Source organism: Myodes glareolus, chromosome 2 (assembly GCF_982192425.1).
Source record: "Myodes glareolus chromosome 2, mMyoGla1.1, whole genome shotgun sequence".
NCBI lineage: Eukaryota > Metazoa > Chordata > Mammalia > Rodentia > Cricetidae > Myodes > Myodes glareolus.
Window position 1 is genome coordinate 64,094,922 of NC_142027.1, and position 259,730 is coordinate 64,354,651.

The 259,730-nt window shown below is 39.5% G+C and overlaps 6 protein-coding genes, 1 long non-coding RNA gene and 1 other non-coding gene across 21 annotated transcripts; 2 read left to right on the top strand and 6 right to left on the bottom strand.

The window, feature by feature from the left end:
* Positions 1 to 9,477: 9,477 nt before the first annotated feature.
* LOC146892543 (uncharacterized) lies at positions 9,478 to 13,625 on the bottom strand. Its single transcript, XM_085696272.2, has 3 exons — positions 13,205 to 13,625; positions 11,455 to 11,601; positions 9,478 to 10,640 (listed from the first exon to the last, which is right to left on the bottom strand). The coding sequence occupies exons 1-3, from the start codon at positions 13,623 to 13,625 to the stop codon at positions 10,174 to 10,176; spliced, it is 1,035 nt and encodes a 344-aa protein (XP_085552398.2). The 3' UTR covers positions 9,478 to 10,173.
* Positions 13,626 to 16,466: 2,841 nt separating this feature from the next.
* On the bottom strand, positions 16,467 to 45,688 carry Slc15a2 (solute carrier family 15 member 2). The gene is made up of 22 exons (XM_048454195.3): positions 45,446 to 45,688; positions 43,270 to 43,357; positions 42,534 to 42,675; positions 37,060 to 37,152; positions 35,950 to 36,049; positions 34,258 to 34,348; positions 33,935 to 34,012; positions 30,660 to 30,742; positions 30,171 to 30,257; positions 29,912 to 30,001; positions 29,772 to 29,816; positions 28,416 to 28,448; positions 27,559 to 27,647; positions 26,224 to 26,305; positions 25,552 to 25,686; positions 24,693 to 24,857; positions 24,499 to 24,545; positions 22,817 to 22,927; positions 21,897 to 21,993; positions 19,415 to 19,561; positions 18,557 to 18,661; positions 16,467 to 18,253 (listed from the first exon to the last, which is right to left on the bottom strand). The coding sequence occupies exons 1-22, from the start codon at positions 45,581 to 45,583 to the stop codon at positions 18,077 to 18,079; spliced, it is 2,223 nt and encodes a 740-aa protein (XP_048310152.3). The 5' UTR covers positions 45,584 to 45,688; the 3' UTR covers positions 16,467 to 18,076.
* Positions 45,689 to 54,652: 8,964 nt separating this feature from the next.
* On the bottom strand, positions 54,653 to 89,756 carry Eaf2 (ELL associated factor 2). Of its 2 annotated transcripts, XM_048454190.3 has the most exons (6): positions 89,561 to 89,756; positions 86,292 to 86,386; positions 67,045 to 67,181; positions 64,605 to 64,750; positions 60,131 to 60,388; positions 54,653 to 54,830 (listed from the first exon to the last, which is right to left on the bottom strand). In XM_048454190.3, exons 1-6 carry the CDS (start codon positions 89,664 to 89,666, stop codon positions 54,784 to 54,786), a joined length of 789 nt encoding a protein of 262 aa, XP_048310147.3. In that variant the 5' UTR covers positions 89,667 to 89,756; the 3' UTR covers positions 54,653 to 54,783. The 2 variants fall into 2 exon arrangements, with proteins under 2 accessions (XP_048310147.3, XP_048310150.3); XM_048454193.3 differs by lacking the exons at positions 67,045 to 67,181; positions 86,292 to 86,386; positions 89,561 to 89,756 and adding an exon at positions 65,236 to 65,395.
* Positions 89,757 to 89,878: 122 nt separating this feature from the next.
* Positions 89,879 to 158,186, top strand: Iqcb1 (IQ motif containing B1). Of its 2 annotated transcripts, none has more exons than XM_048454189.3 (15): positions 89,879 to 90,008; positions 90,469 to 90,537; positions 93,269 to 93,385; positions 93,597 to 93,759; positions 96,238 to 96,367; positions 104,967 to 105,060; positions 108,511 to 108,610; positions 111,835 to 112,013; positions 113,986 to 114,095; positions 115,614 to 115,723; positions 123,308 to 123,450; positions 125,808 to 125,956; positions 133,880 to 134,011; positions 156,845 to 157,001; positions 157,619 to 158,186. In XM_048454189.3, the coding sequence occupies exons 3-15, from the start codon at positions 93,286 to 93,288 to the stop codon at positions 157,846 to 157,848; spliced, it is 1,797 nt and encodes a 598-aa protein (XP_048310146.3). In that variant the 5' UTR covers positions 89,879 to 90,008; positions 90,469 to 90,537; positions 93,269 to 93,285; the 3' UTR covers positions 157,849 to 158,186. The 2 variants fall into 2 exon arrangements, with proteins under 2 accessions (XP_048310146.3, XP_085552403.2); XM_085696277.2 differs by having other exon boundaries at positions 89,907 to 90,008; positions 90,444 to 90,537.
* On the bottom strand, positions 142,941 to 143,047 carry LOC125413239 (U6 spliceosomal RNA). The gene has a single exon (XR_007235899.3). It is a non-coding gene; the product is annotated as a U6 spliceosomal RNA (small nuclear RNA).
* Positions 158,187 to 163,332: 5,146 nt separating the features above from the next.
* Positions 163,333 to 223,998, top strand: Golgb1 (golgin B1). Of its 12 annotated transcripts, none has more exons than XM_087901000.1 (22): positions 163,345 to 163,479; positions 170,632 to 170,726; positions 171,984 to 172,136; positions 172,309 to 172,533; positions 174,272 to 174,400; positions 175,924 to 176,049; positions 178,085 to 178,207; positions 179,637 to 179,750; positions 182,840 to 183,242; positions 185,063 to 185,178; positions 189,968 to 190,082; positions 192,631 to 192,704; positions 197,539 to 202,700; positions 203,427 to 205,305; positions 211,092 to 211,270; positions 212,476 to 212,629; positions 212,831 to 212,968; positions 219,357 to 219,500; positions 219,621 to 219,712; positions 220,234 to 220,368; positions 222,939 to 223,044; positions 223,270 to 223,998. In XM_087901000.1, exons 2-22 carry the CDS (start codon positions 170,634 to 170,636, stop codon positions 223,402 to 223,404), a joined length of 9,795 nt encoding a protein of 3,264 aa, XP_087757126.1. In that variant the 5' UTR covers positions 163,345 to 163,479; positions 170,632 to 170,633; the 3' UTR covers positions 223,405 to 223,998. The 12 variants fall into 12 exon arrangements, with proteins under 12 accessions (XP_087757138.1, XP_087757144.1, XP_087757126.1 ...); XM_087901004.1 differs by having other exon boundaries at positions 178,100 to 178,207; XM_087901009.1 differs by having other exon boundaries at positions 178,103 to 178,207.
* A 5,190-nt stretch (positions 223,999 to 229,188) lies between these two features.
* On the bottom strand, positions 229,189 to 230,606 carry LOC148122981 (uncharacterized). Its single transcript, XR_015735184.1, has 2 exons — positions 230,511 to 230,606; positions 229,189 to 229,694 (listed from the first exon to the last, which is right to left on the bottom strand). It is a non-coding gene; the product is annotated as an uncharacterized LOC148122981 (long non-coding RNA).
* A 17,976-nt stretch (positions 230,607 to 248,582) lies between these two features.
* Positions 248,583 to 251,665, bottom strand: LOC148122982 (WD repeat-containing protein 5B-like). The gene is given in 2 exon segments (XM_087901029.1): positions 248,583 to 249,776; positions 249,779 to 251,665. Coding segments are annotated over 2 exon segments (990 nt in total). The 5' UTR covers positions 250,641 to 251,665; the 3' UTR covers positions 248,583 to 249,648.
* Between the last annotated feature and the right edge of the window lie 8,065 nt (positions 251,666 to 259,730).

Consider the following 259,730-nt stretch of genomic DNA (forward strand, 5'->3'; position numbering starts at 1 on the left):
TCTCTTGCCTGGACTGTTTGATGTTATGTTGTATGAACTGAACATGCAGGACCCACAGGGAAATGACTGCTGAACTTGCTTAAAGATGAGATGGTCCTTCAGGGTTCCTGCTTCATGAAAGAGTCTGCTAGACATTCTACAGAACACAGAAGAAAGTGACTGACAAACTGCCAATATAGGTGGAACTCTCTTTGAAATTACCTGCTTCACGACAAAGTCTGCCAGATACTATGGGTCTGTAGGCTGAAGATGGAGGTCCCAATGGTACAAAAGAACTTTGGGTAACTGTCCAGGCAGTGAGATGTCTCTGTCAATTCTAGAGTTTTGGAAGTTGCTTACAATTTACTTCCTGTTTACTTAGGTAATTTTTTATCCTTCTGGAGTCTTTAATGGAGTTGAAGAATAGATAGTTATAATTATAGTTTTCCTTAGTTATGATAAAAGATAAAGTAGATATAAATATTGTAACTGTAATTCTTGCTTGATATCTGTCTTGTTATATGTAATTTTACTATGCTAAAGTTAAAACCTTCCTTTTTATTTAAACAGAAAAGGGGAGGTGATGTGGGATTCCCTTCTGTATGCTGTGATTGCCATTAATGAATAAACTGCTTGGGGCCTATAGCAGGGGCAGGGCAGAACAGAGCTAGGTAAGGAAAACCAAACTGAATGCTGAGAGAAAGAAGGTGTAGTCAGGGAATGCCATGTAGCCACCAGAGGAGAAAGATGTAAGCTACTAGGTGGATCCTTGCCGGTAGGCCATGACTCTCATGGTAAAATATAAAATAAATAGAAATGGGTTAATTTAATATGTAAGAGCTTGCTAGGAATATGTTATAGTGATTGACCAAGCAGTGGTCAATTAATATGGCTAATTAATATTTAATTAATATGATTATTTCAGGACTGAGCAACAGGGAACAAACAAGCGGCCTCCTACAACATGTCTTCCTCCCAATTTCATGTACTGCTTGTTTGTTTATTATTAACCCACTGAGTCCAATTCTGCTGTCTTTATGTACAGGGGTGTGAAGTTTGACTATGTATAGATTTCAGTTTTGAACTCTAGCACATTTAGGGTCAGATAGTTCTTTGCTGTGAGGAAAGGGGCCATCTGTTCCATTCATAATGCTAACAAACAACCCAGATCTTTACTCAGTAGACATCCAAAATACCCCCAGTTGTGATAAACAAAATGTCTCAGGCATTGAAGAATCACCGTGTTAAGACTGGTTGTGGCAGTCAGCATCTGGTGTCCAGCTCCCATCACACACAGCAGTTCTGTCAGCAGGAGCACGAATTTCTTGTGCTTTTCTATTTTAGTCAGCAAATCTTCTGTCTTAGTACCCTAGTGACTACAGATCTGTTCTATGATAGGGGAGTTCAGCCAATCACATTCTGTTTGTGGGGCGTGCCGCCCTTAGGCAAAAGTTTACCTATAAACCTGGTGGGGAAAAGCCCCTGCCCTCTCTCTCTCGCTCTCTCTCCCTCTCAAGCTGGCTTGGATCCAGTGTTCCAGAAGGGTGAGATTCTGTGTAAGTTTTCCCTTCTATTTTTATTAAAGCTGTACCATTTGTAAGATAGTCTGGGGACTTTTCATTACCAATCGCCCTGCATCATCAGTTCTTCATCCTTATAGTTCTGCATTTTCCAACACTCATGGGAATAAACTAAACAGCATGTGACTTTGGGGCATGGCTTCTTTGTCTTAGCAGAATGCAGCTACCATTCGCCTATTTGTCATGAGTACATGTCTCTTTATGGAAACCAGTTCCTTGTTTCTTTTCCTTTGTTCCATTATGGTGCGGGAGAATTGTCTGTATTCTGTCAATCATGTTTTAAATAAATGCAGGCAGGAGGTATAGGCGGGAAAACCAGACAGGAAGTGGAAATGATACAAGGAGAGTAGGAGAATTCTAGGAAGCAGGAAGCTCCCTTGGACACTCCTGCCTAGACTACCGAAGAAGCAACGTGTAAGCTGACAGCTGAAAAAGGTACCAAGCCTTATGGCTAGCATAGATCAGAATAATGGGTTAATATAAACTATAAGAGTTAACAAGAAGCCTGAGCTAATGGGCCAATCAGTTTTATAATCTTATGGAGTCCTCTGTATGATATTCTTTGGGGTATGCCAGCTGTGGGATGCTGGGCAGGACAGATACACCAACAAACAGGCCCCTTCATGTTACACTGTTATATGAGGATGGCACAGTTCATCGTTTCAACTGATGTAGGACAACTTGGTTTCTTACAGCTTGGGGTAAATATAACAGAAATTGCTATAGACATATATGTGCAGGTTGCTCTTTGAACATGAGTTTCCTATCCCTTGAGAAAACAACTAGGCAACTTATTGGCTATATTAATATAGGCACATGAATGTGCTTACCTATAAACTTTAACTTTATAAGAAGATGCCATACGGTTGCTTTTTTAATTGCTACACTGCTCTGTACTTACATGGGAACATTCTTGTTGCTCTTTGTCCTCTCAGCAACTGACACCGAGTTCTTGGTTTTGTCTTTTTAAATGTTTTAATACATGTGTAGGGGTCTCTAACTGTGAGATCAAGTGTCCATTTAGCTAATCTGGCCATTTTCCAGTTGTGTGCACAGTTTATACTGAAGAAGGTAGTAAGCAAGCCTCAAAGAGGTGTATTGAATATTTAAATGTGATCAATTAAAAAATAAAACCAAGCTGGGCAGTGGTGGTGCACACCTTTAATCCCATCACTCAGGAGGCAGAGGCAGGTGGATCTCTGTGAGTTTGAGGTCAACCTGGTCTACATGAGCTAGTTCCAGGATAGTCCCCGAAGCTACAGAGAAACCCTGTCTCAAAAAAAAACAACAAAAACTCCCAAAACCCAAAATAGTATATTGTTTTTTATACAAATACATATTAAATATATACTCAACACAGGTTTATATACTCAACAAGGCCTTTTTTTTTGCTGTTTCTGTTTTCAGCCTTTGAAAATGTTGTATAAATGGCATAATTGTTGAATCCTCTGTGGGTTGGTACCTGCCACGCTGAATAATTCTCTTGACATACATTCAGTTTGTTGTGTGCAATAGTGGCTGACTACTTTTTTTATCACTAGGTGTGGATGTAACATAATTCACTTTACTGTTCATGTCCTGAAGAACATCTGGGTGTTTCTAGAGTTTGGAGATGGTAAACAAAGATGTAAAGCTGCTAGGCAGTGTTTCTGCACATATTTCCCTTGTTCTGTGCTGAATGTTCAAGGAGCGACTGTTAGCTCCTGTGTATTTATGGATCTGTGTGTGTGTGTGGTTTGTGTAATAGGAATCAAACGCAAACCCTGTCTGTGTTCTTGTGCTTGTTACACAAGCATTCTACCACCAAGCCACATCCCCAACCATGTACATTTAGAGTTCAGAAACTGCCAAACTAGTATTACTATAACATTTAGAGTATAATTTTAGCATTTTTACGTTGCCACCTGTAGTTGCAAGAGTGGTAGTTTCTTGGCAGGCAGAGGCAGGCAGATCTCTGTGAGTTCAAGACCAGCCTGGTCTACAGAGCTAGTCCCAGCACAGGCTCCAAAGCTACAGAGAAACCCTGTCTCGAAAAAAAATTAAACAAAAAACAAAACAACAACAACAACAACAAAAACCCAAAGAGTTGTAGCTTCTTTGTATTTTTTACCATAATTTAGAATCTGTGTTGTTGTTGTTTTGCTTATTTACACATCTTATTTATTTGTTTGTTTGTTTTTATGTTTTGGGCAAGGCCGAATATTGAACCCAAGTCGTTTGTGGTGACTATCCTAGATTACCAACCTGAGACACCTGGAAGAGGGTACCTCAGTTGAGAACTGGCCTTCATCAGAGAGGCCTATGGGCGTGTCTGTGGGGCATTGATGGAGGAGGGTCTAGTCTACTTTGGGCAGTGACACCTCTGGACTGTAGAAGGAAGCAAACTGAAGAAAAGTTGAAAGCAAGCCAGGAAGCAGTAGTCCTTGGTGATCTCTGTTTAGTTCCTGCTTCCCCATTCCTGCCCTGCTTCTCCCAATGATGAACTATAACCTGCAAAATGTAACAGACCTTTTCTTCCCCAAGTTGCCTTTGGTCAGCGTTTTGTCAAACCAACCAGAGAAGCAAGGAAGAACAGCCTTGTGCGTGCTGGGCATGCACTGCCCCAGTGAGCGATAATCCTCGGTCCTGCTATTAGCTTTACATTGACTATCCTAGTAAGTATGCAGCTAATATCTTAAAGCCAATTTTAATTTCCACTTTCCTGGTGGCTAATAATATTAAATGTCCTTTTATGTGCTTAATTATTATCTGTATATTGTTTTAGAATTCTTTCTTCATTTTTTCTTTATTTGCTATTTTATTTACTTTATTAATGTCAAGGTTTGGGAGTTCTTGATATAGTATAGACACTAGCCCTTTACTAAAATTGTGGTTTATAAGTTTTTGGTTTGATTTTTATTTTATTTTTGTCTAGTCTGTTATTTATCTTTTAATAAACTTTTTCTCATGAGCTTTCCCAAAGAACTTTTGACAGGGTCTAACTTATCCACTTTCCTTTTATAAGTCATGCATGCCAACTCTAAAAACTCTTGACCTAAGCCTATATCCTGAGGATTTTCCTCTATGAATTTTTCATTAAAATTTTATTGTTTTTATTAATTATATGAAATCTGAGTTAATTTGTGTAGCAAATATAAATTTAAAGAAATTTTTGTCATTAAATTTAATTTTTTTGGTTATAGTTTGAGAGGGTTTTATATTTGTTTGATGTCTCCTGAACTGTTTTTGTCTATCAGACTTCAAGGAGATAACACAAGCCCATGAGAAAACACATGAAGAATCTCTGTGGGTAAAATCTGATGGAGAGTCACTGGCTTTGGCCTGATAGAGATACTTTGAAAGAGGGGCTGGAGAAATGGCTGTGTGGCTAAGAGCACTGGCTGCTATTCTATTATTCCAGGGAACCCAAGTTTGACTCCCACCACCCACATGGTGACTCACAACAGTTTGCAATCCCATTTCCAGGGGATCCTCTGGCTTCCAAGAGTACCTGGAACACCTGTGGAACAGACTTATGTAACATGAAGGGTCTGCTTGTTGGGGTTTCTGTCCTGCCCAGTACCCCACAGCCAGCAAGCCCCAAAGGAAATCACACAGAGGTCTCCATAAGTTATAAAACTGATTGGCCCATTAGCTCAGTCTTCCTATTAGCTCTTGTAGATTATATTAACCCATTGTTCTTATCTATGCTAGCCACATGGCTCAGTACCTTTCACAGCGGGGCAGGTTACATGTTGCTTCTTCGGTGGTCTGGACTGGACAGCAGAGGGGGCTTCCCGCTTCCCAGAATACTCCTGTTCTCATTGCCCCACCTCTACTTCCTGTCTGGTTGACCCACCTATACTTCCTGCTAGCTAATCAGCATTTATTTAAAACATGATTGACAGAATACAGACAATTCTCCCATACCAGACTTATGTACAGGCAAAACACCTATGTGCATGACGTTAAATGTAAATGTCTGAGATTTCAGCAAAGCAGGCATCAATTTTGTATTCTTCTTCTATTAATATCAAACTTTAATTCTTCAAACTAGCATTTCCAATTTCCTACTCCTCTTCTAACTTAGAACTGTTAATAACTAAAATTTGCCCACTTAATGAATGTGTGACAGCTCTGAGGTGGAAAGTTTCCCCAAAGGAAGAGGTGCAGGTCTGAGAGGAAAGGGGTCCTGGCAGTCGGGAGTCAAAGAATACCACAGAGTGTCATACCACACAACAAACCTCAAAAGAGATTTCCTGGGAAAGACATAGGATGACTGCCTCTGCTCAGACAAGAAGCAGAAGGGAAATGAGCAGGAGAAGGCAGGCTTATATAGGGGATTGGTGGGATTTCAAGTCAAGTCCAGGGATTGGTGAGAGTTTGAGATCAGAAATTAGTGGGTTTTGGTAAGTATTCAAACTGGGAAATGGGCTCGAACTTTTTACCCTATACTAAATCCCTGAGAGCTGAGGCCTTATAATATAAAATAAACTTTAGATAAATCACCACAGAAAGTTGATATATAGACTTTTATAGGGGAAGTCACTCAAAAAGCACATGGGACACCCTTGGACATCATGTGAGGTTTTCAAACAAAGAAAATCTATTAGGTTGAAACTATCAATCTCATTTAACCTTATAAACATATTTCACAAATCTCAATTTGAAACTACCAATCTCCTTTGACCTGATAAACATATTTTACGAATCTCAATTGTCTATCTTCTGAACTCAGAAACAAGTTCATAATTTGTTTCAACCATTTACCTGTTTTCTGTTGCTTGTGTTAGTGTTTTATTTTGGGCGTGTATGGTTTTTCTAGACAAGGTCTCTCTAGTATGTAGCTCTGGCTATCCTGGAACTCACTCTATAAACCAGGCTGACTTTGAACTCACAGAAATCCACCTGCCTCTGTCTCACAAGTGCTGGGACCAAATGTGTACATCACCACCACCCAGCCTTCTGTTAGTTTGATTCTGTAGAAGTGTCTCTTAGTATAACCATGTACCAAAAGGTATGTCTAGGGACATACCTTTGAAAGGATGTACTACTCACTTCTGGGATGAGACATATCCTCATTATTATTCTTAGAACTGGCTCAATAAAATAGAAGACAAACTACCAGTGTGGCTGTTAATGTGTGAAACTTTTTACAACTAAACATTTTTAAAAATGGCTGTATCAAACTAGAATTTTCAGTATAAATAATGATTATTTTAGCTAAATGATCTGGGGAAAAAAGCAGATACAAGAAGGAAGGGCTCTCTAGGCTAGCATCGTAGCTCAGTGAGTAAAGGCACATACCAGCAAGCCTGATGGCCTGAGCTGAAGCCCCAGAGCCCACAAGGTTGAAGAGAAGTCTTAATTCATGCTAGCTGTTCTCTGACCTCTATGTGCCATGGCATACTTGCCCCCACCAAAAGAAAACCCAAATAAACAGATGCAGACAAAGTTTTAAGAAAATCTCTCTGGCTTCCCGTGTTTCTTCCAAAGCAGAAAATAATTTACCAAACATCTCCACTAAGAATAACAGAAGGGGATTGCTCGGACCAACTTTAGGCTACCCTTAGCCTGGATATCAGCTCCAGAGGACTGTGTGACAAGCTTTCTCAGCTAGAGTCCATGAATTATGTATTTGCCTCCCCACAGCCTGCTGCTTACAGGGAAGCAAAGTCCCGTTCTTTGGTTACTTCTTCAAAAAATTTCTGCAATTTGCTGATCAAGGAAGAAGCTAGGCAAACATGGATCCAGTCACCTCTGAGATCTACACATTTTTGTAGTCTTTGGTGTCTGCATGCATACCTGAGTTATGCTTGTCTTCCATGTCCATGTTATTGTGTAAAAGCAAACAATTGCTTAAAGAAACCTTGTACACAAGTTGGATTTAATGGAGTTCAACTGAGCAAGGAACAATTCACACACTGGGGCAGCTCTCAGAATGAGAAGTTCAGAGAGGTGTGTTCGGAGCAGGTGGCATAGGAATGGGGAAGTGAGTACAAAGAGTTGGCATTTTCCTCTTTGCACATGGTCTGATCAATTGGCTGGCTGAGATTTGTGAAATTTGGCTGAGAAAGCAATTTGTTACATAGGTATTGTAACTGAAGGTTTCTCTCCTGCCCGCCAGTCTCCAAATATCAACTCTGAGGTCTAATAGTAATTATAAACTGTTTATCCTATTAATTCGGGCTTATTTTTCACTAGCTCTCACAACTTGAATGAATCCATTTCTATTATTCTATATTTTACCACAAGGTTCGTGGCTTGTTATCTCATATCTTGTTTCTCAGGCAGCTGCTGGCATCTCCCCGACTCTGCCTTCCTTTCCCTTTGTCTTTGTTTGGATTTCCTGCCTGGCTATTTGACCAAATTAGTTTCTTTACTAACCAATCGTAATAAGACATATTCACAACATACAGAAAGAAGGGCATCTCATATCAAGGTATATTCCTAAATTAGGGTGAAAGTTAAGTTACATGATAAATTAGGTTATGGTTCCTTAGGGAAGGATTTAAGTACAAAAGAAAAGCATCTTCAGACCAAATTCAGTTTCATAAAAACTTCTTCAAAGGACAGTGTCTAATGAGAAGACAAGCTACAGAATGAAAAAAAAATTGAAAAGAAAATCTATTAAAGGATACATATCCAACTTGTAATAAGAACAGTTTAAACTCAAGAAGGAAACAACAACCCATTTTTAAAATGGATAAAAAAGATATAAGGATATTAAATTTACCAAAGAAGACATCCAGTTGGAAAACAGGATATACATTTCATGCTCAACATCATGTACAATTAAGGAATTAGAAATTTAAAAAATGAGACACCAGTAGGCACCTATTAATCCAAAACACTAAGGACCCCGAATGAAAATGTTTTTCCCTTTCCTGTGGGTTTTATGAACATCTGTTTTAGATTTCCATTTTTATTTTTTTATACTGTTTCAAGTGCATCTCTCTGAATAGATTTTTTAAAAAAGATTTATTGACCTCCATGCTGTATGTGTACCATGTATAAGCCTGGTGCCTAAGGAGTTCAGAGGCGGGCATCAAATCCCCTGAAATTGAAATTCTAAGTGTCTGAGCCACCATGTGAGTACCGGAAACTGAACCCAGATCCTCTGTAAGAGTAGCAAGTGCTCTTACCACTGAGCCATCTCACCAGCCTTTCTGTATAGATTTCTTTGTGGTTGCTGTAGGTATTGAGTTCTACATATCATTGTGATTGGTGTCTTATAGAATGCGGGATGTCATATTATGAAACTATCGCTTACATTCTAAGAGACTGAAACGTTTGCTGACCTCACAGCTGGAGTTAATACACCCTGAAGTTCCTTAAGGCTGCTAGCCTACTGTGTACTCAAACTGTTTATTTGATCTGCCTTAAGGACAGGAATGTAAAAACCAATCTTACTTGCCTTGGTTTTACTTACTTGTCCATGCAGTCAGTCTTTACATCCTAAGCTAACACACAGCTACAATCCTAAAGTGTATACTCCTCCAAGCCCCTCTCACCCATATATGTGTATCATTTGCTGAAAGCAGAGAATACAGAATTTGAAAGTAGCTTCCTAAAATCTACTATAAAGGCTTAAAGTTGGTTGATAAACAATGATGTTTGTTTTCTGGGAGCTGGAGCCCATGACTTAATCCCTTGTAAAAGTTTGTTAAAGATTCTGTCAAGTATCCATTTCTTCCCCCATGTGATGCTCTCTAAACTGTTCTATACATACAGAATTAAATCTTTTGTTAGAGACAGACACCACTCATACACACAGACACATGCAAAGACAGACATCCCTCACACACAGCTCATACAAAAGACGCACCTAGGGACAGACATACACAGACACAGGGACAAACATACCGCACCTGCGCGGGCTGGAACCATGAGTCTCGGCGGAGGGTGTCCAGGTTGAATGAATTCACAGAGCATGAAGTTGAGATGGAACAGCTTCTTTATTGTTCTGCTGGGGCTAGCTTTTATACCATGGCACCAAAAGAGGAGGGGGCTGCGAAGGGACTGTCATCTGACCCCAGAAGGGACTGTCACCTGACCCCAGCAGGGATCAAGGAATGATCACGTGCACTCAAACTTCCTTATCCAACTCCAGGAGCAGAGGGAAGTTATGTTTTCTTTGCAGATAAGCACCTCAAATGGGGGCAGGGAAATGTAACTCGGGGCAGCAATTCCCACAATTCCCCCTACTTTATTTTATAATGAGGGGTCCTGTCTTAGGTCCTGCGAGGGAAGTACCTTCCCTTACCCGTCATAGGGCCCCTGATGCCCTGTCTTGGGGGGGGGTCTCCTCACAGGTTGCCCGTCCTTGGAGATCCTCATTTTTTCAGCATCTGCAGCAATACCTCATGACTTCCGGGAGGGTCGTGGGCCAGACTGAGCAACACCTGACCGTGGACAAGCTCAGTCATGGTGAAGGTGTTAAGGACTCGTTTTAAGAGGGGCAGGCCTACTGCCACCCCTACTAGTCCCAAGATCCCCAAGGACAAGGCACCTCCCCATCGCTGTGCCCAACCCCCAATCTGGGCCATGGTATTCCACCATCCCTCAGCAGATACAGGTTTAACACGAGCTTCATTAATTGCAATAATTTGATGTACTAAAGAGTGGGTAAAGTTTACAAAGGAATCATTCCAAGGCCCCCTAAGGTAAGCATTAAGGATTGCACCTCAAAGGACATATTTTTCATTTTCATAAGGGTCACACAGGCAGAATGATAAAAATGAGAACAAGAGGCTTGTTGCACCATCCACAACACATTAATCTGTTCCTGCAATAAGGATGTTTGCTGATTTAAATTTAACATCCCCAATTGAATATGTGAGTCAATGGTATTTTGAGTCTCTAAGGCCTGGGCAACACGGGCAGCAAGAGTGTTAACAGTCTCTGCAGTAGCTGCATTCTGGGACGTGGTGATTCCTGAAATGGTGGCAGCTGTGGCTGATATGGCGATAGCTGCGATGACTGTGGCAGTGATCCCAAAGTCTCTTCTCTCTCGATACAAGATAAGCTCTCGTCCATCATGTGGATCTTCTACCACCAGGGGAACCAGGGCAGGAATTCTCACCATCAGCACGGACTCATCTGTCAGGGACCAGCAGTTGCTCAAAAAGCAGGAGCTGGAAGAACAATTAAGGACACCATCCTCCCCGACCTACCCATTAAAGGAGACAAACATAAAGGGGGGCAGAATACAAGCTAGGCTGACAATAGAGAAATTCATTCCTGCTTCGTAATTAATCTGGAGGGATGTTTCAAAGATGTCTGATGTGTTCCATCAGGCTGTAGCATTGAAAGCCAAGCCCCTTTGAAGGGATAAAGGCCTAATATCTGTATATGCACGAGGGCCGCAAAGAAACATGCCTGCGAAAGTAGGTGAAACTCCTGCTATATTTGGATTTCTATAGGAATAATCAAAGGCCCCTCTCAAGGAGTTTTTAAAAGTAGGTCGGTGACCAAACCACCATAAATATTTATCTCCCTCCAATTTCCATGGTTCCTTAGGAGCACAATTTCCCCAAGGTAATGGTAAATACAATCTGAAGGATTATGGCGTCTTCCAACATAAGGGAGCTGGTCTCGGAGGGGTTGGGAGTCCAGAAACATTTCTTTTAAAATGTATTGGGTAAAAGATATCTCTCAATCTAAAACAGAGATGCCCAGAAGAATTAGAAGAAAAGTCTCCCAGAGAATAATTACTAAGGACCACACATGGTCCAGAAAGAGAGACACTAGGCATCTCTGAAATATTGCTAATCTTCTGGAAGCAGAGGGCACGGGATATATCAAATGTTAAATTACCCAATGGAGATCTTTCTAATGCTGTATTTGCTGCAGGAACCCCCAATGTATAATTGGTGGAATAAAAGGATGGAAAAACAGAACTTACTTTACTTACTGGCATCAGTATGGGTGGATTCCTCACCAGTGCCCATCTCAGGCCTCCCTCGATGTTCTTCACTTGAATCCATATTATCAGGACCAGTAGGGCCTGGCTCCACTGGCTGAACATTCCACTCCAGCATCCAGATGGGTTTTTTGGTTCCTGGAAGGAAAACGCAAATGGCTCCCCTCACCCTAGCCAACATGGGTGTGGGTGATTGCCATTGTCCCATGATACTATCCTTCCATTTAACCCAACCAAGAGATTGGGAAGGTTTCTGTCAATGTCTTTCCATTGCTGATAGACCTCGTTTATCTACTGTTAAAAAATTTAAAATATATAAAATTGTAGATAACTGGGTATTTGGGGAGGTGATATATTCCCTCTTCTTTATTTTACAAAAAAAAATTCTTTAAGAGTAGCATGAGTGCGCTTCACTATGGCCTGTCCTGTGGGATTATGTGGAATTCCAAAGGTATGTATAATTTGATGTTCTTGGCAAAATTATGCAAACCGTTGGCTTGTATAAGCCGGTCTGTTGTCTGTTTTGAGAAAATCTGGAATGCCCATATAGGCAAAAGCCTGTAGACAATGGGCAATAACATCCTTAATTTTTTCTCCTGAATGTAGGGAGGCATAAATTACCTTGGAATAAGTGTCTACAGAGACATGTAAAAATTTAAGTCTGCCAGCTTGAGACAAATGGGTAGCATCCATCTGCCAAAGGTGGTTAGGATGGAGGCCTCGAGGATTAATACCTTCATTGGGGGCATTATGAAATGGAGCACAAGCTGGACATTGGGACGTGATTTGAGTAGCCGTGGCTAGAGAACAGCCAGAGTGAAACTTTAGAGAAGAGGCAATTAAATGATACTTTTCATGAAGATGATGGGCTTGTTGTTCCTCAGAAAGGAACAATGCCATTGGGCGGGTAAGGGAATCTGCAAGCTTATTTCCCTCTGTCAAAGGCCCTGGCAGATCAGTATGGGCACGAATGTGGCCAACAAAGGCAGGAAATACTCTTTGGCATATAAGACTTTGTAGCTGAATCAAAAGGTGGAAAACCTGAGAGGTAGGTAATATGTATGGTGAGGTTTCCAATGGCCCAACAATACTTGCCACATATATACTATCAGTATACAAATTGAAGGGTTGATCCTTGAAAAGAGAAAAGACCATAAGGCAAGCTGTGAGTTCTGCAGCTTGGGCAGAGATTGGACTTAGGGGCTGCTTTTCTTTAATTGAACCAGAGACCACCACTGCATAGCCCTTAGAAGAACCATCAGTAAACACTGAGCGCACTCCCTTAAGGGGGGAAATTTTAATAATTCTTGGAAAGATAACAGGATGATTCTTAAAAAATGAAATTAAATGGGAATCAGGATAATGGTTATCAAAAATGGCTCCAGTGGTTGCGATGAACAAGGCCCATCCATTTTGAACCCTCTGTAGTCTTGTTATTTCCTCTTTTTGATACGGGATTAGAAATTTATTTGGGATCCTGCCAAAAACTTGTAAACTAAAATCATATGCTTTCCATAGAAGCTGTAGCACCATTTCATAATATGGGGTCACTACCTTCTTAGGGGAAGCAGGTAAATGTAGCCAATAAATGGGTTCCCCTTGCCAAAAAACACCAGTAGGTGAAAATTGTGAGCTTGGGACGAGCCCCTAAGTTCTGAGAGAAAACTCTGTCCCGTGACTCATTTCCCTCCTCCCAGTCTGGAGGTTTTTTTCTTTTTAATTTTCCTCTCTTCTACCTTACCGGGCTTCCCCTTAGCAGGCTGAGGGAGCGGTTCTGCCTCTGTGTCCGAGGCCACATCAGAACAAAGGGAAGCCTTAGTCTCATTATCTTGAATCTCAGATAACACCTCTTTTGTTGCTTCCAAGGCCTGCTTAACCCGGACTTTCTCTATAAGCAAAGCATCCCTGATCAGTCTCCAAAGGGAGAACGTGGCTATTGGCAGGACTTCAGGCCCCTCCTTTCTCAAAATTGTTTGAAGATCCCCACAAACCTGTTCACATTCAGAAATATGGAGAGCTCCACTGGTGATGAACCAGGGACTCCACGTTTCTATAGTTTTAAGAAAATCTTCTAAAGTCTTAGTTTTTACAGCTGTTCCCTGCTCTTTCAACAACCTCTTTAACTGAAACTTTAACTCTGATTTACCCGGGATATTCCCCATTTCTTAATTATCTCTTATCTCTTAATTATCTCTTAATTATCTTAATTACCTCTTATTTCTTAATTATCTCTTAATCACCAATGCATCCTGGCCAGCTACAGGATGACCCGGTCCACAAACCTCTCTTTCCGATCTTGGTGGACCTCCAAATACCACACCTGCGCAGGTTGGAACCATGAGTCTCGGCGGAGGGTGTCCAGGTTGAATGAATTCACAGAACATGAAGTTGAGATGGAACAGCTTCTTTATTGTTCTGCTGGGGCTAGCTTTTATACCATGGCACCAAAAGAGGAGGGGGCTGCGAAGGGACTGTCACCTGACCCCAGTAGGGACTGTCACCTGACCCCAGCAGGGATCAAGGAATGATCACGTGCACTCAAACTTCACCTGACCCCAGTAGGGACTGTCACCTGACCCCAGCAGGGATCAAGGAATGATCACATGCACTCAAACTTCCTTATCCAACTCCAGGAGCAGAGGGAAGTTATGTTTTCTTTGCAGATAAGCACCTCAAATGGGGGCAGGGAAATGTAACTCAGGGCAGCAATTCCCACACAAACATTCCCAAGATGGCTTCAAGCATACACAGACTTGGACTCATGCAACAGACAGTGTTGAGCAAATTACAAAACTGCATGTAACTTAATATTTTTTTTATTGTCTTCAACAAGTGAGAACAGAAATTCACACAACATACAGTTACACACATGACATTTATAAGGCAAAGGAGGTTGGTGCATGCTCCAAAGTGGTAGGAGCGGTGGTTAGCATACTTCAGGAAGAAGATGAAGGAGTCTCATTTGAGGAAGTTCAGGCAAGAGCAGTACAGACAATGGAGGAAAGGAGTTATGAGAACCATGAGATTTGTAGTGAGAAGAATTGCATAGTGTTTGGGAAAATGATGATTAGCTGTTGTAACTGCGTGGGTAAAGCTAGGAGCTGTCGGAGGAAGTTAAAAATAGAAAGTTGAGCACAACCAGCATGGTCCACTTCCCTGCCCTCGATGTGCCCGCTTGGTTTTTTTGTTTTTTTGTTTTTTTGTTTTTTTGTTTTGTTTTGTTTTTTGTTTTTTTGTTTTTTTTTTCCTGCTGAGTTTGTACAAAGCCTCAGAGAGGCTACAACAGAGTTCTCCAGGAAGCCAGTATGAAGTGCTGGGACCAGCACTTGAGATGGAGTAATTTGTCATTCCCTGTCTGGGCTTAAAGTTCTCTGCTTGTGAGCTTTTTGCTGTTGTTGTTCATTTGTGTATAAATACTTTTTAAAGATAGAGTTTTTTAAATCTGTGAACGATCTGCTGTTGATTTTGAATTGCAAATGTCAAGCTTTGGAGGTTTGAATGTCAATTATTACACTTTATTCAAAAGGAAAACTAGGGGCTTCGGAGATGTCTTAGTGGTTAAGCATGTTTGGTGTACAAGCATGAGAATCTGAGTTCAAATCCCTAGAACCCATGTAAAATGCCAGCCATAGTCTTGTGCATGCCTGTAACTCCAGTGCTGTGATGTAAGGACAGAGACAGGAGGATTCCTGGGGGTTTACTGGCCTCCAGCCTAGCACCAGGTTTAGTGAGAGACCCTGACTCAAAGGAATAAACTGTAGAATGATGGAAAAGGACAGTCAGCGTCCTCTTCTGGCTTCTGCACCCCCCCACAATGATAAAACAATAAAGGAATGTGAATACGTGTGTACATGTGGGCTCACACATATAGAAGTGTGTCTTCCTCTATCACTCTTTAATGTTGAGACTGAGTCTCTCACTGAACCTGAAGTTCTCTGCTTTGGCTAGACTGGCTGGCCAGTGAGACCCTGGGATCTATCTCCCCTCTAGCGCTGTGTTGTCATGTCCAGCTTTTATGTGGGTACCGGGGACCCAAAACTCAGGGCTTCATGTTAGCACAACAAATAGGTTACCCTATGAGTTATTTCCCCAAACCCTATGGTCTCAAGGCCCCACGGGATTTGATTCCTAGATTCCTGTAAATGAGTCTTCTGTCTCTTACAGTGCTGTTTATTTCTCTAGCTCACTGTATCATTGCTTGTCTAAGGATCTATTCCCCAAGAGCCTCTCAGTCATCAGGCAACTTTGAGCATCGATAAAGTGGATTGCTAATTTCTTGTTTCTCTCTCAACTAATTCAATGAATGGCACATAGAAGAACTCAAAATACGAATAATAGCATTCTTTTGAAAACTTTGGAGTAATCTCACACTGATATAATTTTAGGAAACATCGAATATTACCTTACCTGGTTTAACAAAAATGCTTTGTTAGTGGATAGTGCTAACCTTGTCTGTCAGATGACTTCTGGAATGCTGTAGTTGGTTGTAGGCATCACATATCTTAATTGCTATATTTTAGATAAAGGGTTATTTTTAGAAGAACGAAGCAGTTGTGCTGAAAAGACAGAGCTGTACTTTGTGAGGAACCTCTCACAAGAACTCTGAGAATATTTAGCTTGATGAAATTAGTGGAATTCATACTGAAGGTATGCTCTCCCTAGCACTCCAAAGACCCCAAGGAGAAAGCTATGTTTAGCCTCATTTGTGGTAAAGGATAGAACCAGTGTAGTAAGACAGTCTTTGGTTTGTCTCTTCAACTGTGGTGTTGGGAATTGGATCTGGGAACCTGCAATACTAGGAAGTTTTCTACCACTGAGCTATGTCCACAGTTCAACAGCAGAAAGCTTTGTTGATGAAGCCATTAGCCAACATAAAGGTTCTTCTGAAGAGACTACCACATGTTAAGATAATTCAGGGACATTATGACTTCACTGAGGATAGCCTAGATCCTTTACCCACAAATATAATATTTAGAGGATAATAATATATCTCATTCCCCAAATTTACTTGTACATAAAAACATTTATTCACAGATCAGTGTTAACATCTCTTAAAACAAAATTCACAAAAACAGTTTGAGTTAAAGCTGCTTAAAAATGATTATCTTTTGAAGAAATATGGACAGGTTTGCAATAGGATATCTGGGGGAAATCAATGGTGTTGCGACCCCTTCTGTGCTTCTAAAACCTTAGCCATTAAAACTGCAGTATTTAAAGCTTAAGGAATTGGAGCAAATTCTCTTAAGAATATATTACATTATCAACAATTTGCAATCCAGCATTGGCTATAGATGGGAACAAGGTAGTTAAAGGAGGGAAATGAGGTCTTTCATACACGGGTTGTGATTTTTTTCCCCTAGTAATGCATAACACAGCCCGATAGTCCCAAACTTGTCCCTTGATCCACACTTGGATGTGAGATACTGTTTGTTTCCCAGCACTTTTTGTTCACACATGCACACAGAGAAAGCCCACATGCTCTGCTCACCCCTGCAATCTTGGCAGGTTCCTCATGCAGGACCTTGACCATTTGTTGAATACTACAATTTAGAGCTTCAAACCTAGAATAGAAGTGTTATCCCTTTTCGATAAACAGAACACTGCTAAGCCTAAAGGGAGAAATGTAAACAAAAAATATGGAAGAACTAAAAATACACCACAAAGAAGCTAAATAGAAAAAAATTAAAGGAAGTTGAACTAGAAAAAAAACATTTTGTTACTGAAGATTTGCTGTAATAAGCAAAATAAGATGAATAGCAAGATAAAGCTGTCCCAGCAATACTGTTGCAATACTGCAACAGGCTGGGTCCAGAGTTAGTTTCTTAGACAGATGTCCTCAGAAGAGCACAGTCCAGGGAAGAAACACTAGAGTTCCTTAGAGGAATGTGCACTAAAGAACAAAGAATAATTTATATGTGTTCCTGTGTCCCCACATCTGTGCTTACTGTTTTTAATTGTGGTTTGTCAGTACTTGAGAAAGGGGTGTTCAGATAAGTAGATGAAACACTGTGGTAATCAGAAAGATGTATCTTTCATGAGCTGATAAAATACCGTTCTGTAGCCTGTCATCTAAAATCATATTAAACTTACTAAAGGCTGACAAGCTAGCCTCTGGATTAGATCATACCATACATACCATTCTTGACACCTTCATGAATAGCACAATTATACTACAGATAAAGAAACTTGAAATACTATTCCTCTATTATTCTGCATTTCCCCCCAAACCAACACATCAACAAGTGAAATTATCAGTTCTAAATACCTGATAAAGGAGTCTCCTAAACTTGGCATACCCGCAGAGACTTATCTGTATTACACATTTGTATTTTCATGACCATTTGGAGGTACTGGGCTAGCTTGAGGCACATTGGCTTATGTTTAGAGAGCTTATTGATAGCCTAGAGGACAGAGAGTCTCTTGAATTCTTGTCTAAAGATATACCTGAAAACCGAGTCCTAGAATTGTCTCTATTATGTAGAAAAGTGGAGAAGAGCCACTCAGATAAAATGCTACGTCCTTGTCCTAACCTGGTGGTGGCAGGGGGAAATATGCTTGAAGATAAGTGATGCTGAAACCAGAGCTAGGAAGCGGTTATGAGTCCAATGAGTCATCAGAGCCTTGTATTCTTAGTTTCGAGGTTGATCATATTCCCCTGGGGATGAGGAAGCTGCTTATCCGTTGGCTCGTGGATCCCCTCTGACATTAAAGGAACATAGTAGTAGCCCATGATGGAGAAGATCAGGCAGACCACCAGCAGGAGGCAGGAGAACAAAACGAATTCGGCCCACTGCAGGAAGAAATAAACGACAGAGAAAATTATGAAGAAACCTTTAAGAAGTGGCAGGTTGGGAAGATGACTAAGGAGTAATCACTTGAGGCACTCTCTTGGCAGAACACTAGGTTAACTGGCCCTGCCGTCAATAGGCTCATGGTGGTCATTGTTGTCACATAAGACATCTATTTGCTGGTCAGGTCTGTTATCTAACCTTCCTGTCCCTTACGGGGTATCTGGAGGTCAGGAAAAAGGGAGACAAGGAAGTTGGAGGGCAAACTGTGTAGGCGTGAGCTCCTGTTTGCCTCAGAGCCTTACCTGTACCAGGCCACTGAACTGTGCCACAACAAGCACGATAATATTCCCAACTGCAACTGTCAGCAACCAGGCTGCCTGGAGCACAGATTTCATGCTAGATGGTGCCTAGAAAGGAGACATTGGTAAGCATTCGACTTCCCTATCCCACCTTCCTGCCACATGAGTCCATCCATGAAACATGTCCCATTAAAAACTTCTATTTCCCATCTTCCTCACTAAGTTCAACTATTACGTTGATTCAGGAGATGGTGATGGCATTTCTTCTTATCATTCAGGAGATGATAAGAAGAAAGTGGATCTATTAATTGGATTTTTAAATTTATTATATCAAATAATTGTTATCTCAACCTTAAGGGGTAATCTGTATCACTATGGTACTCTGAAAATATAAGAAAAGTAAAAGGAACATAAAGATAAGAAAACACAACAGGATTACAGAGATAATTTACTTGTTCCTATTCCCAAACAGGTCTCACAGCTAATATTTGAACATGAGTAGTCTAACCCTACAGCCTTCAGTCTTTATCCTTACTTTTTTCCTCCAGAACCAAAATAACACAGAGCCAAATGCTGCATTATCATGATCCTGGAAATCAAGATGGCTGTTCAGGGTCCTATGTAAGGAGCTCATGAACCAAAGAAATGGAGGATGGCTTGGCCTTTGAGAAGCCTGAACCAAAGAAATGGAGGATGGCGCGCACCTTTGAGAAGCCTGAACCAAAGATATGGAGGATGGCGCGCACCTTTGAGAAGCCTGAACCAAAGATATGGAGGATGGCGCGCACCTTTGAGAAGCATGAGGACTAAAACCCACTGTTTTCTGAGTGCTGTCATCACTTCTACTTGTAAAAATATTACCTGAGAATAAGAAAATTCAAGTCCTGTGATGGAGAACATGACCTCTGCTGCTGTAACCAGGATATATTGTGGTAGCTGCCATGCAATGGATAGTTTATTGGCTGGAATTTCTTCTGTCTTCCAAATCTCAAGACCCTGATTGGTGATCTTAGTGAGAGAAACAGGAATTGAACTTCTCAGTAATCTTAAACAAACATGCCTAACTGTAACATCCTATGATCTATAGCCAGTCCTTCCTTTTATTTTCACTTTCTGTTACCTTCAAGATACTAGACATTTCTATACAATTCCATTCATTTCCCTGACTTCAGCCAGTTACAGTAGAAATCTCTGAGATTAAAAGTCTTTGATGTCCAAATGCTGTAGGCTCTAAGTCAAAGGGAATTAGGTCCAAAATAGTGAAGTAAAGGAATCCTGTTTTATTCCTTAGTTAAGAATGTACATAATATCTAGGAATCTGTGCATATGGGGGAGTATGTGTGTGTTTGGTGTGTGTGTAATTTGTATATGTGTGGTATGCTTTTGTGTGTGTTATGTGTGTTGTGTATGTGTGTGGTGTGTGTGTATGTGGTTTGTGCATACATGTGTATGTACGGTGATATGTAGTGTGTGTGTGTGGTGTTTGTGTTTGTATATGTGGTATGTGTGGTGGTATGTGTTTATGTAGTGTGTGTGGTGTGTTTATGTGGCATGTGTGTGTGTTTGTGTGGTGTGATATGGTGTGTGTATTCAGCATCAGAGCAGACTAAAAGAGCCTCTAAAAGACAGATAATCAAGAGTTCTAAGGCTACATCCCCAGCCTCCAAATTAAGCTTGAGAAAGAGAAAAAGGAGAATATGTGGAAACTGACATTCACTTGATTCAAAATAGATTACAAATTGACATGAAATGAAAATCATGTTAAATTAACACAGGAGGAACACATGGATCAATGGGACAGAGCTGAGAAGCTACAAGTAAGACTTCATTTTATGATCATTTGATTTTTAACAACAGTATCAGGACAATTTAGTGTGCAGTCTTTTTAATAAATGGCACCGAGACGACTGGAGATCATATACATATATATATGAATTATTATATGAACTATATGTTTCTGTGTGTGAAAGAGTAGGATATGAACCTTTAACAAAATATCCTTATGTACAAAAATTAATTGAAATCTTATGCCCTCTTCTGGCCTCCAGACACCAGGCATGCATATGGTGCACATACATAAATGCAAGCAAAATATCTATACATATACACGAAAGAAAAAATTTGAATCAAGATTCAGAAGTTCTCTGTTCTAGTTACTGAGAAAAATTACTATTTGTTTGTTTGAGGTAGCATCTCACTATATAGCCCTGGCTAATCTTGAGCTCCCTACCTAGACCAGCCTGGCTTCAAACTCACTGAGATTTGCCTGCCTCTGCCTTTTGAGTGCTGGGATTAAAGATGTGTATGTGCCACTGTACCCAGTGGCAATTACTTTTGATAGAACAAAGTTAATTATTCCCCAAACTTTGTGTGGATATTGATATTTCAGACTGTTGTATGGTAGCAGATCAAGATTCTAGGGATCCAACAGACCTGTATATCAAGTCAGGGAAAAAAATAAGCAAGCAAACATAAAACAAGTAATTTTTCATGAATAATATTTAGTTTCTTAAGGTCATAATGATACTGACCAGAGCATGAGATTTCATAGTGATAGCTCAGAACATGTCATGTCTCCATTCTCAACACTCTTGGCCTGCTAATGTTCTCTCCTTTGCTATCCCCTGTGGAGATGGTGAGTTTTCTAAAGCCACAGCAGAATCATTGCTATTTCAGTATGAAACGCTCTCCCAATGTTTTAAAGGCTTGACCTCCAGTGTAACTTTCAGAGGTGGTGCTTCAAGGGTACAGTTAGATCATGGGGACACTGACCTAACTAATGAATTAACTGACTGATGGATTAAATCCTGAGTGGACTCTTGGGAAGTCATGGAAACTGTGAGGTGAGGCCCTTCATGGGTGTTGAGGAAGTGAGTCAATGAGGGCATGCCTTGTCCCTGATCCCTTTCCCTACTGTTCTCTCTGCTTCCTGGTCACCATGTCATTTCTGGCACCTTTTCTCCACAATGTCCTTCTACCATGATGTTTTTCTTAGACTTAAAACCAGTTGAGTCATCCAACTCTAGACCAAAATATCTTAAGCCATGAGCCAAGATAAGTGTTTCTGCCTTTTTACCTACTCCTATCGAACATTTGTCACAGTGATGGAAAGTCTGACACTGGACCAGAAAGAAGTATGTGATCCTGTCTTGCTACAAAGTCTTCTCATTTGCACTTTGTCCTCACCAAGAAGATCCTAAGATGTGTGTGTGTGTGTGTGTGTGTGTGTGTGTGTGTGTGTGTGTATGCACGTGCACACATGCATATGTAAAAAGAAAGGAAACCTAGACAGTTAGGTAAACAAGCAGACAGAGGGAAGATTTGGTGACTGTAAGCTGCTTACATTGGTGATAACAAACAGATACGTTGTACCAAAGTCTAGTAGACCTAAATCAAGAAAAAAGTTTGTGTCTTCTGTCTCACAGTGCACTGCAGGGTACCTGAAACAAGATAAGATTTTGTCAGAATAAACAGCATGGCTTAGGGAAACACTCCCATCTCCAGGGCAAAGAGATCTCAACTCCAATGAGGATAATAGTTAAGCCATGCGTCTTTGACGATAGACACTTCTAGGATACTTTGTGTCCATGCCTTGGATCTGCAATCTGTCTTACCTGCCAAGTACGTTTTTAAAATCCTAACCCCGAGGAAAGACTGTACAGATTAAGTTTTATATATTTCAGGCCCATGAAGTTTTTCATATAAATTTTATGACTTAGCAGAATAGTATAAAACAGGGAACATGTGAGGGAACATGTATTTCATAAGTCCTTGGGAGGTTGCATACCAGATATCCTGCATAACAGAGACTTTCATTACGATTTCATAAGAGTAGCAAAATTCAGTTAGTAAGTAGCAACAAAAAGAATTTTATGTTGGGGGGGGGGACCATAACGTGAGGAACTGTATTGAAGGGTCACAGAAGGGTTAGCAACCAGTTGAGAAACAGTGCTGTAAAGGATGAGGTACCGACAACAAGTACTAAGGAGTAGGAGCCAAGATCCACAACAAACTTTGTGGGCTTCACAGAGAAGGGCTGTATTAACTACACAGTATGCTCAGCCCAACTATCACAATCTCAGCAGAGCAATGTAAAAAGAAGGTGAGCCTGGGAGAAGAGGGAGAGGATTAAAAAGAAGCAGAAATCTTCTTTTACTCCAAATTAGCACAGATATGCCTATGTCTATTACCTAAATACAAAAATAGAATTTGAAAAAGATTGTTTCGATTAAAGCAAAATGTCCACAAGGGCAAGGCTCTTACTCTCCTCTCATCATGGTTCTGTATGCGGACACTCCGTAGTCTTTGCCCACACTGAGAGGAACATCTTCATCCAAGGAGATATTGATGTCTTTGTGCAGGGTGTTAATAAACCTGAGGGTAGACAAATTATTTGTACATCAGACAGAAAGATCCAATCAAGGACACCTGGTACTCATAACTGTATTCCAAGTGCATGAAATAGTGGCTGGACCAGGAACAAACAAGCATAGAATTTAAATGTCAGAAGTAATCGCTACCCTTTACTTACTCTAGGAAAACTGATTTTTCTGACTTATGACTAACACTCACCAGACAGCCAGCTAGATGGATGCTCCCACAGTCAGACATGGCCATTTGACTTTCCTTTCTAATCTAGTTTAGAATTACCTAATTTCTTTTTTTATTTTTTTACTGTATGTATGTCTACGTGTGTGTTTGTGTACACGCGCGCAGATACACATGTATGTGCACATGATGAGTAGAGACCTGTTGTTTCTCAGGATGCCATCCTCTTATTGTCTGAGACTGTATCTCTCACCGAGAGCTGGAGCCCACTCATTAGATGAGGCTGCTGGCTAGTCTAGCCTCTCCAGTGCTGGGATTCCAAGTTCACCCCACCACACTCAGTGTTTTACATGGGTTCTGACGCCTGAACTTGGATCATCACGCTAACACAGCAAACACCTTACCAGCCTAGCTACCTCCCAGCCGTTTTTCCTTCCTAATGGTGGGATTTCTCAACTGAGATGTAAGAAAAACAGTAGAAATATATGTATATGTAAAGATATGACATTTTATAGAAATCTTCTTATAAGAGTTCAGTTTGACTCATGCAAAATTTAGGGACCCAGCCCACAGAAGGTATTGTCATTATATGCCAGTCTTCAGGAATCTTGAGCTCTTCCAGAATCTTCTTTCTAGTATTCTGAATGTACGTTCTCCTCAGAATGGGATTTTGGTATATTTTTGTTTTAATAATTTCAATCTTGTTCTTGCTCTAGAGATAAGAAGGGCAGTTCCTTCTAGTATTTTAAGGTCTTCCTTCATGTATGCAAAAAAATCAATCCTTGCTGCCCCTTCTTGTCTAATTTAGTTTACATGGTATGTTTTTTCTGGAGCATTTCAAGAGCAAGTTCTTTGTGTATTTTACTTTTCAGTGAATTTGGATTTTTCTTTAAAGGTTCTTCTCTATTTTTTAACAATAACTACCTAATCTTGGTGCCATAATCTCTCTGTTTCACATCCAGTTCCAGTCACAGATAGCAGGTGAACACTCCCCTATCTGTCCCATGCCATCTGGCAAGACCTTCAGCCTTATCTGGATTAAAAACCAATTTTTTTGATTTCTCTGTCAGTTTATAATAGAAACTGATACTTTACGGGCTAGATACCCAACTACCAAAAATGATGGTAGGAATATTCACTCACTTCTAAATGTTAATCTCTTGAACATATAAATTTACAGAGTTATTTTCCTGAGAGCAAAATAGATGGCTAATAATAGGTAGAAAAACTTTTTATGGTAGAGAACAAAATATATCCACTGATTCAGGGTGATTGGCCAGTCCTATGAGAAGAAGCATGCCCATTGGTCTTTCACTGCCATAGGAAATGCTACAGACACCAGTGCCCCTGAACAAGTAAAATATGAGGCCTTTCATCTTAAGCCCCCAACTCCCAACCTGATGGCTGTCATTCCATTGGCTGGTTTGATTTCCATATCCTTTACCTGAAACAGAGAAAAGAAAAGCTCAGGAGGATCAGACAAAGGGAAACATATAAACAGAACATTCCATTTCCAGGCTGCTCCTTGGTAAGCTTCTGATGAGTCAGCCGTCTTACTTCAAAACAGAACTTGTGCAATTCCCTGACTTACCAGCACACTGGAGACACTTTCCCCATGATCATGAATAACCAAATGGTAGCAGGTCTTCTCTTCTACAGAATGCTTGTTGTAGACAGACAAGTTGTTATACTTCAGATGAAAATGTAAATCTTGGATTTTTGTGTCCAGGTGTAGTTTGGAATAGTGTGTTGTGTTCTGCAGAACGAAGAGCCTATTACAATCACTATCTACCCCAGTGTGGACATCAAATTCCATAGCCTCAGGATGTGTGACCTAGTTACTTCTTTCTCTAAAATCGTTATTTCATTTCTAGGACACTGGCCTGGGACACAGAAACATACACAAGGAAGAGTAGAGTAGTTCATTATAACATTATGCATAAAAACAAAAGCAGGAGTGGGCTCAGTTGTTAAGAGCATTGGCTGCTTTTTCAGAGGACCTGAGTTTGGTTTTTAGTATCCACACTCGCTGCAGTTCCAGTAGAATTGATGTCCTCTTCTGGCCTCTGCAGACACCAGGCACATACACGATACACAAACATATATGCGGGCAAAGTATCCACACATATAAAAATCAATAAATAAATAAATAAATCCTTGTAGGACTGTAACTGTAGCTAAATGGTAGGGTGCAAGCCTGATGCTCTAGGTTCAATTTCCAGTATCATCACAAAAATAAGATCAGCAAAACCCAACTTGAATATATAGAAGAGAAAGCTTAGATGAACTATATGTAATGGATAAAATATTATGCAACCAATAGAATAATGCTACCAGAGATTATTTAAGGACATAAGAAAACAATTATGAGATTATATGATTAATGTCATTACACAACCAAGGCTACTATAGCATATACAGTTTCTAAGTCACTGGGGCCCATGCCTCACCTGAAAAGAGCTGACGGACTCCACCAAGAGGGAATTATTTCTACTTCCTAGAACTGTCACCTTTATTTTACCATTTGCCAGGTTCAAGACTTGTAAGAAAATCTCTTGGGAAGCTGGCTGGGCATGGGTCATTCCCTGAAAGACAGACAATACTTATTTATCACCAATAATTAACCCTTCAGATACAAGTGAACAAATCTTAGTCCTCTCTTTGACAGCTTAGCCCTTCTAGCCAAGATTTACAAATTTATCCCTCTGAAGAACAGTTGGCTTAGAAGTCTGAAACGGCAACTTTTTTTTCTTTAATCAGGGAAGACCCCAGTTCCATGAAGCAGTCACCAATAGAAGGTAACAAACACATTCCTTCAGTTGTGGTTAACTAATGGCGGCTATTTGATGGTCAGAAAGACGATTTGTATAGCTTCGAAGGCATCAGATAAACCTTTGTTCCCTGGGTATTTTGGGTAGTTGTGTTGTGGAATTTCCTGAAAATAAGCCCTGAATTGCTCAGGTGAGAACTGGGTCTCCTTTTGCGTTGTTTCTCTGGTCACTTAAATACTCACCATGGCCGTCCTATGAAATGGATACTGTGCTAAGTCCCAAGGGATCAAGACTGAACATGTAAGAGAAGTGAATGGAGCAGATTGGGAACTTAACATTTACTGGACTCACATTTACTTTTATCTCCACAAGTGCTGCAACTGCAAATGCCAGACTTGCTAGGATCATACCGACAGTCATTTTCCTGAGTGAGCTGTGGGGGAAAGGAGACATCATTATATTGACCCCTTACTCTAAGGTACAAGGCCCAGACTCCTTAGCCTTTCTATAAAGACTTTAATTAATTCAAATCATTTTTAAAGTATTTTCTAGAATTTTTCTTCAAACACTCTTTTTACTCAATAACTAACACCTCTTCTCTATAATATACCACTTTCTCACCATTACTTATGATTATGATGATGTTTAGCCATTATGTCATAATATTAAAGATAACAGCAATATAATCAGATTCTATTATTTAATGCACAGAAACTGCTATAATTCTTCAACTCATCTTCTTCAAAAGTCTTTGTTGACCTCTATGGCATTCCCAATTTCTCTTCCTAGGGTGTTTACCACATTACATATATAACGATCATCTTTGTCTATATTCTAGTTCCCTTACTAGCCAGTGAACACCTTGAAAAAAATGTGTACTTGATTTGTATGGAACTTGGTCCTAGACTCCCTATTAGCTTCTCAATAAGTAATTGACAAGGGCATTTGTATGTGGTACAATGGTCATCACTTTCCTGTCACAGCTAGATTGCTGTCAAATCAGAGCTGAAAGAGGACTTGAACTGTTCCTTGCCAAGCTTTACAAATGATACTTTCTACTTAGCATGGGGCAGGGTGCAGTGCATACTAACTCAAAGTGATGCTGTACCCACTCATACAATGCCCTATCTTAGTTTCATAGGAACAGCAGGACATTTAAAAGAATTTGTTGTCATCAAAACCTCAGGACTTGGTCTAGAAAGATGGCTCAGAGCACAATTCTATGAAGGCTGATGGCTTGAGTTCAATCCCTAGAACTCAAACGCTAGAGGAAAGAACCAATTCCCACAGGATTTCCTCTGATGTCTACACACTTGCTGTGGCACACACATTAATCTTTCCCCACACCACACATGAAATAAGTTAATAAGTGTACTTCTTTGGAGAGGCAACATTCAAGGGCAAAGCAGCATGGTGTTTCAGAAACCTGAAATCACATACATGCCTAGACCGACCCCTTCAACACCATACACTCAAGTCTGTAGCATTGGCATTGACAATCAACAGTTAGGTCCAATTTCCACTTTTCCACATTAATACAATTTTGCCAACATGGAAAAATAGAAACAGATAAATGATAAATCAAAGTAAGTAATCATTAAACATAAACATTCATGCTTTGAATCATCACCAAATTATCAGCCATTGAGTCAATATGCAATAACACTTGGCATGGTGAGCACTTACGAGAAATTAATTCTGCACTTGGAGATCAGCCGATAAATGACAAGGTCAAACAATGGGATGAAGACAAGAACCAGAAAGGGATTTAGTACCTGAAACACCATGGTAACAAGGATTAATATGAGCATCCCTCGGTCGTGAGTGTGAGCTCTTGCTCTCATGCTCTCCTCTGCTTGTGTGCACCCTCTCACGTCTGCTCACTTTCACCTTAGTAGGTAAAAGGGTCCACATTTCTTCACTTCTTTACTCTGCTTCCACCAGAAAGTATCTTAACCTCCCTAGATATCAAGGGACTAGTTTTACTGAGCTTGTTTCTCTGTCAGTCAAATTAGAAACCATCCTCTGCCATTGTCCCTTGTCTTTAGTTTCACAGCCTAAAGGGAAAAATAGGGGGCTAAAAAGTGTCCTGGAAGTCGCTATTGGTAAGCAGAGATTCTGACTTTGTTTCTCACACAGGGGAAATTTGTACTTCCTTTTTGTTTGTTTTGATAGTGCTGGGCATTGAACCTAGGACACCCTGCATGTCAGGCAAGTGCTACACCACTGAGCTACAGCCCTAGCCTCAGGTTTACACTTTCTTTGACAGTATTTTCAGTTATACTGTCTTGGCATAGAAAGAAAATGCAAGGCTCACACTTTACATGGGGCTCATACTTAGTCTCTTTGGAGTTGGGCAGAACTACATTCTTAAAAAAGTTGTGAAAGAGAAGAGTAAGATTCAAAGAAACTTTTCATCTCTAGGTTTGGGCTTTCTCAGCACACAATGAGGAATGTATCAGATGATGGCTATTAACCTGAATAATAGGTAGGTACAAGTAAGAAAAACAATCACATGCCCATGCACAGAAGTCCATGCATACCTGCATCTGGTCCGGCTGAAGCACAAAAAATCCCTGAAATATCATAACAAATTATAGTTAGATGGTAACAGAAGACAACAAAAGCTTAGGTCACCCATCTTGACAGTAGATGAGACTCATATAAAAGGAAATTCATCAGATCTTTGGTTTAAGATATCTGGTTTACTGGCAGAGTATGTGGGGGTAGGGAGAGACTTGAGATGGTTTTTGACTATTTGTTAAGGACAGATGGACCCTAGGAGAACACTTCTTTCTGTGTCTGGGTTAAGTATTCATTCTCCAAAAATGCTTGAGATTTACAATCATTGTGTATGTGCATACAGGAGACTGGGGAAGAGGCAATGAGGCTGAAGTTTAAACATGAAATTAATTTATGTTTCATATATGACTCATACACTAGCCTGAAGATAATTTTCTTAATAATTGCCAACCATTTTGTCCATGAAAATTTTATGGTGTGGGAATTTTCACTTGTGACGTCATGTTAATGCTCGAGAATGGTTTTGTCATTTAGAGCAATTAGGATTCCTGAGTTTTGGATCAAGGACGTTCAACCTCAACCATATTTTGACAGACAGTGACAGTGTTGGTGTGTTAGAGGTAGTAATAACAGGAGGACCGGTGTTCTGGTCAGGGTGAAGTTGTTCCTGATATGCTATGTTCAATTTCCAAAGTTGTTCTCCAGAGAATCAATAAGAGACCTGTCATGTTAACTCCTGAACAACTTGAGGTAAGATTATATTTTGGAGGCTCCTGGTGTCACTCTACCCTGTCTTCTTCAAAACTATCAATATAATAATATAGAGATGAAACAATTAAGAATGGAGAGTGGACCAAAGAATGAACACTGAAGAAAGAGAAAATAATATTTACAACATTTTCACTCTTCCCATGGCCACAAATCAGACATTTTATTAGTTCTCCCTCAGGTCCTATGGGTCCCTTGCTTGATCTTGCCTGACAAATGGGGCAAGCTGTGAAGGAGCACCTCTCAAGCTTTCACTTGGTAAGTCTAAGACAGTCTCAGTGTAAGAAAATCATCAACCAGGCTTGCCTGACGTCATCTGTCATCCTTTCAGCACATCATGGTGGGGGTATCCGGGCATGCCCCACCCTTTCCCTCCTGATTTCCAAAGATAAGACTATAATTTTTATTTCTAGCCTGACTTTGGTTATCTTTACCTACTCAGGGTTTTTTGGGCTTAATATATATCTCTGATGGCCTTGTCAGTTTTTAAGAAAAATCACAAATAAGTTAATTAAATATGTGAAATAAATATATCTTTGTATAAATTAATTACAAATTATGTATGATGATGAACTTAACTGACTTCTTTGTAAGTTCTGTCAACTCACCAAATCACCATCCATTTTGTTAGCTTGCAGTGTCCATCGTGAGCCCTAGAACAGACAGATTTTGTTGTGAGACATCCTTTTCCTGTGATAAAAAAGAGGATGAAAAAAACATATCTTTCAAAAAAAGCACTGTTTATTACCTGTTGGTCCAAAAGAGCCCAGAACATGGGCAGTGGGATATAAAGGAACAGTACCCTGGTGAGTGCCTTCACATCCACAATGAGATGCTTCTACAGGGAGGAAGAAAGAGCAAGCAGAATTGCCAGAGGTTCCAAATGTGCTTTTCTTGCTTAGAGTAGAAATCGTCCAAAACAGTAAAAGAAGAGGTCAAAGGTGCCAGAAGAAAAGAATTTGAAAGATCTCATAGAGTTATGAGGTACGTCTGCAGCTGCCACTTACTGGATATTTTTCTGATGCCCAGTCTAGCCAGTGCTGCCGTTTTGGAATGTCCCCAGAACGGTTCCTGAAGCGATTGCTGATAGCAAACTAGGGTGGAGACCACAATCAGAGACAGACCAAAAAAAAAAAAAAAAAAAGAATCCCTTTATTTCCCCAATTCATTATCCCTTCCCTCCAATAAGTACTTTGAATTTCATCAAACATTGAATCCCAATATCTGAGTTGTAACTTCTATCTTTCCTTATTTCCTAATGGCATCAAATATAACTGTACTCATAAGGTTTTTGGCCTATTAAAAAAGTGACTGCTGCTAAAACCTAGTGATCAAGCAGAGACAAGGAGCATAAATTAAACTCCATTTTTCAAAAAATAGGCACATAGAAGGAAGATGTTTAAGAAAAACATATGCCCATGCGTGGAGAGCCACACGTTCAACATGGCATATTTCCTTTTTATTGAGAAAGGCAGGCAGGCAATTCATGAACTCACCCATATGCATTTGATCACTTGAGCCACTATGTTTCCTTCAGGGGGTGGTTTTCTGTACATCTTGCTTCCCATTGCAAACACAACTACAAGGGATACACAGACAATATTCTTGGTCACTCATTTAGAATACTCAGTCTGTCAGCATCAAATCCCACAGAGACCTGATGTTCACTCCCTAACTTCAAAGTAGGTAAGAGAAGGTAGTGGTCAATTGTTAAGATATTCATTAAGAGACCTTCAAGGAATAGCAGAGACAGAAATCATCTTTGGTTTTCTCTTTTGTCTTTTGTCCATCTCCCCATGTGATTAATATGATATGAATATATGATCCCAATTTTGATTAATTTTTTTCTCGAGTGCATAGCTCAGCTGTGCCCTCTGTTAAGTTACCACTGATTCCTTTATTCTGCCTAGAACCATTTCTACCCATTCTACTCATTCTCCATTCTTTGTCTCCTTCCTTCCATCTTTGAGACAGGGTATTTCTTTATAGCCCACTGTGGCCTGGAACTCACTATGCAGTCCAGGCTGGACTCTAACTCATGATGCTCCTGCCTCTTCCTCCAGAGTGCTAGCGTTACAACTGTGCAACTTTTCCTTGTTGCTTATCCTTTAAATGCTGGTGTGCCTTTAGAATTTGAGCCTAGGTCTTCTTTTTTCCTTACTCTATCTCAGAGTTTTCTATTTTCAAGGCTTAATTGCTGGCTGCACCTGATGAATCCATATCTACATCTAAAACACAACTGCTTTTCTCTGGGCCCTAAGACAGTATTTCCGAATAACCATTTGGTGACGCGTTTAGAAGCTTCAAGAGCACCTCTAATGCAACTTGTCCCTCCCCCCAATCCAGCATCATTGCCCTAACCTGTTCACCCTCCCTCAGTTAATGATCCTATTAGCTAGCCTGTGGTTCAAATCAGAAGCCTTTATTCAATAGTGTCCCAACTTCTCCCTCACTTCACATATCCAATCATACCACGGCTTGATAATTCACCAGGGACCAAGCCTGGGTGAGCTGAGTAAGGTAATCACCTCAAGTACAAAATTTAAAGGAATATAGTAGATGGACCAAACAAGATCAATATTATCTTTACCTCACCCTCAACCCAATTTCTTTTCTGTAATGCAGACTTTTGAAAAATAAGACACTATGAAAAATAAAAAAAATCTAACAATCATTTCTCTGTTCAAACCCCTTTGGATGATTTTCCATTATCTTTACAATGAAGTTGTAATTCTTTCATGGCTTAAATTACCCTTCATTATTTTGTTTCTGGCAATGTTTCTTCTTTCTTTTTCTCTTTTGTGCTCCAGATAACCTGAGTCATCCAAGGTTTTTGAGCAGCCAACCCATCTCTCATCTAAAAGACACCAAGCATCTCGTCTTTCTATAGGGTCCCTTCTTTGATTAACCACTGTTCATCCTTGAGGGCTTATCTTAGAAGTCGTCTCTGTAGGCAAACTATTGAAACCTTTAGTGTCTTCATCATCAAGTTCTTCCATGAGCTCCATAGCTTTCTATATACTTCTCAGTCATGACATTGGCTGCATTATATGATAATTCCCTGTTTATTCATCTGGATTATTTTCCCTGTGTTACATAAAGTCTTTAATAATGAACTTCATAACGGTCTAAAACACCAATGTGGTTCCAATACCTAGTACAAAATCTGATCACATAGTAGATATTGTTGGCACCATAAAATGAAACAGATGACTAGCAATGATAGGTACACATATTTAAGATAAAACATTCTAATTCCAGAATCTTTTTTGAGCTTCATAATTGCTTTACAGTCTAAATATTATCACTGAGCAGTAATATAGGAGAAGCTTCCATGATGCTAATAAATGGAAAAAATAAGAGAGTACTTGGAGAAAATCTTTGACATTGAAGGAAGAAGGAAAGATAGAGTATTTGATCATGGTTCATGGCTGTCTCAAAATGGATTTCTTTGGAATTGGAAACTGTATTACTTTCAGCCTCTCTGGTAGAAAAGAATCAGACCAAACATTGGATCTCTGGGCTCCCTTGCCTCTGTTGAGCTCTTTATGTGTTTGGACTGGATGTGTTCCAGAGGGGTGTCACTCAGAGGTTCCGAGTGAGAACAGGTTTCCAGGTCACTGACTAGGAACAATCACACCCAAGCCTCCCCTGAGGGGACTTGCCTAAGCTAACAGGCCCACACATCCCCCATCTTTTCCAGGACAAAGTTCTCAGTGCGAACAAGAATGCCACTTGATCTAAGTTGCATTACTTCCTAACTACTTAGCCAACTGCTCTTTAATTCTCTTTGTTCAAGGGAAAATTCCTTGGGAGCTTTGCAGAGCAGAGCAAAGATAGCTAAAACTGGAAGCTCCTTTAAAATACCCAGGTAATCAACACTGGCATCCACTTACCAGAAAAATAAGTGTCAGATAACTTAAACTGGTTTGAGATAGATATTTAATTATTTCTTTCCTTCCTTGCGTATTTCAGCAATAATTAATGGGCTTCAATCCTGATTACACTAAAGAATTACCTGAGAACTTGGGGCGGTGGCAGTGTACACTTTTAATCCCAGCATTTGGGAGGCAGAGGCAGGTGGGGAAAAAAGATCACCCAAGATATTTAAAGTCTTTAGGCACTCAAACTCCTTATTGGCAGCTCTTCATGTGCTCCAAAGATTGGGTTTTTAAAAGTTCCTTTGAAATATATCAACTATATGACTGTAGCATTTAAAAAATGGGAACTGGACAGTGGTGGTGCGTACCTTTAATCCCAGCACTCGGGAGGCAGAGGCAGACAAATCTCTGTGAGTTCAAGGCCAGCCTGGTCTACAAGAGCTAGTTCTAGGACAGGTTCCAAAACTACAGAGAAACCATGTCCTGAAAAAGCAAAACAAACAAATGGCAAAAGGTTTGTGGGACTGGAGAGATGGTTCAGGAGTTAAGAGCACTTGTTGCTCTTTCAGAGAACCTGAGTTAGTTTCCTAATACCAAATGGTTCCTTACAATTGTTTATAATGCCAATTACAAAAGATCTGATGCCCTCTCCTGGCCTCCATGAGCACTAAGCCCACATGTAAGACACAGCATACTCAGATAATACAAATAAGGAACATTTTGATTCTATTCATAATTTATCTTCAAAATCAAAGAGAAATCATTACAATAGCACTTGCCTAATAGAGTTAGTGTAAGAGTTCAACGAAATAGCTTGTGTAGAATACCCACACGATGCCTTCCACGTAGCAGGGATCAACAACTCAGTTTCCTTTTCTCACTATACTCACCAAGTGCCACTACCATGAGCAATCCTGGAACTCCAAAAGCAAGTGCATAACAGTCTTCCCCAAAACACTTCACATCTCCTGGAGAAAACAGGAGGGGGAAACGCAATTATGAATTATAAGTCATATTTTACTCTCTTAGGTCAGGTTCTTGGTGCAGACATAGCTCTCCTCTTTTCTTCCCACCATCTAATCCAGAACCCTTATTTTAAGCCAGACAAATTAAAACTAAAATAACCTCTCATATATTTATAAGCCCATGTGAAAGGAGAAGCCGGGCCCCCTGCAGCTGTTTGGTTGGCCAACCCCGTAGAAGGAATCCTAACCTCTCAGCATGGGTGTGATGAACGTAGAAATCAAGCTCCCTGCATTGATGGAGAGGTAGAAGACAGAGAAGTATCTAGTCCGCGCCTCTGCCTGGAATGAGACAGAGCATCAGAGAAATGTGTTTCTTAGTGCCACCCCACTCTATGTTCAAATTCAGATGACATACATACGTACATACAAAACAATGGGTACAAATAGTGTTTCCAGGGTGTGTGACCATCTCATGAGCTCTTTAATACAGTGACTGACTGACCCTGGACACGCTTTTCCTCCCTTTCTAAAGTCCAGTACAAGCCCTTTAAGACCTGGGCAAAAGTGGCCAACCTGTCCTCAATACCATTCTTGTGTCCTATACATGTTTATTATACTATCAATTTGTTTGTATTAAATATATGTTTTATTAAGTATGTTGTGAGTTCCTTCAGTAATATCTAGACCTGGAACAAACACTAACGTATTTTAGACACCCAATAAATGTTTACTGAATGTATTAATAAAACAAAAGACTCCTTGAGTTAATAAATATAATTTGTGGAGGATGTGGTAAGACAGTGTAGCAAGCTGTTGATCTAGGAGTATAGTGCAACTAGTGTCTCAGGGAGATTTCCCAGAGTGTGTGAAAGGGTATCTGCTGACCTAGAAGTGGCTTGAAGAAGCCTGGGGGTGACTCCGCTCTATTAACTTAAATACACCCGTGGGCCAGCAACTAAATACAACTTCCAAGTCATTTTCTAATAGGTGATTTTCTGCCTAAGGTGTATTTCGTTCGGGCATTTTAGCTCATCCTGATTCACCAGAAGAATAATGAGGAGCCCAGAGGTGTTGGTTAGTCCAAGAAGAGATGTTACCGTGGGCTCATTTGCAATTTTGTCACATATCCCCCGACTCCCACCTTTGTCAGTGGAAAGTTTTAGGAAGAGAGGGAATGACCAGCCAGGCGAGTTCATCTATAAACTGGCATTCTGTTTCGTTCTAACTAATAATTCCCCCCGCCCCCACAAAATCATCTACAGCATTCGCCACATCAGTTCTTAGGTTCCTCATGTGAAAGTAAGGTTACTATTTCCAAATCCTATGTGAAGTTTTTCCTTCAATGAAGCAAGCACCTGATTTCCCATTGCTTCTACATATTGGGCTCATATTTAAGCATAATCATCCTCCAGTATTGAAGAACAGCTAGATGTAATTTTCTCCTTGGGTTTTGTTTGTTCATTTGCATTTTGTTTTCAGTCAGGATCATGTGTATCCTGGGCTAGCCTTGAAATAGTTATGTAGCTGAGGATGGCCTTAAACTTCTGATCCATCTGCCTCTATCTGAATGGAATGCTGGGATTACAGGTATATGCCCCATCTCAGTTTATACTTAGCTGGGGACTAAACCTAGGGTTTTGTGGAGGCAACTCAAGGACTCTACCAACTGAGCCACATCCAAGCTCCCTTGTTGCTTATCTTATTCAGTTTCTATGTCCTTATTTTCTTCAGTCTTTCATTATATGACATGTCTACCTCCCACCTGCTTTCAGTTTTCTCTCTTCTGAAGACCAGCATCCAGTGCCCAGTGCAGAACTCAGCTCCCCAGACAGGATTTGATCGGTGGAATTACTTCAGTCTTAGCAGATGAGTACCTAACAGATTCCCCATTTTGATGCTGTCTATACACTCTTGAAATAGAGAAATAACAAGACTCTTACATGTTTTTCTTCAAACTGGTCTCCACCAAAAGCTGCCACACAGGGTTTGATACCTCCTGTCCCCAGAGCTATTAGACTCAGGCCAATCAATGATAAGATTCTGAAATGGAGATGTAAGGATGCTATAACCATGTGGATACCAAACCAACTATAGAGATGTACTATTAAAGATAATATCATCTTTGCATGTCTACATGTGCCTTGTGAGTATTTTCTACTTGCCTTAACTCCAAGTATTGCTCATGAGAATTTATTGTCTTCACATTTAGCCTCTGCTAGAAATTGTATTGTCTGAGAAGATCCTATGCATGATAATTCCATTTATCTTTTGTATGTATGCTTCAAGTGGAAGAAGACACTTGTAGAGACTTAGAAACTAACACACTAGTTTTCAATATTATTTAAGCAATTCAATTGAAAGATCATAAGGACTCTAATCTTGCATACCTTTACTACCTACAAGCAAAACATTAAAACTTATAATAAATAGGAATGGCATCAATAAGTTTTATGGAGCATTAATAAGGTATTTAACACTTGCCACATTTCAAACAAAGTTAAAACTTCAACTCAGAATGGTGTGTGAGCATATTAAGTTGATTATAAACATTAAAATCTTTCAAATATCTCTGCTCTATATACACCAATACCTAAAATGAAGAAGGTCAGTAAAATAGGAATACACAGAACTACACATAAATAGAAAGACTTCAATCTCTGACTACCTTTATAATATATTATAAGTAAATACTTTAAAAATTTGTAATGGTGTCCAGATACACGGTTAGATGAGTAAGTGAAGGGAAAAAGAAGGTCTAAAAGATTTTCTTATTGTCAAACAAATGTAAAGTTCTTATGAGGATACTAATTAGGCATTCTAAGTTTCTTCAAATGCTTACCTAATTAAAAAAAACGAAGCCTGATAATATAGGAAAAGGTACAATTGATCATAAACCTTTGATTTTTAATAAGTTTGGCAATAAAATTATGCACTAGAAAATAAAGAAGAATCTCTGATATGAAATATAAAGCCATCTGTGGTGATTTTCTGAGCTGCACACCTGGCTGATGCAAGAGGAGCAGCTCAGTTGGTCCCATGATTTTACTCACGTATGTAGCGTTTTTCCTCCCAGTATTGGAATGGCCCCCAAAGACTTGAATATATGGCCAAGAACGTACACCAACGAGAGATAGATGATTGTCCTACAAAGAAAGTTAAGCCAGTCAGTGTATGATACAGTCAGGGTTCATGCTGTTCTCAGTAGGTGGAGGAGGGGGAGTGGAGGGGGACAGGATGAACTGGGAGGCATGGGTAGAAGCAATGGTGAACAGAGTAAGCAGACGAGGGGAAAGGAGTGTGATTCTTCATCCCATAGTGTCCACTTGGAGGTGGCAAACATGGCTTTCAAGTTCTCTTCCTGGATCTACACTCTGCTCTGCATTCTCAGAGCAACCCTACTTGTATACAGATGTGACAAGAACTGGGGGGGGGGGGGGGGGGCGGGGCGGGTGTAGCAAGCACAGTGATGTTTCCAATTAGTAATATCTGTAGGACAGGATGCCTCCACCTGTTGTTTCTCTCAAGCCATGTCTATTAGCTCTAGGACGCAAGAGGAATAAAATATGAATGCCAAGTACGTAGGAGCGCTAATACAAAGGACTTTCTCTAAACAAGCACTGAGAAGTACAGAAAGGTGGAAGGATTTTAGGTTCAATGTGGGTAATCTGAACACTTGGTCTAACTGTAAACCCCAGGACAGCTTCCACATTGATAATTTGCCAAAAAGGTGGGGGGAGTACAAAGGACTTAAACTGTTTGGTAATAAAAAAAAAGAACTTGAATAGCAAATAAGTAGCAGATGAAGGAATTCCAATAAGAACATATGTAGAACTCTGTACAGTGGCATGGCACAATATCGCTTATATGCTTGCGTGTATTACCATAAGTGGAATGTGTATTATGTATATTACCATATAGGTAGAATGGTAATGCTGTAATAAACCTGCAGAATTATATAGAATCATTTTAAAAAGTGTTTTACACTGGTGTTGAATATAAACATGGAATGAAAGACCCTGAAATCCTCCAGAAGTACCAGAAATCTCAGCTTGGGAATTCCTCGTTCTAAGTGTCTAATCTTCTTAGATTGTTTTTCTGGGGTGGAATCTTTGCTGAAATAAAATGAACAATAAGAAAGAAAGGGAATAAAAAGAAACTGAAAGAAAACTAGTTATCATGGACCTTAAAGAGAAGATGCTAGATCATCAGAGAGAAACAAACCAAATGGGGCTGGAGAGATGACTCCATGCTTAAGAGCTTTTAGTGCTCCCATAGACTGGATCTCATCATATTTGGTGGTACATAGCTGTCAGTAACTCTAGCTCCAATGGATATGATGCCCCCCTTGCCTCTGCAAACACACACACACACACACACACACACACACACACACACACACACACACGTGCGTGTGCATGGCATTCCTTCACGCAGACACAGAGACACCAACCATAAAAATACTTAAACTAGGGGCTGGAAAGATGGCTCAGAGGCTAAAAGCACTGACTGCTCTTCCAGAGGTCATGAGTTCATTTCCCAGCATCCACATGTTGGCTCACAACCATCTATAACACATTCCAGTGTCTTCCTCTGGCCTGTATTGCAGGCACACATGAAGGCAGAACACTGTGCACATAATAAATATGTAAATCTTTAAAAGAAATACCTGTGCTAAATCTTTAAGATTTCTGTATACAAGAGTTGGGGATTCTGGGTGCCCATTTCCCCTTATAAAGCTCAGATTCTGGGCTAGTAAGCAGGGAAAGGCTTCTGGTAGTTGTTAACTGAATTCGTAAAATCGTTCCTTGACTGTTTAAACTATCTACCTAACATAAGTCTTCTACTTCCAAGATGACATTGGAGAAAAGTATATGAGTGAGAGAGAGAGAGAGAGAGAGAGAGAGAGAGAGAGAGAGAGAGAGAGAGAGAGGGAAGAGAGGTGGAAAGGCAGGAAGAGAAGGAGAAAGAGAGGAAAGCTGGCAGAAACACTGAACAGAGACAGAGATAAGGGGAGAGGGACAGGTTTGAACATGTAATTTGTTTTCTGAGACAAGGCTGCCACTTCAGGTTTTTAAAAGTGAAAGCAGAGGCAATTCCAGTTTGTAAAAATTAGGACTACAGTGTGGTTGAAGGGAATCCCGAGTTCATTCCACCAGATTGTAGCCATCATTCTATCTGTATATAAGGGATCTCACATTTCTGCCTACACACATAAATACATCTACAGGAGGACAGATTATTACAGTTTCAAATCACCCCCTTTCCGAAAGAGATTCAAGGCATCCCCAAGGCACTGAGGCCCATGATAACTAGTTTTCTTTCAATTTTTTTATTCCCTTTCCTTTTAATTGTTCATTTTATTTCATCAAAGATTCCACCCCAGAAAAGCAATCTAAGAAGATTAGACATTTAGAATGAGGAATTCCCAAGCTGAGATTTCTGGTACTTCTGGAGGCTTTCAGGGTCCTTCATTCCGTGTTTATATTCAACACCAGTGTAAAACACTTTTTAAAATTCCCTTGCTAAAAACAAACAAGGCCCAAAGTAAATAAAAATCACCTTCATAACTATTCATACCTACTCTCAGTCTCAATTATGTTTTAGACAATAGTGCATGAACTTAATTATAGAAAAAAGACAGCAATGAGAACATTTTAGGTGCCCTTTGCCATCTTCTAAGTTAGAGACAAAGAAAATAAAAATAAAATGGTGGCAACTGATAGCAGTTGGTGTTAATATTGAAGAGACTGAGGGTAAGTGATACTGTACACTTAGAATTCGTAGAATCATATAGTTGGCTCAGCGTGGGGACAAAAGGAAGCCAGGATAAAGAACAGCCAACTTGAAAAGAAACAAGCAGTTCTAAGTGCATGACGAATTTGAACTCAACGTTCCAACACTTTGAGAAACTGTTTCCAAATAACTAAACTATGCACCCTCAGACCTGCTAAGGGGAAGTCACTCTGGGGAAAGTGAGTAGTGAGGGTTAGCGCCTAGTAGAAATCTAACATTTAGAGAAGAGCTAAGTAAATGAAAACAAAAATGGAGGTGGATCAAAAATAACTGAGAAAGACGAAAGTAAGAGAGGGAGAAAATGCAGTGCTAGAGGAGGTCAGGAAGTTTCAAGAATTTGGACATGAAAAGCAGGCTGAAGTAATGAAAATAGAAGTTCAGAGTGAACAAGAATCTAGAAATGGCCACTGTAATTTGTTAACAAAAGGCATCAATATTCTGAGAAATTTCAGTTGGAAAAATAAGTGATTTATACTATCTCATATTAAAGCCACCACAATTTGCTTTTATTAAAGCTATTTGAACTCAAACAATGTGAAAACATATTATATATAATACACCACTTCAAGTTTATGACTAATTGGAGAAAGAAGAGATGTTCAACAAACATTTAAATTTGGATCAGATTGAGCTAAATTGTGTTCCCTTACATTGAATTGTGTTATTCTGTCCTAAGAAATGATGATGAAAAGAGAAAAGTGGCTAACACAGAGGTGCTCTTTTAAAATTGTGGGAGTGGCTGGAGGAGAAAATATATGGGAAAATAATTCAAAATTTGTGTTAGTTTATTTGGAGATACTAGAGACCTTTATCTGATTTCAGGACAGGAAAAGATTCTAACTCTGAGGGAAAATTTGAAAGCTTAGGAAAGTAGTTAAGACAATGGTGACACCTCTGTAAAAACTCAAGTTGTATACACAAGACTTCTGAGTTTATGTACTTTCTTTAAGTCACACCAGAGAAGGTAAGTTTAAAAAGAAAAAAATAACTCAAGCTAGATTGAATCAAGAGTACAAGTAGAGAGTATTAAATTCCCCCTGAAATGTTCAGGAAGCTATTGTTCACCAAATCTTGAAGTTGTACTTCTTCAATCTCAAGGGAAGTTATTTTAAAAATACAACTGCAGTGTCAGCCTTTATTCTTTAACTGGATGAAAAGGCCATAGTTTGAGTTTTTCGTTCTTCGTGTAATGCCAATCCATAGCTGAATGAATTCAATGACTACTACTACACAAGGGACAAATGTAGCCACTTAGCCAGCATGCCTCTCTGAAGAGACCGCTTGTATTCCCTCACATACACAAATAGATGTGTATGAGTACATAAATATATAAAATTAAGATACAGATCAGTGTTTAGACTTGGAATTCTGTGTGGTCAGTTTTACGTGTGAACCTGACAAAACTAGAATCCCTCAGGGAAGAGAATCTTAGTGAGGAATTAGTCTAGATCCGGTTGGCGGTTAGCCATGTCAATGGGAGGGAGGTTGTCTTGATTGCTCATTGATGGAGAAAGGCACAGTTCGCTGTGGATAAGGCTATTCCTTAGGCGGGGATCCTGAACATATTAGAGAGAAAAGTTAGCTGAGAGAAAACAAGCAAGGTTGAGTCTTCTCTCTCACTGCTCCTGACGGGGGGAGTGGTGTGATTTGTTGCTTGAATTCCTGCCTTGACTTTGCCAAAAGGATGTTAACAACTTGGAATTGTAAGCCAAATAAACTGCTTCTTCCCTATGTTGCTTTTTGTCAGGGTATTTGTCATAGAAACAGAAGTGAAGCAATGACAAGCTATCAAACACTGTGTCTACAAACACAACACTGCATAGCCAAACTACTTCAGGAAACAAAACATACGTAACTTTCACTTGGAGATTTTACAGTACATATTAACTTATTGGGGACTAAAATACAATAAGGAAACCTTTTTCAATGTTTCCAAAACAACATAGGATTTTTCTAAAGTGCCATAGAAGCTTTATTTTCTTATGTAATTCATTTTATCTTACACAATCAAATTTTTTGAAAGAGTATATTTTGAGAAATACTAATTCAGACAAATCCACAGAGGGTAAACCCCAGAATATTGTGAGATAGCGTATACCGAAAGCTTACCTTTATCCTATGCGGATAATGCTATAGAGGACAACTATACCATTAGACCGTGTCTGCTGCTTCTGTTGTTAGTAACAAAAGAGCTGAACTAAATGAACTATTATTTTAACTTGTGGAAATCTTTATTAGAGTCTAAAGAAGGAAGCTACAGAAGGAGGTGATAAAGGTAAACAGAAATGATTTTAAATCCTCTGGAAAGAAAGAAGAAGATGCTGAAGGAGGTGAGGTGACCGAGTCTGGAGAAGACATGGAGCGAATGCTAGGGAGTCACAGTAAGCCTTTACCAATATAAATCTGCCAGGGCATAACAATCTTTACCCTCGCCGAGATAAAATAAGATTTGGTCTTAAGCTACAGAGTAGAATTTAAAATTCGATTTTAAAATTAGATTTTAAGAAGGAACTCTTGAATGTGAAAATATTGGAGGGTGAGTATGAAAAGAATAGATTTTTTTTTGTCGTTGTCAGTCTTGGATAGATATTTGTCATAGCTGTGAGTTTTTTGTTGTTGTTTTGTTTTGTTGTTATTGTTTGCTAGAAGGTAAGAGATTAGGAGTTGTAGGTAACTTTCTGAACAATGAACTTGAGAGGCTCCTGAGGCTGTGACCTGCCATTGTCCTTACTTGAATTTCCCCAGCCACGAATCAGCAATGGCTGCTCCCAAGATGGGGGTGAAATAGCAGAGGCTGCTGAAGGCATGGTATACAGATGTGGAGGTGTCTTCATTCCAGTGCAGGAAATACAGGAAATACAAGGTCAGCACAGCTGATGAAACAGAAGAAAACAAATGAGAGGCAAAATAAGATAGGTGCAATGAAATGATTTCCAGAGAAATAGATTCGATTTCAGGGCTCTGCGGGTGATCCTGGTGTTCAGCACTCCTGCTAGTGAAATAGCCCAGGTGTTCCTAGTAGTGAAATGGCCGAGTGATAACTGCCAGGCAGTAGAAGCAAGGTCCATGGAAACTATGAAGTAAATGAGGCATGCTGGATACACAAATACAATACTTGCTCCTTCAATCTCTGTGTACTCATAGCATCGTTTAGACCATGAGATGTTAACATGGTACTTCCCACACTCCTTCCACCTCTCCTTCCCAGCAGCAACATTGTTCAATGGAACATACACAATGAGAGCTTTTCCACTTGTGTTTTCATTGGCTGTGTATTAAGTTCTACAGGCATTTTTGACCTTAACCTTTAGGAGTTATTAAACAAAACCTTATGAAACATTTACAACCATGGCCAGAGAGAAGGATCAATTTATACCAGGGCAGATGAAGGAAACAAGCACATCACATGTAAGGAGACCAGGTTGCTGTAAGCGTAAGGCAGAGAAGACTCTGGGACACAGAATTACCTTTCATGCCATAATAGGAAAAACGTTCGCAGAATTCATTCACCACAATGAAGGCGATGCTGAGTGGATAGCTGGAGCCAAAGATTTTCTGTTCAACAAAGAGGTAAAGGTTGAGGAATGAGTTGTTTAACCTATTTTAACTTCATGATAACACTACAACTGAAAACATCGCCAAATATATGTATATGAAAAGGTTTTCATCATGCTGTCCAGGCTGATCTCCATATTGTCATATTCCTGTCATAGGTTCCCAGAGCACTCAGGCTGCAGGCAAACCCCACTATGCCTGAATAAACTCATTTTTACATCATCGTTGCAGTTCACATGGGACAATGGTCTCTTCACAAAACATATATTGTCCTATTAGCTGTGCTTATATTGTCAATGTGGGAATAAAAATTCAGAATCATACTTTGCCCGTTATTTAACATGGAACTGGTCAGACATTCCTTGATCAGGACCTACTCATCTCCCCACAGCATCTCAATAAAAGCCTATGGCTCTAGGGAGAGGATGAGCATACTTATTGCTAACAGTAAAATGAAAAGATGACTTTCAGAGCACAGAATATCCATGTAGTCAGAACCAGATCTCATTTTCCCACTTGGCTCCACTATAGGGACTGACTCTTCCCATCTGCGATGTTTACCATCCTGAGAGAAATCTTAACAATATTATTGCTTCCTTTTCATAGACAGCTGGAACCAGACATAGAGCTCAAAATGGAAGCCAGACATTCCTAAAGGTAAGCTGATTGGTCACCTTAACTCTAGGAAGAGAATTCTGAGATCCTGTGCAATTAAGTGTCTACCCTCCCTACTAGTATGCTTTATAATATTTTCCTTTTAATTTTATTTGTATTTATGTTTATATGTGGGAGTGTATGTCATGTGTATGAGGGTACCTGCAGAGTTCAAAAGAAGGTGCTGGATCTCCTGGAGCTGGAGTTAAAGATTGTTATGAGCTGTCTGACACGGGCACTAGAAGTCAAACTTTGAAAGAACAGTACATGCTCTCAACTGCTGAGCCATCTCTCCAGAACTAAGATTTTCATCTGCAGCCTGTACATTAGAGTAATTGTGCTAGTGCATGCAGTATGTAATTCAGACTATAGGAAATATCATGTTTTATTTCAAATCTCTTTCCATTACAGCAGTTCCACTAATATGGAAAAGAGTTAGAGATAATCTGTTTCTTGAGACATTCAAACATTTTCATGAGATTTACATTATCTCTTTTTCATAGATATGTACCTCTTTTTAATCATCCTTAATAGGGCACAAAATGATTAACTATATATGATAAATTATAGTCTGTCTTTTACCCGCGTAGATATGAATATGTCATCTTTCTACATACATGTTACTACATGACAATAACTTGCTTGAAAGATGCAATGAATTGAAATATTATCTTCCCAGGTTCCAGCTTGAGAACTATGCAACAAAGAATTTATTTAACTTTATCTGTGTACTAATTGGATTAACATTCAAACTTTACTTAAACTATACCACTACCCTGTCACTGTGCTTCAATTCTGTTATTCCAAAAGAATTAAGATTCATACTAAGCTTATGATTGATAAGTCAATCAGCAAACATTGTCTGTTATTACAGTAGCCTCTCTGCTGAGAGAATTTGACTAGCATATGAGGATTTACTGAGGTGATGAATTCAGAAGTGCTTTAACAAGCACATAATGCAAGATATTATTCTTTGTTCCTCTTTCCGATCTTCCACTTTAAAGTCGGGACACTTAGTAACAGAGTGCGTCTATTCTAAAAGCTTCTGTTGGTGTCCGAAAAAAAGAAGGCACACAAGGGGAGCTAAAGGCTGCGTTTTCGTATTGGTAAAAGAACAATCACATACAGTTCTCCAGACAGAAATGCTTGCCAAGTTTCCCTGGCCATTCAAAGTGCTTTTTCTCCCCCAGGGAATATACAATGAAATACAGCAAAAACTCTGGGGCCCGATGGAAAAATTCTGGCTAACCTATCCCGTGGCTTCCTTCCAAAAACTGAAAAACTAAAATTAATTTTCAGGTGAACTCTAATTCCACGAGAGAGTAGTTTTTCTACTCTAATACAGCTCAGCACCAAGTTCCAACAACCAAGGAGGAACTTTCAAGAGTATGTTCGCTGTTACTGTCAGGAGACAAACTGACTTGGGGTACTCACCGGAGGCGACTTCTTTGGAGGACTTGGAGGTCTAGGCAGCACCTCTTCGGTAGAGACAGGTGAAAAAAGAGTTTCCTTGGACTCATTTTTCTGGAAGGGATTCATGGCTGGCTCCTTACTCTCTCTCTCCTCAAGCATTTGGCTTCAGTAGGCAGTTAGGACAGCTGCCAGCCTACAGTGAAAAGGGGGACTGGCGGGAGGAGGGATGGTTACAGCAACTAGTTTTAACCCTGTGGGTGTCAGTTTCAGTAGCTGCCTGCCTCCAAGCAGAGCTGGAAGCCAAAAGAAAAGAGAGGGTCGGCACATCACTTTCCAAAGAATGCTTGTGTAAAAGGTGTGGTATGAGGAAGAACAACATGTCACAAAGTCCCAAGATGAAAAGAAATGATACTAGAGAATTTATTGGAGTTATCTGCTTAAGAAAACTATCTGTGAATGAATGCCAGACAGTGCTCAAGAAGGCAACATTTTGGTTAGGGATGTAACACAGTGGTAGAGCACTGAGATATGCCTTACATATATAAGGTTCTGAATCTGATCGCTAGTGATTTGGGAGGAGGGGGGAAGAATATAGCATTTTAAATACAGAAGGCTGATTTCAAGTTAATAATATCTGCTATTATTGGGTACTTAACTTACTATGTGCAATGTCATATATAAGCTATATGTATATTATATGTGTGCGTATATAGCCCATAATTTTGTTTACTATAATTTTTACTAATGTCTTCATTATGCAGAAATTATTGTTCCAAGAGAATGAGAAACTTGTCTAAAAATCGCAGGACCAGGAAAGTGGCAGATCTGGAATTTTCACTATGCAGCAACAGATAGGAAGTGTAGAGATAGGTATCAACACTGACCCTGCAGGCTCTGCAGGTATGAAAGCCATGGACACGGAAATGTAGGACTGTAAGGAAATCAGAATGCTTTAAAAAGAGGAAGACATCTCTAAACTAAATTTGAGAATAAGTATGAAACAGACTTGGTTTTTTAATATTTTAACATTCAGCTAGAAAATCCTGTAAGTAAAAAAGATAGGGCAAAAGAAAATGACATAAGGGTTGGAGAGGAGGCTCTGCCGTTAAAGGCTAGGCTCACAACCAAAAACAAAAGAAAATTACAGAAAAAAATATTAGTGAGGTCCTTTGCTAAAGCCACTCTTGGTATTCTCAACTTCTCACTTCTGGATTAGTCTTTTGATTCTTTAAAAAATAAAATTTAATTTTGTGCAAAAATTATGAGACAGTTACTTTCTATGTATTATTGCAAACATTAAATTTTCTTAACTTTCAGTGGATGGATTTTATTCTGACTCTAGAGTACTATATTTAGTTCTTATGAGAAGAGGGGCAAGAATACACATGATGACAATAGATATGTTTACACTCTATATTGAATTGAATGTATAGAAAATTGAAATTTTATTAGCTTATGTTAATTATGTAAGAGTATTGACTTTCAGGATGCGAAGAAGGAAAACACTCCTCCATCGCTGGTAGAAATGTAAGCTTGTACAACCACTCTGGAAATCAGTATGGAGGTATCTCAGAAAACTGGGACTCAACCTACTACAAGACCCAGCAATACCACTCTTGGGCATATTCTCAAAGAATGCTCAACCATACTCCAAGGACATTTGTTCCGCTATGTTCATAGCAGCACTATTTGTAATAACCAGGACCTGGAAACAACCTAGACGCCCCTCAGCTGAAGAATGGGTAAAGAAAATGTGGTACATTTACACAATGGAGTACTACTCGGTGGTAAAAAAGCAATGACATCTTGAAAATTGCATGCAAATGGATAGAACTAGAAAAAAAAACATCCTGTGTGAGGTAATCCAGACCCAGAAAGATGAGCACGGTATGTACTCACTCATAGGTGAATTCTAGCTGTAAAGGAAAGGATAAGGAGCCGGTAGTCCACGACCCCAGAGAAGCTAAGTAAAAAGGAGAACCCTAAGAGAAACATTCCTGGGAAGGGGAAATAGACAAGATCTCCTGAGAAAATTGGGAGCATGGAGGTGGGAGAAGAAGAGAAGGCAGAAGAGGAGGAGGGAAGAAGGGGAGGGGGAGGAGAACTAGAGGGAACAGGGTGGTTGAGATGGCAGAAGGACAGAGACAGAGAACAAGGAAAGAGATATTTTGATTGAGGGAGCCATTATGGGGTTAGCAAGAAACCTGGCACTAGAGAAATTCCCAGGAATTCACAAGGATGAACCGAGCTAAGACCCTAAGCAATAGTGGAAAGGGTGCCTGAACTGGCCTTTCCCTTTAGTCAGACTGATGAATATCTTAAATATCACCATAGAAACTTCATCCAGCAGCTGAAGGAAACAAAGGCTGAGAACCATAGCAGAGCATTGTGCTGAGCTCCCAAAGTCCAGATGAAGAGTGGGAGGAGTGAAAATATGAGCAAAGAGGTCAAGACCATGACGGGGATACCCACTGAAACTGCTTACCTGAGCTAATGGAAGCCTTCCAACTCTGGCCTGACAATGGGGGGGAACCAACATAGGACCAAACTAGGCTTTCTGAATGTGGCTGAGAGTTGCATAGCTGGGGCAGGCTGTGGAGCCACCGGTAATGAGACCAAGATTTATCCCCACTGTTTGTTCTGGCTTTTTGGAACCCATTCTCCCTGGAGATCTTGCTCAGCCTAGATATAGTGGGGAGGGCCTTGGTCCTGCCTCAGAGCAATGTTCTAGACTTTGTTGACTCCCTCATGGAAAGCCTTACCCTCTCTGAGGAGTGGATGAGAGGTAGGATGGGGGGTGGAAGAAGGGGACGATGGAGGGAGCAGGAGGAGGGGAGGGAGTGGGAAATGGATTTGGCATGTAAAAGGAGAAAAGATAGGTTTTAAAAAATAAATATAAATTTAAAAATGTACTGACTTTTATTAAAACATTTCCACACATGCACAAGATATACTCTCAACATAGTCTCCTCAAATTGCCTCCTCTGACTCCCTTTGTTGCATTATTTTTGTCGATTAAAGAGGTAAGAGAGGCACAAAAGAAGCCCATGCATCTGTAAATCAAAACAATGTAAATCAAATCAAAAAAAGGGAGAAAATATTGCCAAAGGTTATAAAATGTTTTTCTAAACCTTAAGGTTGCATCATGAGGAATAAACCATCAAGTCAGGCGATACCAAAATGAGCAATTTCATTTGAGGCTGTGGGAAATTGTGAGTGGCAGAATAAGAAGAAGGAGGACAATGTAGGGAGGAGAAAATTTGAGCAAAGTAAAATGCACATATAAAATTTTCATAAGGGAATTCATTATCTTCCATGTTCACCAATTTTTTTAAAAAAAGAAGAGTGTATAGCCCTATCTCTTGAAAATTTCTTTATTTTATTTTTTAAAAAACTGTCTTTTCTCCTTTTACATACCAATCTCAATTCCCCCTCCCTCCCCTCTTCCCATACCTTCCACCTTTCCCCCCTACTTTGCATCTACTCCTCAGAGGCTTCCCATGGGGAGTCAACAAAGTCTAGCACATTGCTTTGAAGAAGGACCAAGGCCTTCCCCACTATATCTAGGCTGAACAAGGTATCCCTTCAAAGAGAATGGGTTCCAAAAAGTCAGTGCAAGCAGTAGGGATAAATCGTGGTCTAACTGTCAGTGGCCCCTCAGTCTGCCCCAGCCATACAACTGTCACCCACTTTCAGAGGACCTATTTTGATCCTACGCTGCTTCCTTCCCTGTCAGGCTGGAGTTGGTGGGCTCCTAATCAAAAGGCAGAGAGAGAACAAATTAACAAAATCAGAAATGAAAAGGGGGACATAACAACAGGCACCAAGGAAATTCAGAGAATGAATCATTAGGTCATACTACAAAAACCTATACTCCACAAAATTGAAAAATGTGAAAGAAATGAACAATTTTCTGGCTGGGTACCATATACCAAAATTAAATCAAGACCAGTTGAATAATTTAAATGGACTTATAACTTGCTAAGAAATAGAAGCAGTCATCAAAAACCTCCCAACCAAAAAAAAAGCCCAGGGCTGAGTGGCTTCAGTGCAGAATTCTATGAGAACTTCCAAGAACTAACACCTATACTTCTCAAATTGTTCCACATAATAGAAACGATAGAAATAATAGACAAAACACTGCCAAACTCTTTTTATGAGTACAGTTACCCTGAAAAATTCTTACATTGACTGTTTGAATTATTTTTTTCACAAGTGACACATTTTCCCCCTAAACTTTAACTTGGACTTTGAGCAGGTTTTCTCAGCTTCTCTTCTAGTCTTCATCTGTTCTCTCTCTCACCAACCTTTACCCAAGGAACAGTCCAGCTTTACTTCTGCCTGTAGCATTAATGATTAATCTGTAGTTATTCTTTTAGAAAATATTGCCTTTCCTGACCTACCTTGGTTAAATACTAAATCTAAAATAGGCAGAAGTTTCTGGTCAAGTCAACTAGCAGAGGCACAGGTGCCTTTAGACTGAATTATATCACTGGCTTCTCTTGTACTGGCCTGTACTTTTAGAAGGCATTTAATTTGGAAGCACGGATAAAGCTCCTGTATGCAATGCACCCATGAAGTCTCACTCAGAGATGACTCTCCTGACCACCAAACTCCAGAGTGTGAACTTCAGTTTCCAGACAAATTCCTATGAAATTTGTCTTTATGTGAGACAGGGTCTTATCTGGTCCCCACCTCCCTGTTTAGCCAAGGAATGTCTGATCCTCCTACTTCTAATTCCAGCATGCAGAGTGCTGGGATTCCAGGAATAAGTCACCACTCACTCCTGGTTTATATAGTGCTGAAGATTGACCTCAGGGCTTTCACAATGCTAAGCAAGCGCTCTAACAACTGAGCCATATCCCAAAGCCTGGAATTCGTCTCTTGATTATGCCAATAAAATAACAGTATTCACAGAATTAAACAGTATCAGAGAGGTAAGGAATCTTAAGTTTGAGCCTTTCTTAGGTAAATTCAGCTTCTCTGATGCTAAGAGTCATTTAGAGCAATACCATTTTGAGGTGCTTGCTTTTGTTAGACTCTATTGCTTTTGTTAGGCTGGTCTCAAACAGAAGGATAAAGGTCTAAGATATAACTAAGAGAAAACGTCTTTGACATAATGAATATAAACTCCAGAGACACAAAAGCCAATAGAGATAGAAGAATCCAAATATCGGAATCAAATGTTAGTGACAAAAATTAAAAAACATTAGTGGTCTCTGTGATTTGACAGCAGAAAGTAGTTTTAAGTTACTCCTAGAAATGACCTCTAAAATGAGTAGTCAGAGAAAAGAAGCAAATATGAAATTAAAAGTAAATGTGTATTCAATAATGTCCAAGATATAAAATGAGAGCCCACACAAAACTGTATTTAAATATCAGCAACAAATAAATAGATAAGGGAACTTAAACACCAGTCCTAATAACATAAAAAAATAAATGAAATGAAAGATATTGAAGAGTTCAACCCTGAAGATATCAATCGTTAGGGAAAGAAAAAGGTAATTAAAGACTTGAATAAATGGAGACATGCCATATTCATGACTTGGAAGGTTCATATTATAAAAAGGTCAAAAGTCACTGCAGTACAAAATCCCAGCAGGTTTTATAAATGTAAAAAAAATGACTATTTAATTCTTACAATTCAAACGAAAGTACAATAAGCCAAGAATAGCAAAGTCAATTCTGAAGAATAACCATGGAGGATTTGAACTGCCCAGTCAATACCTATTATGAAGCTATCATAACCAGAACATAACTATGGCAAAGATAGGCAAGGCAATCAATGGAACAGAGCAGAATTCAGAGAAAGATCAAAGAAAGATGATTCAAAAAAAGATGATATACTTAATATTAGAATTAATAAAAAAAATGTTTTCTAAAAATACAATTAAGGATGAAAAAGTACATCACAGTGGGAGAAAATGTTTAGAATGTACATGTCTATCAAAAGTGATATGCCCATACTATGTAAGCAACATCAAAAATCAATTGTAAATAAAAATGTTCAAAAGAGACAAACAGATGTTTCTCACCACCAATAAATCTGCATGCAGATCATCAATTATATGGATGCAAACACAGTTCAACTATGAGCATGTGAGCTACATTTATCTGTAAGCTAATACATAGAAGGAAAAGCTGCTGAGCCAAAAGAAATGATTTTGAATATTTTCACATGATGTATCATTTTCCTTACCCATTTTTTCTATTGAACTGTTAACCTTTGTAAATCTGGAAGGTATATTTGAGTATTGCTGATATGAACACTGCCATCCTTTGTGCTGCATGCCTTTTCTATGTATTGATTTTATGGACTTTTACAATTAAATATTACTTATAACAAAGTGCACAAATTATGAACACAATTCCATTGATATTTACATAGGCAAAGTAAGAACATTCTCTAGTAAAAAAAAATACTCTCTTCATTGCTTGGAAATCCTTCAAAGAATAATACCCATTGCTTCCTAGTCAAATTCTCCTCCACCAGAGTAATCACTATTCTTTAATCATCACGGATTTCATTTGCTTCTACTGAGTTTCATGTAAATAGAGTAACACTGTTTACATTCTCTGTGTCTGACTCCTGTTACTCAAGACTACATCGGTGAGATTCAACTATGTTGTTGCCCAAAGCAAGATATTATTTTCTTCTGTTTGTTCAAATTCACTATATAAATATATCATTATTGATTTAGCCATTCTTAGGTTGATGGACACTTGGGTGGTTCCAGCTTTAATGTTGGCAATTGTCAACTTAGTTTAAACTGGAAACTGCTTCTCAGAATCACCTTCTCTGTTAGGCTCTTGGCATCCACTTGCATGAGATTCGAGAAGTAGAAAAGAAAGCAGGAGGCATTACTGAGCGACAAACTGCAGAGACATTGTGATTAGACATTAATGATCCTCTCCTGACGGCTCTGTAAGTGTAGGGCAATGCATTTGAAGTCCACATGACTTTCAAGTCTTTAGGGTTTTATTTTTCTTAGGGATCTGTGATACTAATATATATATATATATATATATATATATATATATATATATATATATATATATACTTTGATTTTCATCCATGACTCTTGGCTCATTGCTCCTGTAATTCTTATTTTTTAGGAAGCAAACCTCTGAAAACAGTCTCTCTTCCTTTCTCCCTCATTTTCTTAGTTCCTCTTCTCCTCACTTCCTCCTTTGTGCTCTCCTTCTTCTGCCATTTTACCTGCTTGTTTTTGTCCCCAAGGCAGATCAGAGAAACTAGAATTTCAATCTGACAAGGCAGACCACAGAGTCTAAAAATATACCCTAAGCTTATCCTATTGTTTTTACAGCAGATCATAAAGACAGTCTCATCCTCTTTGTGTAACAGTTGGTCATTAGACCCTTTTCATTTCAGAAGAACTTGCCCCAGGCCCATGGGGAAGAAACACTGAAGAATCTGAACAGACAGGCCTAGTTAGTTTTCTTCATCCAGTCTATCTGCAGTTGTGCCTATGTAATGAAGTCTCCATAGATTCCAGAAGGATATGATTTGGAGAACATCCAGATTGCTGAACTTTGTGAGCCCAGAGAGGTATGTAGACTCTCCATACTCCTTCCCCATACCTTAACCTCTTCACGTTACCCTTCATAAAAATATGTTTATGAGTCTTTAAACCATTGAAGCAAGTTAATTGAACAAAAGGAGCGATTATAGTGAGCTCCATTTATGGCCAGTTGGTCTGAAACACAATTAAACAATCTAGTGCTTGTGATTGACATCTAAAGTGAGAGGGAGCAGCCTTGAGGACTGGACACTTACCCTGTGTTTTCTGATGTTATTTCCAGGCAGGGAGTATCATAACTAAAATGAATTAGAAGACACACAACTGGTGTCTGCTCCAAAATGCTTGCTTGCTTGTTGGAGAGAAATCCACCATACATTTTGGGATCACATTTTTTTTTTTGAGTTGATTTTGACAGTGTAAGAATACAGGACAAACCCAAAACCTATTCCTCTCCCCTTGGAGGGTATGCAGGATACAGATGAGTTCATTAAAATGGCATTTAAGCTGAGTGTGGTGATGCATGCCTAATTTCTGAATTTAGGAGGTTGAGGCAGGAGGATTGTGAGTTAGAGGCCAGCCTGGGTGACATACTGAGACTCTGTCTTAGAACATGCTCCCCTCAAAAAGTCTTAAGAATGTTGCATTTACAAGGAAAATAAAAGGAGAAAACAAACTGAGCTGTTTTGATCAGAGGAAATAGAGTCTGGGAGTCAGCCTCACCAGCTTATCCACTGTGTACTCATTTCTCGTAATTAATAGTAATAAAAAGAATTCCAGCATAACTTTGAGTAAAAACTCTATATTCCAAATTACTTCACTAACACAATGGAAGTGTTTTACTAGCTACATTGAATATACACATTTTCTTTCATTAAATAATAAATGACATCGTGGTTGTTTTCAGCTAAGTAAACAGAAAACGAAGATAAATTAATGGAAGAGAGACTAGAGAGAAGAAAAATGAGAGAAAGAGGAGAAAGTAAAGCCAAAACTTAAGATTGTCCATAAATTACAGCTAAATAAAATCAGCGAGAACTGATGATGTTGAATTTTTCTATAATTGTCAAAATTGGAGGCAACCAAGTGTTATTCAATAGGCAAAGGGATAAACTATGGTACATATAGACTTGAAATAATATTCAGCCTTCGAAAGATTCCTGAACCATGAAGGCTAATCTGAAAAGGCATACCCCATATAATTCCAACTACAAGGTACTGGGAAAGGGTAAAAGTGTGAAGACAGTAATGTGTAATATGTTGTCAAGCCAGCTGTAACTAAATACTTATATTTCCTTCAATTCAAATGTATTATAAGTATAGATACCAAATACTTGATCTCTTCTCTTGAAGGCAAAAAGCATAAAAGACAACAAAAAATATTTAAATTTGGCAAGAATTCAAGAATTTTCAGTCAGAATTTAAGGAATACCAGAAAGGAAAGGCACACCATAATGAAAACCATGAACTCTTGCTATAAATTGTTCTAGCATTTCACAATCCGGGACAACAAAGTGGTGAGAGAGAGAGCCCTAGACCTATACTCCAGAATACTTGGTCCACAGCTTGTCATTAACAACAGCTGGGACAAGTTCCCTAACTTCCGAATCGTTTTCTCATCTATCAGATGTGATGACGGTTTTCTTATGAATAAATAAAGATAATGCACGAGAATACCAACAAAACGTTGAGAATTCTGAATCAATTTAATGTTTCAACAAAAGTTACATATTTTCCTTAGTCATAGGAGTATTTAATCTTAATATGAAACAGATTATCCCATGTTTACAAATGTTTTCTTTGTAACGCAATATCGCTTCAGTTATCACTGTCACTTTCCGATTCACTCAGCTGCAAATCACTTCCTAAAACAAAACAAACAAATTGTAGCCATTAAAAATTTGAACTGTTAAAATTTAATATATTCATTTAGCCTTATAAAAAATAAACATGCAAATGTCATGTCAAAAGTGATTCTGTTAATCTAGCATTTTGTAGTTGATAATATGATTGCTTATCATATAATTCAGCCACATATCTGGTAAAGCAAATCAATACTGTCTAGAAAAGAGAAACCACAGCAGCAAACTCCCACATAGTCTCAGTGCCACCTACCACTTATTTTTAGCCTCCTTTTCCCATGCTGATGACATCGTCCCTCGTTACATTATTGGCTTAGCACATCAAGAAATGAGATAAAACTGCTTTTAAAAAACAAACTATTATTTTCAAGAGGAAAAAATTATAATATCTTTAATTTAAAAATGCATTCCAAGCCATTATGGAACAGATGTTAAGGATCACTAGACTAGATGTCATTCAATGTCAGAATGCTTGCCTACTCTGCACAGGGCCTGGGGTTCAACCGCTAGCACCATAAAGAATATCTAATAACTGATTGTGAGCTTAATCACGGAGCTAACATCTCAGTGGAGCAGGAAGATAGGAAACATATCTAGCAGGGACAAAGGCTGTGAGGAACTGTGGAGAGACAGCAGGAGGTGCTATTATAGATACTGTTGCTGGGAGAGCTTTAGGAGAGGCAACATTTGAATAGAAATTTAAGGTAGAAAGTCATAAAAAAAAAAATGGAGGCATAGTGTCTAACCGAAGAGAACAAGTATAAATGCCCAAGGCGAGTGTAGAGTGGTTGTGATTTTTTAATTATACATTTTTTGGTAATTTCACACATACATATAATGCATTTATATCATATCCACCTCAAAGTCACCTCTCCAACTAACTCCTGGACGCATTCCTCCCTCACAACACATCATTCTCCAAACTTCATATCTTATTTTTTCTTTTTAATTCTCTTCTTTTTAAAAAGATAACCCACTGAGTCCAATTAGCTCGGCCTGCATATACAAGGGTGGAGAGTCACCTACTGAAGCTTGGGTCACACCTCTGAAGAAAACTGACTTTCCCTGAGTAGGCTTGCAGTACATGTCAGAATAGGGGTGGGACTTACATGATTTTTTGACTTGCAAAAAGGCTACTGTAGCTAGAGTAGGATAAATGAGAAAGATAGGGAATGGTGTCAGAAAGATCCAGAAAAAGTCACAGCAAGGATTGCTTGAAACATAATAAGAACGTGTGCCACAATTTTAAGTAGGCAACTAAGTTGAAGCTAACTCTACATTGGTGAATACATAGGCAACTGAGTTGAAGCTAACTACATTGGTGAATACATTGTAACAGTATAGAAGAAACATGGAAGCAGGGAGAGAATGGAATCTTTGCAGCTCCTCAGAAGAAAATGCCAGCTTTGACTCCAGCGTGCCAGCAGAACTGTCACTTCGTCCTCCATGTGCGTAGTTTAGGCGTTAAGGTATGCCTTTATTTTCATATATCCAGTTTAGAATCTGGAGTAGATTCATGACTGTCTTCAGTCCTGGAAAATTCTAAAGTTTTCATACTCTCCCTTCTGGACATTCATGGAATTCCTAGTAAACAGTGTTTAATCATTGCCATCTATTTTCCATATCTCTAAACTGTCTCTCTTACTTTTTATTTTATATTGTGTTCTGGAATAGTTCCATAGTATTACCTTCCATCTAACTAATTCACTTTTCACCCATGTCCATCTTGACTATTTTTATTGACCTTTTTCAAGAAATTTCCATGACCTGTTCTTTCAAAAGATTTTTAGACGTTTATTTACTCACATGTGTGTGCACTCATGCATGCCCGTGGGAGTCAGGGGACAGCTTGTGGATGTCAGTTCTCTCCTTCCACCATGTGATTTCTGGAGACTGAACTCAAGTCAGAACACTTGGTGACAAGTGTCTTTACCCACTGAGCCATCCCACTGCAAATTTATTTTTAAAATGATGGAACTCAAACTCTGGGCCTTGTGTATGCTATGCAAACATTCTTCTGTAGAGCTATTTTGTTATTTTCGTAATTTGTTGCATTTTATTTATTTCTGCTTTCCTTTCCTTTATTATCTTTTTAAAGTTATGTTTTGAATTAGGTATGGTTGTTCACACCTTTAATCTCAGCACTCAGAGGTAGAAGATAAATTTTTTTTTTTTTTTGAGTTTGAGGTCAGCCTGGTCTACAAAGTGAGTTTCAGGCCAGTCAGACCTACATAATGAGATCTTGTCTCAAAATAGAAAAAAGAAAAGAAAAGAATTATGTCTTCATAGTATCTTTCTTAGAAACACTTTTTTTTTTGTTTCAGAATTCTGTTTGCCCATTTTGAGGGGAAGTTTGTCTTTTTATTTACCTTTGTAACACTCTTACACGATTTCGAGGTTCTCTAAAGCCCAGCCTACAGCTCCATTTACCAGAAACAGGTTTTGCAATCACATTTAAAGATTGCTATCTTCTGAAGATATGGTAGGTCCCTTCAAGGAGCTGGTGAATAACAAGGCTGTAAAACCAATGGGTTAAAAAACAGCAGCAGCTGTCAGCATGCAAATGGCGTCTTTTCCCAGCTTCCTTTCACTAACAAGATCATCCACATATCAACGAATCTTCCCTATCTCACCCTGCCCCCACCAGACACTGTCTACTTTCAACAGAAATCATAACTTCCCTGCTTCATATCAAGCAATTTTGTGTGTGTTCATGTGCATGCAGAAGACAGAGGCATTGTTCCTCAAGGCCATCTACCTTTTTCTTTGTTTTTTCTCTCTTTGCCCCCCCTCACTGCCCCCCCCCCCGTCTGTCTTTCTTTTTCTTTTCTTTGTAGACAGGATCTCTCACTAGCCTGGAACTCAGTAAGTGTGTTTATCTAGCTCCAGGGATCTGCTTGCCTCTGCACCATCACACTCAGGTTTTGGTTTTGGTTTTTAACATTGATTCTAGGGACTCAACTAATGTCTGCCAAGCACCTTATTAACTGGGCTATCTCTCTAGCTACATAGCAAGCACTTTGTATGTGTATTTATGTCTGTACATGCAAGGGCAATCAGAATACAGCCTTGGACATTGTTCTTCAGGCACTGGGATCTGCCAGCTAAGCTAGACTGGCTGACTGCAGTAGTAGGATGGCAGTAGGATGGCAGGCAGGCAGTGCCCCTGTGGCCACATACAGTTTTTAACATGGGTTCTGGGAACTCAATTCAGGTCTTTATACTTGCATAGCAAGTGCTTTACTGACAGAGCTGTCTCCCAACCACCATTCCAAGCACTTCCTTTTTTTTTTTATTTAGCATTATGTAGTATCATTTATTTTTTCTCTGATAATTTTTTATTACTTTATAAATAATAGGAATCAAAATTTCTACTTCCTCCCCTCCTCCCACTTCCCTCCCACTCCCCCCCCCCGCTCATCCTTCCCCCTCCCCTCTCCCCCTCAAGTCCTAAGAGAAGGCAGGGTACCCTGCCCTGTGGGAAGTCCAAGGCCCTCCCACCCCTCCATCCAGGCTGAGGAAGGTATGCATCCAAATAGACTAGGATACCAAAAAGCCAGTGCATGCAGTAGAGACAAATCCTGGTGCCATTATCATTGGCTTCTCAGTATGCCCCAATTGTCAGCCACATTCAGAAGGTCCAGTTTGATCCCATGTTCATGCAGTCCCAGTCCAGCTGGCTTTGGCGAGCTCCCATTAGTTCAGGCACACTATCTCAGTGGGTGGATCAATCCCTCATGGTCCTGACTTCCTTGGTCATATTCTCCCTCCTTCTGCTCTTCAACTGGACCTTGGGAGCTCAGTCCAAGCACTTCTAAGCTAACCTTTCTTGAAAGTTATCCAAGCTGCTTCCTACTACTTCCCTTTAAACTCAAAACCAATACCACTAACAAATCCATTTTTATGTTTGTACTTCAATTCTTTTCTTTAAAAAAGTTTTATTCTGCTTTTTAAAATCATTTAATTTTATTTTATGCACATGTGATATCTGTCTACATGCACACTTGTACACCACATTTGTGTAAGCCCTGGGAGACCTGAAGAAGAGAGCATATCCCCTGGACATGTCTGTAATCTGTTACCCCAATGCTGGATCCCTAGAGCTCACTGGCCAGCTAATCTAGACTAATCAGTGACTTAGAGGCAAAGTGACAGAACCTGACTAAAAATATAGTGGAAAGTAATAGAGGGAGACAACTAAGGTTGACCTACAGCCTACAAATGCATGGGTACACAAATGCATGCATACCTGTACACACATATACATACATGCACACTGTATATAAACAAATACATAAAAATAAATAAATAAAGCAGTATAATTATGTTAAGGTCTAGTCTCTATTGTAAAAGAAATTGCAAACTTCGAAAAGTTTAAAGCAGGAGAGGTAATAAATTATATTTGAATCATTTAAAGGTTGATATGGCTAATAATATACATAGTGGATCAAAATGGCCTTGACTGTATACACAAGACTTGCATAAGATCAAGCTAGTCAAGTATGAATATAGAAAGGCCTTACAAAATTCCACCCTGAAATGAGCAGTTATTGGTAGTTGATGGTTGCTGGAAGGAAAACTCTGAAGTTATCTTCAGAGATGCATCCCTTGGAAGGTTGCTCTTGTTTCAGCTAATGAACCTATAGCCATGTACACAAATATACTGGCAATACACAGTGGACACTGCAGTTAAGACAAGAGAGAACATGAAGTTAGGAGGAAGACCTGGAAGCGGTAGCAGGAATCAAGGAAATGAGCCGAACTACAGTGGTAGTAGTAGAGACAAAATGAAGTAGATGGATTTGAAAAATATTTAGGAGGTAAAAGTCAACAGGACTTGGTGAAGTATTAACTACACAAAAAGAAAAGAGAGAAACTCACCCCAGAACACAATGGACTTCTGGTTTGTATAACAAAACAGAATGCTACCGTTCACTAGGCAAAATTCAACGAGCCAAAGAATATCAGGTTGATTTTTGGACAAAGCATATTTCAGGTACCTTTTACTAGGAGATGAAGCCAGACCTATCTGCCCGGGATTCAGAGGTCTGCATGGAGATATGTACTGGACAGTTACCTACATATAAGAATTGGCTGAAATAGAAGCATGAGGTGGCTATCTAAATAAGAAAGCAGAGGAACCCCAACTCTAATGATAGAGTAGATTTTAAACAGAAGAAAGTAGATTTTAAACATGGCTAATATTTATAAAATGAGACTCTTCTTTGACTAAATTTTAGTTCCCAACAAACACGGCTACACTGCAAATCCTGTTTTAGTTACTTGTGGTTACGTATACTTACGTAAAGTATTCATCAGTAGGGCACTGCTGTCATGAAATCTACTGCGGCTAGCATCAGTATCTGGAGTCCTGTACTGTGGCCTGGCAGACATGCTAGAATGTCCTGGGCTATATGTCCCTGGACCCGAAGGAGAGGATCGGTCATCATCTTCTGAATCGCTAGAACTATCCTCACTGCTTGAAGATGAGGTACTTTTGGAATCTGATGAACTGTCGCAACTACTCATCTGGTCCATTAGACTAGCTTCTGCCTTCAGTTCTGAAAGTAGAAATACAGGTAAAATAACACGAAGAAACACAGTAACATATAAATGCATTAGCTTTTAAGAAGACTTTGATAAAAAAAAAGTAACTAAAATGTATATTACAGCATCTAGAGCATTTACTTTAAAACTTCCTGTAGCATTGCTAGCCAAGAGACTCCAAACACAGTCTGTTGCTTTGCCCTTGGTTACCCCGGGGGTGGAAGATAGGTCTCTGTTGTTGAAGATACCATGCACTTCAGAAACAGAACTCAGAGACTCCTGAGCCAGAACCAACCTGAATGCCCTCTCTCTGAAGACTAACTTTCATGGTAGCAGAAGGTGCCATGCAAGCTTCCAATGGAGAGAGGCAGCCAACAGTCCCACCCAGCTACCATGCCTCTGAACTACATCAAAGACTAGCTTGACACGATAACCCTGAGATAGCAGTGATTGAACACACACCTTGGTAATACCAGATGCTCTCTAATTGTACGTAAGACCCATTCAACCAGAGACAGGCCATACCTGGTACTGGAAACCTACTTAACTACTCGGTGCTAGTGAAATCATGATTATTGGAAGAGAATCTACAACTACCAATTGACTAAAACGCAGCATAATTCTATACAACAATCTATAAACATTTGTCCTTGCACCCACAGATAAGTGTAGTCTTCACCCCTCATTGAAGAAACTTCTCCTTACAACAGGCAGAGATCATAACAGAAAACCACAATCAAAATGGAGAGTTGTGGAGCCCAGTCCTAAAAGAAACAGCTAAAAGACACTCCTGAACCTCAAGGAACACTGGGGGAAAGGGAACAGAAAGATTGTAAGGCTCAGAGGGTCAGGGAGTTTGCTGTGAGATTGTGTCTCCTAGTAATCTCAGAAGTTATACTCACAGAGTTTACTGCCGAAATGTTAGCTAAACAACAATGACACAAATAAGTATGGCAAACTGGACAAAGGAAAGTCCTTGAGGCCTCAATTCTACATGAAGAATATAGGCAACTAAGGAAATCTTGGAGTGAGAGAAATAGCCTTCACACACACACACACACAAACACACACACACACACACACAAAATCATTGAGCATTCTTTGTTGTATTAGGCCACAGACTTCCTTTCCCTAGGAACTGTACTTCAATGCTAGTAAAGCCCCTTTGTCAAGTTCACCAGTGGGAACTCTAGCTGCTGGAGATCTACCAAGAAAACCAAAACAGACCTACAAAAGGTCTGGAATTGGAATGTCATTTGAAACATAGCCCACAAAAGCAGGCAAATATCTGTATGCTAAACCCGAACCATGACTCCCTGCTAAGCAAAAGATTTAAATATTGTCCCTAGAACACAATCGAAAATGAAGATGTACTAGGAAGTTACCTATTATGCTGTAAATCAAGAAAATCATAACTTGAATGAGGAAAGCCCACACCAATTCTCAGAGAAATTAGATGTAAGACATGTCTGAGAGGATCTTAAAATAACTTTCACAGAATGATTCAATCATAATTTCTCTTGAAGCAAGTGAAAAAATTTTAAAAACTAGAAATTTTAAACACAGATCAAACGGAAACTGTAAAAATGACGGCACAACCTGCTGGGTAGAGAGCCCACTTACTAGAGAATGAATAAACCACTGGAACTCACTTGATCTAAAGCAGAAAATATACTGAAACAAAGTAAACAGGTTCCCAGAGATCTGTTGCAGAGCGACAGAAGTGCCAACATTTGTAGCAACTGAACTCTTAGAGGACAGAGAAAAGGGGATTGAAAATGATTGGGAGAAATAATGCCTGAAAACATCCCAAGGTTGGTTAAAGACATCAGCCATAGAGTCAAGAAATCGAGCAAATCCCAAAGAGAATAAACCCAAAGAAATGCATGCCAAAGTACATAAAAATTAAACATCTGAAAACTAAAGGCAAAGATAAAAGTTCTGAAGGCAAGAGAGACATGACCTATCACTGCAGAAGAATACCGTGTCTTCTCAGTGTCTCTCAGTGGAAACTCAGAGGTGGCACAATGCTTTTAAGTGCTGAAAGAAATGTCAGTGATGAACTCTGCATTTACCAAAATTAGTGTCCAATAATGAAAGAGTAATAGATTTCCCTAGGAAGGAGACTAAGAGTACGTGTATTAAGAGAAGGAAAGGGAAACATGCCCCTCACTGAGCTGTTTGTTATGGTAGGTGCCCCTTACCAGTGTCGCCCAGTCTCAAGGTGCCTTTCAAGTGGGGGAGAGAGAGATCTGAAGGCAGGAAAGGTCTCTGTGTGATGGAGGGGAATGAGCATGTGACACAGTGTGGTTCCACATGCACATGCCTTCACCCCATGCAGGTGCTGATAGGGAAGGGCAACCTCAACCCAAGCACAGCGGAGCACTTTGAGACTGCAAGTACTCATGTGGCATTATTCCCTTTACTGGTATACTCAGCTTCCTGGTATCTCTGAGTGGAAGGGGGGAATCTTAGCGCCTATCTAATTTCTTAAACTGAAATTACAGATAACTCAAAGATGTAGATGCAAAAACTGATATACAAAATTTCTAGTGTAAGTTCTGAATATGAATTGGAAAAAAAAGACTCAACCATCAGAGCATGGTCAGTAATGGGGCTGGAAAGATGGCCCACCAATTAGGGGCATGCTCTTTCTGAGGACCCAAGTTTGGTTCCCAGCACCTTTGTCAGGTGACTCACAACTACTTGTAACTCCAGGTCCAAGGAATCTGATGCCTTCTTCAGGCATCTGCAAGTGTGGACCTGCACACATGTGAACATACCTACCTCCCACACACATACTTTTACATACATACATGTGAACATACCTACCTCCCACACACATACTTTTACATACATACATGTGAACATACATACCTCCCACACACATACTTTTACATACATACATGTGAACATACATACCTCCCACACACATACTTTTAAATTAATCTTAAAAAAAGAAGTTAGTAGTACTGCAGGGTCAATAAGTATTTGACAGAATAATCTGATAGGATATAGTCTAGGGAACACGCTATACAAGCATCTTCAGATAGAGAATTTTCCTTTGTCATATAAATTTAGAACACTAAGAAAACTGTTCTTAGTTCATGTTAACTGATTCTCTCCAACCCTTTTCTGAGTTATGACTTCCAAGCAATGCTTTAGTTGAGGTCAACACAAAACGCCACATGTAGGACCTTTTACTTACACCAATGAATCACTCTTGAGGATACAATACAGTTTATTGCTTTCTAGAACTTATTTCATACAATTAATTGCTTTTAGGATTTAGAAGCAGGGACTAGAAAGGTTCTTTGAAATCTATGTTAATATATTATATATTAAGATAACATAGAAAACACAAATTACATCTTTATTTTTGTTTTGCTAGCCAGTAAGCACAGAACTAAATTCCATTTTAACTTTAATAGCTAGAAAGTTTACTTAATATTTGCCTTTAATCCCTTAATTTTTAACTACATATATCTCTATATATATGTATATATGTATAAAGATAGATTTATAATATAACATATAACATGATTCAGATCTATTTTGGAAGTAGTAATAATATAAGATAAAATAAAATTCAAAATCTCTTGTAATAAGAACTTGGAGTTGACAGTTTCCTTACTGCTTGTAGAGACAAGACTAACCTGCTAGGGATTACGTACTTTACTGGGCCTAAAAGGGAAGGGGGAGTTATTGAGATCCATGCAAATAAGATTGGCAGAATATAGAAGCAATTAATTTACTTTGATGACTGGAGTCTTGCTGCGGTTACAATACTGTACCATCAATGTCCTAACTGTAGCGGGGGGTAGAGGGGAAGAAGATTTAAGTTTCTTCCCTTTAAATGTTCTATTCCTCCCCAGAAATGCCTTCCTGCTAAGAGGGACATGGCAGCTGAAACAACTCTCCTACTGCTTCTGTTTGTTTGGTACCTTAGACATCTATAACTAACCATAACAATACATTTCATAGGAAGAGGCTACAAAGAACTGAATATGAAACACTTTTTTGCCCCAAATGGTAATAAAAAAATGATCTGACATGGATATAATATGCTAATTTATATTTTACATCATTACTCCAGAAAAGGACACAATCATAAAATACAATGTTCTCTCACTAAGACCTATAGTTAGTTCCATTGTTAATGGAAATTCAAACTTTTACTCAATATTACTTACCTTTTATAAATTGACATTATATATACTTAGATTTTACCTCTTTCGATATCATCCATTAAAGATTCTGGAGACATCTTGTCTTCTGATGGAGAATGGTGTTCATGATTGGAAGTCCTAGGTGGATTCCACATTTGTTGCTGCTGTTGTTCTAGTCTATACTGAATTTTACTACTTCCTTCAACTCTGCAATTAAAAGTATCAAATACTAAAATAGGCAAGATAGCAATGTAACAGATTCAACTTACTAACTTACTAATTTTTTTCACTTGTTTTTTTAGAAATCTCTCAAATGGAATTTAAGAATCAAAATGTCAATTTATTTAACAAATATTTATTGAGCTCCTTCTATATGTTTGGAATACACACCAGTCCAATGAGGGATCAATATGGAACAATTTGAAAACAAAACAAAGCAAGAACAATCCTACTGCTCAAACTTTATATAGTTTGAGCATTTATATAGTTATAAATGACTAAGATAAAGAGAAAATATGTGTAATTTATCATTTCTATTAAAACTGAATCACTTCCACATTTTCCATTTGTAATTTTTAAACAGGCATGTCAACAATGGAGATATAAATACTTTTTTCAACATTTTAATGAAGAGTGTACTTTAAGGTTTTGTTTGAGGCTTGCCTTTCCCATTCCCTGTGATCAAATCTTACCAGTTCTTCCTTCCCAAAGTGTTTAGCCTCTCATTTTCTCTCACTCACTCACAGGCTCCAAATCTTGGTTTACACATTTTCCAGTTTTCTACATTGTTTCTTTTCGTTCAGTTTCCTTGCTGGACTAATGTTTCAGACCATAGCTGTAAACATGCCAGCCCCTAGTTTGAAATATCTTAATGTGTAACCACTACCAGCAAGGAAACATTCTAATTTCTTAGTTAATATTCGAGGCATTAAGCTCAACCTTCTTTTACAACCTAAACTCTAATCCCCTGCCAATACCATTCCCCACTTTGCAATTTTTACACAAGTGCAGAGACAGATATATGCTCTGTTTAAACAAATCTTATTTTCTAGTCCCCCCCGCAAAATCAGCTATATTCCTTCTTCCCACCTGCTTTATATATTCTTGTATCCTTTTGGATCGGTTTAAGGGAGCTAGGGCAGCAGGGACATTAACAGAGGTTCTCGGGTTTCTTCTCTCAGTTGAGGTTGACTTTGGGAATGACTAGTTTTTAAAAGACATTTTCGTAAGTGTAAATTAGTTGTACAAAATAATGAGCTTCATTATGACATTTTCATACATATATAATGTGCTTTGATAATATTTATTCTTCAATCCCTCTCCCTTGCTTTCCCCCATTTATAGGAGTTTCTGTTTTAAACACACATTTAAGGCAATTCTTAGGATGTTAACTTCCTTTGAAGCAACATTTTTTTCTTTCCTTTTTAAGCATTTATATTTATATTTATTTATTTTACATTATGTGTGTTTTCTCTGTGTTTATGTATGTGTCCCCATGAGTACTTGGTATTTGTGAAGGTCAGAAGAGGGCACTGGATCCCCTGCTATTGGAGTTACAGATGGTTGTGAACTACCATGTGGGTGTTGGGAATTGAACCTGGGTCTGCTGCAAGAGGAACAGTGTTTTTAACCACTGAGCCATCTCTCCAGCTCCAGAGGTGATGTTTTCCACAAGGCTTTCCTAAAGGTTCTTAGCAACCACGGTCTCTCCTTTTGAATCTCACAGTCATTTTGTCTATACTGTTTGTTTAACTTTTAGAGCAAATGCTTTTTTATATTATCTAGTTTAAAATGTGCCAAGTATATCTAAAAAGGACTTAAGGTGGCTATATTTTCCATTGAATTTTTAAATTAACTTATCTATTAGAATAATGAAAACGTATAAAATTAGAAATCTTAAGGTTAGTTTTTATATAACAAACTTTCCCTTTCCCAAATGCTCAATACATTTTTACTAATAAGGATGAAGTTATTCTGGACAGTGGAGAATGGCTCTGTTGAGTCTATGAAAGTACTACAAAGGTATACTTGCACACATAGACATCATTTTATACATCACAATGTATTGTGATATTTTCGCTAAGGATCATCACTAAATTTAAACTTAGAAAAATATTTAAAGTAAATTTTGAAATTTTACCTTTTTGTGTAAATGTTTATGCATGTGAATATGTCTGTGAGTGTGGTGTGTGTAGACATAACATGGCATTGGTGGGCACTGAGCATGCTGCGTTATCACTCTCCACCTACTCGTGTTTCCAACTGCTGCAGTGCTAAGCTCACTGGCGTGTTAGTGCGCATGCCTGGCCACAGGTACTGGTATGTGAACTCTGGTCCTCACACTTGCACAGCAAGCACTCATTACAGATGAGCCATCTTTGCAGTCCCCATTCAACGCTTTTTTAAAACAGCTTCTACTATAATTTGACCTAATCCATTAATTCTTTTTTCCTTAGATATGTCTATGTTGATAGAGTAATATATTTTAATATGCCTCCTACCTTGTTTTTTTCACAGTGATGTTGCTGCTGAGTTTTTCCAGGCGGCACTCCCCAGTATCATGGTTAATAATCAAAATGCATTCTTTTAAGTAAGGTCTCTTAGAACCTTTGAAAACCGTGACTGGTGGAGTTGAACCCTGTTAAAAAAAAGTTAATCATCATTACTTGAAATTTATCATGACAATTCTATTGAACTGGGTGTTGAGTTTTTCTGGTACTATTTCTCAATCCATGTTATGTATCAAGTCACTTAAAAACTTTTGAAGCTTACTACCCTTAAACCAACGAGTGTGGCTTTAAACAGAAATACAAAGACACAAGTGGTTTTAAAAGAGATCAAGGCAGACCTAGTAGTGTAGGGCTCTATTTCCAGCTACTCAGGAGGGTCCCAAGTTCAAAGCCTGTCTAGATTACAGACTGAGATCAAAGCCAGGTTAGGTAACTTAGAGGGATCCTACAGCAAGATAAAATCTGAAGAAGAGGACTGGGATGCAGTTCAGTGGTATGGCACTTGCCTAGCATGTATGAGCCTTTAGGTTCAAACACACATGGATATATGTACACACACACACACACACACACACACAAGCTGAGATCTCAAGCATGCTATAACTGAAGAAAGAAAAAAGAAGAGGCACTTACCCCAAAACAGTAAGATTTGTTTTATTTGCATTAGGCAACTGGGATTCAATCTGATCTAACCTAAAAATATATGTACAGGAAAGGGAACAGAAATCTTGAATTGTATTCCTATTTTGAGATGATCAAGAAAGCATAAATAAAGAACAAATCTTATTATTAATTTTCTTAAGTGTGATAACAACATATGGTTAACTAAAAATTGAAAAGTCCTTTCTTAACAATGCAGAAACAATGATCAAGAAATGAGTTAAACTTTAGGATTTTTTTTAAATACACCAGAAGGGAGTGGTAAGTGAATAACTGCTCAGTAACAGTTAATTTTTCTAGTATGTTATTTTTACAAGTTAAAGGGAGAATGGGGAGATAGCTCACTTGGTAAATGCTTGCCACACAAGCTAAGGACCTGAGTTCTATCCCTAGCACCCAGAGTAAAAGGTGGGTATGGTGGTGTGTATTCATGATCTTAGCACTGGAGAAGAGACAGGCAGGTCTCTGAGTTTTTCTGGTCAGGTAGCCTAGCCTACTCTGTGAGCCTCAAAAGGTAAGGATATTGGCTCCTAAGAAATAACATGTAGAGTTGATCTCTGGCCTCAATTCATGTGTGAATGCATGTACAAACACACATACACACACACACACACACACACACACACGAAACTCAGCCCATTACTATCATTCTGTAAATCCCCCTATTTTTGTCATTGCTACCTCCAAACACAAAAAAATTATATGTTATCATTATCTTAGTCTCACATATATAATTCCTAAACATAGTTCACCTATTTTTAAATTTTATAAAAGTGTATTCACATTTCAAAACACTTTTAAACTAATTCTTATTAAGTACAATAGAGCAATTGGGCTAGAAAAGGGTGACTGAAAGTAAAGCTAAAGGCCCAACATATTAAATATGCCAATAATTTAGAGAGCCACTGAAAGAAATATGAGATAAATTTGGTGATTGAGAATTTCACAAACAGGAAGTAGGCTAGGGACTTGTGATAGGTGTGAACTGGAAATGATGAGAGAGAGAGAAAGGAAGGGACAACTTTATTAGCTTTTCCTTAAGACGAACGTGATCTACAGAAATCAAGAACACATAGTGCATAAATGAAAACTGAGCTGGACTGGATCCCGAAGGGAGATGTGTGGAACACTTATCCAGGGGCAGCTGAGCTGAAGAGCCAGGTGAGTGGTTATAACAGCAGCAGCAGCAACAACAGTAACAACAACAACAACAAACCCAAAACAAAAATCAAAGACAAACAAAATTAGGCCTATTCAGTCAGGGTGTTGATTTTCAGACTTGGCTAAAAACAAGTGAGTAAACTATACTAAAATAGAAACCTATGAATGCCAAGCTATAGTTAACAACAGATTTGAACATCTATTTTTCTTAGAGATGTTTATAATTCCCTAGAGTACAGTCTAAAGTTATACTGTCTTATTGTGCTCTGAGCTCTTAAAGAATAAGAACTGAATCATTAATTCATAAATTGTTCCCGGTGCCAAGACCTTACAAACACACACTGGATGCTGAATAAGAACAAGAACAACTTCTGATCACAGCTCACATGTTCTCCCAGTCTCTGTAATTTAAAGAAGTTTATAAACTTTCTTCCTCATCAAGTTGAATACCTTTACTAGTCTTTAAAAATCATCCTTAAACTTTATTTTATGTGTATTGGTATTTTGCCTCCATGTGTGTTTGAGCTCTATATGTGTGCCCAGTACCCACAGAGGTCAGAAGAGGGCATCAGATCCCCAGGAGATGGAGTTATAGACAGTGAGTTGCCATGTGGGTGCTGGGATTCTAATGCTCTCGATTGCTGAGTCATCGCCCCAGCTCTACTATTCCTAAACTTTAGACTTTAATTTCTGGCCATTTCCTTAAAGTACCAAGTGTCTTGCAAGTATATGAATTATCCCTGTCTGAAGATGACTCTTGAATATTTCCTACATCTCCATCTCCACATTCACTATTATCCACCTTGAGGTCTTAATTAACTTTTCTTTCCAATTTTATTATGCTGACAGGCAAAGCAAATCATATTGTTCCTATGATTTAAAATCTCTATGTACTTAAAATTTTTATGTAATCAGGATAAGATTTATATTCTGTAAATCTATATGTGGGGTCATTTATTATACTTTCATTTCTTCTCCAACACTGCCAAACTACACACTATTCACAAACTATGTAGAATAATACATAGCTGGCTTGTATGTGTGATAGTTTAGATTTTGAATATTTGCCAAAGCCCTATGAATTGAAGTCCCATCATCCACTAGAGTGGTACTATCAGGAAATGGTGGAAACAAAATGGTGGGGTCTAGATGCAGGCCTCTGGTTATTGGGGCTATGCCCTTTGGGTTTGTATTGCGACTCTAATTCCCTCTCTTACTCTCTTATTTATGTACTTATATATTTATTGCACCTGAGATGTGAAGTAACTTTTATTTTCTGCCATGCACTCCCACTATGATGTGCTATTCTCAGATAAGAGGAATAAAAACAATAGATCAACATGATCATGAACTGAAACCTCTAAAACCATGGCCCCAAATTACTATTTTCTCTTTATAAGCTGATTATGTAGAGGGTTCTTAATGGAAATTAATGGAAAGCTGACTAAACTAAAAAAAAAAAAAAAAAAAAAAAAAAAAAAAAAAAAACAGGTTCCAAGAAGTGGGGTCATTGCTATGACTACAGTAGGCACAGAAGAAATAGGGGCCAGTAAAGATGATGTTGATGAGGTCTGAGATAGAAATGGATTCTGTTGAATTTGGACTACAAGTCACCCTTGTTATAATACAACATGATAAATATAGTCTACATTTTTGTCTATTCCCTGAGAATTTGCAGAAGGATGAACTTAAAGGTGAATTTGTTAGTGGAGAAAATTACAAGGCAGTGAAGTGCCTAGACGACAGCACAGGTATTACTGGATGCATTTACCAGATTCAGAGTGAGGAGTGAGGACAAAAAAAGAATGGAATAGAAAGATTTGGGAAACTTGCAGTTTAGCCAGAAAAGGTGCACAAGAAAGGGCAGTTGCTAAAGAAATCAATAAAAAAGAAAAAGAAAAAAAAAGACACCTTGAGGGCTTTACTGAAATTCATGAGGTCACAGCCATCAAGGACTCAGGGTAAAGAATGCAAATTTGTTCCAAAGACTTTCAAGAGCAGAGTCTTTGAGAAGAGATTTCCCAGGGCACCCTGCTCACTTAGGTCTGCTTAAATTGGTAAGGAGTTCAGGCCACAGGCACCTCAGTGACCTCATCTGTAGGATCTAGACTTTGTTCTCATGCAGACTATAAAAGTTATGGGATCATGTAGAGTTCCAGGGAGGTTTCAAAGGAGATTCTGGGGAAACAGGTAGAGTCCTGGCAGAGTCTGAGTTCCTGCAAGCGGTCCCTGACAATATGTAACACAGAGCTGGGAGAGCAAGGCAGAAGGTACACCAGAGACCCAGGAAGGACAGAAGGCCTCCTAAGAGAAACTGCAGTCAATGAGAAAGCCCCCTAAGTGAAACTGCAGTCAATGAGAAAGCCCAGAAATGTGGTCACATGAGCTGCAGTCATCAAGGCTGTAGGAGATGAAGTTGCCCAAGCCCTTGGGAGCAACATCCTACCATGATGTGCCTTGGATGCTAAGCATGAATATGTAGGATTTAACGTGTAGCTACTGTGTTTAGATCTCATTCCTTCTTGATGTTTCCTTTTCTTCACTTTTGGAAGGGGAATATTCCTTTACTTTGTTTGAACAGAAGCATGTAACTTTATTTTTTATTTTTGCAAGACCTCACAGCTGAATTTGTTTGGCGTCTCAGAGGAGACTATGGACCTAGACTTTTGAACTTTTAACATTCTGGTGACTTTGAAGTTCATTAAAGGTATTTAGCATTAAGTGATAGATTTGAGCCTTGGGGATCAGGGTAGAATGCTACAGTTGGGTCTGAAATGTTCCTGAGAGGACCATGTATCAAAGGTTTGGTCCCTAGCTTGGTACTACTCGGAGGAAAGGAACTTTGAGAAGGTGGAACCTTGTTGGAGGTTTTCAGTCACTGAAGGGTAGTCTAGAAGATTTGAGGATTCTGTTCTCTTCTCTAGTTATGAGATACTTTTTTTTTTGTTCTGACTAGACATTGTAAAATGAAACCATAAATTGGAAGAAACCTTTTCTCTTCACAGACTGATTATCACAGGCTTTGAGACACAGTATAGATACTTGACTTAAAGTGGTCAGTCAAAAGACATACTGCAAGAAAACTATGAAATAAGTGGGAGCATAACTTATCTGAGACAGAAAAGGCCAAGCAAAGACTCTTAAGCATGGACAAATGAATTAGAACAAAACCTCGGTATAAGGGAATGAAGCCATAGCAGTCTTCAGCAAAGGAATTTGGTCATTTATATATAATTAACTTTAAATAGATAGTAATAGGCTATATAAATGTATGCCATAAAAGTTGAAAATTCTTTTTTGAAAATATTTTGGAATGAAATGTTACATTAAAAAACTTGGGTGTTTGGCCAAGGTGGAAGGGAAGGAAAGGGAATGGGAAGAAAGAGGGAAGGATCTTATTAAGGACAATAATGAGTCCCCAACATCCTGTTGTGATTTCATAAGAGCTGAAGCAGTGCAGTTTTCATAAATGACAGAGAATTACAGGTTTGATTATTACTAACAGGAAAGGGAAATAAACACAAAATAACGATAAATTAAAAAAATGGATGCTTAGTGACACTGATAAAGAATATAAAAGGATAAGTAAGGTGGGCTGGGTTTATAGCCCATTGATACAATGCATATGCTACCATTTGCAAGGTCCTGGGTTTAACTAAAGAACAAACAATAAAAGTTTAGGAGCAAGATGATGCCTAATAAGACCCTCTGGTGATCTCGCCCTGTAGTCACACTAAGTTGAACAGCTACTCATATACCAAACTATCTTCCAAAGAACTAAGGAAATAAGGTGAGAGAACAGCCTACCTGTTTTTATGTAACAAAACAAAAGGACATATTGAAGCAAGCAGGAAAGAATTGTCAGAATCACCCCCAGCAACCTAATTGTAAGCAGCCCTGCACGGAGAAACACACCTTCAGCTTTGGATAAGGAGAAAGAATTCAGCCCAATCCTCAGACTTAAAAACCAGTATCAGGCCCATCCTAGTGAGTTACACTGTTGAGCAAAGCCCCATGATCCCTCCCACATGGCTTATACCTGGGATTGAACCAGTGGAACTCTGTGAGGTCAGGTAGCTGATTGCTTCACCCACATCTCTTGCATTGCAATTGACAGAAAGCAGCGCTCTACCCACTGGGGAGCAGAAACAAAGGTAGACAAAGGCTTTGATCTTAGAGCACAGTGCCAGATCCACCACACTAAGACCCAGAAAAACTAAAGGCCTTGAGCTCACTGAAACTCTAGATTGGCCCTAGCATCAGGTACATATGTTGAAGGGATTGGAGAGTTCCGAATGCATCAGTTCTAGCCATGGTGTGAACTTGTGGTATAATAATCTCCTCCTAAGGCACAGGATCCTATAGCTGCAACCCACTGAACAACAGCCTTCATAGCTGAGAGACTATTTCTACTACCTATCTCCATCCTCAGGTAGCAGAGCTATTATTGAAATCACAAGGCCAGAGCTTATAGACAAGGCTGTAGAATCTCATATGTGGTTGAGATTTGTGCTGTAGTGGGACAGACTTATGTGATCTACATAATAATCAGCTCCACTGTGAACACCAACACACCTGAAGGCTGCACAGGTCCTTGTAGTTGTGCGACTCATGTGATCTAGCTTAGTAACATCAACCTTGTGGCCCATGGGCTGCCTTCCCCAACACTACCCCAATCTCAAGCTATAAAGCACGTTGCAAGACTTTGCTCAGTGGGAGCAGGACATAAGATTTTATGCTGGACCTCAGTGCTAGTAACATCTGACACTGGACAAATACTAATGGTCCCATCCCAGGCCTGTCTGTGAACAGCTACAGTTCCAAGGGGAAACATTGCAGTCCCATTCTATTGGACATCACTTTCAGCTAAACAGCAGTTGTGACTGATTATAGTAGTTCTGAATCCACTTTATAACAAGTAACCCATAGCAGCGTGGGTCTTGGTCCTAATCAAGTATTATGCTTGTGAAGCATGGGCTCAGGGGTGAAATGGTGGTACTGGAATTCACAGGTATCACATAGAAACCTAGGTCCAATCTATCCACAGTGATTATCTAGAGCCAAGCAGAAATCCTCCTGTCTGACCACTGTCTAGTTGCGGGAGTCATCAGGCCTACCCTGGACCCAGGAATACATGTGTAGGAACAGATAAGCCTTTCCCGACACTCTCCTAGTTCTTTCTGAACAGAACACCAACAGTGTATTTAGTATAAATCTGGGCTTAGGTTGCCCTCTAGTACTGAACTAGGACAGCGCAGGAACAGCCAACTTCTGGGAAAACCTGGACTTGGGCACCATCTAGTGTTGACATGTCAGGAATAAACACAGGCTCAGAGGAAATGGGAACTCTGTTTAGGATTTCTCTGGAGGTAGATGAGGGATGACAAATTAGGAAGTGAAATAGATAACTGATTCTTTAATGTCACACACCAACAAGTATTACCAACTCTCAGGAGACCATATCTACTTACAACTCAAAATAAAATGCCAGAAACTGACTAGGAAGTGATCAGTACAGGGGATTCTCAGGGAGAATTTCAAACTACGGTTTTAAAGAAACTACCAACTTCGCAATCTCAATGGAAACACAAATTGCTTAACAATCTAATAAAAAATTTTAAAGATATGATAACTATTTTTGTAAATAAAAATCCTTGAGGTGAAAACTCACTCAGGAAAATTAAAAATGTGATACAAGAGGTAAGAATAACAGAATATATCACACAGAAGAAAGAATTAGTATGTTTGAAAACATTTACTTGAAAATATATAGTTAACTGGCTAATAATAAAGTGTGAAACATTAACAAAAGATATTGAAGAGGACGTAGAAAGCAGAGATACCATGTACCCAGAGATTACAAAAAAAAAAAAATATTGTTAAAATGCCCACACTACCCTAAGTTTTTGAATAAAAAAATCAGCACCATGTTAATCAGTGATTGAGAGTGCTTGTGGTTTTTCGTCAGTTCCCAGAACCCATATGGTGGCTCACAACCACCTGTATCTCCAGTTCCAGGGACTCTAACACCTCCCCCTGACTGTAGTGATGTTTTGTTTGTGTTTAGCAAATGAAGCTTACCTGAAGACCAGAGTGCAGAGCTAAGCCACTAGAGGCCAGGGAGTGGGGACATACACCTTTAATCTAGGACCCCAGAGATTGAGGCAGAGGAATCTCTGTTAGTTTAAGACCATTCTGGGCTACACGAGATTGAATCTGTCTAAAAAAGAAACAGAGCTTACACAAAGGTGCTCCCAGCACTTGGGATCACATACCTTTAATCCCAGCACTAGGGAGGTGGAGACAGGAGTAATATGACTGGCAGAGAGAGGAATATAAGGCAGGAGAAGATAAGAATTCAGCACAGTCTGAGGATGGCCCCTGCAGTCTGAGGTGCAGTCTGAAGCAATCTGAGGACAGAGTGGCTACTTTGGTCTGAGCGTTGGTACAGGTAAGAGGTCTCTCCTGTGGCTGGCTACACTGCTTATCCGTCACACCCTAAAATCTGACTCTGGGTTTTATTTATTAAGATCAATTAGAATTCTACCTACACCAGACCTCCATGGTACCAGTCACACATGTAGTGTATGTACATACATGCAGGCAAAACATTCGTACACATAAAATAAAATAAATAAATCTTTAAAGATTGAGGAAATTAGATAGCAGCAAACATTTGGGTTATTACAGTCTAAGAAGGAACTGAGAATGCAAAGAAGTCCTATTCAAATTAATAACAGAAAGCTTAACAAACCTGGCAAGAAATTCAAAAGTCCAGGTATAGGAAGGTGAACAGTCACCAGTCAAATCTAACTCAATCAAGTCTACCATGAGATATCTCACTGCCAAGGTAAAAGGCAATCAAATTATCACAGGAAAGAGGTAGAGATTATTCTGAAGGTTGAAAGAGAAAAGAAACCACTAACACATAAAGATGCCCACTTAGTCTGAAGCAAGTTTCTCAATAATCTTTCCAGTACTGAAAGTGCTCAGTCTCTTGACAGCATATACTGGACAAATCAAAGTTATCCTTGTAGACATGCAGAACAGATATATCCCCCAAAGCTGAGAAAGTAGAGAGACCTAAAATAAACAATCTACCACTGCATTTTGATAAACCAGGAAAACAACAACAAAGTCAACTCCAAATTAGCAAAGCAAATAAACTAGTAAACATCAAAGAAAAAAATCAATGTATACTAAAAACGATAATCCAAAAGATCAATGAAGCTATGAGCTGTCTCATTGAAAAGTCAGACAATAGGGATGAACTCTAAGGTAGCCTAAGAAAAGGAGATAAGACTCAAGTAGATTCAGAGATTTAAAACAAAAAAAAGAAGCCATTACAATGGAGACAACTGAAATATAAAAGATAGAGATGATTATAAACTACATGCTAACAACTTTGATAATCTAGAATAAATAGATAAATTCCTCAATATACACATCTTATCAAATTGGAATAGAAACCCTGGATCAATAAAATCCAAATAATGGGATTGAATTAGTAATAACAAGCTTCCCGCTAAAAAAAAAAAATAGAAAAAAAAAACAGGACAAGGATTCACTGCAGAATTCTGCCAGTTAAAGAACAATTAAAATTCTCCAAAAAGTAGAACAGGAAAAAGTTTTCACAAATATATTCTACAAAGTCAGAACTACCCAGATACCTAAACTGGAAAAAACAAAATAAAAAGAGAATTACAGACCAATAAGATCAAAAACAGACATAGTTTCCTCAACAAAATATTAGCAAAATAAATCCAATAATGCATTAACAAATTATTCACCTTGATCAGGTGTGATTCATTCTAGAGATGTCAGTACATGTAAATCAATAAATCTGATATCAACATGATAAAGGACAAAATCATGTTAACATCTCAGCTGATTCAGGAAAAGGCGTTCAATAAAATTCAACATTGCTTCATGATAGAAATGTTGAACAAATTTAATATACAAGAAATGCAGCATTATAAAGGACATTTATAATAAACCAATAGCTAACACCACACAGAACAGAGAAAAGTTGGAGCTTACTCTATAAAATCAGGAAAGGATGTCCACTTTCACCATGTTTATTCAGCACATGCTGGAAGAACTTACCAGAGTCATAAGGCAAGAAAGGGGAATAAATGAAACTGACACACACACACACACACACACACACACACACACACACACAAAGAAAAGAAAACCTCAAAGAGCAATGAAACTATGAGTTGACTCTTTGAAAAAAAAATCAAGTAACTATTGAAGGTGACATGATCTTCTTTCCATACTAAGAGAGCCAAAAATATTACCAAGGCTATTAGAACTAATAAATAAATCCAGAAAAATTTCAGCATGTAAAATCAACATACAAAAATTATTAGTGCCAATAGTGAACTATTTGAAATAGAAATCAAGAAATCAATTCTATTTACAATAACCATAAAATATATCTAATAATTAATTAAATGAAATATCTGTAAAAAGAACAGTGTTAAAATTCGATAAAAGATATTAAAGAGAAAACAAAAAACAGAAAGCTATCCTATACCCATAGGTTAATTGTTAAAGTGCCTATGCTACCCAAAGTGATTTATAGATTCAGTGCAATTCTTCCCAAAACACCAACAGTATTCATCAAACAACCAAAATTTTTAGAGAACCAAAAATATCCCTGAATAGTCAGTTATTTTGAGCAAAACTTAATAGTTAAAAACGCCAATAAACCAATTAAAATGAGCAATAGATTCAAATAAGCATTTATCAAAAAAATACAAATAGCCAAGAAACTCATGAAAACATGTTCAAGATTACCAACACTCTAAAATATTTGTAAAATGTGATTATTGTAGCTATATGGAAAACAGTTTGGGGATTCCACAAAAAATAAAATTCACAGATTTACCTTATGATCTAACAGTTCCCGTTCTGGATGATAAACCAAAATAAACACATTCTCTTCATCACTTATCTATACTATGATAATGCACTATTAGCAACAGAAAAGAGACTCAAGAGACTCAATACAGGAACCTTCCAAAGCCACGTGTTACCATGGAAAGAGCACCAATCTCAGACAGAGGCTAATTTTAGGCAAGAACTAAAGCCTCCACTTTCTATTACAGCTAAAATACAGGGCTTTCACTGACAATGGAGAAGATGTTGTGCTTCAGAAGGTACAACATGAGGCTTTAAAAACCACAGGGATGGACATAAATAATACAGAAAAGACAGGAACAAGAAGGAAGGAGTGAGGAGTATACTGGTACAAGTTTTATAGTCAGTGGTGGTGTTACCTTACCATGCTGCCTAGGAAGAATCCTTCCTCTGATAATCTCCCCAAGTGTGTGTGTGTGTGTATGTGTGTGTGTGAGAGAGAGACAGAGACAGAGACAGAGACAGAGACAGAGGAGAGAGAGACAGAGACAGAGACAGAGAGATGCATGCCATGGCACATCTATGGTCAGAGGACAACTTTACTGTGCCGGCTTTCTCCTTCCACCTTATGTGGGCTCGAAAAATTGAATCAGTGTAAAAGGAGCAGTGGGCTGCATTCCTACCTGGCTCCCGACCGCCCTGCTAGCTTTACCTGAAATAATTACACAGAAACTATTCGTTTAAACACTTCCTGGCCCATTAACGCTAGCCTCTTATTGGCTAACTCACATCTTGGTTAACCCATTTCTAATAATCTGTGTAGCACCACAAGGCGGTGACTTACTGGGAAAGATCCTAACCTACATCCACTTGGGGTCGGAGAATCATGGAGTCTGCCTGACTCTGCTTCTTTCACCCAGCATTCTGTTCTGTCTACTCCGCCTATCTATGTTCTGACCTATCAGGCCAGGTAGTTTCTTTACTAATTAACCAATGAAAACAACACATAGAAAGAAGACCTTCCTACATCAAATCAGGTTGCCAGGCTTGCACAGTGAACACCTTTTACTATACAACCATGTCTCCCAGCAGTGTCTTCTAACTCACCCTAAGTCAATTTGGAAACAACAACAAAAATAGTTTTTAAAAATGACAGTAGTATCAATTCCTATGTAGCTGTGGACTACATTCTGTTCTAAGCACTTTGCTCATAATAACTCATTTAATCTTTATAATAGCCTTATGAGACAATTGTTATCTTCATATGAGAAAAAATGAGGCACAAAAGGCTTCACAATTTGCCCAAGTTCCCACAGTTGGTAAGTGGCAGAGGGAGATTTCAACATAGAAAGTCCTGTTCCAGATCTATGACTTTTAACTTCTTTGACTTGGAGATCTGACTTGTTACGTATAAGGATCAAATCATAATGTGTTTGGGCACTGCAATTCAGCCTAACTGCCTCCATGGATCTACCACCTCTGGGGCATCTGTAGCTGCTTGTCAACAACTTCCTTGTTGCTCGACTTCTAGAAACTAATGGATGGTGAACAGTGGGAAGGAGACTAATGTACTAGACATGAGGTAAATTCAGATGGGAAAGGAAACGTTGGGTGAAGCCAAGAAAACAATGTCAAGTCCATTTCTACACAAACTACTGTGATGGAAACTATGACCTGAGTGTCCAGTTCCATTATCTGAGTCCATTCCCACAAAGGTTTTTCGTTGTTTGGTCACATGCTTCACCATAGCCCCTTGAGACACGTTTCTCAGTTTATTGGGAAAGAGACTGCACTGTGAGGGAAGACATCTTTGCCTAGAGTCACACAGAGTGGAGCAAGAATTTTATTGCTGGTGTCTAGATTCTAACTCCCATGTCTCATTCCATCAGTATGTGTCACAGCTGTGAGTGGTGATTTGGAATGATGATAGCAAGACCCATTTTTAAAACGCTCAAATTATTTGAGGCAACATTGAATTTCTTTTCCTAGAGCACAAGTGGCACATGCGTATTGTGAACTTAATAATATTGAAATATGTTGTACAATGATTACTTACTACTTACAACTGAACAATCTGTATTTATATGAAGCATATACCCATGACTACTTATGATAAAGCAAGAGTAGGTAGAATTACCTGCTATATTGGATCCAGAGTACTCTTTCCTTTTTGATCAAATTGGAGTCTTAATACAGGACAATGGTGGCACACACCTTTAATCCCAGTAGTCAGTAGGCAGAGTTGGGTGGATCTCTGAGTTAGAGGTTAGCCTGGTCTACAAAGGTAGTTTCAGGACAGGTAGGATTACATAGAGAAACCCTGTCTCAGAAAACAAAAGGGGGGAAATAAAAGAAGAATTAAGAACAAACTTTGTAACTTGGTATCTCTTATTTGAGGGGGTGTTTCTTAGAACAAGAGGGAATCCAGATTAGAAGAAATAAAATCTTACTTATACTCTTCCCTATATGCTCCTTCACCTACTTGGTTAAGTGAGCAGCTCTGCTTTATGTATCTTTGGTCATCATCTTTATCCTGTCTGATGTCTGGTCCCTCAGCTACCCTGCCACATCAGACACAAAGCCATTACCCCGAAGTCTCACATGTTTTGTTATCTGTCCAGCAGTTTCCCAAAGGTTGAGTCACGTCTCATGATTAAGTCATTCCTATCTGAGAAATGGCTCACCCACACCTGCTTGTCACAGTACAGAAGGTAGTAGGGCTCCTTAAAGAGTTTCTTCTTGCCCTTCAAGAAAAAGAAAAATTCAGACCTTCCCTTTCATGGCAAAGCTAGAGAGAAGAACTGGTGTTCCCATTTTTCTTTGTTCTCACATATTACAAAATCTTTTGTGCTGTCTTCTAAACAAGATCTAAATTATGCCTTCAAAATTGTCTACTTATGGGATAGAAAAGATGCCTCTATATTTAAGACCATATACTGCTCTCACAGAAGACCTGAAGCTTCTAGCTCCCTTGTTGGGTGGCTCACAGTTGCCTATAATTCCAGCCCCAGGTGTTCCAATGCCCTCTTTTGGTCTCCACTAACATCTACATTTTACCACACACATACACACAAACATACACACCAGCTACACACACACACACACACACACACACACACACAATTTTTAATTAAATCTTTTTAAAAAATGTTTATTTGGATTTATTTTCATTCTTGTACAAGTTGACATCCAGTTAGCCATCAGGGAAATGCAAATCAAAACAACTCTGAGATACCATCTTACACCAGTCAGAATGGCTAAAATAAAAAAAAACAATGATAGCTTATGCTGGAGAGGATGTGGAGTAAGGGGAACACTCCTCCATTTCTGGTGGGAAAACAAACTTGTACAACCACTTTGGGAATCAGTATGGTGGTTTCTCAGAAAATTGGGAATCAACCTACATCAGGACCCATCCATACCACTCTTGGGCAAATACCCAAAAGATGTTCAATCATACTACAAGGACATTTGCTCAACTATGTTCATAGCAGCATTATTCATAATAGTCAGAACCTGGAAACAACCTAGATGACCCTCAACTGAAAAATGGAAAAAGAAAATGTGCACATTTACACATTAGAGTACTACTCAGCAGTAAAAAACAAAGACATTTTGAATTTTGCATACAAATGGATGGAACTAGAAAAAACAATCCTAAGTGAGGAAACCCAGACCCAGAAAGATGAACATGGTATGTACTCACTTATAAGTGGAAACCAGCTGTAAAGCAAATGATAATGAGTCTATAGTTCATGATTTTAGAGACGTTAAGTAACAAGGTAAACCTTAAGAAAAACATACATTGATCCACCTGGAAAAGGGAAATAGACAGGATTGCCTGACAAAATTGGGAGCATGAGGGGAGAATGGAGAAGGGGAAGACGAGGGGAGAAGGGGAGGGGGGAGAAAAACTTGAGGGAATGTAATAGTCGAGAAGAAGACAGGACAGAGATGGAAGAAGGACAGAGATGAGACCAAGGAAAGAGATATTTTGATTGAGGGAGCCATTATGGGGCTAGTAAGAAACCTGACTCTAGAGACATTCCCAGGAATCCACAAGGACGACTCACCAGTTAAGACCCTAAGCAATAGAAGAGGGGGTACCCAAACTGTAGTTACCCTGTAGTCAAACTGATGAATATCTTAAATATCACCATAGAACCTCCATTCAGCAACTGATGGGAACAGAGGCAGAGACCTGCATTGGAGCACTAAACTGAGCTCCAAAGTCCAGGAGAAGAGTGGGAGGAGTGAGAATACGAGCAAAGATGTCAAGACCATGATGGGAACACCAACTGAAATAGTTTACTTGAGCTAATGGGAGCTCATCAACTCTAGCTAGACAGGGAAGGAAACAGCATAGGTCCAAACTAGTCCCTGTGAATGTGGGTGACAGTTGTATGGCTAGGGCAGACTGCGGGGCTACTGGCAGTGGCACCAAGATGTATCTCTACTGCTTGTACTGCTTTTTTTTTTTTTTTTTTTGGAACCTATTCTCTTTCGATGGGTACCTTACTCAGCCTAGATAAAGGAGGGAGAACCTTGGACCTTCCCCAAAGCACTGTGCCTTACCCTCTCTGAGGAGTGGATGGAGGTGAGGGGATAGGTAGAGGGAACGGGAGGAGCGGAGAGCGTGGGAACTGGGAATGGTATGTAAAATGAAAAAGATAGTTTGTTTTCTTTAAAAAAATAATAAAATGTTTATTTGAGTTTAACTTCATTTCCTACTCCATATTAGAAGTCCCAGAAGGAACATTTCGTCTGTTAGTCCATGTTTGACATTAGCAGTATCTATATTAGTCTGTTTAAGTGTGCAGGTACAATGTGCACTGTCCTTAAACAGAACTGTCCCGGAACAGACTGGACAGGAAAGAGCTCAGAGAACCTGTTAGAATTCCAGAATCCTCCATGTCCCCTAGCCCCTCCCTTTCCACCTGGAAAGAGAAACACTGAGAACAGAAATTGCAGATATTCAGATAGAAGCACATTCCACAGGAGAAGAACAGGCCCCAGCAAGCCAAAGGCTCCCCACCTGCCTAGGAAAAAGAAAATGAGGAGAGCTACCTAAGCAAGGCTAGTTATAGGCAGTTTCAGGAAGTTTATAGAAAAGCAAGGCCCACCACGCCTGCTTGTGATAAGTGCTACAAATGTGAGTGGGCAGATCTGAGCCTGGAAATGGAATAAAGTGAGGACAATGGGACATGAGAACTTAGGGGAGCTGCTCTGCCAGGTACTAATAGGAGAGATGAGGCCCCTCTCTGGCCCTGTCCTCCAACTGAAAACTGGAATGGTAATACCTCCTATTCCAGACTATGAAAATTAAAGCCCGTGAGACAGTGGCTGGCATGGAGTGAGCAATATGGAAGTGTATGCTGTCAGAAAATATGGTGAACCACACACCCCACGGGAGTAGAGTCCTGACTGTCACCTCGTAGCTTTATACTTCAGTGCAAATTATTTACTCTCTTCAAGCCTTGGTTTCATTCTCTATAAAATAGGGGTAAACTCCTAGTACTTGTTGAAGAGATTAAATAAAATGAAGTGGGTAATATATGAAAATCACTAATCAGTATATGGGACCATCCATGCCACATCCCAACAAATGTTTGTTATCATTATTATCTTTTATTTTTAAAATGCTTATAAAACTTATAAGTGTACAGTATTTTACTGGTCTATGATCTTCATTTTTATTTGTTTATCAATATGATAATACAAAAAAGAATGGGATTTAAAAATCTACCTTACCAAAAGAACTATCAGAACCTGAAATCATTCTTGTTTTATGAAATTAATTTTGTTTTTAAATTGTGTGTGTGTGTGCTCACGCACACGTTTGCGTAGGTATGTGTATGAGTACACGTGTGTGTGTGTGCCCACACACACATTTGCGTAGGTATGTGCACGAGTACATGTGTGTGTGCTCATTTGTGTGTTTGCGTAAGTATGTACACGAGTACATGTGTGTGTGTATGTGTGTGTGTGTTCACGCACGTGTTTGCATAGGTATGTGCATATTAGTACAGACGTGTGTGAAGACTAGAAGATGATGAGTGATTCCCACCATCGTTTTTCACATTTCAGAAATCTATAAGCCATAGACCTGAAAATATAGGCCTAGTCCAATAGTTATCATTTTAAGAGGATTTATACTGATACCATAATCAAACACGGTAGATCAGAACTTTTCACTAAACAGGATAATTAACAAAATGATATTTATCAATACATAGAATAGACACAGAAGATCAATATAAGAGATGAAATAGGCTGGAGCTTCCCACAGGGCAGGAAACCCTGACTGCCCTGGGGGACGGAGGGGAAGGAGGGGGGGAGTGGGGGGAGTGGGAGGGTGTTGGGAGGGGGGGCGGAAATGGAAACTTTTATAATTTAATAAAATTTACTAAAAAAAAAAAGAGATGAAATAGGAAGGTTGTAACTTGAAAAACAGATATTCTATATGCCTAAGATAAGCCCAACAAGAGTTCTAGTCCAAACAAATCGCCACTGATTAATACCACCACAGGCTGGAACAACAGGACTGCAGCTCCCACTGTAAACGTAAAGCTTTTCCGTCACTTTTAAAATGAAGTGGCTGTTTTTCTTTGAGTGGCTGGGAGATAGGGAGGACAGGAGAGAGGTTAGAAGGAAGGTAGCTGGGAGGGGCTGGGGGAAGAAAGGGGGTTAGAAAGTGTAATTATTTCTATTAAAAGCATATTCTCAAAAAGTTTAAAAACTGAAAATAAAATTGAATGACTCATTCAGGTTGTTCCTTATAAACACCATAAAGCAAACAAGGCTTGGTACTGCTGAATAAATTTCCAAACGATATAGAAACCCAAGAATCTGAAAATTTTTCATAATAGAGGATTTCAGGGCATCTTATAGTGAATTGACCTTTTATTATTCTTCAGCTCCTAAGGAAACAAATGAGAAATATTCAATAAAAACTCACACACACATACAGAGCTCTACCTTAAGAAACCTTCAGAAGCAGCAACTGATTCCATCTGACATAGTAGTAGGGTCTCAGTAAATGGTATTGAGTCATAAAAATAAGAAAAAGACAGCAGAATAGAAGATAAAGCTTTCTGTACCTCTAACCATGACACGCCAGCTCAATAATCCATGTAATACAATGTGCATTGAGCAACCCCAAACTATTCCCACCATAAAATTAAAGGCAAAATGTCTGAAAAAGTCCAGTATTTTTGTATGATATTTTGTTTGTGTTCTCACAAATAAAGCTTGCCTGGAGATCAGAGGGCCAACCTACCTACTAGTTAACCATAGAGGTCTGGCAATGGCAGCACAAACCTTTAATCCCAGCATTTGGAAGGAAGAAACAGGAAGATCAGCAGTTCAAGGACACCCTGGACTATGTGAGATTGAACCAGTCTAAAAGAGCAACAGAGTCTTTGACCCTAGCACGTGGGAGGCTCAAGCCTTTGACCCCAGCACTTGGGAGGATCATGCCTTTGATTCCAGGACTAGGGAGGTGGAGACAGGATCTCCCCCATTTGGTCTGAGGATTCATAGAGACAGAAACAACCCCCATTTGGTCTGCAATTTTATAGAGGTCAGAACTCTCTAGTGGCCAACTTCTCTGCTTCTCTGATCTTTCAGTTTTCACCCTAATATCTGACTTTGGGTTTTTATTGATAAGACTAATTAGAATCATGCTTCAGGTTTTCTTTATAGATAACACAAAATTATGGAGTTGGTTTTGTCTATAACTTTCTCTATAACAGATGAAGGTAGTATTAAAGGAAAAAACCCAAGTAATAAGAAATTTCTAACTCAAAGGACTGAACTGAGAAAACTTGTATTTTATGCAGATAACATTAGTTATGTTACTTGAATGTATTTGGAAAAATTTAAAAACAGAGAAAATGTTTGGCTAAAAGATCCAGAACCCACAATCTTCAGTTTAGTCCCTAGACTACAGATTTGAATTTCCCTAATTCAAAATTCCAATATCTGAAATGCTCCAAAATGCTAATCTTTTTAGCTCAAATATGACACCACAAGTGGAAAATTCTACATCATGGACTATTTTATATACAAAATTATTATAAATATTTATACAATTGTTTTTAGGATACATGTATAAGGTCTATACAAAAATTTTAAAAAATTGGTATTTTAGATGTATGTCCCATCCCAAATGTATCTCATAATATATTTGCAAATATTCTAAAATTAAAAAACAACTATAACATGCAAAAAATTTGTCCCAAGTTTTTTGAAAACTCGATGTGCATACTTCCTGAATCTTTCCCCCACCATACTATGTTTAATCATATTCTCAGCTTAGATAAATTTTCTACTGCTTCTCTAATGTCAACATGATGAAGCACAAATTCTAAATTTCAACATAAAATATACTTCACAATTTGATCCCAGTCTACATTTCAGTTTCCTTTTAATCTCTTTTCATTATATTTTAATCTACTACACATGTCATTTACTCCATAGACTTGTTCTTTTTGATTGAGAGCCTGTAATACAGATCTCTTTCATATTAGTATAGGAGAACTACTTACTTCTATGTTCGGAAGAGTTATTGTCACCTGTTCACCTTTGCCAACCTCGAGATTTCCTTCACAAGAAGTATCAATAGAAGCAGGTTTGAAGTCATCTAAAAAATAGATACAAGTATCAATTTTTATGAGATGGAACAATGTATTACTGTGTCAGACACTGACAGAAGCAACTAAGGGCGGACGATTTGGTTCACTGGTGTTTTAATTCTTTTATTTTTGTGTATGAATGTTTTGCTTGCACCTATGTGCACTCTCTTGTGCAGGAGCCTGAGGAGGCTATAGGCTTCCTTGGAACTTGAGTTACAGGCAATTGTGGATTGCCAGGTGGGTGCTGGGAGCCAGACCTAGGTCCTCCGGAAGAGCAGCCAGTGCTCTTAACTGCTGAGCCCCTTTGGTCACTGTTGCAGAAAGTACAGTCCATCGTGGCAGGGAAAGAATGTCAGAGTCTGTGCTGATCAAAGAACCTTAACTAGAAACATGATTAAATCCTATTTTAAATTCTGATATTTACTTACACTAAAGTCTTACTACTTTTGGTGGGTGGACCCACTCGAATAGAGAATAACCAATCTGTAGTTACAGCTTATCAGCCTGTTTTGTGACAATAATAAATGGTGTCACTGAAAACAGGACATTTGCTGATCATTAACCCTGAAATAGATATAAATTATAAAACCAGTGCTAGCCCAAATCCAAAATTAATCTTAATGCATTATTCAAACTCTTCTATGTAGTGACTCTTTGTTGCTAAGTGTTATTGTCATTACACTTAAGCAAATTACATGCATTAGTACTCCATATGCACTTATAAATATAGCTCATTAAAAACTCACGGTGACTATGATTTATTCTTTACCATATTCTAAATACTGTGCTAGCTTTTTAAATGCTAACACAACCCCTCTAGAAAAAGTCTAAATGTAGCTATTACCATTTTTACATATGAACAATGTGGCTGAAAACTTAGGGAATGTCCTCAAAGTCACATTATATATGCATTTAGTGAAGGTAACGTTCACAGCCAGGCTTTTCTGAAGCCTTAATATAAAAGACAAGCAAAACTTAAGCTGTAGATACCAAAATAATACTTTCTTTCAAATAACTCTGGCTTGAGTGTCTGTTATAAATTAGGTCCATTCACCCTGCAATAAATGCAAGATTCTCTATTTATAGTCTCCTTTTCTCACTGAATTATTAAGATTGGAAGCTGCTGGGAAAGAACCTCTTCTTAAGGACAATAGCATGTTTTATTTAAGAAAAACTAAACAAATTCTGTGTGATTCTATAATTACTATTAATTCAGTAAGAAGAGAGAGAAAAACAAAGACTGAAAACCTTTTTAATGACTTCTGCAAGACTAAGTGTGGAATCTAAGTTTGTTTACTCTGTGGTTATTATTATTACATTTTGTATATTCTTGTTTATTGTCATTCTTGTGGCTGGATTATCTGATTCTGGAAAATATGATTTCAACATTTTCAGAACTTGTGTAAAGGTAGGGATGTAGCTCAGTGGCGGAGCACTTTCTGAGTATGTGCAAGGCCCTGAGTTTGATTTCTAACACTGCAATTAATCAATCAATTAATCAAAGAAGCTATAAATACAAGTCTTTCAGAACCTGAAAGGCACTTTTCAGAAGCCATATTTCATTCATTTTGCTAAGTTATAAAAATATATACACTGAGAGACTGGAGAGGTGGCTCGGCAGTCAAGGGCACTTGTTGCTCTTGCAGAAACCTTGGATCATTGAGCACCAACATAAGGTGACTGACAGGCACTGGTAACTCCAGCTACATGGGATTTGAGATTCTCTTGTAGCCTCTGAGGGCACCTGCATACATATGATGCACATACATACACTCAGTCCCACACATGTACATGTAACATTAAAAAAATCTATCTCGATATAAGTTCTTTTTTGTAATCTGAAACCATGTACTTGGAAAAATATTACTGCATACCTGAGAAGGAAGAGGAAAGGACATGCATTGAGAGAGCAGATAAGAATAGTATCTTACTTTTAGAAAACGAAACTGAAGAGAGAGAGAGAGAGAGAGAGAGAGAGAGAGAGAGAGAGAGAGAGAGAGAGAGACTACAGGACCTGCACAGCACTGGCTGTTGTTTCATGTGGGGAGTTCTAAATTGTCACCCACGGCAAAATAAACAAAGGACACCCAGGGAGTTCTGCTGGTAAGTTTCTCCAGTTTATCCCACCAAAACATGTTATATTTGCATAATAAAACCTTTTTTTATAAAATGAACATATATCATTTGAAGGTTAAAACCATTGATTCTTCCTACATTTACTCAGTTATTACAGCTACATTGCTTATAACTTAAACTTTGATGACTGAGTTTTTAGTTGGGTATTTTCAGATTATCAACTTTATAAGAAAAAGGACAGAATGATTGAGGAAGGTAAAACAATGAGACAGTAAGAACAGCTTGGCTGGAGAAAAGATGTGAAAAAAATCTACTTTACAATTCGTCATACACACACCCACATAGACACACACACATACACAAAAGAGGTCACGATTCAGTGATATTTCCTTTTGGCGCTAGAATTCTGAGGCCTAGTATGCAAAAATGAAGTTTTACATACAAAATTAGGCTACATTTTTGACACTGGCATCTCTATCATTTAATTACTAAGACAAAAAGGCTCATTATAGCCAATTTTCCAATAATATTAAAGATAACTTATTAAGACCTCACCTTTCAATTTTTGATAATCAGTTAATCAGTAATTATTAGCTGACCATGAAATCCGATATCCAAAAGAGACCGAAACTATGGAGATAGCTGACAGTCTCTCCCCACAAACTAAATGTGACCGCTCATCAGCCAGAGGACAAGTGAAAACGGCGGCGAAAGCGAAAGAGTGTCCCTGCAGCGTCCACACATCGTTTTTGCCCTGCATTTGGTCCTTTGTTCCATCTGTCACCTTTCCACCCCGCATCATTCACTTGTCACGCTAGTCTCCACAGGCACGCCTCCAGATCTCCACAAAACTTCCTCTCTCCTACCTGTCAATCTCTCGTCAATCCTTCCAGGGATCTCCTACACCTGCAGGACTCCAGGCGCCCGTGCCGCTGAGCCTGGGAACCGGGTAGTGTGGATCACGCTGCCATCGGGGCTCCCGGGGAGCCAAGGGCCGCGGGGACAGAATTACAGAATTCCGAGGCATCTGTCTCCATGTCACCACATCCCCCCCCCCAATCCCAGGAGATTCATCCCGGGTACACCCCCGTGCAGCCCGCACTCACAGCGCACGGTATGGAAGGCACAGCGCGGCTGCTTCTCGAAACTTTCGCCCAATTTGAGAACCCGCTCACGACGGTCCAGGTACGCGAGCCCCGCCGGCCCATTCATTCTCGTCCTCTGCCTCGCGCTCGGCCCCGGCCACCGGCTGTCACAACCTTCCCAAGCAGCTGCACCGGCCGCGGCTGCCGGCCGGAGCTCCGGCCCCTGCGGGCTCGGCTCTCCAGGAGCGTGCGCCCGCCCCCTGGAGCGCCCCGAGTCCCGATTGGCTGTCTGGAGACAGCCGCCCCGCCCCTAGCCTGCGGTCCCGCCCCGCCCCTCGCCCCCTCGCCCGCGCTCAGGCCCCTTTCCCGCGTCGCGACGCACGCAGCTCGGCGAACGGGGCCTCGGTGAGGTGCGCGGTGCGCGGTACTGGTCGGGCCCTGAGGTGGACGGAGGCGTAGCCAAGATGAGGTAACAGACATGAGATGGCGGCTGGGATGGCTGAGGGCTTCGGGGGGCGGGGAAGCTAGGACGCCAGGCCCTCGGACCTAGAGAAGGGGCCGGCGGGGCCTGGGGGCGGGAGCGTGGGCCTCCTCGGCGTCCGCCCCGCAGGGTTGGAAACGGACGCCTGAGGAGGGGCGGCGGCTGGGCCCGGGCCTGTGGCTTCCTGAGGCCTAGTAGCTCTGGGGCGCGTTATGGAACCCCAGCCGCGCCCCCTCGGTGCTGTGACAGACTGGAAACCACTTGAAGTGATGGATTTCCCTTGGCGGCTGTTTATTTTTTTGTTGTTTGCTTTTTAACCTTTAAATACCACAGGCCTTTCCCCGCCAGCGTTAGGGTCTGAGGAGGGGGCGTTTCCGGTGGGGACCCTGAAGCTTAGGGTTAGGGGGTAACTGACTGCATTAGGTTTTGGCGTTTGTTTTCGTCCTAGTGATTCCTGGAGGCAGTGAAGGGCACGGCCTGGCACTCTTGGTTCCTCAAGGATCGGCCTAGCAGCGGGGTAAGAGTATGAATTGATCACAAATTGCCCCCCCCCCCGCTTGACACTTCGCAACAGCATTGTAAAGCGGGAGAAAGCTTGCATTGTGTTCGAGGAGAATTCAGAAAAGGGATCTAATGAGTTGCACCAGCAGACGATTTTTTTCCAGGCTAATTGGGTTAGATTATCCTTCCATTTCTACCTCAAGCTGATTTGTCAAGTCCCCCTCCCCCCCGTGGGTGATTGTGTTTGCCTTCTACCCTTTAAAGGTGCATGGAGACTGTTTTATATGCTAACTGGACACCAAGATCTCTAGATTTGTACTCCAGCATCATCCTAACAGTATGACTTTGTGCAAGCAAATCAGACATATGTGTTTATCATGAGGATTGGGGAAGTAGTGATAATAGCTATGTAAAAAAAATCCTTGACAATTGTTGAGATGGTTAAATGGGTTTAATGTGTGCAAGCAAGTAGACCAATTCATAGTAACATACCTCTCTGGATTATTTAGGGTTCAGTTATACTTTTTAAATATAAGCCTTATATTTTAAGGCTTATCATTGGTAGCTACCTTCTAGATTTTGAATTGTAAGGACTAGGAATGGCAACTTTGTTCACAGATGAAAATATTTGTTTAAGAGAAGCCCAGGTCATTGACTTTGTGGCCATCGAATATCAAAGGGGATTTGTTCTATAGACCAAATGAGTGCATACGTACTTATTTTCACATGGATTTTTATTACAGGATTGTGTATAATAATTTGCAACCTAAATGGCATCCAGTGAAGGGGATGTATAAATCTATTTTGATGCACTCTCACAAGGAACAGTTAGAATAATGTTAACACTGGAAAGAATAATATAGTTCACATGCATTCTATAGGAAAGTTTTGTATCTTCTGTCTGCTAGGAGTATTATTGGACTTTCTTTAAAAATAGCTTCAGTGAACTTGACTTGCCTATTAATGGTTTATATTTTACCCAAGAAGAGAGATGATTTTTGAATGACTTAAATACAACTCATTCAAGCCTTAAATACAAAAATGCGACCATAGTAGCAGTCATAGTAGAATAATAGCTAAGAAATGAATTAGAAGATTATTTGAAAATATGTTTTATGTTTATAGTTTTGCCTGGGAGAAAAAAATAATGAACATTGTAATTAAAATCACTGGTTTTGTAGCTTATCAACTTTTTTTGATAAGATCAAGTGTAATATCGCAAGATTTGTAGTTAGACTGATATCTGACTGATGCTACAATATATTGGTGGAGCTTTGACAAATTTTTCAAGTTTTCTTTCTGTTTTTATGGTTTTTCTTTCAAGATGGCTCTCACTATGAAGCTGTAGTTGCCCTGGAACTCATTACTAGACTAGGTTGGCCTTGAACTCACAGAGATCCCCCAGCCTCTGCCTCCCAAGTACTGGAATTAAAGGCATGTGCTACTGTGTCTAGCTAAGTTTTATTTTTTAACTGCACATTGGAGATGATTATAGGCACTACTTCATAGTCCTGTTGTGAGGATAAAATGATGCATTAAAACCCACTCAGCACAGTTCTTAGCTCATAATAAGTACTATATGTTATCCTTTATTAATTAAAATATGTTTTATATTAATACTTTTGAACTTCAAATACTTTAGGACTTAGAAAAGCTATGATAAGAAAACTGAGGTGTGGACTTTTTGCATTTTAGAGTTAATTCACTATAAATAATTTTTAATTTTCTTATAATTATGTAACATTTCTGAGATCTAGTATTTTAGTACTTCACAGATCATCTTCAGATTTAGTGATTAGGTAGAAGGGCACACAGGACTCAACTCATATACTGTCTTATTTATTAGCTCTAATTTATAGTGAAGATATATAAAGCAAAGTCATCGAAGTGAAAGACCCATAAAAGGTACATCCAGAGGAAACCAAGCCTAGTCTTACAAAATCCTCTCCCAGTAAAATTACATAGAATTACACACAGTTTCTTGAGCAAAGCAGTTGTGACAACACCTGTGAAGTGTTTTCCACTAGGGAAGCTTATTAGACACTCAGTGACCAGAATTGTTGCTGTTTTGTGTGTTGAAATAGTCCTTAATGTCAATGATAAGAGGTGGTGGAACCTTCAAGAGATGAGGCCTAGTGGGAAATAATTATATCATTGGATTCACCACCACCCTCAAAAGAATTGAAATAGTTTTTAAGACTATAAATTGAATTGAATAGTTCTTAAGACTAAAAGGTGAGCCTGGCCTCTTCTCAGTCTCTCATGGGTATCCTGTGCCATATGATATCTCCACTCGTGCTATGATGTCATCTGTCATATGGTAAAGTCAAGATAGCAGAATTGTGAGCTAAATAAACTTCTTTATAAAACACTCCATTTCAGGTATTGAAAATCAGATAAAGCATTTATCAGAATTCTTTGGTTCTAAAAGAAAAGCAGATGATTACCATAAACCATCATTTTTATAACAGTTTAGACACAGTGTTCTAGGCTTATAAGAGAACAATAAAAATCCTGAAATCCACATTCTAGATAGTAGCCAAGGACCAGCCTTGTAAACTGACCTTTAAAGAAATAGCCATGTGAAGCCTGATGTATCAATTTTTTTCTACAATCTGTTTCTCCTGTATTAATTCTATCCCACAATTGTGTAGAGAGAATGAATGCAAAGCTAGTACAATTCTTATTCTTAGTACTCATGATCTTTGGTTTCTTTATTTACTTTTTTTTATTATGTTAAAACACAGGTAGTAGGAAAAAAAAAATGAAGCCAACAGGCACAGACCCAAGGATCTTGTCTTTAGCTGCTGAAGTAGCGAAAAGTCCTGAACAAAATGTTCCTGTTATATTGTTGAAGTTAAAAGGTAAGAAAATATTTTTATGGTTAGGAAAGACATTAAGTAAATACTGGTTCTATTATGATACAATGCTAGTGTTCTAATTTGTTTAGAGAAATCTTGACACTGAGGAATACCATTTTCCTTTTTGACATATTTTTAATGATTACAACATAAAAATGCAAGTATCTCTTAGATGTGTTGAGCAAAAATAGATATATCTTTTCTTTTTCCTTAGAAATAATAAACAACACCCCTTTGGGAAGCTCAGAGTTGAAGAAAGTGAAACAAGATATATATTGTTATGACCTCATTCAGTATTGTCTATTGGTCCTCAGTCAAGATTGTTCTCGAATCCAGGGTGGTTGGACTACAATTTCCCAGCTTACACAGATACTAAGGTAAAATGAGGCTAGAAGGTCAATTTGTTCTCATTTTAAATATTGCTTTTTATTTGTCATTCTAATAAAATTTAGAATCTCCTATGATATGTTTTGGTTGTACTTTTTTTCCACACTGTATGGTATTGTTTATAACTCTATTGCAATTGATTGTCTTTAGATTTCTTTCCAAAGTGATCATTTCTTTTGTTTACCACTTGAGTCCCAGCTAGCTAATATATTCCTGTTGACTCAGAAATATTTTTAAGAAATGAGTAAATTAAAGCTCTGTACTTAAAAAACTAACAGTGGAGATTATGCAGCAGTGATACTTGAATTAGGTGTCAAAATGAAAGTATATAGCAAAGAATTATAGAAAAACAAATACAGAAAACTTCCATTTCACTTTTTAGTGATTTAGCTATCTAAATTGTATATGCATTAGGTAGCCCAAATATTGTCCATGAAATTTAGAAGCAGCATTTACTTTTCTTCTGCCGTGCTAAAAATGAAAGATCATAATGCTTTTTGAAAAAGTTGATAAAGAATAAAGTATTCTCCGTGTTAGTTAGTCTTTCTTTCATTCTCATTTGATTTTAAGAAATTTATTATTTATTTATTTATTATGTGTATATGTTGATGTCTATGTATGGGTATGTGCACATGAGTGTAGGTGCCCAAAGAGGCCAGAACACATTGGATACCCTAGAGCTGAAGTTACAGATGGTTATAATATGTCAGATGTGGGTACTAGGATTTAAACTCTGGTACTTGTAAGAGCTAGAGAGATGGCTCAGCAGGTAAGAGCACTGCTTGCTCTTCTTGCTCTTCCCAAGGTCCTGAGTTCCTGAATTCAATTCCCAGCAACCACATGGTGGCTAACAACCATCTGTAATGAGGTCTGGTGCCCTCCTGAAGAAGACACCTGATGAATCTCATCAACTCAGACCATGAAACCCAATATGGACAAGATCAACAGAACTGCCATATAAGGGCTGCCCATGCATGTTTCAGCATTGCCGGGGCACAAATTTCATTCGAATTTCACTTGTAAGAGCAGCAAGGTCTCTGAACTACTGAGCCATCTCTTTTGTCCCATTCCATTTGATTTTAAATAAACTGTCCCTACAAGAGAAATTTTTTTTCATATTTATACTATCCAATTTGAGATCCTAATTTTCTAAACTGTTCTTCTACTTTGATATTACATAAAGGCCCAATTCAAAGTACACAGTCACAAAAATTTGATAAATCTATGTAAAACTCTTTTATACTTTAATTTTCAAGATTAATTATTTCAGTATTGGTTGAATATAAGTAAATAAGTGCCTCTATATTTTTTGATTGGATATACTAGGTAACGACAACATTGGTTGAATATTATTTTCTTTTGTTAATGCCATCTATCTTGCAGCTGTCCTGAGTAGTTAAGTTTAATAACTGAATAGAAAGTAAAAACTTGATAGCAAGCATTAGCCAGTTAGGTTTTTAGCACGCTGGACTTGTAATTGCCATTGTTATCAGTGTGTGCACATTTTGTTGAAAAGACTTAGACAACAGTACTTATCATACTACTAGCTACCTTTGGGTTGAAGGCTCTTTTTGGTATGAGACTAGAAGTACTTTTAATATTGATATTTTTTAATATATTCAGCTCATATCCAAGGAGTAGCTGTAATGTGTAATTTCATGAAGATATAGCTCTCTGAAAGGATTATTCTTCTTTCTGTGTATCATAAAATGTTCCTGTTACAGTTAGGGTATACTTTCACTGTTTTCCCTTTTGATATAAGGAATATATATACAAGCAGATAATCTGGGGATCTTAAGAAAGCAATCTGTTGGGAAGAAGAATTGGGTATGAAACTAGAGTATTTTGTTTTTTTATCTTTGTTCCTTAAAGTTAATCTCACGATAAATTTTTGCTATTAGATTTCTAAAATATATCAATTAACAGAAATTAATATAAATTAAACAGTCAAGGTATTCGTTGCCTTTTAGGCTGATTGTAGCCAACTCACTGAAAACTAATCTCATTTCTCCTTATTGTAAACATGTATTTTTCATGTGCTTTCTTCCTTTCTCTCTGTTTTTTTTTTTGTTTGTTTGTTGATTTTATTTCAGAGACAGGATATCTGTAAACTTGACTGACCTGGAATTGACTATGTAAGTCAGGTTGGCCTTGAACTCATATATGAGATCTGCCTATATCTGCTTCCCAAGGTGCCTGGATTAAAGGAATTAACCCTCACCCAGACGTGGCTTTCATTTCTTAAAGGGCCAGTATATTTGGTTTTAGGATATGTGAGCCCTGGAACTGAATGCAAGCAAGGTCTATAGCACAGTTTAGTTCTCTTAAAAAATTAAAAATTTCCAGCAAATTTTTAATTGTCTTGTCAATAGAATAAAGATACTTAAGATTTTCATTAAAGCACAATGCCTGTGGAAGTTTGAACATTAAACTGATATTATTTATGCAAACTTGTGCTCTCATTTCAGCCATTGCTGTGTGGGCTTAGAACCAGGAGAAGATGGAGAAGAATTTTACAAGGAATTACTTCCATCAGCTGTCGAAAATTTTCTTGTCTTGGGGAGACGATTACAAACATGTTTCATCAATGCAGCTAAGGCATGCGTTTATTTGATGTTTTATTCCCCAATAATTTTATTCTTTTTTTTCCTGAAACAAGGTTTCACTGTATAACCCAGGATAACTTCATACTCAGTGTGTAGCCTTGCAGGTTTCAGGGTGTCAGTCCTTCCGCCTAAGTCTCCTGAGTGCGAAGATTACAAGGATGTACACCATATCTAGTCTTTTCTGAGTTTTCCCATGCTATTTATCAAATTATGCTATATTTGGCCAAATATACAAGTAGTGAATTTAAACATCTTTAACCCCCCAAAGAAATTACAATAGAGAACTTAATTTCTACATTAGAAAATTGGTAAATACTAACTAAAGAATGCTGTATGATTTTTGAATAGTCTGTCTTACCACTCATTTTTGAGCAATACCCATATATGCTTATATTCATGGCATCTTACTGGAACATATTTTCTCCTTAAATTTTCTAATTGTTATTCCCTTCTTTAATTTGAGTAACGTTTGTTCTCTAAGCCCAGAACTTTTCTGAATATCGCTAGTGGTGACAAAGAAGATATGTAGACTTTATGTTTCATATTTCAAACCTCTTCTTTATGAAAATATTTCAACTCAGACATGGTGATCTTTAAATTCAAATATTTCTTGGATGTATTATACTTTTGTGAAAAGTATATTGCATAATTTTCAAATATTTGAAGATTTTATTTGTACTTTATTGTTACTGATTTCTAATTTAATTTTATTGTGACCAAATAACATTCATTAGTGCTATGTATGGCTGAACATACAAGTAGAGTAGTGAATTTAAACATCTTTAGCCAAAGAATTACAACCAAGAATTTAAACCTATATTAGAAAATGTATAAGTGCTAGCTAAAGAATACCGTGTGATTTATTCATTTAGTCATTCTCCTCTAACTCTGTGTATTTCTGTCTCTGTACCTGTCTTTTTCTGGTTTTGGTTTTATTTTGTTTCTGTATTTTTGAGCTAGGTTTCATGTGAATTGGGCTTTATTTGCTACAAGGCTGATCTTGAACTCCTTATCCTCCTGCCTCAGCCTTCATTCTTACTGGCATTCCCCTCTATTGATCTTGCTGTGTTGTTTATGTTAGTTTGGTTACTTTCTATTAGTGTATCTTAACATTTTGACTATTTCTTCAATCTAATTTACTAGTAATCCAATGATTATAATTATTACTAATGATTACTAATAATCTAAGGAATTTGTTTTCCTGTATTGCATTTCTTAATTATGATTTCTTTCTCTCCCTTTAGTTTTCATAATCTTTTCTTTCATATCATAATCTTTCTATCCATTTCTTATAGATTCTTTACTATATTTATTATAATTACTTAGCCCTTATTTACAGACTCCAAGCATGAATCACTTGAGAGTTTGCTTCTATTACCTTTATATTTCCCCCCTTTTTCCAAGGTCAAAATTTTTTTCTTCACATGTCTAATGTTTTGGTTTATTATGGACTCTAAATGATACATTGTAGGAACACTTACCTTCTTTTAATGACTGTTAAGAAGCACTTACATTCTGGCAGATCAGGTGATACAAAGGATTGCTTTTAACCTTTCTCAGGATAGATTTATTCCAGTTTTATGTATAGAGAATTATCCTTATATGTAGTGCTTTGATTTAAATGAAAGAGGAAAGTGTTAACCCAGATCATCTAATATGTAACTTGAATTCTAAACTCTGTTTAGAATTAATTAATGAGACTGCTATTAATTCCTTCAATCCCCAGTTATAGTTTTCCCAGGCTTCTCAGAGCTTGTTTTTAAAAGTGCATAGTTAAGTCAAAAATTGAGTGGACATTTGCATATAGACTTTTGAGCATCCAGCTTTATAGACTGCTGTAGCTGTTTCAAACTTAATTTCTTATACTTTGGGCTAGTAAGACTCTAGATTTTGTTTTTTAATCAACACATAATAAAGTTGTACATACTTTAAGGAAATGATGTAATATTTTTGATACTTTTATACTATATACAATATTCATATCTGTAACATGAAGGGTCCTGTTTTTTGGGGGGTTTCTGTCCTGCCCGGCCCCCCAGCTGTTTAGTCCCAGAGAAAATCACACAAAGATCTCTATAGGTTATAAAGCTGATTGGCCCATTAGGTCAGGCTACTTATTAGTTCTTATGACTTATCTTAACCTATTATTCTGATCTGTTTTAGCCATGTGGCTCAGTACCTTTCTCAGTGGGGCAGATCACATCCTGCTTTGGTGGTCTGGGCAGGAGTGGGAGGAATCAACTTCCTCCTCCCCAGAATTCTCCTGCTCTCCTTGCATAATTTCCTGTCTGGTTTTCCCACCTACACCTCCTGCCTGGCCAATCAGCGTTTATTTAAAACATGATTGACAGAATACAGACAACTCTCCTGCACTACATATCAGGATAAACAAATCTATCTCCTCAGATATTTGTCATTTCTTTACGGTTATAAAAAAGCACATAGTTTCCCTTTGAGTGCCCTGTTGCTGTTGCATTGCTGCTATCTGCTGTTCCTAGACCCCCACAATAGAAAAGACAATAGATGACCCCTTTATTCCATAACAGCTATCTTCCTAGAGCATTGTAATTTCTCTTGGACATCTTTAATAGTGTGGCAATTTTCTATGTTCTTGGAGAGGATGCACATACTATTACACCTTCATCTAGCATTTCATTCCCACTTACAAGGATTGCATCAACATCTTTAGAGTGAAGTGCAAGACTGCCCAGGAGTATTATACATTCACTTGAGTTGCTTTGCCCAGTGGCTTAAACACAATATAAGTAGAAAGTCCAATTTAGAACTTACTACCTGTCCAGATGTGATAAATATTGCCAGTTCTGCTGTGTGGATCAAGATGATGTGGTCTGGGGAGCAAATATTCCTTTCCAATTTCATTTATAAAGTGAAAAGAACATCATGTTGTTATAGCTAAGAGAATAGAGGAAGAGATCAAGCTCTACAACTGAATGCATTTAGAAGCTGAACTCAGACTTGCAGGCTGAGCTCTGAAGGAAAAAATAGAAGTTAGGTACTACAGAGCATCTATTAGAAGTTAGAATGAAAGTGGAAGAACTGAAGACCTGTTGGGAGGTTGAACTTTATTAGCTGAAAGAACACAACCTGAAGATGACCCCAGAAAGTCAGAAGATGGAGATCAGAGTAGATGAGCTTCAGATGCTGCTGTTAACTCTAAAGGAATAGAAAAACCTGTTCTAGATTAGTCAAGAAAACTAAGTGACAGCAGGATTATATATGATGTTCTGAGAAGCGGGGAGCAGGGGGCAAAATGGGAGGGAAAGAGAAAATGAATGAAGAAAATGATCTGAAGGAGAACAAGAGATGTTGAGTTATAGACTACAGAATTGATCCTTTGTCTTATCAAGTACCTACTTCAGATCTTTAGATTGAGGAGCTGTCAGGCAAAATCCGGTTCTTGTCTATGGAAACTAGTATTCTAGTATCCAAGAATGCCCTGTTTGTAGTAGTCCACTTTCTGTAAAGTGCCACATCAGCACATCAGAATTTGAAGATGGAGTCTGTGATTACACCTTGGAACAGCAGCAAATGCCTGGTTTTTTAAATTTGTGATAAGACCTTTTCATCACAGAGAAGCAAAGTTTTGAAGACCATGTGCTCTGCCACTCTTAAGTGTCCAATCCTATTAGATCTGAAAGGGTTTTCTGGTGCAGGGGTATCTTGACAATCGGGAGCCAAGGAATACCAGAGTCACACCACCTGACTTACGGGGAGAAACAGAATAGTGGCTGCCTCTGAGTAGAATCAGAAACAGCAACAGACCTGGTTTTTATAGGATCTTTGGAGTTTGCACAGTGAACAAGTGGAAAAATACAGCACAGAGTATTGCTTGCCCATTGACCCTGAGTCATGGGGTTAGGGATTTCTAAGTCCTGGGTTCAGGACAGGGTGATTTTACAATAGTCTGTTACCCTACAAGATCTATGCTGTATACATATTTCATAGTATAGAACATATGTGTTGTATACTATAGAAGCAGAGAAGCCTGCCTAACAAGAAATCATTAGGAGTTTACTTATCAATGCTGTGCCTATAAAGGTGGAGTCATATATATGTTAAATTTCATTGGCAACTTATGTTTCCATCTTTGTAAATGACTAAATCCATCATAAAACTAACTTTCTAGCCTCTTATCTATGGTTCCCCTTCTTCCTCAGGACTCCAGTACAAGGGCCTCAGGATGCTCTTCTGCTGATTCATAACAGCTTGACTTGACCCTAAGTGATTATCTTCCAAATTGTCCACTGTGCTCACAATCAGGCCTTAATTGTTGTGCTCAATTCTAACCCTGAGGGTAGGAGTAAGAGCAGAAGTTGAGAATGTCTTCATCTTCTTCAATCCTCTTTCAACCAGTTGTACTAAACTAACCCAAAATGGCACAACAGAGAATTGGAATTAAAATCCAATTTTAATACTATCTTCTCATCTTCAGTTTTCATTTTTGCTTTTTTGTTTGTTTGTTTTGAAATATTAAGGCAGGGTTTCATTCTGTAATCCTGGCTGGCCTGGATGGAATTCTGTGTGTTTTGTTTTTTGAGGTTGGCCTCAAACTCACAGAAATTTACCTACCTCTGCATCCTGAGTGCTAGGATCAGAGGCATGTGTTATGCCCAACAAGAAGCATTTTATTCCTGACTCATGGTCAGGAAATACTTCACTCACAAAACGCCTCCTTTTTAGCAAGGTGTAGTGATGGACATCTATATTCCAACAGTTAGGAGATTGAGGCAGCTTCGTGGACTGCATAGTGAGACTCTCTCCCAGGGGAAAAACAGGAGTGGTAGGGAAACAAATGGGAAAAAAAAGCCATCTTTCTCTCTAGATATCTCGCATGGGCTTGTTCCATTAATCCTATGCACATAACATTCACGATTATGTCATATATGCAAATATATGTCTTGCTCTGGTTGCCACAGAATTCACTGAGTATCTCAGACTGGCATGGAATGCAGCAATCCTGCTGAATCAAGTACTCTAAGACCATGGGCCTGAGCCACTTCGAGTCTATAATTCTCTTAATGGCTAATTAGGAGTTGGAAACTGTATGAGCTTGCAACTTTGTTAACAGTATTAAGATTGTATTACTGTCAGAATAATGGAACTATTTGTTAATATTCAAAATAAAATTACTCCTTTTTAAAATAAAGCAAAAGCTTATGATTGCATTTAATCATTCCATGTGCCATAAAATACCTTAAATTATTTCTAAATATTAGATAATACCCATTGTTAAACTAGCCCCTATCATCATCTATTATCCCTAGCCTCTGGTAACCAGTATTCTAGTATCAACTTCTATGAGATTAACTTGTTTTAGATTCTGTATGTATGAATTCATATAGTATGTAATTTTCTAGCCTGGTCTACTTCTCTTACCAACCTTCAGTTCCATCCATGGTGTTGCTAATGATAGAAATTCATCCTTTTTATGCCTGAAAAGTATTCCATTATATTTGTGCATTCATTGGTTTGATAGATACCTTAGGTTATTTCCATTTTTTACTCTTATGAATCATGTTACATTAAAGTAGTACAAACAATAGGATAACATGTGTATTGATATTAATTTCTTTTAAATAAAAATATAGTAATGTAATTACTACATATAAATCTTGTTGAACTTTCACACAATGTTCTGTAATTGTTGTAACAAAAATATTTTCTTTTTTAAAAAACATTCTCATTAGCACTTGTTATTTTTGACTTTTTGTTAATAGCCATTTTGCCAACTAGGATTTTGATTGCCCTTTTCCTGATGATTATTAATACTGAGCATTTTCTAATAAACCTGTTGGCCATTTGTATGTGTTCTTTTGAGTAATGTCCTTTTAGATTTAAAATAGAATTCTTTTTTCTTTCTTGCTTTCAGTTATTTGACTTCCTTATACATTATTCTATTATTCTATTCATCAAACCTTTGTCAGATACATTGTATGCAAATATTTAATAGGTTTCCTCTTACTCTTGAATTTCTTTGGAGTTTTGTTTGAGTTTCTTTTCCTCTGTTTTACAGATACACACACACACACTTGAATGTTATGGGTACAGCCACATGTGTTAGTGTCCTAGCAAATACAGAACTCTAGCAAAAACAAAACCAGTAGTAGTTTGTGCTCCCCATTTTGTGTATGAATTAATTTAAAGAAGTTAGCAATTATAGAAGCTGATAGATGAAAGTATTATTTTATATTCAAAAGAACTAGTGTGGTTGTTGGAATAGCACCAGTCTAAAGGTTGGCAGGATCAAGTTTTAAACAGTTCTCTAAGTTTTCTCATTGTAAGTCCCTTATGAAAGTTGCTGGTTAACTTCCACCCTCAATCTATTAGTATAAAACACATTTTCCTTGGAAGAGTTCTTGGCAGAATATACCTTTGGACCTACTTACTGCTGTATTAGACTTGAATACATTCACAATTTTTGTAAACTATGGAGAGAACTCATCAGTGTCATAGTCAGTTTAGGCTATTATAACAGGGTAGACTGTTTAGTTTAAGAAAAATGGACTTTTTTTGTTTGGCAATTTTGGATGCTGGAAAGTACAGAAATAAGACAGATTTAGTTACTGGTGGGACCTAATTTGTGACTGGCAGATAGAAGTGGCTATCTGGCTGTGTGTTCACGTGGTCTTTGTCATGGGGCGGGGTAATCTTACAAGGGCACTAAATTCATCAAGAAGGCACTATCCTCATGATTTCATGCTCCTACAAATATCACACCGGGGTTAAGACATCAGCGTATGAAATTTGGAAGACGTGGTTCATAATGCCTACTGTTACATGAAGTTCCATTTTAGAGCACTGATTTCATGAAAAGTAGATACTGCCTTGAACCTAAATAATTGTTAGGCTTATAAGATCTTAGCTATTTCTTATGGAATATTGAAGACTAATGTATTTTTATTTCAAAATATTAGATAAAAAAAAATCCCAAGAGTGGAATCAAGGAGCTGGAGTGTTGGCTTCATGGTTAACAGCATTGACTGCTTTTCCAGAGGACCTGGGTTCAATTCCCAGCACCCACATAATAACTCAACCATCTATAACTTCAGATCCAGGAAATCTGATTACCTCTTCTGGCCTCCTGAGGCATTGATTGGATGCATACATGCAGACAAAAATATATATATTAAATACATCTTATAAACAAAAAGAGTGGAATTAAATGAGAAATGCAACAATATGGACAATATGCTAGCCCAAATATTAAAAAAATATTATTGGTAGAGGACTTAACTCAATGGTCACAGAATCTTGAGTAAATATTAGTCTATTTTTGAGTTCCCAAGCAAATTTTTAAGAATTTGATAGTAAGTGGGTAGCATATAACATAGTAGGATGTATCTTAGATGTTCTGGCCCAAGCTACACACTAGTTTTAAATATCTGTATCAGAAAACAAAAATACCTATTTTAAAGTTCTTAACTTTGAAGTGATTTAAGAGCAAGTTTTGTTAACCTGTATCAGTAACTGTAAATTAATGGTTGACATTATCTAACAGGCTTTAAAGTAAACTTTGGACATCTTGAAATACATGTCCCTTTGAGATTGACAACAAGAACTTTGATGCCCTTTCTCATTGTATCTTTGGATGAAATTGGAAAAGGATGTTTACAAGACTAAGATGTGTCCGTCTAATGTGACATTTTTTATGTTTGGTAGTTTTATAGGAAAGACAGTCATTATAATTAAATTAACAGGTGGTTTGTTAACTTGTTATTAGTTTGATGCTGCAGTTTAAATGTTCATGACCTGGATGGGTTTAGAGACACTTATACAACTTTACATTAAAATTATATGGAGTTGATGATAGACATTGTCAATGGAATATGTTTTATCTCCTGATGTGGCACTCTTACTACCTTTTCAAAAGAATAGATTCAGCAAAAAAAGCATTGTTTATTTGCTTAGTATATATTAATGGAACATTTCCTGTCCATCAAAATTTTAGACAGTGAGTTATAATGGGGACTATTGGTATACTCTCTGTTCTCATAAAGTCTTAGGATAGAAACTGGAACTGAAAAGTTCTATTAATGCCTTACATGGTTACATTTTCATATTGCCATGGTTTTTAACCCTGCCTGTATAATGAAGTCACTCATCTAACTTGTGAAAATACAGATGTCTAGACTTTAGTTTTGGAGGTTGAGATTATATATATTTGGACTTTTGCATAGGGTTATTTTAGAAGTTCCACAAGTCATTCTGAAGCATATCAAACGTTAAGGAGGTCTAGTGTATCAATATGTGATTCTATTACTTTGAGTAAATATTAGTCTATATTTGAGCTCATTACTTTGGAGCTACTTACAAAGTAAAGGCTACTTATTTTGTTTAGTTTTACTTGGGTAATTTTGTTTCATCTGTGAGTGGTAGAGCATTCAAATACTGCAACGATTGCCTTTACAAATGAAGAAACAAAGCACTACAAGTTTGGGTACTTTGTCAGTAGCTATTAAATCTGGAAATAAAGTCTTCTGACTACTCTGAAAGATGTCTTTTCTTCTTCCTTCTGTTTACAATATAAGGTAGATTTTAGAAAACTGAATTGCTTTTACTTTTGTATTAAGGGTGAAGAAAAAGATAAATTACTACATTTTTTCCAAATTGTGACTGATTCTCTCTTCTGGCTATTGGGAGGCCATACTCAACTCATCCAGAATGGTAAGAGAGAAAAACAATAACTTTAATATAAATAATAGTCTTACAACATTGCCTTTTTAAATGCCAAGTTAAAGCTAAAGTATAACTTTGACCTTAACTTTTCTGTTTAGTAAATCTGATATATTAATAATTTGACAATTTAGGAAAGTAATTTTTTAAAATTACAGTAGTATTATAAATTTGACTTTAGATTTAGCTTTCTAAAGAAATATACGTGTACAGAGTAAATCATTTTCACTAATAATCTGGCTATTCAGGTAAGAATAGGCTTATATCCTAATTTACTAAATTTTATTAAACTTCAAAGTTATTTTATTGGATATTTTGTTTTCATTGAAAAGTATAAATATGTATTAATTTTATGTTTTCTTAAGACTAAAAAAGTAATCCCAATAATCATGGTACAATTCTTAGTCTTTGAAAAATTTCACATTATATAAGTGCAGAACCTTGGAATATTTTTCCAGGTAGTAATTCTTGAATCTTTAATTCTACTTTCACAATTAATCATACATGTAAAGAGCCACATAGTTCTTTAAGTGTTAAAAAAAAAACATTCCTTGGATGTATAATCCATACCATTTTCAGTTTTCTAAAGGAAACTACTTTCAATTGTTTTAACAGATACTTTTGGTAGCCATATAGCTAGTTAGAGCCTTATAGCTAAGTGAACGTCTAAATACTCTGTATTTAAAATATTATCTCTTTCCTCTTATATGTCTACCTACTATTGTTAAAAATCTTCAGTTTAAAGACTGTTTAACTAAAAATAGAAAGTATTTAGGACTAGATATAAAGGAGAAAGAAAATTACCTAAATAATTTTTTAAATGCCATATTCAATTTTGAAAATAACTATGATAAAAATGATAGTGTGTCTAGGGTTAATATGAATGTTACCATAATGTAGGTATCAAAACTTGTTAAATGTTTATAAAAGTATTGTGCAAAAATATATACATTGAAATGTAGTTTTTAATAATTTTTTCCCTATAAAAATTTTCACACCTTTGGAGAAATTACTACCCTCCAGACCTGGGATAGAAATAAAGAAGTGAATTTGAAGTGTCTTGAATATGAGATGTAAAGGAAACATTTAAAATTCATCAGGATTAAAAGGACTGAAAAGCCAACGTAAAGAGGCCTCTACTAGGAATGGTGAAATGGCTCAGCAGATAAAGAGAAATTTTTATTTTAGTTTAAGAGGCTTCTACTAGCTGAATAAAGAAAAGTTGAGCTATAATAAGAATAATAACTGCAGTGAACTTAAACACCAAATGTTACCATTAAAGTCAACCAGAGGACTAATGTATTGTTTTAAAACTGTAAAATGAAGATTCTAACTTTTATTCTGTCAATAAACATCAATGTAAATTTTCTCTTTATGAAAGTATTTCAGCTAATAAATGAAGGCATGAAAGAGTATCACCTATTTTGCAATCTCTCATGAATGAACAGATTTAGTAATTGCCTACCTATGCCTATCAACACCTTAAAAAGAGAGACAGCTAGATTATCATAACATCACAGATAAAATATATGTGCCAGAAATTCAAGCCTGCATCATTTCCGTCCTCTAATGCCATCTACCAATTGAGAAAAAAATTATACTCCAGGAATGCAATAGAGAATCAAACCTGTCAGAGGACAATTTACATGATTTTATTTTTTGAATAAACCACAAAGAAAATAAAAATGGAAGAATAATTGGTCATTTTAAATTTGAAACATGATCATGTTCTATGGATCTTATTTGAATCTTGACTGAAAGAAATTTAAAAATTCACAAAACACTTAGAGGTTGTAACACTTGTCTGGCTTGATAAAAATAAGAGATTTTTTTTATTTTCTCTTGATGTTTAATTGATATTTAAAATTAATTGACTGGCTCATGAGGATTTATTACATTATTCTGTCTGCTTTTAGGTGTATTTGAAACTTTTGTTACAAAAATTAAATAAATAGGCCCTTTTGTGAATGTGGTAATGGAGTAGGAGTTACTCAACCACATACTCATCTACTTTGAAGCTAAGGAATTACAAGACAAACAGTATAAAGACAAAATTCAGTAATTCCGTAGTATTTTACTTCATCACAACATTTTTCAACAGAGAAAAAGAAAAGTTTATGAACTTGATGTCATATGATTTTAATAAATCCTGGATACTTTTAGAGTTATTACTAAAATATGACAAATAGAAAATACACCTATTGTAGTTACAGATTTTTTTTACTACTAAGGTAACAATTTGTAAAACAGAAGTATGTTTTTTAAGTCGTTAAAAATGATATGTAATTATATAATTAATAATTTGGCTTTAAATATATATGAAGAACAGGAGTTGGTGTTGGAAAAAGCAAATCTGATATTTCAGGAAATAGAAAAGGAAAGAAAAAAGTTATTTTTTGTAAGCTAAGTTGGTGTTAACAGGGCAAGCTTGCAGCATCTGATCTCACTCTTAATTATCCTTGTGCTCAACTGATGTAGGAAACAGAGACTGATGTTTATTGGGAACAGTCTCTTCTAACATATTTTGCCTTAGCCTGTTATGAGAATTATTTATATTTAGTTTCACAGGTGATGGAATGGAGATTATGGGAGATTGTCTTAGTTAGGGTTACTGTTGCTGTGCTGAAATACCACTAGCAGTAGCAACTTGGGAAGGAAAGGTTTTGTTTGCATTGCACTTCACATCATTGTTCATCACTGAAGGAATCAGGACAGTAACTCAAACAGGACAGGAATCTGGAGGCAGAGACCAATGCAGAGGTCATGGAGAAGAGCCGCTTACTGGTTTGCTCTTCATGGCATGCTCAACCTGCTTTCTAATAGAAGGCAGAACCACCAGCCCAGAGGTAGCTCTACTCACAATGGACTAAGCCTTCCCATATCTATCACTAATTTAAAAAAAAAAATGCCCTACAGGCTTGCTAACAGCCTGATCTTACTGAAGCATTTTCTCAATTGTGGCTCTCTCTCTTTGATGACTTGTGTCTCTAGCTTGTGTCATCAGCTTTCTAGACAGAGGTTAAAGTTAAGCAACTTGCATATGCACTGAGCACCAAATTTTCCTAACTGGCTAATCAGAGCCTTAAACTTTTAAACCTAGAAAAAAATTATTCAGTGTTTTATTATTTAATAAAACTCATTGCTAGGAAAAAAGACTCAGATTTAGGAGATACTATTTTTAGCTTAAAAGAAGTAATATTAAATTTTTAGCTTGGTATTTATAGATGCCCCCCTGACTATAATTAACTTCTTTAAAATGGAATGACTCTTAACTTTATGACCATTTAAAACTGCCTGCATCTATAAAAATATTTATTATAGGGCTTTCAGTGCCAAAATTTTACAGAAATGATTATGAGTTGATTTGATTTTAAAAAGACAAAATCTTCCTTAGGTTATTATTAGAATCTTTAACATTTCTTTTTCTCCCTGTTCTTTTAGTACTGCAGAGTGATCATTTCTTACACTTACTGCAAACTGACAATGTTCAAATAGGAGCTACAGTCATGATTCTGCTACAGAATATACTACAGATCAACAGGTGACTTAATTTACACAATTTTAAATCGTAAACATTACGAATTTTATTAAAGTTGGTCAATCTTTCACATATGACTTGTACATGAAATTTAAGGTCCTTTATGGTTGACTTTTTAGAAAAAGTTAGTATAAGATACTGCAAAATATTAGAAATTTGTTATTAAATTGTTTTCTCAGAGCTCTAGAAAATCTTAGGCTTAGAAAAGAGAATTGATGTGATACCTTAAGAAAAATATTAGGATCATAGTAAAAATATACATAGTGAAATTATTCATTATTTCATTCATGTGTGGGTTTAATTGGCTACTATGTGTCACAATTATTCTGTTTCTCCTTATATTTACAATACTTATTCAAATATGAATCTTGTTTTCAATGAGTGAGTATTGAGACAAACAAAGTTTTGTGTATTAGTTTGCAATGTTAAAGTTTATCCAAAAGCATTGAGTTGCTTCTAAGCCAGACTGAGTGAAGATGCATCCTGGAGAAGTTTAAACCTGAGATGAAACTTTATGCATCCTGGAGAAGTTTAAACCTGAGATGAAACTTTAAAGATAAGTTTTAAAAGGAGGATGAGGAGAAGGAACAAGATGGCAACATAAACAAAAGTCAGAGATAAGTAAGAAACATTATGCTGAGGGTAAAAAGTTGAAAAGATTCATCTTGCTGGGATTTTAAGTTCAGTATCAGATGTGTCCAGAAAATTTTGAAGAGACTTACATTATGAAAAATTGATATGCAATGTTAAGAAAGCAGTCATATCCTGTGGACAATGGGGACATTGAAGATTTTATTTAAGTAGATGAATAAGGTCTGATTGCATTTCAGTTTTATTACTCTGGTTACTAATGGAGAGAAGAAAAGAACAAAACTCTAGACCAGTAGTTCTCAACCTTCCTAATGCTACAACACTTTAATACAATTCCTCATGTTGTGGTGACCCCAACCATAAAATTATTTTATTGCTTCTTCAGAACTGTAATTTTGCTACTGTTATGAATCATAATTATCTGATATGCAGGATAGCAGATATTCGACACCTAAAGTTTGTCGCAACCCTTGTGTTGAGAACCACTGCTCTAGACAAAGAAGAAAACTGGAAGACTAGGGAGGTATCCTTGTGTTGGGGCACTTGCCTTGGCTGTTAAATATCCTAAATTTGTTACCCCAAAATGCAAATAATAAACAAACAAACAAACAACCATAGCAATTCAAGTAAAATGATAAAATCTTAGTACCGGTAATAGGAAATACATTTTTTTAATTAATTAAAATCACCCAGACCTTTATTTCCACTTTGGATTGAAATAGAATTATAGAGATGAATTTACTTGATTAATGGGGGAAAAGAAAAAGATAACTCATGAAGGATAAGTTCTTAATAAACTGAACATGGCTCAGTATATGAATGAGAGCTCAGAAGAGGGAAAAAAGAATAAGGTTGGAGTTTTCTGTCATTGTAAGAAAACCCGAGATAACAGATTTATAAAAGAAAAGGTTTACTTTGGCTCATGGTTTTGGAGGTTCCACTACATGATTTTTTTGCCCAATGGTTTTGAGTCTGTAAGTGAAACATTATACACAGTGAGAACAGCTGGCAGGGCAAAGTGCTCACCTTATTACCAGGAAGATGAAGAGAGAGAAAAGAACATGCAATATGTCCTACTCTTTAAACATTCCAGCAGTTCCAAATAGCTCCTTCCTTGAGACTAAGTTTTTCACATAGGAGCCTTTGGAGTACTTTCAAGATCCCAACTATACTAAAACTTAGTACAAGTTTTTAGAATGTGGTTTAACTGGAAAACTTGATTTAAAGAAATGAAGTGGGAAATCTAGAGGAAAGCAAGATGACTAAAATTGACAAGACAGAACACTAGAAAAAAGCTTTATGAGAGATCAGCAGAGGGTTCTCTTCAAAAATTCAGTGGAGTGCCAATCAGCTCATGTATGTAAAAATCTACGCATTTGTTTCAAAGTCAAGGGGAACATTTTTAAACAGTCATACCCAGTGCCTATAAACACCTCTCGGTAAACTTAAAAGGATTTAAATAACAAAATGTTGTTGAAAAGTTGGAATCCGGTAGAAATGAGTGAGACGTAGATCTCTGAAAAGTCCACAAATAATGAAAGAAATGGTATATACCTAAATAACCTACAGAACAAAAGAAATCAAAAGTGAAATTAGAAATTATTTCTAAATGAATGGACATAAAAAGAACAGATGAAAAGAATTTCTGAGGTACATCTTAAACAATACTTAGAAATTTTATATGTAATATCTATGTTGGGAAAGAAAAATCTCAAATCATTATATTAATTCTGCTTTAAGTAAACTAGGAAAATATGGGAATAGTAAGCTCTAAGCCAAAGAAGGGAAAACAATAAACGTGAAAGCAATAATCAACATCAATAAAGTCAACGAAAACAACAGAGAAAGTAAGCGAAACCTTAAGTTGAATCTGAGATGAATGAAATGAGCCTACAAGAGTGATCAGGAAAGAAATAGAAGAACTGCCAACAATTAATGTAAAAATTGAGGATAACATCTTTTAATATCATTAAAAAAAATCACTAAGGAGACTTGGCCCTGGTGCCACACACCTTTAATCCCAGCACTTGGGAGACAGGCAGTCGCATCTCTGAGTTCGAGGTCAGCCTGGTCTACAAGAACTACACCACAGCTACACAGAGAAACCCTGTCTCAAAACACAAACAAGCAAAAACAAAAAACACAAAGGAATAATATGAACAACTTTATGCTCATAAAGTTGGTTGAAGTTCACCACAGTATTGTAAAATGATAATAAAGAAATGCCAATGGAAGTAAAATGCTCTTTATAAATTAAGCACATAATTTTGTGTTTCATTAAATTGTTGAATCTTAACAGCAGTATTGTGATTTGTCACCTTGAAGCTTTTGAAGCAATTAATCTTACAGGTTTTTTATATTCAACTTGATAAGTTTCTCTGAGAGGAAAGAGGATAACTTCATCTACTTTGGATTCTTTGTTGTACCTAATATGGTCCCCTGCCCACAGTAGGAAATCAGAAATGTTAATTGACTTAATATGCTATAGTCTAAATTCTTAGAACCAATTTAAAAAGTGGCTATCTTCATGGGTCAGGCCACACACAGTCATCGAGTTACTAAATGCTTTATTTTAAATTTGTTGTGATAACCATGTATTAATTAGTAATTGTACTTTTTTTGTTTTGTCCCATTAGTGGTGATTTACTGAAAATCGAAGGAAAAATCCTGCATTCTATTTTAGATGAAATTCTTTTCAAGCTTTTATCAACTCCTAGTCCAGTCTTAAGAAGTATTACTACAAAGCTCCTCCTAGTGTTAGCTGAATCTCATCAGGAAATTTTGATTTTACTGAGACTAAGTGCTTGCTACAAAGGTAGGTCATATGTATTTTCATCTCTTGGTAGTATCAAGGACAAAAATGTATTGGCAGTTTATAAATGGCAAAATTTTTATATTTTGAAAAGTTAGTAACTCAACTGTGCAGACAAACATTAAAATAGATGTCACTATATTATCAACAGATAGTATGCATATTTTGTTGATGGCTTATAATAAATGTTTACTCTCTCTCTGACAAAGTTGTTTATATTGGGTATACCAAGTAGTGTAGTAGAATAATAACCAAAGATGTCTGTGACCTTATCAGAACTTAACTAGAGAAGAAAGTAGAAGTGTGCATTATTATCAGTTAATAATACCTTTGGAGAAGAAAATAGAACTGCATTATTGTCAATTAATAATTAATATCTTACTATTTCACTGACTTTACTAAAAAACACTACCAACAACAAAATATACCTTATATTTCATACTCAAACACATATGATTAAAAAGTCATAAATCTTGAGAGTAAATGAATTCATTGTTAACTACCATTCTTGTGTGAGAGTATTCATTTTATTGAACACTGATTGCAAAATACTATTCTACATTCTTTAATTTTTTTATAATACCCCTTTGGTATATTGGTTATTCCTATCCTTGCATATAGATATGAAATAAGAGGCTTGGAAAAATTAGGTAATTTACTCAAGATTACTTAGATTGTAGTTTTCCAACTCCCTGCCAAAATTATGTTAGCTTTATGTTATTTCTTTGTTAACCAATATATTTATATTCAGTATAGTAAAATATTGGTTTTTATTTCATTAAATATGTTTAATATAGGATGCCACATGGGACTTTTAAAATTTTTAGAATCTATTTAATTACTAATCAATTAAAATAGACCTTAATTATTCTTGATGATTCAAAAGGAACATTAGTAATTTTCCTTATATCTGTCATTACTATTGCCATTTTAATTATTTTATATATTATAAGAAAAAAGGTAGAATAAGCACCATTAGTAGACCTCTAGTTATTATTATGCCAGGCATACATTTTCAGATTTGCAGTTCGAGTTCTCCAATAATGTGAGTGTTCATGCCAGGCCTAGGGGTGCATGCCTTTAATTCCAGCCTTTGAGCCTAAGGCCAGCCTGGTAAACAGTGAATACCAGAACAGCCAGAGGTACATTGTGAGACCCTGTCTCAACACTCTTCCCCTGCACCCCCCAAAAAGAACAAAAGCAAGAAAATATGAATTTTACCTTCATTCCTCTTCATTTCTTTTTTTTCTCTTCATTTCTTTGAATGATAAAATTGCAACAGTAGAATTTACTCAAGTTTACCAGGGTATTTTGCAATTGTAAGTGCTTCTGAGAACTTGGATCTTAAAGAATACAGGCAAAGATCCATATGATGGCAGCCCCAAATGTATACGGCAAGGCAATTTTATTTGCCTATTTATGTTTATTGTATCACACATAATTCCAACATGCTTTGATTTCAAAAGTTACTTTATCCCTTTTATGATTACTTATTATTTTGAAATTAAAATGCAGTGGCCCATGTTATAGCATTTCTGTATTGTTCAGAAACTTCTTGGCTTACGTCCAGCTTATAAATGTTAGTGTAATAAATTTTTCTTTAATTAATAGTGACTAATAATAACCTGCTGAAGTGCTTCCACAAGGTAGGCATATACAGAGTATGTGCTTGCAATACCTTCTTAAGAATGTTTCAGTTTAAGGTTTTTGTGTTGAAAGGAAAACAAATTCTCTCTACTCTGACTTACTTCAGTGAACCTACTGCCTTTTTTAATAAAGAAATTATTTAGACATATTTTTACATTCCGATTCACAAGTCAGGGAAATAAAACAGAGGAAGATTGTAAAGACCTCAACATAGAAATGTTTGAAAAAAGAAAATCATATATGTAATTATCTTGTTATATTTATTCATTTTCTACTTAGATAAGAAAATCTTTATTGATAATTGTTTTGTCTTGTTATTATATTTTAGGACTCACAAGTCTACTAAATAAACAGGAAAATATGACAGAATTTAGTCGAGAACTTAGACAGCTGGTTGGTCTATTAACCCCTAAAGTCCATCAGGAAGTAGAAGAACAGGTATTATAAAAAATAATTTGTGTGATATTTGATAACTGTATTGAACCTCAGTTTTCCTTAAATATGCCTCAATTTCCTTCTATTAACACTTTAAACAAAATGTTATCCCTAGATGATAGAAATCTTCTAATATTTTCATTGTATTGTTTCATTCTGTCTATCCATAAACACAATTTCAGTCTCCCTTTTATATCTTTTTATAGATTTGAGCAGGTTAATTTTTTTCAAAATATCTCATGAAATCCCATGTTTATTTACTCATTTATCTTTAAGCTATTTAAATTTCATTTTCATTAAAAATATCTCTCATTATAGCAAACTGTATATATCTGCCTACGGTAAGCCGCCTTATTCATTGATACAAAATAATATATTTCTTCTCTTTTCATAAAATTATATTAATAAAAGTTCTGTTTGAGGTATGACAGGTTTTATTTTATCATACTTCCTTAACATATACTCAAAATGGAGGCTTTAGGTGACTTACTTCTATACAAAGAGGCACACACTTTTAGTATTTTCAGGTAAGGCCTTAATATATATATGGAAAATGGAGTCTAAAATAATAAAAGATATTTTTATAGTAAAAGGAAATGAGATTATTATTTACCTAAAATCCAAAACCAAAAGGTAATTGGAAGGAAGTCCAGTTTAGGCAGGAGGATGAAGGGAAACATTTATATGGAAGAAAATAAAGGAAAAGAATTCTTTACTTCCCTAGACTACTCTCAAAACATACATGTGGTGGGCAGCCTCAAAACAGCATCCTAAAAGCTTAGAATTAACACATATTTGCATAACTAACCACAAATAGTCAAGGGAGCTTATACAGCCTGAGCCTAATAAAGTTGGTTAATACTGAATGAACTGGAGTGATGGCTCAACAGTTTAGAGTGTGTACTGCTCCTGCAAAGGACGAGTTCTGTTGCCAGCACCCATGTTAGATGGCTCACAAATGCCTGCACCTCCAATTTCTGGGGAATCTGAAGCCTCCAGCCTCAGCAGGTGTGCACATAGCTACAAACACACACACACATAATTAAAAATAATAAAAACAAATCTTTTAAAAATACTAAATATAAACATTAATAAGTTAGCTCCCTGGGCATGGAGACACACAGCTTTAATCCCAGTACTCAAGAGGCTAGAACAGAAGGGTCATAATTTTAGTTCTCATGGGCTGCTTAACAAGATTTAGTTTCAAAAAACCACAAGCAACCAACCAGAAGACATTAGGTCCAAAGATTAGGCAGGACTTTAAGTCCTTGAAAAGGAAGTGATATCAGAGAGAGAATTTGGAGCTAACTAGACTATTTTGAATATGTTCTAGATATTACCCTAGTTGAACAGGTGTGATATACTTGGGCATTCTGGGCCTCATGAGCTTAATGTTTCCTGCTACCCATCTGTTTAGAGGTGAAGATTAAACATTACCCTGGCCTTGTATTTTAAGGGATATATTTCTCTAAAAGGCTTTTCTAGAGACATATCAAAATTATTTCTGGTATATAATTTCAGAAACTACATAAAGCAGCTTGCTTGATTCAAGCCTATTGGAAAGGTTTCCAGACCAGAAAGAGATTAAAGAAGCTTCCGTCTGCTGTGATTGCTTTGCAGAGGAGTTTCAGGTAGAAAAAACAAACAAAACAATTTTGATTAAAATGATGGTCTGGGTTTGCATGTAAATCTGTAATTATCCACCCCCCCTCAAAAAAGAAAAAAATGATATGAGAGTGTTACCAGACCACAGGTGTATGCAAATGTGTGTGTGGGGTATTGCTTTGGTTTTTATTTTCCTTCGTTTTCTTCCTTTCCTAATGTTTTTGTTTTATTCTTGTCTTTATTCTGTTCCATAGTGTTACTGAGTATCAATGCTCCTGTAACCAGGTATCCTTTCAAAACAAAGGGCATAATATGACAAATCTGATGGAATCCAATGCTCAGTCCTATCCATTTTCTGTCCAGATTTGTGGGCCAACCTTTAAGAGGGAGCCAGTGATATTTATATTATTAAATTCTCAAAACCAACAGTTCTCATAATTGCTCATATATAATTATGATAATATATGTGACTATATAAATATTAAAGAGGTTAACTATTCCTGAGTAAATGTGGCATGAGTAGATGTGATCCTTTAGATATGACAAAACTACTGATCCCACTTCAGTTGTACTCTGAAAAGTGAAATACTGAAGATATGGGTCACATTCTGATTCAACTAGCCTAGCTACATTCTTAAAGGTTACAGAAAGAACTACAGAAAAAAATAAATGAAAAAAAATTAACATTGATTATAAAGTAGAACCATCTCAGAGGTGATTTTGTTTTCATCTGTCATTACTTAAAGCCAAATTTAACTCACTAAAATGAAACTGACATATTACAGAAGTAAACTTTAAAAACTGAAACCCATTTTTAATAACTGCAGCTGCATTTCTGTTACAAATACATTTAAAAATAGTTCTATACTCAAAACACTACATTGTCCCACAGTCAATCTAGAAGTGTTACGTAGTGAGTAATAGCCTTTGAAATTTTTCTTCCAAAGAAATTTAAAGACAAGCTGTAAATACCATTGAGAATGAGTACTTTTAGCAAAGTATTTTGGCATCAAGTGTGTGTGTGTGTGTGTGTGTGTGTGTGTGTATGCTTGATATATCCAAAATATACATATAAAGCATACCTACAAAATTATATGTAAACAGTATAAAATGCATATGTAAAACAATATGCAGATACATAACACACATACATATATGTGTGAACATATTCCAGAATTTTACTTACATGAAAATATTCCAGAATTTTGTGTGTGTGTGTGTGTACATGTACATGTGTGTGTGTGTGTGTGTGTGTGTGTGTGTGTATGGAGAGAGAGAGAGAGAGTAACAGGCTTGAGTTTGTAGTTGGCTTCAGTAACTTATTAGCTAAATAACCTAGGACAAGTTATTGAAACTCTTAGACCCAAATTTTCAAATCTAGAGACTAGAAATAATAGCTGTGGCTTGTGGCACAGCCCAGTTATCTTAGCTACTCAGTAAACTTAGACAGGAAGAATGTAAGTTTAAATCTAGCCTGGGCTACAGAGTGAGTTCAAAACTACTACTACTGGACAATTTAGCAGAGACCCTGCCTCAAAGTAAAGAGTAAAAAGATAACTGGGTAGAGTTCAGTGATAGAGCATTTGCCAAGTATCAAAAGACCTTTAGGTTCACTCCCTCCCCAGCACTGCAATAAATAAATGAATGTATGACTAAAGGTTTATATACAGCAGAAGGTTGAAACAATACACTGAGATAATATAAAGGTTTTAGTATATGACACTTAAAAAGATAGGATAAAACTATATTTTTGTCCCCTTAAAATTTATAATTCTAGACAGATAGGTACATAATAGCACTCATAAGAAGCAATGCTATCATAATTTTTCTCCTACAAGCTGTTTCTTAAGAATTAAATAAAAATAAAACCACATAACTTAAAAGATTATTTCTGTAGCCAGAATAATATGAGAAATGCTGAATACTTTGAGAATGACCGTATCTATTTTTATCAGGTGTTTGAATGTTCTTGATAATGCCTTCTGTAAGTGAACTCAGAGTAGTTACTGCTTAGAGATCCTATCTTCCACATCCTCAGCCATCCGTCCCTTTACATTTGAAAATACCCCTAAGACAGTGGATTCAGATTTTTAAGGTTTGGCTCCACAATATTTGCCAGAGTTACCTTTTAACTTTTTCTTTCAAAATTAAAATATTTATTTAAAAATATCTCTGAGGACTAGGGTTTAGCTCAATGCTAGAATGCATAGTTAGTATACAGTCTATATCACTGCTTGAAAAAACCAAGTACCACAGGATTATGAGTTTGCCTATATAGAAGTATATGTGTGGGATCTAATTAATATTATGTCATTTTAAAATCCTTAAGTTAGCATAAAAGTAAAGAGTTTCTTCATAGCATCTTCACAATATGTGCTGTTACACTTTGTTTTTTTTCATTGATTTTTATTGAGATTTACATTTTTCTCTCCCATCCCTCCTTCAACCCTCCCCCAAGATCCCCATGTTCCCAATTTACTCAGGAGATCTTGTCCTTTTCTACTTCCCACGTAGATTAGATCTATGTAAGTCTCTCTTAGTGTCCTCATTGTCTAAGTTCTCTGGGAATGTGGTTTGTTGGTTGGCTTTCTTTGCTTTATGTTTAAAAACTACCTGAGTGAGTACATGTGATAATTGTCTTTCTGTGTTTTCTTGCTCCATCCATTTACCTGCAAAATTCAAGATGTCATTATTTTTTCTGCTGTGTATGTAGTACTCCATTGTATAAATGTGCCACATTTTCCTTATCCATTTTTTGGTCGAGGGACATTTAGGTTGTTTCCAGGTTCTGGCTATGCCAAACAATGCTGCTATGAACATAGTTGAGCACATTGAGCATCCTTTGGATATATACCCAAAAGTGGTATTACTGGGTCTTGAGGATGGTTGTTTCCTAATTTTATGAGAAATCGCCACACTGACATCCAAAGGGGCTGTACCAGCTTGCATTCTTACCAGCAATGCAGGAGTGTCCCCTTTCCCCACAACCTCTCCAGCATAAGTTGTCATCAGCGTTTTTGATGCTGGCCATTCTTACAGGTGTATGATGGAATCTCAGAGTTGTTTTGATTTGCATTTCTCTGATGACTAAGGATGTTGAACATTTCCTTAAGTGTCTTTCAGCCATTTTAGATTCCTCTGTTGAGAGTTCTCTGTTTAGGTCTGTACTCCATTTTTTTTATTAGACTATGTGTTCTTTTGATGACTAATTTATTGAGTTCTTTGTATATTTTGAAGATCAGATCTCTGTCTGATGTGGGATTAGTGAAGATTTTTTTCCCATTCTTTAGGCTGTCGTTTTGTCTTGTTGACTGTGTCATTTGCTTTACAGAAGCTTTTCAGTTTCAGGAGAAACATTTATTAATTGTTTCTCTCAGTGTCTGTGTTCCTGGGGTTATATTTAGGAAGTGGTCTGTGCCAATGTGTTCAAGTGTACTTCCCACTTTCTCTTCTATAAGGTTCAGTGTGGCTGACTTTATGTTGAGGTCTTTAATTCATTTGGACTTGAGTTTTGTGCATGGTGATAGATATTGGTATATTTTCATTCTTCTACATGTTGCTATCCAGTTGTGCCAGCACCACTTGTTAAATATTTTCCATTTGATATTTTTTGCTTCTTTGTCAAAAATCAGATGTTTGAAGGATTGTGTATTAATTGTCTGGGTCTTCTATTCAGTTCCGTTGGTCCTGCTTGTTGCAGAAGGAGTGGAGGGCCACTTCCCGCCGCCCGCCTGGCTAGCTTTACCCGAAATAATTAAATGGAAACTGTATTCTTTTAAACACTGCCTGGCCCATTATCTCCAGCCTCTTATTGACTAACTCACATCTTAATTAACCCATTTCTAATAATCTGTGTAGCACCACGAGGTTGTGGCTTACTGCGAAAGATTCACCATGTCTGACCTTGCAGCTTCATGGCAAGCGGCTCTCTGCCTCACTTCCCTTCTTCCCAGCATTCTCTTCTGTCTACTCCACCCATCTATGTTCTGACCTATCAGGCCAAGCAGTTTCTTTATTAATTAACCAATGAAAGCAACACATAGAAAGAAAACCCACCTACATCACATTGGTTCTCCTGTCTGTTCTTAGGCCAATACCAGGCTGTTTCCAGTACTGTAGCTCTGTAGTAGAGTTTGAAGTCAGGGATTGTGATGACTCCACAAGTTCTTTTATTGTACAGGATTATTTTGGCTATCCTGGGTTTTTGCTTTTCCAAATGAAGTTGAGTACTGTTCTTTCAAGGTCTTGGAAGAATTTTGCTGGGATTTTGATGGGCATTTCATTGAATTTGTAGATTGCTTTTGGTAAGATTGCTATTTTTACTATGTTAATTCTGCCTACCCAAGACCTTGGGAGATCTTTCCACTTTCTGGTGTCTTCTTCAGTTTCTTTCTTCAAAGATTTTAAGTTCTTGTCACACAAGTCTTCCACTTGCTTGGTTAGAGTACTCCGAGATATTTTATGCTATTTGTGGCTATTGTGCAGGGTGTTGTTTCTCTGATTTCTTTCCCAGCCCTTTTATCATCTGTGTACAGGAGGGCTACTGATTTTTTTTTTTTAGTTAATCTTGTATCCTGCTACATTACTGAAAGTGTTTATGAGTTCCTTCATAGAATTTTGAGGATCGCTTATGTAAACTATCATATCATCAGCAAGCAGTGAGAGAATGAATTCTTCTATTTCAATTTGTATCCAGCTTGATCTCCTTTTGGTGTCTTACTGCTCTAGCTAGGACCTTCAGAATTATATTGGATATGGAGACATTGGACAACCTTGTCTTGTTCCTGATTTCAGTGGAATCGCTGGGAGTTTCTCTCCATTTAGTTTGATGTTGGTTGTTGACTTGCTGTATATTGCCTTTATTATGTTTAGGTATGTTCCTTGTATCCCTGCTTTCTCTGAGACCTTTATCATGAAGGGATGTTGTATTTTGTCAAAAAGCTTTTTTTGCATCTAATGAGATGATCATATGGTTTTTATTTTTCAGTTTGTTTATATGGTGGATTACATTGACAGATTTTCATATGTTGAACATCCCTGCATCTGTGGGATGAAGCCGACTTGATCATGGTGGATGATGGGTCTGATGTGTTATACTTTGTTTTAATTCATCCTCTCCTTAATTGTACTTGCCTCCACCTCTGGCTGGTTCTCTCTCTTAGCCTGAGTACACATTTTCTTCATCGCTCCCTTCTCATGAGCCTCTTTCCAGTTTCATTAAACATATACAATAGTCATAAAATTTATTACAGGTTCTGCATATTTGTCAATCTGGCTTACTTAGTGATTTCCAATTCCCTTCGTTTTATGCAAATATCATGGATTCATTTTTCATTATGGCTGAATAAAACGATTGTATATGTGTACCACCTTTTCTTTATCCTTCCATTTATTGATAAACATTTAGACTAATACCATCTTTGCCATTGTAAATGGTTTCAACCGTTAACATGTATATGTAAGCATCTCTATGGTATGTTAACTTGCTTTTTAACTTTTTTGAGGCTGTTTTACTTGAGGGTAGTGTTGTTTTATTGAGACAGGGTCTCACTATGTAAACCCCACTGGGTTCAAGCTCCTTTTTTGTTTTTTGAAGTATTTATCTTGTTTTTGCTGCTGGGAGAGAATTCATACTCTGGAAGGAGACTGGCAAATTAATTTAAGCAAAGTAAATACTATTTCTTCTTCTCTTTTTGTATCTTCCTGATTTTCCTCTATAGGTATCTAAAAGTATTTTAAATATATATACTGTATACTATTATTTGTGATGCTTTACATAGTGACATATAGTAAATATCAAAGACTGGGTTGCAATGGTCAAGAAGCAATTTGATAAGTATCAGCAGAAAATGTAGACATTGTAATTAACTAAAGCATCTTGAACACAAAACTTTACAGCCAGTCATAAAATAGTATATATTTAGTTAACAGTTGAAAAATACCTAATCCTGGGAGTAGACTAGGTGGTCAGCAGTGTTAGGATATCTTTTCTCCAGCCTCATGACTTTTGGATTCCAGGATCAGCATAGTGGAAGAAGAAAACTGACTCCTTCAGATGGTCCTCTGATCACATATGCTCCGTGACTGACATATGCCCACAAATACAATGCATACATGCATATACAGGCAATAAATAAATATAATAAAAAATTAAATTTAACAAAAGGAAAAAATAAGGTCTGGTTCAATGAGTGGTTAAGAGCTGTAAAAGGAGCAGTGAGCTGTGTCCCACCACCCAGCTAGCTTTACCCAAAATAATTACATGGAAACTGTATTCATTTAAACACTGCCTGGCCCATTATATCTAGCCTCTTCTTGGCTAACTCTCACCTCTTAATTAACCCATTTCTAATAATCTGTATATCACCACGTGACTGTGACTTACCAGGATGGGTCTAACCTATGTTCGTCTTGGAGAGGAGAACCATGGCGGCTGCCTGACTCTGCTTTTTTCTCCCAGCATTCTGTTCAGTCTACTCCGCCTATCTAAGCTGTTTTCCTATCAAAAGGCCAAGGCAGTTTCTTTATTTGATCAATGAAAGTAACACATAGACAGAAGATCCTCCTACTCCAAAGAGCATTTGCTACTCTTACAGAAGACCTAATTTCCATTCTCAGTACCCATATGTTGGCTCATAACTATCCCTATCTCCAGTTGCAGGGGATCATATACCATCATCTTACCTCCAAAGATACCAGGCATGCATGTGTTGCATATACAAGCACGTAGGCAGAATCATGTAAAAAATAAATATTTTTAACTTTTTATATGTGCGTTTTACCTGCATGTATGTCTGTGTACCATATGCATTCCTAGTGTCTGCAGGAGCCAGAAGAGGACGTTGGATCTCCTAGACCTGGGGTTGCAACTTATGAGACACAGCACGGGTGCTAGAAATCTAACTTGGGACTTCTGGAAGAACAGCTAGTGCTTTTAACTGTGGAGCCTTCTCTCCATCCCCCATAAACCTTAAACAAAACAAAACAAAGAAAAGAAAGAAAAATAAACTTTAAAAGTTAGACATAAGTATATCATGCAGTAAAATCAGTATTGAAAATTTAACATTTTTAAATAAATTATATTTCTATGTAAATAAACACAATTTTAGCACAATTGTATTCTTGATTTTATTTTCACCTGACAGCATATGTCACTAAATAATTTCTGCAAGTTTTCTATTTTCAATATTAGTAGAATACTGTCAGTTAAAAGACTAAGTATTTATTTATTTATTCAGTTCACTATTGTGAGATACCTTTCAACTTGTTGCCACTGTAATATTATATTACAACATCCTTGAACATAAGTCTACATATTTGATTATTCAGTAAGAAAATAATTAGAAGTGGAATTGGTTTATCTACATTTTTGAGCCTTCTTAAATGTATTTAAATATTTCTCTGGACTTTTGATGACATAGAGATATTTACTTAAATATCTCTAGAGAAATTTATACATGAGAACAATGTTCTTCACCTACCCCACCAACAAATTTCCTTCCAAAACATTTTTTCCCTATTTAGTTACTCATGAAGTCAGGAATTTCATGCATTTGCTGAACATGGTTTATAAAATTGTGTATAAGGAACTTACCTTTTTTCTTTCACAGATCTAAACGAACAAAGGCATTGTTAGAGCTAAATAGGCAAAAGGAAGAAAAAGACCTCAGATTAAGATTGCAGCTTCAAAGACAGAGAGCCATGAGGCTTTCCCGAGAGTCACGCTTGAGTATGCTTGAAATCGTTCATCCAGGTGAGTACTAGTATCACTTTATTAGTGTAAGAATGTTAAATCTTAAACCAAGTTTCTGGCAACCTGATAATTTCTTTTCTTTTTGTATTTGGAATTTTTGCCCCCCCCCCATCCCATATAGAGACATCATATTAAATCTCTGGATTTTAAAAATTACATTTTTTAAAATGTAATAAATTTAATATGTAAAAAATTAATAGGTATGAATTTTCTGATTCATACCTATTAATTTTAAGTATTTTCCAGATACATGTGTTCAACATGAAAGTTTATAATTAAAGATAGTTACCAATGACATTAAAAAATTCTTAAAAGAACTTTAAATATTTATGCAGTCTGAACTTTAGTCATTTCCTAGAATAAAATTTGTGACATTTTCTCACCACTTATGACAGACTAAGCTGGATTAATTTAATAAGAGCATGCTGGGGTGTGTGTGTGGTGTATTTGTGTGTATATGTTCATGTGTGTGTGCATGTATAGTGGGTACAAATGTTTACATGTGGCCAGAAGTCAACATCAGGCATCTTTCTCTATCCCTGTCCACCTTAATTTTTGAAACAGGATCTTTCCCTGGTCCTTGTAAGAGTTCACTAGCTGGCTAGCAAACTGCCAGTGTCTGCTTATCTCTGCCCTGTCTTCCCCCAGTACGGGGGTTACAGCCAGGTGCCATTATGCCCAGATTTTACATAGGTACTAGGAATACAAACTTTGTTTCTCATGATTGCATAGTAAACATTTTATGGTTTTTCATGCTTGCATAGTAAGCATTTTGTCAACTGAGCCATCTCCCTAGGATTTTTTATTTGTTTGTTTTGTTTTGTTGACAATATCTCATATAGCCTGGGCTGGCTTCAGTATGTAGCTAAAGATCTTCTTGAATTTGTTATCCTCTTGCTTCTACTTCCCAATTTCTTCGATTATTAAGAGTGGAGCAGCACACCTGGTTTTATGCCATGCTGAGAATTAAACCCAGAACCTCATCCATGCTAGGGAAGTACTATCAACTCAGCTACATGCGTATCCTCTCACAGTATTTCCGTCATCCATTTACTTCCTTTTTGTTTTTATTATTCATTCCCAAGAACCTTCACTAGCCCCCTCTCTTTTACATTAAATATATTTTCCAGAATTTGTCCTTTTCCAGTTATTCTCATATTACTCTTCCTGATATATCCTATCCATAGCTACAATGTCAGCTATCAGCAAAATGCTTAGCACTCTTATCCTTGGCTTTCTCTCCACCCTACATTCTCTCTTTAAGTTTCTAAGTAGCACTGCCCAGTAAAACATTTTATGTTACCAGTGAAAAGTTCTGTCTACACCAGTCAGTACAGTAGCAATAGCTACAAGTAGCTATTGAATAATCAAAATATGGTACTGCACTTGAGAACTTGAATGTTTCATTTTATTTTATTTAAATCTACACAGTAGCCACATATATCTATTGGCTGTGTTTGTGACCAACTGCCTGTTGAGTAGTGTTCTTTACTATCCACAAATATTCCCAAAATTAAAGTCAGATCTTATTCCCAGATTTCCTCTCTATTGATTCCCCATTTCAGGTAATGCACCCAAAGTCTATTCAGTTTCCCATTCAGCATTCTGACTTTTCTCTTTGTCATCCCTCTACAAGAGGTCAGCCATTAAATTCTATCAGTTTTTTTTAAATACTTTCTTTCTACAATAACTGCTTTGTATTAACCACTTGTACTTTGTTTACAGCTTTTTTCCTATCATTTAACTTCTGTGAACCTTGAGCTGTATGCTGCTGACCAATTCCAAAAGTCAAAGGAAAGACAAACCAGAGAGAAGTTTGGAAATACACAGAGTAGATTAAAGAGTACATAAACATACTTTTACTTCTCCCCTGCTCCCATGAAATTCTTTACTACATGAACTTAATTCTTTTGTCAGACTGTTTATAATATGGCCTTTCATCTTTTTCTTATTACTCTGAGGCAAAACTATTATGAGTCCTTTTGGAAATAAACTGCATATTCTAATAAAGCTTTAGTTTCTACAATCATAGAACTATTATAAAATAGAAGAGTTTGGCAAATTAGTGAATAGTGTTGAAAAAAATTAAAAACTATAAAATTGTTGCGTGGTGGTGGCACACATCTTTAATTCCAGCACTCGGGAGGCAGAGGCAGGTGGATCTCTGTGAGCTTAAGACCAGCTTGGTCTACAAGAGTGAGTTCCAGAACATCTAGAGCTGTTAACACAGAGAAACCCTGTCTTGAAAACAAACAAACAAAAAACCTTGTAAATTTGTTATTACTACTGTTGTCCTAATTTCAGAACTTGAGAAAACATAGTCGAATATGTTATAATAATGTCTATCATCTCTTTAGGTCAACTGGAGAAGTACAATAGGGAAATGGAAGAGAAGTCAGCATTGACTATCCAGAAACATTGGCGAGGATACAGGGAAAGGAAGAACTTCCGCCAACAGAGGCCAGCTCTCACAGAGTATAAAGCAGCTGTTACACTTCAAAGAGCAGTGAGTCTGCTGTAGTATACACAGTTCTACATAAAGAAACAAACAAGTGTCCAAAATTGACTTTGCTGTTTACCAAATATAAATCCATGATCAACCACTTAACTTTTGGGAGCTTAGTTTCTTTATAAGAACCTAGGGTTAGAAGTATAACTCAGTGGTTGAGTACTTATTTTCTTAGCATGTGTAAGACTGTAGGCTTAATCTTTAGCAACATAAATTAAAAAATATATAGTAATAATAACAACCTACTTACTTCTTCTCAAGCTGATTTAGACTTTAAGTTCTTAGCACTGTCTGCCATTTGCTAGATTGAAACCTTGTTATTTCTCTCTCTTATTTGGACTACAGGTTTCTCAATAGGGAACTAATAAGCCTTCTGTATTGGTGTCAGCTCTCAATGAGCTTGAGTTAAATGGATAGTTATTCTTTTTTATTTTGTTATATTCATCAGATGACATACATGAGGATTCTGAAGTCTGTAAATTATAAAAATCCTATGCAAATGTATCATATTTTATTAAAATAATCGTTACATGGAAAGTATTGGTTATATTTAGAACATTATAACTCTTGAATTGTAGAATGATATCCTCAAATGGTAATTTTCCTGGGGATTATGTGTAGTAAGTAATATCTGGAGAAAGCATGCACAAGGCTTTTTCATTTAGTAACCTTTTCCCTCTTGATACTTCTCTTAAACATCATTAGGCTTCTAGTAAGATTTCAAGTCTATTTTATTTTATTTTATTTTTGGTTTTTCAAGACAGGGTTTACTCTGTAGCTTTGAAGCCTATCCTGGAACTAGCTCTTGTAGACCAGGCTGGCCTCAAACTCACAGAGATATACCAAGTACTGGGATTAAAGGCATGCACCACCACCACCTGGCAAGATTTCAAGTCTTAAAAGCATATTGCCTAATCATCTTTTTTGTAGATTTTGCCTTTAATTCTGATTTCTTACCATGATAAATTTTGAACACTCAATGTGGATTAATATTTATAGAGATGTTTTAACTTATTTTTTTAATTATATGTGAGCATGTGTGTGTAGGTGTGTGGATTTGAGTTGCCAATACCCACTGAAGTCAGAAGCATCCCAGTGCCTGGAGCCAGAATTATAGGTAGTTGTGAGCCAACAGACATGGATGTTGAGAGCTAAACCTAGGTTTTTTACAAGAGCAGTTTGTGCTCATAACTGCTGAGCTGTCTCTCCTATGCAGGTATTTCTGAACCAGTAGAATAAATACTAGGGAAATGTGCAGAGTGATCTCTCTCTTCCTCCTCCCTGTGTAATATATGTAACAAACAGTTCTTTACCATCCTGAATTATATACATACTTCTGATATTTACCCTGAGCTAAGGGTAGTTCATTTATGTCCTTTTGAAATGCTTCTTCTGAAAGAAATTTGTAACATGAGGGCTGGCTTGTTGGGGTTTCTGTTCCCGCCCGGTACCCCACAGCCGGCAAGTCCCAGAGAAAATCAACCACACAGAGATCTCTATAAGTTATAAAGCTGATTGGCCCATTAGGTCAGGCTTCTTGTTAACTCTTATAACTTATGTTACCCCATTATCCTTATCTACATTAGCCACATGGCTCCATACCTTTCTCAGCTGGGCAAGTTACATGCTGCCTCTTCAGTGGTCTGCGCAGGAGTGGCAGAGGAAGCTTTCTCCTCCCTAGCCTTTTCCTATTCTCATTGCCCCGCCTCTACTTCCTGTCTGGTTGATCTGCCTATACTTCCTGCCTGGCCAATCAGCGTTTTATTAAAATACATGATTGACAGAATACAGACAATTCTCCCGCACCAAAAATTTGCCTTCTTTGTGATGCTTCTACTTCATAGCTGCCCCTTCTTTTCAAACTCCTCCTAGCCATACAACTAGGTGGACCCTGATAGAGTTAATGTACTAATTTGCTTGATTTAAATGAGTCTAGTATTTTGTAAAAGACTCTCTGATATAATCTAACTCATGTGCATTCCCTAGAGAAGTAGTGATCCTTATGACAAAATTGTTTGGGGCTTTCACACTTTCCACTAATAACCAAGGAAAAAGACTAATTACATTTTCCTCATGCCTGCTCAATCTTAAAAAAAAAAGAATAAAAATTGTTAAAATCAGAATGAAAAGAAAAAGAATGGACTGAAGTTAGCCAAATGGAAACAGAAATAAGAGGATTATCATTATTATTATTATTACTATTAGTTTTGGCTTTTCAAGAGAGGGTTTCTCCATGTAGCCTTGGCTGTCCTAGAACCCACACTGTAGACTAGGATGGCCTCGAACTCAAGAGAGATCTGCCTGCCTTTGCATTGTGAGCACTGAAATTAAAGACTTGTGGCACCAACCCCCTCACCCCTCCACCCCCAGCGGGGATTACTTTCAAAGAAGGAAAAAAAAGAAAAAGAGGAAAGAAAAGGAAAAGTACTAGAGGTAGTTTGAACAGGACAGTGGCCATTAAAGGGCACATTGTGCCTTGTTTTTAAATAATCATTTTTTAAGATACACTATAGGGAGGTCTTGGTTGTACAGTACACCAGCTAAGAAAACACATGTGGCTGTAGAACATTTGCCACATGCCTAGTCCAAATGAAATGCACTTAAGTATATATAACCACCAGGATTTGGTCACTTAATATTATAATTAACATGTTCATAGTGCCTACATTTTGGAATACTAATGTTTTACATATAGTGTCTTAGTGTTTCTACTGCTATGATAAAACACCATGACCAAAACAACTTAGGAAAAAGGTGATTTATTTCATCTTACACTATCAGGTTATATCACTGAGGGAGGGAAGTCATAGCAGGAACTCAGAGACAGGAACTAGAGCAGTGGTTGTAGAAGAATGCTGCTTACTGGCTTACTGGTTTGTTCAGCCTCTTTTCTTTTAGCACCCACTAGCCCAGGAGTTGCACCACTCATATTGAGTTGGTCCCTTTCACATCAGTCATCAATCAAGAAAATGTGCCACAGGCTTTCCCATAGTCTAACCTGGTAGAAACATTTTCTCAACAGGTTCCTTCTTCCAAAATAACTCTAACTTGTGCCAAGTTGACATAAAAACCTGGCCCACGCTTATAGTTATGTTTTATATAACTCAATAGATATGTTATGTCATGTTTTACTATTTGCAGTATTGCTACATGAAATTTAAAATAACTGAGATTTGTGATTTGTTATTAGTATTGTGATCTGTTAAAAAGATCTGAAAAAGCTTACACGGTAGTATGACCTCTAAAAGCTTCAGCCAGAGAATCCATAATCCTTAAGCTTAAAACCATCCTGAATAACACAGCAAGTCTTTATTTCAAAGAAAGAGAGGGAAATCCATCAGTTTCATTGAATTGAAAATATTACAAAGTAGTAATGTTATCATTTAAATTTTCTTGGCAAAATATAAAAAGTTAAAATTGTTACCTATCTTCTGTTCCTCTCTTGCTTTATATAAAACCTTTTAAGAGAGGGTCTCACTATGTACCCCAGGCTAACCTTGAACTTAAAATCTCCTTTCTCAGCCCTGACTGCTAATATTATAGTGTACCATTGTTTTTTTTTAATTGCTAAAAGTAGAAGGAAAAAAATCTAAAATGAAATGTAGTAGCTCACATATATAATTCAGGCACATAAGAGATTGAATCAGGATCTCATATTCAAGGTCAACCTAGACTATGTAGCAAGTACCAAGCATTCCTGGGCTGTATGTAGACTTACCCACAAAATAAAGGAACACTGAAAACCCTTCAATAATTAGACATCTTTAGTCTCATAGACAAATTAAGAGTTCTTGGTAGCATTACAATGTTAGAATTAAATTTAAAATTAGCTGCTTTTTCCTTTTGAATGTTTTTAGATGTCTCCTTGTTTTTTCACCTCTTTACTAAGAAGCAACAGCAACCCAGAAAGAAATAATTGTTCTCTAAAACCAGAATGGTGACTTGATTATTACAATACTAATATATAGCATTATACACCTGTTCTTCACTAACAAGCCATAAAAAGAGTTAGCTAAACAATACATTGACATTTTAAAAAGTCAAAAACAGTCTCTGAGAAAACTAAAATGAGAAATCAGAGAGAAAATCATCAAGGGAGTTTTTCTTATAAAGGAGTAGAAGTAAGTTCTCACTGGAACGTCTTAAGCCCAGGGTGGTACTAAAGAAGGGTGAACGAGAGATAGAAGAATAAGTGAAAAAGAATCTCCAAACAGAAAGCTGCTTTGTAGGATTAAGCACCATACTAAAACTGGTTGTTAAGGAACATTGTAACATTTGAGACATTCACTCAACCACTTGCTTCTCAGCTTTCAGGATTATAACTACAGAGTAGTAGAGTGGAAGCACTTTTTTTTCTTTCTTTCTTTCTTTTTTTTAAAGAAAATGAACCAAGACACTATTTATTAAGTACTGTTCTTGTTGATCAGACTCCATCATCCTTAAATTAAAAACATTAATATATTAAGTTGATTTTGAATTAAAGTATTTTCTTTTATACTTAATTTCTTTTATTTAGACAGTATCAATTAATGTATTAGAGTTCTCTATAGGAACAGAACTGATAGAATAAATATATATAATATATTAATGAATATATGAATATATAGATATTCATCCTGTCAATCATATAGGATTTTATTAGGTTGACTTGCAGGCTGTGGTCCAGGTAGTCCAGCAATTACTGTATCTACCAATGGAAGCATTTTCTTTGATAAATTTGAATAGTCTATGAGAACAGTCAAAGTTTACTAATACTGAGGTATCTGAACAAAACAACATAGTTCGTTAGCCCTATGTTGAAATACACCGTAGTCCTATAGAATAGCTCAGAACTTCTAAATAAGCTTTTTAGTGCTAAATAAGCTTTTTAGTGCTTAACCTTATCAGCCAGAGGCAAGTATCATTGAACATGAGGACAATTACTTGATAGAACTAGAGAAATTAATGCTCAGGGGTGTACCTTAGAGAGGTAGAGCCCTTGACCAGTATATTTGAGGACATATTCAGTCTCTGGTGTGGGCTGCGGGAGGGGCAACTAAAATATATAGAGACATGTTGCAGGAATTAGAAAACAGAATTTATTTTGATCTATAATTTCCTCAGATAAGAGAGTACATAAAACAAAATCAACATTATTTTTAAAGAGAATAACAGAAGAAGGGAAAGGCCTGGGTGGAAAGGTTAAGAAAATCTATTAGAAAACAGTACAAAAAGAAAATATTATCAGTCTGAAAAATCAAATGCATGAACATTTGAAGTCAAGAACAGAAAAACAGAGAATATAGGAAATCAAATTAAGAATTTTCTAAAACTGAATGTTACAAATATTAGATTTAAATCATAGATGAATGTCCAAATATTAAAACACATTCATTTCTCATTTCTGTGAAATGCATTGCAAACAAAGAACTCAGCGGCATTGGAATTAAGAAATCTTGAAGTAAAACTATGACATGTCTGAAAGAAATCATTTCCAATCAAAATTATGTGCTCACCAAAAATGGAATTAAAAGTAAAGAAAGATGAAAGATACTTTTACATATCAAAGACACAGTTCAGCCAGTGGGGAGAAAAAAAGAAGGTAGTCAAAATCAAAAAAGTACAAAGGAAAGACGAAAATGAGAAACTAAGTTAATTGTGACAAAGACCACAGGACAAACTTTGTGCCAAGTAGAGAGAACAGGCAGGTCAGAAAGCCCCAGAAAATCTTTTTGATAGAATATCTGATCTATTTTAATGTCTTGACTATTAGAGTGAACTTATAGAATGTAATCAGAAATAAATATGTAGAAAAATCAAGCACATAGAAAAAGTATTAATTTTAGAGAAAATATGCAAGAAAGGAAAAGTAACTATCATATGTGCTTCAGAATGAATAATTACTTTACATGCCATTATTGTTATCTCTAATAGCAGCACTCAGGAGGATAACAGGTTCAATACTAGCATAGGCCTGCCCCCCCGCCAAAAAGTAGCTCACCTTTATTTAGTAATCATTATGTGAATATTGTTTTAACTGAAATTATGAAATAATTAGATATATAGGGTAGAATGTACATATAATAAAAGGATTTAAATTCTTATTTCTGTTCAAGAACATCAATAGATACTGTGTTTAATCTGGGGGAAAAATCATAGAAAAGTAGATGGTGCTCACGTGAAGTAAAAAAGGCCTTTGCTTTTGGAATTTGTAAAACTGACACTTTAAACAATAGAATTATACCAGCAAACAATTTTTGGAGATGATCAGATAAGAAAATATTTTATATTATTTGTAAGCTATACAGTCTATAATAGCTACTTAACAGTTGAAGTGCAAAGGCAACTACAGATAACAGACTGACAATAGTTAAACAAGTATAATTATATACCAATAAATATTTGCAGACATTCAGTTTATATATCACAAAATAAAGTTTTCCCTTTTTAATTTTTAGCCAAGTGTAATAAAAAATGGCCTTATACTATACAAAAAACAATTGCATACTATATTTGGCCTGTGGCATGACTTGCTTTTAAAACAGTATACAATTTTAATGAAAATAAAATCATGGAAAAAATGAAGAATCATAAAGAATAATTTCATATATATGCCAAATTGTATGTCTATTACGAAAGACTTAAGAGAGAACATTCAGAAAATTTTCTTATAGCTTAAAGTTTTCTTTAATATTTTATCATTACCAACCTTTTTTTGTATACTATCTCTTATATTTGTAATACTGCAAGACATGTAAAATTAGGGTTCTTGATTGTTATTGACATTGAGCATCTCCTATAGAAACCAGTGGCTTGCCCATAATCATAGTTTTATAAGGAATTAGAATTGAGACTAGAAGTCAATGCTTATTTCCTTTTATATATTCACTTCTTACTACAGAAATAATGTGAGTGCTTCATATGAATACACAGAGACTACGGCAGTACTCATAGGACCTGTACAGGTTCAAGTCAGATGAGGTCCCAGCACTGACTGAGAATGGAAAATGAACATGGGGCCCCACCCTTAACCAAGGAACTAGTTGGAATTGGTTCCTGCTGGCAAAGGGAAAATCAGTTTCCTCCAAATGAGTGTCACTGGGTATATCAGCCATTCTCCAGGGCAGATCCCATGTCCAGAAGTAGCTGGGCAACACGAAACTCCATGATTTTGTGGGGTTTTTTTTGACTCTTTGTTTCATTTTGTTTTGTTTGGGCATTTTTTTTGTCTTACTGGTTTTTTGTTTGATCTTCATGTTTGTTTGTTTCTTTGTTTAAGGGGGAAAGAATGAGAACATGAAGTTGGGTAGAGAGGTGGAGAGAATCTGGGAACAGTTGGGGGAGGGTAAAACAATTAAAATATATAAAACAATTTTAATAAAATAATATGATTGCTTATCTAGAGTGGGTAAAGCCCTAGGTTTGATGCCTGGCACCACATAATCTAGGAGTGATGGTACATGGCCAGCACTCAGCAGGTCTGGAGACAGGAGGATCAAAAACGGTCATCTTTGACTACATTGTTTGTTCAAGGGTTGCCTTAAGGTATTTGAGGGCTAGCTAATCAAAAACAACAAATAGTAATATTTTGGAATATCCTTGAAAAAATTAAAGTGGAAAAATATACAGATAGCCCTGCCCTACTGGGGAAATTGATGCACACTTAGTAGAAACCAGGCTATGATGGTAGAAGTATTAAGTGTATTTGATCAGTATTTCCAACTTATAATGGATTTATTGGGCATAGCACTATGAGAAGTAGGATGGGTCAGTGTAGTTAAAAGGTCACTATATTTCTTAACTTTGCCACAGCCTCATCCCTTTCCTCATACATACGAAATTAACTGTTGCAATAGTGATGTCACTGACTTAGATTGTAAGGAAAAGATAGCTATTAAGGGACCAGAATCTCAAGCTCTTTTTCTCTCTACCTCACTCTAGGTTCTTAAATTCCTAGCAAAGTGCCGTAAGAAAAATAAACTATTTGCCCCTTGGCATGGACTCCAAGAACTCACTGATGATCGCAGAGCTGAACTGAAGCAACAAGTAGATGACTATGTCAGAAGACATCCGGTATGTATGTTTCTATGCTGAGGAACATGTTTCATTAATCCATTGCATGTTATTCACCACCAAAGCAGTGTTCCATATATGTGTGTGCACACTGACTGTTGGATGCAAGGTAGTTCCATAGAGCTAGTGAAATTGAACTCTTCTTACAGTTACAAGACCAAAAAGTATAATTGATAGTAAATGGAAACTGAACTTAAAAATTGGTTACTTCTTGTACTTTGTCAATGAAACTTGTATGTTGCTTCTTTTATAAGAGCATAGTAAAATTTTGTCTGCTTTGAATCTTTTAATACGAATCTGTATTGTCAATCAATGAATATTCATCCTTACCTCCATATGCTCAAACACATGTGTAAGAACTTATATTTCCTAGTCTGTTAATAAGCTTCCAACACCTAGTAAGATGTAAACTTTGATGACCTGCCTTTTTGATTTTATTATTGTAATGCTACTGACACCTTTTCCCCAACAGAAACACCAATATCTCTGACTTTGTGTGAGCACAGTGTAACAAAGCAGGTGCTACCTGCTTCTTCGCTATCAGTTCCTGATCTTACAAACCTCCACATCTTTGAAGGTCATTTTCTTCTTTGTTTAGAATGACTCAGCATTCCTGTCATTCTTAATTGCCTGTATGTTCACAGATCATCTCTACTTTTTTGTCTTCTATGTTTCCAAACTTGTCAAATTTTATGGAGAAAGTGATAATTTATAGTTATTTGAATGAACCATTCTTAGTATATCAAAGTACTGCTTTTGTTTTGTTAGGATTGTGCTATAATGCTGCTTGCATCTGAATGCATGTTTTTTCTTTTTTCTTCTCTTTCTCCTTTTCTCTCCCCTCCTTATACAAACACAAATTTCTACAATCTAAAGACTTTAGATGACTAATGTTAGAGGTTTGATATAATACTTTTAGGTAATCCTACCATTTATCATTTCATTCTTCCAGAGCCTGACCTCCACAAAATGAAAATCAGAATACATTTGAATCTGTGACCATATGTGAACCTAATAACCACTAAAGCAGAGCAATGATAAAAAAGTAAATTGGACAGCAAGATTTAGTCTTACCTATATAAGAGACTTTCCTCATTGTTTAAATTTTTATAAAATATCACTGACTCTTGTCATATGCACTACATAGTTAATAGCCTAAGTGTTATGGGATATTTAACCTTTATGCCAGCTATTCATTTCTATTATTGTAAGACTAAAATAGATATAGGTTATGGCTAAATGGATAGGCATGTTAGTGTTTCAACTAAATTATTTTTTTATTTGTTTGTTTGTTTATTGTCTGGGGTCATAAGCCAATTTGTAGTCAGTTCGCGCTCTTTCCACCATGTAGGTTATTAACATCAAACTCAGATCATCAGGCTTGGCAATAGATAGGAGCCTTTACTCATTAAGCCATCTCACACTGAAAACTTTTCATTTTCTAAAATAAGCTTTTGGTTTTAGTTTTGAACAATGTAATAATTTATAATATAGTCTTTGTAGCGTACTAAAAAGTAAAATACATGGCAACAATAACATAAAAGAATAACAGAACTTAGAAAAAGTTCTTATCTGTCTGAGGGTCTTTAGGAAAGAACTGAACTTTTTCTATCTGAGGGGAATAAAGAATCACATGCTTTCTGATTGTAACCTCTTTTTCTACCTCTTGAAAAATCTCTCTCTGGAAAAAAATCTCTTGAAAAATCTCTCTCCTATACACATTTCTTCTCTCTACTCTGCTACATTTCTTCACATAGAGCTACATCTCTTCTACATCGTTTTCACATTTACACATGTGTGTGTGCGCGCACATACACACACACACACACATACACATTCTTCGCTCATTCATTCGCTCACCTACTCACTTTCTTCAACTGTCCAAACTCTGGACAATTACGAGTTGCATATACACGGTTCAGCCCATTCTAATAACACGTAGTAAGTCATACAGTTTCTCTGAGGCTAGGGAGGTCACATTTACTATAACCGTGGCATTGCTTGGCCATACAGGTGGGAGGCACAGCATATCTACACATAGCCTAAGGGACATGATGGAGAGTGACACTGAAGTTTAGAACCTTAGCAATAAACAGTGACTGAACCTTGAGCCTTGCATCATAAACCGAGGCCAGGAGTACATGCGGAAAATCAATTGCTGCAGGGTGTTATGTCTTAATGTTATCAACCTGACTTTGGTTCAATAGACAGACACCTGGGAACTTGCCCTTGTGCATATTTTGCAGGGGCATCTAGTCTATTTTGAAACTGCTCTGGAGTCTAAAATTAGCTAAATATGTAAAAATATGTCCTTATAATTGAGAACATTGTAATTTTTATATGTCTGAGTATGAAAAATATCTTAGTGTTATTTTTATTCATCAAAACTGTACAGTTTAAGTAGAAATCATCTTCCTGACCATCCACAACTATATGTATGCCCAGGAGATGGAATATATATATATATATATTAAACAACACAGACAGTGAGGAAGGAAAATACCCATAACTGTTTTTAGGGAAGAAATATAGTAGCACATGAGAAAAATTACAGACAGAAGTAGCCAGTTTTCAGAGTCTGTGGCCCTGCAAGCCTAGCTTGAATGGGGTTCCTCCATCTGAGGATTACTCATCTGGTGGATCAACTATAAATTGCTATCTGCTATATATTCTTGTGGCCTCTGGCGAAGCCATTGCTACCTGCAGCTCTCAGTAGTCTTCTTTGATCAAATTTGATTTTCTTTAACTCACAATGAGTCTACAGAATCTCACTTCATGGGGAAATAAAAGCATAATCTCTCTCCTAGAGTAACATATCTTTTGATGTAAATTGTGAAGTAAAGGTATTTTCAAAATATATAGGTTGGTTGAATCTAGCAGTTTTCATAATCGTTGTCTTGTAGCAGCCAAAAAATTTAAAGACAACGTAATAACATACAGGATCCAAACTCTCTGTGTATTTTCTATCTTTACGGGGCTTATTATATTTTTTATCACTCTATTTCTTTTTAAAGGAATTGTTCTACCCTTTTTCCTTTCTCTCCCAAGCTTTTGTAACCTGTTTAGAGGTTTTTTGTATTTTTTTTAAGTAATTTTATTAAATTATAAAAGTTTCCATTTCCACCCCTCCTCCCACCACCCTCCCACTCCCCCCACTCCCTCTCCTCCTCCCTCTCCATCCCTAAGAGCAGTCAGGGTTTCCTGCCCAGTGGGAAGTTCAAGTTCCTCCCCGCTCCCTCCAGGTCCAGGAAGGTCAGTGTCCAGACGGACTGGATCCGCAAAATCCAGTATATGCAGAGGAAACAAGTCCCAGTGCCATTGTCAATGGCTTTTCAGAAAGACTCCGGGCCAGCCACATTCAGAGAATCCGGCCACATTCAGAGAATCTGGTTGGATTGCGTCCTCGTTCAGTCCCAGTCCAACTGGCCTTGGTAAACTCTCATTAGATCCGTCCCCTTGTATCAGTGGGTGATCGCATCCCTCGCAGTCCTTATTTCCTTTTTCATTTTCTTCCTCCTTCTGCTCCTCATTTGGACCTTGGGGGGCTCAGTCCGGTGCTCCAATGTGGGTCTCCGTCTCTATCGCCATCCATCCTCGGATGAAGGTTCTCTCTGATCTTGCCTTCTTTGCTCACGTTCTCTTTCTTTATGCTTCTCGTTTGGACCTAGGGAGTTAAGTCCAGTGTTCCGATGTGGGTCTCTGTCTCTATCTCCATCCATCACCAGATGAAGGTTCTATGGTGATAAGCAAAATATTCATCAGTATGGTTATGGGCCTAGGCCATTTCAGGCACCCTCTCTTCTGTCCAGAGAACAACCTGGGGATCTCTCCTTGGACCTGGGATCCCATTTATAATCAAGTCTCCTGTAAACCCTAAAATGACTCCCTTAGTTGAAATATATTCTTCCCTGATCCCATATCCATCCTTCCTCCCTCCCCCCCATCCCAGTCCACCTAGCTTTCCCCATTCCTCCCCTACTCCCTTCTCTCTAACCCTCTCCTCTTCCAAGAACCCTCCCACCCCCCCATGCACCCGAAGTTACCTGGGACTCTTGTCTATTTCCAATCTCCAGGCAGATAGCTACATGATTTTCATCAGGTTCACCTTCTTATTTAGCTTCTCTAGGATCACGAAGGCTCATAGACCTTTAATTATGGTTAGAATCCACATATGAGTGAATACATACCATAGTCCTCTTTTTGGGTCTGGCTTACCTCACTCAGTAAAGCGTTTTCTATTTCCATCCATTTGCATGCAAAATTCAAGATGTCATTGTTTTTTACCGCTGAGTAGAACTCTAATGTATATATGTTCCACACCTTTATTAACCATTCTTCTATTGATGGGCACCTAGGTTGTTTCCAGGTTCTAGCTATTACAAATAGTGCTGCTATGAACATAGTTGAACAAATGCTTTTGTAGTATGATAGGGCATCTCTTGGGTATATTCCTAAGAGTGGAATTGCTGGGTCCTGAGGGAGGTTGACTCCCAGTTTCCTGAGAAACTGCCACACTGATTTCCACAGTGGCTGCACAAGTTTGCAATCCCACCAACAATGGATGAGTGTTCCCCTCATTCCACATCCTCTCCAGCATAGGCTATCATTGGTGTTTTTGAGTTTGGCTATTCTGACAGGTGTAAGATGATATCTCAAAGTTGTTTTGATTTGCATTTCCCTGATGGCTAAGGAGGTTGAGCATGACCTTAAGTGCCTTTTGGCCATTCAGAGTTCATCTGTTGTGAATTCTCTGTTCAGTTCAGTACCCCATTTTTTAATTGGGTTAATTAGAGTTTTAGTGTCTAGTTTCTTGAGTTCTTTGTATATTTTGGAGATCAGACCTTTGTCTGATGGCGGGGTTTGTGAAGATCTTCTCCCAGTCGGAAGGTAGCCTTTTGGTCTTACTGACAGTGTCCTTTGCTTTACAGAAGCTTCTCAGTTTCAGGAGGTCCCATTTATTCATTGCTTCTCTTATTGTCTGCGCTCCTGGAGTTCTGCTTAGGAGGTGGTCTCCTGTGCCTATATCTTGTAGACTACTTCCCACTTTCTCTTCTATCAGGTTCAAAGTGGTCGGATTAATGTTGATGTCTTTAATCCATTTGGACCTGAGTTTTGTGCATGGTGATAGATATGGATCTATTTTCATTCTTCCACAGGTTGACATCCAGTTATGCCAGCACCATTTGTTAAAGATGCTTTCCTTCTTCCATTGTATACCTTTAGCTCCCTTGTCAAATATCAGGTGTTCATACGTTTGTGGGTTAATACCCGGGTCTTCTATTCGATTCCATAGGTCGACTTCTCTGTTGTTATGCCAATACCAAGCTGTTTTCAATACTGTAGCTCTGTAATAGAGTTTGAAGTCAGGGATGGTAATGCCTCCAGAAGTTCCTTTATTGTATAAGATTGTTTTGGCTATCCTGGGTTTTTTGTTTTTCCATATAAACTTGATTATTGTTCTCTCAAGGTCTGTGAAGAAGTTTGATGGAATTTTGATGGGAATTGCGTTGAATCTATAGATTGCTTTTGGTAGAATTACCATTTTTACTATGTTGATTTTCCCAATCCAAGAGCAGGGGAGGTCTTTCCATTTTCTGGTATCCTCCTCAATTTCTTTCTTCAAAGACTTAAAGTTCTTGTCAAATAGGTCTTTCACTTCCTTGGTTAGAGTTACCGCAAGATATTTTATGCTATTTGTGGCTATCATGAAAGGTCATATTTCTCTGATTTCCCTCTCTGCTTCTTTATCCTTTGTGTATAGAAGGGCAACCGATTTTTTGGAGTTGATCTTGTATCCTGCCACATTACTAAAGGTGTTTATCAATTGTAAAAGTTCTTTGGTAGAGTTTTTGGGGTCGCTTATGTACACTATCATATCGTCTGCAAATAACGAAAGTTTAACTTCATCCTTTCCAATTCGAATCCCCTTGATCCCCTTATGTTGTCTTATTGCTATTGCTTGAACTTCAAGCACTATATTGAAGAGGTATGGAGAGAGTGGACAGCCTTGTCGTGTTCCTGATTTTAGTGGAATGGCTTTGAGTTTCTCTCCATTCAATTTGATGTTAGCTGTCGGCTTACTATATATTGCTTTTATTATATTTAGGTATGATCCTCGTATACCCAATCTCTCCAACACCTTTATCATAAAGGGGTTTTGAATTTTGTCAAATGCTTTTTCAGCATCCAATGAAATGATCATATGGTTTTTTTCTTTCAGTTTATTTATATGATGGATTACATTGATAGATTTGCATATGTTGAACCAGCCCTGCATCTCTGGGATGAAGCCCACTTGATTATAATGGATAATTTTTCTAATGTATTCTTGGATTCGGTTTGCCAGTATTTTATTGAGTATTTTAGCGTCAATGTTCATGAGTGAGATTGGTCTGTAATTCTCTTTCTTGTTTGTGTCTTTGTGTGGTTTTGGTATCAGGGTAACTGTAGCTTCATAAAAAAAGTTTGGCAATGATTCTTCTGTTTCTATATTGTGAAATACATTAAGGAGTATAGGTATTAGCTCTTCCTGGAAGTTCTGGTAGAATTCTGCATTGAAACCATCTGGTCCTGGGCTTTTTTTGGTTGGGAGGTTTTTGATAACAGCTTCTAATTCTTCACGACTGACAGGTCTATTTAGATTGTTCACCTTGATTTAACTTTGGTAAATGGTATTTATCTAAAGACCAATCCATTTCTTGTACATTTTCCAACTTTGTGGCATATAAACTCTCGCAGTAAGATCTAATGATTCTCTGAATTTCCACTGTGTCTGTTGTTATGTCCCCCTTTTCATTTCTGATCTTATTAATTTGAGTGTTGTCTCTCTGCCGTTTGATTAGTTTGGCTAGGGGTTTGTCAATCTTGTCGATTTTCTCCAAGAACCAACTTTTTGTTTCGTTGATTTTTTGGATTGTTTTCTGTGTTTCTATTTTGTTGATTTCAGCCCTCAGTTTGATTATTTCCAATCTTCTACTCCTCCTGGGAGAGTCTGCTTCTTTTTTTTCCAGAGCTTTTAGGTGTGCTGTTAAATCTCCAATATATGCTTTCTCCGATTTCTTTAATTGGGCACTTAGTGTTATGAACTTTCCTCTTAGCACTGCTTTCATTGTGTCCCATAGGTTTGAGTATGTTGTGTCTTTATTTTCATTAAATTCAAGGAAGACTTTAATTTCTTTCTTTATTTCTTCCTTGACCCAGGGATGAATCAGTAGTTGACTGTTCAACTTCCACACGTTTGTAGGCTTTCTGGTATTCGAATTGTTATTGAATTCTAACTTTATTCCGTGGTGATCCGACAAGACACAGGTGATTACTAATATTTTTTTGTATCTGTGTAACTTTGCTTTGTTACCAAGTATGTTGTCAATTTTCGAGAAGGTTCCATGAGCTGCAGAGAAGAAGGTATATTCTTTCCTTTTTCGGTAGAATGTTCTATAGATATTCGTTAAGTCCATTTGATTCATTACCTCTAGCAATTCTCATATTTCTCTGTTGAGTTTCTGTTTGATTGACCTGTCCATTGGTGAGAGAGGTGTGTTGAAGTCTCCTACTGTTAGTGTGTGTGGTTTGATGACTGCCTTGAGTTCTAAAAGTTTTTCTTTTACATAAGTGGGTGCTTTTATATTAGGGGCGTAGATATTCAGGATTGAGACTTCCTCCTGATTAATTGTTCCTGTTATGAATATGAAATGTCCGTCTCCATCTCTTCTGATTGATTTTAGTTTGAAGTCAATTTTGTTAGATATTAGAATGGCCACACCAGCTTGTTTCTTAGGTCCATTTGCTTGGAAAACCTTTTCCCAACCCTTTCCTCTGAGTAGATGTCTATCTTTGTGGTTGAGGTGTGTTTCTTGTAAACAGTAGAATGACAGTAGAATGTTGGATCCTGTTTTCTTATCCAGTCTCTAAGTCTGTGCCTTTTTATAGGTGAGTTGAGTCCATTAATATTAAGTGATATTAGTGACCAGTGGTTGTTGATTCCGGTTTTTATTTTTTTGGTGTGTGTGTGTAGTAGAGTTTGTGTGTTTCTCTTCTTTGAGTTGTAGTTGTGAAGGGTTGCTAGATGTCTGGGTTATTGTAGGCAGTGATGGCAATATTGGATTCCTTGGGTTGCGATTTTCCTTCTATTACTTTCTGTAAGGCTGGGTTTGTGGCTACGAATTGTTTAAATTTACTTTTATCCTGGAATATTTTGTTTTCTCCGTTGATAGTGAACGATAGCTTGGCTGGGTATAGTAGTCTGGGTTTGCATCCATGGTTTCTTAGTTTCTGCAGTACCTCTATCCAGGATCTTCTGGCTTTCATGGTTTTCATTGGGAAGTCTGGTGTAAGCCTGATAGGTTTACCTTTATAAGTCACTTGACCTTTTTCTTTTGCAGCTCTTAATATTCTTTCTTTAATCTGAATGTTTTGTGTTTTGATTATTATATGGCGAGGGGACTCTTTTTTTGATCCAGTCTATTCGGCGTTCTGTATGCTTCTTGAACCTTCATAGGAATATCGTTCTTTAGATTGGGCAAGTTTTCTTCTATAATTTTGTTAAATATATTTACTGGGCCTTTGATCTGCGGTTCTTCTCCTTCTTCAATCCCTATTATTCTTAGATTTGGTTTTTTTATTGTGTCCCAGATTTCCTGAATGTTTTGTGAAGAGAATTTGTTGGACTTGGACTTGTCGTTTTCTTTGATCAGAGCATTTATTGTCTCTATGGTATCTTCAGAATCTGAGATTCATTCTTCTATCTCTTGTATTCTATTGGTTATGCTTGATTCTGTAGTCTCTGTTCGTTTACCTAGGTTTTCTATATCCAGCCGGTTCTCATTTTGTGTTTTCTTCATTGCCTCCATTTCAATTTTCAATTCTTGGACTGTTTTCTTTACTTGTTTGATTGTTTTTTCTTGGTTTCTCAGGGTATCATTTACGGATTAAAAATATGGAACGCTTCACGAATTTGCGTGTCATCCTTGTGCAGGGGCCATGCTAATCTTCTCTGTATCGTTCCAGTTTTAGTATATGTGCTGCCAAAGCGAGCACCTGTTTAGAGGTTTTATTCCATCTGAATCTGTCTTTACTGTGTGTCTGTAATATTTTCTGTCTGCATGAGCAAAAACCTTAACCCACCATGAAGCGTGCTGGCAGAGCTCTCAAGCCCACAGGCAGCAACTTGGAAAAGTCTCTCTGTACTGTGGCCCATGTGTGAGCCTGCAAAACCCACCAGGCCACTTAAATCATCACAGTTGGTGGCCATTTCCATCTTGCAGGTAGCATCTCTTGCTTGCTGCTGGTGTGAGACAAGGAAGCTGCAACTGGCTCTATTTTTGTGTATTTAGATCCTTTTGTAAAGCATTTTTAGACCTTTGGATCCATGCTGGACTGTGGGCACCATTTGTAGGTAGGAGTTTTCCTGGCTGACTTCTTTTCTGATGCCACACTTCTTCCTATCATTTTCCTAGTTTGGTTGTACCACCTATAATTCCTGCCTGGTTACTGACCAACCAGCTTTTTATTAACTCAATCTTAGTAGCAAATCTTTACAATGTTCAAAATTATTATCCCACAGCACAGTTGCAAATATTTATATAGAAAAGTGAACTTCAATCCAAATTCCATACCATGTACAAAGTTTAACCCAAGATGTTTCCTAAATATAATTAAATACATGACCTAAAACTATAAAACTTCTAGAAGAAAATATGGTAAAAATTGTGAAATTGAATTAGTCAGTGATTTTTCAAATACTCCAGAAGTCAAAAGAAGAAAATTAATGAATTGACTTCATCAAAATTTAAAACATGTGCTCTATAGATCTGTTAAGATAATGAAAGAAAAACAGAGATTGGGGAAATGCCTTTGCTGTTCATTTATCTGTATACTAATCCATAGAAAAAGATTTTAAAACTCAATAAGAAAACATGTAATCTATTTTTTAAGTGGCCTGAAGACTTGAAAAGACAAATCTTCCAAAGAAAATATCCAGATAACGAACACAGAAGAAAGTGCATCAACACTCATTTGAGGGAATACAAATTAAAACCAGTGAGGAAATCCACACTGAATGTCTAGAATGGCTAAAATCTAAAAGATCAAATCACTAAGTTTGGGAAGTTAATAGAAGAAATGTGATTGCTCAGATTCTCTTAAGAATGTAAAAATAATTTGATAGCTTCTTAAACGTATGTATCAGACTGGAGAGAGTTCAGAGGTTAAAAGTGTTTACTGCTCCTTCAATGGACCTGAGTTAGGGTCCTCACACCTACATTGAGCAGCTCTCAACCACCAGGAACTCCAGCTCCAGTGAAACTGACATCCTTGTCTGATCACAATGAACACCCACATACTTGTGTGTACATACACACATATACAAACAAACAGAAAGAAATCTTTAAAAACATATAAAATACTATCTTGTGCAAACTACCACTGCACAACTATCCAGCACTGCAAAAATAAAGCCACAAAACCTAAGAATAACCATCTTAGCAATAGTTACATATCCAGTGACATGAAGTGTAAGAGTCTGCACTTTCCAGTGGATACCCACACCCGATTCAGACTGCGCACTTTCCCGAACTCGGGCCCACGAGAATGGACGATTGTCCTGAGGGTTAAAAAAGAGACACACACAAAAGAGACCTTTGCTCATTTACCAGAGTAAATGGCAACTTTATTAAACTCAAGTCGAGTATTTATACCAGTGGGCAACCAGGATCAAAAAGGGCAAGGCCTCCTCCCAACAAAAGCAGGAAGGAGAATAAAGGCCCCTGTAAAGGAAAACTCCTCCCACCCAGAGGGGGCTGGGAAAACTGGCCTCTGTGGGAGTTTTTCCCCAGGCAGGTGGTCGAGGGTACAAGGCAATGTCAGACAGGTTAGATAGGCCTTGGTGCCTGAGCTTCTTTGAGGCAGGTTGAGAAATTACCATTTTAAAGTAAAATAGATCCCTCAGGCTAATGTACCAGGCTGTAGCAGAACCAAGGACAGAACTAGCAGGAAGCTTAGCTGGTTAGCGTAAACATTATTTGCATCCAGTATTTTGGTCTCAAGGATCAGGGAGGACAGGGTCCCACAATGAAGTACATTTACTTTGTTGTGTCACCTTTAGCACCATTCATCATTAGACTTTTTTCTTCTTTTAATTATATTTTACAATTTTTATTAAATAGTATACTTATTTCCTCCTTAAATCCCCAAAACTATCCATGTGTGTGTGAATTTGATTAAGTACTAAATATGAAGTCATACAGTATCCTTTGTGTACAATTTATTTCATTTAGTATAGTGTTTTTAAATCTTATTCAGGGTGTAGCTTGTGTCTGAATTTTTTTCTTAAAATTTGAATAAAATTCCACTGGGCATATTCTGGAGGCAGAGACAGGTAGATAGATATCTGGGAGTTTGAGGCCTGACTGAGCTATATAATAAAACTGTCTCAAAAAATATTTTTGATAGCATTCCATTGTAGGTGTGCTGTATATTGAACTTAAACACTAGTATAGTATTCAAGTGTTTTTATAGTGTGTGTGTGTGTGTGTGTGTGTGTGTGTGTGTGTGTGTGTATTTTGTTTTAGTTTTGGAGGGGGATGCATTTCTTGGTTTGCCTTTTTGACATGACACAGGGTCTCATGAAGACCTAACTGCTGTAAAGCTCATTGTATAACTTTGAGGATGACCTTGAACTTTTGGTCCTCTTGCCTTTTCCTCCCAAGTGCTGGGATTACAGGTATTCACTGCTATACTGTACAGTTTTATGTGATGTTCGAGATTAAACCCAGGAACTCGGCATGTGAGGCACGCACTGACTGAGTTCTGTCCCAGTCCATGGTTTTTGTTGTTTTAAATATAGCTAATAAATGTGACTTTTTATTTTATTATATTTTAGATTTGCATTTCTATTATGATTAGTGATTTTCAGTACATTGCCATGTATTTATTTACCATTTACATAATCATATTCAAGACTTTTGCCCATGTCAAATCAGTTTGCTTTTTTGTTGATAAACTGTTTGAGTTCTCTGTATACTGATCCTTTTCTGATAAATGATTTGGAAATGTTTTTTCAATTTGGTAGAATAATGTCCTTTGATACACCAAAAATCTTCATTTTTATGAATTTCACTTTGTCTTCTGTTATATAGCTCTTATTTTTAGGTTTTTGACCTCTTAAAAAAATCAGACTTGTGAGCAGTTAGTTGTAGCCTGAATATTAAAACCCAGAGACAGATATTGGGGTTCAAACTGAAGATCAGAAAAGGAAAGCAGCCAACCACTGGCTCTTAGAACAAAAATGGGCAATCCTGCCTCCGTGAATCCTCAAATTGAGACTGTGTATGAGGTTGTCTCCTCCCATCTTATATTCCTCTCTACTGCTGGGATTAAAGGCATGTACCACCACTGCCCAACCTTTACGATTAACTGGTATGGCTGCTAGGATTAAAGGTGTGTGCTACCACTATCTGACCTGTATGGCTGGCTAGTGTGGGTGCTTTGCACTGATCTTCAGGCAAGCTTTGTTTATTAAAATAATATACCACTATATTTCCTTTTTTATCTGAAATAATATTAAATGATATAACTAATAAAAGAAAAACTATATACAGTAAGTACAATAACTATACAATATATACAGACAATAAATACATCAACAATATCTAGTCCATTTGCATTTGACAAATTTAGAGAAAATATTCCATATCTATCCTGTCTTGGTGAGTTCAAAGTCTTGTACCTAATTTACTTTCTATCATAACTTGCTTTCTGTGTCTGGCAAATGAGGAAAATTATAGCTATCTTGTCTTCAACTCCCTCAGAGACCCAACAAGGAAATAATATTAACTGAGTAAGCAGAACGTATGAGCAGGCAGCTTCCAAAAAAATGTAGGAAGTGACAGAAACAGCTGGCTGCCTGGACAGTCACTCCAAGTTCCTCTGCAACATTGGGGCATCTATCTTTATCCTCCAGGCCGCAGAATATCCAACAGATTTTTCTGTAAAGCAGAATATTCTGATGGACTGTCCTTCCTTGTCTTGACAATGTTTGTCAGTTACTTTCTTTTGTAGTCTGCTTGTCTAATTAGGACAGCATACTGTTAGCAGTTGAGGCAGGGGCATTTCCTTGCCCAGTGGTTTACTGATACCACAAAGAAAGTAAAGTCCATGTGGAGTTTCTTCAGTGCCCATTATCTTCTCTGAAATAGATTAGTGCTACCAGAAACAGACATAACTTATTGTCATTAAAAAAAAGAATCAATGTTATTAAAACATCTTAAATGCCATATTCCATAGACCTCTGAGTTATTTGAAGATGACCTGTCTATCTAAAATATATTTTTGTTTAACCTTGAAAACATATCTAATGAGACTACAAGTTCTATTATAATAGGTGATTAACTATTAACCTGCATTTCTTTGTTGCGCTAAACAGTTGGCAATATCAATTTTCAAGGGCTAGAAATTGGCATTATATTGTTAAATGAGTTGTATAGGTACAATATCTTGAACTGTACATAGAAATGTATGTACAATATATCCTAACAAAATTAATCTCAAATTTGTTTCAATATATAAACTTTATATACAATGTACAAAAATTTAATCTAATATAAAACATTTCAAACTAATAGTTGCTTTTTAAAAAGTATATTCAGTAATATACCTTTTAATATTACATTTGTTTCCTCCTTTTTTCCAAATAGATATATACCTTTTTATATTATATTTGTATCCTCCCCTTTTTTCCAAATAGATTAAGTTTATCTACCCTTTTTATCATGTCGTATCTATATCCTCCTTTTTTCTTTTCAAAACAAGAACCTTGAATCTAATTTTCTTTATTTAGCTTTTTTCCTGTCTATTACTAACATCAGTGTATAACCAATCCCCGTAAACAATGACAGATACCCATAGCCCAAAGAAAGACCAAAACCACCCACCCTACCTCTTGGAAATTAAGTTAGCCTTGTGTTCTTAAGTTTACTTCCTTAGGGGTAATGACATCTTTAGGGGGATCCTAAAAAGAAAAATTTAGGTCATTTTTTAAGTCCTGGGAGAGATAACTGTATCATTTATTGTCCAGTCTCTGTGTAATGGGAAAGGGCAGAGCTGTCTCAAGTCGTCACTAGAGTGGTCTGTAAGACTGGGATCATTTCAGCTAGCCACCTCAAAATTGTTCTGAGAAGTTTGCCGTCCAAAGCCTATCTTTAGGTGGTATTTTTCAAATTAGTGATGATATCATAGTCCTGGAGGAATCATTGTGGGGCTGCATCCTCCTTTTGGAGACATCAAAGGTTGCTGTTAGGCATGCTCATGATTCACTACAGAAAACTGCAGTGAACTCAAACCCAAAATCATGTACAGGAAGGTAGATGAAACCTTTTTAAAAAAAATTAATTAGTACTCTATATGACCATTAATGTCATGATAAATATTTAGAATATATATGTGTGTATGTATTATAAAATTTATATCTTAAGAAAAACTGTTAGAGTCTATATAAAATCAAAGGATTATGAAATTAGTGTCAATAAAATAGCCCTTAAATATTTGTATTTTTATGTCCTATAACAGGTGGCTCTTCTAACAAGAGACAGATTTTGGATTTTACTTTAATAAGCATGCTTGGGTTTAGAGAAGGAGAGAGCCACATTCCAACTCCAAAGCCAGCTTTTATTTTTAATTATACTGGAACTACAAAAAGACTATTTAGATTATATGTCTGTAGAGAACAGCAGAATAATTGGGAAGATATATGAAATTTTCTCCTATTGGAAATGTGATATACCAGTAGGCCAATTTGCTCTTTTTCTCAAGATATTTTTTCTGGATGATTTGTCCTTTTTTTCCCAGATGTCTCTTTTGTACAGTGGTCTTCAGTTTCCTTAGCTGGATACCTTTATTCTCCTGTAAAGGCAGAAACAAAACCCTTCCACTGCCCTAATTTTGGAGAAATTCTCTTTTGGCAAGTTATATCTGATCAAATGAAAAGCATTTGTTAGTTTTATAGATTAGTTTAGATTAAACAGACATATTGCTTAATGAATTATCATCTCTTCTAATTAAGAAGTGTCTCTTGTTCAAATTGAATCTTTATCAATTTTGATGGTATCCATAGCATTTCTTTTGTGGAAACAAAAGCAAAACCCCTTCTCCAACATAACACATGTCCTGTTTTCCATTCTGAGGTCAGTAGATCTTTAAAGTATAGCAGCTAATTTAATTCTGTAGTTATTTTCTACTATCCAATATAGTATCTCTCCACAGCTGTTGTTTCTTTCTCATTAGCATTTAGAAAATTCAAAATTAATAAAATATTATACAATCTGTTTCTGGGAGTATTTATCATTTCTTTCTGTTTATTTAACATATCCTTTAGTTTGATGTGATCTTTCTATAACTGCCTGCCCTATAGGATTGTGTGATGTACCTATAATATTATTTATATTATAATAAGCAAAAAACCCATTTCATTCTCTTAGAGACATAGGTTGGAGCATTATCTGTCTTTATTTGTATAGGTATACCCATGATGGCCATAACTTCTAGCAAGTATGTGATTACTTAATCAGTCTTTTCCAAATTCAAAGCAGTTGCCCATTAAAAACCTGAATAGGTATCAATGGTGTGGTGTACATATTTTAGTTTTCCAAATTCTATAAAATGGAACACATCCATCTGCCACATTTCATTCCTTTGAGTACCCTTTGAGTTACTTCCTGCCAGTAGTGACATTTGATTGTAGAAGGAACAAGTAGGACATTTCCTTGTATTTTCCTTGGCTTGTTGTCATGTGATAGAAGTCTTCTTTTACACCATTGATATTGACATGATGTTTTTTAATGAAATTCTGAGGCCCTCAGCACATTTCTGATTAATAATTGATTACTGCATTATCTTGTGCTAGAGGACCTGGCAGACCCAGATGGGATCTCATATGTGTTATGTATATGGGATGATTCCTATTCCTGATCTTATCTTCTAACTGAATAAATAATAAAGTCAATTCTGTATCATCTGGTATAAATTCAATAGTTTCAATATGTAAAACTGCTCTTTCTGCAAATCACAAATCAGTAACTATATTGATAGGTTTTTTTTAAATCCCTTAGGACCATGAGAATATATAAAATTCTGACTTTTGGATAGAATTATAAGGCCTTTGTTCCTCTTAACTTAAATTTTCTAATTTGTAACTTGCCTTTATTGATTTATTTGCATTAGTATAGAATGTAGAGGCTCCCGTTATTGGTGTCCCATGAAATGCAAGGAAGTATCCAGTTAGTTCTCTTTATAAGTTTATAATTCTCTTGCTTTTGAAATAGCTGTTAGTCTCTCCCAAAAATTTACTACAAGTTCTTTGCCAGGGATCACTTTCTTCCCATGATTTGTCAATTTCATCATTAAAAGGTACTATAAATTCTGCTGAATCTTTTCCTGCTAATTGATGAAGTCTCAATTCTCTGAGAATTAACTGAGACCTTTTCCACATAAATTTTTAATTTTATACTCAGTTTATGTGTATGTGAAGTAAAAGCTTCATTCTAAGATAATATCGTCTCTCTACATTAAAATTCTTGTTGGGGAAGTTAGGAGGGAAATATGACAAAAATGCAGTTAAGACTCAGATCTACATGATCCACATATGCCTTCTATAATTTCTCTTCGATCAAAGCCAGTTCTCTGTTTCATCTGATAATTCCATGGATCTGTTTAAGTCCTTGTCACCAGCTAAGGTTTTGTTTAAATTAATCAGGTTATCAGATTTTATCCCAATATTGTGCCATAGAAGGGAAATGTCTCCTAGCAATCTTTGGAAGTCATTAAGAGTCTGCCATCAGTCTCTCCTAATTTGCACCTTTGGGAATCTAATTTTTTGTAAACCTATTTTATAATCTAAATGATTAATATAATCTTCTCTTTGTATTTTTTCAGGAGCAATTTGTAATCCCCAACAAGGCAAAATTTTCTTTACTTCTTCAAAAATTCTTTCTAAAGTATATACATTTGAATCAGATAATAAATATTATCCATGTAATGGTAAACTATATTCAGAGAAATTACTTACATATCATTTTCAATGACTGACTTACAGAATATTGGGAAAGGGTAGGGCTACTTAATATTCCCTGTGGGTGAATCTTCTATGGATAATTCTTAGCAGGCTGAGAATTATAAGTAGGCATTGTAAATGCAAATCTTTTCTGTTTTTTTCTTGTAAATGTGTAGTGAGGAAACAATCTTTTAAATCAGTAACTATAAGAGGCCATCCTTTAGGTAATAGAGAGCGCAAAGGAATGCAAGACTGCAGAAAGCCTATTGGCTGAATCACCTTATTAACAGATCTTAGATCGGTTTCCATTCTCCATTTTCCAGATTTTTTTTTAAAATAACAAATTCAGGAGAATTCCAAAGGCTGGTTGATTCTTCAATATCCTGAGAATGTAGTTGCTCCTGTACCAGCTGTTCTAAAGCTTGCAGTTTCTCTGTTGTTAAAGGCCCTTGTACAAACCATATAGGTTTGTCTGTCAACCATTTTAAAGGTAAGGCTGTTGGTGCCTTTGGAAAACAAGCAACTATTGTGCCCTGTTCTTGTACAATCTGAACTGTCAGTTGCTATTCCCTTTAATACCTTCTAATGTTTTCCCCAGAAGCATACATTAATTTTTGATTTTTTTCTAAGATTGGGGAATGTTAATCTGAGAATGCCATTGCTGTAACAAATCATGTCCCCACAGATTTATTAGCCACACGTGGTTTTAATATTCCTCTCTGTCCTTCTTTTCCCATACAACCCATCTCGTGCTCTACTTTACTTGAGATAAAGTTCTGACCCCTAAGCTGAACATTTACGTCCTGAAGAGGCCAATTGGAATGTCAAGATTCTGATGATATTATTGTTGCATTCACACCTGTGTCTACCAGATCTTCAATAACAATGTCATTTATTTGTATTTTTAATTTTATTCTTTGTTCATTTATAGAAGTTTGCCAAAATACCTGCTTTATGGTTTCTCCTAAATTTTTTTGCTCTTTCTTTTAAAACTGTTCTATTATCCAGAGCAGTATAGTTTCTCACAATAGGCATTAATTTCTTTAATTGCTCTGTGAAGGAGTTTCCTCTATAATGGCAGGAAATGACTGAATTGGCATAGTAGCCTGCAAGAGGCCCCTCACAGAGTTTCCCCCAACAGCAAAGGATTACCTTGAATATCCCTTATTGATCTATGTTCATTCGTCCAATGCCTGCTTTTACCACACGTTCTGCATAATCTAGAATGTACAGACATTCTGAATAGATTAGGCTTAGAAAGAACATTGTTTCTAGGAATGCCCTGTTTACAATCCCTCTTAAGGCGACTTTTCTTGCCATAATTATTTTTTCCTCAAACCTCTGGAAATCACCTCTCCTACTCAAGTATCATCATGGTCATGAGATTCAATATTAATTTTATCTCGGATTCATTCCTTCAAAGGTGCTGACTGTGCCTTTAACAGGCTAATTATGCTCTTGCATTGCGAATTAGCATTTTCAAAAGCCAGAGATTCATTGTTGCTTGTCTAGCTTCTGAATTTGGTATTATTCTATTTACTACTGATGGCAATCTTTGTAAGACATCTGTGAAGGTTTCTTTGGGGTCCTGTATGACTTTGGATTCAGTCTTCTTTCCTGCTCCTCCAATTCTGTCCCAAGCATTCAAAACTGCTGCACAGCTTAAAGCCAGGATGTGACCACAATATAGAGATTGCCTTTCTACAGAAGCATAATTTTCTTCTCTAAGAATTTGATCTTGGGAGAGTTCCATATCTATTGCTTTACTCCGTTTTCAATAGTCTTAGCTTATTCTCTGAACCAGCTACTCATTGTAATCATGGACCAGGCTCTAAAACAGCTTTAGCCAACTCTGTCCAGTCATTAGGGATAATTCTATTATAAACTGACCACAAGTTTAACATTTGCTTCATAAAATGTGAATACATACCATATGAGATTATTGCTTTTGAATCTCCTTAAATCTAACATGCAGCTCTTACTCTATCATTTGGCAATTCCTGTATGGTGGATATATTAAGGTTGGTTGTTTAAAAACCTTACTCTGTTCTTTATTCTTGTAAAGCAACACTGAAATTGGTTCTTCATAAAATTCCTCTGTCTGTGATGTGTTTAAGTTTTTCTAAGACCTGTATCTTAGCACTCAGATTAATCAACTTTTTTAGTGATAGAACAAAAATGGTAAAGCTGATAATGTTTACAGTTACATAAATCCCATCTAAACCCGATAGCATCTCATGTAATCATTCCATTTTCATACTGTGCAGTGTATTATACAGGGAAACAAATCCCTCCAATATAATGATGTTTCCCATTTTTTAATGTGAGAAAAATGCTTAACTAATTTCTCTCTTTAAGAATTCTCAGTTAGCCGGGCAGTGGTATCGCACGCCTTTAATCCCAGCACTAGGGAGGCAGAGGCAGGCAGATCTCTGTGAGTTTGAGGCCAGATTGGTCTACAAGAGCTCCAGGACATACGCCAAAGCTACAGAGAAACCCTGCCTCGAAAAACTAAAATAATAATAATAATAAAATTCCCAGTTGTCTTACTAAATCCTCCCATTATATTGATGAAGATGTGGGGCTTATTGCTACTGCATAGAACAGTAAAAACCTGACTGGATTTTAAGGAAGCTACCTAGTTTGGCAGCAGCTCAAGAAGTGGGTTCAGGGAGAACCTGCCAGGAGAGAAAAAAGAAATCCTAGCTGGTAGGGCAGTGACACCAACTGCGTGTTGCTCTGGCCTTTGCCAGTGACTGAGAAGCCACAGGCAAATGACTTTTTCATGAATTTGTACTCCAAACATTGGGTGACAAATGGAGCACAAATAATAAAAACCAAAGACAGATATTGGGGTTCAACCTGAAGATCAGAAAAGCAAAGTACCCAGCCACTGACTCTTACCTCTGCCACAGACTTAAAATAGGTGATCTTGCCTCCAGGAACCCTCAGATTGAAACTGAGACTGAGTCCTGTCTCCTCCCATCTTACATTCCTCTCTAGTGCTAGGATAAAGGCATGCACCACCACTGCCTGGCCCCTATTGCTATCTAATGTGGCTACTGGGATTAAAGGTGTGTGCTACCACTGCCTGGCCTGTATGACTGACTAGAGTGGATGCTTTGCACTGATCTTTAGGCAAGTTTTATTTGATGTGGGATTCCCCTCTCACTGTATGCTGTGAATGTTTTATTACCATTTGTTAATAAAGAAGCTGATTTGGCCTATTGCAGGGCAGAATATAGCCAGCCTGGAAGAAATATAGAGCAATAGTAGGCAGAGTCCTTGAGATGCCATGTAGCTGCTGATGTACACAAATGCCGGACCCTTACCAGTATGGATCTACATAAGACTAAAAAAAAACTTTTAAAAGGGGGAGGGCTTCTAGACCCACAAAGTGGGAGTCAATTGGATCTTCTTGGTAGCCTGTCAATTCTAGAGTTTTGGAAGTTGCTTCCTGTTTACTTAGGTAGTACTATATCCTTCTGGGGTCTTTGATAGAATTAAAGGCTAAATAGTTATAGTTTTCCTTAGTTATGATAAAAGATAAATTATGTGAAACTTTAGACTCACAAAATATATTGTAACTGTAATTCTTGCTTGATACCTGTTTTGTTATGTGTAATTTTACTCTGTTAAAGATAAAACCTTCCTTTTTATTTAGACAGAAAAGGGGAGGTGATGTGGGATTCCCCTCTGTATGTTGTGAATATGTTTTATTAATATTGATTAATAAGGAAGCTACTTTGGCCTATATCAAGGCAAAATATAGAAGAGCTATAGAAAGATAGTAGGTGGAGTCAAGGAGATGCCATGTAGCTACCAAAGGAGACAGATTTTGGGCTTTACCAGTAAGCTGCAGCCTCGTGGTGATACACAGATTAATAGAAATGGATTAAGATAAGATGTAAGAGTTAGGTAATAAGAAGCTTGAGCTAACAGACCAAGCAGTGCTGTAATTAATATAGTTTCTATGTGATTATTTGGGCCTGGGTGGCTGGGAATGAAAGAACAGTCTCCATTTACATTTATTTATTAAAACACAAATGCCACTATAGTTAGTAGTTCTACAGTATCCTCTTAGGAACTATTGTTAAACCTCCTTTTATCAAATGGTTAATTCTTCCATATAATCTCTGTATATCCTTGTCCATACACTGAACCACCTCTAGTTATTTATACTCTCTAATACAATGTAAAGACTGTGTAAATTGTTCTTTGACTATACTTTTTAGGAAATAATGACAAGAAAATTTTGTATATATTTAAATTCAGCATAGATGCAATATTTCTAATACTTTTATTCAGGTGAATATGAGTGTAGATCTCACAGATCTGGAAAGATGAGTGTAATTCTGATGAATACACCAGTTTTTTTTAAAGATATATAATGTATACAGTGTTCTGCCTGCATGCCAGAAGAGGGCACCAGATCTCGTTATACATGGTTGTGAACCACCATGTGGTTGCTGGGAATTGAAGTCAGGACCTCTGGTAGCGCAGCAAGTACTCTTAACCCCTGAGCCATCTCTCCAGATCCCTGTTTGTTATATTTTAAATGTTTCTTTGGACAGATTCTAGTGCACTTTGATAAGATTTGTAACTGAAAGGTAAGTTTCCAACTGGAACAGGATTACATAAATATTTGAGAAAGTTGTGGTATCATAAATTTTATCAGCTATAAGACTAGGATTGTTTCATTCTTATCCAAATTGTCACTAACTTCTCCTTAAATTATCTGAATAGTCTAAAGGATAGGTTCTTTTAGTAGATTTCTGTTCTTCATTCTGTGAAATCAGGACCAGTTATAACATTGTGGTATAGATGCATTGAGAGTAGGGATGAATAAGAAGTAAAATAGTATTTCAAATGGGATTCAAAACAAAAGGAATTGGCTTTGTTCCTCTTCTGTATAATATACTGTAGTAAGGTGGAACGTGGGCTGCGTCCTGCCACCCGGCTAGCTTAAACCCCAAAATAACCACATGGAAATTGCATTAATTAAAACACTGCCTAGCCCATTAGTTTTAGCCTCTTATTGGCTAACTCTCACATCTTGACTGAGGCCAAGGCAGTCTCTATTTAACCAATGAAAGCAACAGAAATACAGAAGGACCTCCTACACCAATATACTTTTCATTATTGTCTCCCAACCTCAATGTCTTTGAAGAAATGATGCTTGGAAACATACCAAAGAGAAACTTGGGGCCTAGAGAGATAGCCCAGTGGTTTAGAACCCTTGTTTCTCTTACAGAGACTCCAGGTTCAATTCCTAGCACTAACTTGGAGACCCACAACCTTCTATAACTTCAGTTTCAGGGTGATCTTAACACCTTCTTCTAACCTCTGAGGGAACAGCATATACATGTGGTACACATGCTTAAGTACAGACTCAACACTCATACATATAACTCCAAGAGAACTTGCCCACCTACATTGTTATATAAAGTCAGGGTTTGGGAAGTTGTTATTTAAATTCTGACTGGTTGGTTTGGTAGCTACATTTTTTTATGTTATGGGTTGGTTTGTCTGCTTATTTAATTATCTTTTAGGTTTTTTGAGACAAGGTATCACCATGGCCCTGAACTCATGATTGACATGCCTCTGCTTCTACATGGAGATTACAGGCATGATTATACCCAACTAAATTTATAGACAGTTTAATACTTGCAGTAGATTCTATAGATAAAACAAGAGACTGCTATGAATTCTAGAAGCTCTGCTCTGTGGTTAGGTAAAGCATATTTTGATCTATCTGTCCTCATGACGAGTTTTCTGCCATATGTTTTCAGGGCTCTCAGATGTCAGATGTCGCCAGCAGAGAGCTCCATACACAAGCACAAGAACGACTTCAGCACTATTTTATGGGAAGGGCCATAGAAGAAAGAGCCCAGCAGCACAGAGAAGCTCTGATGGCTCAGATCAACACCAATATTGAACAGTTGATGAGTATGCTCTGCTTTCTTCTGTTTTATAAAAGGAATAACCCATGCGAGAGATGTGACATCCAAAATCTGTATAAGGACAATGCCACACACAAAAAGTCTTTTTCCCAGCCCTCAGAAAATCTTACATCATCCCAGTTTTCAATGATATGGACTTTGTAGTTTCTGTTTGTGCTTGTTTATCAACTCGGATATTTCAGCTCCAGCAAAATTACTAATCTCAAAGATGTTGTGTCCTACTAGCTACATTCTGTGCTATAGTCTCCAAAGCCTTTTAATTTTTTAGAAGTAGACGATGAGAATAGTTATGGTGCAGGACACTTACAGAACATTTATAACTTTTAATAGCATGTCTTTACCAAAGTTTCCATCTTTAGTTAACAGAATTTATTATTTTATTCTTTTGTTTTAAGCCTGGAAGTTGCCAAAGGTTTGGGGTTGTTGCTGCCACTCACAACTGCAACTTTTGACTAGACACCGACCACCATAGTTAGCAATGACAACACATTCAGAGCTGAAACCCTGTCCTATTCCTGACTGTAGATGGGCCCAGCTCTGCTGTTTCTAGGTTGTGCTTGCCTGGCACACTTCTACTAACCATTTACTTTCTGTTTGCTGTAGAGGCACCAAGTCTGAAGGAGGCAGAGGGAAAAGAACCTGAGCACTTCCTAAGTAGATCGAGGCCTGTGGCAGCCAAGGCCAAACAGGCCCATCTCACTACCCTGAAGCACATACAAGCACCTTGGTGGAAGAAGCTTGGAGAAGAACCAGGCGATGAGATTGATGTTCCAAAGGATGATCTTAATATAGAATTAGGAACTTTATTTATTGGTGGAACAAAACCCCCCTAGAAGAGGGTAACTGTGAAAGCCAGCAATCTTACATTTTAGGAGATTGCTAGTTTTGCCTCTGGCATGCTGGAAGACTAGGGCTACCAGTGGCTTTCCAGAGGATATTCTTCATGTAACACTTGGAAGCAACAAACAGAGCATTGGCTACCTCGGTCCAAGTTCTTTCCCCTTTCTGTATACCCTGTCTCCTCTATTCACAAACAGCTTTGTGGACTTTATTGTGGAACAGAACTCAGTGTGAAATTCTATTGTTGACATGAAATATGAAATTTCTTTCATTTCTGTTTTCTAACTAAAGGTTGTTTTTTTTTTTAAATAAATATTGTGTTTCTGAAAAACTTGTCAGGATTATTTCAATTTTTCACATTTGTTATTCAGAATTTCCATTACTATTATTACTACCATTGTATTTTGTACCTTGACAAAGTTTAGAAAAAAGCAGTCAATTAAAGGACATTTCATTATCTGAAAAAACAGAAGCAGCAGAGGGAAACAGTAGGTTATAGTTTATATATTATAGTAAAAATAATGTGTTTTTAAATTATTTTTATGTGCATCAGTGTTTTGTCAGCATGTGTGTCTGTTGAGAATGCTGGATTCCTTGGAACTAGAGTTAGAAAAAGTTGTGAGCTGCCATGTGGATGCTGTGAACTGAACCTGGGTCCTTTGGAAGAGCAGCCAGTCTTAATCACTGAGTGTCTATCTAGACCCCCCCCTCAATAATGCATTTTTTAAAGCTGGGTCTCACTATGTAGCTCTAGCTAGCCTTTAATTCACAAGACCAGGCTGGCCTAAACTCACAGAGTTCTACCTGCGTCTGCCTCACAATACTGGGACTAGAGACATGCCACCATGCTTAGGTATATTTCCTTCTGAAAGTGATAATAGAAAATAAGTTCAATTACTGGGTTTTGTTTGGTTTGGTTTCCTTTTTCTTTCTTTTTTTTTCTTTTTTTCTTTATTAAGTATGAGAGTGCATCTATATGACCATGTGGGGGGCTGTGTGTAAAACATCCAGAAAAGGGTGTCAGATTCCACCAGAGTTCAAGTTACAGGGGCTGTGAGACACCAGACAGTGATACTCAGAATCCGACTTGGGTCCTCTGCAAGAGCAAGTGCTCTTAACGACTCAGCTGTCTCCAACCTCTTACACTGTTTTTCAATAAAATAGCCTTTAGTTGGCCACTTCTTTTTCTAATCTATAAGATCATATGACTCATTGGTATAGATTATACTTGTGGTATAAATGGCATACATATATATGTGATATGCTTATATATTTGACAAATATTTGAATAAGTTTTAAGTTGAAGATACATCTGGATGACAAACAAGGCCATAGGAAAGTTTTGGGATGTCTGTATTTGGCGTAAAAGAAGATGAAGGGGGCTTTGAGAAAATAACTGTCAAGGGGAAATGGAATAGTAAATCAGAAGAGACTGTCTTTTAAAAACTGTTTATTCTTTCATTCCTACATTATGCAATGCATTTTGATCAGAAACATCCTCACCTTTTTATCTCCCTCCCAGACCCTCTAAAAACTACCCCCTGCTGTCTTTAAAAAACAACGGAACCACTGAGTTTAATTAGGGTTGCCTGTATGTACATGGGTGAGAGACTGTTTACTGAATCATGTAATACTTACTAATGGTGACATCCCTGAAAAATACTGACTCTCTTCTGCAACAGGCATTAACTGCAAGCAGCTATTTAGCTAGGAGTGTGCTTCTCCATCCATCCTGGAATATTGACAAGCTTGGGTGATGTTACGCAAGCTGCCATAGCTGCCGGTTAATTCATGTATGCAGCAGCCATGTCATGTCCAGAAAGCAGCTTTTTAAGGCACTTCTTCACATCCAATTTATAAATTCTTCCTGCCTCCTCTTCTGTGATGTTCTCTAAACCATGGTTGTTGGGAGTGAGACTGATGTCCTTTTCAAGGCTCAGCACTTGAAGGTTCGTTATTCTCAGTCCTTTGACTAGTTACGAATTTCTGCATTCACCTTTGCTCATGGCAAAAAGAAACATCACTAATCAGTGGATAGACACATATTTACAAGTCAATGTGGAAACATGTCCATTCAGCAAAACAATAGACGTTCCTTCCTAGGGTCTATACCTTCCCAGCTAAGGACTTTTGGACAAGACTTAAAATACCAGACATGAATTCCCTTTTGTAGAGCCTGCCTGATATCCAACCAGATAAGGTTCTCCCTCATTGTTGCACCACTGAGCACCTTATGTGGCAGGCCAGTATTGTTGCATGCAACGTCCACTGTAGGCTAAGACCAATGATAACTTTTCTCCCCCAGTAGCTTTTTGGCATACTTTAGCCACTTTCCAGGTCAGTCCCAGATTGATTTATCTGTTCTGTGATGAAAGTGTGTATGTTCTACAATACAGTTTCACCATCCAGTTTTGGTGGACAACCAAGCACAATACAGTAGCTTGGATTTTCTGGGTTTCTGAGCCCTCCTTGGCGAATAACTCACAGGGAGCTATCTCATACCTAGCACTGGGATTTGCTGAATAACCCATGAGTATATGAACAGCATAGTCCACCCAAACAAAGCATCTCTGTTCAAACTCCATTAGAAAACTAATATATTTAAAAATTAGCTTACAAAGTAGTAGTTTCTATTAGGCTTTCCATCCATCTTAGTTTTGGTTAGCTGTCTCCTGACCCCTTCCTAACATCTCCATTACCATACCCCTTTCCACATAGTTTTTCTGCCTTTATTATTTCTCCTCCACACACATCTCCACCCCTGCACTTTAATCCCCTCCCTCCTCAGCCTTCCTTCTCCAATTGTGTGCTGCAGGATAGGACATTTTTTTTTTTTGCCCTCAACTCTTTCTCATTATACAATGAATTAGGGGAAATAGTCATTCTTTTTAAAAAATAATGATTATCATTGTGCATGATGTGTGTATATGACTTCCACAGCACATGTGGAGGTCAGAGGACAACTTTTGTTTCTTTCCTTTTGCCTTCATATAGATTCCAGGGATCAACCTGGGATCACCACATTTGTATGACAAGAGCTTTTCCTATGAAACCATCTCATGGACCCAAAATGATTACTCTCCAAGAGACACCTGAGTGATAAAAACTTCTTCAGTTTCAGAATAATATTCAAATGTCTTTGCATAAAACGGCACACCATATTATATAGGCAACATTTCCTTGCTTATCGGTTCATATCACCTTTGTCAAATATCTCAGTCAATCCACACATGGTGCTGAAACCTACTGAAAGACCTGGATAAATCCAGATCCCCCTAGCAGGAAAACAGAGCCAAAAATCTAGCAGGAAGAGAAGAATCAGAAATCTAGGATTAGCCAATTTCAGGGTTTCAGGAACTAGCTGAAGATAAAGGTAGATTGTAATCTTGAGAGTAATCTTGAGAAACAGGGAGATTCCCCCTAGTAATTATCACCCCCTAGTAATTATCATTGGTATAGGAACTAGCTGATTACGACCTTGAGAATGATCTTGAGAGTCAGGGAGTTGCCCCCTTGTAATCATCACTGGAATTTTCAGAATTTTCCGTGACACTCTCTCTGCCCCCCTTTCGGATTACTGGGTTGTGTGGTTTCTTCCTATAAAAACTACTTCTCCCGGTCACTCAGGGTCGAACTCTTCCCCTGCGTGGGTTATGAGTCTCGGCCCCAGTGCACTGGTTCCCGTCTTGTCGTCTTGTCATTAAACCTCGTGTGATAGCAGCAAGGATGGTCTCTCATGAGTTACTGAGGGGGTCGCGTTATCCCTAGGCTTGAGTAAGAGTCTCCCCGATATTGGGGGTCTTTCACTACCGCCACTGGTCTTCACTCTCATTTGGTGCCAATTCCTAATTATTTGCATTTTGGAGAGACAATGGAGACACAGACTGACTAACTACAGACTGGCCTGGAATTCCATTTGTAAATCAAACTGGTTTCAAAGTCAGAGATCTGCCTGCCTGTCTCCCAAGTGTTGGGATTAAAGGCTTGTTGGGATTAAAGTCAAGAGTCACACACCTCAATAATTCCTAAATTACCATTTGCCATCCCAGTCAGTCTCTCAGAGTCAGTGTGCTGCAATTGGGTTGCGTTTTAAACCATTTCAATCCTTCAGTGATGTTTGAAGGAGCTTTTAAGGAGCTCAGTTCAGCTCCAACCTCTCCGCATTTCCTCATTACATTCCCTTTGTATTCACTGCAGTTCTCTGGGAATGACCAGTCTGGACCCACCCAACAGAAGGTGGGGCCATGCCTGCTAGATAACTTTATAACTTCTGCAAGGAAAGATCTTAAAGCTGAAAGCTCTAAGGCAAAATGTAGGTATGTGTACAGATAAAATTCACCTCTTATCCTGGTTCTGTCCCTCCCCCAAACACCTTGTACAAACGAGTGTTTTGAAGTTTATTATATTGCACTTAAAGATAGTCACACATAGTATTGCTTCAAGGGACATTTAGTACCCCCTGTATACTATTCTGAGACCTGGAGATACAACTGAAATAAAAGAGACAAAAACTTCAGGATTTCTTATAATAAACTGTGATAAGGCAATAAGATAGTTATGTTAGGTGGCAAATATATATAGTAAATAGACAACTTTAAATAAGCAGCGAAAAGATGCCTTACCGAGCTACTATTCGATTCTCGAGATTGTGTGATCATTAGGATGAGATTGCAAATACAGTGGGCTAGCTGAGTGCTTGGTGTATAATGAGAGTCCATAAATTCATAGTAACATTCTTACAAAGAATGTCTGAAATCATTAGGAGTTGGCTAGGTTTCTGCATCCTCCGCCGCCGGCCGGCCTTTTAGGATGAAGGAGCACTATCTGTTTCTTGTTGGAGCTCCTCATTGACTCTTCCCAGAGCCCTTAAATCTCTGTCTGCTTATCCCAGCTGAAGCACCACCTTCCAACTCTTCACTGTCTCTTACACTCACATCCTGAACGATACCAGCAAAGGATACCTTGTGACGTCAGGTTGTAGTCCGACTGTTGCTAAATTGCTGTTGTCTTTGACTAGCCCTATCTCTGGTTCTAATTTTTTCATCACAAAGTTAAAAAGCCATACTAAACCAAGTTTCAGGCTCTACTCCAGGTTGGTTCTCACACAAATCCCAATACTAGCAGCTGGTGCCCCTAGTCCAAACTCTCCTCAAAAGCATGGGCCATAGTCTCTAGCAGGAACAGTAGTAGGTAAGAAATTAGCGTAAACCGGAACTCCCAAACTACACAGCAAACACCTGATCTTTGCAGAATACCCACCCTCTCGGCATTGCCCGGCCTTCTTGGATCTTCTTCCGGGTCACACCCCGACACATACTCATCCGTCAGGCCTCTCCTACTGAATATCCGTTGGTTCCCTCTTTGAGGAAGTGGAAGGTTTTAGGGCATTGATTGGTGTCTGTCGTTGTGACGCGATAGGTTACAAACAAGGCGTGCCTGGTCGCCATGGTAACGGTCCGTGCGCAGTTCCGATAGGCCAACGTCTCAGTCCCGTCTTCCGTCCCACGGAGAGTGGTTGTGTCTCAGGGGCGCGGCGGCGGAGGCGCTGAGTTTGGGATTCCCGAGCTGACGTGGCTTAGGTCGAGCGGGGGGCGGCCGGCGTTGCCGGTGGCGCCCACCTGCAGGTGAGTGTGGTCGGCAGGCTTCACGGGGAACTCGGCGTCGGCCCCGCCGCGGACCGTTGGCCAGGGGACACCGGGCAGCGGCGCTCAGCCGGCCGCCCCGCCCCTCGGGGCTCCGCCGTGGTCACCTGCCTGGCCTAGGTGGCCGCCCGGTGCCCTCCGCCGCCATACGCGGCCCGGGAGCACAGACACCCGGCCGTCCGGCAGAGTCATTACTACCCCGGGGAGCCCCGGAGGCGGGCGAGCCGGCCAGTCCTGCGAGCACGGCCCTGTGTCCGTCCGAGCGGCCGGTGGCAGCCAGCCTGGGCACGCAGCCGAGGACGGGGAGGGAGCCTGCCCCAGCCCTGAGCTCGGGCCCTGAACAAACTTTGTGCCCCGCGGAGGCGGCGGGACTCAGACTAGGCAAAGGGCAAAGCTGTTGCCGCAGTCGGAGGCCCATGCGTGATCCTGGTCCTAATGGGCTGGGAAGATGAGGAGGGAGAGTTGATCCAGGAGTCAGAGGTGTTCGCAGGAAAGGAACCTGGAAGGGAGTTCTGGAGGAAAAACCTGGGGTTGGCTGTGTGGGGGTGTGCTTGTCACTGCGCCTCAGGAATGCGAACCGAAGGGTGAGCCCTAGGCGACTGGAGAAAGTATTTGCGTGGTTTATTTAAAGCGCTGCAGTTGGTCTGTGGAGAGAGGAGCGTTTTGAGGGTGGGACAGATATTTAAAATCACGGATAATAAACACGTTCCCTTTGGGAGATAGCTGGAAGTTCTCCAAGTACACAAGGACGACTTTCCAGATTTGAGCACGGTGACAGCGGAAGAGTTTCTAACAGTGTAGAGTCCTTTTCAGAACTCTAGGTTCTGTAGGTTCCAGAAATGTTCTGTTAGAAAAAGTGAGACGGTTTGGAATAGGTCGCGGGAGAAAATGGAAAATAACTGAAAAGTTTCAGGGGCTGAAAGTATGTATACCCAAATGGTAGAACTCTTGCCTCCGGGAGGCCCGGCCTTGAAGCGATGTGTATTCATAACACTGCTTTTACTTCCTTGATCCTGGAAGGACCGTTTGATGCTTCCTTCTGAGCTCCAGTTACATTTGACTGCACTGTTCCTGAACAATTTTAATTGCACATGCTATAGGTAAAACACTTTGAGCCTATTTCTCCAAAGTATATTTATTTTATACTTATTGAGTATATCTTGTTTATTTTAGATAGTGTGAATACCTCTGTAAGTATGCCACATGTTTATAAAAATTAAGAGAATTAAAAAATAAAAAATATGGCCCAACTCAACAGACTTTGAAGATCACATAGAAGATTCTTCCTTGGTTTCTCAAGACGACTGTCGGCATTTCTGAGGATTCCCATGCTTTTGGGGTGTGGACTTTTCATTCTACTGTAATATAGCCAGCCCTTCCTAAAAATAATGATCTTTAGAAGGTTTCCTTTTTAACTTTCTCACTGACTTTTAAAATTTACCTCTCCTTCCCTGCTGCCCCCACCCATTTTGATTAAAGATACTACCCTCATTTATAAAATATCATTAACTTTTCTTGGTTACCTATTAAGAATAAGTTATTTGTAGGACTTCTGATTATTACATACCATCTGTTATTAACAACCCTGTGGAAGGCAGACTGAACTGCCTAAGACCCCTTTAAGGCCTGGGAATCAAACCCAGAGTCTAATGCTTGCTAGGCAACCAGTCTGTTGCTAAGGTACATCTCCCTCTCCCCCATAGTAGTTCTTCTCAGTTTAGTTACTTTTGGATCAGCTATATGTGCTTTTGATCAAAGAAATTTCAAAATCAAAGGGTATAATAATGTAAAGCCCAGTTCTACCTTCTTACCTCTGTCACCTTTCCCCACTCCAGAAATAAGCAAGGCAAATAATTTGCTCCTAAGAGACGTTCTGACTGCTAAAGCACATGTGTAATACATACTTCCCTCAAGTGAGTCATAATACATCTTTTTGCCACTTAATATTATACAGAGTCTCTGATCTTAATGTCTGAAACATGAAGGGCTAAAAAGTAAAGCTTGCTGAGTATTTCTATGCTAACAGTAGGAAATTCATCGCGGTGAAACTTCACCTCATGCACAAATGATTAAAAATACTGTATAAAATTGCCTTCAGTCTCTGTGTGTTAAATATATATGGACTATAAATGATTTTGTGTTTAAACATAGGTAGGTCCTGCTCCCAAGATGGCTCTTCATATGTGTACAAATATCCCAGAGTCCAAAATATTTCAAAATCTGAACAAAGAATTTTGATACAGCAATTCAATCTATATAAAAAACCATTTTCAGTAAACACGAGCTTTGAACACACCACCCTACTCTTTCAGGCAACTATAAAGCATTCCCTTGAAGAAATACAAAAAGTACAGTTAGCAGTTCTCCCTGGAGGGCACATAGATTGTTCCCAGCCATGAACAGTCAAACACTCTTTGTGTCTGTGTTCTCATGTCTATATGAGCCTATATGTGGAAAAATAATAAACTATTTAAGGGCTTATGCCTATGAGTTGTCAGTTTGGCTTATGGACTTACTACTCACTGAAATAAGGCCACTACATCGCTATTAACATGGTGCTTTCACCTGCATCCCTGTTTTCATCCAGGATAAAGAATGTAAGGTGAGAAAGTTACTCAGAAAACGGGATGCTTTTGGGTGTCCCCACCAACCAAGAAGCTTGGAGAGTTGTATTACCAGACAAGTTACTCAGGTTCCCTGTGTCTTGGTTTACTCATCTTAAAATTAGGGTTGTTGGTAGTACATCTTTTTAGCTTAAAAGTTTAAACTTTTTTTGGATAAAATCAGTTAAATAATGAGAATAAATGAGTCTATGTAAAGACAGGAACGTTGCTTGATTGGCAGTGCTTGTGTCTGTATGCTGTAGTTACCATTTATTTCTAAGTCAATAGAAACCAGTTTTTGTACTATGGAATGTTATCTTTCTAATAACATTTTCTAATTGTAAAGGAATCACCTAATATCGGATATAATTTAGCTATAGTAGTAACACAGTCCTATTAACTCTAACCCAGTTGTGGGTCACTTTGAAAATTAAGAAATAAAAACCACTGGGATGCAATCAAATATGCATGATATAAACTTGAGGAGTGACCCAGTGATGTTCTGTGGGCATGTGATTCAAATTCCAAAGCAAGTGTTACAGGAGTGTGTGCACACAGGATACGCTTCTGCTGTATGGTTATTAGTGATGCAGGAGTGTGTACACAGGATAACTTCTGCTGTATGATTATTAGTGATGCAGGAGTGTGTACACAGGATAACTTCTGCTGTATGATTATTAGTGATGCAGGAGTGTGCACACACAGGATACGCTTCTGCTGTATGATTATTAGTGATGCAGGAGTGTGTACACAGGATACACTTCTGTTGTATGGTTATTAGTGATGCAAGAGTGTGTACACAGGACACACTTCTGTTGTATGGTTATTAGTGATGCAGGAGTGTGTACACAGGATACACTTCTGCTGTATGATTATTTGGCTTATATTCTTGTGCATGTTGTACTATGTTCTCTGTGGTTAGGAACATGCCATCTATTTCCTTATTTTTATTTTTCCTAGTGAAGCACTACGTACCAAATATTTTGTGGGTTTTTTTTTTGTCTGTTTGTTTGTTTTTGATTTTTCAAGACAGGGTTTTCTGTGTAACCCTAGCTGTCCTGGAACTAGCTCTTGTAGACCTGGCTGGCCTTGAGCTCATAGAGATCTGCTTGTCTCTGACTTCCAAGTGGTGCGATTAAAGGCACGTGCCACCACTGCCTGGCTCATATTTTTAAAATTTTAATTGTCAACAGACAATGAAGGCTTTGAGAAAATAAGTTATTTTTATTTTTGTTTCTACTTTAAGTTTTATTTGTACAACTTTTGCCCACATGTGTATCTTTGCCCTTTGTGTGTGCCTGGTGTCCCTAGGGTCTAAAAGAGAGCACCAGGTTCCCTAGAACTGGAGTTACAGATGGTCGTGGGTGCCAGGAATCGAACCCAGGTCCTCCGGAAGAGCAGCCAGTGATCTTAACCACTGAGCCATTTCTCCAGCCCCAGGCTTTTATTTGAATTCATAGTGCTGCTTCCTGTATGTGTCAGGTCTTGTGACCAGGAGTATATGGTGAGCTTGGCCAGCTTGTTTTATTTGCCGGCTTTTATAGAAGCTTGGCCTTCACATGGAGCTCTGTTTTAGTTTTCTGTTTGTGATTCTGGTGCTTTATAAAATGATAGCACTCCCACTTTCCTTGTGTGAATTTTTTACCACAATGTTTTCCATTTGCTGATCCTTACGTGTGTATTTGCCATTTGTATTTTGCGACGAGCCTCATAGAGAGGGACCATCTTGCTCCATTTAGCTTCCATGCCCTTGGATTCCTAGCCTTTGACCTGCAGCTCTCGGCTGTGTGAAAGACGCCCTCCCAGAGGCTTGCAGTTACAGAACCCGCTCCAGAGCCAGGGACCTGCATCTGCTGTCTTAAACTGGCCCTTCTTAGTCTTCATCTTAAAGCGGAGGAACTGACGCTGACCAGGTAAAGCGACCTCGGAGCACAATGTGATGCTGCTGCATGCTGAGCCAGAAAGCTGTTACTTGCTCCAGATCATCATCCCCTTCCCATCAGCCTCTGGGATTTCTTTTTCAATCAGTCCATCTTATCTTTTAATGATAATGTGCAAACTATTTAAGGTCTGGTGCTCCGGATGGGCATGGGCACACGTGCTGTGCCCTAATGTGCTGTATTTTTACATTTCTCTAAAGAAATTCTGGCTTAAAAACAGTTGAGGAATTCTATGCCTGAGGTCCCAGTACTTTTCTCATTAATCCAAAAACTAGGACCACCACAGTCCAAGCTGCTTAGAGAAAGAAGCAAGTGTGGGTGGAGCCAGCAGGTTGGGATTGATTGGGGAATCGGAACTGAAAGTGATGGAGAGCATCCAACTAGGTAAGCATTTCTAGGTCGGGGAGTGTGACAAAGCCTGGCTTTAAGTCTAGAAACTCCTTTATGAATATGCTAATCACCCCGAGTTGATCACCACCCACTGCATGTCTGAATCTCACCATCAAATACCTTATGGACTGTACAGATATGTGTCAATAAAAATAAGAAATAACGTTTCCTTATGGGTGTCTCTAAACATAATTATTTAACAGTTTCTGTTAATTTTTCTTTAAAAAAACACTTCTCCTTGATAAAACACAGATAAAACCACACTATAAAATACATAGTTACATAAGTTACTGTAACAAATATAACTTGGTTGACCATTCTAGAAGCCCTTCTTTGTGCTCTCCTTTTAGTTTTATTATCCACTTAGGAATCTTGCCCTTTTCACTTGCTATGTCTTCCATCTTTTCCGTACAACCGTCTATTGAGAAACGTGGGTCCTGCGGCTGTGGAGTTGGACACTCCGCAGGAACGCACATGGGTTATGTAGTTCAGTGTGTTCCTCTGTCCCTGCGTTTTCTGCAGATGGTAGCAGATGGTGGCCTGAGTTTCCATCCTTTGACAAGACTCTAGAAGGTGGTTATCGTCTTTCATCAGGAAGTTCATAAAGTCTGGACTTTGCTTTATTATCAGCTGTTGACTGATGAGTGTCTAGATACCTTGATCAGGGCCTGAAAATGTTAGTTGTTTTTTTCTGAGTAATTTTGTGGGAAGGTGGTGCACACTTGTGCCTGTGTGTGTGTGTGTGTGTGTGTGTGTGTGTGTGTGCGTGCTTGCTTGTGTGTGTGTTTAGGCCAGAGGTCAACCCTGGGTGCCCTTAGGAGTCTTCCACCCTTGTTCTTTTGAGACAGGGTCTCCCTGGGACCTGTGCTGGTCAGATAAGTGAGGTTGGCTGTCCAGGGAGTCTCGGGATCTCACCTCCACATTTTCAGTGCTAGGATTACAAGTGTGCTGCCAGACCTGGCAGTCCGTGAGCCATTCCCTCATCTACTGTGCTCGACACACTGATTAGTCAACAAACGCCAATTGGCGCTGCAATTTGCTTGGTTTGTTGCACACCTGTGGCCACCATCTGTTTCCTCTTGAATGGACACTGCTGAAGCCACATTTGATGGTGGTCATTGATTTTGACTGTTGCTACGTTAACTTAGGGGTTGATAGGAAACTTGATTATACAGGGACTTTTTTATTGTTGGGGGCAGTGTTCTGTTCAGGTTTGACGCAGGTTTTTGCTGTTCCTCTACTTGCTTTGCTCTTGTCTGGGGATCTAAGAAGCACACAAATATTCATGCTTCCCTGCCTATTGCCATCTTCTGAGTCCACCAGTCAGTTGTTTGCTTATTCCCAAGAGTGGCGTGCAAAATTTAAAGATAGAATGATAAGTTATATTCTGATAAGTTATAGTCTAGTATGAATTTCTTTAGGAGATTTATACAGATCTTTATGAAAGATTTATTTCTGATGGTGTTTATTCCTTTATTAAAATTAATCGTAGATGCCTGGGAGTGTGGATTAGGGGCAGAGTGTCTACATAGCATGCACAGGCCCCGAATCCTCAGCATAGGGGCTTTGGGAGGAGCTTTTCTGAGCACAGCCTTTGTCTTATGAGTTTAATTTTCTGTTCACTGATTTCTGCTCTGGGCTTTATCTCCTTTTCTCTGCTTATGTTGCGTAGGATACTGATTTCAGTCATTTACTGCTATAAATTTTTATATGCCACATTGAATAGTGACTCTCCACTGACACATGGTTTGTCAGGAAAACTACATGAACGAATGGGGTTCGGGGAACACATGAAAAGGGAAATTTTGTTGAATCTTGGGGTTTCATTGAAAATCAGAGAAGGATCAATCTAAGAGAAGGAAAACTTAAGATTTTTGTTTATCAATGAAAAAATAGGGCATTAAAGACAGTCCTTAAGACATACTTAACAATGACGTACTTGCATTTAAAGATTGTATTCTTGCATTTTGTTATTCAAACTGACCCTAGTGATGGTACTTACAATATGGCATCCGAGCAGAACAGGGTGTGGCTACACCATGCACACAACTGGCTGCACACTGAGTCCAGTGACAGTCCCTTCTCTCACATAGATGATGTGGGTACTAATGTCTAGCTGCACCTGTCTGCTTTACTTACTCTCCAGCAGCCTGCATCTGTTTTTACTGATTGTTGCATTTTCTTTTCTATTTCACTCGCAGAGATGCTGAACCGATTATCAGGATTAGCAAATGTTGTTTTACATGAATTATCAGGATATAATGCTGACCAGAACATGACAGCTCCTTTAGAAGCTGTGAGTAACTTTGTCCAGATCGAGTAACAAGACCTCTGTTGTGTGTTCTGAGGAGAATACCTTAGGCTAGAGGGATGTGAGCAGCCTCCCTCATGCAAAGTAGAAGTGATGTTTAAGGAAACCCCTGCCACTCTGTAAATGACCCTCTGCTAAGAACTGTTAGTCCGAGAGCTGTGGGGACAGAAACCAAGTGTAAGATGAGCCGGGAAAGATGGGTCCCGGTTGTCTGCTTAGCCAGTTTAGTACCAAACTGTCTTAAGATAGTGTTAACATACTCTTCCTCCTCCCCTTCCTCCTCCCTCTCCTCCCCTTCCTCCTCCTTAGGGACATAGCTCCTGTTCTATGGGAAAAGTGTAAAGAGTAATGGGACTGGAGCACCGTTTTTGTTTGAAAACCTGTTTATTTCTATAAATTTGTCTACCTTTCTTGTAGTTTGCATTGTATTTTCCAACCCTTAAGGATTTAAAAGAAGTCTATTAACTTTTTCAAAGACAAGCGGCAAGCTAAATAGTTAAGGGCTTTTGTTTTGTTTTAATTTTCAAATAGCTTAATTTAATTTATTTTGTTTGAGACAGGGTCTCATGTATCCCAGACTGGTCTCCAACTTGCTCTGTAGCTAGCCAAAGATGACCTTGGACTCCCGATCTCTCAGCCTCTGCCTTCTGAGTGTTGGATCCTAGGTGTGCGCTGCCATCCATGCCAGTTGATGCAGGACTGGGAACTGAAGCCAGGCCTTGTGCAAGCGCGGCCTTCGGTCTACCAGCTAAGCCATATCTCTAGCCCTCGTCTCAGCTCTAATTTTAAATTTGGGGTTTCTCCACTTAATACTATGTAATCCTTGCCTCCCTTTATTTTCCTCTTGGATAAAATTAGGATAATAAAAGTTCTGGGGCTGGAGAGATGGCTCAGCACTTAAGAGCACTCGCTGCTCTTGCAAAGGCCCTGAGATTTCAGTTTTCAGCAACAAGGTCGCTCACAATTGTCTGTAATAGGATCTGGTGCCCTCTTCTGGCCTGCAGGTATACATACACAGTACTCCTATATAAGCTAGAAATAAATCAAGTTTTAAAACAAATACTCTAAGTTAGACAAAATACTATGTTGTAATGGCAAGGATAACTGCTGTGGGATTAGTTAGGGCTCAGTTTCAAAAGAGAGGAGTTGGCCAGTGATTGAGGTGAGGACGTAGCAGTCCCTGCGGGGAGTTATTGCCTTTCCCCTGTGCATTATTTTTATTGCTTTCTGTCTAAATCCCAGGAATTACACCAGGAATCTAGCATGGAGTTGAATAATAGCATGCAAGATGATGTTCTGGAACGCCTGGCTGATGCAGAGAAGTTAGTGGTGGAGCTGAAAGACATCATTAGACAGAAGGATGTTCAGCTCCAGCAGAAGGATGAAGCTCTGCAGGTATTGTCATTCGCTTTTCTCTGAGCATTTGATAAAGACAGGTCGGTCATCCGCTTAGAGCGTCAGACCTGCTTCTTTTTCCTAAGTGCTGTAATGCGCTGCCTGCTGCGAGTAAATTGTGTGCTGGGTAAACAGTGAGCACAAGTTTATTGTCTTCATTGCTCTACGGCAGGAGGAGCGTAAAGCTGCTGATAACAAAATTAAAAAAATAAAACTTCATGCAAAAGCGAAACTGACTTCTTTGAACAAACACCTCGAAGAAATGAAGGCACAAGGAGGGGCTGCTTCGCCTACATCTACGGAACCTCAGTCAGCAGAACCGCTCCCCAAGGTACGGGAACTGAATAGAGACTTGGTGTCCTCAGAGCCAGGAGCCCTACCACAGCACATCTTCAGGGTGAGATGATGCAGCAGAAGTGTTGCCCTTCCCTCCGAGCCTGTGGTTTGCTTGGACCGAAGGCCACACTGGGAGAGCAAAGGCATACGGAAATGTGGACCCGAGTTGGCAGTTGTTACTCAGACTCCCAGTGAGACTCTCAAAGGCTGACAGGAAGAAGTGAGCCCTGGAGTGAGACAGAGAAGAGAACATATCCTTTGTGGATGAGTTTGATTATTGGCTAGAACATTAAAAACTGTGGTCTCTAAGGTTTTTCCCCCGCTCTGAAATCCTTTTATTGCTTAACTAATAAAGAGTATTCTCTGTTTCTGTAAGTGAATAATGGTTCATTAATGTTTAATGAGCTATGAGCTGAGTTGCCTGGCTCACCCTGGTATCCTGTAAGGAGGTCGGCAAGGTTTATGGTTGCTGCCACAGAGCAGCGTCTAGTCCAGATGCAGAGGGACTAAAGCAAGCTGTCTTTAGAGGGGTGTAGCATTGTTCCAGGTGTCCTCTTGGCCTTTCTGTTCGGAGCCACACTCGGGTATCTATTAGAGAACAGGGACCGTCAGGTTTTGGGGATGTGTGTGCAGATTACACTGGTGCTGTTGTGCCACCGTGGCTCACAGCAGTTGTAAGTCAGCCTTAACTTCCCCCTGCTCCCTGTATTACGTTATCAGAAATGTTTGTTCTGAGGGGAGTTTTTCAAGTTCTGAGCCACAAGCCCTTGAGGGCACTTGTTACCTCCCAGTGCCCTGCTTAGCCTTGCCTTTCAGGGACATTGCTGTTCCTTGTCTGCCCTGGGGATGTGGCTCAGGAGAAGAGCACCTATGCAGTGTGTCTGAGGCCCTAGGTTTAGTCCCTTGTACTGCAGGGGCACGAGAAGGAGGGGACTAGAATAGGGTTGTTTAACATCTCAAAGTTTGTTTTAAAAGCAAGAAATTTCTTTGTTTGAATTATTTTCCTCCTCTATGGTTCCTATGGCAACTCTCTTCCCCTGGCTGTGGTGGCAGGCACTAACCTTTGTCTTTTCATGTTGATTCTTTCAGACTTCCCTTGAGTTGTGTTGTTAGATTTTTTTATTTATCCATTTTATACTCTGCATTTCACTCTAGCTTACTACTTAGCTCTCAGGCTTTAAATGTGCCAGCGTCTTATACATCATTTCCTTTCCGTGTTCAATAAATGATGTCCAGCAGTCCCCGTCCACTCCAGCTGTCAGTCACAGCAGCCCTGTAACCATGGTGTGCTTAGCGCAGCGTGCATGTGTGCATGTGTGTGGCAGGGGGCATGGACGGACAGTGACAGACAGAGAAGGGTATCAGAGACAAGAAGAGGGTGTGTCAGATCCCTTGAAGCTGGAGTAACAGGTGTTGTGGGTTCTGAGATCCAAACCCTAGTCGCCGTGGTTATAGAACAAGCTTTCTTAAATTCAGCTATCTTCCCAACCCAAAATTCATCCATTTTTGTTAGTTTTTTTCTTGCTTCTGTTGTTGTTTGATTTTGTTGTGCTTGGTTGGTTGATTGGTTTTATTGTTTATTTGCTTGCTACAAGGTCTTTCTATGTAGTTCTGACTGTTCTGGGACTCTAAACCAGGATGGCTTCTAACTAAGGAAGATCCTCCTGCTTCTGGCTCCTGGGTGCTTCTGTCACTTCAGTGAAGCTGTAATTAAATGTCTCTAAAAGGCAAATAGTGTAAAAGATAAAATATGTATTAATTATAACTCTTAAATGACTTCAATCTATTGCAATTTTCAGCATGATAAGAATTCTACAGAAGAAGAGACGAAAGTAGAAGAGATAAAATGTGAACTCCAGGAGAAGGAGAAATTAATTAGCAATTTGCAAGCCCAGCTTCACCAGGCACAGTCAGAACAAGCCTTGAAGGTAGGAGTGAGTCACCTCGCTATTATTAGCTTAACAAATCACAACCAGCAAACGGATATCCATGGCACATGCCTCTTTCTAGACAGTCAGTAACTATCTCCTGTCAGTCGGCCCCTCCCTGTGTGCCCCTCCCTCTCTCCCTTACTTCCATGTCTATTCATTTATTAGAGTTTGTGTGTGTGTGTGGTGTGTGTGTGTGTGTGTGACGTTTTTGGTTGGTATTTGCACATACTCAGTGTATTCTTGCATATATGGATCACGTGTTTTCAGAAACTCTTGAATTCCATGATTCGCAGCATTTGGTCAGCTCCGGTGCTTCCATTTTCTTCCTAGCAGGTTTCTGTTAACCTTTATTTTTGGTTGTGTATATTTTTAACCAAATTAATATTTTTTAGATTTATACTTTTATTTAACTCAAGGCATTCTATTTTGTGTTTGACTTTCTCTTCTGAAATGAGTTCTTTTATATCAACTTCATGAATTTTATTACTTTTTAAAACTTTTCTAATTCTAATTTTCCTTTCATGTCTTGTACATTTTTCTTAAAGATGTTTAACTCTGAAATAAGTTATAATGAGTTATAATGTCTTTCAGCATATTGTTCTGCTTCTTATTCTTCATGATTTTTGTTGTTGTTTTTGAGGAAAGGCTTCACATTATAGCCCAGTTTTACCTTGAACTTGTGACAGTCTTCTATCTCAGCCTCTTGAGTGCTGGAATTCTAGGCATGAGCCACCATGCCTGACTTTTGAATGATATTATGTAATTGTTCATTCATTTTCTGTGTGAATGTTTTTGCTTGCATGTATGTATATGCACTGTATACCCCCAGAGGTCAGACGAGGACACCAGATCCCCTGGAACTGGAGTTACAGAGAGCTGTGGGTGCTGGGACCGAACCTGGATCCTTTCACAAGAGCAACAAGTGCTAGTCGCCACCGGACCTTTGCTAAGCCTCTGTCTATACAGATCGCATATGGGAATCTTTCCTGTGGATGGCCTGCATTTACCCATGATCAAAGAATGGGAAGTGTTGCTTCTCTTCCAATGCTGGCTGCCATCTATTCCTACAAATATTTCTTGGTTACCTTGGATTTATTTTTCCTATTCCACAGGACCATCAGATGTAGCTCTATTGCTGTCTCCTTTTTATTTTACAGTCTCTAATGCCAAGAAAATCCTGCTTTTCATGGTTTGCCCTTAAGTTGTTTAGTCCAAGGTTTGCAGGATGGCTTCCTACATATTGTTAATATTGTCCATGTTTTTCTGTACACTGTCTAATTGATCTGTCTCTTTGCTATGCTAGCTTTCAAAGAAATTGAAAAACATATTGCTATTGTTTCTGTCTCCCTCTGAAAAATTTTGGCAATTTAATGATACTTTAAAAATTAGCAAATAAAATTCTTTTTTTGTGTTAAAGTGGAAAATAGAAGGAAATATGGTAGGTATTCAAGGCAAATGAGAAAGTCAAAAGAACTCAGAATGCCAACCTCATTGCTTAAGTAAATATTCTCCCCCTTCAGTTGGATAAGAGTTCGGCAGAGATGGAGGAGTTTGTCCTGATGAAGCAGCAACTTCAAGAAAAGGAAGACCTCATTAGCACTTTGCGAACTCAGCTCAGCCAGACACAGGCAGAGCAAGCTGCACAGGTAGGATGATGACCCCTCCATTAGGACAAAATCCATGGGGTCCAGAATGGTGCAGGTGGCAAGTCAATCCCAGCAGTCACTTGAAAAGCTTAGTGGATGAAAGTATGGTAGCTAGGATGTTAAAGCCAAGCCTAGGAAGGTGTGGTAGAAGAAGTTAGAAATATGGTAAGCAGTTCATATCTTAGTAGGGAACACCGGAACCCCTCAAAAAATACCATTTCTGTTGGTGAACTTGCCATAGCTTTATGATGGCTGTTTTTATTCCTTAGGTCCAGATACTCCATTTTAATAGCGCACAGAGATTCTCTATCTTAGGAATGGGCTCATGGCTGAACTCAAAGGAAACAGATAGATAAAACAAAAGAAATAAAATTATTAGCTCCATTCTTTTCTGATTTAAATCTTGTTAGGAAGATACATCTTAACCTTCAAGTTACTTAATGAACATAGACTAAAGAAGCAGAGAGGGGGGCTGGAGAGATGGCTCAGAGGTCTAAAGGTCCTGAGTTCAATTCCCAGCAACCACATGGTGGCTCACAACCATCTGTAATGGGCTCTGGTGCCCTCTTCTGACCTGCAGGCATACATAGGGACAGAATATTGTATACATAATAAATAAATAAATAAACAAACAAACAAATAAATAAATAAATGTCACCCAGTTAAAAAAGTAGAAGAGCTTAAAAAAAAAGTGGAGACGGTATGAAGCTCCTTGCTAATGACTCTAGTGCGCAGCATTCTTCTTCATGGTCATTCTGAAGCCAGAGCCAGCCTATTTGCGCCAGCTCCCTCAACTCTGTTTTTCTCAGTTTCCTGTAGTTCTCCTTTGAGGATACTTTTGTACCATGCCACATTTTCATCCCTGAAGGTCTTTGCACACAACACACAACTGATTTTAGCCATCAGACATGTTGATAACAGAGGTGTCTTCCATGTAGGAATGACCAACGGTTGGGCCCACAGAATTATCAACCCAGAAATTGATAATCTTATCCTATTAGCTTCTATTAGAGCTTTCATGCTTCATATATAGTGTAGGATAGGAAAACGTTACACATTTTTTTTTTGTTTTTTTAAGTTACTTAAAACAAAGGCAACCAAGGTATATGAATATGTTAACAGATTCATTGTGGAGTAAGCCACTCCAAACAAAATACCAAAGGCCAAATGTGGTAACACAAGCCACTGCCCTAGCATTCAGAAGACTGAGGTGTACAGATCATGGGTTTGGCACCAGTTTTGGCTACATGGTAAGTTCCAGGCTAGCCAAGGCTACACAGTGAGACCTATCTCAAAAAAAATAATTGAGAAAAATAGCATCAGCTTTAAAGTATTTTGTGAACATGATAGTTATAGAAACTTATACAGAAAAAAAAAGATGGGATTTAAACAGAACCCTGAAAGCTAGGTAATACTCTAGACAAGCTGTGTTCTTGTGGGGAAGACAGAGAAGAAGAATCCATTAAAGGGAACGGCCTGCAGGAATGACAGCTGGATGTGGCATTCTGCAGAGGTGGTGTGCCCTTGAAAACACAAACAGTTCTTTAGTCAAAGCAAGTTTGAAAACCATACAAGAAAGAATAGACTTGTATTTCCATTTGTAGAGCACTTTGAATAATGTTCATGGCTTGAATTGCTAATTTACAGGAGTGAGGTTCCAGGACCATTTTTGAGCATGAGTCTGATACTGAAGGAGTTAACAGAAATTTAACTTCACTTGTATGTTTTATTTTCTCATCTTTTCAGAATTAAAAAAATATTCTCACATATTTACAACATTTTTAGTATCTGTGATGATTTTTTAAAGTGACGTATGAGTTGATTCTGAGTTTGATAGTAGGCTTTCTCTCTTGTCTGGAAGTTACTGCTTGGCCTCTTGCTCTTCTGACAGTCTCACTCTTGCCCTTCAGAGCTGAGGTTTAGAGAGGCGCTGTCCATCAGTGCTGTGTGCCCATCTCAGAGGTTAGGCAGAAAGAACTGTCTGTGAACTACTCTGGAGTGTAACTTGTCTAGTTTCTCTGGTGTGTATCTTCAGTTGAGTTCCATGCAGCAGGTGGTCCGAGAGAAAGACGCCCGCTTTGAAACCCAGGTCCGTCTCCATGAAGATGAGCTGCTTCAGTTAGTAACCCAGTCAGATGTGGAGACAGAGATGCAGCAGGTGTGTTGCTCACACTCCGTAGAATGACTCTCATTTTGGTTCACGTTTAATCCAGAGCTCACAGCCACTTCCCAAGCACTGCCCTTCCCCGCTGCGCTCCACATGTCTTCCATGCATTCCTTAGCTTCTTCGTGGTGTTCTGTCTTTCCTTGCATATCATCTCCTGTCTTGTCCATACTGTTCCTTTTTCGTATCTCACCAGGTTGGAACTTGGACCTTTAAAGCTGAATTTACTTGGGGACTTATGCGGGAGTCAGCAATGGGCTGGTTTCTTTTTCATTTGCGGATTTACTGCTACCATTCATGCTCTAACCCTGATCCAAAACTTCGAATAGGTGAAGTCAGTTTTGTATGTTTTTAAAAAAAGATTAAAAAGTTATTTTGAAGGCACAGACTTTTATTAAATCAGTATTTTTAAAAGTACATTGAAAATTGACTTCATTGTATTTGAGTTTACCATGTACTAACTCACATTGTGTGTACTTAGAATGTAGAACCCTGTAAGGAAAGGCATTTTAGTGATACTTTGTTTGATCTATGTTTGTATATGTGTGTTCATGTATGTGCAAGTGCATGTTTATGCACACAGGTATGCATGCACACATGCACATGTGTGTGGTGGCCAGAGGACAACTTTGGATGTCATTCCCTCCTCTAGAGCCATTTGCCTTGCTACTTTCCCCATCCAAGGCGGGGCCTCTCATTGGCCTAGATCACCATTTAGGCTAGGCTAGCTGGCTGGCCAAGAAGCCTCTGGAATCCTGTTTCTACCACCCCAGTCTGGGATTCACCTGGCCTGGCTTTTTTTTAAAAAAAAAAAAAAAAAAAAAAAAAAGAGTACTCCTCACGAGTACTTTGCCCATTGTGCCATCCTTTCCAGCCGCTCATCTCTTTGTTCTGGAGTGCCAACCTGTTCCAGGCTCTCAGCAGTCTTTCAGAATGTACTACTGAGTGGAATTTCAGAGTGTACTACTTTGAAAACTAGACTATGAATTGTGTATATTGATTGATTGATTGATTCAATGGGTATTTTTCAAGTGCCTGTCCTGAGATTGAAAACAGAAGAGAAATGGTTTTGCCTGTAAAGATTGCTCTCTTTTGTAGGTAAGATATGCATGTTACCTGTGCTACTTAGGGACAGGACAGGAACTGTGTAATTTTGAACGTGAGCGTGTGTCATTTTATCTTAAGTATATTAGGCTCCCTGACTCAAGGCCTTGCTTGCATTTGGGTTTGGTTGTTGCCATGCTCTTGAGAAGCCTTTTTGGATATTCTCTTGCTGCTGGATGGGTCGTGGCATGTGGTGTCCTACTTAGCCCTTTCCTTCCACACTCTAGAGCGTAGCCTTACAGGTGCACATGGCATTTTGGAAGGTTGGCAAATAATTGTGCTTATTTATCTGTAATTATGTCTAAACGCTTCTTTCCAGAAATTGAGGGTGATGCAAAGGAAACTTGAGGAACATGAAGAAGCCTTGTTGGGCCGTGCTCAGGTTGTAGACTTGCTGCAGCAAGAGCTGACTTTGGCCGAACAGAGAAATCAGGTACTGTCTGCGGTCCCACTCCCTGCCGGAAAGGGCTGGGTTCTACTTTAGGTTGTTGGGCAGCAGGCAAAATAAAAACCTTTAAGGGGCCAGAGGCTTGGTGCCATCTGTTAATTCTTTTCCACAAATGCCCAGTGATTACCTGTGATGACACAGCAGTAAAGCAGGCGCGGTCCTCCTGGGGCTTTCATTGTCTGTCTTTATCGCACTTTTTCATCATTGCTGTAGGCTAGAGTCTTCCTGCAGTTTCCTGATTTCCTCTGGTGAGTTTCTTTCTCATCACTTTCCCACCTTGTCTGTCTTGAGTGGTTCTTATGCCTCATGCAAGGTCTCTACTTTCCCCCTTTTCATTGGTCAACTTTCTTCTGGGTTGAAGTAATCCAATAAGGCAATAATTCTTCCTTTGTGTAGCTGGACTGTCTGGACCCACACTTCCGATCTTGACTACTCTTATCTGCCTTTGCCCTCCCTGTGCCCTTGTCCTCTGGTCATATCCATGCAGCCAAATTTTAATACAGAATTAATTCTATAGTTAATTAATTCATCACACTCTGTGCCTGTTCACCTGGATGCTGTCTGCTGCCAGAAAACATCAGCCACATTCTCCCTCCTTAAAGTTCAGCCTGCCTTCTTGAGGCGACTTTCTCTGTAGTGTAGATGTGTGTTCCCTCCCCTTCATCCTCATAAAACCCGTCCTCTGCCTCTAGGTGTCCTCTTTGGGTGTCCTGGGATAGTGGGGGTCTAGTCTCCATTGTGGCACTTCCTAGGCCTTTGCTGCACAGATGGCTGTCTCTGTGTGACCTCTGTCAGATGGTATATTGGTCAATGCACTGTGGATCTTCATAGCTCGCTTATGCAGCAGACATCATCGTTCCCTCCTCACAGTAGAGAAAGGCGTGCATAGAGAATTCCTGCACACCCTGGTTGATTTGTAGACTTCAGATTCTTGCATCAATAAACTAATGGCAGTAGCATTTATATGAAGGACCTATTGCAGAGTCACATGAGAGAGCGCATAAAAGTGCTTAGGGTCCAGCACACGCAGAGCGTGATTTCAGCTGAAATCACTGCCACACTCCCGAAGCTCTTCTAGAGAATCACGACGCACCTGTAATTCTCAAATCTAATGGCTGTCTTTTCAGCATTCTTTTACTAGACCTTTCTGCAATATTTGTTTCTTATTTGTTGGTGGGTTTTATTCATTTTTTTAAAATAGGCTTTTTCAACTAACCTGGGCTCATAGTTGCTGACAGACTCTGGACTGACAGCCAGGGATCCTGCCTGGGACCAACCTAGGCCTTCTACATATGTGTGACCATTGTCCAGCTTGATCTATTTGTGGGACTCCTAGTAGTGGGATTAGGGCCTGTTCCTAACTCTTGAGCTGACTTTTGGGGACCTCCCTCCCCCTCCCGACCTCCCCTCCCGCAGAGATTTCTCGTCCAACCTTAATTCAAAGGGAGGAGCTTAGTCCTTCAACTTGATGTGCCTTGCTTGGTTGACATCCATGGGAGGTCTGCCCCCTTCTGAATGGAAACAGAGGAGGAGTGGGTGGAGAGGGGGAGTAGAGGGGAGGTAGGGGGAGGATATCAGGAGAGGAGTGAGAGGAAACCATGGTCAGGATGTAAAATAAATGATTATACAGTTCTGTGTTTCTGCCGCAATGGGGAACGAAGCCAGGATGCTATTCTAGGTGAAAAAGTCAAGCATAGGTAGACAAATGCCACGTGCTCTCACTTCCATAGGGAAGCCAAAAAGGTAATGTTACAGAAGTAGAAAAGAGAATAGTGGCTTCCGGAGCTTGGGAAGGATGTCAGGGAGGGAGGGTGGAGAGGAGGATATGGGAGCACAGGGAAACCTCATCAGCACAGAGGGACAGCTGCTTTGACGGCAACTGTTTCAAGTCCTAGTGGAGAGGATTGTGACTGTTCCCAGCACCAAGAAAAGACACATGCCTGACATGACATCTGCCTGGGACCTGGATCTGACGGTTACACATTGCGTGCCCATATAGAAATGTCACATTTGCCCCACGAATAGATGTCATTGTCATGTATCCAATGCAAAAACACACTTTCAACCATATTTTATGTCTTAATGGTATTCACTCAACTTTCAACCATATTTTATCTCTTAATGGTATTCACTCAAAAGATTAAAACTCAAACTTTCTTGTTTCGTTTGTATTCTTTAACCCCTACAATTAATTATCAGTCCTACTGATTTTATCTATTAATTCTAGCCTCTGCCCTCCTCATCAGTAACACCAGGACCAGCTCTGACTTGGCAACATCTTCACATAAAGAGCAGGGTTCTGCCTCTGTTCTTCCATTCATACTCCATGCATCCTCTTTGACATTGAGAGGGTTGTCTCTTTAGAAACTTGTGTGATCAGACATGTTAGTGTGTCAAGAACAGTTCTCAGTTTCTTAATGCTAAGGCATCCTCAGAGCTTCACGCAGTTTCTCCAGCCTTCCTTCCTTCCTTTCGTCACTGGAGTTTTTCTCACTGCTAACTCCCAGCTGCCGTGGTAGCCATGTTTTTTTTCTTAGCTCTCTGCCTGTTGTACCATTCTTACTACTTCCTTTGCCTAGCTGGTGGCTCACTTTTAGATTTCAGATTATTTGGCTTTCTTTTAAAGGAAGGCTGGCCTAATGTCCCGCTCTCTCTTCCCATGAGCACTTTGCAGATATCCCTCTCGTGCCTTCTGTGTTTCTCCATGATGCTCAACCTGTCTCTGGGCTTGGAACCCTGAGGTCCTCCAGGACGTAGAGTAGATTGCTTTATTCATTGTGTATTGAGTCCACTTTGCCATAGACTATGCTGGAGCTGGAGACTAGTAAGGATGAAATAAAGTGTCTCCTTCCCTCACAGAACATGCTTTCTAATGGGAGAGGCAAAAATGAATAAATGCTGACTCATGGTAAATATGAGTGCAAATGGTCCAAAAGGTCTGGAAACCAACATGAGGGTGTTATTCCATGTTATTCCATAGTGCTGCCTGCTTGGCTCCTAGGAGTCCCTCCGCGTGCTCCCTGCATGAAAGGATGTGGCTGTGGGTCATGGTGGCCTGTGTTTGTGTTTTCTAGACGCTTTCACAACAGTTACGGCAGTTGGAAGCTGAAAATGGTACTTTAAGGAGCACCATGGAAACAGAGAGACAGGAGTCCAAGATTCTGATGGAGAAGGTAGAATTTGAAGTGGCAGAAAGAAAATTATCCTTTCATAACCTGCAGGAAGAGATGCATCAGCTTCAGGGACAGCTGGAGCGATCTGGCCGAGCCCAGGCTGAGCTGGAGACTCAGTACAGTGCTCTCGAGCAAAAATATAGAGCAGACTTGGAGGAGAAGACTGCTCGCATTTTGAGTCTTCAGAAGACCCAGCAAGAGCTGCGGTCTGCCTGCGATGCCCTGAAGGAGGAAAACTCGGAGCTGCTCCGAGAGAAGAGTGAACAGGCTGTCGGGTCAGCCCGGGCCATTCAGCAGCTGGAAGGTCAGTGTTTGGTGGCTTTGGAAGTCACACCGCTAGCCCCTGAGTGGATTGTACGCCCTACTACAGGGCTCTGTTAGCGACAAGATCTGTAGCATAAGAAAGGCACCTCTTCTGGCCAGGTCTGTTCTTGCCTCTCAAGTCATAGTCCTCCTGACATCGTTGTCACAGCACTAAGAACAGGAGCACTCTGTCCAGCTGCTGAGTGGTCATGTGAGCGATCACGTGACTGGCGGGGAGAGTGCAGTGACTGACAGGAGTGGGAGTGGGAGCCGTTTCTGGAAAGGTCCAGCCAGAAGTAGGTGCGCAGATCAGACTGCAAAGAGTCATCCCTAAGTCTAAAGGTGGATCTTCTGGCTCTTATTATAGGTGAAAAGTCCCTTTTGAAGAAAATTTTTGTCCTCTAAGCAGGTTTTAAGAAACATTTTTAAATATTTTATTAAAATTGAAAGTTACTCTAGAAGTTTGACATCTTCGAAGTTTATTTTTTAAAAAGAGCACCTCCTTGAGCACCAATCCTCCATGTCACTAGTCTGTGTGTCGCTAGTCTCCTTCAGAGTGCTGACAGATGGCAGTATGCACCCCAATCCTCCGTGTCGCTAGTCTCCTTCAGAGCGCTGACAGATGGCAGTGTGCACCCCAATCCTCCGTGTCGCTAGTCTCCTTCAGAGCGCTGACAGATGGCAGTGTGCACCCCAATCCTCTGTGTCACTAGTGTCCTTCACAGCGCTGACAGATGGCAGTGTGCACACCAATCCTCTGTGTCACTAGTCTCCTTCAGAGTGCTGACAGATGGCAGTGTGCACCCCAATCCTCTGTGTCACTAGTGTCCTTCAGAGTGCTGACAGATGGCAGTGTGCACCCCAATCCTCCGTGTCACTAGTGTCCTTCAGAGCACTGACAGATGGCAGTGTGCATGGCCCCAGAAGACTTTAGAAAGAAATAACTTGCAAACAAGTTCCAAAAATTTGGTTGCCCACCAGAAAGTTAGAGGGCATCGTGAGGGAAAAGGGAAGAACCCGAGTACATTGTCTCTCCCCAAACCGTGCACATATTTCAGACCTCGCTTGCTGGGGTTCTTGCTGACTCCCAGTACTTGAGTGGTATGTGGAGAACGTAAACATGTACCACCAAGGCCATTTTACTTTCTTTGGTGTTTCAAGACAGGGTTTCTCTCTGTAGTCCTGACTGTCTTGGAACTTGCTCTGTAGACCAGAGAAGCTTTGAACCCATAGAGACTGGCTTGTCTTTGCCTTCTGAGTGCTGGGATTAAAGGAACGAACCACCACTGCCAGGCTCCACTAAAGCCATTTTTAAGGGAGAAAGGAAAAATGAATATTTTAAATGTCTAGGCCTTTCTTTATTAGCATGTATCAAGTATGGGAGAATTCATACATGCAAAAGTGTGTGTTCTCAAACTTCCTCTCATACCCCTTTTCTTCCCAAATCCTTAGGAATCCCTGTCTTTCCTGAGGCTTTTTCACTTCAGTTCCTGTAGAGAAGAGAAAATGTGTGCCTGTCTGGCTTCCTACACGTAACATGATGTTCCCCGTTTCATCCATTTTGATGCCGATAGCAGGGTTTCTCTGTGACTCTGTAACATGCCGTGTGCTCATTTTTCCTTTGGAGGGTGTAGTTTACTGAGATCCTTTTCAGTCCAAACAGCTAAAAATGTAATCGGCATCACAGTGTTAATTACGATAACTGACCAGTGATGTGCTGGGTCCTTAGAGGGCAGTAGCCAGGGCTCAGCTAGACTCAGAGCTCTCTCCTGTGTGTGTGTTTCCCTCAGATATCGCATCTGTTTGTTTTCTTTTCCTTAGATCAACTCCAGCAAAAATCTAAAGAAATTAGCCAATTTATAAATAAACAGAACTTGCAAAAACATGAAACAGCATCTCAGACTTCTTTACCAGATGTCTGTAATGAGGGCATACAGGTAATGACATGTAAATTTCTGTATGATATATTTATATTTGCTGTATTGAGGGGCTCTAATGAGTACGACAGGGAGGGTAAATGTGCATTTTCTTCCTGATGAAGTGCTTTTAGGGGAGGCATCTACCTGACTGGAATTCTGAAAGGCATGAAAGAATCTTCCCCACAGGAGCAGTGAGGGAGTGAAGCTAACACACACATCTGAGGAGTGGTCCGACTCCCGTGCCTTGGATCTGTATCGTGGGTGGACCACGGCTCCTGTTTCACTGTTGTTTTCCCGGTGTGGGGTCAGCTTTGTTTTTAACTAAGATTTGTTCAGGTTTAGGGTACACAATTCAGTCTAAACAAACTTACAAGTCTATTAGAGAAATCATAATACTTCCAGTAAATATATCAACAGTAAACAAGTTTGTTTGCCAAATGGCTGGCTAGCCGGTATATTCCTTTTCCTTCTCCAGCTGTCTCTGTGGAAAACTAGATTATAATCGCCCCAAGGCTCTTAGTGAGCATAAGTGTCAGAACAAAGGGAGACTGGATCTTAGTGGACCAGGCTGGCCCACAACTGCAGTGAGTGTGTTCACCCACCACTATGAGGTGATGCCCTCCCACACAGACAGAGCTGTTAAGACAAAGCCCCTGGACAGTGTTGTGAGCCATAAGAAAGTGTTTACTGAGACCCTTTCCAGCTGTTCACATAAGTAGGAACTGTTTTATACTCTAGATTGTATTGTAATACTGTATTGTATGTATTTGCTTTAGTAAGTACCCTTTTGTCTGTCTCTGTCCACCAGTTCATCTTAATGTTTTATGTATTTCCCAGTGGGTTATTGATATCAGGACCCCCAAATGTTTCAGAATGTGTGTAATTGACTAGATTTGTTAGTAGTTGTTAGTAGTTGAGGTACACTAGTTGAGCAATTCTTTTTCTCTTGAGGTAAAATTTATAAAGCATTAAATGTATAAATCGTAAGTATATCGTGAGGACGTTTTGTCAGATGCATTCAGCTATGGTACCCAAACTCTTCAGGTATACCATATTGTCCTCACCCTACTCAGTACCTTCTCTAGCGTGAACTACGACTCCATTGTCCACCATAATCTTGCATGGTTAACTTTATGGACTCTTTTCTTGCTTGTTTTGTGATTCATAGCTATTGTTGCAGTTATTCTTTTAATCGCCATTGTAGAGAAACACAGAGATAAAATTAAAAATAAGCATGATAGCAGTCATGGTCTAGTGAAATTTTATTAATAAAAGCAAGTGGAAGCCCCCACAATCTTCTAACCCTGAGTTACATATTTCTATTCGATGTCATTCTGTGTAAAGGACTGCTTTTAACTACTCTGTGGGTGTGGATGGGATTGTGTCTGTGTGTATGTTCACAGATGGGTTCCTACCTCTGTGTAGCTAATTCTACTGTTATCTCAGCTTTGTACTTTTTGCTCACTGTCGAACTCTACATTGACAGGCTTGGTTTTTTGTTTTTGTTTTTTGTTTTCAACACTTTCAGTACTTCTCAGCTATCTTGTCTGCTGTTTTTTTTAATAGAAAAAATCTCTTATTTAAATTTCTTTTATTTTTAAGATTTCATCATTGACTTTGAACACTGGGGTATTAATAGGCCTTGACCTCAGTTTCACCATATTTTCTGTGCTTATTCATCTACTCTATTGGATATCTGGGTGTCAATTCTTCAATCCTTTGGAAGCTGTTTTGCCATTAGATTATTTCTCTGACTCGTGTCCCCTTTCTTCCGTGTGTGTTAGTGTAGATGCAGCTGTTCCAGCACTCGGTGATGCTGTTTTAATTTGTGACTTTTGAAGATATAAGAATGTGATTTTAATAGCTACCTTGATGTACTTATTTTAATTCTAGCATCCATATCAGTACTGGATCTATTTATCCTCTGGCTTCCTATGTGCCAGATAATCTTTGGTTGTCAGATATTAGTTATGAGTACTAGCTATATATTCACACAAACATTGTGAAAATTTTTTACTGGGATTCAGTTGTTACTTCAAGAAAAACTTGATCTTTTCAGGGCTCACTTGTTGGAAGAGTTTGAATCAGTGCTTTTACACTACTGAAGCAAGACACTTCACTGAGCATTCCACTGATGCTCTAGGTGGACACTTCTCTGGGCATTCCACCACCGAAGCCCTAGGCAGAGTCAGCATCTGCACATTTGCTTGATTGGAGTGGCCATACAGCACAACATGATATTCTTGTTGAGTAGATGATACAAGAGATACGTCTTGTAGAGTAGATGGTTTGGGTATCTGAGCTCCCCTGAGACAGCTGTGTCACATTCATGTCCTGGTCTGCAGTCTGCTGAGATCTAGTGGTATGTGCTCTGTCATTTTTCTGCTTTGATTCTTAACTGTCTCCCCTTAACCCAAGGGCCAGCCAGGCTCAGCCTGTGTTAACCACTTTGGGGCAGATGGTCTGAAAACTCATTTAGGGCATTAAGTTTATAGAGCAGAGAAAGAGAGGGGCGGGGAGAGAGAGATTCTTAACATTGCAGTCTTTTTAGGGCTAAAACTGTCACTTAAGATATAGAAACCTTGTATGACGTACTCTCACTCTGCTCTCTGTGCTGGATTTGCTGTCTGTGTTAAAGTTTTAAATCTTAGCATACATTGTTACCATGTATGCAATGAACAGTTAGTTGCAAGTATTTAAACCACACTAAGGAGAAAATGTTGACTTAATATTCATGCACATACTTCCCTCTGAGGCTCTGTTTCCCATCTTCACCAGGTTCTCTAGAGCAGCCACTGTATTCTTATTGTGGTCACGGCTAGAGAAAATTCTCTTAGTGTTGTCTGATATTTGCATTTTGTTTTATTCTTGGATTTATAATTCTGTATTGACACTTTTTCATTCAGGACATTTAAAAATATATGCTATTGCCTTCTGTCTTCCATCCCCCCTAGCAGTTCTTTAGTAATTATCAACTGATTGCTCCTGTAGATAGAGGTATCATTTCTCCACTGAGCTTTAAGAAGACCATTTTCATTTTGTGATGAAAAAGTTTCTTAATTTTATTGAGATTCCCCCCTTTTTTATATACATATAAACTTGCGCATGAGAAAAGCTTGGCCATTTCTTAAAATAATTTTCTGATGCTCTAGCTAAAGTATATTTTAATGTTCTCCTACATGTCCTTGAGGCTGTGGTCATTTTCTTCAATAATTAGACTACTTAGCTTCTGTTGCTCTGTCTTCGAGTTCGCTGTGCGTTTCTTCTTTTACCTCTATTCTTCTATGAAGACTGCCCATTAGATTTTCCATTTCATGATTATCATTTTCTTTTCTATATTTTCTAATTTTTGTTTTATAGAGTTGCTTGTCTACACCCGATGTTCCTGTCTTTTTCCTTCATTTTGATGTATTATGTCTTATCATAGTTGTAATATCTTCTTTAAAATCCTAGCTTGCAGCCAGACCTGGTAGTTTATCCTTATAAGACCAGGACTCAGGAGGTAGAAACAGAACATCTCAAGTCCAGGGCCATCTTGCTGAGCTATTTTGAGGCTCTGACTCAAAAAGAAAAACCAAGAGATAGGAATGTCGCTCAGTGGTAGAACACCAGACGAGCCTGCGCAAAGGCCCTGTGTTCAACCGTTATCACCACAATAACTAAATTCTTGCTTGTTAATCCAACCTCTTTATCATTTTGTGATTAGTCTCTGTTGGTTATCTTTTCTCTTAAGAATGAATCACAGTTTCCTCTTTTATCTTAGATGCTATAAATGCTTTGTCTGGGAGGTTCCGTTTTGTTGTTTCTAAGATTCTGAAGCATTCTGATTACTTTGTATCAGCCAATAGCATGTACCCATGCTTTACCTCTGGTCTGTGGTAGAGAGCCCCAAAAACTCAGCTGGTTATTTTTGTCTTAGGTAAGTGGTTGGCCTGATAGTCGTATCATTTGGGCTGATTTCATACAGAGGATTAATGCCTCTTGACTGGTGTTCTTCCTGTTTGATTATTCACAGCACAGCGTTGTTTCTCTTCAAGTCTTTATTTCTCCAGATAGAATACCTATGGCGATTTTATTGGAGTTTTATTTGCTTTATATATTACAAAGTAGAGACTTTTCTCTAGATGAAAATCCCAAACCCTAAATTTATCCCCTGTGGTTTCTTTAATCAGTAGTGAAAGTTTGTGACCGAGCGTGCTGTGCAAATGCTATAGCTGACATGGACATCTCCGTAGGGTTACGTGGAGAATAGTATAAGGTGAGCCCCTTGAAGTTTTAAAAATGTGTAAAAGGAAAAAACCCTGAAGATTTAGTAACATAGATACTTGCCTGTCACTAAGAGAGCCCAACATTCAGGATGCATAAGTTAAACAGAAGAACATTTTTAGTGTAAATGGAAAGAACCCAATGGTACAGCACTCATGGGTCTTCCTCCTCTTGAGAAGCCTTGTTTGTGTTCATTTTCCTCCAGGCCTTGCTGCTTGCTGGGCTCACTCTACTCTAAGGTGTTGCTCGTGAACTTTAAATCACACTTTCACACACAGTTGACCTGGGATTTCTATCTTTATAATCCAGGCTTCAAAGTTGGATTCAAAACCCACTGAGCTGGAAGCTTATGAGATATATTTTATTTCTTTTTCTATCTGCAGAATTTAAAAAGTCTCCAAAGATTCCAAGGGATAGATGCTGTTTCTAAAGCATCCCCATGGCTGGAGAACTTTGAGGTGATACAAATGCTAAGGCCCTCTGGGCATCAGTGCGGGCTTTCGCTGGGTAATCACTAATTCTCTGTCTCTCTATAATTTAGGCAGCCGCAGAGGAGAATATAGCCTCTTTGCAGAAGAGAGTGATGGAGCTGGAGAGTGAAAGGGGAGCCTTGCTCCTTAGTTCCGCAGAGCTGGAGGACCTGAAAGCTGAGAATGGTATGTATAGATACAAACCGAGATCTGTCTTCTTACCCCAGAGGTGCTGCTGCCCTTATCACTCTCTACACACAACTATTCTGAGTCTGTGCTCTCAGGGTCTCGGGGAGCGGAGCTGGTCGTTATCAAGATAAACAGCAGTGTCCAAATAACTGAGCATAGTGTGGCTGCTTCTCAGTGCTACATTTTATGGTAGACACTTTAAACGCCACAGGAGTCTAGATAGTTTGTATTCATTTGGGAATGGCAACAATATCTTCTAGGAAGCATGGTCCCTACTGGACTGTACTAAGATGTTGGATTTTCTAATATGCAAAAATGAGGAAAGGAATGAGGTGAGAGACAGCAGTAAGTTAAAGGTGGACTCCCTGTCGGCTTTTGTTCATGTTCGCATTCTGCTGGAACTCCTGCTCCTTCTACTCAGGCTGTTCAGCCCTCAGCCATCAGCCAGGCACCATCTCCATCTGGAATTCAGTCTTCATCCTGGGTTAGGTGCTTAGTGTTCCCATAACATCCTTTACACTGTTAATAACATATTAGGATGGTCTGTGTATATGTTTATCTTTCTTATTATAAGCCGTCTGAAGATGGGTATGAGCTCTTTAAGGGCAGGACTTTTTTTTTTTAGTTTGCTTTACCTAAGCTTAGTAACACCTGCAGATTAACAGCTGCTGAATAAAATTTTGTTGGATTAAGCTGAGTGTATTAGCTTTTCATTCTGTTGCCCAGTGCAAACAGTCAGCGAGAATGAAGACCTATCTTCTGTGTATCGTGTGCTCCGTGAGAGCCTTCTTTGTCCCCAGCATTAGCATGTGGTGATAATGTTGCTGCTCTCATTCACCTGGAGCAGAGCTTCTCAGCCTTCCTAATGTCGTGACCGCTAGTACAGTGCCTCATGGTGTGGTGACCCTCAGCCATACAATTATTTTTGTTGCAACTTCATAACTGTAAATTTGCTACTGTTATGAATCAGAATATAAATATCTGTGTTTTCCAGTGGTCTTAGGTAGCCCTTGTAAGGGATCATTCACCCCCTCCCAAAAAAAGGGTCGTGATCCACAGATTGAGAACCTTTGACTACTGTGCTATATCCTCTGGGAGTGAGATGTTTTATAAAGTAACCCTTATAAAACTATATCCAGTATCTCCATGTAACCCTTTATAGTTTTCCACTTAGCTCCTACCTGGAAATTATGTATAATGCATCATCATTATAAATATTCCCCCCATTGCCAGTAAAGCCACAATTCAACTCATTGTCTCACCTAAGACAGTACTGTTTTGGAACTTTATCCTGGATTCTTATTTTACCACTTCAAAAACAGACCCTATCTTGGTCACATGGTTTTCACGTGCTTTGCAGGTCTGCGAGGTACAGTTTCTGTCCCTCGGGAACAGAGTTCTGCCTTCTGGGGGACACTGGCCATAGGGTTTTCTGTACTGGCTTTTGTGCCTGCTGTCCTAAATCACCTTTGCATTGCTGTCATGTTCTTTTCATCTCACTTTTTGCATGGCCATTTCTAAGTTCTCCCCCTTCTCAGGGATTTGAAATGTCTGAGCATATTCTATGGACTGTCATTTCATGAATATTCTCCCTTTCTTAGGAGCCAGGCACTATTCTAACTTGCTGGAGATACAGCTATGAACATGTTAGGATATAGGACAGGTCATAAACATGTATAAGAAAGAACATTTTAGAGTAATAGACATTAGGGTAAAAATGAAATCGGCTACTGCAAGTATATCTCAGGGAAGAGAAGGACGGTGTTAGAGAGGTCAGGATAGGTCTCTCTGGAAAGTGGACATCTGAATGGCTAAGGCAGGGCAGTCATGCAAAGAACATTTTAATCAGTGAAAAGAGCAGAACCAATGTGACGTGTGAATGAGTTTGACGTGTTTGCAGAGCAGAAAGAAGCTCTGAGTTTTTATAGTAGAGTTTTTAGAAAGGGACAATACAAGAGGATGGAGGATAATCAAGTCAGAACATGAGCGTCCCAGTAGGTCATGTTAAGGCAGTGAGATGTAGAATAGAAATTACACTCTCTTTCTTTAGTGAATTTTGTTATCAGAAAGATTGTCAGCTTATGGGAGGTACTAGCGTCAGTGTACCCTATGCTAGAGGTAAGACCTGGATTCTGATCCCAGCCATCCATCCAGCCGTGTACCCCCATCATGTCATTTTCCTCATTTGGTTGTTGAGCTTGCACAGCTCCTTTTCATTGCTCAGCTTTATGTCTGAACATCTGCTAGAGAACATCGGGAGCATTGTCACAGCTCACATAGTAGGGTTGTGGATAAACTAAGGTAGTAGAATTCCAAATTATACCGTAGAAGTAACTGTTCCACTTCACATGTCTTTGCATTGATGACCTTTCAAACCTTTCAAACTCCTTTGCGTATTTCTTTCCTCTTCATTATGCTGTGCATCTCAAGTAGCCTTGGTACAATGCAACTACATCTCAAGTAGCCTTGGTACAATACACCTACAATGCTGTTTTTTCAAATACCCCACATGTATTATCTAAAGAAACTACTTTTTGACTTTCAGAAAAGCTGTCCTCTCGAATTACTCTTCTGGAGGCTCAGAATAGAGCAGGGGAGACCTATGGCGCAGTTGGCGAGGTGAGTGATGACTGGTAGAGTCACAATGGGACCTTGATTAGGAGGTGGCAACTCCAACAGTTACTCATGCTGACAGAAAACTGTGTCACCAATAGAGAGAAATAACATCTAAGAGATTCGTGAAGATTAGACTTCTTCATTTATTCATGTCCTAATGTTAGGAATTCTTTGTCCTAAACCAACACAAGTTTAGGAGTGCTTGTGTATTAGTGACTTTCCTGTTGCTGTAACAACACACCTGACAAGACAGCTTAAAGAAGAAAGAGTTTATTTGGGCTTACAGTCTCAGACGGTAAGAGTTCATCACGGGACATGGCAAGAAGGCAGCAGGCAGGACAGCAGGTGCAGGAAGGAGCACAATCACATCCTTCATCATGAGCTTGAAGCAGTGAGTGAACTAGAAATGGCTCCCGTCTGTCTTCAGACTCTCAAAGCCCGCCTCTGTGGGAACCCGGTTCTGCACCACCCTCCCGGTACGGTTTGCACACTTTGCGCACCTTCCATACCGGGCCACGAGCTTGGGGCAAAGGCCTGGGGATTAAACAAAAGACACACATACACAAAGACACCTGGGTCATTCGTCAGGAGCCAAATGCCACTTTATTTAGCTTTCTGCAAGGTTAATATACCTTTGCCCCAGAAGAGAAAATCCCCTCCCAGCCAGACTGGAAAGCACAGTGTGAAAAGCCTGGCACTGTGTGAGAATTCCTACCTAGGCAGGGGGTCGGGGGCAGGGAGAGAGCGACAGACAGTAGAGAGGAAACTAGGCGCCCTGTTCTCCCGGGCAGGTGGGAAAATTACCAAACCAAAAGTAATACAAAGCCCTGCAGCTAGATCCCCAGGCTGGAGCACAGCGAGCACAGGAGTTAGCAGGAAGCTTATTTGGCTAGCCAAAACAGTCCTTACAATATGCACCTCAAAGAGCAGGGGGAAACTCGGTTCCTACACGCCTCCAGCAAGGCCACACCTCCTAAACCTCTCCAAATAGCGTCACCAGCTGGAGACCTAGTGTTGGAATACATGAGCCTGTGGAGGACAGTCTCACTCAAACCCCCACAGCCTGTTTCTAGGTAGAGATTAAACAAAATCTCCTAAATTTAGCAATATTTACTCAGGATTATATTTGAAAGGAGCCTTTACAAAATTGTGGTTTTTGTAACCTGAAAATTATTTATTCAACTTTTTTTGGGGGGGGTGTGATGAGACAGGTTTTCCCTGTGTAATGTTTATTCAACTTTTTAATTCTAATTCTTCTTTATCTGTGAATTCATACATGTATATACATGTATGAAGTATGATCATACTTCATACCCCAGTTTTCCTCCTCTAGCTCTTTCCATATCTCCCATCCATATCTAATCCTCCCATATTCATAGACAATTATGTCTTTTTCTTTTTGTGATAACCCCCTAAGTCAATTAGTGTTACCGATATGTGCATGGGTGTGGGGCCACCCATTGTAGCACAAGAAACCTACCAGTGGGAAACACACTCAAAAAAGAATGATTCTCTCTCCCCACGCAGCCATCAAGTGCCAACAGCTCTTTATTAAGGGGTGGGGCCTGGAGAGCTCCTGTCCATTGATGCTGGAATTCTCCCAGGCTTGCTCCTGTGCAGGGTGGGAACCACAGCTGCACTGAGTGGCAGTCTCATCACATCCAGAGCCAGCACTTCACAGCACTCCTGCATCCTTTGGCTCTTACACTCTTCCCGCCTCTCCTGTGACAGCCCCTGAGCCTCGGCAGGGATGGAGGGTGGTATGGTGAAGATGTTCTGATTAGTTGGTACCATTCTATTGATTGAGTGCCATTGTTAGGTGTGGTATATACAGTTAGCCTTGCTCTCAACTGGTAATCCTAAATGGTCTTTGTGAGCAGTGTAGCTTCTTAACAGAAGTGTTGTTATTATATGTTCATCTGTGTCTCCAGGCTCAGGGAATAGATGCCATGTGTAGACCCAAAGAGGTATAGTTTTAGAAATGGGAAAATACAGAATCTTCTAGTTGAACCAGAGGCCGTCTGATAGAGAAACATTAAAATTTAAGTCCAGAGAGCTTCTGGGTGTTGCAAGGATGAGGGCCACTTGTTCGCTCCTGCTAGCTTACACCCGAAATAACCACACAGAAACTGTATTAATTAAAACACTGCTTGGCCCATTAGCTCTAACTTCTTATTGGCTAAATCTTACATCTCAGTTTAACCCGTTTCTATTAATCTGTGTATCACCATGTGGCAGTGGCTTACTGGGAAAGATTCAGCACATCTGCCTCTGGTGGCTCCATGGTGTCTCTCCCCTACTCCGCCTTTCTTCCTCCCAGCATTCAGTTCTGTCTTCCCCACATACCTAAGATCTGCTCTAATAACTAGGCCAACACAGTTTCTTTATTCATTAACCAATGAAAGAAACACACAAACAGAAGGACCTCCTACACCAGTATGGGGATAGGACAGATTTTTTTTTCCTGCCAAGGCCTCAAGTGATGGAAAAGGATTAGGAAGGATAGTCTGCCTTATTCAGAGTCTCCTGATGGCTGGGGTTGGCTCAGTTGGTAAAGAGCTTGCTGTACCATGCCAGACCCAGAATTTGAGCCCCACAGCTCTAGAAGCCTGGACATGTTGACTCAGGCTTGTAATCTCAGCCATGGAGAGACAGAGATAGGTCCCTGAGGCTTGATGGCCAGCCAGCTAGCCTACCTGGGGAGCTCCAAGCCTTCCTCAGAAAATGAGGTAGGTAACTTTTTTGGAACAACACTTAACATTGACCTCTGGCTTCTATATGCAGGTGCACATATGTGGATCCATCATGTGCACACATGCCTACATATATATACATACACAAGTCTCCTGCTTTAAATGTTAATGTCAATTAAAATACTTTCATAGGAACTCCTAGAATAACATTTGGTCAAAGATCCGGGGAACATGATCCAGCCAAGTTATTACACAAAATTAATCATCAAACTTACATTCAATACCTTTTCATGGAGTCATTGAGGCCTTGTTCACAAAGTTGTCAAAGGAGACTTAATTCAGAAAATTGCAATATTATTTAGTTAAAAATGATAAGACTTGTACTAAAAATGGATTTTATTTGTTCAAGAGAATACTTAAAAGTATTCCCTTAAAGACCTGCCAATGATTTCTACTGAAAACAAGATAACATAGCTTAAAAAAAAATCAACACAGATAAGAAAGATGGGTGACTAGTAAGAAAATGAAAAACAACTGGGCTGTTTTTAATCCCAGCAGTTGGGAGGCAGAGGTAAGTGGATCTCTGTGAGTTTGAGGCCAGCCTGGTCTACAAGAGGTAGGTCCAGGACAGCTAAGGCTGCTACACAGAGAAACCCTGCCTCAAAAAAACAAAAAGAAAGAAAAACCAAAGAATCAGAAAATAAGTAACAAACAGTAGTGAGAAAAAGGAATTTTAAAACATAGAAATTGCATAGAGGAACCAACTGGTAATGTCCCTTGAAATCACTGAAATGAACTAGGAAAGAATCAGAGAGGAAGGAAGTCAGTGAAGAGGGAGAAAGAGGAGTGGGAGTGGCCAGAGAGGGCAAAGCTCCTGTCCTCTGTCCCCTTGGTGAGGGTGGCTTAATTCTTTAGTCAGAAAGTGGACTGAACTCCAGCTATTGTAGGGCTTGAGGAAAGGGAATGGAAGAATGATATGAAAGGAAGTTACGAAAGAGGAAATAAAAGCCCTTAGGTGATCGAACAAATAGCAGTTGGTTACCCTAAACCCTGCCAGGGATGATTTTACTGTAGACCCTCCTATCTGTAGTGATGGAACATGGGAATGTAACATGAAGAAGTTATAGAGTGGGTTCCCCTGTGTCCAGTACTGAGGTAGTTTCGAGGTTTGTGAATTATCTCAATCATGCAGAGAGCAAAAAATTATAAATTTTCAAGAGAGTACTTGAGAAGAATGATGCAATTATAGATAGGTACCGCCATGCCTAGCATCTACATAGGTGCTGGGGATCTAAACTCAGGTCCTCATGCTTCCTCAGCAAGAACTGCTTCCAGTGAGCCACCTCCACATCCCCCATACCCCCGTGTTTGTGCGCATCTGTATATGTTGTGTGTGCGTGTGTGCATGCCTATGTGTGAAGAGAAATCACTGTCAGGTTTTTTCCTTGGTTTCTCGCCATTGTATTTTTTTAAAGCAGGGTTTCTTACTGAACCTAAACTAATTAACTACTTCATGAGACTCACGAGTTTTCTTCTCCAAGCAAACATCCATAGAGATGGCATGGACTGAGTAGCCTAGCCTAGTATCTGTAATGACTGGTCTCATTGCCACACCAGCCCATCAAGCCATGCCCAGGCACCAGCAGAACTCCTTTTGGGCTTTTTGATCCTGGCAACTCATCTGCATCTGCTCCTTTGGTAGTCTACTTGTCAGTGTTAGTGCTTGTTCTGTTTACTTGTACAACTTTCTTGTTTCAGTAAATTGATTAGGAAGAGAAATCTCATAAGTTACTCCTTGGTATGGTGTGGAGTGTTTAATTCATTGCCTGCTGTTTTAAAAGCAGTTTTTAGGAGAAATAACTAGGTGTTTTAACCTAGAAGAAGAATGTTTTTTTTTGTATGGGAAATATCTAGAAAATTGATTCGAAGCTGCCTTGGACCTTTTGACTAGAAAGAGACCTCAGAGTGTGGAAGATACAGAGTTTTACAAATTTTAGTAGTTTTGTTATAGAAAAAAAGTTTGAACCAGAAGGTTGAAACTTTTAGAAAATTCATGAAGTGCAAGTTTGTAGTGGCTATTTTTAATGCTTTCTGAAATTTGGTTAAGGTCTTCCTTGGTGTTTCTTTCGTTTCTGTTTTCATAGATCAGCACAGCCGACGTTACTCAGTTCAGCAAGAACAATTATGCCGAAGAAAGTGCACAAGATGCTCCAGAGGATATATTTTCTCAGAAACATAAAGAGCTATCAGTTTTATTAGTGGAAATGAAAGAAGCTCAGGAGGAAATTGCATTTCTTAAGTCACAGCTTCAGGGCAAAGGACCTGACGGGGTCTCTGAGGTCCTGGACCAGAGAGAAGTGAAGCTGACGGAGAGTGAAGGAGCCCTTTCGGTGACAGCGGGGGATGACCCCTTGGTGCTCAGTGAGGAGAGCAGCATCCCAGGGCCTGAGATAGAGGAGCAGGCATGCACTGAAGAGCAGCCTCCAACATCTGAGGCAGGATCTCCACATGATGGTGCAGTAGAATTGAGTTCCGCAAAGCTGGACGATGTGGACATGCCCCCCTCCATACCAGGTCTTTGCCAGTGTCACCAGGATGAATTGGAAAGTCTGAAAACTCAAATTTTGGAGCTTGAGACAAGCCTTCATAAAACAAAAGAGATTTATGAAAAAAATTTAGATGAGAAAGCTAAGGAAATTAGCAGCCTAACCCAGCTAACTGAAGAATTTAAGAAGGATGCAGAGGATGCCCACAGCTTGCTCACTACTTTGTCTGCAGAAAAAGACCAGCTTCTTTCTCGAGTGGCAGAGCTTGATGTCTTACCTGAACTGAGGGCTCGGGTCCGAGAACTGGAAAGCAGCCTTGCAGAAACAGAAAAGCAAAGAGGCCTGGACTACGAAAACCAGAAGACTCAGCACAACCTGCTCACAGAACAGATCCACAGCCTCAGCATAGAAGGCAAGTCTAAGGATGTGAAAATTGAAGCTTTACAGAAAGAACTGGATAACATACAACTACAGTCTTCTCAACAGGGCACACAGATAAAAACCCTGCAAAGCCAGCTGCAGAGGAAGGAGAGTGAGGTGTTAGAGGGGGCAGAACACGTGAAGGATATCGCAGATAAGATGGAAGGCCTTTCACAGGCTCTTTCACAGAAGGAACTGGAAATAGCCAAAATGGACCAACTTTTACAAGAGAAAAAGAAAGATGTGGAGACACTCCAGCAAACCATCCAGGAGAAGGAGCAGCAAGTGACGGAACTCAGCTTCAGTATGACAGAGAAAATGGTTCAGCTTAATGAAGAGAAGTTTTCTCTTGGGGTTGAAATTAAAACTCTGAAGGAGCAGCTTAATTTATTGTCCAGAGCTGAAGAAGCAAAAAGGGAGCAGGCAGGAGAAACTCACAGAGCCGTTTCTAATCACAGTCAGGATGAGGCGAGCCCAGCGGGGCTGGTGAGTAAAGAGGACCTTCAGCAGGAACTGGAGCTTCTGAAGAAAGAGAGCGAGCAGAGGAAGAGGAAGCTCCAGGCGGCACTTGTCCACCGGAAGGAGCTCCTACAAAAAGTCAGTACCCTGGAGGAGGAGTTAGCCAACATGAGAGAGGAGTATAGGAAAGAGATGACACTCAGAGAGAGCGAGAGGAGAGAGCTGGAGGAAAAGAGAGAGAACAAGGATGACCCAGAAAAATGTGGAACTTCTAAGTGTCGAGAACTAGAAGTTTCTTTGAAACAGGCACTATCCGCAAAAGAAGTGGAACTAGAGCGTGTAAAGAAAGACTTGAAGGAAAAGATGGCAGCAGAAGAAGAACTACAGGCTGTGATCCAACGAATGAATCAGAACTTGCAAGATAAGGCAAAGCAAATAGATTTGCTTCAAACAGAGATCACTGAATACCAAGCAACTATTCAGAAATTAGCCGTAGGCTCCAAAGATGTTGGGGATGGAGACTCGGCAGCACCTGTAAAAGAAGCGGCGGTGAGCAGCCCACCCAGTGCAGGTGGAGGAGAGCACAGGGAGCCAGAACCGGAGGGCAAGATAGCAGCCCTTGAAAAGGAAAAGGAACAACTTCAAAAGAAGCTTCAGGAAGCCTTAACTTCCCGGAAGGTGATTCTAAAAAAGGCACAGGAGAGAGAGAGACTTTTAAAGGAGGAGCTCAGGAAACAGAAGGACGCTTATAGTCTCCTTCAGGAGCAATTTGATGAGCAGATTAAGGAAAATGAGACCATTGGGGACCAGCTAAGGCAACTCCAGATTGAAACAAGGGAGTCTGTGGACAGAAAGTTCCCAGGCACTGGCCAGCGAGAACTTGATCTTCCCACTGAAGGCTTAGAAGAGGTTTCACTTGAAGACGCAGACCAGCAGCCCATCCAGGCTGCTGCAGAGTCTGACCTACACACAGCTCAGCCTTCTCACCCTGGAGATGCAGGAGCTCTCCAGGCTACTGCTTCTGTTGCCGAGATTAAGGCCCAGCTGAAAGAAATGGAGGGTGAGAAAGAAGAGCTGGAATTGAAAATTAGTTCTATAACAAGTGAGCTGACCAAAAAATCAGAAGAAGTATTTCTGTTACGAGAGCAGATAAGTAAACAGGGTTTAGAAATCCAGAATTTGAAGGCAGCCTCCCATGAAGCCAAGGCCCATGCGGAAAGCCTGCAGCAGGAATTGGAAAGCAGCCAACTCAAACTTGCTGGCCTGGAACATCTGAAAACCTTACAGCCTGAACTAGATGAACTGCAAAGGCACATGCAGCAGAAGGAAGAAGAGGTCAGCTACCTGTCTGAACAGCTTAGTGAGAAAGAACAGGCCCTCACCAAAGTCCAGGCAGAGATGGTGGAGCAGGAGCATTTGATCAGGGCCCTGCACACACAGCTGGAAATGCAGGCTAAGGAGCATGAGGAGAGGCTAAAGCAGTTCCAGGTGGAACTTTGTGAGCTGAAGCAGAAGTCAGAAGAGGGTGAAGAAGAAACTAAAGCAAAGCAGCAGATACAGAGGAAACTGCAGGCTGCTCTCATCTCCCGAAAGGAGGCGCTGAAAGAAAACAAGAATCTGCAAGAGGAATTGTCTTCAGCTAGAGATGCTGTGGCACACCTGACCAAGTCTCTCACAGATGTGGAAAGCCAGGTTTCTGTTCAAAATAAAGAGAAAGATGCATTCCTAGAAAAGTTAGCCCTTCTTCAGGAAGAAAGAGACAAACTCATTGTAGAAATGGACAAGTCTTTACTCGAAAACCAGAGCCTCGGTGGCTCTTGTGAAAGCCTGAAACTAGCTCTGGAGGGACTTACTGAAGAAAAGGAAAATCTGATGAAGGAACTTGAATCTCTGAGATGCTCTAAGGTTGCAGAGAGCACCGAGTGGCAAGAGAAGCACAGGGAGCTGCAGAAGGAGCATGAAGTTCTTCTGCAGTCCTATGAGAATGCAAGCAACGAAGTAGAAAGGATCCAGCATGTGGTGGAAAGTGTGAGGCAAGAGAAGCAAGAATTATATGGGAAGTTACGAAGCACAGAGGCAGACAAAAAGGAGGTGGAAAAGCAGCTGCAGGATGCAGAACAGGAAATGGAAGAGATGAAAGAAAAGATGAGAAAGTTTGCTAAATCTAAACAACAGAAGATCCTCGAGCTGGAGGAAGAAAACGACCGGCTTAGAGCAGAGGCTCAGCCTCTAGGAGGAGCCAAGGAAAGCATGGATGCTCTTATTTCTTCAAATTCCAGCCTGAAGGAGGAACTAGAAAGGGTAAAATTGGAGTATAAAACCCTTTCTAAAGAGTTTGATGCTTTAATGGCAGAGAAAAACATTCTGAGTGAAGAGATTCAAGATCTGAAGCATCAAGGAGAAGTGAGTGTACTGAAACAAGCTAGCCTAGAGGCCACTGAGAAATTCGATGAACAAAAGGATGTCATCACTGAAGAAGAAACACAAGCTATGGTGGGCAAATTGCAAGAGCAAGCTACTCAGAGTGTGAGTGTTAAACTTGAAGATTCAGAAGGTCTTCTTTCCGCAAACAGCGCCAAGCCTGGCACTAGTGAGCCTTTTGGCTCCCACGATGACATCAATAACCACCTCCAGCAGCTTTACCAACTCAAGGGAAGAATCGCTGAGTTAGAGATGGAGAAACAGAGTGACAGGGAGCTTAGCCAGACACTAGAAAATGAGAAAAATGCCCTCCTGAGTCAAATATCGGCAAAGGACGGCGAACTAAAGCTACTTGAGGAAGAAGTCACCAAGATAAACACGTTAAACCAGCAGATTCAGGAAGAACTTTCCCGAGTTACCAAGCTGAAAGAGATGGCAGAAGAAGAAAAGGATGATTTAGAAGAAAGGTTAATGAATCAACTGGCAGAACTTAATGGAAGTATTGGGAATTATTACCAGGATGTTACAGATGCCCAAATAAAAAATGAGAAACTGGAGTCTGAGATGCAGAACCTTAAAAAGTGCATGAGTGACTTAGAAGAGGAAAAGCAGCAGTTGGTTAAGGAGAAAACCAAGGTGGAGTCAGAAATACGGAAGGAGTATTTAGAGAAGATACAAGGTGCCCAGAAAGGACCTGGCAATAAAAGCCATGCAAAGGAGCTCCAGGAGCTGTTGAAAGAAAAACAGCTCGAGGTCAAGCAGCTGCAGAAGGACTGCATTAGGTACCAGGAGAGGATCAGCACTCTGGAGAAGACGGTTAAGGCCTTAGAGTTTGTTCAGACTGAATCTCAAAAGGATCTGGATGTGACCAAAGGAAATCTGGTACAAGCAGTTGAACATCGCAAAAAGGCACAAGAGGAACTATCTAGATTCAAGGTGCTGCTAGATGACACGCAAAGCGAAGCCGCGAGAGTGCTAGCCGACAACCTCCGACTGAAAAAGGAACTTCAGTCAAATAAAGAAGCCATCAGAAGCCAGATGAAACAGAAAGATGAAGATCTGGTGCGAAGACTGGAGCAAGCGGAAGAAAAACACCTGAACGAGAAGAAGAACATGCAAGAGAAACTGGATGCTTTGCATGGAGAAAAGGTCCGCATGGAAGACACGCTTGCAGAGATCCACGTCACCCTGTCCCAGAAAGACAGAGCAATGAAACAGCTGCAGGAGAGCCTGGACAGCACTGTGGCTCAGCTCGCAGCCTTTACTAAGAGCATGTCATCCCTCCAGGATGACCGTGACAGGGTAATCGATGAAGCCAAGAAATGGGAGCGGAAGTTTGGTGATGCCATTCAAACAAAAGAAGAAGAGATCAGACTAAAAGAGGAGAATTGCATGGTTCTAAAGGATCAGCTGCGACAAATGACCACCCATGCAGAAGAATTGAAGATTAATATCTCCAGGTAAGATAATTGTGAAGGCAAAACCTTTAAGCTGTATTTATTTAATTAGAATTACACAAGTAATTTTTGTTTTAAATTCCCTTAGAATGTATATCCTCTTTCCCTTCTGACATTTTTAGACATTTTTGTGACTCGTTATAATTTGTATTAGCATAAAATCATTAATAAAAAACCACTAATATGTTTTTCCCCCATATCTCTGTTGAAATGACCTAAGTTTCTCTTCATTTTTATATCTGGATTCTTGACAACCTGCCTACTGTCGAGATTTCCACCAGCTTACTCCCAAAGGATTGCTTTGCTGTCCTAAATGGTCTTGTCCTCTCCACCACAGTTGGCATCAGCTCTGCTCTGTATGTCAGTTAGAAATACCATCCTCACACTCTCGAAGATCACCTTTCGAGTTCAGGAACTGACAGTGCCCTGCTCTCAGGACTCCTCCCCTTTTGTTTCCTCACTGCTGCTTTTGTAAGGCTTGCAGCTGTACAGAAGCCCACCATTGACTTGTCTGGAGCAAGACAGAGCGAAACAGTGGGGCTGGGGCTGAGTTCCTTCTCAGCATCTCAAACTGATCACTAAAAATGGGAACACAAGTTTCCTGATTCAAATCTCGGTCATGTTATTTTCCTGTGTGGTGGATCGTGTTAGTATATATGTTAGTATGTCATAAAGTTAGCTCTCTCCTTCTCTTTCTCCCTCCTTTTCTCCTCCAACCCCTTCTCATAGACTTGAACATGACAAGGAAATCTGGGAGTCCAAGGCCCAGACAGAGCTCCGACATCAACAGAAAGTTTGTGATACCCTGCAGGGAGAAAACAAAGAGCTTACTTCCCAATTAGAAGAGACTCGGCAACTGTATCACAATTCTATGAATGAATTAGCTAAATTGGAGTCAGAACTTAAAAGTCTTAAAGACCAGTCAACTGACTTAAATGACTCTTTAGAAAAATGTAAAGAAGATAAGAAAAATTTGGAAGGAATTATAAAACAGCAAGAAGCTGATATCCAGAATTGTAAATTCAACTATGAACAACTTGAGACTGATCTAAAGGCCTCCAGAGAGCTGACCGGTCGGTTGCAGGATGAAATCAGTGTGAATGAGCAGAAGGTTATAAGCCTGCTTTCTGGCAAGGAGGAGGCGATCCAGGCAGCTGTTGCTGAACTGCAGCAGCAACACAATAAAGAAATCAAAAAGCTAGAAAATCTGTTGTCCCAGGAGGAAGAGGAGAATGTCGTCTTAGAAGAGGAAAACAAGAAGGCTGTTGAGAAAACCAATCAGCTCATGGAAACACTGGAAAACATCAAGAAAGAGAACCTTGAGCAGAAGGCTCAGCTGGATTCCTTTGTGAAGTCCATGTCCTCACTCCAGGATGACCGAGACCGCATCATGAGTGACTACCAGCAGCTGGAAGATCGACATCTCTCTCTAATCTTAGAAAAAGACCAACTCATCCAAGAAGCTGCTGCTGAGAATAACAAGCTGAAGGAAGAAATTCGAGGGCTGAGAAATCATATGGATGACCTCAATTCTGAGAATGCCAAACTGGATGCCGAACTGATCCAGTACAGGCAAGACCTGAACGAAGTGATATCCATAAAGGACTGTCAGCAAAAGCAACTCCTTGAGGCTCAGCTACAGCAAAATAAGGAGCTGGAAAATGAATGTGCAAAACTAGAAGCGAAGCTGAAGGAGTCGGAAGAAGCTAGGCAAAGCCTACAACGGTTCTCAGATGCCCTCCAAGGGGAAAAACGAGGCTTGTCTACAGAGATTGAGAGCTTGAAGAGACAAGTGGCAGCCTTGCAGGAAGAAGGTACCCTAGGCGCCCAACTGAAAGCCAAAGAAGAAGAGGTTCAAAGGTTAAATGTGGCACTCTCCTCTTCCCAGAAGAGAACTGCAGACCTGGAAGAGGAGTTAGTTAGTGTTCAGAAGGAAGCTACCAGGAAGGTCAATGAAATCGAGGACGAACTGAAGAAGGAGCTGAAGCATCTCCATCATGATGCAGGGATAATGCGAAATGAAACAGAAACAGCGGAAGAAAGGGTGGCAGAGCTGGCTAGAGACCTGGTCGAGATGGAACAGAAGCTACTCCTGGTAACCAAAGAGAATAAAGATCTTACCGCGCAGATCCAGTCTTTCGGAAGGTCAATGAGCTCCTTGCAGGACAGCAGAGATCATGCCACTGAGGAGCTTGGTAACCTGAAGAAGAAGTATGAGGCCAGTCTGAAGGAGCTGGCCCAGCTGAAAGAGCACAAGGATGTAAGCAGAGAGAGTGACCTTCTTTCCCAAGCTGCCTTTCCCCTGACCACCACTGAGGACAGCTTGTCCCGCCTTGAGAAACTTAACCAGCAACTCATATCCAAAGACAAACAGTTGCTTCACTTGTCTTCTCAACTAGAAGATTCTCACAACAAAATGCAGTCTTTTTCCAAGGCCATGGCCAGTCTCCAGAGTGAGAGAGATCACCTGTGGAGTGAGCTGCAGACACTCCGGAAGTCGGAGGAAGGAAAGCAGAGGGCTGCGACTCCCTCGCCTGCCTCTAGCCCTGCTGAAGTGCAGAGCTTGAAAAAAGCCATGTCTTCGCTGCAGAATGACAGAGATCGATTAGTAAGTGTGTACTTCAGATCTGTGTTTGAGAAGTTTTGATCCACTCTTAAAATTGATTTTTATTCCCATAGAAAAGGATGGCTGTTCCTATTTGTAGCATCTGTGTGTAAAGTTCATCATCACTGCTGCACATTCCCCTGATGGTTCGGGTTTTAGGAGAAACAGACACTCTGTCGCTGTTTTCAAACTTGGCTTTTCTTTGCACAGACTCTGCATTGGTTGTATATGTGCTAGCTGCTTTGCACAGCCTGTACATGGTTCCAGAACTGCAGGCAGGTTCCTTGAAAGGAAGCACCGGGCCACTCGATATCTTTTCCCAATGGTGACTGAGCCCTTGGCCATCTGCTAGGTCAGAGGAGTAAGAACCTAGCTTGTCTTAGAAGTGTTTCTCAAAGCTAAGGGTTTTCTTAAGTAAGTGTTGCCAGGCACGCCAGCAACATGCCTGTAACTGCAGCACTCAGGAGGCTGGTGTGAGTTCAAGACAAGCCAGGCTGTGTAGTGAGACTTTCAAAACCATTTTTTTAAAATCACTATTCAATTAATGATTGTTTGCAAATGAACTATTGTCCCTTCTTTCCTTCTTTCCTTCCTTATCTTTTCTTTCTACTACTGGAATTAACCCCAAGGCTCATACATGCTAGGCAAATCCTTTACCACTGAGCTGCATCCCTAATTTGGGTTTACTGTTACCTTTTTGTTATTTTCATTTATTATGCTAAACTACCCATGTTGATGTTAAAACTTAGGGTCCCCCTTCCTCAGCTGCCTAAGTAGATTTGATTGCAGATACACAACACCATGCCTGTTTCTGCCATTTTTTAATTAATTTTTTCCAGAAGTGGAGAAAGGAAGTTGGAGAGATAGCTTGTCTTGTACCTGAGTTTGATTCCCTTATTAAAAGGCTATACATGGTGGTCTTTGAGGCTTCCTGGCCAGCCAGCCTGACCTGTGCAGACAAGCACCCAGGCCAGTGAGGGACTGTCGCGTCCGTTTTGTCAGCAATGAAGACGCAACACCGGACTCTTCTTAACTGCGGTTTTATTCAGAATCTTTTCATCCTCTCACTATCTCTCGTTACCTCTTGCTCCTTCTCAACCTCTCGCCCCGGGGAAAAGCCAGTCTACAGCTTAAATAACCTCTGGGTAGCCAACCCCAGCAAGCCACTTGGGACACGCAGATAGGTCCAGAAATGCGGAAGCAAGCCAGATCTTTAGCGTTAGCCATATATGGAGTTTAAGCACCTGAGAGCACTCACTGTTGGAAAGGTGAAAGGCGGGAATCAGCACCATCTGTAAGGCGTGGCATCACACAGCTCTCTACAAGGGACTTTCGTAAAAACAGACAAACAAATGAGCAAACAAGGAAGTGCTCCAAACAAGCATAGTTTGGATGCTCAGCTCACCATAAAAAAGCCAAGTGTAGTCGCACCTATCTGGGATCCCAGTACTGCACAGAGAGAGGCAGGTCCCTGAAGCCCACTGGCCAGCTAGCCAAGCCACACTGGAGACCTCCAGGTTCAGTGAAGAAATAACAGACCCTGCCTCAAAATATAAAGTGAAGAGAAACAGAGGAAAGCACCTGATGCCAATCTTTGGCCTGCATATGCCTGAGCCTCCTGCACCAGTGGTCTCCAGCCTTCCTAATGCTGCATCCCTTTAATACAGCTCCTCATGTTGTGTTGACCCCCAACCATAAAATTATTTCATCGCTATTTCATAACTGTAGTTTGCTACTGTTTTGAATCATAATGTAAATATCTGATATGCAGGATATTCAACATGTGACCCCAGTTGAAAAGTGATGTCCTACAACTTGTATACACACTCACTTGAACATACACACAATTGGGGAGAAAGCTGTATGGCACCAGAGGAATATGCCCAAAGTTGTCCCCTGGCCCCCAGGCAGACACAGACACTTATACACACATGCCTGCACCCACATGAACATGCATATGCTCATACATGTTTATGCCTGAAAGCAGTAGTTCATGCCATGCTGGGATCCACTCTGTTCTAAGTCAGAATCCTTGTCCTGGCTTGTTCCAGCTGATTCGGAGTCAGCTGTGCTTCATCCGGGGACCGTGCACTCTGAGTTTATGCATTGGAAACCCTGGGCACTGTTTTGTTCTCTCGGCCCTACTTGCACATTTTGTCTGCTGAATATTGAGGAGACAAGTCTCGTAAGAAGCCATTCTCCTGTTTCTTAAAGCTGCCACTCTGGCTTTTTATCACCTAAGCAGCAAGGTATTTTATTCTGTTCTGAATGTGCCTCAAATGTCCACCCTTTCACCTTCTCACACCCATGAGAAGCTTCTTTCCCTTGAGCAGTTCTGACAACAGTGCCCCCATTGCATAACCTCTCCAGTAGATGATAAATATGCTTCTGTACAAGTCATTCTCAAACTCTCCCATTCGTATAACTGCCTGCCCAGGAACCTTTCAAAGGTACATGATTGTCTGGAAGAAGCTTAGGATCCCTGCCTTGATCTGTCACTCAAGACCTGATGATTTGTCCTCATCTTTTCAGCCCTTTACTTGGTCTTTAGCCTGCAGATCATCAGACCTAGCTCTTCAGCACACAGTGGTCGCCCCGAGGACCTTCTACCACATCTTGTTGGTGGGAATGTCTTCCTCATTGTTTCCTTTTTGGGAACCACTCCAGATCTCAGATTTTCCTGCCACACTTCCCAGTTTCTTGCTTCTGTTTTGCCTTCCTACTTCCAAAGTGCTTGTCATCCCATTTGTCTCTCGTTGCCTGCACACAAGTGTCTATGCCACTGAGGCCTCTCACCAGCTCTTGGCTTTATCTTTTGACCCCATTTGATAATTTTGTTTTTGTCACCTTGTTGTTGGTGTTCTTTGTTGTTGTTGTTAGTTATGTGTAGTTAGCTATTTTGTCTGCATGTGTGTCTGTGTACCACATGCATACCTGGTGTTCTTGGATGTCCTCAGACTGTGGTAACTGTTGTTACCATCATGTGGGTGCTAGGGTTGAACCCAGGTTCCTCTGGAAGAGCAGGCAATACTGTTAACCACTGAGCCATCTCTCCAGCCCTGCTTCTTAATTTGAAAGTTTTTTTCTTGTTTTTTTTTTTAATGTAATTTTTTTTCTTGTTTTATGGGTGAATTTTCTAAATTACCTTTCCAAGGATAGTGGTGTTTTGCTTTGTTGTTGTTTAATTCATCTGTGAGTGTATGACATGTGCAGGTGCCTGTGGAGGCAAGGAGAGGGCGTTGGAATTGCAGGCAATTTTGAATTGCCCAACATGGTAATTGAACTGGGGTCCTCTGGTGTAAACACCTGGTTCTGCATCACCCTCTCCCGGTATGGTTCGCGCACCTTCCGTACTGATCAGGAGCTTGGGGCAAAGGCCTTGGGATTGAAATAAAGACACACATACAAAGAAACCTGGGTCATTCGCCAAGAGATAGCCGAATACCACTTTATTTAGCTTTCTGCAAGGTTAATATACCTTTGCCCCAGTAGAGGAATCCCCTCCCAGCCAGAAGGGAAAGCACAGCAAGAGGAGCCTGGCGCTGTGTGGGAATTCCTACCCAGGCAGGGGGTGGAGAGCAGCGACAGACAGTGGGTCAAGCGGAGAGAGAAACTGGGGCCTGTAGGAACTCTCCCAGGCAGGTGGGAAATTGCCATGCCAAAGATAAAACAAAGCCCTAGGCTAAATCGCCAGGTTAAAGCAGACCTAGGACATAAGTTAGCAGGAAGCTTATTTGGCTAGCCAAAACAGTCTTGCGATTTGCACCTCAAGGAGCAGGGGGAAAACCCCCGGATCCTACACTCTGGAAGAGCAGTGAGGGCTCTTAACTGCTGAACTAGCTAGCTCTCCACTCCCTGTTTTGCTATTGAGACGAGGTCTTATTATATAGCTGAAGCTTGCCTAGAGGGTTCGTGTAGTCCAGGCTACCTCCAAACTTATATCTTCCTGCACCAGTCTCACAAAGGCCGGGGTTACAGGTGTGTGCCTCCACACCTAACTGGCTGCTTCTTTTGGTGAGTTTCTCTTGGTAATTCTTTATTGCTGCTATAATGTTCTGGTTGCCAGCATTCTCACCTGTCTCTCAGCGCCTGTGGTTTCCCCTGCTAATGTGTCTAATTCCCCTCTTTCAGCAGTTGCTTTTCACCCTGATGTTAGCATTTCTTTAGACAGGAACAATCCTTGTTTCATATTCACATAGGAGTAGACTCTACGAAGCTCATAGGGAGGACTTGGTGCGCGTTCACTGCTGCGTGATCTTATTGAGCTTTTTGATAATGGTCCCCAATGTTGTCTTCGGTTCCTCAAGGTCTGGTCAGATTTTTGAGAGCTCTTTCATCTCCTGTTCAGAAGGAAACCAGCATCTCCCATCCTTGCTGTTTAGAGCCATGCTCTAACTGACTGGGAGCACTCACAGTGTGCATTGCCCATCCCTGCTGTTTAGAGCTGGGCTCTAACTGACTGGGAGCACTCAAAGCAAGCATTATCAATCTCTGCTGTTTAGAGCAGTGCTCTAACTGGTGGGGAGCACTCGTAGTGTGCATCACCCCTCACTGATGTTTGGAACAGTGCTATACCTTGGACTGGTGTTTTCTTGCTCCAGGGACATGTCCTTTACCTTTTCCAGAGAGTAAAGCTAGTTTTTCAGTGCGGGTACCAAAGCGTGAGGGGCTGAGAATGTGGATGCAGTTGCTTCTCTAGTCCTCCTTTCCTCAGCTCCTGCCTCCCTCCAACCCATCACCGTTTTTTCCAGAGGTACCTGGTGCTGTTAATCCCTGAGCCCTTTGAAGATTCTGCAGAGTAAGTTCTGTTGGTCCTTGGCTTCTCTACCACCAGTTGAAGATCCAGCCATCTCAGATGTGTTAAGTCAGTTACCATTACTCATCTGCTTCTCGGCCTCAAGTGTGTGCTGCTGCTGACCCTTGTGGTCTTCCCGCTCTTGTGTTTGGTGCCTTTTAAAAAGCTGCTGGTACGATAGCATTAACGTTTGTGAGTGGTGAAAGGTGTGTGTTGAAGGCTGTTGTCTTCCCCAGGTATCCTGACATTACTTCTGGATTGAGCTCTTAGTGGGTATTGGGAAAGAGTTTTAAAATAGAATGCAGTTTTGCTAAAGGTGAGTCCATCAAAATATGCATTAACCCTGTGTGTGAGACACATTGTTTTCTTATTTAATTCTCATGTTTGTATGAGGAAAAGTGCTGAATTATCTTCTTTAATAGGTGAGGGAAATGAAGACTTAGACCAACTCTCATCCAAGAAACAGGACATCTAATTCTAGAGCCAAAGTGTCCTTAACCATAGGGTGTGCACCTTCTTTATAATAGTGGACATCAGCTCAGCTTGAGTTAAGGCCGGAGTCCAGCTGGGATGTGGCTTAGTGGTAGAGCACTTGCCTGTGTGCCTGAGTTCTGCCCGAGAAGTGAGAAACAAAGACAAGATAAACAAGTAAACCACAACAACAGCAGCAATAAAGAAAATGGCTGGTGTTCATGTATGAATACAGGAGCTCATGGCGGGCACATGTGTAAGCGGGAAGCCACTCTTTTCATTCCCCAGTCACAATAACCTGTAGGTCCTTTAAGTCTGTCCCAGGTCAAAGTCGGAGCTTCCAACCTTAGAGGTAGGGCTATGGGGTGGAAGTGGAAGGGATGGTTAGGCCCTGTAGCCTTGACAGCTGCTCCTTGGCTGTCTGTGGACTGTGGGAAGGTGCTCACGGTCTGTGGTGCCTGTGTGGTAAGAGCAACTGGTCAGTAAGGAATGGGAAGTCACCCTGTGCTCCCTCTGGTTAAAGCTGAATGAACTGAAGACCCTGCAGCAGCAGTACTTACTGAGGAATCAGGAGGTCACTGAGCTACGGCCACTGAAGGCTCAGCTCCAGGAGTATCAAGAGCAGACAAGATCCATGCAGATGATGGAGGAGGAACTTAGGCGGGAAAGCCTGGCCTGGCAGCATGAGCTACATCAGCTCAGGTAGGACTATTCCTGCATCTGCATTTTGACCCTTTACTATTATTGTCTTTCAACATTTTATTTTGTAATAGTTGCTGCTTTATAGAATTCTGTGGAAACAGTGAGAAAGCATGTATGTACACTTCACTTAGTTTCCTCCAGAGAAAGTATCCTATGTGACATGTTACGTGTCATACCTAGCATCCTATGTGACATGTTACATGTCACACCCAGCTGCTTTTATGCATAACAAAGAAATAGCTGGTGTTCATTAGAAGCTCTACTCTCTACCAAATTCAGGAAAATAAGTAAATAAAATAACAACTAATGCCTATTATTTGATATTTAACCTGTGCCAGGCTTTGTGTTTAATGAGTGATGTGTGGTGTCTCATTTAATCTTAGAATAATCCTAAGGAATAACTAGTTTGTTCCTACTTTATTGAAGGAACTTGGCAAGACTGGCATTTGCTGAGGTCTTGTACCTAGTATATACAAGAACCAGAGTTCTAAGTCCTTCAGAATCGACCCTGGTGTTGATTCTGCATTGGGGGCATGACTCTGCTGAAGGACTGTGGTGGTTTCCAGTGCCCTACCTGGTCTCACCATCCACATTCTGTATGTGTTGTTGTACACACTGACTACATGGCCTCGCCATCCACATTCCGTACATACTGTTGTACACACCAACTCCTGCAGTTCTGGACATCACTCTGCATTCATTTTGCTGAGTTTTCCTGCCAATTTTGAATTGTGTTTCCCATTTGGAAACCTAGCTCTTTGCTCAGGATCCAAATCCAATGGCAGCTTTTCTGTGAAGTCCTCCAGTCCTGCCAATAGGAGCTCCTCTGCCAGTCCTGTCACAGCCTGCTCTCACCATCTTACTGGGTGCTTCCACTGGTAGAATAATTTTTACTCTGATATGTATTAGTTTTGCTACATTGCTAACATTGCATAAGAATGGTTTTTTTTTATATTTATTTATTTATTATGTATACAATATTCTGTCTGTGTGTATGCCTGCAGGCCAGAAGAGGGCACCAGACCCCATTACAGATAGTTGTGAGCCACCATGTGGTTGCTGGGAATTGAACTCAGGACGTTTGGAAGAGCAGGCAATGCTCTTAATCTCTGAGCCATCTCTCCAGCCCCATAAGAATGTTTTGAATGTGGAATTTTTCTTCCTTGCACCATGAGTATATTTGAGCCATTTTTTTTTCATGGTAGAATGGAAAAGAACGCCTGGGAACTTGATGAGAGGCGGATGAAGGAGCAGTACATTATGGCCATCGCAGACAAAGATGAGCAGCTCCGTCATCTGCAGAGTCTCCTGAGGTCTTCCTCCCAAACCCAGAGTCTCTCCGCACAGTACCAGAGACAGGTGAGGAGATCCATAGAGTTTGCTACTCAGGGTGCCACAATCCGAAAAAACATTGTCCTCCTGTAACTAACTGCCCATCTGCAATTATAAGGCAAGCCTCCTCCTGACTTCTTCTGGGGTGGACATGTTTTCTTCTAGCAGGAAGAGTTAAGTATAAGCCGTCTTAGGAGACAATGTCAGGGATGTTTGTTTCCTTGGCAGGCATCCCCAGAAACATCAGTCTCCATCGATGGCTCACAAGACCTAGTTTATGAGACAGAACTTCTCAGGGCCCAGCTCAATGACAGCTTAAAGGAAATTCACCAGAAGGAATTAAGAATTCAGCAGCTGAACAGCAAGGTACGTGTTTTGTGCTAGACTGAAGTTGAGTTTCTTTTTTTTCTCCTCCTGGAGGTAAGATTCAGCACAGGCAACAGCTTCAGCAGAACTTAGGAACAGAAGTTATAAGAGCGAGTGTTTATTCCAGAGAAGAGGACACGGGCCACATTCCCCTCGCCATTGGCTCGTCTTTGAGAATGACTTGGGGAAACCCATGCAGAAACTTCACCCCATCTTATCACGTGTTAGTAATGTGTCAGCATCTCCTCATGCATCTCCACGAGTCACTGTCTTCCTGCCGCTCTCTGACTGGTCCAAGTGTTCTCAATGGCTGCTCCCAGTCCTGCTCTCTTCAGAGAAACCTAGATAGGTAATGTCTGCCAAAATTAGACATTATTCATGAGGTTAGTGGTTAGTGGGTTCAGGGGTCAATGAGAAGAGTTGTGAATGCCCGCAAATGTCTGCACAGTGTGGGGTGGGTGCGTGCATCTTATCACAGGAAGTCACGGAACACGGGCATTGAGGCCACTCAGTGGGTGAAAGTACTTGCCTCGCAATCCTGATTGTAACATGAGGGGGCCGGCTTGTTGGGGTTTCCATCCCTCCAAGTACCCCAACAGCTGGCAAGTCCCAAGGAAAATCACGCACAAGACTCCATAAGGTTATAAACTGATTGGCTCATTAGGTCAGGCTACTTATTAGCTCTTATAACTTATGTTACCCCATTATCCTTATCTATGTCAGCCACACGGTTCCTTTCTCAGCTGGGCAGCTTACATCTTGCCTCTTCGGTGGTCTGCGCAGGAATGGCCGAGGGAGTTTCTTCCTCCCTAGCCTTATCCTATTCTCATTGCCCCGCCTTTACTTCCTGTCTGGTTGACCCACCTATACTTCCTGCCTGGCCAATCAGCGTTTTATTAAAATACATGATTGACAGAATACAGACAATTCTCCCACACCATTTCCCTCTTTTTTTTTTTAACAAAGGAAAATACCCATAGTCCATTTGTTGGGAATGTGGGCGTAGTATTTCAGGCTACTTCCTGCTGGTTGGGGGCGCTGATAATCTTATGGGGACCTAAAGAAAATTTAGGGTTATAATCAAGTCCTGTCTGGAGCATCCTGTGAGTCTCGATCATCTCAGGTGACAGTCTTGAATCTGTTATCGATGTAGAACTCAGACATCTGGGCCATTTATTCCTGTCGGAGATTTTTCAGGTGGCCTCCCTTGTTCAAACTGGATTTTTCTTAACTCTGAATAAATCCAGAGCCTCTCATTTTCTGTGGAAACAAAAGCAGAATCTCTTCTCCAAAGTAGCATACCTTTTGACTTCAATTTTGAAGCCAAGGTATTTTCAAAATACCTATCTTGGGTTAGTTCAGCAGCATTTATAAACAAAAGTCTTTTAGCAGCTGTTGCTCCTTCCTCGGCATTCAAACAATTCAAAGAGAGCATAACAGCATACAGTATCAAGATTCTCTGTTTATTTTCCATCTTTATTTTAACCTCTATTTCTTTTATTTTTACTTTTACTTTTTGAGACAGGTTCTCTGTATATCTTTGTCCTGGAATAACTCTGTAGACCAGGCTGTTCTTGAACTCACAGAGATCTGCCTGTCTCTACCTCCCCAGTGCTGGGATTAAAGGTGTTTGCTACCACACCTTGAACTCACAGAGATCTGTCTGTCTCTGCCTCCCAGGTATTGGGATTAAAGGCGTGTGCTACCACATCTTGAAGTCACAGAGGTCAATCTCTACCTCTGTCCCTTGAAGTCACAGAGGTCAATATGCCTCTGCCTCCCAGGCATTGGGATTAAAGGTGTGTACCACCACACCCAACTACTCTCTTTCTTTCCTTTTAACTTTAAGAACTTTAACATTTAGCCTGCATATACACACTGTAAACCATTTAGAGGTTTTCTTCCTCTTTGAATCTCTCTTTACTGTATATTTTTCTTTTTCTGACCATATGAGTCTTTAATTTACTAAGCAATATGGAGAGCTGTGGCTTTGACGGCTAGATCCAGCTCATTCCTTAGCTTTTCAGCCTCAAGGCTGAGGTACCAGCCAAAGCTGTGTTCACTGCCACAACTCTATGGCGTTTCAAGGTCCTTGCCAGCAAGCAAGCTGCAGCATTCTGCTCACAGACCACACTCAGTCGGACTGCCTGCCTGAAAGAGTCAGAGATTGCCCTGGCAGGACAGCCCAGAAAGCCGGCATTTTAAAACAGCACAGTTTTTTTCCTGCTACAGCTGAACACTGAAAAGCATGCATTTAGCTTTTCATCAACACCGTTTAAGTGTTTTGTGGCAGGACCTCTTAATGAGCTGCAGGGTTTTGCAGCTAAAGCGGAGTCAGGAAGCCTCTCTTAGATGAGAGCCTTGCTTGCCTCTAGCAAGCAAAGTAGACCCGAGAAATTGCTGCTACCAACAAAACATGCTTTACTCTATTCTTTCCCAAGCTTTCTCAAGCTTTCTGTGGATTCAGTTATCCACGTCTGGGCGCCATATGTAACATGAGGGGGCCGGCTTGTTGGGGTTTCCATCCCTCCAAGTACCCCAACAGCTGGCAAGTCCCAAGGAAAATCACGCACAAGACTCCATAAGGTTATAAACTGATTGGCTCATTAGGTCAGGCTACTTATTAGCTCTTATAACTTATGTTACCCCATTATCCTTATCTATGTCAGCCACACGGTTCCTTTCTCAGCTGGGCAGCTTACATCTTGCCTCTTCGGTGGTCTGCGCAGGAATGGCCGAGGGAGTTTCTTCCTCCCTAGCCTTATCCTATTCTCATTGCCCCGCCTTTACTTCTTGTCTGGTTGACCCACCTATACTTCCTGCCTGGCCAATCAGCGTTTTATTAAAATACATGATTGACAGAATACAGACAATTCTCCCACACCACCTGATGACTTCAGTTTCATCTCTGGATCCCACAGAGGAAAGATGGAATCAGCTCCTGAGCATTCTTCTCTACTTTCTACATGTGTGCTGTAGAATGAGCATGCCTATACTCATGCATGTGTATTACACACACACACACACACACACACACACACACACACACAAATACTAATAGCATTGTGATTCAAAATCATAAAAATCGGGAGACGGTTTTCCCAGATGAGGAGAAAAGCCCACTTGCTCAAGGCTGCAGTCATTCTGAAGTCAGTGGTCATGTGTGTGACTAGTGTGTTTCCCACACATAGAAGGTACTCATTAGATGATAAATTCAACCATCACTAGAATGTGAGAGGCTCCATTGGCTTTGGATCCAAATGAATTGATGAACTAAATGGCTTAGTTTTGTTTGGTAGGAAGGGGTCTCCTCTCACCTACCTATTACAGAAGTTCTGACCTTTGTAGCTCTGTGGCTGTGAAGACCCAGTGACTCCTCCCGGTCACACCTCAGCTTTTGTTCCTCTCTAAATGCTGGTCCGTGGCTCTGCCGAGGCTTCTCCTCCTATGACAGCATTTTAAACTGAAACAGATGTTTATAGATGATGAAATAAATTATTTTGGTAGATGATAACAGCTGAAATTTTAAATGTTTTATTGAAATAAGATGTACGCTTAGCTCTTTGGGGGGGCCACCACCCAGCTCCCAAATAAATATACACACAGAGGCTTATTATTACTTATAAAATCCCAACCTTATCTTGACTTGTTTCTATCCAGCTTCTCTTTAACTAAAATTATTCTGACTACCTTTGCCTCTGGGCTTCTTCCTTGTCTTACTTCTGTCTGCCTTACTTTCACTCTTACTCCGTGTCTTGCTGTGTAGCTGGGGGGCTGGCCTCTGCCATCCTCCTCTCCTTATTCTCTCTTGCTCCTCCCTCCAGATTTCTCCTTCTATGTATTCTCTCTGCCTGCCAGCCCTGCCTGTCCTTTCTTCTGCCTTGCTATTGGCCATTCAGCTCTTTATTAGACCATCAGGTATTTTAGACAGGCCAAGAGTCACGGCTTCACAGAGTTAAACAAATGCAACATAAACAAAAGTAAGACACCTTTAAGTAATATTCTACAACAGTTAAACACATAAAGGTAACAGATCATTGGCATAGCAGGCTACATGTTCACAAAAAGATGTGAAACACCAGTCAAGATAGAGAATCAGAATGTCCCACACTCCCACAAGTCCACCACCTACCTGAGAGCTAAGTGGAGCCCTTTGCAGTATGAACATACTGCTATAGGCCATTGTCACTTGGGATAATAAATAGTTCTCTTTAGAATCTGGCTGTGAGGAAGGCACCTCCCTAGCCTTGCCCATCCGCTAGTTAACAAGTAGCTGTCATTTCCTGCTGAGAGTCTGGCTGTAACTGAGGACACACCTAAAACCTTAAGTCCCGTGAGCTTAGTCTCATTCCCCGTAGGTCCCAGCTTCTCACTTGAGTGAGATGAAGTTGAGGGGCCGTCACACGTGTTTCTCTCTAACCCTGTCTGCCCTCGCTCCTTTGCTGAATGCTAAGGTGTTCTACACAGTTCTGCTGGCTTAGCTAAATGTCTCTGTGCAGTGTAGGTGTGTTAGAAACCTTAAACGTGACTAATGGTAGAGTGTTAGTCTAGCCTTAGTGGACTGAGTTCAGTTAGCCTGTGAGTAGAGGGAGAACCTGAGGAGTCTAAGTAGTCTGTGCGCTGCACCCTCTGTAGTGGCAGCTCCACAGCAGCGGTTCCTATGAGCAGTGGTGTGATCCAGTGAGACTCCATGTACACTGAGAGGGCCGTGCCCCTGGGTCCTATGCCTGCTCCTAAACCCCAGAAACCTAGACAGAATGCAGACACCCAAGACAGGTTACGAGTGGCTGACTAGTGATCGACTATTTGTCTTTGTAGTTCATAAGCCTTCGCTTCCAGCAAGTTTATGGGTCTGCCCTCTGTTTCTAGATTTGCTAGAGACAAAATGAAAAGACAATTTTAAACACTGGGGAGATTGTTTTGTTTGTGTTTACTTGTGTTTGGTGTGCCCTGGGCTGCTCATCCCAGCTAGGAACGCTTTTCCTATGGTGGAGAGCGTGGTGTTAGTCCTCACCCTGGAGTTCCGATTGTACTCGGCCCGCCACCCTCAAATAAGCTTAGCTTCCCCAAAATTCACAACGCTTTTCTTCAGTAACACCTTTCACCCCACACCCATGCCCTCCCAGTGGCCCTTACTGTAGTTTCGATTGGGCTGCATCATAAAGCAGGTGGCACTCAAGACTGGAGGCCCACAGCTGTGAGCCTTGCTCTGGGGGCTGCTGGTGCCACGGCCTTGAGCGCTGTAAGCTTGTTTCTCTTTTCCATCTGTAAAGAGGAGGGAGGTCCTTTCGCTGCTTCTATCAATGAAGATGGTGTTTGTCCAAATGTTTTGTAAACTGAAACTTGATCTTCAGAGTGACAACCACACAGAGAGTCATCTGGAGCCATGTTCAGTTACAGAGCACGTTGTGATCCTGTGTGCCATCTGTGTGCATCCAATGCGGCTTCCCAGATGTCTCTAGAAAACTGTTTTCTCTGCAGCATTGTTGAACTTTCTTACACAAACACTTAGAAAAGAATCCTCAAGAGAACACAAGACTCCCAGCCAAATCCAGCCATTCTCTGTGGTGGGCACTCAGGAGGACATCTCCATGACCAATGTATCTGGGTGTTAATCATGACTAAAGTTTAAAATGATGGTCCACAAGTGAGGAATCCCAATTCTGGTTCCAGAGGAGTCCAGTCCCAGTCACCTGTTAGAAGCCACAGCAGCTAAATGTTTTCACTCATTGTAAGAAGATTTTCTGGTTTAGAAACCAGAGGCTTAGATTGCTTTGCCAAGTGGTGGGCACCTGATACTGAACTTGTGCAGGGACAGCCCCCACCATGGCCTGTCCCTTGGGACCTAGAGGAAAGGTTGGCGCTGGGACTGTACTGTTTCCACTTGGTGAACATCAGGGCTTCCACTTCCACTTCTCAAGTACACATAGACACGTATGACTTCTGTCTGCTCTCTTGGGAGCATGTTCATCCAGTAATACTATTACACACATTTTTAGGTGTGAGCTCGCTCTTTGTCTATACTAAGTTCTAGGGCTTGTTATTTACTAGTAATTTAAGCATGGACCCAACCTTCTGCCCTCTGCTTACATTCCTGGAATAGCCTGTTCTATTGGAATTTTTGTTAGGGGGTTCTGTTTAATCGTCGTTCAGTTGATAGATCTTGGAACCATTAAAAATAAACCAGTTTCCTGCTATTCTTCCAGAATTAGTTTCCTTTCATGGCTAAAACATTTAGGTATTTTTCCCTTTGAAGAAGCATACTGCTGTAGGATTCTAAGATAGGTTCTGCATTGCAAATCAGGTTCTGCAAGTTCAGGCCAGTTTCTTAAGCACTGCTTCTAATGATGTGGTCCTGGGGTGGTACTTATCCTCTCCCCTGCTACAGTTCTCTCAGCTGCTGGAGGAGAAGAGTACCCTCTCCATTCAGCTCAGCAATGCCAGCCAGAGTCTCCGCGAGAGCCAGCACCACGCCAGTGACCTCTCCAAGCACTGTGCTGTCCTGGAGAAGCAGGTGCAGGAGCTGCAGGCGGTAAGGCAGCGGCGGGAGGTGCTCAGTGTGATAGCTCAGGACTGTGGAAGGCTCTCCGTTTGCACACACATGGTGTCTGAAGAGCTTCCATCACAACTGCTCTGCTGTTGTTTTTTCTAGGGACCACCAAATGTAGATGTTTCTGGAGCACCCCAGGAAATGAATGGAAAGAGAAGGAGCGATCTGGAGGCCACAAGGGACCTACAGCCAAGGTAGAGGAGCAGGATTCTCTTCCATCGTACACTGTGTGCAAAGAAATTGGGTGGTAGACAAGAGAGGGCGATAGGTGAATATGATAAAAAGATATTATCTACATGTATGGAAAGATCATAATGAAACCTATTATGTATGGCCAATGTATGCTATTTTAATGAAATTGGGTTGTAATCTTGGTGGAGTAGAGTTTGCCATATGCTCCTCGTGAGTCCTAGTATCTGACTAGCGTCACAGATGATGTAAAGATTGAATGCAACCGTACCTAACAGATGTTGTATAAGAAGTGCACAGCGCTTGTCACACAAGTGCACACATGCAGCACCACAAACGCTAGAATTACAGCTGTCCGACGGGCTCGCGTCTCCCCATAGGGATTTTCCGCCTTAATTGTTCTGTAGCTGTACTTCTATGTTCGTTTAGTTTTCCCGTTTGGGGAAATGCTTCCAGCCCTGTGACGATGTATTCGAGATTGTGTCCAACACCCAGTGATGCCCTTTGCCTGCCTTTTTCCCTTCAGTTTGTCTGAAGTCCAGCAGCAGCTCTGCAGCACTAAACAAGAAGTGAGTGAGTTAAAGAAGCTGCTAGAAGAAGAGCGAGACCAAAGATTGGCCATTGAGAACGCACTCTCCTTGGCCGAGGAGCAGATCAGACGGTAAGGTGTTGGGGGCGCCTTCTGCTCACTTCCCACCCTCCCTGACCTCGCTCCTGCACATTTCTGTGGCCAGGCTCAGGGTGAGTTAAGATCTTAATCTCCCCTTGACATGGTCCTAGAGCAGCTTGAGAGTCATCACCAAGAAGCAGGGTACCTGTGGAGTTTTGGAGGCCTCTGCTTTCCAGGGCAGGAGCTCGTAGGGGTTAGAAATATATTTCCCATCCATATTACACAAGAAAGCTTATAAATGGTGTCTTACTTCATCCCAGCAGTAACTATGTGAGGTACATGTTGGGTTCTTGTGTGTGTGCATGTTGGAGGCAGGGGGGCAAGATCAGAGGACAATGTTAGGTGTCTTGGTGTAACCCTTTCTAACACTGTCCCAAGACAGAGTCTCTCATTGAACCTAACACTTGCCATTTTTCAGTGACCAGTGGGTCGTTAGCCATTCTCCTGCCTCTGTCTTCTCCCTAGCCCTGGGGATTGCAGGTGCACACAATCAGGCCAGCTCTCACATGGCTGCCGGGGATGGGACTGCAGATCCTCCTGCTTGCAAAGCAAGCGCTCTTCCCCACTGAGCCATCTCCACGACCCCAGTGTCAGAGTCTTTAGAGGGCCAGATAAACGCATTCTCACCACCTGTCTGATTCCCAGACCTTTGTTTGCTTGTTTTTGAGACAAGGTCTTTCTATGTAGCTCTGGCTGGCCTGAAACTTGATTTGTAGATGAGGCTGGCCTTGAAGTCACAGAAATCTACCTGCCTCTGCCTCCCAAGTGCTGTGACTAAAAGTGTATGCCACCGCACCTAGCTAGCCAATTCAAATTTTAAAGATTGTAACATAAGAGGAAATAGAAGACCACTTAAGAAAGAGTGTAGCTTGATTTATTGCCAATTCACTACCTAACCCTAAACTTCCCTTTGCCAGTCACCGGCTTTTGCCCAGCTAGCAGGGCATGGATATGTGTGATATTGTGGGCACTCTACCCCGAGTGTGGTTGGAAGGACACAGGTGTGTACTATCATTACTTATTCCACATCAAGGAAACTGGAAATCACTGTGTGTGGGAAGGTAGTGTGGCTACAAGTGTTCTGTTGCTGGGATCCCCTTTACATGGAAAGAAACACAGCAGGAACCTCCATTATGTGTGTAAGGGCAAGTCACTATGTCTGCCGTCTCTTCCCTCAGAATAAATGGCACTGAGGGTGGTTCTGTCTTCTTGCAATGCCTTCCCCAAGGAGCAGGTCTTAGGTGAGATTTCCTTCTTTTCCATCCAGCATATATACAGCCTTTTGTTTTCCACACCGTCTAGGTAGCCTTAAAGGTAGGCTCTATGGGAACACAGTGCAGCATATGTAGTGGCCTTACAGAGATTTTCAGACCTATTTGTTCATGGCCATTTCTCTGCCGCTTATGAGAAACCTGGTCCATGGAGGCTCGGGATCACTTGAGACAGCTTAGTCAGGATGACTCTGGAGCTTGTGTCTGGACCACAGTAACCTAAGGTTAGCCCCTCCCCACTTTCCTTCTGACTGAGAGCAGAATGGAGGCCAGGGGTTGGTGATGCACACCTTTAATCCCAGCATTTGGGAAGCAGAGGCAGGTGGATCTCCGTGAGTTTGAGGCCAGCCTGGTCTACAGAGCAGGTTCCAAGACAGACTCCCTAGCTACAGAGAGAAACCCTGTCTCAAAAAACAAAACAAAACAACAACAAACCCAGAATGGAAAGCAGGGAGACTAAGTACGGCCCACCTGGACCAGGTCCAGATTAAGGCATTTCCTCTCTGCTGAAGAAGAGAGCGGCCCACAGAGAAGAGTTCAGTTAATGGAGATTCCCTGTGTGGGATAGAAACATGAAGAGGAAAGGGGCTTTGCATGCCCCCCACTCCAGTTAAAACGTCTGCCCTGTAGGCAAATAAGTGACAAGACATGCCTTACCCTGTTGTTCGCAGAGGCTACTGAGTAATGGCAGCTTCTCCTTAGATGTAGAATTTCCAGAATGAAGTAATAAGTGCATCAGCAGAAATCAGAGCAGAAGCTGCAGTGGCTGCAGCTCAGCCCATGCTAAGAGTCCGACAGAATTTCTTGAGTTCTTTTGCCTCTTATAAATTGAAAAAAAAAAAAAGTCGAGTGTGATGGTGCATGCCTGTAATCCCAGCCCTGGACAGTAGAGCCAGGAGAGTCGTAAGTTCAAAGCCACTCTGGGCTACATAGTAAGCCACTTTCTCAAAAACAAATGAAAAAGCAGGGTGGGGTGGAGAAGGAAGGGGAGAGAGAAATGAGTTTCTGAATGAAATGTGGTATGGAGAGAGGGGAGAACGTGAGGCATAAAGACACGGGTACTGGGTTCTAGTTCCGTTCATTGTTAGTCGTGCTTCCATGGGTCAGACACTAACCAGCTTTCCAGCCGGAAGCCCCCAAGCCAGCATCCTAAATAGGCTGTTCCTTTACTACTGTGTGGCCTGGCCTATGGGAGAAATCTTTGCTGCCAGTCCCCTAGGCCACCTTCCTAGGCTGACTGGGAAGATTCTCGTACATCAGACATTGTGTTATATCTTTGTCTCAACACAGGCTGGAGCAGAATGAATGGGATTCGGCCCGGACTCCTATCATTGGTGCCTGTGGCTCTCAGGAGACGTCAGTGTTGATAGACATCCCGGGCAGCAGCTGCCGAAGGGTAAGAGGGAAGGACACAGGAGAGCTCTGTGGTGGGAATGGGCTGAGGTACGGAGATGGGCAGTGTTATGGTGTTCAGCCACTGAGGAAACTTTCTCCCTGGATGCCCCTCCGCTGTGAGGATGGGATCAGTTGGTTGAGATGCAGAATTACTGGTGAAGAGAAAGAGCCTTCAGGTGGAGCCGACTTCCTCATCTTGTTGTTGATGTTGTTTTGTTTGTTTCAGACCCGAAGTGGCGCTGGATGGAAGCGGGTTCTGCGTTCACTCTGCCATTCCCGGACCCGAGTGCCACTTCTTGCAACCATCTACTTCCTGATGGTTCACGTCCTCCTCATCCTGTGTTTCACAGGTCATCTATAAACCCATCACTCGGCCGCAGCTCTCAGAACTTGTAATTCCTTCTTCTCTAATGCCAGAATTGTAGTTTTTAGAACAGCCTTCCCACTTCCAAACCATCTGCATCTCCTTGGCAAGTTCCCATAACAACAGAGGTGGCTGTGAGGACAGGTTAGAACCAAGGCCTGGTGCATCCTGTTTTCTGGATGTTTCTCCATAGGGGTCATGAAGCCACTCGGGAGCTGGAGCATCACAACTTCTAGCCTCAAGAACCCCTGAGCTATGGCATGCGAGTGTGAGTTATTCTGTCTTCAACGTCATTGTCACCCGCCTCTGAGAACAGGGCTCAGGGAATGGGAAGGGAAGATGAAACACCTGATCCAGACCTGAGAGCAGTGGTCCCGAGTGACCCCACTGTGCCTGCCCTCCCCTTGCTAACCGTCGGCTTTCTCATTGCCGACATCACGTCTTCCCTTCTGTGCTCATCACCTGAAGAAGGGAGAGGACTGGTGGCTCACTGATCAGCTCTATGTTCTGTGATGATTCCATTTTAGTCACAACATCCCAAGGACTTTCCTGAACTATTGTAAAATAATAAAGCGTTATTTTCGGAATGAAGATTTGTGTGAGGCTGTCTGTCGGCAGAGTTGTTCCATACCTGTGTTTGCACTCTGGAGAGTGGAAGGTGGAGGGATGGTTCCCGGAGTACTAAGGTCCTGAAAATCCTCCCTTCTCACTTTCCAGCCTCAGAGGGCTGTGAGCATCCTTTTAGCCTCAGCTGCTGAAGCCACAGGAGACGAGGTAGGGAAGAAATCCATCCCGAGATTGAGTAAAAGGAGCAGAGTTGCTGGGGTGAAGTAATGAAGCCTTGTGTATAGTTCTGAGAGAAGATTGGAAAAGGTTAGGCACTTGCCTGTAACTCTAGCACTCAGAAGACTGAGACAGGAGATGATAAGTTCGGGGTCAGTCTTGTCTGTATAGTAAGTTCAAGACAGCCTGTGCTACATAGCAAGACTCTGTCTCAGGAGAAAACAGCACAACAGCAAAGTCTGTCTCCTAGCCCAAAACAAGTCACCTGAGCATGTCTGACTTGAAGATAGAAGGGAAGGGCCATAGATCTTAACAGCATGGAGTGTGTCAGAGTTCACAACTCCTGCTTCTTGGAGGAATTCATCTGGAGTCAGACTTCTGTCAGTGAGCTCAGGCTCCACACAGTTTCCCAACAAGCTAGGACTTTCTCCCTCCTTTCCCATGAGTTATCCTTTGACATCAGTTCTGTGTGAGCCTCATTGTAAGTGCTACAGGTAATGAAGAGGTGTTTTTAAGCCTTGCCCTTCAAGATTCACATACAGACCAATCTCCCAGGAAGCCTCTCTTGATTGCTCCACCCCACATCAAATATTGTTTTTGTTTTCCTCCCTCAGACCAGACTTTTACAACAGCATTGTAGCCCAGGCTACACCTGAGTGCTAGGATCACAGATGTTTGCTACCACAACCCCCTGGCTTGTTCTGAATTCTCTTACTATCTTAGATTCAACTCTCCTACGTAGGACACAGTGGTCCTATAGCATTCTTGAACATGTCTTAACTGCTAGGGATGTGACTTAGGTGTGGTCATTTTTATAACTATCCCATGATTTGAAAAAAAACTTTTCAAAATACTGGACAGAAACACCTAACCCTTTTAAGTACCCAAAGCTTAAGGAACAGCAGGAAGTAGCTGTGGGGACCATGTGGCAGGAAATGACAGGAAACCTGAGAACAACTGAAGCCGCTGCTCAGTTTCTTGCCCTGAAGTGCCAGCAGCTGGTGGGGGTGCCAGGTGTGGACTTGAAGAACCGGGGCTGGGAGCTCGAACAAACAGTAGTGAAGGTGGGTACTCAGAGCTCTGGGAGACTTGGGGAGCAGGGAAGTGTATAAGAGAAATCTACATAAACTTAGTTTGCTATTTGGTGCTGAACTTGTGATGTCCATCAGGTCTGCGTGCAGTGGTTGACAATGAGCATCTGAAGACAGGAACAAGGAAATGGCCTGCACTCAGGGACGTGATTGACCAGCCGTCTAGGACCGCAGGCCCAGCCAAGTATGCCCTGGCTTCTATTGATGATCTACACATCCCACTCTAAGGGCTGGCTGGCCCTGGGCACTAAACTAAAGGAGTCCCACAGAAGATGAAGGCTGTTGTATCAGGGACACAAAATGCACATGGGAAATGTAAGGAAACAGGAATTAACCCAAGTAAACACTGGTGCTGAGCCAAGTGTTTTAGGGGCCAAATGTAGGCATAATTATTCAGCTGGGGTAACTCTCTGTATTTGTGGGAATCCCAGAGTGTTGGAGATAGGCAGCTATGCTAAGCCCTTCATTATTTAACACTGGGGAACAAAATCACAGGAATCAGGGAGTTGTCAAAGCATTTAAGTTAATATTTGTGAGGTGCTTGGTTTAGTATCTGGCTAAGAGGTACATACTCTGTGTAGCATGACTGGCTATGGTCACACAGGGGCTGTCATATGACTGTCTATGGACTATTGTCATAAGTTAACCCTGTCATCAGGCACTGAATGTGCCGGCATTTACTGTCCTTCACCGGGTTATTCTCCAGCTTCAAATTAGCAACCTTATTGATTAGTCATCAACAGTACAAGGATATTAAGTTATTATGATCTTAAGAAGTGTGTGAGATTGATGGGAGAGATGGCAGAGGCCTGGGGGCGGGGGATAGGACAGAAGATGAGACCATCGGACCTCACTGCTTCCTTATTGCCCATGAACACAGTTAGCTTCTCCTTTCCAGGTTTACTCTGTTGCAGAACAGCACCAGGTCATGTCAAAGAGAGGCCATAAGCATGTGGTTCACAGGTCATCCTTACCTGTGCTAACCCCTATCAGTAGCTATTGCCAAGTAAGGAGGGATTGTTCTCAGCAGCTCACCATGACTCTAGGCCCGGTTAGCTCACCACTTCCCTAGCTGCATCTTAGCAGATCTTTGATTCCCCTCCTCAGATTTCCCCAGGAATGATCTTCTGGGGGTTGTTAGGAAAGAGAGGCAAGGGTGGAGGTTTCCAGGTGCCTCTCGGTGGAGACTTGGGTCCTAAATGGACGGAGTCCTGCGGATAGGTATTGAAGAGTGTCTCCCCTGGGAAAAAGTGATGCACACCAGAACGGCCTCCTGGCGGTGGAGGTCCCTGAGAAAGAAGGATGAGCAGGGACTTGCCAGTGGGTAGGTAAGAACAGTGCCAGGAAATCCCAAAGGCTACCAGAGCAGATGGGCACTGCCCCTTGTTACCTTGCCACACCACTGTTCAGGCCACCGTGTGACTGGGCAGGTCCTCCTCACACTCGAGGCTCAGTAAAACACGGGTGTCCAGTGGAGGAATGATTGGTCCCTGCCAAACTAGTTTTCTCCAAAGACCTCTGCAACGTTTGGTAAATCCCACATGTGTTCCAAAAAGGGGATCTGTTGCATGCTGTGTTTGAATATGTGTATTTTTAAATACAGTTGAACAGTGTTTTTAATTGAGTGATAAAACGTAAAGCCTCGGTGTTTTCTCCCTTAGGAAATTGAGATTCCTGTCAATGTTTCCCCACGCATCAACTAGTGTGGGTCTTTGAACCAACTGTCCCTACAGCTCTTCCGTGAGTGTCTTAGAGTGAATGTAGGGCAGTATCCCATGGACAGGTGAAAACAATTTCAATGTAGCTAAGCAGATTATAGACAGGCGGGATCCTGGACTCATTTATGTCCTGACAACAAGAAAGCAAGCCATGGGTAAATCTGAGGGAAATGCCACCCCAATCCTGCAGAAGGTGTTGTCAAATACTACAAGCTGTAGACGCAGTGAGCGGTCTCAACACGTTGACAGAGGTTGCTCAGTGTTGCCTACATCTGCACTGCCTTCCCTCCAGATGTGGGTGGACTCAAACCACTCTGGTTTATCTTAAATAACTTCCACTCCTTTCTCTTCTAAATGAGAAGTCTCCCTAGAACTTCTATCTGCTTTGTTTCAGCTCTTGTTTCCTTCTAAGAACGGCGAGAAATATTTGATTGCTTGTGTAGTTGGCTTCAGCATTCTGATCGTCCTTCCTCTCGGTTCCTCTCTCTGTCCTAATTATTCCCATTGTCTGCCACCCTCAGATGTGGAAGTCTGTAGTGGGGCATGACACTCAACCACAACAGTACCAGGCGAACACTTATCCTCCACAAAAGTATACTACCCAAACATCTCAACCTGCTAAGTACTGTGCCTCCTGGAATGGCTCCGAGCCAACCTGGTGCTTACCCACCCAAACCAGGTTTTATGCCATCTCCTGCAGGTACCAGGACCCCTCTTTCCAGTGGGCCTAACACTTATGCATGTAGCTGTCCTCCATTTGGTCAGGGCTATACCCAACCTGGACCTGGTTATCGATAAGGAGGTTCACCTACACTATTGATGGCTAATTGCCCCCCAAAAGACTATAATACTATTTTTTTTAATTTATACTGTATTGAAGTTCAAAAATTTAAAAAGAAGATCAATTTTTATGATATCATTGTTGCTGTTAATTAAAAATATAATTTGTTGAAATATAAATACAAAAAGACCAAAATGAACAGGTTTCCTCCCCTGCTTAAAATTGTAGCAGCTTCCTAGTTATTTTGGAACACTATTGTGTGTAAAATGATTGGTTTTCTAGTTCCCAGAGGATATTAAAAAAAACTAGGCTAAGATTTAGCCATCACACTTGGCTATTTACTATTAACATGATGTACTAAAATTAGAGCCTTTGAGAAGATGACTAGACATTATATATAAATGTAACATTGATAGGCTAATAAAGGTAACTGAATCCAATAATGGTCTTGTAATTATTTCAGATATAAGGAAACTAGTTATCTTATTGGTACATGGTAAAATTTATGAAACTGATTTCCATTCAGGGAAAAATATATAAAACATATTTGATTGACTTAGAATGTAAACACAATAGGTGTTTGGTAGCTCTTAATTTTCTGGTTTTCCTTATGGAGATAAAGGTGTATTTACATATTGGCGAACTATTCAGAATATTTTAAAAAAATCACTTTTTAAAAACCTACATCTTTTATTGAAGAGTTTATATTTGCTTGGAAAGTACAAAATGTAGCATTGATATAACTGAAGTGTATTGAAAGATATACATAGAGAAAAGTCTTTTCAGGGCAGGCAATAATATTCTTGCTCCCTCCCAAAAATATGTACCCCCCTTTTCATAAAAATGAGTCAGTTTCGTTACAGCTTGCGTAAACAGTGTCCACAAAACAACCTCTGATACATTCATTCATGGCCTTAAGTATAAATATATAATATATCCTCTAAAACAATAGCATCTCACATGCATTGTCTTTCCATGATGACTTTACACTCAGTCTCTACATACAGCTTGCATAGGACCACAGAGCCGCTCAAAAGAATGTTGAAAGGAAAAGTTTGAGAAAGTATTTTAAGATGTAATATTATGGGTACAGAATAAAAAAATCATCAAAATTTATCATTTGACATGTCAGGTTATCAGCTGTTTAGTTGAGATGAAATTATACAGATTTTGCTTTTCAGTAAGATTTTCAGATTTTTCTTTTTAGTAGGTTATGGAGAAGTTAGTATGAATACATAACTATTTAAATTCAAAAACTGTTCATCTGATGCTAAAAATTGAAGTTTACATAATTTTAAATATTAGAACCACTTTCTCTCACATGTATATGCTGAAGACTATTTGATCCAATAAGTTAAACCAAATAGAGATTTATGGGATTAACGCACTAACAACACGTACACATTAATAAAGTAAATACTTTTTATATAGCATATTAAAGATTTTTGACATTCATTTTGTTATAAAAGTATCTGAAAACATTACAACGGTGTGAAAAATAATATACAAATGTTCTCTTAAAATATCATGAATAGGGAGCCCGCTTCCCTAAAAATGTTATTCTATTAATGTTAATATCTTGCTTTCTTAAAATGACTTTGTAAACCCGATAAATAGTCTCAGAAATCTTTTCTAACAATGAACATCTAGTGCTGCCCTCAGTTAGACTGCAGACTTTCATACACAGTAAACAAACAGCTTGGAGTGAGAGTGGCAAACACCATAGGATTTCCAACGGGTTCTTTGTTTCCTTTTGTGATAATGAACCAGAAGCACTTTGGAAACAATTGTGCTGCAGCTACCATTTCCCAGGAATTGTGGTCCCACATTCATACCACTGGACATAATTGATTTAGGTATGACCGCCTATCTCTCCAAACTGGACAGGTTCCTGACGAACAGCTCTGAAGTAGCCTAAGGGGAAAAAGAGTTTATTTAGTGTACTAGATCTTCCATGTCTTTGCCCACACTATTCACATATAGAAGGCTGTTCAGTGTAAAGATGACTCTGAGTGAAGCAAAGCAATTGAGAAAACTAGTAATTATAGAGGATCTGATACTGACTCAGAAACACAATGACCCTAGGACTTAAAATCTTGGCATTTGTCTTAGCAAGTCAGTACTATAAGAGTAGTTTCAACAGCCTCTTAATGTCCAAGTGTCTTGTACAGGCATCTTTTAAAAGGCTGGATATTTTTGTGCTCATGGACAAAATTTGTTACTAAAAACCTCAAATAATTATGTGTTTCCTGAGTGATCTGGACAATGCACACCATTCTGCTCTGCTGAGGCAAGAATTAAATTTTCAGTTCTCCCTACACAGCAGCCAGCTGATAGTATGTATTTAGCAAATTGCTGAGTATATTCACTTCTCAGACTTATTATAATTGTTTTTATATAGATCATTTTAAGATCATTTTAATTACTATGTTTTTCTTGTATGGCAGAAACAATTGTTAAGGGGGCAAAGAAGATGTCCAGGCATGTTCCATATGACTGGAGCTGTGAGGGACACTGACTGGGATAACAGGAGGGCTGGAAACTTGGGAAAGATTGTAGTTTTCTCAGAATACATTTATATATCTAATTTCTCTAGAGCTGAGCTTGAATTGAGAGCTAAGTTTCTTCTTCCCCTAGTGACAGAGTAGCAGTTCTGTAGCCTTTTCTGTCACCTGATTGCTTTCTGTGCTAATCTGCACAGCTCCCTACTTGGGGTGTCAGAAAGCATACCTTCTTTGGTGGGTAACTGGTCAGAGGCGAGCTGCTGTCCTGTGCGGCCATCTAGAAATGAATCCATAAACTGGCAGTGATCTTTCTCATGGCCCCTCTGATCTCCTATGTTGTAAAACTTTCCTGAAGGACCAGAAATATAACAATGTCCTTTACTTTAGTGAATGCAATTCCATAATTAATTATTTCAAAGAATAGTTTTGCTTTTCTTTTCCCTTACTTCCCAGAGGAAATGCCACGGACATCTCTTGCACTAGGAAAGGTTTCCTAGCTGTTGTCCTTACTTAACTCTTATCTCCTAATGTTCTCCTTTCCCCTTCAGAGCACAGTGACTTTTAAAATGCAAGTTATTACTCCCTCCATATTTCTCCCCAGCAATCTCCCATTACACTCAGAATACAGCTTCTCCTTTGCTAAATCTCAGCCAACACTACAGTAAGTCTTGCCTTGGACCTTCACACCTTTTTTTCCTCTGCCCCTCCAGAGACCCTTTGTTCTAGACGCTTCTATTGGTTTCTTCTCAAAATTCAACCTAAGCAGACATGATACCTTTGCACAGAGACCTTCCCTAAAAATGTTCAACTAAAGGAGCCTCCGTTTCTTTTTTTTATTGATTTTTATTGAGATTTACATTTTTCTCTGCTTCCCTCCCTGCCTCTCCCTTCCCCGCTTCAACCAAGGTCCCCATGCTCCCAATTTACTCAGGAGATCTTGTCTTTTTATACTTTCTACTTCCCATGTAGATTAGATCTATGTAAGTCTCTCTTAGTGTCCTCATTGGTAGGCTGGCTTTCTTTGCTTTATGTTTAAAAACCACCTATGAATGAGTACATGTGATAACTGTCTTTCTGTGTCTGGATTACCTCACTCAAAATAATGTGTTCTAGCTCCATCCATTTGCCTGCTTTTCTGCTGTGTAGAACACCACTGTGTAAATGTACCACATTTTCCTTATCCATTCTTTGGTAGAGGGGCATTTAGGTTGTTTCCAGGATCTGGCTATGACAAACAATGCTGCTGTGAACATAGTTGAGCACATGTCCTTGTGGCATGATTGAGCATCCTTTGGATATATATACCCAAAAGTGGCATTACTGGGTCCTGAGGAAGGTTGTTTACTAATTTTCTGAGAAATCGCCACACTGACATCTAAAAGGGTTGTTCCAGCTTGCATTCCCACCAGCAATGCAGGAGTGTTCCCTTTTCCCCACAACCTCTCCAGCATAAGTTGTCATCAGTGTTTTTGATCTTGGCCATTCTTACAGGTGTTTTGATTTTCATTTCTCTGATAACTAAGGATGTTAAACATTTCCTTAAGTGTCTTTCAGCCATTTTAGATTCCTCTGTTGAGAGTTCTCTGTTTATGTCTGTACTCCATTTTTTTATTGGATTATGTGATCTTTTGGTGTCCAATTTCTTAAGTTCTTTGTATATTTTGGAGATCAGACTACTGTCTGATGTGGGGTTAATGAAGATCTTTTCCCATTCTGTAAGCTGCCGTTTTGTCTTATTGACCTTGTCCTTTGCTTTACAGAAACTTTTCAGTTTCAGGAGGTCCCATTTATTAATTGTTTCTCTCAGTATCTGTGCTCCTGGGGTTATATTTAGCAAGTGGTCTCCAGGGCCAATGTGTTCAAATGTACTTCCCACTTTTTCTTCTATAAGGTTCAGTGTGGCTGGCTTTATGTTGAGGTGTTTGATCCATTTGGACTTGAGTTTTTTGCATGGTGATAGATATGGGTCTATTTTCATTCTTCTACATGTTGCTATCCAGTTATGCCAGCACCACTTGTTAAATATGCTTTCTTTTTTTCCATTTGATGTTTTTTTGCTTCTTTATCAAAGATCAGGTGTTTGAAGATGTGTGGATTGATATCTGCGTCTTCTATTCAGTTCCATTGGTCCACCTGTCTGTTCTTATGCCAGTACCTGGCTGTTTTCAGTACTGTAGCTCTGTAGTAGAGTTTGAAGTGAGGGATTGTGATGCCTCCAGAAGTTCTTTTATTGCACAGGATTATTTTGACTATCCTGGGTTTTTTTGCTTTTCCAAATGAAGTTGAGTACCGCTCTTTTGAGATCTTTGAAGAATTTTGCTGAGATTTTGATGGGCATTGCGTTGAATCTGTAGATTGCTTTTGGTTAGATTGCCATTTTTATTATGTTAATTCTGCCTACCCAAGAGCATGGGAGGTCTTTCCACTTTCTAGTGTCTTCTTCAATTTCTTTCTTCAAAGATTTAAAGATCTTGTCATACAAGTCTTCCACTTGCTTGGTTAGAGTACTCTGAGATATTTTATGCTATTTATGGCTATTGTGAAGGGTGTTGTTTCTCTGATTTCTTTCCCAGCCCTTTTATCATTTGTGTACAGGAGAGCTACTGATTTTTTTTTTAGTTAATCTTGTATCCTGCTACATTACTGAAAGTGTTTATGAGTTCCTTCATAGAATTTTGGGGATCGCTTATGTAAAATATCATATCATCAGTAAGCAATGAGAGTTTGACTTCTTCTTTTCCAAGTTTTTCTTCTTCTTCTTTTTCGACTTTCTTCTTTTTGTATCTCCTTGATATTCTTTTGGTGTGTCTTATTGCTCTGTCTAGGACCTCCAGAACTATATTGAATATATATGGACAGAACCTTGTCTTGTTCCTGATTTCAATGGGATTGCCAGGAGTTTCTCTCCATTTAGTTTGGTGTTGACTGTTGGCTTGCTGTATACTGCCTTTATTATGTTTAGGTATATTCCTTGTATCCCTGCTCTCTCCAAAACCTATATCATGAAAGGATGTTATATTTTGTCAAAAGCTTTTTCTGCATCTAATGAGATGATCATGTGATTTTTATTTTTTCAGCTTGTTTATATGGTGGGTTACGTTGACAGATTTTTGTATGTTGAACCATCCCTGCATCTGTGGAATGAAGCTGACTTGATCATGGTGGATGATGGGTCTGATGTGTTCTTGGATTCGATTTGTCAGTATTTTACTTAGTATATTTGCATCAATGTTCATGAGTGAGATTGGTCTGTAATTCTCTTTCTTAGTAATGTCTTTCTGTGGTTTGGGTATCAGGGTAATTGTAGCTTCATTAAAAGAGTTTGGCAATGTTTCTTCATTTCTATTGTGTGAAATAATTTGAGGAATATTGGTATTAGTTCTTCTTTGAAAGTCTTGTAGGATTCTGAGCTGAAAGCATCTGGTCCTTGACTTTTTTTGGTTGGGAGACTTTGGATGACTAGGAGCCTCTGTTTCTGATTCTGTCTAACTCTTTGTGACATTCTTGGGTAATTTCCATATTTATGTAATGTGTCTCTCCTATATGAAATCAGGAATATGGCATTTGGTACTTTGTCACCCACCAAACCCTGAATACAACCTCATGAATGAATGAGGGATCACAAGGATTTTACTATATGAATAATCTAGAAAAGACATAAACAAACATAGTGCAGGTGGTTTCAGTCCTTCTAGCATTTTAAGGGTGTCACGTTCCTTTCATGATTAGTAGTAGGATTTTAATTCTTGGGTGATTGTGACAGTACTGAGCTTTGCTGTGCAAATACCTGCCTGTGCATTCAAGTCGATCACGGTGTCACTATTTTATAATGTATTTTCATTATCTGCCTTCAAATCACAGATCTAAGTCCTTGTTTCTAAGATTAATTCTTTTACCAGGTGATGTGTGCCTTGTTCAGATCTGACCATGTCATCATCTTCTTTCCGTGTCGTTTTATTTCAGCTCCTTCCATTTGATTTCTACTTCTAGCATGGACACAGTTTTCATAACTGACTTTTTCTGAAGATTTTTCTCAATATTTTATGATACAAATTTGGAAGAAATAATTTTAAACTGTTTAACAACATAAGGGCATGTTTTGGCTAGTTAAGCCCTATGTAAATTAAAAAAAATACTTATAGTGGCAAAATCTTTCCCAGAAAGCACATTTTGTCACCTGACTGACACTATATGCCTCTAAGAGTCAAGTCTCAGAGAATGATGATTGTACATAAATATAGGGTGCCACCTCAAAATTTTAGCAAAGTTAGTTGAATGAACATAGAAACCAAAAAAAAGGCATTTAGGAGATAAAGTTGACAATCTACAGATAACTAGTCATAAAAGTCATTTAAAAATAGAAAATTGGATTATTGAACACCCAACTGGCAGAAATTATAAAATGGGGACTTCAATCCTAGAGATTGTGTGAGAAATTTTCCTGAACTTAAAGATGTTTTCAAGATTAAAAAGACCTACTCTGTGCCCAAGAAGATGTAAAAAGAATTTTAAAAAAATACAAATTTTCAGAGTACCGAGGTATAGTGGCAAAAAGCCCAAAGCTGAGAGTAAAATAATGGGCTCTATTTGAGGGACCAGAATCATAATGGTCATTTAGCTGCACAGCAGGGCTAGAAATTATGGAAAAATCAAAAACTTTTAGAAGGTCTTCATTTTATCATAATTTATCTTAAAATCCACATTCAGCTGAACAAAAAGCCCAAAAGAAACATAAAGATATGTAAAGACTTATAATACTGTTTTTCATGTTTTTCCAATATTTGATTCTTAGGAAGCAGTGGCAAGACATTAAATGACTTTTTAAAAAAAATCTAGGAATTCTAATGGGAAAGGATAATGAAGGGTAAAATTAAAAAAAAAAAAATCAGTTACTGGAATAAAGTGAAAAAATGGTCCCAGAAAGGATGGTTTGCAGTTCCTGAGCTAATCTGTCAGAAGCAGAATGTCTGCCTCTAGGAGCTACCCTGCAGAAGGGGTGTGGAGTAAGGCAGGACCACCTTACTCCACCACCCCCTCACCCCTTCTCTCTTGACTTCAGTCTTGGTGTAAACTTAGAGTCAAGTTCCAGCTTTCACTGTTTAATGAACTTTTAGTTACATAACTCCCTAGTGGTTGGAAAAGTTAGGTTAACAAAATTCTCAAACCTCAGTTAAGCTGTTTCTTATACAACTTATTCTTATGCAAAAACACTCAGTGGCTGTCTGTCGGTTCTGACTGTGTGATGGCTAGCTCATTTTACCCCTGCTGAGATCTTGAAGTGCTGGAGACCCATTTAGGTGAGGTCTTCTGTCAGAGGAAGAGAATCAGAATAAGTGGAATAAGAAAGAATAAGAAGCAATAAGAAGACAGTTTTTGTGACCTCATCTCAAGGACATTGGAGGGCTACAGCAATGCCTGATGCTTTGGCACCTTCTTTTACTTTATACCAAATCCATAGATGGTGTTGAAAAGTAAATAAAGAATTTGCAGAGAGCTGAATTCCGCATGAACGCTGTGATGGAGGCCTAATGGCTATTCCATGCATCTGCTTTTGAGCCAGACTCACAGTTTATAAGAAGTCGCTGTTTGTGTTGCAGCTTCCCATCAGTGCCAAGGTTTTATCAACTCTGTAAACAGGAGTCCCAAACTCTGGCAGGTTTTGGTCTTAGAGGAAGGATTGTTTCCAAGAACCCCACTGAGTCCAGAGATGTCAAATGAAGTGAGTTTGATTTATTTTATTACCAGGCTCTATTTTCCATAGGAAATTGTTGAACCACATGCAATTCTGGCATACGCAGCAGATTCTTCAGTTTTTCAGTAGAGTAAGGAGAGAAGTAGGCTGTCTGGAACAAACCTGAGCTTTTCAGCCCAGGCGATCATGTGTGTGTCCATCTGCGTTGCCAACTAGTTCATCAGGAAGAGCCCATAACATCAATGTTACCAAACAAAGCACTTACCAGTTCATCTCAAGGCAGACTCAAAGACAAGCGGCTGACTGAGACCAGTCTCTATGGGCTGATCTGGGTCTTGGTTGACTCTCCCTGACTCTGCCTGGCTTTGCCTATCCCAGGACTATGTGCCAGAAGACCCCAAAGATTAACTAAGCCACACTGCCTGTCCCAATCAGCACTGGTGCCAGATTGATGGTTTGAGGTACTGTGTATCAGCTCCCCTATTGTAGAATTAAAATTAGTTGGTGGCCTTAGAGACACAGAGGCCACACCTTCTGTTGGAAGTGTGTCACTGGGGCTGGCTTTGAGATCTTTTTCTCAAGCTTCGCTCAGTGTGATGGTCAGTAGACGTCCTGCTGCCTGCAAGATGTAGGACACTAAACTGTTTCTCCAGCACCGTGCCTGCCTGCATGCCACCATGCTCTCTGCCACGAAGGACCAAACCTCTGAACTGTAAGCAAGCCATCACAATGAAATGATTCCTTTATAAGAGTTGCCATGGTTGAACTTCCCACAGGGCTGGAAACCCTGACTGCCCTTAGGGACAAAGAGGGAGGAGGAGAGGGGGGAGGGAGTGGGAGGGTGTTGGGAAGAGGGGCGTAAATGGAAACTTTTATAATTTAATAAAATTACTTTCCAAAAAAAAAAAGAGTTGCCATGGTCAAGGTGTCTCTTCACAGCAATAGTAAACCCTAAGATAAATTCTCTGTCCTTAGTTGATGGAACTTTTTTGGGAAGGATTAAGGAGGGTGGTCTTGTTGGAGGAGGTGTGTCACTGGCATTGGGTTTTGAGATTTCAAAAGACTCCTGGTATTCCCATTTACCTCCTACTTCTGAAGAAAGATGCCAGCTCTTCGCTACTGCTCCAGCACCATGCCTGCTTGCCCTCTACCATGCCCTTTTCCATGATGGTCATGGACTCTAGCCCTCTGAAACTGTAAGTGAGCCCCCAATAAAGTTGTTCTTCTGCAAGTTGCCATGGTCTTCATTTCTCTACACAGCAATAGAAAATTAACTATGACACTGATTAAATTGAAATCAACATTCCCAGAATTCTTTTTGTTTTTGAGGTAGTAACTAGGATAGGTCCGCTTCAAAAGAAGAGGTAGCATTTGTCTTCAATCTCTAGATTTCTTTTGCCCCCTTACTTCAAGTGATGGCTCCCTATCCCTGTGCACATTTGAGATCACAGTCCCTTGCTACAGCAGGCTGTGGCCATGAGGCACCAGCCCAGAGACAGGAACATTTGACACCAGGTATGGAGTTAAGCCCTCTCATCAGCAAACTGTTGCTGGGTGGCCCCTTAGAGAAAGTAAAGAATTGAGCTCCTGCATGGTAGATTGACACATGATGAAGTAATTTAGAACCAACGGGGGGACAGCTGGCTGTGAAAGGAGTGTGTGGTCCAATGTACTCAGCTTTTAGAATAGAATTTCTAGCACAAGCCAGTCTGTAAATCTTTAATCTCTGCTTCTCTACTTCTTTCTCTCTGGTTCACTGATCAACACTAACCTTTACGCCACCCATGGGGTATGCACAGATTGGGTGCTAGATACTTTTCAGGTTTCAGATTTTAAGTCAAATAATAGAAAGCCTACTAAATACAGTGTTTACACATTTCCTTGTAGTATAACACAGCTATAGTAAAATATGGTATTTACACATGTCCTTGTAGTATAACACAGCTACAGTAAAACACAGTACTCTAAATTGTAATCCCGTTTGCTTCTCTGCACTGTCACGTGCTGTGCTATATTCTCTGCTACGCTCTCTTTCCCACCAGCATCACCATGTAGTGCTTTTCTGTGCATCCTTCCAGGCCCAGTCCAACGCTCACCTTTTCCCTTTCCCAGGCTTTAATGAGTGTTCTTCCCCCAGCCTCCACCTGCACTCCCACAGGCCACTTCCAGAACTCTCCCCATGCTTTGTAGAATGCTTACAAATGAACCTTCCTGCTAGACTTGAGCTCAAAGGCAGACACCACATTGTTTGCCATTTATAGCCCCTGCAGCACTCACTACACATTAGTTAAATGGAAATGAGAAACTTCATCAAACAAATTTGGCTTCAAATGTGCCTGAAAAACCTGTTCTACATTTAGATAGCGAACTAATAGGTGCACTGTAAGAAGCTGTGGGGACAACTTGATTGAGAAAAGGAATACAGTGTACACATACAAAGCAGATGCCTTTCCATGAATATAGTGTACAGCACTGCTCCCACTATTAAATGGGATAAAAAGCAGGCAGCTCAAGAGAGAAACTTAAGTTTTGGACGCATAACATATTAAAAAGGTCCAATGAAATGATGTTTTTTTTAAACGATTGCCTTAAAATTTATTATGGTTAAAAAAAAAGGTGTTTTTTGTTTCTTTCTTTCAATCTTGCTAAATAAACAAAATCAAGATCCATTGGGCTTTAACTGACAAATAGGCTTATTGTGACTAACTTAAACCTTTTGTTGTGCTCAGATTATAACCCCCAGAGAGAGACCACCAGAGAGACCAAGACTGTAATAAGCAAGGATTATTTAGTATAATATGAACTAGTTTGGAACCCCTGTCTCCAACACCCCATTACAGAGAGGTGGTGAGAGGAATTGTAGCTCCTCTATGGGGGTAAACTTTTAAAGGTGTAATCACAAAGAGGCTTTTTGAGGCTGCTTTGTCATGGGTGCAAGGTCTTCTGCTCTGTCTCATCCTGCTGTGTCAGTTAATTCTTTGTACTTAGAGCAAGGCCACCCATCTTTATCAGCCTGTACCAGGTGTCCAGGCATAATTTCTTGGGTGGGAGGGGGGAGGCCACTATCTTCCTGGGAAAACATTCTGCTAGGAAATTTCTTTTGCCCCTTTGAAAATAAGGAGTGAGGGTCTTACCCTTTCATGAAAATTAAAAGTTGAAACATTTTCCATTTTACAACTCAAAACAGGCACACAAAAAAATCACATTTGTGCAAGAAATGCATTTTTTTCAGTGATGGACAGAAGTTTATACATAGTTGACCTCAATTAATTAGTTGTTTATTTTTCTCTAAAACGATGAGAAGAATGTCCCTCCTACCAGAGTTAAAAGAGCTTTGTTCTCTTGTCACTATCAATGCCCTGCTCAGCGTAGTCAGAAGAGGATGGAGAGGGCACAGCAAAGGAAACCTAGAGAAAGGAAACCTCTTCCGGGAACTTCTCTACAGTTAATCAGAAATGTCCCAGGGCCTTATTTTTCTTTCAGTAATAAAATGATTTGGACTAAAAAGAGATCATAAAACTATTCTGAAATATGAATGATCTCATGTATTAACAGTATAAGATATGCAACTGATCACCAGGATCTATTGATCAAAGGATCTATTCTCTTTTCAGTGTAAGAAGTCCCCAAAGCAAAGGGCTGCTGCTTCTGTGTGGTGGTTTGAATGAGAACGGCCCCCATATTCTCATGTATTTGAATGTTTGGATTCTAGTTAGTGACCAACTTGGAAAGGATTAGGAGGTGTGGCCTTGTCGGAGAGGTGTGGCCATGTGAGAGAGGTGTGGCCTCGTGAGAAGAGGTGTGTCACTGGGGTGGACTTTGAGGTTTCAAAAGCTCACTCCAGAGGCCAGACTCGCCTTTTGCCCTTTCTGTCTCCATCCTGCTAAGCTGTACGCTCCCAGCTACTGCTCCAGTGCCATGCCTGCCCGTTGTCATGGTTCCCACATGATGATCATGGACTTAGCCTCTGAAACTGTAAGCAAGGCTTCAATTAAATGCTTTCCTTTTATAAGTTGTCTTGGCCATGGTATTTCATCACTGTAAAAGAGCAGCAACAAATACAACATTGGGCCAATAGGGAGCTATTTTAAATTTGCATTTTGTCAAATATTTTGCTTCCCTTCTTCTCCCCATTCCAGCATCAGAGTCAGCTCCTCAAGTCTAGTTTATGCCATGCATAATCCCTTTATCTCTAGTCAACAGACTGTTCTAAATTTTAATATTTAAAAGTCAGTGTTTGCATAGCCAGGCAGTGGTAGTACACACCTTTAATCCCAGTACTTGGGAGTCAGAGGCAGGTGGATTTCTGTGAGTTTGAGGCCAGCCTGGTCTACAAAGAGAGTTCCAGGACAGTCAGGACTGTTACATGGAGAATCACTGTCTCCAAAAACAAAAACAAACAAACAAAAAGAATCAATATTTGCTAATGACCTATTTTTTAGCTTGTCATTTATACTGTTAATCTATAAGGGCATCCTATTAACTCCTTTATTCCTAACAACAAGAATATTTTGAAAATATAACACAGTGTATTCAAAATCTCATTAAAGGAACCCAGAATTAAAGCAAGATCCTCCTTTAAGGAAGAGAAGGTATTGTTTTGTTCTTTGTTGTGACTGAAGTTCATGCCACTCCCAGAATTCACCTGGAATAGCACTGGGCCTTACCTTGTATCTGGTTTCAAGTTTTCTACTGTAGAAAAGGTTTGATTGGTAATTTGAATGGATTTGTTATTCCCACTGAATGACCCATTTTCTCTGAATATAACTTCATATTCTGAAAATGGAAGAAAACATTAGACACTTGTGTTACATCTTGGTTGACCTAATTGAATGCAGTTCGAGAAACATGATCTTAAAAAGTAGATTTATATATTTGGGGGTGGTGGTATGTACATGTGCTTGAAGGTTCCTGGGAAGTCCAGGAGAGGGTGTTGGATATCTAGAGCTAAAGTTACAGGTGACTGTGAGCTGTCCAACACGGGTGCTGGAAATCTAAGTTATGTGCACATAAAGAACAGGAAGTGCTCTTAATAGCTGAGCCATTCTCTAGCCCCAAGACTATGATCTCATCTTCCAGGGAGTTTCAGTCACCAGATGGCAGAAGTTCTCAAAGCATTTGAGATTGAAATACTAACTAATCTTGCTTTATCATAGTGGAAGAAGCTATAATAACTGGTGAAGACTGCTGGCCATGGCTTTGGATGCATAGCTTAGTTTGGTAGAAAGTCCAGTTTAGGCAAAGCACTGTATGGAGGGACAGTGCTTGGATGGAAGCCATGTCTCTTGCTGTCTTCTTGGTGGAGAATGGGCTATGTTGTTCTTGATGTAGCGAATCTGACCCTAAAACTGTGGTAGCAGCAGCAGTGAACCAAATAATAAAACCCCTTTGTTGTTTGGAGCTGAGGAATTGGATTTTTGAACCTAATGCTTCTTTAAGTTATGTTCCTTGGATCGTTTTCTTTGTATTAAATAAAAACCTCATCCTTAATGTCTGCATAAATTTCACTTCTAGGCAGGTTTCTCTGAACTTGCAGGGCTCACTCATCAACAGGGAAAGGCTTTCACGATAAGATAATCTGACAGACATGTTAGCTCATTTCCCTGCTTCTCACTTGGGAATTAGAAGAATGGCTGTCTGTGTTAGACTGAGCAGCTAGCTGGTAGGTTGTCCCATCTGAAATCAATTGGTATTCCTTGGAAACACCACAGTTAAATATGGAATCTATGGAGACCATTAGGAGAAACGGTCTGGTGTTTAAAGACAGACTAAGAGAACAATGGCTAAGTGTGGAACTGTAGCTAAGGAGCTACATGTCATCCTTGGCCATGGGATTCTTAGTTGTGACAGACTCTGCACAGCTCATTCGTATCTATTAAGAAAATTATTATGAAGACAGTGGGTTAGGTGTCTACAGTATACTCTGCTCATGACTTGTTACATGAGATTTATATAACTTAGCCAAGTGGTGAGGCAGAGGCAGGTAGATCTCCGAGTTCAAGGCCAGCCTGGTCTTACAGAGTGAGTTCCAGGACAGGCAGAGCTACACAGAGAAACTGTGTCTCAAAAAACCATATTATCCAAATGGAGATGTTCTAGAAATTAAGTATCTCAGATTAAATAATTCCAACTTGATAGCTCAACATCTTTAGGGCAAACAAAATTCTGCTTGTTATTTGGTCTCAGGAAACTAAAACTCTTAATAGCAAAGCGAACAGTCTAGAGTTTTAAGTGTTTGAATACATGATATGGATAATCAATACTGAAAGCTAATTGACTTTTAGGAATTAAGATAGCAGTCTCAACCCTAAAGGGAACTGGGACTCGGCAGATTCCTGGGAACACTGGTGGTGACACAGACTCTTTCTCAGAACAGAGGCTGCCCTTTCATGAGAAAGGAAACTGAAGAAAGCTAACAGTTCAGCCAAGGTAGTGCTTATGTGGGAAGTTGCTCAGATCACATGGTTTTGGAGAAGGAGAGACAATTGCCTCGTTCCCCTTTACCCACAGTAGAAAATATTTTCTGCCAGATTCTGAGTCTCCTCACCCACACCCTTGCCCTCCACAGTGTTCCTGTCAACTTCAGACAGCTGCTGAGTCTGTGTGTCTCTTCCCTTCACCAGGCCTACAGCAGGAGTCACATGGGCCTACAGACCAGAGAGTCCTCCAGCAATCCTGGAGGTCAGTTTGTTTCCACTTCTTGTTTACTCTCCTTTTCTCTGTGTAGAATCAAACTATGCCAAACAAATTGGAACAACTTCAAAAATGACTCTAGGTTTCCTATTTTCCACGACCATTTATAAAGGAATTTGGTTGATGTGGCACAGTCAAAATTTTCTCAGATAAGTAGCAAATTTCCTGGGAGTGAGGGAGCTTTTATTTATTTTTATTTTATTTTAAATTTCTCCAAAGCTAATTAAATTAATTTTTAGCCTGTTTGGAAGATCTCAGCCAGTTTAAAAACTGGGTTGGTGAAAAGAAAGCTATTTAAAATCTTCTCAGAGGTGTCAAGTCTTTACACACTTTATGCTGTGTGATTTTTTTTTCTTGGTAAAATCATAAGACTGGATTTTGAAACACTGGAAGGGAGTTCTGAGAGTGATGGGAGGAATTCAGTTTTAAAGTTTATAGGCTTTCTGGCAGTGGTATCGTTAAATTCTAATGTTACTCCATGGTGATCCAATAAGACACAGGAGATTACTCCAATTCTTTTGTATCTGTGGAGGTTTGATTTGTTACCGAGTATGTGATCAATTTTAGACAAGGTTCCATGAGGTGCTGAGAAGAAGGTATTTTTTTTTGTTTGGGTGGAATGTTCTGTTAAATCCATTTGATTCATTACATCTGTTAGTTCTCTTATTTCTCTGTTAAGTTTCTGTCTGGTTGACCTGTCCATTGGCAAGAGAGGAGTGTTGAAATCTCCTACTATTTGTGTGTGTGTGTGTGTGTGTGTGTGTGTGTGTGTGTGTGTGTGTGTGTGTTGAGGGTTGATGTACAATTAAGTTTTAGTAATGTTTCTTTTACATATGTGGGTGCTTTTATATTAGGGGCATGGATATTCAGGATTGAGACTTCATCTTGATGAATTATTCCTGTCATGAATATAAAGTGTCATTTTCCATCTCTTCTGATTGATTTTAGTTCAAAATCAATTTTGTTAGATATTAGGATAGCCACACCTGATTGTTTCTTAAGTCCATTTGATTGGAAAACCTTTTCTCAACCTTTTACTCTGAGGTAGTGTCTGTCTTTGAGGTTGAGGTGTGTTTCTTGTAAACAGTAGAAGGCTGGATCCTGTTTTCATATCCATTCTCTTAGTCTGTGTCTTTTTATGGGTGAATTGAGACCATTTATCTTAAGGGATATTAATGATCAGTGGTTGTTAGCTCTGCTTATCTTTCGGTAGTAGCATTTGTGTGTTTCCACTCTTTGGGTTATGCTGTTGGGGGATTATCGGATATCTATGTTATTGTGGGTGTAGTTAGCTAGCTTCCTTGGGTTGAGGTTTTCCTTCTATTACTTTCTGTAAGGCTGGGTTTGTGGATATGTATTGTTTAAATCTGTTTTTGTCATGGACTATCTTGTTCTCTCTATCAATGGTGAATGAAAGCTTTGCTGGGTATAGTAGTCTGGGATTGTATCTGTGGTCTCTTTGTGGCTGCAGCACATCTATCCAGGACCTTCTGGCTTTCATGGTTTCCATTGAGAAGTCAGGTGTATTCTGATAGGTTTACCTTTATATGTTACTTGACCTTTTTCCTTTGCAGATCTTAATATTCTTTCTTTATTCTGTATGTTTTGTGTTTTGATTATTATATGGTGAGGGGATTTGTTTTTAGCCATTCTATTTGGTGTTCTGTAAGCTTCTTGTGCCTTCATAGGTGTATCCTTTAGGTTGGGAAAGTTTTCTTCTATAATTTTGTTGAATATCTTTTCTGTGCCTTTGAACTGGAGTTCTTATCCTTCTACCCCTATTATTCTTAGGTTTGGTCTTTTCATGGTGTCCCAGATTTCCTGAATGTTTTGTGTTAAGAATTTGTTGGATTTAATGTTTTCTTTGACCAATGAGTCTATTTCCTTTGTAGCATCTTCAGCGCTTGAGATTCTTTCTTTTATCTCTTGTATTCTGTGGGTTATACTTGTCTCTGTAGTTCCTGTTCATTTACCCAGATTTTCCATTTCCCGAGTTCCCTCAGTTTGTGTTTTTCTTTATTACCTCTATTTCAATCTTCAAGTTTTTAACTGTTTTCTTCACCTGTTTGGTTGTTTTTATCTTGGTTTTCTTGAGTTTCTTAGAGGGATTCATTAATTTTCCAACTTTTTGTTTGTCTTCTCTTTTATTTCTTTAAGGGAGTTTTTCTCTTCCTCTTTAAAGGTCTCCATCATTTTCATAAAGTTACGTTTAAAGTCGTTTTCTTCTACTTATTCTAGGTTAGGATGATTAAGTCTTCCTTTTGAGTGTCCACTGGATTATGGCGTTACCGTGTAGCTTTTTAGGATGTTGGAGGAATTCTTGCATTGGTGACGACCCATCTCTTTCTTTAAATGAGGCCGGCAGTGTCTTGGCATCTTGGTCCAATCCTTGCTCTGGCTGTCTCTTAGGTGCCCTCTGTATTAGAGCAAGCTGTGTTTCAGGATTCCACAAAGCTCACAGACAAATAGGTGGGTTTGGGGGCAGGGTGTGTTAGGGAGGAATACTCCCTGCTTGCTGGCTAGAAAAGCTGATGCGTTGGGGAGGGACCCCTGGGTTTTGTCCCACTGAGGAGGTCCCAGAGAGTGAGACATCGAGCTGTCGGGCCCTGTGGCTGCTGACTTACCTCTTAGATTCCCTCAGTTTTGGAGCAGTCTGTGTTCCAGGGATCCACTGAGCTTTCAGGGAAACAGGTGGGTATGGGGGTGGGGTGGCATGGGGACTAGCCCAGTCGCCAAGAGTTGGGTTCTTAGGCTCTGGAGCAATCCCTCCACAAAGGCCTTGGTGTCAGACCATTACCAGCTCTGCAAAGCCCATTCCATGTTGTGGTTCCCCAGCTCGCCAAAACTCTCAGTTCATCATCTCCCTGCAGCAAAAACTTCACTGCAGCACACAAAACCACTGGTGCCAGCTCCTCTGTAAAGCCAAATCTGAACCCAAAATGTATTTCTTAAAAGTGTTCTTTCAGGAAGGTATCCATTTTTTTTTTCTCTGCTGGCTAGTTTTATGTCAACGTGATACAAGCTAGACTGATCTGAAAGAAGGAACCATAACTGAGAAAATCCCTCCAGAAGATCTGGCTGTAAGGCATTTTCTTAATTAGTAATTGATAAGGGAAGGTCCAGCCCATTGCAGGTGGTGCCATCCCTGGATGGTGGTCCTGGGTTCTATTTAAAAAAAAGCGGACTGGCCAGACAATGGTGGCATTCACTTTTAATCCCAGAATTCAAGAGTCAGAAGCAGGCAAATCTCTGAGTTTGAGACCAGCCTAGTCTACAGAGCTAGTGCCAGGACAGCTAGGGCTATAAAGAAAAACCTTGTCTCAGAAAAAAAATAAATGAATAAATAAAAAGAAATAAAAAATGAAAGAAAGAAAAGAAAGAAAGCAGGCTGAACAAACCACGAGGAACAAGCCAGTAAGCAGCACCTGTCCATGACCTCTACATCAGATCCTGCCTCCAGGTCCCTGCACTCTTTGAGTTCCTGTCCTGGCTTTCTTCAGTGATGGCTATGATGTGGAAATGCAAGCCAAATTAACCCTTTCTTCCCCCAACTTGCTTTGGTGTTTGATCCCAGCAATAGAAATCCTAACTCAGGCTCAGCAGTGGAGATATGAAGGTCCCTGCAGGGTCTCTAAAACATTCCCCAGATCCCTTTGAAAGAATGCATCCTTTCAAGTCAGGGGTGGGAACATTCAAAGTGGGTCTGGAACATGTTGTCAGAGAAAGGGAGGAAGCTGTCAACAACCACTGATCACATTTTGAAGGAACTCAGGAGCCATCACAAAGGTCCCTCCTAACCAAAGATGGAAACATTTGAGGACTAACAGAAAACTGAAGCATTACATGTGATGCAGGTGCTTCTTACAGTGCTTTTAAATAGGTCAACTGGGAGGTTGTAAGGACCAGTGTGTGTGTGTGTGTGTCTGTGTGTGTGTGTGCATGTGTGTGTGCATGCATGTGTGTGTGTGTTTATTCATGCAAATATTCATCCCATGATCCTGTTAATTCTGAATCTATGGACAACCAAATGATGTGGGAAAGAATGCCACCATCTTGCAATCCATATTAAATAAGAGGTGTGAAACAGTTACCTTTGCTGCTCACATAGGAAAGGTGGGTGAGGACCTTTGAGGGGTCGCCTGCGTGGGTAGCACCTTCTGGTCAACTCACTAAGTGACAGCATCACTATTGACAAAATTGACATGTGGGCCCTGCGGTGGGGTAGGAAGGAGGCTTAGTGTTTTGAGACAAAGTCTTAATCTAGCCTTCAACTCATGTAGCAGAGAATTACCTCTGCCAGCCGAGCAGTGGCAGCACACCTTTAATACCAGCACTTGGGAGGCAGAGGCTGGTGGATCTCTGTGAGTTCAAGGCCTGCATGATCTACAAAAAAAAAAAGTGCCATGTGCCACTGTCTGGGAACTTAATACATTTGCAATGGAATGTTGCCAATAGCTCCATGATCTAATGGTCTTGATGTTGTCTGTATACTGTTTCATTTTACATACAAATGCTTTGATTTTTGTCACTTGCAAATTTATTATCAAAAGAAGTTTCTTGTGCATTTTTAGGAAACCGATTTTTGCTGGGTGGTGGTGGCACACACTCTTAATCCCAGCACTTGGAAAGCAGAGGCAGGCGGATCTCTGATTTGGAGGTCAGCCTGGTCTACAGAGTGAGTTCCAGGATAGCCAGAGCTGTTGTTACACAGAGAACCCTTATCTTGGGGGAAAAAATTGATTTTTTGTGAGTAATTTGGGACACTCTTTTAAGCCCATGATTTGAATACTGGTAAATCCTAATATAGAACTTCTTTCATATAGCAATGCCATTTTCACTGAAGAGCAACAAGAAGTCTATCTTAAAGTCTGTGATAAAGATACACCACTAATTTATGCAAATCATTTTTTATTGTGTGTAATTCTCTGTTCAGTAATATACCATGACTATTTTTTTTATGGGTTTGATTTAAACTCTTTAGTTTTATCACATTAATTTTATCTTGGGACAGGGGATGTACCTATCCATCCACTGAGAAAATTTTGAAGTCCAAGAACAATCTGTAGAAATGTGTTCTGTCCTATGCAGGTTCCAGGGATACATTTTAGGTCATCAGGCTTAGCAGCAAGTACCTTAACCCACTGAGCCATCTCACCTATCCAAATTTAAATTTTTTTGGTCAGAATTTCAGATATGCCCCTTGGTGATCTTGCACCTTGCAATGTAATCAAATACACCAGCATCTTGACCATCATACCCCCTATGAGCATGTATGAGAATATATTTAAGATATATATTCAAATATATATTTGAAATATATGAAGTATATTTCTCAGAACTTGTCAAGAAGATAAAATTCTGCACACGTTGCTTTCAGTGATAGTACTATAGCATTATTTCTTAATCTTAGGGTTTTTATCTGTATTTCTATATTTTCTACAGAAGCCCTATGTGGATTCAGTTAGTATATGGGTCTGAGCATAGCTGCCTTTTGGATAGTATGTGGGGCATTTGGAGAATTATCACTAAAGTTTATTGACAGCAAGTAAGGAATGAAATTATGGCATCATTCATTGCCCAGTAAATATCAAGTCATCTAGAAAAAGCCAAGGCTACAAAGACAAAATCTAAAGCCTGATCTTAGTACTTCTTTTTTACTAAATATGAGGCCCATGAAGGCATCACAACTGCAAGGTGGCAACTAAACTTGGAGCTTTATTAGAAGCAGTGAAAAGTTAGAAAGCCTACCTCAGCTGCCCACTGAGGGCAGACAAGCAAGTATTGATAAGGTGATTTCTGAATTGAATAGTGTTGGGCAAGAGTTAGGAGGCCCAGTGCTAAAGAGTGGCCACTGATAAGAAAAAGAGCAGCTTCGCTGACGCAAGAAATTCAATTAGGTCGAATCAAAGCAAATCAAAATGCCCATCATTTTATTAAGAATGATGTGCTCGGGTGGCCAAGCATATGGCAGGGAGACAGGACATCAGGCAGCCCTTGCAAACCTGAAAACCACCTGTTTCTCCTCTAGGAGGCCACTTAAATACCCTGTGGGAGTGGTCCCTCTGTGGGAGGAAGTGTCAGAACCTGGCATGCTGGGATTTGGAGTCCAGAGCAAAGCAACTCCCAGGCCAGGGGCTAGGGCTATGCTCTCAACTTAACAGCCAGAACCTGACATATAATTTGCCTGAAAAGTCACAAAATGGTATAATGTAATACAATATTTAAGAAGATTTTCCCGTTAAATGTTTAAGGTTCTAAGGAGGCAGAGTCAAGTGAATCTGTGAGCTTGAGACCAGTCTGGTTTTCCAGCCAGCCAGGCCTACAGGGATACAGAGCAAGATCCTTTCTCAAAAATGATTTAAGATTCTGGCCTGTTAAGAAAACCTGGCCTGAGTTCATTACGTGGAATGCACAGTGGAAGGAGAGGCCTAACTTTGAGGGTTGTCCTGACCACAACACAGGCAGAAGTGTAAGACTTGTAGACTGAACCTGACCAGACTTACTGTCCCCAGCTTGACAGATTAATGTGGTAATAAGATGGTCCATCATATAGAATAACACCAAAAATATGCACACGACATGTAGAACTTCGGTTCTTTCCTTCCCTCCCTCAATGCATGCTATTGTCCTTGGTGGCCTCCCAAACAGAAACTGTAAGTCCCCCTCCCCTCAGCCATCCTGTTCTGTCAACCTTCTGAATACTCCAATACCCTCCCCTCTGAGAAAGCTGCTGAAAGGAAAAGAATGAGATGCTGTCCAGGGACGAAGACATGAGATTGACAACAGGCCTCAAAATTAAGATCAGAAGCCGCAGGTCCTAGACTGGCTTTTACACTGGTCTCATTTTGCAAATTAAAATGTCTCAAACTCATAACATCAAAGACAATTCGACAGGAGCTACAAAACCACGCCAAACTTTAGAAGTCACCCTTTTGATTGTTTCTGACGTAGTTCACACACCGGTTGGTTGCCAGCGACTTCAGAAGTCACTCGTCCACACTTTGATGGTTTTGTCATTTTCCAACGCCGCTGATGCAATGATGTTTTCTGTAGGGTGACAAGCTGCCGAGATCACAACATCTGAGTGACCTTGTAACTTCTGTGCATCTCTTTAGTCTGAAGGTTCCAGATGTAAACCATGTTGTTCTCGGAGCCAGACACAACCCACTTTCCACCAGTCACAGAGAAACTGGCAAATATGCAGTATTTCTCATTCTTATGGCCGGTGTATGTCTTCAGGCATCTGCCTCTGCTGTAATCCCACAGTTTAAGAGTATTGTCCAAAGTTGCAGTGAGAATATATTTGCCATTTGGAGAAAATTTTACAAAAGACACAGGAGGGTTGCCGTCATCAGCGAGTGTTTTTAAACACTGTCCCGAGGCAGCATCCCAGATTCTACAAAGACCATTATAGCTCCCAGACACTATCAAGGACCCAGTGCAATTAAAATGTATGGCAGAGATGGGATCCGAACGAGCAGACAAGGTCTTGAGGCACTTTCCTGTTTCCACCTCCCATATTTTCACACTCTCATCGAAGGACCCCGAAACGACGAGGTTGGATGGTGGGTTGAAATTACAGCAGAAGACGAAATCATTGTGCCCTTTCAGTGTTCTCAAGCATCTTCCAGATCTCACATCCCATAATTTTAGAGTCTTGTCGTCTGAGGCAGAAACGAGACGGCCAGAATCCGAAGACCAGGCAACATCTGATATTTCCAGATTATGACCACAGAGTGTTTTCTTACATTTCCCATCATATGCCCCCCAAATTATAATTAGCGTATCAGCGGCAGAACTTGCTAGCCATTCTCCGTTAGGACTAAACTTAACTGATGATATGGCCGCCGAGCACCCCTCAAGAGTAAGTCTGACAGCATAGTTGGGTTTCTGCGGTTCTCCTGCCTGCTGGGTGGAAGAGCAAAGGGCCGACTGCTGTGCTCCCTCTGCTGGGGAATGTTCAGTCGCCATAGCTAGGCTCTACAGTTTGCGCAGGCGACCAGCCTCGCAGAAGAAACTTGCCATTCGAAGGCGCATGTTTTGATTGTAACATGAGCTTGTCTTTCGGGTCAGCACAGAATCAACAGCAAGGTTTGAACCACCCTCCTCTCGCTTTCTCTGGTAGCATCAGAGAACCGGATCAAAGTGGTTCTAAGATCGGTGCTATTGTTGGGTGTTGTTAAAGGACTAGGTTGTAGTTCGGGGGTTAAAGGGGCTGCAGAGAAAGTCCTCTTCCACGCCCTCCCAAGCTCCCAAGCGTCTGGGAATGGTGAGAAACTGAGGACAACACACTAAATAGAATTTGAGAAGGCTCAAGAAGGGGCAGGGATGCACCAAAGCGCAGGCCCACAACCACCAATGGGACTTGCCCGAGGGCGCTTGCGCCGAAGAAAGTAAACGTTTACGTTTGCTTTCGGTCCTCCTGGACCTTGCTGTTTGCTGTGACAGGCTTAGGTGCAGAAGGGGCGCAGCACCACCCGCAGGCACTTCAGAAAGTCTGTGAGCATAGCTGCCTCTGCCCCTGCCCTCCTCTGATGCTGAATTTGGCAGCCACAAGATCTGCTTTCTGTGGCTAGGGAATGGAGCAGAGCAAATGCACAGATCATAAAACTAGTGGCTTAAAATTCTTTTATAGACGTTTAGGAAACTCTAAGATCTACATCTCCACCTCCGTTGGCGCACGCCTTTAATCCCAGCACTCGGGAGGCAGAGGTAGATGGGTATCTTCTGAGTTTGGGGTCAGTCTGGTCTACTGAGAGATTTCTAAGTCTGCCAGAGCTTCATGACCCCGTCTCGAAAAATACAAAACGAAAAACAAAAACAAAAAACCCATATCTGTTTTATGTTTTTTAAAACCCAAGGTTATTCCTCGTGGTGGTAGCACACGCCTTTAATTCCAGGACTAGGGAGGCAGAGGTACCTATTTTATGAGTTCAAGGCCAGCCTGGTTTACAGAGTGGGTGCCAGACCAGCCTAGCCTATAAAGTGAAGCTCTGTCTCAAAAGACCAAAACAAACAAAAAACCAAGGTTATGATGAGAGAAATCAGTAAACCTTTGGCTTTTAGCCTGGACACTTTATGCTAAGATCTAAGACGGGATGGTGGTGCTGGATGTCCAATACACACGTCACAACTATGAAGGACAAAAGGTGCACAGATTTACTTTGTGGGTAGAATTAAGAGACGGCTTTTCCTTTGAAAAGAGTAAAATTCATTTCTTGATGTGTAGGAGACCTTGTTTATACATAGCATCAAGGACTTATGGAAAGAAAAGGCTAGGAATAGACTAGTAATCATTACTTATGTTCTAGCAAGCTGTCCTAACAAATAACTAAGATTTGCTTAGCTCTTTGGGAGGAGCGACTTTACCAACATGGACTGGGAAACCCAAGGGAGCAGCAATCGGAGTGGGACCCTTGGCGCCAACGTGTGGACAACTGTATCCACATAAAGCCTGAGACAACTTGGGAAGTAATTTTAGAACAATATAACAGCATTATGCATAGTTTCTTGGTAGCAGCAATTTCTCGGTTCTGTTCTGCTTGATAGAGGCAAGCAAGCACTCTCATCTAAGAGAGGCTACCTGATGCAGCTTTAGCTGCAAAACCCTGCAACTCTTTGAAGAGGTCCTGCCAGAAAACACTTAAACGGTGTTGATGAAAAGCTGAATGCATGCTTTTCAGTTTTCAGCTGTAGCAGGAAAAAAGCTGCGCTGTTTTAAAATGCTGGCTTTCTGGGCTGTCCTGCCAGGGCAAACTCTGACTCTTTCAGGCAGGCAGTTCGACTGAGTGTGGTTTGTGAGCAGAATGCTGCAGCTTGCCTGCTGGCAGGGACCTTGAAACGCCATAGAGTTGTGGCAATAAACATGGCTACAGCCAGTACCTCCACAATGAGGCTGGAAAGTTAAGGAATGCACTGGATTGAGCTATCAAAGCCATGGCTTTTATCCTCTCCATAAAGGCTCAGGTGGTCAGAAAGAGAGAGATATATAGTAAAGAGAGATTCAAAGATGAAGAAAAGCTCTAAATGATTTACAATATGTTAAAAATATATGCAGACTAAAAGTTAAAGTTGTTAAAGAAGAAAGAGAGTAGTTGGGTGTGGTGGTACATACCTTTAATCCAAACACTTGGGAGGCAGAGGTAGATTGACCTCTGTGACTTGAAGGTGTGGTAGTACACACCTTTAATCCCAATGCCTGGGAGGCAGAGACAGACAGATCTCTGAGTTCAAGATGTTGTATATAGCACACACTTTTAATCCCAACACTTGGGAGGCAGAGGCAAGTGGATCTCTGTGAGTTCAAGGACAGCCTGGTCTACAGAATTATTCCAGGACAAAGGATACACAAAGATGGAAAATACAGAGAATTTTGATACTGTATGTGATTATATTCTCTTTGAATTGTTTGAATGCTAAGGAAGGAGCCATCAGCTGCCAAAAGATATTTGCTTATAAATGTTGCTAAAATTAATCCAAGAAAGGTATTTTGAAAATACCTTGACTTCAAAATTGAAGTCAAAAGGTATGTCACATTGGAGAAGAGATTTTGCTTTTGTTTCCACAGAAAATGAGAGGCTGTGGATGCAGTCTGAATTAAGAAAAATCCAGTTTGATCAAGGAAGACCACCTGAGAAATCTCCAGTAGGAACAGATGGCCTGGATATCTGAGTTCTACATCCAGAAGTTTCAAGACCTGAGATGATCAAGACTCACAGGATACTCCAGTCAGGACTTGATTATAACTCTAAATTTTCTTTAGGTCTTCATAAGATTATCAGCACCCCAACCAGCAGGAAGTAGCCTGGAAAACTACACCCACATTCCCCCCAAAAAATGAACTATGGATATTTTCCTTTGTTTAAAAAAAAGGATGGGGAAGTGGTATGGGAGAATTGTCTTTATTCTGTCAATCATGTTTTAAATAAACGCTGACTGGCCAGGCAGGAAGTATAGGTGGGAAAACCATGCAGGAGGTAGAGGTGATGCAACAAGAATAGGAGAATTCTAGGAAGGAGGAAGCTTATTCCTCCCAGGCCTGCCCAGATGACTGAAGAAGCAACATTTGAGCTGCCACGCTGAAAAAAAGTATGGCAAAAATAGATCATAATAATTGGCTAATATAAGAGTTAGCAAGAAGCCTGAGCTAACGAGCCTATCAGTTCTATAACTTATGTAGATCTCTTGTGATTTTCTTTGGGGCTTTCTGGTTGTGGGGTACTGGGCCGGACAGAAACCCCAACAAGCTGGCCCGAACCCACAACCCTGAGATTAAGAGTCTCATGCTCTACTGACTGAGCTAGCTGGGTGGCGGGAAAAGGCCCACCACTCCTCCTTCTACAGACCCTGAGTTCCTAGGCAGTGTCATGGTTATCCTTTTATAACAAGCTACCCTTCTCAGAAGACACAGTGGACCTGTTTCAAATTTCAGAAATCAAATCAGTTTCTCTAAATTACCCAAAGTCTCCCATTTATAGTGCAAGGGTTCATGTCTCTGCTCCTCAGTACGTTCTAAACAGAAATGTTGGGACTTTTTTTTTTAAAAAAAAAAAAAAAAACATATATCAGACTTATATGGCCTTGGAAAGATTCCTCCATTCTATCTTAACTCTTGAAACTGGCTTCTTTAAAGCAGCGGTTTGTACTACAAACCCAATTTTCCTACACTTCTGCCAAATCAGGAAAATCTATTCAGATTAAATAGGTAAATAGGACATTTGCTAACGAGCATCAGTTAAAGCTGAACATGCTTTTTCAAGCTAAAAATGACAAAATCAGGGTGTCAATTGATGCATAAATTTAAAACCACCACCTTCAGCAAGTCAGTAGTCATTGATGACCTCTTTTCATGACACATCATAATCATGTTACCCTTGTAAAATTCCATGCTCACTACTTGGCTGTCCAGGAGGACACTCCCAAGCCCTGAACTATTTTGTTTCACCACTGGTCTTCGGGGTTTTCATTTCCTCCTTACCTACAACTCAAATGGTTGTATGGTCCCTCCTCTGTGTTCCACTTACTTCCTTGAAATAAGAACATATGGATAAAGATATGTAAAGCACAACTTTAATTCTCTGCAGAAACACTGTGTTACAGAGGAGCCTGTATACTAATTTTTTAAATGTAGGTGAAGTTGGTGCCTGCCCATAATTCTAGCACTGCAGCAGTGGAAACAGGAAGAAGAGCTCAAAGATACCCTCAGTTATAAAGCAGTTTAAAGCCAGCTTTTTTTATTTTATCTAAAAAATATTGCCCCACATACCCCCCAAAATGCAGGTGAAACATGGGCAAAAATTAAGTTTTGTAGTAAATCTGTACATTCAGCAATTCTGTAATACAGAAGAAACAAGATTGCATGAACTGAAGCTATGTTTTGATTAAATCTTCACAAAAATACCTGGCCAGCAAATCTTAAAAGTGAAAACAGACTTTACGTTCACTTGTTAAATAAGCCTGAAGAAAACATTCTCCTATAATATAGAGTATATGAAAACATAAGATCTCAATAGCTTAGACACTTGCTTCCACATCAGTCAGATACAAATCTTTCAAAATAATTTAACTTCATTTTATGTGCGTTGGTGTGAAGGTGTCAGATGCCCCTGGAAATGGAGTTACAGAATTGTGAGTAGCCATGTGGGTTTTGGGGATTGAATCCAGGTTCTCTGTGAGCAGCCAGTGCTCTTAACCACTGAGTCAATTCTCCACACAAACAAAACTTTAAAATATGCCCGAACAGACTAATGTTATCTGCTGAATAAAACACACTGGTTTATGTTAGTCTTTAAAGTATGCCACACAGATTTTTGTTCTCCTCTGATGTCACAGACATCTGCTTTGATGACATTTCTTTTTGTAAACTTCAGGTCCGTTAATGTATCCTCAAATAAGACACTTGGTGTTGAGACAATTGTTTTAATAGTTATCAGTTCTGATTTCAGCCAATTATGTGAAAGAATTTCTCTGAATTTTCTTTTGTAATCAAGCATCCGTTACTATCACTGATGTATATTCCTAATTCGTTACTCATTGAAAATTTACTATGTGCATAGCATTCATCCATGGCCTGGCGGAGTGCGTTTAAATACAAAGAATCAATGGTCATTCCATATCAAGTGTAGGAACACTCTTGAGAATGGGCACATGATGGTCAAAAATGTCGTAAGGTAGGAAATACCCAACAGGTGAAACAAAAGGAGATGTCTACAGGAAAATATACTTTTTAGGAGTAGTTTAACTTTACACCCATGATGATGACTATAAGAGCAATTATTCTGCATTCTGAAACTTTTCTGTCAGTGCCTTCCATATTTTCACTGGAGGAGAAAAAAAGGATATTTCTGAGTTTAGTCATTATGTCACTAAATTCACAATCAACCATTTTAATTTCATTTAAACCTTTGTTATACTTGTCTGACTATATATAATTTCAGTAGTACAGATGAGAGATACTTGGGGACGAGGGGGGGGTCAATTCATCTATCTGAAGATGCAAATTTGATGTAGGAGGGTCATCTGTCTATATGTTACTTTCATTGGTTAATAAAGAAACTGCCCTGGCTTTTTGATAAGGCAGGATTTAGACAGGTGAAGTAGACTGAACAGAATGCTGGGAAGGAGGGAACTGAATCAGACACCATGGAACAAGCTACCAGGTCAAACATGCTGAATCTTTACCTGAATCAAGTAAACCCTGAGCTCATGGTGACAGACCTTTAATCCCAACACTTGGGAGGCAGAGGTACATTGACCTTTCTGAATTTAAGGGGCAGAGGTACATTGACCTCTGTGAGTTCAAGGTCTGGTAGCACACGCCTTTAATTCCAATGCCTGGGAGGCAGGGACAGACAGTTCTCTGTGAATTCAAGGTGTGGTAGCACATACCTTTAATCCCAGCACTGGGCGGGCAGAGACAGATCTCTGAGTTCAAGGACAGCCTGGTCTACAGTTATTCCATGACAAAGATATACAAAGAACCTGTCTCAAAAAGTAAAAATAAATGAAACAGAGGTTAAAATAAAGTCACACAAAGAAGGAAATTACACAGAGAATCTTGATACTGTATGCTATTATGCTCTCTTTGAATTGTTTGAATGCTGAGGAAGGAGCAACAACTGCTAAAAGATATTTGTTGATAAATGCTGCTGAACTAATCCAAGATAGATATTTGACTTCAAAATTTGGATCTAAAAGTTACGATGCTTTGGAAAAGTTCCTTTGTTTTCACAAAGGATGAGACCCTGTGGATTGCTTCTATCCCAATATGGTATGATAGATTATGCCCTTGAACAACCTCAAAAAATTACTTTACTCAACTGCCGACTGAGATGAACCTGACACACAGGTTGTACCATGAAATAACTGAATAACAACGCGCCCATTCAGAAGGAAGCAGTTTGGAGAGAAATAACTGCACCCATATCCCCAAATATTGTATATAAATGTTCTTTTACATTTAAAGGGGGATATGACATAGATATGAATAATTTGCATTGGTATGGATTTAAAAGACAATTTTGTTATATGTATATGTATTTCTGATTTTTATTAAGGTATTGTGATTGTGTAGTTCATTTAAAAATGTAATGTATAATTAGGAAATAAAGGTTGTTAATGGAAAATCATCAATAATACTTTTCTATAGTCATTTTAGTTAGATTTTCTAGGTATATAGAGATAAATTTCAGTTAAATAGGCATTCTTCATATCTTTCAAAGACTACAGAATATGACATTTAATGTTTTAATAACTTAGGGCTTTTCATGACAATGAGACACGTCTGTTCCTGACAGCATTAGCTACTTCAAGAGGAAGATGGGCATCGAAGAGGCTCTTTATGGAGTTTGATAGCCATTTGGGCAAGAAACCGTTCTTGCTGGAACTGTTGCATAAACTGGACACGAAGAACCCACAGAGAGAGGACTACTGAACTTGCCTAGGTGAGATGGTCTTTTGGGGTTCCTGATTTATGAAAGAGTCTATGAGACATTCTGCAGGACACAGCAAAAAGTGACTGAACTGTCTTTGAATTTTCCTGCTTCATGGAAATGTCTGCTGGACACTATGGGTCTGAAGGCTTAAGATGGATGCCCCGGTGTTGGGAGTAGGGGCTGAAATGGAAACTTTTATAATTTAATAAAAAAAAAAATTAAAAAAAAAAAGATGGATGCCCCAATGGTACAAAAGAACTTTGGGTGACTGTCTAAGTTGCTTATTTCTTGTTTGCTTAGGTAATATATCCTTCTGGAGTCTTCAATGAAGTTGAAGAATAGTTATAATTTTCCTTAGTTATAATAAAAAACAAAAGATATAAATATTTTAACTGTAATTCTTGCTTAATAACTGTTTTGTTGTATGTAATTTTACTATGTTAAAATGAAAGCCTTTCTTTTTATTTAAACAGAAAAAGGGGAAATGATGTAGGAGGGTCATCTGTCTATATGTTACTTTCATTGGTTAATAAAGAAACTGCCTTGGCTTTTTGATTGGGCAGGATTTAGATAGGTGGAGTAGACTGAACAGAATGCTGAATCTTTCCTGGTAAGCCACGAGCTCGTGGTGACATACAGATTATTAGAAATGGGTTAATCAAGAAGTGAGAATTAGCCAATAAGAGGTTAGAACTAACGGGCCAGGTAGTGTTTAAAAGAATATAGTTTTCGTGTAATTATTTTGGGTAAAGTTAGCCATGAGCCAGGAGGTGGGAACGCAGCCTGCTGCTCCATTTTGTAACACAAATTAATAGCAATTGTGATATATGAGCGGGAGCCATTTAAAAGTATTGCTCATGAGGACATGATGGGAAGAATGCTCGAATACAAAAAGACTAGGCCAGCAACAGCCACTAAAACCCAGCAGAGGGCTTCCTGGGCACAGAAATGCTGTATGGGCATGAAGAACAGAACTGGGACTGAACAGCACCATCTAAGAATTATGACAATGGAGCAAAGTAATCCATTAAATCTTGATCTTGCCATACATTATTATCCATCTAAAACCTGACACACAACAGACACTAAACAAACATGAATTGCTTTTATTTGACCTAAAGGAAAATGGACATTTCTGATTACTTAGTTGAAAACATTCTATACTACTAATAGTCCTTAATTCTTACCTCAAGTCTTCAGATAATCTCTTGTCCAACAGTAACTTGAAACTTTAAATGTTTTTAAGTTTTTGCTTTGTTTTGTTTCTTGTTTGACAAAACAAGGTGTCTCTGTGTAGCCTTGGCAATCCTGGAGCTTACTCTGTAGACCAGATTGGCCTTGAACTCAGAGACCCACCTGCTTCTGCCTCCCAAATCCAGGGATTAAAAATGTGTGCCCTCACTGCCAGGCCAACATTTGTGTTTATCTGTGTTGAGCGCTTGCTCACAAGTATGCATATACACCATTTGTGTCCCTGGTACCTGAAGAGGCCAGAAGAGGGTTCTGGAATCCCTGGAACTGGAGTTATCAGCAACTGTGACCACTTGATATAGGTTCTGAATCCAGACTCCTGTCCTCTTTAAGAGCAGTACTTCTTGTAACTGTATGATGATCTCTCCTTTTTGTTGTTTGTTTGTTTGCTTTCCGAAACAGGGTTTCTCAGTAGCTGTGGAGCCAGTCCTGGAACTTACTCTGTAGACCAGGCTGGCCTCGAACTCACAGAGATTCGCTTGTCTCTGCCTCCCTAAATGATGGGATTAAAGGGTGTGCCACCACTGCCCAGTTATAACATAAGATCCCGTAACAGAAGAATCATCTCTCCAGCTCAGCTCTAGCAATTTGATATTTTAAAAACGTTAAATATCAGCCTAGTGACAGCACAGCACTAGGAAACAGAAGCAGATGGATCTCCGAGTTCAAGGCCAGCCTGATTTACATTGTGAGTTCCAGGACATGTAGGACTGTTGCACAAAAAAAATCCTGCCTTCTTGAAGGGGGGAAAAAAAACCCAAATCAAAATAATTAAATGAATAAAAAGTTAAATATCTACTTTATTAAACATTATCCTAATGTCTTAGTACTCATTCTTATAACTTTCCTAATAAAGAATATTATAGAGTATCATTTA

Excerpts from the sequence above, each read along its gene's own strand:
- LOC146892543 (XM_085696272.2), bottom strand. The coding sequence starts at position 13,625 with ATGGGGAATATCCCGGGTAAATCAGAGTTAAAGTTTCAGTTAAAGAGG. Across the intron at positions 11,602-13,204 it reads GCCTGCTAAGGGGAAGCCCG|GAACCAAAAAACCCATCTGG; the intron begins GTAAGGTAGAAG and ends TTTTCCTTCCAG. Across the intron at positions 10,641-11,454 it reads ATCCACCCATACTGATGCCA|ATGAGTCCGTGCTGATGGTG; the intron begins GTAAGTAAAGTA and ends GGTCCCTGACAG.
- Slc15a2 (XM_048454195.3), bottom strand. The coding sequence starts at position 45,583 with ATGCTTGAGGAGAGAGAGAGTAAGGAGCCAGCCATGAATCCCTTCCAG. Across the intron at positions 34,349-35,949 it reads ACCAGTTTGAAGAAAAACAT|GCAGAGGCGCGGACTAGATA; the intron begins GTAAGAGTCTTG and ends GTCTCATTCCAG. Across the intron at positions 30,258-30,659 it reads AAGTGATCAAATGCATATGG|TTTGCTATCAGCAATCGCTT; the intron begins GTGAGTTCATGA and ends TCTCCACCCTAG.
- Eaf2 (XM_048454190.3), bottom strand. The coding sequence starts at position 89,666 with ATGAATGGGCCGGCGGGGCTCGCGTACCTGGACCGTCGTGAGCGGGTT. Across the intron at positions 64,751-67,044 it reads ATCACTGTGAAAAAAACAAG|AGTTGAAGGAAGTAGTAAAA; the intron begins GTAGGAGGCATA and ends TTTTAATTGCAG. Across the intron at positions 54,831-60,130 it reads CCTACTGATGAATACTTTAC|GAAGTGATTTGCAGCTGAGT; the intron begins GTAAGTATACGT and ends GTTTTGTTTTAG.
- Iqcb1 (XM_048454189.3), top strand. The coding sequence starts at position 93,286 with ATGAAGCCAACAGGCACAGACCCAAGGATCTTGTCTTTAGCTGCTGAA. Across the intron at positions 105,061-108,510 it reads TACTCAACTCATCCAGAATG|TACTGCAGAGTGATCATTTC; the intron begins GTAAGAGAGAAA and ends CTGTTCTTTTAG. Across the intron at positions 114,096-115,613 it reads ATCAGGAAGTAGAAGAACAG|AAACTACATAAAGCAGCTTG; the intron begins GTATTATAAAAA and ends ATATAATTTCAG.
- Golgb1 (XM_087901000.1), top strand. The coding sequence starts at position 170,634 with ATGCTGAACCGATTATCAGGATTAGCAAATGTTGTTTTACATGAATTA. Across the intron at positions 172,534-174,271 it reads TACCACAGCACATCTTCAGG|CATGATAAGAATTCTACAGA; the intron begins GTGAGATGATGC and ends TGCAATTTTCAG. Across the intron at positions 220,369-222,938 it reads GCCGAGGAGCAGATCAGACG|GCTGGAGCAGAATGAATGGG; the intron begins GTAAGGTGTTGG and ends GTCTCAACACAG.